The sequence below is a fragment of the Falco cherrug genome, chromosome Z (genome assembly GCF_023634085.1).
Source record: "Falco cherrug isolate bFalChe1 chromosome Z, bFalChe1.pri, whole genome shotgun sequence".
NCBI classification, from domain to species: domain Eukaryota; kingdom Metazoa; phylum Chordata; class Aves; order Falconiformes; family Falconidae; genus Falco; species Falco cherrug.
The window spans coordinates 55147077-55397337 of record NC_073720.1 but is presented as its reverse complement, the minus strand read 5'-3'; the positions used below and the strand labels follow the sequence as shown (position 1 = coordinate 55397337).

Below are 250261 nucleotides of genomic sequence, written 5' to 3'. Positions count from 1 at the left end.
TAAGCCTGTGTTAACAGAAAATATTGCAGCACTGCAGTTTTGCTCTGTTCAGCTTCAAGAGTTGTGTGGTTAAATGGGTGCATCTTGTCAGAAATTTAAATTATGTTTTCAGTTTAACAACAAATGACTTTGCATGGGCCTTTGCCTACAGAGATATATGCTAGAAAGTATTGGGGCTTCTTGCCTGGTTTCTGGAATTGGGGTTCAGGTAGCCAGAAGCAAAAGTAAGAAACTGTAAGAATGTGCATGAAATTATAAACTGGTTGAACTGGATGCCTGCTTCCCCCTGCACCCACCCCACCACCCCCCAGTATTTCCAGAGCCAAACATTGCAGCATAAGAAAACCATTAAGGCCAGAGTCTATGGGGTTTGGTTTTCTCTTACTATAGGTATTTTTAGAAGATGATGCCTGAAGCAAGGTGATATGGCCATGTCTACTCAAACAATTAATCTGCTTTAATATACCCCTTGTGACAAGATTGTTGTGACCCTCAGAGTGCTAAGGCAATGGTTTACTTTCTTTTCAACCTCATTACCCTAACATCAGTTGTAATGCCTTTGGCAATGCCATTACAGAGTGTGTTAGCCTATAAGTGATATTTCTGAAAATAAGCTTAGCCAGTGACTAGAGTATCTACAATCACAACTGAGTAGATATGAGTGCCTTGTGTGAACTGTAACACTTGGTATTAGGAGAGAAGTGAAACTTTTTGTTAGCATTGCAGTCAGTGAGCTGTAATCAAACTATAGAATTTCAGAGAATGAGTCGGGCAGTGGAGGGGAGTGGGGAACTAGCAATAGCATTTAAAGGATTGTATCTGTTATCTTTACATGCATTAGTCCTCACAGTTTTCACACAAACAAAAGCATAACGTGAGCACAGGTAAACTGAAGCTCTAGCTTCTGGAAGCATGTATTTCCTAGCTAAAACAGTTATATAGGAGAATTTATCTGAGACAGAAAAAAAACCCACAATAACCAAACATTTCAGGTAAAAGAAGTTCATTGTCTCCTTTAGAACTTCGAACAGTGGAAAGGTACTGGTCATCATGAGCACTTTAATGGTAATGGTATAAACAGAGAAATGACTAGAAACTCAACAAAACAGGATATTCTCATGAAAGGTAGTAAAGCACAAAGTGGGCAAATATATGACAAAAAGATTCTGGTTTAAGACTGACATATACAGTGTTTACAACCAGTGAAGTTGAGAACTACTATTTCCAGTAGTTGCTCAGAGCAATAGAACTACAGTCAATCCTGTAGGTCTGTGAATTAGATAGGTTGCATCCAAGGGTGCTGAGAGAACCTGCTGATACCACTGCAGGGCTGCTCCCTCTATTACTGCTGCAAGATCATGATGCCCAGGGGACTCCCCCACTACTGGAGGATGGTAAATATTTCACCCAACTTTGAAAACAGCAAGAAAGATAATTCAGGAAACTACAACCTCTCTTTGGTCCCTGGAGAGAATCATGGAGCAAGTCCATCTGTGCCATTTCTGAACACCTGAAGGACAAGAACACGTCTTACCGAAGGTAAATCAGAGTGGACCAACCTAATTTTCTTCTATGATGAAATGACTGGTTTTGTGGATGCAAGGAATGTGGTGGATATTCCATACTTAGACTTTAGCAAGGCTTTTGATACAGTCTCCCACAATATTCTTGGCCCACATTAGGACATTATGGCCTGGATAGTTGAACTACTGGATGGGTGAAATACTGGCTGGATTGCTGGTCTGAGAGAGTACAGGTTAACAGGTGATATTCTGTCTGAAGGCTGGTGACCGCATGAAGTTCTTCAGCATTTTTCCCTGGTACCTGTTTAATATCTCTGTTAATGACTTGACATGCAGAAATGTCTGTGCACAGCACCAAAATGAGAGTGCAGTCTATATGTCTGCAGACAGGGCTGGCTGTTGTTAGGAGGGACCTAAACAGGCTGTAGGAATAAAATTCAACAATACAAAGTCCTGCACGTGGAACAGACAACTTGCTGCAGCAGTACAAGATGGGGTGTGACCAGCTAACTGGAAGGCAGGTCTGTTGAAAACACTTCATGAATTCTTGAGGACGATAGGCTAAACATGAGCCACCAGTGTGCAGTGGCACTGATGAGAACTAACAGCATCTTGGGATGTATTCACAGGCCCAGTACATTGGGGGACGTGATTGTTCCTCTTTATGTGGTACTTGTTAGAACAAGTCTGGCATAGTGCATCCAGTTTTGGGTGCACCCATATAAGAAAGATACTGATGAACTTGATCAAGTCCAGAAGAGGCTTTCAGGATGGTCATGGTCTGGAGAACATGCCCTTCAGGGAGAAGCTGAGGGAAGTGGAACAGTTCAGCCTGGAGAAGACGTCGCTTCAGGGGGACCTAATAGCAGCTTTCAACACTTACAAGAAAAGAAGGTAATCTACAAAAAGTGGAGCCAGACTCTTTAGTGAGGCACATGGCAGGAGAATGAAAGACAGTGGCCATAAAGGGAATCAGGGAGATTCTGATGGGACAGAAAGGAAGAAAAAAAAAATATCAGTATGAAGATAGTTAAAATTTAGAAGAGGTTTCCCAGAGAGGCTGTACATTATGCGTCTTTAGGTTTCAAGACCAGGCTGGGCAAAGCCCTGATTTAAGGAAGAGGTTGTACTAGAGACCTCTGGATGTCCCTTCCTATCCAAATGTTACTGCAATTCTGGGATTAATTGTCAAGCAGAGAAATCAAAATTGTCCAGGAGAATGTAGATTAACAGACGGAAAAGTATCTAAAATGGTTGAATCTTCTAGGGAAGACAGAGCAACTTTCTCAAACCACTCAAGAGCAGCATTGCCTTTTAGGTGATGTGTGAGTAGGCTGATCAAAGTGACTACACTTTGTCAGTGAACTGTTGGCTGCTTTTTCCATGTTTCACCTTTCACCTTGGCTGCTATTAGCTCCCAACAGGCCCTCATCAATAACTACCACTCTTGAGTGCAAGCACTTACCTTTTAGTTGTGACTGAGAACTCGGGAGCATTTCTAATCACCACCTTTCACACTCTGTCTTTCTCAGTCTTTCGCAGTTGTAAATACTGAGTCAGCACTGGATTTACTCAGATTGCTTCATTCAAGTTCCAACGGCAGGCAGCAAGCAAAACACTGTAGTAGTAACCATAGATCTCAAGGCTGGGCTTCAAACATCTTGCAGCCAAAAGCCAAAGAACCCAAACATTCATCAGCTTTTGTCTTCTAGATGAATGTACCATGCAATGATTATCTGAGTAACACATTCTTAGAGGAAGTATCTAGAAGATTTGGGCATTAGCTGCATAACTTGGTCACTTCAGAACACACACATACACACTATATACATTTATATAAGTATACATATAGATATATATGTAAAATCCTGCATTGTAACATCTTTTTTTTCAGATGTTTTCCTTCTACACTGTTAGGTTTCTTTTGTGGATATCTGCACACATGTACCATATTCCACTCAAATGCATTTACGTTACAGGCCTGCATTGTGTTGCATTAGCCTGCACTAAACCTTTACATCAAAAGTATAGAATATTCCTCATCACCAACTTTCGCAAAGTTAGCATGGATTTAATTTAAAGTTTCAGTTAGTGCCCGGAGATGCAAGATGCAAGTTCTTGTTCCTGCAAGAATATCGAGATACATGTTACAAACTTGTAGATCATGCAGGTTTAAAGAAAGCTTAGACAATGTGGCTACGCTTCAAGTGTTCTAATAGCAACAGAATTATATACAAGTGCACTTCTAGCATTGGGGATGGAATCATGATTTTTAAAGTCTCAGGGAAACACCACTTTCATTTCTGACTGACTTTGTGGTGTTTCCAGCCATATAAGCCTCCATTCTCTTGCTAATGACTGGAGAAGTCTCTTAACAATAAAGAGATGTTGTGCAGCATTTTATAATTGTGTTGGAGAATGGATGAGGTTGGAATGGACCTTTGGAGATTGCCCTGGACAGCCTCCCTGCTCAAAGGAGGGTCAGGTAGAGCAGGCTCTCTTGCTTACTCTATCACAAGATCAAACACTGCCATTCTTACATTGTAGGTTCTGCATGAACATCGTAATGACTGAATGATAACTTCATTCTTGCTCAGGAACCACTTGAGAACCAATCCTCTGAATGTCACCTTTATGGCAAGTAAATTCTGGCTTCAGAGATTTAGTCTATTAATCTTCTCATTTAAAAATGAAGACCTGTAGAGGTCCTTTACAGGAGGAGATATGATTTAGCTCCCATATGCACACAGCTGCATAGGTGACAGGCCAATCAACTGGAGAAACTGATGAAAGAGCATCTGTTGCTTCAGCAATAAAACAGCTGAAGCAGATGAATGGTATGTTTCATGTAGGTAGTGCACACCATTTGCTAGGACAATGAGGTAGGACCTTGAAAGGGCATTTGATCTACCAAGGGATACAATCAGTGGTATCTGTACTGTGTAAGCTTCTGACAGGTGAGTCATGAAGACATAGTGTCAGTACTCTGTCGGATACGTTTGAGAGCCTTGGTCTGACTGTTAGAAGGTATTTCCCAGTTTCTGATAATGCTCTTCCTGCTATGATTTTAGTAGACAAAGCAGTTCATACCCTTTGTCTTTGCAGATAGTTGTGATATATCTGACATAACCTCCAGTCAGTCTTCTTTTGACTAACTACTTAGTTTCCCTCATTTTGCATTCTAGGTTTTGGGCTTGCATACTGCTGTGTTTCTTTATCACAGCTTTCCCAGTTATCTGCCCCAATAGACCTTTCTTCCTCTTCAAAAGACTAGCTGAAATTTCCAAGACAGACACCTTGCCTTCCCTCAGGAGAGCACCTTTGACAAGATCTGCTTTCACCCTCCAGTTGCTTTGCTCTAATATGTACAAACCCAGAGATGCAGTCTGTTGACATAAATCTGACTTGGGATCCACACTTTCCCAGAAACACTATGGCAAACAGGGAAGTACACTTTGTCATATAAATCTAGGGAGCTGTAAATCAGAGGCGAATTGGAGGTTCACTGCCCCATAAATTCAGACACATTCTGAAGTATTAATCAATAATTTGTATAGACTTATTTTATATTAAGCGTAAACCTAAACAGTTTTTAAGTCCCTAAATATTATGCAACCTTAATCTGTAAAGCAGTAAGGTACTTCTGTTTCTTTTAGTAATGTTAAATCTTTGGGGTTTGGGGAGTTGATATCTTTGTCCCTGTAGTCCCTGCTATAGAATTGACAACGCATGCTGTCTCAGCCTCTAGATGAACAGGTTTATCCCTGTTCTCATCCACAGCAGTTTTCTACTATTAAAGAGTACCACACAGGTGGTATCCATCAATCACACAGTGTCATGGTTTAAACGCAGCCGGTAACTAAGTACCACGCAGCCACTCACTCACTCCCTCCTTACCCAGAGGGATGGGAAGAGAATTGGAAAGGAATGTAAAACTCAGGGGTTGAGATAAGACCAATTTAATGGTTGAAATAAAATTAAAAAATGAAAGAACAGTAATAATAATAACAATAACAGTTATAATGAAAAGGAGGGAGAGGAATGAAATCTAAAAGGGAAGGAGGAAAGAAAACAAGTGATGCACAGTATAGTTGCTCACCACCCACTGACCGATGCCCAGCCAGTCCCTAAGCAGCGACCAGCAGCCCCAGCCAACCGACCCCCCACCCCGCCCAGTTTATATACTGAGCATGACGTCCCGTGGTATGGAATATCCCTTTGGCTAGTTCAGGTCAGCCGTCCTGGCTGTGTCCCCTCCCAGTTTCCTGTGCCTCTCCAGCCCTTTCACTGGCAAGGCCTGAGAAACTGAAAAGTCCTTGACTTAGCATCAGCAACAACCAGGAACATCAGTGTGCTGTCAGCATTGCTCCCACACCAAATCCAAAACACAGCTACTAATAAAAAAAATTAACTTTATCCCAGCTGAAACCAGGACACACAGACATGCAGAAGTCTATGGGGCCAGATGGGATCCACCTGAGGGTACTGAGGGAGCTGGCAAAAGAGCTCACCAAGCCACTTTCCGTCATTTGTCAACAGTCCTGGCTAACTGAGGAGGTCCCAGAAGCCTGGAGGTTACCCAGTGTGATGCCCATATGTGAAGAGGGCAGGAGAAGGATCCAGGGAGCTACAGGCCTGTCTGCCTGTCCTTGGTGCCAGGGAAGGTTATGGGGCAGATCATCCTGAGTGTCATCATGCAGCATGTGCAGGACAGCTGAGGAATCAGGCCCAGCCAGCAGGGATTCATGAAAAGCAGGTCCTGCTTGACAATCCTGATCTCCTTCTATGGCAAGATAACCTGCCTAGTGGATGAGGGAAAGGCTGTGGATGTTGTCTGCCTAGACTTCAGTAAAACCTTTGACATTCTTTCCTACAGCATTCTCCTGGAGAAACTGGCTGCTCACGGCTTGGATGGATGTGTTCTACACTCGATAAAAAGCTGCCTGGATGGCCAACCCTGCAGAGTGGTGATGAATGGAGTTAGATCCAGCTGGTGGAGGGTCACAAGTGGTGTTTCGCAGAGCACAGTATTGAGGCCAGTCCTCTTTATCAGCAATCTGGTTGAGGGGATCGAGTGCACCCTCAGTCATTTTGCAGGCAACACCAAGCTGGGGTGAGTGTTGATCTGCTGGAGGGCAGGAAGGCTCTACAGAGGGATCTGGACAGTCTGGACCTATGGACCAAGGCCAATTGTATGAGCTTCAACAAGGAGAAGTGCTGTGTCCTGTACCTGGGTCACAACAACCCCACACAGCACTACAGGCTTTGGGAAGCGTGGCTGGAAAGCTGCCTGGTGGGAAAGGACCTGGTGGTGCTGGTTGATGTCTGTCTGAACACAAGCCAGCAGTGTGCCCAGGTGGCTAAGAAGGCCAACAGCATCCTAGCTTGTATCTGAGTGTGGCCAGCAGGGTAAGGGAAGTGATTGTCCCCCTGCACTCCGCACTGGTGAGGCTGCACCTCAAGTACCATGTTCACCTCACTTCAAGAGGGTCATTGAGGTGCTGGAGCATGTCCAGAGAAGGGCAACGCAGCTGGTGAAGGGTCTGGAGCACAAGTCTTGTGCAGAGTGGCTGAGGGAACTGGGGTTGTTTAGTCTGGAGAAAAAGAGACTCGGGAGGGACCTTAATGCTCTCTACAACTACCTGGAAGGGTAGGCAGGTGGAGGTAGGTCTCTTCTCCCAGATAACAAGTGACAGGACAAGAGGAAGTGGCCTCAAGTTTCACTAGGGGAGGTTTAGATTGGATATTGGGAAAAAATTTCTTCACCGAAAGGGTGTCAGTCATTGGAACAGACTGCCCAGGGAGGTGGTGGAGTCACTGTCCCTGGAGGTATTTAAAAGCAGATGTGGTGCTTAGGGACATGGTTTAGTGATGGACTTGGCAGTCCTGCATTAACAGTTGGATGTGATGACCTTGAAGCTCTTTTCCAGCCTAAATGATTCTATGATTCTATAAAATCTAGAGAAATCTAAGGCCAATAGACAGGTATTTAACTACACCCTAGGTCATTCTAACCCCCCTGAGATCTTCATGCCTCACTCTTACTTGGCTTTCAAATTCCTCCATATCCCTTGGCAAAAATGGTTTTCTTTCTAGTGTCAAGCTTAAATAAATGAGGTTCATTAAGCCCTTTGGCCAAATCCACTCAACTATACAAACCAACTGGTTCAGCAATCATTTGGAAAAGATGAAACACACTGTTTTAGCAAATATCAGTCACTTAATTTAACTCTGGGCTTACAAATACTCCCTCCCACTGGTAAGTGAAAGACTAAGGCTATTGGCAGAGCATGTCAGCAACTGTTTGCTAGCAATTAGAAACTTCTGGTTATGTATTCTTCCTCACCAGAAGACCTCTTAGTACTTCAAAGATGAGCATTAGGTAGAAAAGTGGAAATAGAGGGGGATTTATGACTCAAGAAATAAGTATCTGTTTGTTACCACTAACTACTTGCATAAACACAGCTGACTTTCAAGGGTTTGTCTTCTAAATACAAAAAGCTTCGGGCATATCCTTACTGTTAAATGATAAGATTTACACTGGGAGCAGGGGGCAGCAAGGGAAGCAAAACAAAGCACCACGCTTAGTTCCCAGGAACTGAGGATGAGATGTTTCATTTTCAGAACTTGGATCTTGCTCCAGTAAGAGGAAATTTGTCAGCAACCTACTGCACTGTGCAATTCAATGTGTTGTCCCTTTGACTGTCAGCTGTATTTACTGCATTTACCTGAGGAGGAGGTTACCTTTCTGACTGGTACAGTTCTTTATGACATCAGTTATAATTTGTCTGCTAACATACCGATTACATGTATATGGAACGCTGGTGAGATTTTTAATTGCCTATGCATGTAGAAACTACTAACCACCACTTAAATTCCAACAGTTCAGTTTCAGATACACTCCCACACAACAGGTACAAAATCAAAACCAGAGATGTAAAATCAGAAGTAAATACTGGGAAGAGGAGCAGGCTCAAGGAGGAGGTGGTGGACATTTGGAGAAAGGGCTCAAAAATTTTCTTCTTAAATTACCAGCATGTGCTGCTACTAAGTTGCAGTGGTAAGGGTGTTTTAAGCAGATAGGTTCCAGGCTATTAGAATGCAGTATATTATGTCCTTTCCCTTGGGGATTTTTTTCCTTTTAATCTGAGTTGCAGCTTTGATGTGAAACTGAGGTGCAAGACGCACAATGAGACTTGGCAGAATGCTGCCTATTCGTTGTGATGAGCCAAGGCACACTTTGCACAAGGCATGCTTGACTCACATCTCTTCAGGTTCCTGACTTCTTTTTCCAACAGACTGCTGCTAGACCAGTGCATAAAGAAATTGTTAACTAAATGTACAAAGCTGTATGCATCCACTCTGCTCACATTTAGCTGCTGCTGTGTTGTCCCATGCATACATTCAACCTTCCACATGTTTTGCAAGTTACACTACTGGTTATAGGACAGTGTGGAATTCACGGTCCACCTGCTACTTGGTTTTCTGGTTATGATCAGTTCTGGCTTGCATTCCTCTTCAAAGAGGAAGAAAGTAGCGACTCTGACTTGGATGTTGGTCATCCACTGCTGACCAAAACCAGCTTATGATAGAATTTTGCTGATTTCTATTATTTGCTTTTGTTGTTGTTGTTGTTTTTTGTTTAATCTGGGGTAAAATCTGTCCTTCAGCAGACAGACTTTATTAGTTAAAATCATGCAGGAAAAGAAGGAGGTTTGTCTTCCAGCTGAAGCGTATCACCTTCATATATATTTAAAGTTTGGAATTTTTTTTCACCATATACATGTTGTGATAGACAAATAGTCCTCTACACAAACTGTGCCAAGTGCACTATATACAGTCAGGTACAGTTAGCAGTCACTGCTTGTTCACAGTTCACTAATGTTTCGGTGGATCCTGACTGAAATTTCAGGTGTCAATTCTTGAAAGAGTTTCATTATATGAGCAAGGTATGAGTTAAGAGATGAGAGGCATATTCAAATATCTGGTTTTCCCCTTTAAAATACTTGCTTATCGAAATAGAATACCAGGAATCCTGATCAGGTCTCCCTTGAGAGAAAGCAGGTGAAATGCAGAGTCATGCAGTGTATAGTATGTGTCACCAGGGTCATGTAGGCAAGAGGACACCTCAGACAACACTCTTGAGCTGGAATTAACAGTGGTAAATGAAGGAATAAACAGAACATCAGCTGTAATGTCATCTGGGAATCTCCTGAGTGACTGAATACATGTCTTTTTTCGGTCAGCAAAGTTCTTTTTACTACATCAGACGAGAGGGAGGGAGGGAGGGAAGGAAGGAGGAAAGGAAGGAGAAGAGGTCCATGCAAATAACCAATACGGGAGCACTGTTTCTGCCTGTTTGCATTTCTGGCTGGGCATCCCCTCAGGAGCTCTGATGAGCCTCTGGAACTGTCTGGAAAGCAAATGAGCGTCTCAGCTGCATGCAGTGAAGGAAGTCAGCACCCGTAGTGTACCTCAGTCTGTGAGAAGACTGACTCTGAAAGTAGAACTGATGCAGTGGGGTCAACAGCAGGGTCTGGGGCCCAGGAAAGGGAACTGAAAGGACTACAGCTTCCTATAAGCATTTTATCTTGTGCAAAAAAAAAGTAAACCTAACTTCACGGCATGTAAAAACAGTATGATGTCTAAGTCAGTGGTATGTTTTTTCCATATTGTTGGTACTACTGGCCAAGTATCATGCTCGAAAGAAAGGAATGAGAGAAAGTGCATGAGGATAAAACAGGCATAGAAAATACAAGAGGAAAGACTAGTGAATCGTGGTTTTAGTCTAAATGTGTTTGAGGGAGACATATCAAAGATAGCTGAAAGTTTTGAGGTATTAGGGGGGATATTTTTTCAGCATCGAACTATGAAGATGCAGTGAAGGTGTGCAGCCTCTGTCCTAGGAGGTTAAACAAGCATCTGCCAGGCTGATAACAAACAAGTCTGTAAATTCAGTTGATCTTACCTCGGGGTGGGGGGCCTATTTTTTACTTGTGGGAGTCTAACTTCCAGCGCATCCTCCCTTCATCAGCACTTAGCTTAAGTGAACTTAGTATAATCACCAGTTGCTTCTATGTAGATTTCCCAGACAGTTTAGTGATCATACAGAACTGTATTTTGTAGGGTGACAGCAGCCCTCATTTCTGGGATTAAAGTAATTTCAGTGAACAATTCAGAGCTGTTAGCCCACAGAGATCATCTCTGACAGCTCCCAGTTGAGTTTTCCATCTCTTCCTGCATATACAGCAGCCCTGTTGATGCTTGCATCCTGACTTGCTTTTGCAAGCACTTAATTTTAGCTTCACGTTTGCTCTGATCAGGTCTCACTGGAATTTTCCTTGCTTTAGGGTGAATCACTGCAATGTAAAGGGATTAATGTGTATAGTGTCCCCCTACTTCTCTCCTACATTTTTGTCTCGCTCTTTCTGAATTCCCCTGATTATATAATTCCAGTTACATCTTCTAATTTTTACATTTTTAATCTGCTAGGTGGTTATCTATTTCTAAAGGCAAACTTGCCTCAGGTTTCTGGATAATGTTTTTAAAAACACAACTTTAAAATTAAAACAGACAATTTTCTTTTATTACATTGGATCAATCAGCACAAACCATTTTTTCTGCTTACTAGAATAGTCTCACTAATACAGGAGCTCTATCCCCAGGTTTCAGTTAATTAGAGATCTGTATCACCTGTTGTCTTGTTGGCTAAAGTGGCACGTCCTTCCTTCCATGGGAAGACACATATAGCCCATGTTGTAATCTCCAGCACGGCTGGGTGATTCCTGTGGCCTTTGATGGACTCCTTTTTAGTTTTTTCCTGAGCCTCCTTGGACTTTCCCCCTAAGCTTTCCATTTCTCTGCAAGGTTCCCATACAGCATTGTACACAATGGTATTACAAGAGATGTGTAAATTGTCTTGGAAATATTTGGGCAATGTCTACTATGCTATCAGAAAACTTATCCCCAGTAAGTGTACTCACCTGGTAAGTCATCCACATGGATTTGGACAGGTCATCAGGAAAGACCACCACAAGATTTATAGATTTGGGATCAGATTTCTCGTGGAAAAAAAAAATATGGGGACATGCTGATGATATGCTAAAGCTTGTGAGATCAATGTCAATAGCAGAGCAGATTCAGCTGATGTACTAGAAGGCAAGTGTTTCAAGATGCTGCTGCAGCCTTTGAGGTGAAGCGTACTAATGATCTACGAATCAGGAGGGAGACAGGGATAAAAGAAAGCTCAAGAAGACTCATTGACGACCATCAAGACTTCAGGAATTCATATGTTCAACTTGTAATCATACCTGTTTGTGAGACTAACATATTCCTAAGTGCACCAGGCACGACAAGCAGCCACCTCACTCTGAAGAAATTTTCATAGGCCGTTACAAAAAGGGCTATTATGATAAACTGCATCAGATGGCGGGACTGGAGTAGACAAGAACAGGCTGCACCTGCAGGCATCGGGAACCATGTCCTGAAATGGAGAAGCTCCAGGTGGGGTGAGCTGTGACTTCCTGTCCTGGTTTAACCCCAGTTGGCAACTAAGCACCACGAAGCCCCTTTCTCGCTCCCCTCCCCCCCACCAGAGGAATGGGGAGGAGGATTGGGAAAAAGGTAAAACTGAAGGATTGAGATAAGAACAATTTAATAATTAAAATAATAACAACAATAATAATAATAATAAAACAACAGTTGTAATGAAAAGGAGGGAGAAGGGCAGAGGAATAAAATCCAAAAGGAAGGGAAAAAACCCAAGTGATGCACAATACAATTACTCACTGCCCACTGACTGATGCTCAGTCAGTTCCTGAGCAGTGATAGACCGGCCCCGGCCAACTGCCCCACTTCCCGCCCTCCCCCCCCCCCCCCCAGTTTATATACTGAGTATGATGTCCTGTGGTATGGAATATCCCTTTGGCTAATTCAGGCCAGCTGTCCTGGCTGTGTCCCCTCCTGATTTCCCGTGCCCCTCCATCCTTCTTGCTGGCAGGGCCAGGGAAAATTAAAAGTTCTTGACTTGGTAGAAACAATACCTAGAAACAACTGAAAACATAAGTTTGTTATCAGCATTATTCTCCCACTAAATCCAAAACACACAGCACTGCACTAGCTGCTAATAAAAAAATTAACTCTATCCGAGCTGAAAACAAGGCACTTTCCATTGTGACTGTGTCCAAAGGGGTACAGGGATTCTGCATGAGACCTTCTGTGCTAAGTGACACAGAAGATACAGTCTGAGCCATCCTGTGCAATAGCTGGGTCTGCCTCACATAGGTGATTCTCACAGCCTTTCTCAAAGCAGGGATGCTTACACCACCACCTAATTATCACAACGCTCCCAAGGAGCATGTGAGACACACAGCTTCAGGTAGAGGCTCTCAGGACTGGAAAGGATACAGGTGTTTATATGTGAAAGGGAAACAGGATGTCTTAAACTGCTCTAATAGTGACCAGGACTTACCAAGAGCTGTACCCACACCTGGGAAGCACTTTTTATAATTTCACATCCAGTTAACTTATGTGGCCCAGTGAAAAATAGCTCCACCTTCCCCCAGTAAAGACAAGACACTTAGTTTATTGTAAATCAATTTCTTTGTAGTTGATCTTTATGGTGCTGTCTCACAGAGGAACCAAAGCACTGTGCTTTTATGGTGTTTACTTAGAATACTTGATACTTAATATATTACCCAGGAAGGAGGAAGACATACAGATGGAAGACAAAAATGTTTAATGGTGAGTGTAAGTCCCCAAAGCAAATATTTCTTTGGGATGGGATACTGATGCCTTGAAGCCAATACTTTTGTGGGATAATTGTCCAAAGGCAGTCTTGGACATCTGAAGTCGCAACAACTCTCTTGTAGATGTTAACACCAGAACATACTGCTCTTTATTACCACAGAACCTCATCATTAATCTTTACCTGGTTCCTCCACCCTCCCTATCATCTGCTACTGTGTAGTATTTCTCCTTTAAGAAAAATGTTACTCAAAAACACAGGGGCAAGTGAGGAGTAATTAAGGACAACATCCCGTTGTCCCATTAACATATTTGCACCATAAGGTCCTGTGGAATTTGAGTATTTGTCAATCCTTGTGGCTCCAGGGACATGGCCAGGAAGGCAGGGAGCAAGAGGGAATTTTCACCCCCAGCATAACCAGGGGGAAGTCTGCAGGTTTTTTGCAGAGACAACACAGCTGTCATGCATGGGAACTTGAGTTTAAGGTTCTCTGGTTGCTGAGTCAAGTAGAGCCCTGCTACCGTGTACCCAACAGGGAAAGGATAGTCTCTCCCAACGAAAGAAACAGTAGATCAGCAATTGAAGCACACCCAAACCGAAATTGTAGAGTTTCCACAGATCTCTATCATTCTGGCTCTATTACTTCTTCTGTGCTTCCACCTTTAAGCTAGATGAGGAGGAATGTGAGACCACATTGGTCTGAGCAAAGCTTTCCAAGCTTTTCTGAGGTACTACTAAGCCAGCATGAGGAAGAAGGCTGCAATTTGTTGGGGCAGAATACCACTCTGAAATTATTTGCATACCCATACCACTTCTAGGACATATAATTTGGAACCCCCTGAACCACAGAAAGAGGAAGATAGAGGGATTCTGTATTCTTACGTCTAATAGTTAAATGGACAAATATATTGCCTCCCCCTTGAATCCTACCAGTGAAGTTGGCATCACTCCCTGGCATGCCACTTTTTTCCTAGGTGACATTTTGAAATTACTTCAGTTTTTAGGACTCGGCAAGATTAAAAAATATGGGCCACAGAGTCAGAGCATCCTTGGAATTTTGGAGAGTTGGTGGGCAGGTAAGCAGGAATCAGGATTCTGGCAATGGCTTCAAAACATTACAATGAATAATTGCCCTGTGTAAGAGGAAGAATGGTTTGCCAGAGCATCAGCAGTTATATTTTTTTCTGAGCTCAGGCAATAGGTAGAAATCACAACAGCTTAATATTTCACAGACAAGAAAGTGGCTCCCAATTTTCTTGTAAGTCAGAAAATGCTTCATTCTATGAAGCATGAAGAGAAAACAGTTGACTACCAGAAAGGAATGCTGTGTACCGAATATCCCATCTACTACCTAATCCACCAAGAAAACTAAGCAAAACTGAAGGATGAAAAGAGAAAAGTTGCTTTTGAAAGTGTTAAATGCAGTTACTATAATTTAATTTTCAAACTGGTACCATTTTGCCTCATTTTTATGTCTGCCCAACTCTAACTATTACTTCAGACATTTAAATACGTAACAAAAAATAACAGTTCTGACTGTATCTAGGAGACAAGGCTAGCTCAAGGTAATGCATAACCATGCAAAAGCTTTAAAGAATTGTTCTCCTAACAAAGGGCTTTAATTGTACTAAACCTTGGTACTTACCACTTGTGGGAATAGTACACATTGCCCACTTTCTGAATGACTTCTAGTATAGGTCAGTACAGTTAGCAACTGGAGACCAGAAGCAAATGAGCATGTCAATTGGCCATCCCTAGTAAGGGGGAAATCACCTCCAGTGCAGAAGTATGGTTGACAGCTGGAAAGCAGAGGTGGCCACCATTTCATCTGCATACACCCACAACCAGATGTCTCTATATTTGCCATCCCTTGCAGAATCTTGCCCTAGGCAGAACCATCTGTTCTGTCTGCTTGCTCATGTCTGCCCTGCAAGGAGATATATTACTCAAGGCAATAAAAAAATCATTAAATTGTGAAGTAATGTACATTTTCTGTCTGCACGACTGGAAAAATAAGGTCCCACACCAAAGTCATGGACAAGTTTCCTACAGCCCAGTGCCTGAACTCAGACAAAACTCAGACCAAGCACCTTGTTATGTACACCTCAAAACTAATGCCACACTTATATTTTCTCAAGAAGCTTGTTTCAAACATTTCTCTTCTCTTCCTGGCTCTTTATTTTCCTCATGCTTAAATTCTGCTTTGGAGCAGGTTTGTACAGCACTCTTATTTTTCCATCAAGACATGTACAATAACTTGGAACCAAGGAAAATTTACCTTTATTTAATGCTTTGGTTGCAGCCAGAGCTTCATAAGTTCTGCTAACCACTGCACCAACATACAGTATATCCAACAATTCCTCCAGGATGCTTCAGCTTCGGCCTTAGAAGCTGTTGAGCGGAGTTGGCACTTGCTGTTCTTTCTGAATGGGAGCACAATTGTCAGTGGACATGTTAGGTCACAGGTCAGATGCTAGATACGTTATCTGTTTTAACGTAAAATGCTTTTGGAATATTCTTGGCCAGAATACAAGCTGAAGGTTTTCAGCCTCCTTGTCTTTTAAGGACAGCTCTGTTTCAATGTTTCAAGTTGAAAGAACACGTCTGCTTTTGTAAGTTTATGTGCTCCAAGACCCAAGATCAGGGTTTGTAGTTCTGTAAATAGAAAAGGGTTTGAGGAAAAAAAGGATTGTCTTTGTAGGCTGCAGGTGGGCTTCCCTCAGTTTCCTAGGGTTTATTCCCCTTAGGACAAGGAGACAAATTAAAATCATTTGTAAGGACTCAACTGTTAAGTGAGATTGTAGATAAAGTAGGGGAACAAAGAATGCTTCTCCAAATGGTACAGAGACTTAGGGATGATCAGCAAGAGGTATACCTACTAATGCATGTCTTCCCAAACCTTCAAGCTACTGAAGAAATTTAGCCAGAACCATCCACTGCACACCACAGGCAACCTAGACATGCTGCCACAAGCAGAAAACTTCCTGACAATTCATTACTGGCTATGGAAACAAGCATTAGTGTTTCCATTGACAGCTGTAAGGACTTCTCTGGGAAAATAACAAATCAGTAAGACCACAGACAGACAGACCTAGCTAGAAGCCATTGGGGGATGGCTGAAGTCCAGCAGAACCAGCTGCTAAACCAAGCAGAAGGTCGAGGGGGAATAGAAACTATATCCTAAAGTGAGTTCTGAGCCACTGGTAGGCTCCACTGACAAGCCCGTGTCTCCAGTGACAGATCTGAAAACTGGAGTTCTGGAAGCTTGTATGGAAACTTCAGCCTAAGAACAGACATTCAGTCTCCTTCATAAGGTGGAAGATGGTCATATGGCCAAGACATTTGGAAAAGTCTCACAGGTTATTACATATCAAGGGGTTGGCAACTCCCAAATAAAATACAGAGTTTTGTAGCAGAAACTTGTCATCTCCTATGGGCTAGGAGAGATCTCAAGTGATGTCTTTTCCAAACAAGACAATCTCCCAGTTCTCCACTGTATCAATGTCCCTCTCTTCTCCAAAAAAGAGTCTCAGTTGCCGCTTTTTCTGGTGGCAACATCATATTGCTTGAAAAGATGATATGAGGAGTCCTCCATCCCCCCAGCAGGACAAACTAGTTTATGCACTGTTTCATTCCAGCATAGATCAGTCTTGATGCATCCTTATTTATGTCCTGCATTGGCCTGAAAGGACTAGCTAGGCTAACACGTTTGTAGTACTCACTAGACAGGAGTTTAAAGCAGCAAGCTCATTTTCAGGGATGAGCAAACCGAATTTCTCTTTGCCTGGGAGAATTACTGCCCTTATTTCTAGTGTGGATGTGCTAGGATCATTCTTTTGCCCAGGAGGCTGAGGTAAAGCTAGGTATTTTGCCTCCCTGATGCTAAAGAACTCTTGAATGTATGTGGTATGGGAAAGGCAGAAGGTGGTTAGCACTTTCATCCATTTCCCTAAGGTAGTCCAGCCCAGTCATGACTAGAATGAGATTGTCTTCACAGCATGGTGTCAGCTTGCACATTATTGCTTTCTCCAGACAAAGCAGTCAGCATCAAGCAGGATTGCCCATAGATGTTGCTTCTTGTAGGGGCCAGGAGAAGCTGCTGTGATGCCTTTTCCTCTGTGCTTGGCTGTTAGCGTCTAAGAGCACAGTGAGGCAGCCACTGCCCCGGGAAGCACGAGGAAGCTAAGCAATATGTGGGGATAGTGTAGGAGAAGTTTGTTACATCAAGGAGGTAAGAGTAGATGCCAAGGTGAAGTTCAAGCCAGATTTCAGAAGGCAACTGGTTCCTGGATGTACTAGGGCAGGGAACTAAACAGTGAGAGAGGGGGTGGGCACATATCCACATGGTTGGAGTTGCCATATCAGAGTGGGACAGTGATGGGGTCCCACAGCAACAGGCAAATCAGCAGTCAAGCAGTGAAGTACCAGAAAGTGCTGGGGACAAAGAAGACAAGGGTGCTGAGGCAAGTGTGGAGGACGGCTGTGGTGGAGAAAAAAAAAGAGGATTCCTTGGGCCTGACAGTACAGTTAAAGGAACTGGACAAGGGAATATGCTCAATGAAGAGTGATGTGTGGGTTTGACCTTGGCTGGCTGCCAGGCTCCCACCCAGCTGCTGCTTTTCTCCCCTTCACCAACAGGACAGGCTGAGAAAATAAGGTAGAAAAGTTCATGGGTCCAGATAAGGACAGGGAATTTGCTTGCCAGTTACTGTCGCAGGCAAAACAGACCAAACTGGGTGTTTAGTTTGTTTTAGGCAACAAAATATATACTTTTGCCAATTAGAAATAGAGTAGGATGGTGAGAAACAAAGACAAGACTAAATCACTTTCCCCTCATCCTACCCCTTATTCTCAGGCTTAACTTCACTCCTTCAGTCCCAACTCCTTTACCTCCTCTCACCCTAGACATGGAGGGGAATTGGGAATGGGGGTTGTGGTCAGTCCATAATGGTTCCGCTCTGCCACTCCTTCCTCTGCACACTGTTCCCCCACTGCAGCGTGGAGTGCCTCCCATGGCATAAAGTCTTTCACAAACTGCTCCAGCGTGGGTCCTTTCTACAAGGTACAGGCCTTCAGGACCAAACTGCTCCCATTGGCCACAGCTTCTGCTGGAAAACCTGGTCCTGCATGGGGTCCTCTCCATGGGCCACAGCTCCTGCCACGAGCCTGCTCCAGCATAGGCTCTTCACAGGGTGCAGCAGCTTCTTTCAGGGTGTCTCCACCTGCTGCAATGTGGGGTCCTTCATGGACTTCAGGGTGGGTATCTGCTCCACTGTAGTCCTTGGGCTGCTGGAAGACAACCTGCTCCACCATAATTTTCTCCATAAGCTCTTTTTACCCTTTCTAAAGTACTTCCTCCCCAAGGTGGCACCATCTTGGATGAGAGGCTCAGCTGTGTCCTGTCTGGTACAGAGCAGCCCCGGCATCTCCTCACAAAGGCCCCTCTACAGCCCCTCCACTACCAAAACTTTGTCACATAAGCCCAATACAAGTGAAAAATTCTACAGGCTGGGTCTAGGTCTCTCTGTGGGGAGATGAGGAGCACTTGCTAATGAGAAAGAAGGGAGGAAAGGTGGAGAGAGATCAGGAGTGCATGGGAGCCTCAGTCACTGATGGAGAGCAAGACAGAATGAAAGAAGCGGCAAAACCGCAGATGACTAAGTAGGAGGGGCAAAAGGAGCAAATTATAAGGACTGCAAGGAGGCAGAGACACAGGGGAGTGGCAAATTAATGGGCCCGTGGTTGCAGGGAATGAGGAGGAACAGTCATGAGCAAAGCTATGGGCTGTGCGAGACGAGCAAAGGGAGGCTAGAAGACACACACCGAGATCTGCTAGGAAAGCTAAGCAGGGGAAAATTAAGCACAAATTAATACTAAGGGAGAGAAGAATACTGCGGAGGGGAAAGACTGTTGTGAAAGCCTGTAGGAGGGGAGGAAGAGAGAAAGCGGAGGAGACAGTGTATGAGGCTTGGATTTGTTTTTTTCTTAAGTTTTTACAGGAAATATAGTACCTATACATAAAAGCTGATTCCCTGTTTATCACTTTCAGGTATCCGTACTACAAACACACCCCTTTCTTGCACACAGCTTGAAAGCATTGGTAGGCAAAATGAAATGGTTGGTCCCCCTTCTTTTTGGTGTGTGAACTGTGACTGAGCCCAGGAGGTTAAGTGGCAGTAGCACAAGGCTATGTACCCTGACATAAAGCCACCTGGCTTGTTGGATTTGGATTGTGTTTCCAAATTCACATTAGTGCATTGCTTTCTCTTTTACTTTCCAACCAAGGTACACTGCACTAAGGTACAGCTGAAGCTGTGAATTTACACCTAGTTTTGAAAGGACATTTGAGCATGTGGACCTTCTTCTAAAAGCCAGCCACTATAAAGCCCGGGGATTTCTGCATTGAGCTTTTCCAGATTTCTTTTAAACAGCTTTAGTTAAGGAACTGCCAGGCTGGGGCACTGAGCTAGTCTTTGTCCAGTTCTGGGTACAAAGCTCTGCAGTACTTTCAGGCTTTTGACTAAGATAGCTTTTTAACAGTAGTTTATACTGGAGAATCCTAAGACTTGGGTAAAGTCTACTAACTGCCTCCTCTTAGTCCCCTTCACACCTGCAATATCTGTCCTGTTCTGTAAATGCATACTGGGATGTGGAAGAACTGTTCATCTCAAACCCAAAAATACAAATAAATCAACCGTCTGAGTGGAAAAAATGCAAGTAATTCCTCTGGAGATCTGTAATTGCCTATCAAAACCCCCTTCTGTAGTGGCCACCAAGGTGCACAGGAAGGAGAACCTTCCTCCTGCTGCCATGCAGTCACTGGATGTAACGGGCAGTGAAGCCCTGGCTCCTATACCTCTTCTTCCACCCAGGTTTAGTAAGGACTACAACTCTTTCTTTCAAGAGGGCTATAGTAATGTGGTGTCTCTTGACCGAGCTACCTGCTGTCACAAACCTGGTGACAGCTAGAGACTGAGGTCACTACTTTATTGATGATTTTGTTGGAGACTGGCAAAGGAAAGCAAAGATTTTGGGAAGGCAGAGAAATATTTTCTTACGAAAACAGGAATCAAAATGAGAAGACCACAGCTTAATATAAGACATGCAATTTATTTCAATCAGGCATTCCCATAAAGGAGCAAATCTGAATCATGGCTTTGTGGCAAACATAGCAGCATAGCAGTCATCCACTGATTAACAGTCCCCTCCCCAGGGTTAATGAGTCAGCCAAATCACCCACACATTATGAAAACTACAGATAAAATTTAGAAGTGCTGTCATTTTCCTTGAGGAAAAGGCAGTGCTGATTAATGAATCTTAGTCTGTTGATGGTCCCCAGTCATGGACAGGAACATATTTATCCCTTCTGTGAACTCTAAAGATGATGTTACTCACCAGTGACTAATCATTGGGGTGTTTTGAAGAGGTGCAGTGCAGGGAGTATTGTGTGCTCATGCTGAAAACCAGGCATCTAGCATCTGGTTTCGGTTTGTTAAATTGATACCTTTAGTCCCTTTTGAAATATTTTGGTCTCTCTCTCTTCTTTTTTTTTTTTCTCTTTCTTTCTTTCTTACTTTTTTTTTTTTTTTTAAGAGAAGTGAAATTAAGTTAGCAACGTACTTCCATTCCTAAACCCAGTTTTAGGTTCCCTAAAGTTTTTGGCTTGAGTGGAAAAGTGCCATGTTCCTCTGAGAACAGAGAATATTGCTTAGGCCACTCAACAGAACTGCAAGCAGTTCTGAAGTACCAGCTGTTGTACTAACCTGCTTTGAAACCCTGGATTTTTCCCTAACATTTTTCTGACTTCTTTATACCTCAAATGCTAGCTTATTAGCATTTTTTAATTGTTTTGGAGAGTTAGTCCTCATTGTTAACCTGGGAGATAAACAAGCTAACAGTGAAGGAGTTCAGAGCAGGTGAGCAGTGAACAGGGCTAACAGCAATTAAGTGGCTCCTTTAGCCAGCAGTCTGTGAAATTGGGTTCAGCGACCAATGTCAACCTAAACAGGTTTGTGAATACAAAGGTTTGTTCTTAAATCTATGCTCGAGGCATTTAAGTGAAATTTTCATTATATGTAAAGAGAAAGTCAATTCTTCACATTTACTTCTGATCTACAGAAGCGGGCAATCTGCTCAGTGGGCTGCTGCATGGACCGAGGACAGTGTTGCAGCTCCCCAAGCACAGGACTGCAGCTGTACTATCCTCCTCCTTTAGGAATGGGCATCCCAGCAAATTCCTGCAGGAGGACCCTTCACTTCAGTGGGGTGTGGGTAAGGGTGGGAACAGGTCTCTGGCAAAAAGAATTCTGTTGAGTGCTGCAGATTAGAATTGAACCGATTACTGAAGATAAATTTCTAATGGTTAATCAATACGCATTTATTTAAAGATTCAACTTGGCTCATGTAACATTGGGTAACTCATCATTTTCATGCTACATTATACCCTGTATAGGTGCTGTTCTTTTTTCAGAGTTCGCTGTTGTCATAGCATTTGCATACTGAGCAGCCATCCAGCACTTTGTCAAAATAGCCTATTTGGCCAATAATACCAGCTCTATTACCATAGTATCTGAAATAAATATAATGCTCAACTATAGTTAAAAAAAATATAGATAAAAAAAATCTGCAAGAGCTAAGAGACCTACACTTCAGTAAGTGACCTTGAAAATAATTCTCCTCGTTAGCCCCACATCTAACACCAGACGGACACTGAACACCCTAAAACTTTTCTGAATACAAATTAGTGTACGATTCTCCTTTGAGGAGAAGGAATTCTCTCAGAAAGATTTTCAGCACATCCTGATTTGGCAGCATGTGTAGCCTTTAAGTGGTGCAGTATGCAGGGGTTACTGTGCCCTGAAAATAGGAGCCATGAAGAAACAGCATTGCGGGGAACAGTAGGGAATGGCAGAAGTTACCTCCATTTGACCTGAGATGATTCTTTTGGGTCCCTGCCTTGTAACTTGCACTCTGTGCAGGCAGAAAACAGCCATGGTTAGACTTCTTATCCTAACTGTCTTTCCCTCATTAAAAACCTACATTTCAGACCCACTTATGGCCTTCCTAGAGGTGCTAAGAAATCCATTTCCACTGTGGGTTTCCAGAGGTACTCCTCTGTCTGTGGTCAGGAGACAGCCTCTCAAGCTGCACTTCCCTGTCTGGGACTGGACCATCCCAGAGCTGAGATATCACAGCTCTTCCCCGTGTTCTTTTCCTCCCACTAACCCCATGAGCCTCCAGCGAGTGGGTTTAAATGCTGACAGGGTTCTTGTACGTAGCCACTCTCCCCAAGTATGTAATCTTCACCAACAGTACAGCTCCATCTGTGCCACATTTCCAAGCACATGGGGGAGGATCTGCAGGCTGCAGAATTATTTCAGTGGCATATGACTTCCACAAGCTTTTGCAGCCCTGAGTGGGCAAGAGTTTGTGGGCAGGGAAGGTGCTGTCCTACCTTTCTCTCTTCCTGCCTCCCAAGTTAGCCTCAGGATCAAGGTTAAGAATGCAAACACAGGATAAACTGAGGCGCCAGGCTCCCACAAAGCAATGACAGCGATTAGTAGTGTAATCATGCCAAGACATTTGTGGGTTAGCTTACTGCAGTTCAAATTTAAAAAAGAAAATTCAGGAATGTTTTTGCATGATGAGAAATGCATGAAAGACTCACAGTGACAGGGTATTTCTATGGTGACCAGTGCGGCATCATATTTAGACTGTAGTGGTAAGACATGTCGATGACAGAGTCCTGGCTTCTGAAGCAGCCAGATCTTTAGGGAAGCTGAGTATACTTTAAAAGGAGCAAGAAGATGTTTCAAATAGATAACAAAACAAAAACGCAGAAAGACTGTCCCATCCATGTAGAAATTTGTAGCTGAGGTATGAGGTCTCTTGGATTCCCAAGTACAGCTCTGCAACTACAACACTTTTTTCAGTATTACTGAAGCATTTCAGTACTTCAACAGGCAGAAAACAAGCAGACACAATAGGCACATTTATAAGCTGGATACCAGAGGAATACAAAGGCTGTATTTTCAGCTTCTCATTATTTTTAGCTTCTCATCACAGCTCATTTATTTGAGCATGCGCATTGATGTTTTGTTACTAAGGAAGCCAAGGCAAATCATGGGACACAAGACTCAGACCCAGGAAATAGAAACTAATTCCAAAGTCCGTATCTAGATATAAACCACATAGCATTTCTTAGAGGAGCTACCTGTAAAAGGGAAGCACATTATCCCTTAGCTCTGTGCTCATTTCCACTGCTGAACCCTCACATTCGGACCAAGCCAAGCTGACACTATTCCCTTTTCTTGACAAACTGAAACCATGTACCCTTGTTAGATTTCAGCTCTGCCCCTTTCCTTGCTAAGCTGTTTTTTTCTAAGTAACACCTTCATAAACATCTCGTACTACTTCTCTCCCTAAAGGAGGCCATTAGCCCTTTCCACCTGCTTGTACCTGGGACTGCTACTATAGTTTCTGCCATCAACTTTTCTTACCCCTCTCCAGTGGCCAAAGCATCATCTAGGTTTACTTATGGAGGCCCCCAGACTCCCTTTCTCCCTGTAAGGCTTTCTTAAAGCTTTATACCTGGATGGATCCCACCTTATTTGCCTGGCTGTAACACGACACATTAAAAGTCTCTTTTTTAAAAACACTCCTAACTTCTGAAATCAGGATAGATTTGGGGATCCTAGTTTGATGAAGAACAGGCAGAATAAATATGTTTGGTGACCTGAGGCCAGGACGGTTGTCACCAATCCTACAGCTTCAGGGCAAAGAAGCCTCACAACAAATTATCTCCTCTGGCCTATTATTTGTCCCCCAAGGCAAGAATTCAACCAACACACCGAGTACTAACACTGTTAGCTCTGGAATGCCAATGCTGCAGAGGATATTTCAGGAAAATGAGTGGAGTTAAAGCAATGTTCAGGAAGCTGTGAGATAGTATTGTAAAATAATTTTGTTCACAATGGACCTCTGGAGGTCTGTGATCCACCACTTGCCCCATCACCACCCATGGAGCTTAAAGGAGTGCCAGCTGAGTCAGGCTGCTGCAGGCCTTGTCCAGTGGAGCTGCGAAGACCCACGGGAGTGGGGATCCTATAGCTTCTCTTGGTCTCTCTTCCTGGGTCAAGCATCCTCCTGGGGAAGAAGGGGCTCCTTTGGTCTCTGGCCAGTGTCTTTGTTGCTGTCCCTCTGCACCTCTGGGAAAAGCCTGGCTTTTTCCTTTTTGTTCCCTCCCCCCAGAGAAGACATCCCAAAGATTCCTCCTTTCTCTTCCTGTCTCCAGATTGAACAAAGGCCTTTCTTTCCACCTCCTTCCAGATGTGCTGTGCTCCAGCACCCTCATAGTCTCTGTGGCATCTACCAAACTTCCCATGGAGTAAACGGCAGCCCTGACCCCAAACTGGACACAGGTCCCTATATGCAGTCAGGGTCAGTGGTGCTGATGCAAGGGAAAGATGCCAAGGGCTGGGATGAAGTGGCACAGAAGCAAGTTTAGGTATCTCAGTCTACTGGAGTTATCCAAAGCAGTGGCCTTGGTGCTTGCCTGGGTTTGAGAGGGGAATTACTGTGTCAGAAGTTGATGCACAAGATACCGTTTTTTCCAGGAGGAGACCGCAAAGTGTGAATGACACCAAATAAGGTGTATAGAATATTTCCTTAACACTGTGCCAGTCCTGCAGGGGAACATGGTTTAAAACTCAAGGCATGTCCCTTGTCCTCAAGGGATGCTGGACTAGATGTGTTTCTTTCTGCTGTCTCGTACCTGAAGTTCAGTCTGATTTTCTTTGGCCTCATAAGAGAAAAAAAAGTGACAGGTTTAAGCTTGTCATATATTTTTTTGCCATGAAACCCCCTAAATAATTGCACTTATTAATTTTGGTTTTCATTACTGGCAGATGCTGATGTGTGAAACAGTGATCCGAAGTCTTGCGTAATAAAATATATGCTGTTCCACTGCTTGTCTGTCCAGGACACAGAGTTTTCTTGTCCAACAGAAAACAACTGAAAGACTGCCTAACACTGCCACCTTGGGACTTCTACACACGCCATACTAATTCTTAAACGTCCCTAGAAGTTTTTTAGTTCAAATTTTTATAAGTACCTTCTAGAAATTACACAGAGGCTTGTCTTTGTATGAGATGATCTCATACGAGATCTCTCTCCAGTGATCTAAAAGCTATGCATTTCCATTCAAACAAATTATTTTCAGGACTAATTAATTATCTAAAAGTGTCTTAAAAACTTCTCTCTCAAAACCACAGATTAAATTTGAGACATAAAAATGTCTAGAAATTATCTTAGGTTCTTTATATAAGCTATTGATTTTGGAGCTTGACTTCAAAGGTGATCAGTTACAACTGCACTCTAAGCAGCTTAAGTAAGATCTAAATTTGAAAAACTAAAATGAATGGTTTTAGCAGAGTAAACCCCATGGTTCAAATTCAGCCCTACTGTAGTCATTTTAGTACTTGCAAACCACTCTAGAGGAGGAGAAAACATGATCAATCCTTTCCTTTGAGTGGAAGGAGCTTGTTGTTCCCAAACCTATAGTCTCAGTGCCTGTATGATGGGGAAGTGAAAACCACATATAATTACTGTATGCAAGATGCTTAACAGTGGTCTGGGAGCCACCAGCTGCTTTTAATTGCAGAGAGCGCAGACCCTGTCTATATAAATGCAGCCATTAATTCCAGCTTACTCTCCTATCTCACCTGAGCAACTGGCTCTTGGTGGCCCCGCTGAAGCAGGGTGGTTGGACTAGATGACCTCCAGAGGTCCCTGCCAACCTCAGCCCTTCTGTGCCTCTGTGATTCCATGATCCCTACCATAGCAATAAGGAGATGCTATCAGCACCCACCTTGAGACAGTCCTGTCTGAGGCCCTAGTCAAACCCCAGGTCAGGAGGTCTCCGCTCTTTACTCCTGCCTTTGCTCTAACCAGAGCCCAGCAAGACCCTTACCAGCTGCAATGGCAGGCTGAGGGGAAAGAAGACAAAGCATTTCCTGCTGGCCTGAAGTCACTTGGTAGGAGCTTGCACTGAGAAGAAAGCTGAAGAGGGTGTGAAGATGGTGAGGCGCTCACCTCAGCACAGTGTGCAGAACTGCAAAGCAGAACCACAGCACCAGAGCTGAAGCCCCATGCATTCCCCGGCCTCACCTGGGGGATCGAGGAGACCCCAAACCTCAGAAGTCCATAAAACACAGGTTCCCACATGAGGTCGGATAGAAGTGTCTTTCAGGTGACAGGCTGCTTCTCTGGAGGCCTGTGCTGGTGATGAGGGTAGCTTTACATTGTTGTGGAAGAAGAGAGACTGGTGCTGAAGAAGCAGTTCTTTAGGAACTCACTGCTGGCTGTCATTGCATATGGGAGGAAGCCCTTTGTACAGATTATGCCTTCAGCTGGCCTTAATGGAATAGCTGTGGTCAGTACATGGGACATGTCAGCGAGGCAGGCAATACAAAAGTCCACAGGCTCACAGGCAGCATGACGCAAGGCACAGAGCTGCGCCGTCCTAGCAGGATCATTGACAGGAGGCACAAGTGCATCCAGTGTGATAAACATGAGAAACCCTCCCAAACACCACAGGCTTTGGGAGCCCTGACTGTGGTTGCCCTTGCCTTTGTAATAACATTTCCATGCTCCAAATATCCTCCCATATCCACCCACTGCAAACTACCAGCGGGAAAAACAGGCTGCACATCACAGGCAGAGCATTCAGTTTGGCGTAGAAGGAGGTGACATGAGTCTCAATTCATTCTCCATACCCTTTAGGACATTGTTAATGTGAACAAATACATTCCTGCTCTGAAGTTATTTTAAAGAGCAATTTTACAGATTATATGCAGAAATGACCTGAACATGGCTGATGAAATTTATTATGCTCTTTAATGTTCTTGCAACAAAAAGATCTTGTCATTCTGCCCTCTATGCAAACCCGATTCAAAAGCATGCTTAAAAAAATATTAGCCTAACAAGTCATTCTTGCTGGACATAAACTGAACAAATATAGTTCAGCTGCTGACTCAGATTAAATAGAAGCAAGAGACAAAATTCCTGAACACAGGGTGATTTAGAGGTGTGGGTAGGGCAACAGTACATTGTCAAGTTTTATGCTAAGCATGAGTCTGGGTAAAAAGACTTACAAGAAAAAACATATTGGACAACGCAGAGACTGCTGCGAATGGGGATTGGGGTTTCCATACCTTATTGCAGTCCAGGTTGCTCTGCAATGAAACCTTGTTCTTGTGGCACTGAATGACTGTATTTGAATGTCAAATTTTCACTAAAAAGCCTCTTGAAAATGCAGGAGTCTTTTGGGAGGAATGTGGAAATTAAATTAGGAAATCCAAAAAGCTTGGGACCAGGAGGCAATGATAAACTTCAGATTTTTTCTCTTAAATGAGAGATTTGCTATCTGGGTAGCATTGGGGAAAACAGGGCAGAGCAGGGATTAGCTTTTCTTCATTAGTGAATATTTAGGTCAGGCAAGTCTAGGGCTGACCCCCAGGCGAAAAGCCTGCTCTCATGTTTTACTGTTGTTGCATTGTCTGAAAAAGGATTTATGAACCACATTGTCATACCAGATGTGCTATTGTCTAAAAGTTGCTTTTTTCCCAGTTTGCTTGGGACAGAGCAGAGTTTTATAGTAGGCATTTTTCCATTTATGGTTCTTGCCCACTTGGCTGCCAAGCCTGTAAATTATCTTGTTAGAAGCCTTTTTTAGGAGGATTTGGTGGAGATAAGTGCTTTGGTGTGCAAAAAGATTCATTATTTTGAAATGTGCTTTTTCTCCTGGTTTTAAATTCAAGCCAGATCTTTCAGCATGCTCTACAGAGGGGATGCAGCAGCAGATTTGGGAAGCTTTTCCCCCCATTTCTGAGGCAGTAACCCTGCAGCAGGCTAGAGACCTTAGCTCCCAATATCTGCATGGATAGATGGAAAATACTCCAGAAAAGATAGCAACAACTTCCCATCAGAACCTTCTATGGCTTAATTAAAACCAACATACCTGTATCAGGTGTTTTCATCTTGATAATCGGGCAGGTTCCCCCGCATTTTTTTTCCCCAGGTATTTAGCATCAGCAACATATGACTAATGTGCTAAAACAGTGTTTCTTTTCACACTGCTGCTATGGAAAAACTCCTACAATTTCATGCAAATTAGTTTTAGCCTAGCAGTTGCCCTCCAGTGTGTGTGGTATACATTTATTTGTGTTATGAGTGGGATTTGTTAAATTGTGGTGTTTCTGATGTGCCTTAGAGCTACAGGTCAAAGGCGAATTGACTGCCAGTATGTGACTGACTCTCATTCCGCAGCTGTTCAACCATATTTCCAAGGCAAGCCATTAGAGCATTTGACCCTGGGATCCAGAACAATCCACAGTAGGAGGAAGCATCCAGAAGAAAGGCAAAGCATAGCCAACATCACAGAGCATAAGCTTTGGCTTGAGTGCTGCTTGTTGTTCATGCCGCATGCACATTCTCAGCAAGGGACAGTCCATGCTGTTATGTTTTATCTACTTTCCCCTATCAATGGGCTTCATCTTAATAAGAATCTCCATCCATGATTTGTTCACTATTAACTTCATAATAGTTACTCTAGTTTAAATATTGAACATTATCTAGCCCACTTGCTGCTGAGTGATGTTATTCTACCTAGTCTTTTATTTCCCTGATTAGTTAATATGCTGTCACTTGAAATGGTGCTAGTCTGCCAAATTAGAACCAGATTAAAGAAAAGAAAACAAACTATTAATATAGGACCTAACTAAATGCTGAAAAGTTCCCTGAGAGCTTCAGTGATTGTTTTACTATGAAGTCTTTTATCTAAGTGAACTTTGATGTTGAACCTAAATAAAGGTGAGAAAGTTAATTGGACTTTTTACTATAGAATTAGCATAATCAGTCTACCTTTCAAGCTGCCAACTCTGTTATAGCAGAGGCCAAACAAGAAAATTAGCAAAGTTTGAATATATGAATGTCTTTGGTTTTAAGAATGATATCAACAAGTCTTATGCAAGATACTTCCCCTTAGGACAATGAAAATATGGGAGAATGGTTGTATAGCTAAGTTGCAGAGAGATAGTTCTTTGCCTTCTCAAAGGTATTTGAAATTTTTATTCCAATATAGAGGGAAGCCTTATTATTGGACAGTCTTTGCTTGTACACTAACACATGCAGATTGCTATAGGTGTTGCAGGGCTCAGGGGAGAAAACCTGGCCTATATGTATTAAAAAACAGATATCAGAAGCTAGGGTCTTAATCCCTGCCCCAGGATCTAAATAGATTGCACCAGTGTCAGAAGTGGTGAGCATGCAGCAGCTGACTGCAAGGAAGGCTTATGAGCACGCGCTGGTGAAGTGCAAATCCCATGGAGTCTCTAAGCTTCCTGTAGAAACCAATACTTTTTCACATTGTTATGTTTTATTATTTTTCTATTTATATGTCGCGATGGAGGGAAGACACAGTCACTCAATATGAGTGATCAGCAGACTTCATTTATTGTGCCTTACAGTCATCTTTTATACCTTGTTATAATTAGCTTATACGTATTACAAAAGTTAAGGTCATTATTGGTTAGTTGCCTAAATACCAAGCCCGCCCCTAGTTTCTCTTCTGTAGTTATCTGTTCCCACCTGTAACGTTCTTTTCCCACCGGGATCTTCCTGTTACTGTGTAACAAGAACAGCCAAAGACAGTGCATTTTTGCTTTACTTCACATAAGCTGAGAGCAATGTGCATTGTTGTCCAGCCAGCTGGACTATGTCTATGTGAACTTTTTCAGCTAGCCAGTTATCCACATTTATATGCTTTATTTTTTATTATAAACTATAAATAGTATTTATAATTTTTATTTTACATAAAATTTGTCAACATTATTAAAATAAAATAACGTACTGATAAATCATTATTTATTAAAATTATATTATACTCTCATTATAAATTAAATATTTTAAATATTATATTTATTAAATTATTATTTAGTATTTAGTAAACAATAGCTTACAGTCCATTGCAGACATCATCTCTACCCTAGCTGTGGGACAAAGAAAGGAAGTCATGGAGGAGGAGAAAGTGAATTCTACGATGCAGCCCTCTCCACTCCGTTTTTTTTGTTTGGCCTGTTTCTAGATTTCAGCACCAAATTGAAAGCTTACCTTGAACAAAATTCCTCGTGCCCTGTTGGCTGCTCAGTAACTGCGCTGACTGAGCAGTTTTACTGTGGTGCTTATACTGACTGTACTTGGAGACAAAGCAGAGGAGAGCAGCTTGATTCATTGTCAGTAGCAAGCTGCTTTTTCCACTTTGGGGAATCCGGTGTCTCAGGAGGCAACAGGAGCTTTGGCTGCAATTCACGGTATGCTCCCATGAGAAAGACAGGGGCACGCCTTTTTGCCCAACATTGCTATTCATTTTCTGAATGCGTAGGTGCGTAGGTGAAAAGTAAGCAACCTCACCTGCATGAAATGAGTGTGCACATTTCCCCATGTATATTTAAAATATGGGATCTTAACTGGAAACCTTTCAGTCAGCAAGGGAGCCCACCTAAAAATGCAATTGATGGTGTGCTCCACGTGGAAATGCACAGCTGGATTTTACAGCGTTAATGCAGTAGATTTTGGTAAATTATTTTCATGGAATTTTTTCTTTGCATTATTAATGAGTCAGCATAATGTATTGCAACATCAGCCTGAACGGCTGTCTGGGTTGGCTTTGCTATTACAGTTTACATTTGTTTTACAAGCAATCAGTTCTACATGGATTATCTTTACTGGCCTCTGCTATGAAGTTCATCACAAGCTCTTTGTATGAACAACTCTTTATGCTGTCTCTGTGCAACACTAATATATCTTCTGAGCATGCGTAAAGGCCATAATGACAGTTAAATCTGACATTTCTTCTGGAATAAAAAATGCATTCAGGTCTGTCACTGAGAAGTCTTGCAGTCTGTGCAGTCTATCGGGTTTTCTAAGTCAAATGATTATTCCAGCTTCCTAGTCTGAAGCCACAGGATGTAAAAACCCCATCATTTATACAGATCCTAATTACTTGCTAAAAGTATCCAAAATTATCTGTAACAATTCTGATTTTAAAAACTTGTGCTATTAAGAACACTTAAATGGTATAATTGCATTTCCAGCTATACTAGCATGTGTGACAGCACGGAACAGAGAATGAATCAGCCTCTAGGTGGTTAGTTTGTGATGGGAGTTTAGCTCTGCAGCATCAAAAGAAACTTCAGTGATTCTGCAGGGCGATAAAGGGAATTTCAAATTATAAAAATTGGGATGTCTATAAAATATTTCTGCCTTTAGATCTGTTAATAATGCATTGGAGCAAGAACTGGGTATTTGCTCAAGGTGGGAAGCAACTGTGGAGTTCAGCATGGGAATACAAAGAAGATACTTTCTGAAATACGATCCTAGTCTAGCAGATTTAAAGGTAGGACCTGAAATATATTCCACACATTTTCTTAGCAACTCTGTGATCCTCTGAACCAAGAATCATTAAGACTGAAAAAGCACCAAGAAAATAGGCATTGGTTTGGGTTTTCTTTAGCAGCTGATTTTTACTTTCTGTTCTGGTATAATAAAAACCCAAATTGTTCTTTCTACAGAAGCTGTATTCTCCATGGGTTTCTGTCCAGTATCCACTCTGCCACATTAATCTCTTGTTTTGGTCTCCCTCTAACACCTGGTGTGACTCCCATGACCCTGAGCTCTTCATACTTAAGTGGAATGGGGGTTCCAGAGGCAGCGTGTGCTGTGGCTGGCTTGGCACAGGAGTCAGGGTGCCAAGCTGTCCAGCTTACCAGCAGGGGAGCTGGCCAGAAGAGAGAATACCTGACCTCCCTCTGTCTTCCCTTACATACAGTAGCAGCCATCTGTCTTCGCAGATACCAAGTTTTACTAAATTTATAAGACATCAAAGTCATTGGGATATCCACCCTTCCATCTAGCAAGACTGAAGCTGGCCAGTAGATACAAAAGTTACTTGGAGAGGGACTAAGAAAATGGATATGCACAGATAGCATGGATGCCTAACTCCCTTTTCCAAAGCAACCTTCTAAAAAGGCTCAGGGCAGCCTCTTATGGCAGGATATTACAACACTTATGAGACCACTCCTTTAGCAATGAAAAGAAAAATAATAAGCAAAGTGTAATGCACAGTAAAAACTCACATGATAAAAAAAACAGAAGACATGGCAAAGGGACAGCCTGTACTCAGAAAAACAAAGCATGCAGTTTCCAGCTAAATCCTTGTGCCTCACTGTCAGCACTGAAAAATACATGTGCCTGATGGAGAAAGAAAAGGAGGAGGGAGGAAAAGATGAAGTTGTAGTATAAAAAAAAGCCACTAGGAAATAAGTTTGAGGGGAGTGAGGAACAACAAGTGGAGAACCTTGAATATTTCTTTCCTCTGAATTACCTTATACTATGTTAAGGAAAGCTTACAAATTGAAATTACTGATTGTCAGTGTGCAAACAATTGTTTTTATGTAGACATACTGATAATTCCACTCACTCGTCTTATGTGAGTGGGTAACTGGTGTAGACATAAATGGAAAAAAACTGGCTTAAGGATGATTAAACACCAAAATAAGAAAACATTTTAAAATATCAGGTAATATTTTGAGTCTTCCATTGAGTTATCTTAGGCTTCAGAAAAGATTGGCAGCACAGATAGAGCAATCAGGTGTGTGTTTTTCTTCACATTCATACAGTCCACATGCAGAACTTTCTAAGGCACATGTAATTTATCAAAAAAAGTCCTATTGTCATGTTGGGTCCACCCATTTGTAGAAACGGTTGCAGCTACAAAGACAAGTCTGTGCTTCGCCTTGGGAAAAGGAACATCCCCACAAGAATGAGCGAGCTGAAGTGTAGACAAGTCTTTAAAACTTTATTCTGTAGAAAAGTTTATTCGGAGATAAGACTGAATGACGGACTAGTCTTTCACTGTTGTTTAAGAGTGGTGGAGGTGACTGTTGGCTGCTGCACTTCTGTCAGCTGCTTCCAATTCTCTTAGAGGACTTGTTGGTTTTCCAGGCTCACAACTGCCAGAGGTGGGAACAAGAGGAACCGTTTCCAGGACTTGCCTCACCATGAAGAGATTCAGCACCTTGACAACTGGTTTGCTACCCAGAGTGTTGGACATATATTTTTCTGTCTCCTAAGATATTTTTCTGATTTGACTGGCTTGTTTTGCTCTGTTTGGCCAAGCAAGCAACTATGTCTGGAGGAAAATATCAGGTTCAGCAGTCGGCAAACATGCCAGTGCTGTGACTTCTGCTTTCTTGTTTCCTTTCCATACCTGCCAGTAATGCAGAACTTGCAAACGCAATAGTCTCTTGCATTCTGGGAGATCCTTTGTGCTGGTTTGCTCTGGGTGCTTAACAATTGCTCTCCTTTTTTTTTCCCCCCTTTTTTTTTTTTAGAAAAAAAATATGATCTTCTGCTCCGTGAAGGGTCATAGACTGGCATTGGGAACAGTCTTGGAAATAAAGATTTTACTAATTTTTTCCAATTCGCCTTGGACTGTCCACTGTGGAAACAAATAGGATGCTGGCCTCCAGGTCTGCAGTGAGTCTTCAGACCCCTTTCTGCCCCAATCCATACAAATACATACAAATACAAATTAGCATTAAAATGTCCAGATTAACCAAAAGCCAGGATTCCTGGGAAAGTCCCCTCATGCTTCTAGTACCGGGCTGGAATACAGTACAGCAGAGGATGGTGGATCTATCTATGTAACACCAGCACTTTAGACTATATTTTTGTGGCATTAGAAGACTTGCTAATTTAAACATTAAAACCTTAGGAAATGCCAGAATAAAAATTGTTTGAGCACTCCTAATTCCACCTTCACCCCCATACACACACTGTGCACCTAATGAGCCTGCAAGATCTTTAATAACACTTTCAGGTACCATTTTAACCTGGGCTCCTTAGATATTAAGGAATGCACAAAACTAGTATGTCTGCCTGTTTTCTTCCCCTTTCCCTTCCTGTTTTGTTTTGTTTTGAGTTTTTTTCTTTACTGTTAGTAAGTTTTAATGGAACTTGCTAGAGGGACAGCCTTCTCAAAACCAGCAATGTTCCTCATTTTCATTAAAATCTGTGGCTGGAGAATAACGTGTTAGCCCCCCAGCACAGAAAATCTGCAGTGTCAGCAGCAAGCAGATAATCCATGCAGCAGGGGGATATTACTAATGTCCCAACTGTGATGAAAGGGTGCAACTTAGTCAATGCTAGTCAACCCAATGCTAGGTGCACCTCTAAGGTATCTGGCTTCTTAGCTCTGCAGCTCAGGACATCTTGTTCCCTGCCTCTTTCAGTGCATAGCAGGAGAAGCAGCATCCTTTCACTCTGTCACTATCTCCAGCAGTGACAAAGTCTCTGAAACTTCAACCAAGTGCAAGAACAAGCCATCTCAATATTCAGGAAAAAAGGAGATGTGTCAGCAGACCAGCTTTCGTGAGTAGGGAATCGTGGCAGAACTCGAGTGCAGAAGAACATACGGGAGGTGGAAGCAGGGATGGGCTACAAAGGAAGAAATTAGAAACATTGCCTGGGCATGTAGGGATGGTGCCAGGAAAGCCAAATCTCAGCTGGAGTTTCAACTTGCACGTCAAGTGTAACAACAAGAGGTTTGGCTGCTAAATTAGTGGTAAAAGGCTGAACAAGGAAAATGGCAGACAGTTACTGAACAGGCTGAGTGATTTAGTGAGAGTGGACAGAGACAAACCTGAGAAACTCAATGCCTTTTTTATCTTAGTCTTCACCAGCAAGGTCTCCCAGGCTTCAAGGCCTGGCATTCATGGAGGGCAAGGATGACCATTAGTGGGTAAGCCAGGGACTGCTGGATAAAACTTGTACAAGCCCATGGAACCAGAAGAGCTGTGTCCAAGGATGCTGGGAGTGCTGGCTGATGCCACAGGAAGGCCACTTTTGATCATCATTGCGAGAACATGGATACCCCTGCCAGCTGGAGAAATGTTGCATCTGTATTCAAAAAGCACTGAAAGGACAGCCCAGGCAGCTGCAGGTTGTCCAATCTCACTTCAATTCCTGGAAAAAACATAACCAAGTTATGTTAACCATAACATAATATTTCTGGACACATGAAGGAGAAATAGGCTATTTGGAATAATCAGTATGGGTTTACTGAGGATAAGTCATACCCGATGAACCTGTCTGATTGCCTTTTTTTGATGACAGAATTACATTTGTGAATGGAGGGAGAGCAGTGGATGTCATTTAACATGAGTTTAGCAACATTTTCAACACTCTCTCCCACAAAGTTCTTGTATCTGAGTTAGGATATTATGGTCTGGATGGATAGCCAACTGGATGGGTAGAGTACTGGTTGGATTGGGTCAGTGGGTTGTGGTTAATGAGCTGTACTCTGTCTGAAGGCTGTGCTGTGGCATCTACCCTAGGACTGATCCAGTAGTAGAATGGGTTGCTCAGAGAGGTTGTCCAGTCTCCATCGTCGGAGGTTTTCAAGACCAGATTGAGCCTCAGGCAAGCTGGTCTGACTTGATCACTGACCCTGTTTGAACAGGAGAATCAGAGACCTCCTGAGGTCTCTTCCAACTTGAATGATCCTATAATTCCTACCATGAGTGCTCAATACTGTAAAGCTGCTTTGGATGCAGAATCCTCTCCCAACAGTAAGTTTTTCCATGCCCATTTTACAACCAACGTACAGAGACTTCAGCTACCCATTGCTGAAAACCTTCTTTCACATGTCTGCTGTCTCAGCGTTCCCCTCCCTGACAGAAAACAAACATGGTCTTTTTGTTGTTGTTGTTGTTGTTTTGGTTTTGGCTGTTGGTGGTTTTTTAGCAGGGACAGTTCAGTGTGCCAATTGTGTAGCTGGGTCTGTTCAGTGTGTATCACATGTTCACACATCAGAGAACACAGGTGCCTCAGTGCAACTACCTACAAAACAAGAAGCTGCTTAACTGAGAAGCACCTGTAACATCTGACTTAACCTGCCAGTTCCTGAAAACAAAAGCCAGGATGAAAAGAAGGTATAGAATGTGCTGGGGTGTGGGGAAGAGAAGGCGGCACTGGGAAGAAAGGGACTGGTGGAAATGTATCAGGCAGAAGCAGAGCACCAGGAAAGAATCAAGAGGTGGAAGGCAGATGGGGCCATTCTCCTTTAACACTAATCCTACCACTGTCCTTGGTGTGCTGCCAGTAACACAGTGGTGCCCCTGTTGATGGGAGACGTCATATAGAGCAAAGCAATGAAGCTGCACAGAGCTGCTCTGAGTGGTTTTAGCTCCCTACAGCCCCAGAATAGTCCTTGCAGTGTACATACAGCAAGGCAATATAACTAGGAGAAGCATGAGGAGGGTGGGGGGAAATTGAATTTCCTCCCAGATACAATCAACTTACACAGATTTTTCTGATTGTTCTGGTCCAAACAGCAAAGCAGTTCACTTCTGCTGCAGTTGCTTTTTTCCCTTTCTGTGGCCTTGCTTGACACATACTTTCTGATGTCTGCACCCAAGGTGACAAGGCTCACATAGACAGCATGTCCTTCACTGTCCAGCTACAATGCATTCCTGGACTGCATTTCAAGTAGAAAACAGCACACCATGTTATCTTGATGTAAAAAATAATGCAGAAAGGGGCTAAACAGGGCAGCCTTAATTTTGGCCTACAAATATGTGCAATTTGAGCTTTTTGTGTATTCTAGTAACAAGATGGACAGCAGAGAGCAGAAGCAGCAGAGGTATTTCACATGGGATCCTGGTTTCTGCCAGCATTATTCAGACTTCTTTGATGGTAACACAGATTTTGAGCTGAAAAGGAATGGACGCAATGGACAGATCACATGAACAGAGCCTCAGAGAAGTTAGTTTTCATACAGGGCCTGCCTGCCAACGAGAGAGACAAGGGAGAGGAGGAATGGTGTTTCTCTTAGAAAGTACTGACTGCTGGGTCTTTCTGCTGTACCATACACCTGGGCCTCTTTCCAGTATGTTGATATGCAAGTTTCTCCCCATGTGTCAGCGCTGATGGGTCAGAAGGGCAGTTAACTCATGCACACAACCCAGCTCACAGCATGTCTTTTCAGAGCAGGACAGACGTTGCTGTACATCGGCGTGCAGCATACGAACAGCAGTGCTCTTTGTCAGCAGCTCGTAAGCCAGGCAAACCTGGCCAGGCATTTGTAGACAGAGGAACAGGTCAGTCATTAATATTACGTTAATAGTCCCACCTGCTATTACTAAATGTCAAACCCCAGTTCCAGCTGAGGAAGACTGGAAGGCACAATCTGTCAAGTCAGTAAAGCTTGCTCATTAGCACAAACAACCCATGCTTCTCTCTACCCTGCAACAACAGGCTTGACTTTGGGTTGAAATGCTTTCTTCTCCCTCCTTCCTCTCCCCACCTCCTCCCTCGACCTCCCTCCACTCCCCCCACCTTGGCGTGGGAAATTTCAGCTAAATTTGAGAATACTTGCATGCAGGATAACCCTCCCTATCCACTCTTCCAAATACGTCCAAAGCACTTGAAATAAGGTTGTTCTCACAGTAAATGACCCCACCTCTGAAGAGAGGGTGTTGAGTTCTTAGCAGGCTGTGGTGAGGAATGGCACAAGTTTCGAAGGGCTGAGTGAGAGGTGACAGGTGGGTGACAGTGCCTTGGGGCCACTTCTGGGAGCCTGTTGGCTCAGAGCTTCTGAAACCGAGTGGTGGGGTTGTGGGAGGGTGATCATGTCTCGGGGCTGGGAAAAAGACATCCAGGCATTGCCAATGTCCAACCAACCTGAAGTCACATAGAATCATAGAATCATTTGGATTGGCACATATCTTGTTTAGGAGTGGAGGAGGCTTTTGCTTTGCACTCTCGGCTTTTTCTCTTGGTGAGTTTTTCAGAAGATCAGAGCTAGTGTGGGTGCCTCTGCATTGGGGGAAGAAGCTACTGCCGTCTGCAGCATCATCAGTCATATAAAACCATAACCAAACTGTACATCCCATGGCTGATAAACCTCTGTGGGTCTTAACAACCTCCCTTCATTCTCCTCCGGTCCTTTTTCTACTCCAGTAAGCCATCACCCTCGGACAGGGCTTCCCCCTCCTGCTGCCACCAGCACCCCCGGCCGCGGAAGCGCCACTGAGGATAACGAACGCGGGGCTGTCGGCGGGTAGCAGCGATGCTGCTGAAGTTCTTTTAACGACAGACGAGGAAAAAGGGTTTTGTCGCCGACCGCCCTGGCGGCCCGCCTTCCCACCACCTCGGCAGCCCCGTGCCGGAGCACCGGGCCTTCCCCTCTGCCAAACGCGACAGGGCAAACCCGGCCCCGCGGGCACCGGCAGCCCGCTCCGGGCTGGGCCCAGCACCCGCGACGAGCGGCTGTCGCTCGGCTTCGGCGCCGCTCCGCAGGGCGCCTCCGCACCGCTGGCCCACGCTGCGGGCCGTGCCGTGCCGTGCCGCGCCGCGCCGTGCCGTGCCGTGCCGCGCCGCGCCGTGCCGTGCCGCGCCGCGCCGTGCCGTGCCGTGCCGCGCCGGGCGGCAGGCTGCGCTTCGGCCGGGGCCGCCCCCGGCAGGCCGGGAGCGCGGCGGGGCGGGGCCGGGCAGGGCAGTACCGAGCTGTGCCGGGCCGTGCCGTGCCGTGCCGTGCCGTGATGGAGGGTTCCGAGGCGGCGAGCCTGCTGGGGGAGCGCGGCCCGGGGGGGCAGTCCCCGTTCAAGACCTACCGGCGGCGCTGGCTCCTGCTGGCCGCCGTGTGCCTGCTGAACTGCTCCAACGCCATGGTGAGTGCGGCCCGCCCCGGCCCGCCGGCCCGGCTGCCCCGCCGCGGGGAGCCGCTCCCGCCGCGCCGCTGGCGCAGACCCCGCCGCCGGGGGGGGCCGGGGGGCCGGACGCGGACGGCAGCGGGGACGTTCCTCCGGCGGGGGGAGGGCGGCCCCAGGCCGGGGGGGGCAGGGGGAGGCCGGCGGCGCCGCGGGGTCCCCCAGCAGCCGTGAGCGCGGGAGGGGGCGCCGGGCGTAGGGCGGCCGGCCCTTCCTCCTGCCTGCGCCGAGCTCCGGGGGGCAACCCGGACTGCAGCTGCCGGGGTAGGAGGGGTGCAGGGCTCGCCAGGGTCACACCACCTCCCGCCAGGCGTCTGCCGGGCTCTGCCCCCGCGCCCCGTCCCGCATCCACCCCGGGGCACCGGCACTCGGCTGCACCCCACAGTGCAGAGAAGCCTCGGCCTGGCCGTGCCTTGGGGACTGAATAAGCGGCTTTTCCTTTCCAACTTTGTTCCTTTGGTTGTGACGTCGGGCTGCACACCTGCCTTGCTGACCGGCGGGACCCGGAGTCGGGAAGGGCGCTGATGGGGAAGGGCAGGATGGGATGGCAGGGTGCCTGTGGTCTGGAAGTACCGAGCGGCAAAGCCAGGCTGGGATGAAGCAAAACATGTCCAGGAGCACAGCTAAAGCTGCTGCCGAGTCCGGGAGAACAGCTAAAGCTGCTGCCTAGTACACTCCTAGGCCTTGGGGAGGAACAGAAAGTATTCGGCGCCCGTGAGTGTCACATGTTTCGAACCGAAGAGCAGTAGAACTACGCTGAAACCCTCGGGGCAGAGGCGCAGGAGTTAGCTCTGCCTTATTGCAGGCCTACGGCAGCGTATCTGCCTGGTCAGAAACAGGAGCAAGTAGGTTTCCATTTAGGGTCTGTTGTTGCACATACAACACAGTATAGGAGTGATTCTGCACTAAATGTACTGGTACATGAACTTCTTATTGCCTACAGGTACTTTATTTTGAAAGACCTGAAGAAAAGCGATGCCAGATCACACCACACCTGTTGAGCAGATTAAAATTAAGTTCAGTAATTATCAAGATAAACCATAAAGTTTCCCCTTACCAAGTCCTATTATATGGGATAGAAGCCCAAATCCTTGCTCACCAAGTCATTGAGGACATAGTTGATAATTATCAGACTGGTGTAGAATTATTCATGCACTTGAGGATTACCATGCTGCAAATGCAGGCTGTCTGGCAGCCAAGATCAGGTGCTGTCACCTGCAAACATTTAAATGCAGCAAAGGAAGAGTAGGTATTGCATGATGCTATTGCATTATGCAAGAGTGCTGGAGCAGAAAAATGAAAAAAACATAGTGAGAATGTGGTTGTATATGGATGACACAAAATGAATGTGCCTTCCCTAGGGAAAATCGGTTTGTCTTTCAAGGGTGTAAAAAAGTGTCCTGCAGAAAAGTGATGTGAAGCCACACTGCTCACTTGCAGTTGAATTGGCACAGCACAGTAACATTATGTAGCAAGAAAAAAACCACTCTGCTAGAAGTGGGCAGTGACAGCGGGGGTGAGGGAAGCTGCAGAAAACCTTTCCTGGATGCCTTGTCAGACTTTGACTTTGCTGGCCCCTTAACTGTGAAAATGGACGGTTACTTAAAAAGCCCCTTTCAATGCATTTGCAATTCAACTGTGACCTGAGTCATGTGGCTGAAAACTTTGTAGCCCTGAATGATTCTGCTGTTGTCTGTCTCCTTGGCATCTTGCCAACTTCTTGTCTGTCTATAGTAGCATTTTTCCACAGCATGAATGTTAACCCAGAACTTCAAAACTGGGTGCTTAATAAATATCCCAGAGTAGAAACACTGTTTCTAAGCCACTGCAAAGGTCTCGAATGGCAAGTATGCTGATACAGAAGTTCTAGTCAAACATTTATTGATGCTAATGTTTCTCCCAAATGTTCCTGATGAAAATCACACTAAAATGGAGGGAGTGGTTGAAAGCCCATGCAATCAAAGAGCTTGGTTGCTGTTTTAAGAGTTCCAGATGGAAAGATTAATTTACCAGTTCTGTGGTCTGAAAATTGCTTTGCAAGTTAAGGTGTGTCCTCCGTTCCTGTACAGATGTTGCATGCAGCACTGTGTTCTATGTATTCCTGCATCAGGCTATCTGCAAAATGCATATGGTGAGGACAGACGATTTTGAATTGTCTGACTTAGAAAGAACAGACCACCTCAAGTGCTGGACCAAGCTTCCAGGATGCTGCCTTGTATTCCCCTCTCTTACCTATGCACATGTGCAGGTTTTATTGGTGGCCTTCAGTGTCACTAGAAGTGGCAGAGGGGAGATAATCCTGAGAGGGAGAGACTGTCCATGTCAGGAAGACAAGGTAGAAGCAACTTAACTGCAGGAAAACACACTTGATCATGCAGCAAGGGCAGGCTAAGAAAAGTGTGTTTCTTAGTTCAGTCTGTTTTAGGATTGCGATTGAGCAAGGCCAGGCCAGACCATGAAAAGGGCACTCCTCCCAGCTTCCTCCTACTCCACATTATTGTTTGAAATCCTTCTTTAACCAGAACACAGTGAATATATATAAGGGAATACGATATAAGGGAAGCTTTTTACACCAAGGATAAATAGCCCATACTTGATTCTCTTTTACTGACCTGAGTTCAAAAGCCTCTGCCTCTCCCTGCTGCGCAAAAAGATTGGGTCTCATTTCCTAAACATGGCTATTCTGGAATTTCCTAGCTGACAATGTAGTGTGAAAAACCTTTGCGTCATTCTAAGAAGTCCATAAGCAGGCATCAGTATAATTCAGTTGCTGCCTGAAGTCCTGGGAAGAGAGGCTGTTCTGACCACAGCTGAGCTGAGCTGGTCATCTCCAGTTGTCTTTTGCAGCACTCCTGGTAAGCAGTGGCATAACTATCCCTAAGGTTGCTCCACAGATTTGTTTTGTCAAACTGATGGTGTATTTTGAGTGTGTGCGTTTTTTTGATCTGAAGACTTAAGGTTTAAGTGTATTCATGGTGTGCTGACAGCTGCTGTAACACAAAGAGTTGAGGGAAACACCTCCTTCCTCCTCTCGTCCTTCCTGTGAAGCTGAACAGGTGGGAACTTTGTGTTTCACAGAAGGAACTTTTTCTTGCCTTAGCACTGGGGACAGAAGAATGAAACTGAGAGTGTTTTCTGCCCTGTTCTCTGCCTGTCAGCATGAGCAAGCTGGGGAGGAGGAGGGGAGCCGAAGGTTGGACATGGCTCACACTTGGCTGGGTGGTTTCTGACTCACCAGCCTGGAGGACTTCCACCACCACTTAGTGTACTTGGGAGAGGAAGGAGAGCTGCACAAGTGGAGACTGGCGTGTGCCAGGGCAGTGGGTGCACACGCCTTGCCCACACCCATCCATCAGTGCCCCTGTAGATACACATGCACACAGAGCTGCTGCTGCCTGGCTGGACCATTTTGAAGATCGTGCCTCTGTCCTTACTTCCTTGGCTGCTGTGTCAGCACAGGTGCTTTCAGCTGAGGCCAGAGGCTGTTTGCTCCCAGGCTGTGGCCCTTTTGACGCTGAAGATGAGGAGCCTGGTATAAGGGCTTCATAGCCCAGTCCCAGGGGAGGAGGAGGCAGCCCATGTTTCTCAGAAAGACATCCTACCTCACCTTCAGAGCAGTGTCAGGGAGAAAGCGTGCTGGGACCAGCAGAACTGCTGCAGACAGTGCCTGCCTGGGGAGCGGTGAGCTGTGGCTATGCCTGTTACAAAGTGGAAGGTCCCATTTCACGTATGTCATCCCCCTTGTCTCCTCCTTTTCAAGCTGTACATAAGAGGTATTACAGGGACATTGCTACACTGTGCATAGTCACATAATATGCCAGGCACGAAGAGCACTCCATATAGCAGCCTTTGCTAGCTGATGCCACCGCTGACATGGCGAAACGGCTTAATTTCTACCCTGCCTGATTGCCTGCACTTGCCATTCTGGAAATGATTTTGCTTTTCGCTTTTAGAATCTTGATTTGTTGGTGAGGAGGTTAACATTGGTTAACAGCTTGCCTTCATGAAGAAAAATTTTGGTACCACTTCTGGCAGGGCTGCATCTGATTATATGTGCGACGCATTGACTTATCATTACTGCTCTTTGAGCTCTGAAAATCCTGGGGCTGTGTTTGTTTATGCTGCCTTCTGCAGCTCACACTTATTGCTTACCAAAGTGTAGAGTCCTTCAGCCACCACCTTGCTGCCATTGCAGGCAGAGAATAGGTGGCTCACAGCCCCCCAGTAACCTCCCGTGGAAATGGGAGAGAGGGCAAGTGCTGGATTCCCTGGGAATGGGTGGAGGGAAACCAAGTCCTACAGGTGAAATAGGTCTTGGAGAGTCTGCACAGGAGTGAAAACAGTAAAGGCAATATTGCAGAGGAACTGAACCTGGAGAAGATGGAGGCAGAAGGGGAATAGAGCAGGAGGAAAACTAGAGGGTTAGGGCCGATTCTGGGAGGAAAAGGGGGTGGATCCAGATCTGAGAATCAGTTAAGGGATACAAGAGAATCAGAAAGCGCAAGAAAGAAGCTTAGAAATGGGGGCAGGATGAGAACAGCTGTAACCTGCTTTGGTTACAGGACTGCCCAAGCAGATCTGCAATTAATGGGGAAGGGAACAGGCAGTCTCTGGGAGGTGCAGAAGAGGAAATGTCAGCTAGAAGAAAGATAAATCAAGCAAAGGGAGGGAGAGCTGGAAGTGGAGCCAGTACCCCTCCAACGTCAGTACCAGTCATATGTTTTGAGTTTCAGGGCATTTGCTTTCCCTGGTGGACCCACATGTTCCATTGTGAAAGGATGTATGGAGGGGGCTCTCCTGCAACTGAGGATATAAATAGACTCTGGGAGGAAACATTTCTGTTCTTTTCTTCTAGTGATGGGGCATGGCTACCCAATAAGCCAGCCATGTGCTCAGAGCAGTGGGAGATGCAGCTGTACTCCAGTGCAAGCCAGAAAAGGCTTACAGGTTTTCAGGGGACCTTCTGTCCTCTTCATCAGCTGCGCCCACTGTGTAAAGCACAAGATTTTGTAGTGAAGAGTGTGTCATGAGGTACGAATTCCTGCCCAGACAGCATGCACTGGAGCTTTTGCTGTCTCTGAATTCAAAAAGCACAGAGCTCAGGTGAGGACTGTGGGAACTACAATTCCTGCATCTGGAAAAGAAATGGTGTCTATTATTACAGCATCTATTTCAACGTCCTGATTGATGCATATCTGAAGGGAGGGAAAAGTTCATCCCAAATGCTGAAGAATCAAATATTATGGTCTACAACATAAGCGACTGTGGCCAATGATATTGGATTATACTACAGCAGGAGCTGTCCTTTGAGAACAAATATTGCAAAATCTGTGAGGTAACTCTGGGAAGTGAATTTTGCAAAGTGTCGGGGTTTGGGCTCACGAAGCCATTGTGGTTGGTTGGTGTTCAAAGACAAGAGTCCATGTGCTTGGATGGCTCTCTGTGGACTTCTGTATAAATGACTTGACCTAACTATGCCATGGGCCAGAGAGCGGACTCCTGCTGACTTCCAAAGTCATCCACTCCAACTTGTGAAGCAGCACAGCTGTGTTCTGCTGTGGGGACTGTGCAAGGTAGTTGTTGAGCAGTCAGGGTATGGGGCTCTGAGCTGGGTGCATTTGGAGCCTCAGAGACAAGGCATTCCTGATCTGCGGGGTGCCAAGCTGGGGATTTTGTCAAAGCTTTCTAAAAGGTTTTGGTTAATTATAGCTCTGTCAGGGCTCAGAAGGAGCAGAAGTCACATGGGTGAATGGAAATTGCTTGTCACCATTGCAAGTCAGGAAGAGACATTGGCAAGGGGCTAGACTTTCCCAGTTTCGCTGTTGTGGCATCCATTGAGCTGCCTTCAGAGGAGCAAATGTGGACATGGACATAGCAGTGCAGCATGTAACACAGACTCCCCTTGATGCCTTGTGCATCTCACACTGAGGCTCTAAGTCTGTGTGGCTATGCAGGCAATGGAGCTGAATGCAGTTTGATCAGACCACAAGAGCATATTTTCATAAAGTGAGGCTTGTGCAAGGACTGAACAAGTGTGTAAACAACCCTGCAGGGGCAGAGGTGCCTGTCTGTCTCCTTCCTTTATCTGTCCCAGGAGCAAACAGCTTTTGGTGGCTGGCATCCTATAACCCTACGCATTATCTCTTCTCCTGTATCTGTCACGATGATCTACAGTAGGGAGCTTTGACGCTGTTTTTGGTGTGCCAAGGCTGAGTTAAGGCCCTGGGAGAGTAGAGGAGGGAGGAACCTGTCTCAGTCTCTGTTCTAAATCTTCAGAGGTTACAGGTCTGAGACACCACCAGGAAAGAACTGCATCATCCTCACCCTTTTCTGCCTGAGGGGCAGTCCCTGTGTGAGTATCAGCCTTGGCAGTGAAGAGTTTCAGAAACAATAAATGGGATAAGGGCTCTAGATCCCAACAGAAGAGCTTGCTGTCTACTACGGATGAAGTCATTGTAGCTGGGGCAACCAAAAGCAGAAGGTGGCATACTCATTTGCTTAGCATGGCAATTTCCCTATGTTGGCAAAACCCCACAGTGCCACCCCGTTGTTGCAGGGGCATTTGGAAGCCACTTTGACCACAGCTCCATTGCCCAGCTCTTAATTTCTCTGTTAGAGTGACACATTGTAAACAACCCCTGCCTGAATGGAGGCTGAAACATACTTTTTCTCTCCAGACCTATAAAGAAACCCGCTTGCTATTATGAAGAACAAACTCAGGCTTGTACAGGCTGCAACTTCCCACCTTCTGTGCTCTCACACACATATGCTGGAACTGGACCTCTTGCTCAGAATAGAAATACAGGGTAGCCACAATGCTTGGTTTTAAGCAAGATCTGATGGAAACACGCTAGAGTGCTTGATCACAGCTTGCCTTGATGTATGCAGCCACTGAACACAAAATGCTGTGCTCTGTCTTGTGGCATCATTCTCCTAATGATGTCATGCCTAGGTGAGCATCTTGTGTGGAGGAACAGAAGAGGTGAAAATGTGCCTGAAGCTGGCTTACAAAATATATCAACTCTTTAATTACACTGTGTCCTGATACAGTGTTTCATCACCACCACCCCCATCTGGAAGGCAGTGAGGAACAGAGAATTGCTGTTGCTGGAAATACATAGCTGGGTTTTGTTTAGCAGCAGTTTAGCATCCCGTAATCAAATTAATGCTCATGCCTTGGTGATGCTCTATTTATTTATTTTTAAACAATTACATTAGCATTAAACTAATTTAAATTCCCATGCCAGTCTGATGAAGTTCAGTTCCAGAAAAACAAAGGTGGGTGAAATTTCTTCCTGAGACAAGACAGTAACATTACTATAATGTATTATTTCAAGGAATTTTTAAAGAACTCATTTTATTAGAAGACTGCTGCAAGTCTCCCAATGACCTGGAATAGCCTCCTTGTTGTGTAACAGGAGTACAATTTCCTTCAGCATTCAGCATCTTTGTCTACCTGATTGTAGATGCTGAGTAAACAAATCCACCCCCTTCCAGACCTTTGACTGATCCCACATGGGTGTATCTGAGCTCAGCATGGTGCTATGAGCTTTGTGTTGAATGCAGGACATTTGGCATGTCAGCTCCTTTCAGAGTAGAGGAAAGGGCTGATGCTAGGAATCCTTGCTAGGACAGTGATAATACATTCAAAACTTCTCTGTTACTGCCATTTATGCATTGCATCCCTGCTAGAAGAAAAGCTTGGCTAAACAATGATTTGCATGTGGCTATTCTCACGCAGTAACATAAGAAAAGTCCATCTCCCCTTCTGCTTGCATTTAATGTGGTAGTTTGTATGGTCTCTAGCCTGTAAGAAGTAAATAGGAATGCTGGAAATAACAAGTAGCAGAATGTAGGGACACACCTTCTTCTGTTAGGTTATCCTAGTCCTTTTTTAGTTACACATTAACGCTGCAGCTGACACTGTCTGCAGGATGCAGGTTGTGGAGAGGAAGACTGTGATGGCAGAGAGGGGTACCTGGAAGGAGACAGTGACTGGAGTTCTTTTCTAGGAAGCTATAGTGGAAGTTTGTGTTCACATTTCTGCAAACTTTGTCATCTTGAGTATTCACCAGCTGCAAGATCACTTTCTAACGGTGGAGTAGCGTACATCCACATTATTGAAACCTGTTCTCAGGCTAGGTCAGTCTTTTTGAAAAGCACCAGAGAGGGTGTCTTTGCAAAGAATCCACAGAAACATCCTAAAATTTGGGTTAGTACCCTAATTTCATCCTTGTGGGCATGATCTCAGGAGCTGATTTGAGATCAAAGCAGGCCTTGTTGTTCCCAGAAGAAACCAGAAGCAGACAGCAACCTTACGAAACCAGTACCTAAAGCAAGGTTTAGGGAAATATTTTCAGATACGGCATTGGAAGGAAAAGACTGAAGTACCTCATATATGTCCCTGTTATGATGTATTGAATAATGCAAAGTTCTAGGCCCTTTCCTAACCATCGACTGTGTGCAGGACAGCATGGAATACTGTCTGTCTTGGCTGACACATAGCAAAGATGTTTTTATAAGGCTGCATTCAGGGGTTACCAATGCAAACATAAATACCAGGCTGAGTTTAAGAGGTTCTTAGGGGCAGAGAGGAGATGGCAGCCTCTGTTTTGTTTACACTAACATAGAAGGATTGCCTGTGGTTTACATCAGGTAAGTACGTGCATCAGGGGCCAACATATTCAGCTTGGGGACAGAAAAAATTACTGACCTCTGCTTCTGCCAGCTTCCAGCAGCAGGAGGGCTAGGGGACCAGGCATGACGTAGTGAAACGGATGGGGTGCTCAGGGCCAAGATAAAGATGATATCAGTGGTGAAATGGTCCCAGCATGAGTAACTGCAGACACTGGGGGTTTGAATTTTTATTACCAGCCTTAACATCCTAATTTCAAGGACAGACTAAGATAGCAAGTCCATTCATAACTCAGACAGTTTGAGAGGATGCTGAATTTCTGTTGTGGTGATGTGCATACTTACCAATCTTTGTTCTCTACTCTACAGCTGTGGCTGACATTTGCTCCTGTGGCTGATAAGACAGCTGCCTACTTCCACATTTCCCTGGAGATGGTCAACTGGCTCTCAGTAGTGTACCTCCTCATCTCAATCCCATTTGGTCTGGTAGCAACATGGGTTCTTGACAGCATGGGGCTCAGATGTGCTGTGAGTTGAACTGTTCTGTTTCCCTGAGGATGTTTCACCTGGAGATAGCAGTAGCTGCACAAAGCACTAACATGCATACTATGAATGGGAGACTTGCCAAACGCTGCAGAGGATGAGCAAGCTCTGTCCTAGTTCAGTAATAGCTGTAACATCACCTCTGAGGTGAGGATCAGTGGGGAAAAGTCAGAATAATGTTGCATCCTTATTTGGCTTTTCCTGCTTTAATTTTTGTTGTCTTAGCCAACTGACCGGAACAGATGCTGTGAGCTGACTCTGTGACAAGCTTGCTGTAATTGAGTAGGATTTGCCGTGGCAAAGTGTTAGCACAGCTGTTTTGTTTGCAGGGCCAGTTTAAGGAGCAGCAGGGCAGGGTGCAAGCAAGGGACCCCTGCTCAGCTCAGAGCCTGGTCTATGCTAAGCCAGCTTGGGACCTCTACACAGTCTTATCAGAAGTAAGAGTGTTGTGTAATTTGGCACTGGAATGCTAGCATGCTAGTAGTATAGAAGAGCATTGGCAGGATGCATATCCTGGATGATTTATTGCCATGATCTTTGGATTGTCACAGCAAAATATGGGTGGATGGCGCAAACTTGCAGACAGAGTGTACTTACTGAACTTCTGATTTCTCATCAATTTCACGACAGTCTGCTGTCTTGCATGAGCTACACTGTGGTGTAGTCGTTATGTGGGGCCAGGGCAGCCACCTTGCTCCCTAAGGAGACAGGTAACTCACTGTTGGATCATCCAGGAGCATCTTGTAGTGGCCCAAAGGGGTGGGGGCCGTCCGCAGGCAACTTTCTGTGCAATGATTACTAACACCAGTGTCTCCTGTAGTGCATCTGAAACTGCTCATGCAACTCTGTTGTATTAAGTTCTGCCCTTCAGGCTTCAGCACACAACCCCTGGCTGTTTCTGTTTCTGCAGGTGATCCTGAGTGCATGGCTGAACATGGTGGGTAGCATCATCCGGATGTTCAGCGTCCTGAAGTTCTTCAGCTTGGGTCCCCAGAGTTACTGGTACCTGTTTATTGGGCAATGCCTCTGTGCACTGGCACAGCCCCTTATCATCTTTTCACCAACAAAACTGGCAGCACTATGGTTCCCAGACCACCAGAGAGCGACAGCAAATATGATCGCATCAATGTGTAAGTGATAGCTGCAAAGAAATATTGCTGCTTCCCAGAACTTGCTAGTATTTGTTTGCCTTTCAGAGGCAGCAGGCAGAGGAAACCCTGTGTACTACATCCATTTGGCCCTGCAAGTACAGCTTGGCTTGAGTCTCATAGCCACGTGCAATAAAGCAGTGCCTTCAAGGCCCTGAAAGGCAGGCAGGCATTACTATGGTGAGGAGCAAGAAAATGGCCTTAGCCACATCCAGGTGCAAAGTTCAAAGTAAGCCACCCAGGCTGCCAGTCTTCCTCTCTGCTATGAAAAGGTGATCATCTTTGCCTAAATATAGAGGCTGGGGACAGCCCTCAGTGTTACTGTGTCTGAAGTGTGTAGCTGCCTTAATTTTACAGCTTGTTAGGAAGGTGCCCAAATTGCATCCAATGCCAGTGCTCACAGTTGCCAAATTCTGTTAACTGGATAGAGCTGAGGCTGCTGTAGCAATTGTGTCCACCAGTTCATCCAGTAGCAAGGCTGAGCACGTATTCCCAATTGGCATGTATGCATGCACAGATAAAATATACTCAGCCGGCCGCACAAACATGTTGAGTATGCTAAATGCAGCAGCACTACCCACACAGAAACCACATCTGCCTCACAAAATGCCTGGAAGCAGGGAAACTGGAGCGGAGGCACCAAATATGCTTGTTCTAATTTCGTTCCTGTCTTGGCTCCTTTGGGCCTTGCTGGAGACAGGATACTGCACTTGACAGATCTGTTTCTTTCCTCCATGTAACATTTTTCCCAGCAGCCTGAAGAAATCTCTTCCTCACTTCTCCAAGGACTTAGAGGTGCCCCAGAAACTGGGCTGGCTCACTGGCTGCAGCTGGGAAATCTCACAGTATCTACATGTGTGAGGGAGCCCCACCTGCCCTTCCCTCAAAACAGCTAATAGCCGCCTTCCGTGCCCCGCTGCCTTGGAGTTGTGAGGAAAGGGTAAGCGTGGGGAAAAGGGCTGTGTAGGAGCACCCCTATACAGCTTTCTCAGTGCAGGTCCAAACCCAGAGCACAGGCACTGTTGTTTAGCAGGAGTGGATTTATGGTGTCAGAACAAATAAATTCTTTTTGCACTGCCTTCCCTAGAACAGGGTAGACCTGATGGCTGACTTTGTTTCCCAGGGCTGAGATAGACCTTCACCTTCTCTGCTAGAGGAGGAGCTCTGTTGCCGTGTGGTGCAATACAATTACTACCAGGGACCACTGGGCACTCAGTCCTTCACTGCCCTGAAGGTCTCCAGCCTGTAGAAAGCTTGGTCTTTTTGAGAGAGCAGCCAGAGCTGCCAAAGAGCATTTATTTCACACAGTGTCCTCCATCCTTTCAGAATCAAATGGATCTAACTATGGGAAAAAATAAAACTGAAAAGCAAGAAACAGTGGAAACCCAAGACCTGAAGCTGTTCAGTCTGTGGCATGTTGAGATATCAGTGTGAGGACTGAATGGGCTGTGATTATCTGCTGCAACACCTGCATATTGCTGTGTGGAGGGACTTCCATTAATAATGTCTGGTTATACACCCATTACTGTCTGCTGTACAAAATCAGGATTTCGTTTCAAGAAAGTTTAAATATTGCCTAGAAGGAGCATCTGCCACAGGCCCAGTCATTTACTCCAGTGATTAATTACCTCACTGGTAAATGTCTACATGTTGCTTCTCATCTTGATGCACCTTATCCCCAAGCTATTTAGTCTTGTTCCACCAGTTTGTCAGGTAGTTATGGACAGAGTCACCTCTTTCGTGCTTTGTCTAGAAAGACTGAATGTCTCCAACCCAGTCACTTTACAGGCATACTTCGCTTCTTCCCACATGTCTCCATGTCTGCCTGTTGCTCACAAGAGCTTTTTCTCTCAGCTTGCTTCAATTTATCAATACCCATTTCATCTCTTAATGCCAGAGCAGCACTCAGAATTCCAGTACTACTGGTATTAGTACTGCACACAGAAACTGGCACTACAGCCTCCTGTCAGTATCCCCACAGCTCCTGGTAGTGCCTCTGGGTGGGCTTCCCTGTCCTTGTGTGGCAAAAATGGACACTGCACCCCGGATCCTGCTGAGCAGCTGAAATCACTGTGACTCAGCTGTGCTCTTGAGTACTTACTCTCAGTTCTCCCCATCACCTGTAGAGACTTGCTCACAAAGAAGCATTGCAGGGCAAAAAGCTGATCCCCTGTGAAGACCATGAGAAATTCTCCTGTCTCAGGAGAAGAAAGACTTTTCTGAGTGCACTGAACTCTGCTTCATCCATGGGATTCTTCATTTACTGTGGTCTGTCAGCATGTAAGTTTCTGCACCTGTGGAGTTTTGGTGCAGCAGCATTGCTGTTCACAAAACACAGCCCCGTTGCAGAGTACTGCAAGCCAATCCACCAGGACCCCTGGACCATAATGTACAGTTGATTAACTCCACTGATCTTTCCATTCACAGTCTAGGCTCATATAATTTCTCTTTCCAGGAAGAGGCTGAAACCCTGTAATTACGCAGATAGTCTCACTTAGTCTTTTTATCTCAATATGCACATTTCCACCCCTCATCCATACCTTCTGGAACTGGTTTTGCATGCTGATTGTTCATGGAAACACCTGACTCATTTTCAGGCAGTCCCCTACAACACCCAGATGCATTTGACCCCAACAGAGAAGTTTTAATCCATCTTCTTGGAAATGATGTATAATTGTGTCCATGTACTTAGAAGCAGGTAACATTTCACCAGTGTGAATAAGCTAGTCCTTTCCCAAGTACAGAGCAGAAATGCTACAGTTGTGTGCTATAACAGTATTAATTATGCCTCAGCAGAAGGTACCTCTTCAGATTCTTATCCAACGCCCTGCTCAAGCAGGGCTGGGCTAGAGCAGGTTGCCCAGTGTCATGTCTAGTCAGGTTTTGACTGTCTCCAAGGATGGAGACGTTGCAACTCAGGAACTTGTTCCAGTGTTCAACCACTGTCAAAGTAAAACCTGTGCTACAGTTTGTGCCCACTGCCTCTTATCCTGCACTGATCAAGGTTCTTTTCTCCAGCCTGAACAATCCCAGCCTCTTTATGTATGAGAGATGATCTGGTCCTTTAATCACGTCTTCAGGCCTTGTCTGGACTTGCGCCATTACTGTGTGTCTTGTATTGAGGAACGCAGCACTGGACTTGGCAATCCAGATATTTCTCACCAGGGCTGAGGAGAAGGGAAGGATCACTGCCTTCCACCTGCTGGCAATGCTCTCCCTAACGCAACCCAGGGTACTGTTGAGCACCTTTCTGCAAGGGTGCATTTCTGGCTAATGGTCAACTTGCAATCCACCAGGACATGATGTTCTGTGCAAAATTACTTTCACAGCTTCTCCAGGCTGATCAGTCCCAGCTCTCTTAGTCTGTCCTCATGTGATAGAAGCTCCAGTCCCTTTTAATCATCTTCTTAGCCCTTTGCTGGACCAGTACATCCATGTGTATCTCATACTGGGGAGCCCAGAACTGAACACAGTACTCCAGATGGGGCCTCAATAGTGCCAAGTAGAGGGGAAGGATCATGTCCCACTGACAATGCCTCACCTAATACAGCCCAGGATGCTGTTGGCCGCCTTCATCATGAGGTTATGTTGCTGGCTCGTGGTCAGGTTGGTGTCCACCAGGACACTTACTTCCCACACCAGGTACTTCTCTGCAGAGCTGCTTTCCAGTTGGTCAGCCCCAGTCTGTACTGGTGGATGGGGTTATTCCTCCCCAGGTGCAGGACTTTACATTTCCTCTTGCTGAACTTCACAGGGTTCCCCTCTGCCCATTTCTCTAGCCCAGGGGTCCTCACACTTTTTAACCAGGGGGCCGGCGCGGATGCAGTGGCAGGCAGCCATCTGCGGCTGCTTGGTTTCCCCCTCCCAACCCCTGGGGGGGGGGGGGGGGGGGGAGGGTTTCTGTAAATACTGGGGGCTGGATTGAGGACCCCTGCTCTAGGCTGTTGAGGTTCCTCTGAACGGCGGCATAGACATATCTTTTGTCAGGCACTCCTCCCAGTGTCACATCATCCGTAAACTGGCTGTGGGTGCACTCTGCCCTACTGCCCATGTTTTCCGTTAAGGTTAAGCTGTACTAGCCTCAGTATCAACCCCTGGGGTGCACCACTAGTGACTGGCCTCCGGCTTGATTTCATGCTGCTGCGGCTAATCCTCGGGGCCCAGCTGTTCAGTCAATTTATCTCACCTCACTGCCCACTTACCTAGCCAGCACTTCATCAGCTTGTCTGCGAGGAAGTTACAGGAGACAGTGTCAACAGCCTTAGTAAAGTTGAGACAAAAAACATCCACTGCTCTCCCCTCCCCAGACAGTCATCTCACTGTGCAAAGGTATTAAGTTGGTTAAGCATTTCTCCTTTGGTCACTACTCCTGTTCACTTTGTTGACCTTCATGTGCCTGGAAATAATGTCCAGGATTGGTTGTTCCATGGCCTTCACAGGGATCAAAGTGAGACTGGAAGGCCTGGAGTTCCCTGGATTCTCTTTGCCCTTCTTGAAGATGGGAGTGACCTTTACTCTCTTCCAGACCTCAGGAGCCTCTTGGAATTGCCACAGCCTTTTAAAGAAAACAGAGAATGGCCTTGCGATGAAAACAGCGCGCTGCCTCAGCACTCACTGGTGCATCCCATCAGTCCCACAGACCTGAGTATGTGTGGTATATTGAATGTTCCCTAACCTAAGTCCTCCTCCATGGGAGTAAATCTTCCTTGCTCTAGACTTACCTCTGGTCTCAGAGCCAAAGGCTGGTCTTACCAGTAAAGATTGAGGAGAAGGCAGCATTGAATACCTTGGCCTTTTCCATGTCCTTTGTCACCAAGTGTCCTGCCCCATACAGCAGCAGGCCCATATTTTCCCTAACCTTGCTTTTGCTGCTAATGTAACTGTAGAAGCAACAAGAAGTTGCCTGTCACATCTCTTATCAGACTTAATCCCAGGCTGACTTTGCCTTTCCTAACCCCATCCCTGTACATTAGTAGAAAAGCAACTTCACTTGTTTGAACGTTTGCAGAAAATTGCCTTAAAGTTAAAAAATTATCTCCCACAGCTGTGGACGTTCCCAAGCAGAGCCCCAGGAGTGCTCCTTTACATGCTGCTCAGCTCCAGCCCCATAACAATGCAACCCCCTACTCCAGTACAGACAAGTGTCCAAGATTCTCTTCTGCCATGTGCTTTTTGTAGTTGGTAGTGGTAGCAGAGATCAACTTGTTTGCCAGCTTGGGCTTTACTGAGGAAATACATTGGCTTGAAAGGTGTCAGGAACGACCTAGTGTCATTTTAGAGAGCTGTCATAGGGCTTTCCTGCTTTTCATGCCTTTTTGGCAAAGAATCATAGATTCATAGAATGGTGTGGGTTGGAAGGGATCTTAAAGATCAGCTAGTTCCAACCCCTGTGCCGTGGGTAGGGACACCTTCCACTAGACCATGTTGCTCAAAGCCACATCCAGCCTGGCCTCGAACACTTCTAGGGATGGGGCATCCACAAGTTCTCAGAGCAACCTGTTACAGGTCTCACCACCCTCACAGCAAACGAATTCTTCCTAATATCTAATGTAAATCTGTCCTCTTTCAGCTTAAAACAATTACCCCTTGTTCTATCACTACATGCCCTTGTGAAAAGTCCCCCTCCAGCTTTCTTGTAGACTTTCTTGAGGTACTGGAAGGCTGCTGTAAGGTCTCCCCAGAACCTTCTCTTCCCCAGGCTGAACAAACCCAACACTCTCAGCCTTTCTTCATAGGAGGGGTGCGCCAGCCCTCTGACCATCTTTGTGGCCCTCCTCTGAACTCACTCCAACAGGTCCAAGTCCTTTTTATGGGGGCCTTAGAGCTGAATGCAGGTGGGGTCTCACAAGGAGTAGAGGGGGAGAATCACTTCCTTCCACCTGCTGGTCACTCTTCTTTTGATGCAGCCCAGGATACGGTTGGCTTTCTGGGCTGCAAGTGCACATTGCTGGGCCATGTTGAACTTCCTGTCCACCAGCACCCCCAAGTCCTTCTTCTCAGGGCTGCTCTCAATCCGTTCTTCTCCCAGCCTGTTTTTGTGCTTGACATTACCCCGACCCAGGTGCAGGGCCTTGCACTTGGCCTTGTTGAACTTCATGAGGTTTGCATGGGCCCACCTCTCAAGCCTGTCAGAGTCCCTCTGGATGGCATCCCTTCCTCCAGCACGTTAACTGCACTGCACAGCTTGGTGTCACTGGCAAACTTGCTGAAGGTGCACTCAATCCCAGTGTCCGTATCACCAAGAAAATGTTAAACAGCGCTGGTCCCAGAAGACCAGTGGCATCCTGGTGACCATCAGGAAGATCATGGCCAGCAGCTTGAGGGAGGTTGTCTGCCCACATCTGCAGAGCTGTGTCCAGTTCTAGGCCTGTTAGTACAAGAAGGACGTGGACATATTAGTGTAAGTCCAGTGTAAGAAGATTAAGGGAATGGATCATCTTTCATGCTAACCAAGACCGAGAGAGCTGGGACTGCTCACCCTCAAGAAGGCTCGGGGGGATCTTGTGCGTATGTATACATGCCTAATGGCATAGGTGGAGTAAAGAAGGGACTACCTCTTTGTTACTGCTGCTATATAACATCAGGACAGATGACATGGATTCATCCATCTTCATTTTATCCCTTCAGCTCAGCATTTACTCAGGCAGCTTTGTGAGGGTGAGAACACTGTAATTCATAGATGAAAAGCAGTTTACAGGAGTTAGGGTTTGTAGGGAAAAAGGTTTATAGAATGGACTTCGTGGGGCTGAGGGAACAGATGTGGCCACAGTAAGACTACACAGCTTCTCATGTTCCCCTCCTGGTTTCTCCCTATGCATTCCTCGTCCTGTCCTTACTCATTGCTCTGCTGCACGCTGCAGTTCTGTTGCTGACTGGCAGTAGGGGTATAGGCATGATTCTGACTGCTTGCATGAAAAAACTGTGTCTCTGTTTATTTCCTTCCAGCCAATCCCTTGGGTATTCTTATAGCAAACGTGCTGTCACCTGCACTAGTTCCTGAAGGAAAGCACATCCCATTGATGGTAAATGAAAACTATTTTAATCAGCTAGCTGGCCTGGTTGGGGTCCAGCTGATTTATTTATGTGGAGGTGGTGGAGCTGGAAAGACTGGTAACATGTCTTTGCTTTGTGTTGTGTAGCTGGGTGTTTATGCAGTCCCAGCAGTAACAGCTTGTACTCTAGCAACTGTGGGGATTCACGAGAAGGTTCCTCCAACGCCTCCTTCAGCTAGTGCCACTAACTCCACCTCCCAGCCATTCCTCACGGGGCTCAAAATGGTAAGTGCCGTAGCACAGAGAGACACCAATGCTGGAGTGAGGGATGCAGCCCTGCCAGGCAGTGATATGCTGGGGAATCTGCTGACAAAGCAGGCTCTGAACACCCGACTCCACCAAACCCACCATGGAAAGCTCCCTGAAGGAGACCGGTATCTCCTTCCTCAGGGAGTGGAGGATGCTCACAGCAAAGCTGCAAGAGATGCTACCTGGCTTTTCAGCTGTGGGCTGGTTGCAGTTCACCTGTCTCAGACAGGCACACCTGGGCTCATCCAAGAGGACCACACAACCTGAGCTTTCTGAGCAGGTGTGGTAACTGGTGGGACAGCACATGGCAAAGTGAAGGAAGAATTTTGGCCCTGTTGAGATCCTTCATCCCTATATGGTCTCCATTTTAACTTGTCCTCTGGCTGAACTGACAGGGGAGAGTCAAACTTCTCTAATGATCAGAGGGTTGCCTTGTCAGCACTTCCAACAGGGCAGACAGAGCCACTGACCCTAAGACTACTGTCACAACCAGGCCTTTTTCACCCCCTCCACTTAAATTGTATGTTAACTTCTTTCTCTAGCTCCTGAAAAACAAGCCATACATCATCCTCGCAGTGTGCTTTGGAGGAGGAATTGGGATGTTCACCTGCTTTTCAGCTCTGCTAGAACAGATCCTTTGTGAAAAGGGGTATTCAAATGTGAGTCTTCTTCCTTTCTTCCCCATTGTCCACATCATCTGTGATACAATCAAAATTATTTTTCCTGATAAGGGACTCAGAGCAAAATGAAGATAGTTCAATATGCTGTACTGTCTCATATCTTATTTGCTCACATTAACTAATACAGATTAAGCAGTACATTAATCCAGAGCGCAGTCAATCTCTCAGGTATAATGGATGATCTGCATTTTCATTACTGCCCATAGCTAGGTTCCCATTTGCAAATGAAAAACCTTTACTCCTCAAACACTTTTTAGGAGGAAGAAGTATTGTGTTTTTTCTAAGTCTATGTTTATGCAGCCTTCTGACACTTCCCATAGTGGGATGGGGCCCAGGCAGGCCCTAGAGTGAAGCTGAAGGCAGGCTGATGCAAGCACCTTTTCCTCTTTCCACAGTCTGACCAAAGCCAGAGCAGCAGAGGCAGTCACAGGTACTGTGACAGCTCTTCTCCTGTCCTTCCCATGATGCTGGCCAGGTGCTGCTTTTACAGTTGAGCACAGTGTGTGCACAGCTGGTTCCTCCTGCTCTGTCCCTGCAATAGCAAGGGGCTGCCCCAGTTCCTGTGTTTCCCTTTGGGCAGGCAGCACTTCAGTCCTGCTGCTTGTATCCCCATGGAGGTCCTCTTAAAACACATCTCGAAATGTTAAGTATGCACATCTACATGCCTGGTCTCTGCCCGCTCCCCCTCAACTCCCAGGTCTGATACCTGGCTGTTCAGTGCTCCATAGCGAGGTCACATTGACACACTACATTGGCTTTTAGTTGAAAACCTTTTAAGCTTTGCTTTCTGTGCATAATAATGTTTCTGTCTCTGTGTGACTGGCCTGCCCTGGCCCTTTAGCTATTTCAGGTACCCTTTCCTTCCAGTCTGCCCCTGAGGCTCCCAGAAGCCTCCCTGCTTTCAGGATTGGTGTCTGCATTGGAATTCTTACAGAACTGAAGAAGTGGGACAAGCAAAGATAGTCACTGCAGGCAACAGAGCATGTACCCTGTCCTAACTACTCACTGCCTCTCTAATTAGAGGCTCACTGCTTCTCTAATTAGACCTCCTTGCTACAGCCAGGTGTTGCCATGTCTCATCTAACAAGCTTTAGGGCTGCTAGCCTGGTGGAAGGCATTCCGCCAGTGCAGGTCCCTCATCCCCAGTAGGAAAAGGGCCAGGAGCACAATAACAGACAGGAGCAGACTCCAAGGCAGTTGAAGCTGTTACCACCAGTGGTTGGCCCTGGAGGAGCAAAGAACAGTCTCATGCTGGGGCTGGAGCATTTAATGCCAGGGAACTGCTGCTACCCTGTTCCCAGCCTCCCTTGCCAGGTCTGCAGAGACGTGTCATCTATTGAGACCTTGGGAGTGCGGTGACCCTGCTATCCCTACATACTTATAGCAGCACCTGGGCCTTGTTATTTGCTGCTTAGAGCCCTGGAGAGGCCTCAGTTATTGCAACAGGCAGGGAAGCTTTTCCTGCCTCAGTAAGTGACCCACTAGCAGCAGGCAAATGGGTCAGTGATATTAAAACCTCTTTCCTAACTGCTCTAGTTGCTCAGTCACTTGTTCTTCTGCTCTCCAGGAATTTGCAGGCCTGAATGGAGCACTGTTCACAGTGTGTGGTTTGTTGGGTGCTTTCCTGCTAGGCCTGTATGTCGACCGGACAAGGAATTTCATAGAGTCCACCAAGATTTGTTTCTGTCTCAGTGCACTTGCCAGTATCGTGTTTGCAGTGGTGAGTTCTCTTTTGTGTTGCACCATACCTGTGAGCTTAGTTCTGTTGCCTTCGGATAAATCAATTCAAACCAAGGTCATTTTATGTCATAATATTTATTAAGCCACGTGTTATACTTTGGGATTATCTTTCTGGGCTAGGAATATTTTAAAGAAAAACCCTTTACTGAGGATTTCACAGTCACTGTGGAGCCTGAAACAGATGCTTCAGGATATAAATAAATTGGCATAAATTTTCTTCCTTACATTGGATCACCGTGTTTGTTTACTGGCCCTGAGACAATTCTTTTAAAAAAGAAATGGAATTGCTAATTATTCATCTTATAAAAATGAACAAGAATGCCATAGTTTTCCCAACATCTGCCTTTAACAGTGGTGGCAGCCAAGTTCAAGATGACCAGAAAGGACCCAGCTACATGCCTAGTTCTGCAGTATTTCCTTGAGGAGGACAAGACAAGAGAGAGGCAGAAAAGAGGGACACTTAAATCCACCCAGGAGAGGAATGCAGAACCTGGAAACTTTACACGCATTGGGCTGGCCTGCAAGTACTGCACTCGAACTAGTCATTGCCAATGGGAGTCATCATGTAGTAGGAACCTGAGCGTGAGGCACAGGACTCCTAGCATTGCAGAGGACCCAGACAGGTGCAAGTCTCTGCTTTCCCAATAGGCTTCTGCTGTGCATTTCTCCTATGTGTTGAAAAATCCAGACTTTCAATACAGCATGATCACAACTTCCTCTGGTCCAAGATCCCAGTGATGTTAGCTCCACTAGGCAAATGCAATGCCTTGCTTGGTGTAGGACAACATGCCTAAAGCAGATTTTGCATTTCCCCCATTGGAACTCTGGCATTTGCTGGGGGGATGCTCTGAATACAAATCAGCATGCCTGGGCTCTGGTAAAGCATGAGTAGGCAAATGGCTGTGTCAGGAGTAAAAGGCTCCCTCCTCGCCTTCCCTCTGTCCCCTTCATCCCAAACAGATGAACTACTAGTTCAGTGTAGTAAAACAAAAAACACCCATGCAAATCTGCTTGATGCCTTGACACTTTGAATTTGAATTCTAGACACACAGAGTTTTCCTTGACTTTACCAGTTCCGCTGGGCCAGGCCTGCTGCAGCCATGCCAGGACAAATACCTTGTGTTCCTCTGTGGGATTTTATTACTATATATAATGTAATATAATATCATATAATAGGATATGATATAATATATGATATGATATAACATAACATAATATGATATATATTATATAACCATTAGCATGGTTAATGAAAGAGATACTAGCACTGTGGCTGCAGGATATATGACTTTGAATTTACTAGCTTTGGCTGGACAAGGCCATGCTCTTTCTTCCAGAGTTAGGGACAAGGCTGTTCTAGGCACTAAACTAATCTCCAGGGCTTCTGAATGTTTCAGGTGGTTTTTTGTTTGTTTTATGGTTGGTTTTTTTCTGTGGTAAAAGCCCAGTGTTACAAACATGAGTCTGACATGATGAGGAATAGTTTTCCTTATTGCTGAGCTGCAGTGACTAATCATAGAATCATAGAATGGTTTGGGTTGGAAGGGACCTTAAAGATCATCTAGTTCCACCCCCTCTGCCATGGGCAGGGACAGCTTCTACTAGACCAGGTTGCTCACATCTCCATCCAACGTGGCCTTGAACACTTCCAGGGAATAGTTCTCCTTATCAATGAGCTGCAGCAACCCAGTGAATTCCCATACGTAACCCAATGCAAACACCACTTCTGAAATGTTAGCTTGCACTTGGAGGACGTTGTGTGTTTCACTTGGTCCTGGAGATATGCTGAGCACATGCCTGGTAAGTTATTGACCAGTCAACTCACAGTAATAAGACCACACCAATGCTTTTCAGGTAATTCTGCTGATCCTCTTTCCCCTTACTTAAATTCAACAGATAAAGCTCCATCCTGTAGCCATTTGTTGACTCTAGAGGGTTGGAGGTAAAAGAAAGATTTCAGGAACAGGTAGGGAAGGTACTGGTGAGCCCTTGGGATTTCCTGAAGGTTATGGGTTCAGAGACTTCCTGTACAGTAGTGCTGACACTGAGACTTCAATGTTGCTTTTCTGCCTGCAGGCTTCTCAGTTCAGACATCAGGCTGTCACACTGGCCATCACCAGCTCGCTCTTTGGTTTCTTTGGTTTTGCCATCTACCCCATTGCCATGGAGCTGGCTGTGGAGTGCTCCTACCCTGTGGGAGAGGGCACATCTACAGGTCTGATTTTTGTTGCAAGGTAAGCAGACAGGTTAAATCCAATTGGCAGCTGAACTTGGGTTCACACGCAGACATGCACATGTGTGCGTGCACACACATACACTGGCCACAAATTTTGGAACTGGTGTAAAAAAAAGCAAGAAGGAAGATGTAGGTCTTGCTTGGGACAAAGCGGGATTTAACCATGCCCGGCATCACCTATCTTGGAAGCAGACGAGGGCTGTATGCCTGAGACAGGCACGCATTCCCATGGCAGTACAGGGACTTGTCAGGTCTTAGTGCTGAGAGAGATGGGGCTTATCACTCACAGGGCAGCTGGTCACAACAAATGGGGCAGTAACAGTCCTTCCCATGATCAGTTTACATGCCTAGGGCTGGCACTGGGCTGCAGCAGGAATGACTTGTTGAAACCTTAAATGGTGATATACGTGGCCTGGTGCCGTGTGTGTGTCAGCTGGAGCTGCGGCAGCAAGAAAGATCAGTCAAGGAGGGGCAAAAAGGCTATTGTCTCTCCCTGGTTGTGGACTTTGTGGCTGCTGTGAGCCAGCTATGAATGATAAGGAGGCTGAAGTCATAGCCTGAATTTTTCCCATCCTCATTTGTGCTGTGAGAGGCATTTCCAAGTCTCTGCCCAGTGGTTAGGTCTCAGCTCCTTGACGGTCGTAGTTCAACATCTGCCTGCCCCCAGAGGGAGTATATAGTGGTCCTGCCACACTGGCCCCGTGGCTGGGGGTGTGCTGAAAGGCTGATCTGAACACCCGGTGAGCCAGGGCCAGTTAACTAAGCACCTGGGCCAGAGGAAGCCAGCAGTAGCTTTCTCTCTAGAAGAAGCCTGCTCCAGAAAGCAGTCTCACTTTCTTCCCACTGGGGAAGCTGGACTTGTCTGCAGCACTGGTGAATCAGGCAGGCACCATGTTGACTTCTCCCCACAGCCAAATTGAAGGTGTGATTTTAATGATTCTGCTACAAGCCCTTACTGTCCGAGTTGCTGATGATCCATCCTCTACCTGCGCCCTTGACCAGGATGGAGCCCGGGACTGGATGAGTAAGTATGTCCTTAGGAAATGATGCTGGACACTCGGTTATACCCCATGTAGCCCCCGCTCTCCTTCAGGTCTCACTGCGAGGGGGCCTGTAAGACCCTGTTGCAGAAAGTCTCTTAGCTACCCTTCCCAACCTGATGGTGCACTCCTTGCTGCTCCTGCTAAACCAGGCCTGCAGGGTTGAAATGGGAAAATGTCTAAGGTGCCATGAATGCTGCTGCTGGCTCTGGTTTAAAATTCCTGTTATGGCCACCCTGCAGAGACCTGAGCTTCATCAAGCTGGAAAGCAGCTGTTCTGGGGGAAAGACACTACCACATAGCACAGCCTGCGCTGCTTTGCAGCATGGGGGGCCCAAGACTACAAATGCATTGACTGAAAGCTACTTCCCTTGCTTCTGCACACACTGTTGCCTGGGTTTATAACATGCCAGTACAGCTTTGTTTTGACTTATTCCACATTTCCCTTCCTTTCCTAGCTGGTCAGGAGAGGAGAGCAACTGAGATGAGCAGCACAAATGTGTTTTCAGTACAGGCTAAACCCTGGGCTTGATCTCTCAGCTAGTTCGTAGTTACGTAGTACTGACACCAAGTCCTGGGGACACACCGTAACACAAAGGCTGGCAAACACCTTTTAAACAAATCCTGCTTGGCTGAGCAGAAACTACCCAGAACAAGCTCCACTAGCTGTCAGGGAACAAGGCTTCCCAATAACTGCCCCCAAAAAGCAATTTGACTGCTTCATGTCTGAAAGCCCGCAACTCTCCACCTCATCAGATCAGAGCTGAATCTTATGATTAGGCACCTATTCCTACTAATTTTGTGGTCTGATACATGCAGGAACATCTGTGGAGAAAGGCATGGAGGTGTGTGAGACACTGCTGGAGCAGGAATGTAACTACTTCCAGGCCTTGTTGCACAGCCTTTTAGATTTACTTCTTTTTTTACTTCAGAAAAGATTCTTTCCACCAAATTTGTGTTTGATTAAAGTGTATCCTTAGTGAACCTTTCCTACACTTTGCTCTCAGGTGATATAACAAGAAGCACTACCTGTGTTGACCCATTCTTTTATGAAGTTGAAGTGTTTTGATTCAATCTTTCTGGTAACTTTCTTCACCACCCCTCAACACTCACAACATGTGCACATACAGAGAAATACACTCTTCCACAGACACACTGTATGCACCACTGTAGGACCTGCAACCTGTGGGGTCATGCAGGACAAAGGTCCTGGAAACCTTCCACATTTCACTGAAATCCTCTTCCTATGCCAGGGTTCCATGAGATAAGGTTTGGCTGTTACCAAGCTGGCAGGCCCCACTGTGAGCTGCACCCTGCCCTCAGGGGTAGCCCCTGGGAGGAGATCACCCAGGCTGTGTGGCTGCTGGGGAGCTGACCTCTAGACTTCTGCACCTGTTGGGGGTTGTGAATTCACTGTCTGAAAGTGTATCTTCCTTGCAGCTCCGGTACTGGTGCTGGCTGGCCTCTGCAGTGCTATGGCTTGTTCCTACGTCATCTTCTTCAACACTAACTACAAGCGTCTCCTCGCTGAGACAAACAGTGGTGATTTGGTCAAGGCAGAAGATACAGCAACAGCAGATGTTCCTGAAGCCTGACCAGACCAAAAAGGGGATGCCCAGTAAGGGAAGGACTCAGGCCTGGGGGCAGGGACCATGACTGCAAATGCTCAGCTGGCACACTGGGTATCTGGGTCCTGTGCACAACAAGCAAGGGCTAGAGCAGGGTCACTGGGGCACCTTTGCTTTGCTTCCATCAATCTTGTATTTATTTGTGAGTCCAGGCTGTAAGAAAGGCTGTGCTGCCAGCTACGCAGGTAATGGGGATTTTTAGCTGACTTGATTCAAGCTAAAGAAATGTTGCAGAGGAGAGAAGCATGATATTTCAGCTGTTTTTTCATTTTCATGTACTTGGGTCGGGGGTGAAGCTTTCAGAGGGGTGGAAGAGGGGTTTGCTTATCACAAACCTAGTGAATAACTTCTGTTTAAGGACTGCAGTTCTTGTACGGCATAACAAATAAGGTTAACCTTAACTCTAAGGTTGGAGCTAATTGTACCTCATAGCTAAAGGGCAGTAGGAGCTACAGCATTCTTCCATTGCAGCAGGGGAGTGTAGGTGTGTGATCTGTAATACAAGTCTCTTAAAATGAGCCACTTTGTCCTCTCCTACAGACAGGAAAAGAAAAGCTCTACCTGCAGTGCCACCTGTAAAAGAAAGTATCAGTAAGCAGCAGAGGTTAAACGTGACAGCATTCCTCACCCTTCTGGTCCTCTGCCAGATGCTGACACATTCAGGATAAGTTTGATTTACTTGGGCTTCTGTTGTTTCTCCACCTCTCCTGCAATTCCAGTGGTTTTAAGTTTTCCACAAGGAAAACAAACCCACTGGTGTGAGTAGTGGCCTTCCCAGGCCTAGACATACTCCCATAGGGGAACACTGAGGAGGCAGCTCACTTTTTGTGGAATGATACGGCAGTGCCTGATGTGGTGGAAACTGGCAGGAGAACTGGCAAAGGTGACCACATAGAGAATGCAGGGGCCTGTCATAAGTTTCTAGAGATGATGGGGGCTTTTTGGGGAAGACCAAATAAGAAACAACATCAACAAGAACCTTGCAGTTCTCTGCAACTGACCGCTGTTCTTCAGTGTTAGAAAAGATGGGTAGTGGCACAAAAGATTCCATTTGAGGTTCAGTTGTCCTAACAATTGGAATGGGTACAACTGGATTTTTCATTTTACAGTGCTTCCACAGCATCGCACTGCTTTTCCAGTGTCCTGCTTTATATGTACAACCTGACAATCTTCTAACCTGTAACATTTCAGTGGTAAAAAAATGAGATAGATGGGGCTTGGTGATGCTTCATACCATGCATCTTGCAAGGGGATCTGAGTACTTGCTGATTAAGGGAACATAATGGAAATTGGACCTGTGACTGGCTTTGTCCAGTTCAGCTATAGGATGATCCCAAAGAAAAAGATGCACTTTCCCTGAGGACCACTGTACAGAGGAGTTCTCTCAGTGCCTGAATTCTCTTCACCATTAGCAACTGGAAATCCCTCCCTTTGTAAAACACCTAGATGCATCCTTCTAGGGAGCCTGCTAGTTCCTACAGCTCCAGCCTTGCTCTCACCAGTAGGCACTGATGTTTGTCAAAAGGAGTAGGAGGGAAGTCTGAAACTGAGGTGAAACAAGATCAGTTTGGACCTGTCAGAGGAATGAGATTAGCTGTCTTTTGCAAAACTAGCTGGTCTGTTCTGCAGCCCTGGACCTAATACACTGAACAGATTACCACCAAATTTACCTGCCATTTCTGAGTCCTACTGTGCTGGGAAGCAAGAAGCACTTGGTACTTCATATTTTTATATATTTACAAATGCTTATGTTTTCTAATAAAGGGTGGTTTAAGAAAAGATTAAACTTTTATCACTATATTAAACTTTGAAAAGTATTTTATAGATGCAGGGGTGCATCACATCTGCTATGTAGCACAAACCAAAGGTCTCCACATATGCCAGATGTGCATCAAGTTCTGCTCACAAGGATCATGTGAAAAGGTATCTTATGTCCTTAAAATGACAGTGTGAAATTAGCTGTAAATTGAACTGCATTTAGCTCTATTTAAAAGGGTAGCTTAAAGGACTGGGGAAATAGTGCTAGCAGATGTCTCCAAAATCTGCCATTGACCTGGTCAGAAAGTCTGCCTTGCACCAGCTAAGACACTCTTATTTTTATCCAAGTATATAAAAGAGATTTAAAAAGTGAGATTTTTCTTTCTACTAATGCAGCAGACATGTAGGTGTGCGAGGCTAATTCTGAATTCCTGATGCGTGGTGGAGCAGGTTGTTCCTCCACTATGTGGTTTGTTATACCCTAGCAGCATGCCACAGAGGTGTTATGGCACTGCTAACAGTGAGGCCAGGCAGCTCACACAAATACCTGCCTTGCACCATCAGCTGTTTCTGCTGGCTCAGCTAACTTCACATTTTGTCTGTAGAACAAAAGAGGCTCACATTTCTCTGCTAGTCTGTAATTGCCACCATAGCTGATGTCAGCTTACTGCTGTACATTCTTCTCCTCAAAGCTGTGCAACTCATCTATCTCTTAGAGCTCATGTTTAGATGTGTCATTCCCTGGGAAGCTTATGGAAAGCATGAAGCTGAAACCTTAGCAGGACAGAGGGATTTTGACGTTAAGGCATGGGCCTGGTAAGCTGGGGTGTGGACCCATGTCCTCTCCCTGCCAAAGGAGTGGTCTGGCTGCCTTAACAAGTCTTCTGTGACCACAGTAGCCCTAGCAGAGGCCTCTGCAACGCTCTGTAGGGATCACTGGAAAACTGGTACTGCAGAAAGCCTCTTCAAAGATTAATGGTCCTGGCTGTCGTCTGGTCTCACTAGAGGCCTTCTGCTTTTCTAAAGCCAAAGAAGAGGGACATAAAGGTCAGCCAACTGCTTCCATCAGATCTGTGGATCCTAGAGAAGTCCTCTTACACAGGCAGGGTTACACATTCTTGCCATCCTGCACACAACTGGGGCCAAGACAACACCTCTGTTGCAAGAAATGTTCCTCTTGCACAGCAGCCAGTCCCAAGGACCCTGGAGCAGCTCAGTCTGAAGGCTTTAAGCAGGACACTATCACCACCTGTCTCTAGAGCAGCTCTGCTTGGTGGAGTACCCTTACAGGCTTCCTGTAGCCCCTCAGAACAGCCAACTCTCTCTGTCCTCTTTCTGCAGTCTTCTCTCAGGACTTCATGAGGCTGGCAGAGGAAGGTCAAGCTCACACAGGCTTGGGGGTGAGGTATGCTGCAGTCTGAAGACCCAGCAGTTCCTGCCTCTACTGGCCAGACTTGGCTGTAAGTGCCAGGAAGGCAAAAGAGGCAGGGGCTGTAACAGAGAAAAGCAGCCCCAGGGATGCTCTTGTGAGTACAGCTGCCTCATTAGAGACATGTAGAGAGGCTCTGGTGAGATCCTTTGTGCTGCCGTGGGATGAGTTCTCGGTGTCCAGTACATCCATACTGTACCGCTCACAGGGGGCAGGGGACACACCAGCAAGTCTGCATTGCCTCCATGGGTATTTGTGCAGCAGCCCAGGAAGGCCTGCCTCTACAGAAAGGGGTCACCCTGGCTGGAGTTAGGGTAGAGGTTGTCTACATTAACGCCTGCAAAACCAAACAAAACTGACATTGGTGCTGTCTTTTTAAGCAGGTAAAAGCAGACTTGTCCTCAAAATCTTTAAAAAAAAAAATCCTGGGAACTTTAAGACAGAAGATACCTTTTATTTCTTCAAAAGAAAGAAAATACTGCAGCAAAAAAACCCAAACCTGTGTATAAATTGTATAGATATAAAAATATTGCAGAGATTGGAGTGGGAAGTGGAAGGAACACATCATGAAAAAAATTGTGACAATGGCTGGAGTAGCTATTCTGTCAGCTGTTATTGTCCCTCTTTTGGGACGACTGTGTTCCAGCACCTTTAGCCTTGAGAAAAGAGACAGATACAGGTTGAAATCAAAATGAATTATACTTTGGAGCTACAGAAAACTTTCTTGTGCCTTATACCTTTCTGAAGTAGAGGTTTATTTTCTTCCAATCCCCAGAGACTCGAGACCTGTTGTCCACTTCTCACCTTCATCTACACCTCTCTTTGGATCAATTTTGTCATAAGGATTTCATGGCCTACCAGTGAAAGCAAACTGTAATTTAGCTTTCTGGAGCTCTGTGAGGCTGGAGCTCTTCAGAAGAGCAAAAAGTAGCAGCTAGCATGTTCAGGTTCTGTGTGATACTCAGCAATCTTAAATAAAATAAACACCAAAAGCAACTAGTGCTCTAAAACTCCCCAAGGAATTTTTTATCACATGTTTAAAACAAGTGGCCTTACAGCTGCAACGCATTCATGTGTGTGCCTGCTTTGCAGGCAGCTCCCTCAACAATTTTGGCTCAAGTCAGGTGGTGGCATAGGATTGAAAAAAATATATCCTGGAAACACATGTGCTACAAAATGGGAACAAAACTAGCTTTCTTGGGAGCTTCTGTGGAAAAGGAGCCCATAGGAGTGGTAAAATATTATCAACTAGCTGAAGCATCTATTATAGTACTTTCTGCCTGGATACATTTCCCTCATGTACACACTCTGTGATCCTACTTCAGGAACTCCAGGCTTTATTAACATTTGATGATCATACTGGCATTTAGTTTGCTACATCCCATTCCTTTAATAGAAGAGAGTGATTTAATCAAGTGCATCCTTCTGGAGAATGAGGAAATAACACATCGTGCCTGGAGGAAGAAACTCTGTAGAAACTTTGCTCTGCTTCACCCTGTCCATTCTGCCTTATCTCTTACTTTTAAAAAGGGACCCACCATAGTTTCTGCTCCCCCAAAAAATCCCAACCGCTCTCTGCTCAAAAGCTGCTTTTTTGAGCTAGAAGTCCCCTTGGTCTCTTTGGCATGTTTCTGTGCAGGAAGAAATCTAGATAGAACCACTTCCAATCACCAAAGCTTCACTTTAACCTTAATACTACTACTACTGCTACCAGTACTACTACTATTGCTACTGCCACTCTACAATCTTTTATTTTCCTTTTTCTTTTCTCCTTTCTTTCTTTTCTTCCTGTAGCCAGGCTTTTTCAATCACATCCAAGGAACAATTGCTTTGGCATTGGAAAAGGTATGGTTGTCCCGACCTATTGCTGGGGATGAACCTGCTGTGAGAGAGAGGCTGGACTGAAGATGCCCTGTCAGCAGCACATCTGTGATTCCATTTCCTGCATATGACTCAGCTGCAGAAAACAAGTGTGTGATTGGCTCACTATGAGTCTGTACCCCAAGTCCCCTCTAGTAACTCAACCAAAAATGGGACCCAAACTTCTAAGATCTCTCCTTGCAGCTTGCAAATGATGCCAAGCAGTTCCAGCAGCTGACATGCCACATGTTCTATGAAGGGTGTTGTCTGCACCTGCCCCACCATCAGGTATGAAATTTTCTAGGGCATCTTTAGATGGGTCACGGTCTGAGCACTTCTGAGTCCCCCTGCATCCTGTAAGAGTCCTTGTGTCTCACACCCTCCATGGCATCTTGCCCTGCAGGGATCTGTAACACAGGGGGCTGTGTAACCAAAGCAAAAGTTTGAGTTACCCATGAATTATAAATGTGCTAATCAGGATATAATTAATACTAACTTCTCTTAAATACGTGTGTAAGTATACTGTAACGCAAACAGCATCATAGCCAGACACATTTTGTGGCTAAATATGTGAACTGTGTAATCAGCAAAGGGGCAAAGATGGGTGCGGGTGCAGAAGGAAGGTTTTCAAGTAGCTAAATGTTGCCAGAGATAAGCACAAGGAACTGCAAATAAGAAACATCCTGAATATACAGTAGAAAAACAAAACCAAGAAAGACTGTGAGGAACAGAGGAGCCCTCCACCCCATTTTTGGGAAAGCATTAAAGCATCAGGCACGATGGAGGAAAATCAGAAGAGATAGGACAAGCTCATTTAAGGCCTGATCTTTCTCCTCAGTGCCTTCCCCTCTGTGACTAGAAGCCACTTGGGATCATAGCCAGCCATGCTAAAGAGATGGCATCAGCCCTGTGGTACTCACAGCTTATTGAGCACAAAGCTACAGACCCACAGCGTGGGAAATTAAGAGAGTACGATGAATATCATCTAAGAATGAATCATTAGCAAGAACTGCATTGTTAAGGAATAGACGTTCCATGGCCCAGCTGAAAACACACATATTCAGACATCAATCCAAGCCTTCCTTCACAGGTCTCCATTCCTCTTCCCTTTGGAGTTTCCTGCAGGACACGTTCTCCAAAAAATCTGGGAAATCTGACAGCCTTCACTGGGTTTCCTCTGGCACTGAGGAAACACAGAGGAAAAGAAGTTGAGAGACTGTTGCTGTGCCCATCACCTTAGCCTGCTTTCCTCTGCCAAGCAAGTCCTGAGGGAAAAAGGGGAGGTCCCACCTAGGGGCTGCTGTTTCTGAGAGCATGTGGTATGCAAGAGGGAGACATGGAAGGGCAGAGATGGGTTGCCAGCAGGCAGTCCTTGGTGTCAGCACTGAGAAGCCAAAGGCAGTCAGACTGGGGCTACTTAAGTCATCTGGACCTCACAAGAGAGGCAGACCTCAACTTCCCAGTGTCACCAGGAAGGGGTGGCCTGTCCACCCACAGAGTCTCCACCTAGGGCAGGGGCCAAAGGGGCTATGCTCCCCAAACAGGTCACACTCCCTGAGGTGGTGGCCTTGCAGTGGCACAGGAGCTTACAGGCCAGTGTCCTGAAGGCCTTCAGGGACTTTAGCTCCCTGATCAGTCCTACCAGTGACCCTGCAAAGGAGCTGGGGAGGCAATCAAAAGCTGGTCCTCTGCTGATGGTCCACAGGCCTTCCTGGGCTCCCTTGTGCTGTCATGGTGCAGGCAGCTCCTGCGGCCAAAGCAGCAGCTGCCCCTCCTTTTGGATGGGTAGCCCTTGCATACCCGCTGCTTCTCCTCCCCATTCCTGCCCTGCCCTGCCCTGCCCAGCATTCTTCATCCCCATGGCCCTTGCTTGCCCACAGTGAGGGCAGGCAGCACTCCCTACCTATTCTGACTTGGTGCCTTCCTTTTGCACCAAGAACACAGACTGTGCAACCCCTGCGCAGTCCCATTGATCATCTGGATATGGCAGGGATGGGGGTTGCTATGCCCCTCAGGGAGCTCATCCCCCAGAATCCCCCAAAGTAAGTGCCATGACACCTTGCTCGGAGGAGGAAGACATGAATAAAATTGAGTAAGTTACACATCCAAAAATCAAACAGTTACAGCATAAGCATCCTTGCCTAAGTCTATCACTTCATATTGATTTCAAGACCCCGTGGTAGCTGCACGTCCTGTGGGCCAGACAGAGCTTCCCAACGGCTTTGTTAAGTCAGGGGCGTTGCAGTTCCCAGCCAGAAAGCTGCCACCTCCAGTGGCTGGATGTGAGTATAGCTACCTGAACTGCAGTGTCTGTGAGGCTGTTCCCAGTGGTGAACACCTTCATTTTGAAAGGAATTAAAAAAACCTCCAAACCTAAAACAAAAAAACATGGCCAAAAATATGGTACATGTTGCACTACGGTAGGGAGGTTAGAGGAGCAGAGGAGGAAAAGAGAAGTTTTGGTACAGCTGCTCCGCAATCAGCACAACCAACCGCAGGAACAGGCATGCCTGCTATGGCCCAGTGGGCTCTGCCCAAGCGGTCTGCTTTGCAGGAAGGTGTGATCACTTATCAAATACACAGAAAAGTTCCACAGAACCTGCCAGGTAATTGTAAAAGTTTATGGCCATTGTGACCCCAGATTGTCGAAAAGCCGCACACCTCAGTTTTGAAAGCAGTCCTCTCAGACAATCTCCCTTGAAGTCCAGGGAAGGCAGCTGTTGCACATGCTTTTTTAGCAGAAAGATGACATTAAAATGATGAAATCATCAATGGGGTGGAGGGACTTCAAGCTCAGGCAGGGTTACATGTGGCACTAATCCATTCCTTCAGTCTGCTGCTCTTTGCAGTGCTTTTAAATAAAAGACTGGACATCTACTCTACTGACCCTTTGCTGCCTCCTCAGGAACCCTGACTGCACTGACTGCTCTAGAGCAGGGAATTGAACCTTACCAAGCTCTTGTCATGAAAGTTTCCCTGGGTCTGCAAGAAACTGCAGCTTTTAATCACTGCTTGCAGTCTGCCTCTGCATACACAGAAAGCTTTGCCAGGCTGCTCTCAGCGATTCCCATCTGTTGCACACTACTACAGGAAGGCTGAGCTCCACATCTGCAAAAGCCAAAGCCTCCAATTACTTAGAACTAGCTAATCCAAAATGAAAAGAAGGTCAACTCTTCTGGGGTTTGGCAGGAATGTCCAACTCTCAAATACATCTCCCTTCCAAGCTGCAAAACCTGGCAAGAAGACTGATGATGCTGGGTGTCCCCCTTGGGGCAATTTGTGAAGCTATCCCCTGCCCGAAGTGCCAGTGTTACAGCAAGGAGGCTCTGGAGCACTCATGCTGGTCAGACCCTAAAAGCAGCCTTTGGTCTTCTTCACACCAGGGCTCACCTCAGACTATGCTGCAGCACACAGCTGTGGTCACTTCAGGGGGAGTCAAAGGCAAGAGGTCCAGGGCAGCCAGAGGGGCCGGGGGTAGTCCACTCCTGTCTCTAGGTGCATCACCCTTGCCTCCCAGAAGGAAATTTTCACTCCCTTCCAAACCCACACCTCACTGCATGCTGTCCTCCACAAAGGGGAGTCCCAAAAGCTGTATGACCAGAGTTTCTTGGTCCTGGGGGACCCCCTGGAGACTCCTCACACTAAGAGCCTAGTAGCAGACCAAACATGGCCCTACGAGCATACGGTCATGATCCCTGCAAGGCAGCAAGGTGATTCTGCAATGGAGACTATCACTGCTAGCCCTTCCTGGGGCACATCTGCAGGGAGATGTAAGTATGGGATGTCAAGGTTGGTGTGAACAGCCCAGCACGGCAGGGAACTGCAGCTGGGCAGGCTATGGTTGGGTTCAGAGGAAGGTTTTTGAGGGCCTTGAAGTAGAGTTTTGGGTGATGTGGGGACCCTAGGACAGATTTTGGCAACTAGTAGCAGTGTTGGTTATCTCTGGAGACACTTGGGCATCACTTGGGATCTTTGCAGGGCCTGGGATATGGTTTGGACAGGTTTGGGGGAAATCTCTACAGGCCATGAAGCAGGGTGCTATGTTCTGAGGTTTGGGGACAGGTTTGTGGGTGTTTGTCTCTCTTGGGAAGGGTTTGCTAGTGTTTCAGGGCTCTGGGGCAGTGTTTGCCAGTAGGGGCCACTTGGGCTAGATTAGGTGATGTTTGGGGAGCTCTGGGGCAGGGTTTGGAGCTCACTGATGGCAGTTGAGCAGAATCTAGGGGGACAATGACTTTGAAGGTCTTGAAGCAAGTTATCAGGGTGTTTTAGGACTCTGCTGCCAGACTGGGAGGCATTGCAGGTACTGGGGCAGGGTGTGTGGAGGCCCTGGGGTAGGGTGTGGGTTAGGCTGCAGGAGGGCTTCAAGGGACCTGAAGCAGTGTCTGCAGGTTTTTGGGGGCACTTTCACAGGTTTGTGGAGGTTTTATGGCTCTGGAGGCAGAGTCTGGGAGTTTTTGGGGTAGAGAAACTTAAAAGCAGGGTTTGTGTTGTGGCCTGGGAGTAGTTTTTTTGGGATTGTGGGGACATGCAGTCAGTGTTTGGGGATGTCCATGGCCTGATGACAGCTCTAAGGTAGGGTTTCAGGTCTCTGAGGGTCCTGAAACAGGTTTTGGTGGTGGTTTGGAGCCCTTGGACAGGACTGTGGGACACTGGAAATATGTGGGCACTGTGTGGAGCAAATGGGATACCTGAAGCACAGTTTGGTGGGGTTTTCAGAAAGACTTATGGTGACCTCAAGCAGGATGCAGGGGTCTTTGGGAGAACTTGCACAGAGTTTGGGGGGACTGGGAATGCTAGGACAGGGTTCAGGGGTGTTTGGGAGAGATCTTTGCAGCCTGTGAAACTGTTTTGTAATTGTTGTTTCGGTTTTGTTTTTGTTTGTTTTGTTTTGTTTTCACCCAGCATTGGGTCAGGTTTTAGGGTTCTTGGGACATTTTGGCAGGTTTTGGGAGAACCTAGAACAGGAATTCGGAGCTGGAAAACATTTCTGGAGGACCTCAAGCAGGATTTGGGGTTTTGGGATACCTAATTCAGGTTTGGAGATCTTTGGGGACTATTGATCAGGGTTTGAGGGTCTTCAGTAAACCTGGTCATGGGTTTGGGAGGTCAGATGAAGCTTTTCGTGTTCCTCGGAAAGGGAATTCCTTGGGGAATTTTTGAGCATGAGGCAGGTTTGGAGTTTGTGTTAGGGTTTTGGGGAAGTTTCTGAGTGTCTTGAAGTAGGTTTGCTTGGGGAGCCTGGGGCAAATCTGGGGTTTTGAAGAAATCTGGGCAGATACAGGGTCTCTTGGAGCCAGCAAAAACTATGGCACATTTGGGGATATCTGAGGTTTGATGTGAGCTTCAGGACAATGTTTGGACCCTTTGGTGTGGCCTGGGGGAGGTTTGAGAAGCTTAGAAGTAGTGTTTAGGATGTTTGGGGATGCTTGGGCCAATTTAGGTGGGTCTTTGAGGGCATTTGGATTTGATTTGTTTTGCTGGCTCAAGAACAATCCAGGGTGTTTGGGGGAAGTCTTTGGGGATCTGGAAGCAGGATTTGGGGACTTTCGGGGCCCATGGACATGTCTGGGGTTGTGTGGTCACCCTGGGAAGGACCTGTGGATGTTTTGTGGTTTAGAAGAAAGGTTTGTGGGGTCTTTGTGGGAAATTAGGGTCTGTGGGTCTTTAGAGGATGACTTTCAGGGGCTCAGAAACAGGGTCTGCAATTCTGGGGGACTGAAGCAGCTTTGGGCAATTTTGGGAGTACCTGGGGAGGGTTTGCAGGTATTGATACCTACATGACATTCTCTGAGGAGTGTTTGGAGGTATTTGAAGGGCTTGGAACTGTGTCAGAACTGGAGAGTACTAGGGATACTCAGGTGGGCTGTAGGGGTACATGGGGGCACCCTGGAGCAGGGTGTAGGGTGTTTTTGGCTGCTGGAACAGGGATGGGGTTGTTTAGAGGCATCTAGGCAGGGTGTGGGGCCGGAGGGGGGAACAACAGCTGTTGAGAAAGATTTGGAGGGGGGGCCAAAACAAGGTTCGGGGGTGTTCTGAGGCCCTGGGGCAACTTTGGGGGCCTTTGGGGTTAGTCAGGCAGGGATTCAGCACCCTGAAGCCAAGACTTCGAGGGCCTCAAGCAGAGCTTTGGGCACCTGGGGGCAGTCTGGATTTTTCTGGGAGCAGTCAGGCCTATGTGGGTGCGTTTAGGGACCACCGAGTACCCCGAGGCAGCAGTGGGAGTTGTTTTAAATTGAGGGTAAGTGTAGTGAAGGGCTGCCTCAGTGCTACCAGCACACGTTCTGGGGGTGCCCTGCCGCTGCCCCGGCTCCCGACCGCCTGAAGACAGCCCGGGGGCGGCCCGGCACCTCGCACCCCCACCCGGCAGGGCTGCGGGGGCGGGCGGCGGCACAGGCTCCGCACTGCAGGAGCCGACAGGCCGCGTCCGCGGTGCCCGGTAGCCCCTGCCGGTCCGCGAAAGGCCGGTGGCATCAGAGGGGCAGTCGTGGTGCGTGGGCACCGCTGCGTGGTGCGGGTGACACCGGTCTTCAGCAATGCTGTGCCGTCTGCCACTGAGCGGCGACGGTGGCGGACGCGGCCGGTCACTGCTCTTGCTACCAGGCGCCAGGAAGCAGCAAACGGTGCCAGCCTCAGCGGCCACCCGCGAAGGCCCACCGGCTGCGCTGCCGGCGGAACGCGGCCGGCGCCCAACCCGCTGTGGGGCGCAGCGCGGCGAGAGGCCGGGCGCAGGCTGCGGGCCGCGCATGCGCAGCGCTGTGCCTGCAGTACCGCGAGCGGGCAGCAGGCGGGGCCGTACGCACAGCCGCGGCGTGGCAGCCTTGCTGCGGGCGGGAGGAGCAGCGCGCATGCGCAGGGGTCCGGGCGCAGCACGGCGAGCGGCTGCGCGGGGGCGGTGCGCGGGGGCGGTGCGCGGGGGCGGTGCGCGGGGGCGGTGCGCGGGGGCGGTGCGCGGGGGCGGTGCGCGGGGGCGGTGTTCCTCAGCGCTGCGGTGGGTATGGGCACCGCGCTGCCCGCAGTCCGGTCGGGAACAGGACGGGGAAGAGGAGATCCCCAGTACCGGCGTCCTCCTGGAGCACATTCTCCAGGTCCCTGCCCTGTGTCTCACCGCCTCTTTCCCCTTCAAACCAGGGAAAGGCCGCCTTTCCCCCCGCAGCGCCCCGCGCAGGCACGGGGACAGCCGTCTGTCCTGCTGCCCTTAGCCAGTGAGGCCAGGCAGCGTGGCGCCTGGGGCCACCGCGGCTGTCCCAGGCAGCGGTCCTGCACTTTGGGACACTGTGTCCCTTTCCCGCAGGTCAGCGGAGAGCAGGGATGCTCCCGGGCGATGCCACGTGGGCAGGACAGCCAGGGCTGGACTCCCAGTGACAGAGCCCCTGCAGCCGCCGCCTCGGCCGGGCACGGCGCCCTGTCCCTGAGAGCCCCCCGCGCGCCCCGCACCCACTGCGCGCCCACCAGCTGGCACCTACGTACCCTGCAGGCCTCGGGCATTGGGATGGGGAGGAGAGTTGGCAAAAAGGTAAAACCTGTTGGTTGGGGTAACAACAGTTTAATAGAAATTAAAATTATTATCAATAACAGTCATGAGAAGGGAAAAGAGAGAAATAAAACCCAATAAAAACAAGCGATGCACAGTACAATAGCTCACCACCCACTAACCAATGGCCAACCCGTCCCGGGCATCGATATGTGACACCTTCTGGCCAACTCCTCCCAGTTTATATACTGAGCATCACGTTCTGTGGTATGGAATACCTCTTGGCTACTTTGGGCTGCCTGTCCTTGCTCTGCTCCCTCCTGGCTTCTTAGCAGCTCCTTGCTACCAGAGCATGGGAAACTGAGCAGTCCTGAGCTTAGGGTAAGCACTACTTAACGACAACTAAAACTTCAGTGTTTTATCAGCGTTGTTCTACTAAACCCAAACCTCAGCATGGTACCAGCTACCAGGAAGAAAATTAACTCTAACCCAGGCAAAACCAAGACAGTGGGTATTAACAAGATCACCCCAGTCAGCTACCAAATGATGGCAGAATTCAACCTCAATTGCTTTTGTGACTTCTACCATGTTTCCTCTGTCAAATGTAGGTAGTTCACCAAACATATTTTTTGGCTGCAGAAATTTGTTTTGAAAGCAAAACAGAACAAGCAAGTAGTCAAACACGCGACACCTCCCCTCCCTTCCAAATTTGGAAGAGTCTCTCGAAAGCTGTTGAACCAAATGAAGAAAGTGGTTTTCTGACACTGCAACATCTAGAAGTTGTTGCATTCTGTCATGTTAAGCAGGTAGGTTTTATCAAACATTCTATATTTGATCAGCCTGTTAGTTTTCCAAGAAAGACAAGACCTTTGTGCCCGACCACCTTGCCTGCTACCTGCGTTTTGGCAGCCCACCGTATCGGAGGGTGATTCGAACAACCTGTTCAGGGACCCCTATGGACAGTATCACCAAGTCAGATCCCTTACAACTACTCAAATCTCTGAAGATTTATACAAAGTGAACTTCAGCTGAAGAATTTTATTATACAAAATGCAAGTTTGTGGCAGAATAAGGTTCAAAGATTGCTGGTGATAATATACTGACTGCAAAGCAAGCTTAAAACAATACAGCTGGCATGAGTTAGTAACAGAATAAAGTTCTGACCCAGTAGGCATCCCTATGCGGGGGAAGACAGATTCACCCTGTTGACTGATTGCAGAAGTTACGATGGAGTTTTCCCTAACTTTTCCCCTCCTTTGCTTACTTCTTGTACTTTATAGTACCTTGCATACTCATTATCATACATAGGATCAGTTACAAGTTTCTCACTTCTAATGTAAATTAGTACATATCCTCAGACAGAGCTACTGAGGTTTTTCACTACACATGCTCTCCAAGTGGGGTTTTGCCCTCTTTGGGGGGAGCTATTTGAGTTGGAGGTCACGATCTTCCACTACCACAATTACCTTTGTCCTATTTTCACCTTACCAGCTTGGCCAGAACTTTCTCACTTGGAGGCTTTTTTCTGCATAATTTAGGTAACAATGTTCTTTTCCCCGCACCTATTCCTTGTCTCCCTTGATTAGAAGTCCTTTCATTCATAAATTTTCACGACTTTTGAGGGTAGGTCAGCTCTACCTAACCTTTGTGCAAAAAGTTTGATAATTCCGGAGTGTAGACAACAACCCCACTCCCATTTGGACTTGTATCAGTCCAAAACCAGTTCATTTTCTTTTACATTTAGGTGAAGCTTGAGTGACTCTAGTACATATTTTTGTTACTAATTGCTGTCATATGCTCAGTGAGGTGTGGGAGTACCTCGGAAGCAGGTAACTTTGGGATGCAGGTGTGCGTTAGTATTGCAATGAGATCATCTCATCCAAGGAAAGCAATTTCTTCACAACTGTTGGCTCAGGAGTGGACATTTTCTCATATTATCAGCTGTGTGGTATCATCAAGTTCCTATTCCTACAGGGAGTACAACCGAGGCTGGCCACAGTGTCTCCACTCCACTGCACCCTCCATTACTCCTATCAGTGTGTGCTAAGATGACAGGGTGTGTTGCTTAATGAGCCGTGGTAAAGTAGATTTTGTGCACGTCAACCGTCCTGAAAGCGATAACTGTATTTTACCCTAAAAAGCTTTCTGTAATACACTTCTACTGTGTCCCAGTTTTCTCTAATTCCCCCCCCCAAGTAATTTTCCTACACACACTTGGAAGCCTTTCCCACATTTCTCACTGGCAGTGCATTCTCTTCCTGGACTTCCCAGGGCACCCCTTCAGAGGCTTGTGACAGTCATGCTCAGGTTTGTGGCCACTCAGGTGGGCAGTGCTATCTCCAAGCGATGGACTGTGATGTCCCCGAGCGATGGACAGTGACTGATGGATTCCGATGTCAGCAAGGGATGGATTGTGACCATGTGTCCTTCAATGCTTATGTATGTGCTCTGAGTCTCACCCAGCTGGCTCATGCCTGCACTCCAGCAGAGCAAGTACACAAGGTTTGGAATGTCATGGAAGGCTGTTGTTTGGTGCTGGCGCTATATTTGGGCAGTTGTTCACTGCAACTCCTGGTGCCCGATCCCAGAGCCATCAGAGATTTCCCCTGGCCTTGCCAGGTTCAGGCAGCTGGGGCACCCAGGAGGCATGTTTGCAGCAGCTGTGTGGGGATGCCTCACCCTGGAGTGGGGAGCTGGACAGGTTTCCTTCTTGAGGGACCTGGGCATTTCTTCCATCCCTTCATTGGGCAAGCCAGTAATTGTGGCCTCTTCCTTCTCTAGTGTGACACTGGCTGCTGCAGCAGCAGTGAAAGGGAGCAGCTTGTCATCCCCCGCTCCCCCCAGTCCCCTGCAATGCATGGAGATCATGGCCACGGAGCTGGAGCACCACTGTTCATTATACCTGGACAGCTGGGAGGAAGCCTGCTACATGATGCCATGCCTCCAACAATTCTGCTACACCTGCATCCTGTGGTTGGCTGAGAGCAAGCCCAAGTGCTCCCTCTGCAAGGGGAGGGTGGACCTCCATCATACACTCAGTGCAGGAAGATGACGACTTCGAGGAGCACGTCATCTCATCACCTGTGGCACCATCAGTCATCATCCATCTGACACGAGTAGCTCCCAAACACACAGCTTCCCACAGCCTCCATCACACTGCAGCACCTTGCCCAGCAGCCATGGGACCACTGCCTGGGGCTCCAGTGGTTGACTTCCATGTCTATGTCTGGGCATCCCTCTTCTGTGACTACCTCGCTGTCCTCCATCCCCTGCTGCCCTGGTTGTGACAGGGGCTGGGGCAGCTCTTTGAGGATGCCCAGGAAGCAGCAGCAGCACAGAGCCTTGTCACATCCAGCCTGAAGAACTTTGGTCTGGATGGGGAGGCTCTGTTCTGGCTGCTGCGGGACACCCTAGGCAGACACATGAGGAGCTTCATGTGCCAGCTGATTGACACCTTTGTGGACTGGTGCAGTGGGGACGACCAACGCTGGATGGGCTGGGGGGCATGCCTATGCTGCTGAGGAGTGGGAGGGCAGCCCTACAGCTTCCCCCAGCCCTGCTGCCTCTCAAGGGGGGTCTCCTGCCCCCAGCCCAGCCCTTCGTGGGGGTCTCCAGGCAGCCCCCAAACTGCCCCCATTCCCACTCACAGGGAGGAAGAACTGTCACAGAAGAACCCAGAGGAAGATGTGCCAGGGCCCTCCATGCACAGCTGTGGCAGCAAACATACACATGGGGGACCATGGCGAGCCCTGAAGAGGAGAGCCAGCAGCTCCAAAAACCCTTCCCAGCCCCTGAGGAAGCCACACCATCATCAGTGACACTGGGAGCATGCCTCAGGGGCCAGCTAAACCAGGGCCGGGCTGCAGCTGGTGCATACACCAGCCCCTTGTGGTCCTGGCCCCTCAAAGTTATTGTTTTATAAAAGAAAATGAGAGCACAAAAATGCACAAAAAACCTCAGTATTATTAATAATGCCAGTGGCATTGCTATTGCCACCTGTGCAACTTTCACCCCCTTTTTCTTCAAGCTACAGCTACCTTTTCCTCACCATGTCTGTAGGGCCCCACAGCTGCTGGGGTGAGCCTGGTGGGAGTGGGGTGTGGCGATGCAGCCCCTGGCCAGGAGGGTTGGGATGTTGATCCTGATGGGTCCTTCTGCATGTGCCATGTACTGTATTTTGTTGTTCCCCCAAAAGCAAGTGCTGCCCAGCTCCAGCTCTGCATCTCTGCAGCTGGTCCCAGGGCTTGGTTCAGCTGGGGAGTCCCCAGGGCCAGTCCATGCCTCATCGCTCACCACCCCAAGGCTATCATCCTCCTCAGTGCACCCTCTGCTCCCATGTCCTGCGGCCCTGCCCTCCTACCACCCTGTACCGCTGGACGCAGCCTCGCTGTGGTGGTGTCCAAATCCCTCCTGCGCAGTCACAAGTTGGTGCTGCTCTGTGTGTCGCCCCTGGGTTGCACCCTGGCAAGGGAGGAGCCCCAGAAAGTTCAACAAGGGGAAGTGCAAAGTCCTGCACCTGTTTCAGTGAAAGAGAAGTAGGTGAGTGTGCACAGCAGGCAAAAGACTAAAAAAATGGCCTAGATGATCAATGTCATGAAATGTATTCAAGCCTTTGCCTTGCCTTTGGCTGGCTGGTGAATAAAATGAAGACGAGCTGTCCCGGGGGAGCCAGCGTGTGTGCAAAATCCCTCAGTGGGGCGCCAGCAGCCAGCCAGCCAGCAGCTGGGGAAGGGGGCACTCGGGGCGGTTCCCATCCCTCTGGTGGAAGCGATTGCGAGAAGGGGTGCATCGGCAAGGACAGGAGACTGGCTAGTTTCACCTTCCCCAGCTTTTGCACTACTGAATCTCTCCAGCCACCTCTGCTGGAAGAGGGGGCAGGTGCGCGGCGGAGGGACCATGCCACAGGTGCTTGCTGCAAGTTGCGCTGGCAGTGGCAGCTGAGAGAGCAGAGAGGGACGCAGACTCGTTTTGCTGGGAAACAGCTCTAGAGGCACTAGAGTGCAAGCACTGGAAGCGCTGCAGACGTGCTGTCTCGAGTTAGGTACAATCTGTGGGGATGTGGAAATCATCTCCTAGGCAGTGCGCTCCCCCTCCTTGCAGTGCGCACACAACTGTGTGCAGGGATCTCTAGCATTTGCTTCTGACCAAGAAAAAGCTCAGAGTTCCTGTGAATGTGAGTCCCAATCAAAGTAACCAGCCCCTTAGTGTTTGGATTTACTGACCCAGCACTGAGCTGATTTGGCTCCTGGGGGCTGGAGAAGCACACGAGAAAATGCACATCACCTTCCTTGTGGGAAGCTGGTTTGATGCCTAATTACAGTAACTGCTAAATCCATCAGTTATTCCAGGTTGTCTCCAAGACTTCATCCTCTTTCACCCTCTGCTGAGGAAGGATAGCCAGCCTATTTTGAGAATGCTCACAGAAAAGTGCTTGGGATTTGTTTATTCTGGACTATACCTCTGGGCATCCTTGTTCCTGTCTTTCTTTAAAGGTAAGCTTTTCTGTGGTTGTCCAGCTTTTTGGAGTTTTTATTTGATTTTATATTATTTTCTGTAAACACTAGTCACATTCTACCTCAACTCTTATTTTCAGAAGGACTTGTATGTGCTTGTAGTTTAAACTTTGTTAGAGGCCAGTGCCGGTCCCACTGAGTTTTGTGATCAATTTGAGTAAGTTTGTGGATCTTACAGTGCCAAGCACCTTCTTTTAAGAAATGAAAAGCTGCCATTTTTTTTAAATAAAAAGTGAGACATTTGCACTTTCAGAAATGAATTGAAATGATTGTTTAAAAAAAAAAAAAGTTCTGGCATTCCTTTGAAAATTTAACCTATCCATGAATTTTCGTGAAATGGGAAATTATAACACCAGGCTGGAAAGGATGGCTGTGAGAACCCTGTAGGTGTGAGGGTGAAATGGTGTCGTTCTAAAAAGAGAAATAACCAGAAGGAGATTCTTGACTTTCTATGCAACATCTGGGAAGATTTATAGCTGCATAAATATATGGATTTACTATTACTGGTTTGGTTTTCTCTTCTAACTTTCAGTATGTTTAATAAGAATCCCTCCAGACAGTGATGTGTCTAAGTGGGAAAAATTTAATAGAAGTAATAATGGGCTTCTGTAGTCTCAGGTGTCACCTGTGACCAAGTTATCTTCTGAAGTTTCAGCATGTTACAAACAAGCGTAGGAACAGTGTGATTCTTCCAAAACATGGAGGATTGCAAGGCTAATAATAAAGAATTTTTAAATGAGAAGGTAGGTTGAAATAGCCAGAGTTCTGAAAGATGTTCAGGATTCTACACAAAATGTACTTTTATTGGTCCCTAACAGCTGAAACACACATGCCTGCAGCAACTAAAAATTCTAAACCTGATATTGCAGGTGTGAGGGACCATGTCATGTTACTCATTATTTATGCATAGAGAAATAAGAATTGTCTTTTTAAAACAGAGGAAGCGGTCTGCATATTTCAGAAGCACAGAAGCACAGAAAACTTGCATATAGGTGATGCTGCACTGGACTATTCATGCCATGCAGATAATTCCTCATTACTTTATCTGAATCTGCAAAACATCCATGCATTTCATTACTACAGCTCTACGTTTCAGCTGCCTAATGTAGCAATGGTATTGCAGAAAAATGTTTCCCCACCTTGCTAAATTAAGAACCTTGCTACCTTGTTTTGTAAGACATTTCTGTGCTACCTCAGGAGCTGAACGAACAGGCAGCTGATGGCAGCTAGTTATAACTCACTTTGTGTGCAGTCCCATTTTGAGCAGTTGTGTGTCATGTAAATACTTCCTTTTAAATACAGAGTAATCACTAATTCGTCAGGGGGACACTTAGTTTCTCTGAGCTGCACCTGAAGACACAAACTGCTTTTGTAAATAATTCAGAGGATTTTTTTGTTAGGTGCTTTTACCAGCAGTGTAAAAGTATGCACTTTTATAGACAACTGCTAAAGCAGAGTAAAATGAACATCTGATTAATGTGTTCTGTATTTGACCTCTGCTTTTTTGATAGGGTGGTATTTTTTGTTTTCCTTTTTGAAGAAAACGGGGAAAAAAAGAAAAGAAAAGGCTGGGAATTGTGCAGCTGGGGCAAAACAGAAAAAAGTCAAGATAATCTTAGCATGTTATCAGTAGCAGAATGTTTTAACAGTAAGCTCCACATGAACTCCCCCAGGATTCTTCAGTGCACCCACATGGAAGTCACAGCAAGTCCATCATAACTAACATCACTCTCACATAGTGCTGAGTTGTTTCAACAGAATTCATAGCAATTTCTCAACTACTTCATACTCATGCAGGCTGTTTGACAGGAAAGTTGTGACAAGGACTAGGCGAAAAAAACCAAAAATCAAAAAAATTAAAAACTTGGTCATTTTTTCCAGTCCTTTCCACAAAACAATTCTCTGGGAAGCTGCCTGGTGGAGAAGGATCTGGGGGTGCTGGTTGATGGCTGTCTGAACACAAGCCAGCAGTGTTCCCAGGTGACCAAGAAGACCACCAGCATGCTGGCTTGGATCCAAAACAGTGTGGCCAGCAGGACAAAGACAGTGATGGTCCCCCTGCAGTAGGCACTGATGAGGCTGCACCTCAAATACTGTGTTCAGTTTTGGGACCCTCACTTCAACAGGGATGTAGAGGTGCTGGAGCGTGTCCAAAGAAGAGAAGGACGATGAAGCTGGTGAAGGGTCTGGAGCACAAGTCTTATGAGGGGCAGCTGAGGGTCCTGGGGTTGTCTATTCTGGAGAAAAGGAGCCTTGGGGGGGACCTTATTGCTCTCTACAGCTACCTGAAAGGAGGATGTAGGCAGGTGGGGGCTGGTCTCTTCTCCCAGATAACAAGTGACAGGACAAGAGGAAATGACCTCAAGTTACACCAGGGGAGGTTTAGATTGGTTATTAAGAAAAATATTTTTCACTGAAAGAGCGTCGAAGGCTACCCAGGGAAGTGGTGGAGTCACCATCCCTGGAGGTGTTTAAAAAGTGCATAGATGCGGTACTTAGGGACATGGTTTAGTGATGGACTTGGCAGTCCTGACTTAGTGGTTGGACGTGATCTTAAAGGTCTTTTCCAGCCTAAATGCTTTTATGATTCTACAACTTTTTGCTTCAACTTGACTCCACTTACACTACTGCTAGGAGCTCTGATAGACATGGCATTCACGTTAAGTCACTGCAGCCCTCCTCCCTGAAAAGCCGGGAGCTAGTGATGCTTTCTTGAGACATGGGCCCTAGGGAAAATCAGGAAACTGGTTCTCAACCTCCCTGGATGCCAGATGAAATCCCTTAAGCCAGATGTCGCTTCCCAGCCAAGTGCAATCCTTGAAGGAAAACCTGGAGGATGGAAGTACCCTACGAGTCCTAGCAGCTACATACCAGCCTCAGGTGGAGTGACTTGAAAACCCTGACCCGGGGAGAGGTTGGGAGGGAAGGATCAGACCCACCTCTGCTATTTTTTCCAAACATTGTGTAGCCTGGGAGCCAGGGTGAAGGTGACCCTGCAAGGGAGTTCTCCTCCTGAGAAACATGTCCCAGTGACCACATGGGCACCCAGACTGTCTGAGGCGTGTTACCTTCACCTCAGTGCACAACCATTGAAACCTGCTGAGGTTTGAACATCCAGGGAAGTTGAACATGCACTTTGCTAGTCTCCAGTCAACCCATGCATTCTAATTACTGTGCTTTTGTGTCCTTTTTTTAAATGCCACATATACCACACAAAGCAGAGCTGTCAATTTCTTAGTTTCTTTGCTCTGTGCAGCCTGACATCAGGGAAATACTCTGGCCATTGGGCTTTGAAAAGCCCAGCAAAGGCAAAGGCAGGCTGAGGACAGAGCCCCTCCTCTGCAGTCCAGTGGAAATGTAAGTACTCTGCAGTATGGGCAAAATCCTATGGCAGGGGATGCTGCGAGCAAACTAACCAGCTAAAAGTTGTAAATTATGAAATAACTCAGCCTGACTTGGCATACCCAGCTGGTGCAAAGCAGCTTTTCTTTGGCTTAATCACAATACAGAGTTGAATTCCTGCACTACATTAATTTCATGCTTTCTCGCAGCTTTGCTGATTTGGATGAGCTCTAGTGATCACATCAGAACACAACTGGTGATCTCTAGGAGCAAATTCTTACAAAGATGCTGCTCTTGGTTCACTTCCATGCAAGCAGGTGCTGTTTCAGCAGCAGCAGTAGCAGCATTGGCAACACAGTCTCAAAAGGCCAAATTCTGCTGCCAAGCTACAGTTTCCCTAATGTGAGCTGGTTAGACTTGAGGTGACACAAATTTAGAGATCTGTGCAGCAGCAAGAATCAAAGTTGGTACTTAAATACCTACACATGGAGTCTAAACTTCAGGCCTCAGCTGTGTGGGACTGATGGAACTGCAGTGAGCTGTATTAATAAAACTGGTTTACTCCAAAGAGACACTGTTGAATTGATGTGACAAGTTCTGTGCCTTAATATGGTGCAATGTAATGTCATTGGTAATTTAGGTGGTTGGTGACGGATCTCTACCTTAAGATCTCATAAATGTTACTGAACTAGAACCAGATGTTAAAGTCAGATCATTTAGAATCTTTCATACTCTTAATTTGAGGTCTGAAGGTTGCATTCACCTCAGTCCCCCACATTCTTTATGTTGATGCTCTGAGTTGTATCATCCCACTGAGCGATACACAGTTTCAAAGACAACAATGCAGCAGATTCAGGTTTAAAATAGAAAAGATATGAGGAAATCTTTTGATTGTACAAGTGGGTCTTTTCTTCCACATTGGCCAAAAAGATGTCACACATGTACCTTGCAGAGATGGGAAATTAGTGCCAGATCCCTGCCATTACTATAATATCTGGTAACACAGACACCAGAGGCTGGTTACTCTGGATGCTGAGAGTATGTTAAGGCATCACATACACATGGAGTCAGATGGGACTGAATGTACTTGTCATAGTACATGTCTGTTTATAGATGTCACTCTGTTCTATGTTAAAGAACACTAATGTAGAAACATGTGTCTACACATTTAAGACATGCACGCAGAGTCCTAGGCAAATCTCTGAGATTATTTCCTGTGAATTGCTGTCTGCTGCAGTAACTTGCTGTATGTGCTTGCCTCTTGAGATTGACTTTTCAGTTCAGTGAACCAGACCTCATGTTCACTAATCTATGTGCGTTCACTGGGCTGCGCTGTATTACCACAGGCACAGCTGCAGTTGTGGAGCTGGCCCACACTAGTGAAAAGTCACCAGGCCTCAGGAAAGCTGGAGGTATTTCCATGTACATTTGCTGATAGTGATCTGGGCTAAGTCTTCTGTTAGCTCTCCTCAAATCTCACTAGAAAACATGGAAAGGTTCAGAAAGGGCACCTAGGCCCTGATGTCACCAAAGTCTATTATATGATCCTGTTGGTATAGCACTCTGCATGTAGGAAGGGATCCAGAAGCAGATAGAGTGCACAAGAAAGCAGCATCCATCTGGTCCTTGGGATGATGCCAGATGGTGCTTTGGGAGCCTTCAGCTTTGCAGGGGGTCTTCTGATGGTCTGGGAGAAGAAGTTCCTGTTCCAGGCACAGGATTCATGTCCTAAAGACAGCTGCAGACCTTTTTTCTCCCTCTGGTTGATTTTCCTAAGACATGTAGAGGAGAACATGAGTTAACAATGGCAATGCATATTGGACAATTTTGTTAGCAACTACAAACTTTTCCAAGGAGTGAAAAAGGTATTTTATGTCTCTGTGGTGCAGTGAGAACAGTGAACAGCAGTATTCCTTCTCACACCTGCATGATGAAGGAACTCTTTCCAGAGTCTTAAGAATGAGATATGTGAGTCACAAACCAGGAAGTGCTTCCACCTGAACATGATGGCTGTGATTTTTGAGGGAATGCATGTACCCAAATACCGTTCCATTTCACTGTACATCCTGAACAATGGGTTAGTGCAGAATTTTGTTTCTATGTCTCAACAAGGAGGGAGATATAAAGTCTCTCCAGCTCTAGGGTGTGATTAAAGTAGATCAAAACCCTTTGCAACACTCCAGACATGGTTGTTTGAGGATGCCTGCTGCCTAGAGATCCTGCATAATCTTGTTAAGAAAGAGAGCAAATCTGCCTGAGACGGGTAGAGCTAGCACTGGCAATCAGTAGCATCCATGGCAATGAAAAAGGTAGACAGGTGTTTATTGCTGTTTTGGGACACATGCCTGAGCAAATATGGCTTGAAGAGAGAATTTCGCTTATCAAGTCCTTTCTGCATTAAGCAAAGTAGCTGATAACAAGGCTGAGAACAGAACTAGATGATGAGTTATTTGGAAATAACAATCTTCCCACCTGGGGCTTGCAATTAAGTCAGTAAATTGCAAGGGAAAGAGATCTTGTAGTCAGCATGGGTACTTATGCATGTCAACAGTGATGTGCAGGTGACTCTGTCCTGCCTTACTCTCAGTTGGCTGTGCTCAGTTAGGGAAGCTGTGGTTACCAGAGTGCTGAAACAGATGTCTGCAATCCTTCTTACCTTCCAGAAATGCATGTCTTCAGTACTTATTGCATTCCAGAATGTTGCAGAGAAAGCCACAGTCCTCATTTCTGTCCTTAATGCAACATAGATTTGGACAGAAAAAGGACTTAAAGGGAAGGGGCAGGCTTGAGGAGATCTCAGTTCACATTAGCGCCTCAAACAGCCTAAAGCCATTTTGCAGATTGGGCTGACAAGACTGTACGCTGTGTTTGCTGAAGCTCAGCTGTGGCTACATGGTAAAGAATCTCTGGTCACTCCAGAGATTTCCAGATCAGAGATCTCCACCATGCCAAGAAAGAAAATTAAGTTGTAAACTGGCAAAGATACGTGTGTGGCAGCTGAGGCGAGAGAGACTGTCTGATCCATACAGATTCATAGACTGATAGAATATTTTGGCTGACAGGGACCTCCACAGTATGCCCAGTCCAACCCGTCTTCTCAGAGCAGGGACAGCTCTATCAGGTTGCTGCTTGGGCAGTCAAGCTGGGATGATCTCCAAAGACAGTGGTCTCCCCTACAGTAAGTACCCCTCAGAGAAAAAAAGGCTCCCCTGATACCCTGGCAATGCCCCATGGTGCAACTTGTATCTGGTTAGTGCTGTCCCTGTGCACCTCCCAGAAGAGTCTGGCTTCTTCATTACAGAACCCTTCCTCATGGCAGCTGAAGGCAGCCAAAAGACCTCCCCCTTGCTTCCTTGTCACCAAGGTGATCAAAGGCATGTCTCTCCAACTCTCATCAGACATGCTGTGCTCCAGCAGCTTGCTGTCTTAGTGGCCCCCACTCGACTCACTCCACAGGGTCAGTGTGCGTCTTGTGCCACACTGGGGAGGCTTTATTCGGAACAGAGCTGTGTGTCATGCGGTGAGTCTCACTGATGTTGAGTGTAGGCTGTTTGTAGAGAAGGATGCTGTTTAGTGTTTTCATCACCTCTAAGTCAGTACACTGGGGAAAAAACCCAAAGTTGGAGGTCATATAATGATGCAGAAAATGCGTTCCATAATTCTTAGCCATCTTGTGCTGTTTTTGAAGAACTTCCGCATCTTGAGTCTGAAAAGTGGCAGAGCAGGTCATGACAAATGATGGAGCACATTCCCTTGAATATTGTGCCAGTTTAGAAAAGTCATTGACAAACTGAAGTCCAGCTTCAACAGCTATAACAATAGAAAGAGGAGATAAAAAATTAAACAAATAGATGTTAGATGGTTTGCAGTTGTCAGTGTTTCAAGTGGCAAATAGGCAGCAACTTTGAATTAGCTGTTCTTGTTCAGGCTTCACGCACAATTAATAAAAGGCAACTGGACAGTTTCAAGAGCTCTAAGCAAAAGATTTACCTTTCTAATATAGCCAAACAGCTATCCTGCAGCATACTTTCTTTGGCAGCATTTCATTCAAGGTATAAGCCTTCTAATGTGGTCTCCAAAGATATTAGGATTCCCAGTTTCCATTTACTTTAAAATTCAAATTTGTTGGATTGGTATCTCAGCCCAAGCGCTTCAGCCATCGTCAGGTCTACTTAGGTGATCGACATTGCCTGGCAATGATAGTGACAAGGCGGGATGATGGAGAAAGGCTAGATCGAATGGGAACAGGTCTGTGGGTAGAAGGGGATACATCCTTCTCCAGAGGAGGCCTTTTTCCAAGTGGGCAAATCCTTTCCCCTTTGGGTCAAAATGTTCTAGCAACTCAGGAAGTCTATATGCTGGGGAATACAAGAGGGTCGGCCAGACAGCACAGGGCCACTTTCTGTTTTCGGGATAGCTTTGGTGTCTCTGAGACCAAGCACCCTGCATCTGCAGGCATTGCTACTGTATCACAAGATGACAGTCATACTCCACTTGGACACGCGGGGCACCGGTTTTGTTTTAATTTTGTTTTGTTTGCACTGACATAATTCAGGAGCATTAGACTGAAGCTTTAAATCAACAAAGTAAGACAAATCAGGCTCCCCAGATCATCATTGTCTGGAAGTACCTCATTTTCAATGCAGCTAATTTCTGCTCTTAGTCAGGATCAGTGACTCAGGCAATGCAGGTTTGGCTGGCAGGGTGCAGCAAGGAGAGCCGTTTATTTCATATCCCCACTAATCCAAACAAACGCAGGACTCGAGCCCTGTACCTGAGGGAAAGACAGTAGCATGTAGCATTCTGAAAACAGACAGATCAAAGCTAACCAATGCTCAGCTGTCACTGAGACCTTGTGGTATTCAGTCTGGGGAAAAAACCCAGCTGTAAACTTCATGATACAGACCATGCTCAGCCACTTTATATGCACATAGGCAAATCCAGGCTGAATCAGCCAAAACAAAGCACTTCTTACAATTTCAAGTGTTCTAGGTCAGATCTCCACAGACTTTGTTTGATTGATCACAAGTCTGATTTGCTCAGAGCCAGTCGCTTGCCTCATCAAGACAGTATTAGAAGCAGGTTTTGTCTTCAGTGTGAAATAAATTCAGACTCTCTGCTGAGAATTTACAGTTCCTTTTGTCTTTGAAGACCTGGACCACCAAAGCCTCAGACTTCTCTCCCTTGGGAAAAGTACCTTAATACTAGCCACTTCTGTTGCCAAAACCTCCAAAATATCATCAGCTACCTAGCAGCAAAGCATCTTTCACAGAAACAGGCAGCAAGTTCTACCTGGCCTAGTGAAAGCTCAGCAGGGCTGAAACTCATCTATGGATGTTTTATGTAAGTTTTGCTTTTTGTGGAAGTTTTGCTTCTCAAGTGGGAAACTGTTTCAGATTCAGGAACATGTATGTTCATCTTGAGACCCATCCTCAAGTCTTGAGACCCTGACAAGTGGCAGCTCTGATTCAGCATTGGTGGGGCCAGGAGTGAAGGCAGACAAACCCTGACACGTACATAAGTAGTCCCCAGGGAGCGCAAGCAGCCTGAAGCATGGCAGCCAGAGCAAGCTCTGTCTTGCTTGTCAAACAGGGCATGGTGCGGCAGTTTGTGCAGGAAGGGCTGGTAGACTGGTGGAGACACTCTACCATCACCGAGACAAATGCACCAGATGGACACATCACAAGAAGCAGAGGCTCCCCTACCTGCTTGCCACCAGGCAGATGGAGAAGTCCTAAGTGATGGGGAAGAATGGAAACAGGTCCCTGCTCGGGGCAGTAGGTTCCCAACCTGCTTCACCTTCCCAGGTACCCCTATACAATAGGTGTATGGCTCTGGAACCTGAAGGCCAGGAAAATGATGACGTGGGTGAAAGCCTGTCCAGGTTGAAGGAGATGCCTAGGCAGAGTCAGTCAACCCCACAACAGCTCTGCTAAGAAGAAAAGCAAGGTAGTTGCCATCAGTGACTCCACACTGAGGGGAACAGAGGGCCCAATGTCCTGACCAGATCCAACCCATAGGGAAGTCTGCTGCCTCCCTGGGGACCAAGTTACTAGAAAACTCCCTTGTTTGGTGGAGCCCTCTGATTACTACCTATTGTTGGTCTTCCAAGTAGGCAATGATGAAGTCCAAACAAGAAGTCTGTGGGTAATCAAGAGAGACCTCAGGGACCTGGAGTGACTGGTTGAGGGATCAGGAACACACCTACTGTTTTCTTCTATCCTGCCAGTTGCAGGAATGATGGGGCATGTAATTGGAAGGTCACACAGATAAATACCTGGCTCTGGGCCTGATGTCAATGGTTAAATCTCAGTTTTTCTGATCATGGGTCAGTCTACATGGCACCAAGCCTGCTGGCAATAGATGGGGTTCACCTGTATCAGAGGTGGAAAAGGACCCTGGGTGAGGAATTAGCAGGGCTCTTTGACAGAGCTTTAAACTAGGTTTGAAAGGGGAAGGAAATTAAAACCAAACTTGTTAGAGATGAGCCTGAGGGTAGCATGCCAGGGTTGGAGGTGAGCTTGATAGCACAGCTGAAGAGCATTTATGCCAGTGCCTGAAGCACGGGCTACAAACAGGAGGAGCTGGAAGCCATTGTGCAGCAGGAAGACTGTGATGTAGTCACCATCATGGTGGGGTAATTCGCATGACTGGCATACTGCAACGGAGGGCTACAAACCCTTCAGAAAGGATAGGCAAGGAAGGAGAAGTGGTGGGGTAGCCCTGTGTATCAGCGAGTGTTTCAACTGCCTAGAGCTGAATGATGGTGACAGTAGGTGAGTGTTTATGGGTGAGAATCAGGAGGAGGGCCAACAAGGTGAATATCCTGGTGGGAGTCTGTTATAGACCACCCAACTAGGATGAAGAGACAGATTAAATACTCTGCAAGCAGTTGGGAGAAGTCTCAAGTTTGCTAGCCTGTGTGCTCATGGAAGACTTCAACCTACTGAATGTCTGCTGGAAAAACAAGACAATGGAGGGGGAACAGTGTAGAAGGCTCCTGGAGTTTGTGGAAGATACCTTGCTGACACAGCTGGTCAGTGAGCTAACTAGAGGAGATGCCCTGCTGGACCTGCTGTTTGCAAACAGGGAAGGTCTGATGGGTGATATAGTGGTTGGAGGATATCTTGGGCATAGCGATCATGAGATGATAAAGGTTTTGATTCTCAGAGGAATAAGGAGAGGGCCAGCAGAATCTGGAGGGGTGACTTTGGTCTGTTTAAGAGCCTGGTCAACAGACTCCCTTGGGAGATAGCTCTGAAGGAGTCCATGGAGGCTGGACATTCTTAAGGCAGGTAGTCTTAAATAAAGGCACAGGAGGAGGCTGTCCCCATATGCTGAAACACAAGCTGGTGGGGTAGAAGAATGGCCTGGCTGAACAGAGAGTTTTTGCTGGAGCTCATGGAAAAAAAAGAAGAGTTTACCACCTTCGGAAAAAGGGGCAGGCAACTCAGGAGGACTATAAGGATGTCATGAGGATATGCAGGGAGAAGATTAGGGAGGTGAAAGCCCAGCTAGAATTCAAGCTGGCCATTGCCATAAGAGATATCAAACCCCCTGTTTTTACAAATACATAAGAAACAAAAGGAGGACCGAGGATAATCTCCATCTTTATTGGATGTGACAGGGAACGTTGCCACAAAGGATGAGGAGGAGGCTGAGGTACTTCCCTCTGGGTACTCAGCCCCCCGAGCTGGAAGACAGGGACAAGGAGCAGAATGAAGTCCCCACAGTCCAGAAGGAAACAGTGACTCACCTGCTGCTCCCATAGACATAGACAGAAGTCTATGGGGCTGGATGGGATCCACCTGAGGGTGCTGAGGGAGCTGGTGGAGGAGCTCACCAAGCTGGTTTCCATCATTCATCAATAGTCCTGGCCAAATGGAAAGGTCCCAGAAGCCTGGAGGTTGGTCAGTGTGCTGCCCATCTATGAGGAGACAGGGAGGAGGATCCAGGGAACTACAGGACTGTCAGTCTGACCTCGGTGCTGAGGAAGGTTATGGGGCAGATCATCCTGAGCACCATCATGCAGGACAACTGGGGGATCAGGCCCATCCAGCGTGGGTTCATGAAAGGCAGTTCCTGCTTGACAAACCTGATCTCCTTCTATGCAAGGTGACCTGCCTAGTGATCGAGGGAAACATTTGTGCCTTGCCTGTGCCTTGCAGCCCATGCTGCTCTCACTTTCTTCACAAGCAGCAGCTAAGGCTTGAGCACTGCAGAAAGAAGGCAGAAGGAGTCATCACTAGCCTTGCCTGTTGTATCCTAGGTACATTTGTTGCTTAAGCATTGCTATGCAAGTACAGCTGGCAGGCTGACAAGGCAAAAGTCCATTGCTCAGGAAACTAGCCATCTCTGGGATCATAACAATTGCTACTGACCAGCACTGCAGAAGGGGAAGGGGAAAGAATAACTGCAACATTTTTGGCCACACTGGGTGGTTCATTTCCACAATATTACTCTCTGTAACTTTTCCACTCCAGTATGTCCTCTGCATTGCCCAGAGAAGTTAAACAATATCACTGCTGCTTCGTTAACCACACACTGAGGCAATGGTTTTGAGGCAAGATCCTTCCCTCACATTTGAACTATGAAAAAAGGAACGAGCTTTCTCTGCCTAGTAAAGGCATGTATGTGACTAAGGAATAGCACCTGGGAGGGCTAAGTTGGGGGGTTTGTCTTTGCTTTCTTCATGTCTTGGGGACAAAATTACTTCTCTTTCTCTTCCTAGAAGATTCACATATCTTCCTTCTCTTCTAGGGTCCTGCTGATCCTGATGTGGGCTTCTTTCTAATTATATTATGACATTTCCAGGGTGGAAAATAGAGCCTGGTGATTTTACTGCAGCCTCTATATCACTGCTATTTTCTGCACTGGGTTTAGGAAAAACACCTCTCTTCCCACCTATCATCTTCTCAGCCCCAACCAGACTTGCCTATCTGTTTCCACTGAAATTGTTATTACACCTGTCTGTTCATATATGGCTTTCTCAGATCTGAACTCTCCACATGTGCCTGACATGATGTTGGGTGCACTTTTGGTGGGGAGGTGCAGATTGCCTGTGACCCTTTCCAGAGCCATCTGTGAATGCTGGGGAGACTGGCATGGCTACCTCACTGACAGCTCTTGGTTAGTCAAGTCCACAGTGCTTTCCCAGGTGATTTCCCTTAGTTTACTGGTTTGGGTACTGAGACATGTAGAAGTGAAGGGACGTGACAAGCTGCTCTGCAAGCCAGTGGGAGCTGGGAGCCCAGAAGCCCAGTCTGGTACACTGATGACGATATGTCATCAAGGGCAACAGGTGCAAACTGCAACACAAGAAGTTCCACCTGAATTTGAGGAACAATTTCTTTACTTTGAGAGTGACAGAGCACTGAAACAGGCTGCCCATAGAGGTTGTGGAGGCTCCTTCTCTGGTGACATTCAAAACCTGCCTGGACATGACTGTGGAAGCTGCTCAAGGTGAACCTGCTTTAGCAGGAGGTTGGAAGTGACATCCTCCAGATGTCACTTCCAATCCTGACCAGTCTGTGATTCTGTGATTCTGTGGTTGCCCATATCTGACATCTGTCATACAATTTTGTTTCTTTCCATTGGCTTCTGTTACTGCCTCTCCCCATAAATCCCAAGATGGCTGGCAAGGGTCACCTTCAGACAGCCACAGCTCTCTGTAACATAGGAGAGTCACCCTTTTCACCACTGCACCAACTCCCTCCTTCTGTGCTCCTTCTACATGTAGTATTACAGTAACTAAAGTTATATTGCATGGAGCTAATGTAAACTAGCATTACACTAAAAATACAGTCTTTTCCCTTTCTGCCTGTAGCCAGTTGTGTTTCTCACCAGCAGCAATGAGGCAGTTCAAAGAACTATCAAACATTTGAGAGATATCCCACTGTAAATATCTTAATGTGTGAGTCTTCACCTTACACATATATCTCAGCTTCTGAAATATCTGCACCAAGCCAGCAGGACCAAAAATATAATCCCATCCTTTCATTATGTAATGGCCTATTTTAGCATGCTGTCATGTGCCTTAAATCTTTGAGATGAAACCTTTCCTAGCATACCCTTTAATACCCATCTTTGCTGGGAGCTCTTTATCTGCTATGAAAGAACAGAAATGACCGATATCAGGAAGATTAGATCCTTTTTGCCTAGGAAAACATGACAATTCTCACATTCTTCTGGGTATCTAATGAGTTTGGTGTGTAAGATGCAGAAACAATCTGCACAGTGAGAGCCAAAGATTAGAGTCAAAGATTACCCGCAAGGGAAATAGATTAAAAAGAGGTTTTAAATGAGAGCTATATTCAAATACGCAACATGCAAACACATACACACAGTCACAGATGCACACAGTGTAGAGGCAGCTGATGTGGTTCCATTGTTTCTTATGTGAGTACTCTTCCCTGAAGATGTGACACCATGCACTTTAAATCAAAGGACATTGAAAGAAATAATGCATTTGCAGCCACAGATAAAAGCAACAATGCTGCACGTAAGAACAAAAACAGATGGGACACATCTGTGTCTCTGGGGATTAAGTGACATATGGCAATGACATGCTATACGTTTCTCAGAAATCTGAGAAATATACAAAATAAGGTGTTTTGTTTTCTATATAGCTACCAATGCATCAGAACATGCCACATTTTTGTAAGTGTTCTTGCTGTTCCAATTCTTTATGTTGATGAAGTTGCCTGTGAAACAACCTGCTTTTTTTCTGATACAATTCCTGCTACAACCCCTATAATTCATAATTGCATATAGTGTGTGTGTTTGTCTTCCTGTGATCATTCTATTTGCTTTCCTAAATAAATAGCTAAAAATTCTTGTAAGAGTACAGTGATAAACTAAAAAGAAAATAAATTATAGAAGAGGTGCTCTGGCAGAAGAGTCTGCACGCTGTCAGGAAAATACTTGGAAGTTCTAGGATTTAAGTTTGTTAGCCGTAAATTTTCCTGATGGTATTTTGCTCTGTAAATATTCCAATTGTAACTAGATAGTATACAATCATTACACAACAAAATACAACAATACCTCTCAGTGTAACGACACTGTTTTTCAAAACAATCCAGAACTCAACTCAATTTCCTTTAGGAAACAGTAAAACAAACAAACAAATGAAAAAATCAAAACAGAGGAAATGTGGCAAACAGTACAAAGAGAAAAAAATTACATAGGTATGGTGGAAAACCTGTAGAAGGTACAAGGGGAGTGAATAAATACCACAACCACAATATCATGGCAGTTTAGGACTTTTTATGAACTAGCAGGGGGCAAAATATTTAAAAGCCATGTGATGAACCAGGAATATGCTGTTGATTTTAATTTACTCTTCTCTGCAAAGAAGTTGTATATGCAAGCAATTCTAGGAAATGTTTTTGAGAAGGGAAGAAAAAAAGGCATGCTTTGAAATTCAGAGACATTAGCATGCGTAAGTGTGAATATAAAGTGATAGGGGAAAAAGATGATATTTTGTCTGAAAAACATTGGTCCTTTGGGTACCATAATCTTGTGTGAATATAGTAATAACTTGTAAGTAAAGTCTCAGGCCTCTGCCAAAAGAAATGAGCAACAGCTAGAAAACATTCAGCTAGCAGCTGGCCCAACAGGAAGTTCAAATATTATGAAGATAAAACCAGGGAATGCTACGAACCAGAGGTGGAATGGTCAATAAATACAGGTACTGTGGCTGAAAACCTCATGGAAATCCATGTCCTTCCACCTATCCTCTTGCCAATATTTCATTATTATTCTTTACTGTGTACAGAAAGTCAGAATGTGGCCCACACCAGGGATGCTCCATCAAGGTGCTGACCACTTTTGGAGCAAACCTGGGGAACTGACAAGGGCTGGACTCTTGCCTTGTAGCTCAAGGAGCTTTGTGTGCAAAACAGGGCAGGAGGATCAACAGCCAAGACGAGACATGGCAGCACAGCTCCTAGGAAAGGAGGGAGCATCTGGCCTTCCTGGGGATGGCATATGGACAGTATGGCCAGACCTAACTGCAGTTTTGACAGCCATTCCTACCAGAAAATGCTGAACAGCCTCCAGCCCCGTCAGACACTTCCCCAGATCTTAAACCAAACCCACAGAAGAAACAGGGAGTATTATGGTGAAACAGTGGGGAGGATGGGATGACAAGCATGGAAGAGGCAATCCACGCCCAGAGGATCCCACCTGTACAGAGAAGGTGGATTTGCTGTCAGCCTGCAGCCATATGCCTAGAGGCCTATGTCTCCTCAACAGGCCAAGTAAAATTGTAAAGGAACAAACCAGTGCAACCAGGGAAACCATACACAGCACGCAAAGGAAGGAGGAAGGGCTTTGCTAGTTTTAGTCAGGTTTCTTTTTCTCCTTTTCCTTTTCCTTTTTTTCTTTTTTTTCCCTTTTTCTTTTTTTCTTTTTTTTTCTTCCACTTTTGCTTTTGCTCTTGGTCTTTCAATTTATTTATATATTTGTTTCTTTATTTTTCTCTTTTGTTTTTTTCCTACCCAGAAGTTTGGAATATTTATTTTATTTTTAACTTTGCAGCCAGAGCAGAAATCTGAGTTACACCAAGATCAGTGTGACTTAGGTCACTGTGAAACATGCAAGCCGATGAGGCAGCTCTCCTTGCCATCACTGGCACTAGGACATGTCTAGGAGTTCAGTCTGAGCTTGAGCTTGGGCATGCATAGCTGCTGACTTGGACCTGACATCAGCCAGTATCAGCTTGATCTAATTTAATTGCAGTGTTTCAGAGAATTCAAACCCCTTTATAGATACCATGAAGGCTCACAGTCTGTATGAGACACCATCGGTGCAAGTTTCATCAGAGGTGCCTCTCCCTCTAGCTGTGAATCCACACTTTGTTCATACACATGGATGCAGTTATTAACTTGCTTCTAGGCCTGGTCTGCAATTGCTTTTTTTAATACACAACCATCCCATGTTTCAGTCCTAGTCTCTCAGCCTAGCCTGTCTGGTTTTTGCAACATGTCTGTGTTTAATAAAAAGGATGAAATCTCACATGCAGACTACATGTGAAAGACAGAGCTCAGACTGTAAGCTAGCAGCAAGATGACTTGCTTTATTTCTTGCTGAAATAATTCAAGGCAAGCATGTCATAGGGGAATAAAGGAGGTAAAGGACAGCTCTTTAGATACATTTCAGAAGTAAGCTCATAGGGCAGCGGCTATCTTCTGTTTTCTTGCTACAGGTTCTTCCTTCACATCATGGGGCTCCCTGATCCAGCACAGAAGATACCATGCAGTATTGCCCTGCCAGAGGAGTTCCCTGGTCTCACAGCAATGCATTTGGAGGGACCCACATTTTCTTGTATCTCCTGTTAGAGGAGGTAGCGTTCTGCAATAGAGACATAGCTCCTTGGCAGGTTACCTTGCTATGCAGTTCTCAGGAATTCCATCCTAGAAAGAAAGATTAAATTCAACTACAGCATGTATTCCCAAAAGATTGCTATCAGTTTCTAGGTCATGTTTAATCAGTGGACTTCTTGCTGACTTCTTTGCACATGCAGAAGCATCGAGGAGATTCAGAGAGGTGTTTAAAAGCTGAATGTAGACCATGGATACTCTGTTGTCCATAGAGTTCTTCACAAAACCACCAGGGGACTGGCTGCCTTGTGCCTCTCAGTTGCCTGTAAACTCCAGGAGCAGTTTGGGGAATCATTTCAGATTATTTGGTGAGTAAAGATTGAGGGATAGTCTAGCCTTTGGTTTAGTAACTCTATGCTCTCCTTTGTACCGAGGAGTCCAGAACTAGTCCCAGCACTCCAGGTGTGTCTCACTGGTGCTGAGTAGAGAGGAGGGATCACTTCTGACCTACTGGTGAGGCTCTGCCTGATGCAGCTGAGGATGCTGGTGGCCTTTGCTGCAAGGCTGCATTACTGGTTTATGGCCAGCTTGGTGTCTATAAGGACCCCCAGAGCTTTTGTGCCAGCCTGGTCTCCAGCCAGTGAGCCCCCAGCCTACCCTGGTGCCTTGGATTACTCCTCCTCAGGTGCAGGACTTTTCACTTCATTTCATTGAACTTCATGAGGCTCCTGTCTGCCATTTCTCCAGTTTCTCAAAATCCCTCTGAATGGCAAAAAACCATTGTGATATATCAGCAACTCCACCCAGTTTTGTACCATCAGAAAACTTGCTGAGGGTGCACTCTGTCCCATCATTCATAACAATCTTAAACAGCATTGGCCACAGTACTGTAGCCCTGGAGTACTCCACCACTGGCTGACCTTCAGCTGGACTTTGTGCTGCTGACTGCAACCCTCTGAGCCTGACAGTTCAGCCACTTTTCATCCAATCCACCTTACTGTTCACTTATCTAGCCTGTAAGGCATAGACAAATGTCTATTAGGATGTTCTCGGAGATGGTGTCAAAAGCCTTGCTGAACTTGACATAAACACCATACACTGCTCTTCCCTCAAGTTTTAATGAGAGTGTATGTTTTCCTACTGCTTCAGAGATAATTCAGAAACAAGGGGGACACTGCCTAAGACAGTGGAAGGTAAGCGGCTGTCTGTTGCTCAAACATCCTTTATCTAGAAAGTTTCATACCCTTTGCCAGTTACTTGCACTTCCTGTAACATACACAGACAAGTAATTCTGGCATTGCTTTTGGGAGACTGACCTGGCAATCTTAAATATTGACAGCCAGCTTCCAGCCTAGTTTAAAAGATGAAACAGTGACACTGCTTTTGGTTAGATTTCTGTGACTCAGTTGTAGGCAATGGTAAAGCTTATTCTACCACTGCTCCTGAGAGTTCTAGGCTTCCCCATCACCAGCAAACACTCCATTTAGCAGACAGACATGTAGTGTCACAAAGCATTAGCACAAGCATTGGAGGGAAAAAAAGCAGAAACCTCTTTGGAGTATAAAGCATTAAGTATTTAAAGATTAGAATTTAAAGAAAAAGTCTATGAAAATACAAGCCTGATTTGTCACTCACCTCAGCGCCTTCTCCAAAGCACCTGTAGCAGAGACATGGCAGTGTGATTAGATCAGCCAGGTCTTTGTGCTACCAACAGCTGCCATGATTATTTGCCAGGACACCCCAATGTCTCCACTGCTTCTGAATCTATGTAATTTTGCAAGAAAAACCATGAAGCACAAAAACATGTGGTCACCAGTGCCAACTCAGCAGGCTAAAAGTAGATCAGCTAAGGCTATGCTAACAAGTTGGGATACAAGAGGTTGCAAAGTAATAAGATTAAATCACAGAGGGGAAAGTTGAAGAAAGGATAGAAAAAACAGGTGCAAAATTGCTGTACTGGGCTACTTCAGCTCACAAAGTTTGTCAGGGGAAGGGGCCTGGCTTCAGCGTGGTTGGAGCACACAGTACAAAGATAGCTTTCTGAAGCATACAGCAAAGAGTTATGTTCACATCTCTGCAAGTCAGACCTCTCTTTGGGGGGCTGCTTTAGTGCACCGTGACAGCGATGGTACCAGGGCACTCTAGCAGCCCAGCCAACTTTCAGAGACTGGTGAAGGGCACTTTTCCCTTGTAGAAGCTGAGGCAGCCAGTTTAAAAGAAAGGTTAAAGGCAAATATTACATAAGTACTCAAGATGAGACCAGTAGTGCAGGCAGTCATTCCTTCCCTAAAGCACAGGAACATGGGGAGATGCTGGTGGAAGGGTGGGTGGGTGAGTGAAAGGACAGAAAATTTGCTCAAAACACAGAAGCTCTCCCGGCAGAACAATGTGTAGTGATTTTTCACTGGTTTCCTTTCCACAGAAGGATCTTACAGGGGAGTCAGGGTCTGCCGAGGCACTGGAAAGCAAGTACTAAGACCATAACAGAGGATTAAGTCATTGCCTTACACACAAGCTTACTTAAGGTGGTGAAGGAGAGAAACTGTGGCCACAGCTTGTCTTTACTGATGGTGAAAACATAGCATCCAATATTGACATGTCATCAAGGGCTATTGGAGCAGCACATAGAGCAGCTGCTCCTCTGGATCCCCATGATCATGTAAGGTATTACACAAAGGCAGAGAGGGCAGAGAGGGCCCATGAAAAGGATGTGTTGGTGTAACTTACCAAAATAAAAAAGAATACTTCTCATTCACCAGGCACTGCGTACTGGAGAGCTACAAAGCTTCCTTTAGTATCAGGAAAAATGAAGATAACATGAATTATACAGACTTATAAACTGTTTATAAACTAGATTTATTATTAGCTTTAAAAGGCATGGCTGCTCTGTTGGAGAACAGTTTGTTCCAGGCTTGCAAGGTTTGCTGAGCACTGGAAGAATGTCAGGAAGGCAGAGCTGGTTGTTATGATTTGTTTACATTGTCAAAAAGATATTCATCATAACCACTGTCAAAGGAGTCCTCTTCTCAACGTGCAGAGCTCTACTCAAGAGTTAAAAAAAGTCACACACAGAGACTGGGAGCTGCCATGGATAAAAAAATGCTTCAGTCCAAAGTAATAATAATTTAAAGTGCAGATTCCCTGCCAGGGACTGGATTTCTACAGTTCAGGGAATACGCACTCATGCTGACAGGACTGGTTTGGCCTCAGGGAACCTGCAGCCCATGACCCTCTGTTAGATGCAGCCTTTAGGCAGAGCTTAGGCTGCCACTGGCCAGAACACCAACACCTACACTGTTAGGGGACACCTAAGTTCCTGGGCAGTGTGTCACAACAAAGTGCTCACCTTCCCATGGGAAGAGACCCAAGCCATCACTGCTGTCGTGCCTCATCTGTGGTTGTTGTGGCAAGAAAACCTGGTCATGCAGGTTAGATGGATGCTCTCCATACTCACCCCAAAGCTGGTGAACAGGGACATTTGGCAATTTAAGCATAGACTGAAATTCTGCTAGTCTTTAACATGCTCAAGTGTTCACATAACAGCTACTGTGTTAAGCTGTTCCCAGAGGAAGCTGAGTAAAGCATGTAACATGAGAAATTCAGTATCATTGTACATACCTGTGAAATACTCTGGCCTTCATATCACCACCTCATTAGGTGTTAACAAAGTGTGCTGCCATCAGAAGGAAAAAAGGCAAGGGAAGTAATCCAAAGCCTGGAAAGACTCTCACACAAAACTGAAGAGGGTATGAAGAAGGCTTGTTTGGGCACAGATAAGGGCCTGATACATCATCTTCAAGAATAAGAATAGCTGTTACTCATGCTGGGTAAACACACAGTATGTCCAAGTAATAACAGTGCTGGCTTAGAGCAGCCAGTCTTTAGGAAATAAGAACAAGCAAATAAAAGTGCTCTGACTGGCTTCCAGGAAGCTATCTGGTGGTTTTGGAGTCACATCTTCACTGACCATGAGCAGGAGAGATGCCAAGGGAGGGGGCACATTAGAGCCCCAAAGGTGGTGCAGTAGTTTCTGAGTGTTAGTAATGAGAGTGTTAGTAGTTAATGTTTTTTTTTTAAGAGTTCATCACTCAGGTATGCAGAAAAGTTGTGTCTGTTGCACCCATGTGCAGAATTTTGGGGATTTTTTTGGGAACTACTTTTAAATTACAAGTAGCAATTTAGTTTAACCTGTTAAAAGGGGGTTTTCAACAAAACAGCAAGCAATGGGGACAGTGTGACCAGCCTAAATGACAGATGCCTTCTTTCTTTTCTCTAGTTTCTCAGCAGGGCGAAAGCCAGAGACGCTTGTACCGAGAACTACTGAGGAACTACAATCGTCTTGAACGACCAGTAGTGAATGATTCCCAGCCCATTGTAGTTGAGCTCCAGCTTTCTTTGCTGCAGATAATTGATGTGGTAAGTTACTTGCTGTTCTGTTCTCTGCCGTGCTCATTCAGCATAACAAATCTGATCTCTGTGTAGGGCCCATACTTTTCCTTTTAATCAAGCTATGAGAGATGAAAGCAGACTGTCTTTGGCTAAGGATCCTCCCTAATAGCTGGAGTACATGCTTTGATACTTTGGAGGAGTCAATATCCTCCTAAAAGCACAGCCATCTCTGATACAAGATGAGCTGCAAGGAGATTAATTATGTACAGTTTTTTGCATTTGTTTTAAACAGAAAAAAGAATTCAATACCTTAGAAGCCATGTGTTGCTACAAATTGTTAATGATACATTCTTCTCAGCTATGCAGGATGTAATAATTGAAGACCATGTGCAGCATTCAAGGCTAGTATCACTGCACTTATACTTTTTCATTACACATTACAATGACATTGGCCTCTTCTCCCATCATGTCTTTACCATGCACTGCTGTTGAAGAAGCCTGCCCTGGGATGAGGTTAGAAACATATAAAAAGAAAATCTAGAGGCACAGCCCTCTGTCTTGACTGCAACATACTTTTTCAGAATTGGAGATTTGACCCATGGAACTTTTTAACATAATAATCCAAATCTGTGGATTCTGTATGATAAACCATGATATATATATATATATAAAAATTCTTTCATCTACATGGGAAAAACAAACCAGCAGAACAATTATGACCACCTTCACGCTGTCCACACAGCAAACAGCTGAACCTGTTGGTGCTCCTTTCCTCATCTTCCCGTTTCTATAGTCACTATTATGAGCTGGTTTCCAATACACCATAACTGTCACGGAGGCAGCAAGGAGTAGAGGCAGAAATGTACAAACCTCTGTGCAGTTGTAAATCAATTTGACAGAGGCCTCAAATATCTGAACTTTCTAAAGCTCTCAATCTTTCTGAAGATGAATAGTGCACCAGGTGCTCTCCCTGAAGGGGTAAGCAGGACCCTGAAAACCTAGTCCCCCAGCATCATGATGTACATGTGGCAGGTCCAGCCAGTTGTGCTGCTGCTGGAGGCGGACAGCAGCCATCCAGGCAGGGTAAGCAGCTTTCTGTTTTGAAATGTTAACCACTGCATTGAGCTGTAAGAGAGGAGATCAGTGCTCTCAAGTAAAGTCACTCATTCACGGCAGGAGTTCACAGTCGTCTTCATGAATGAAAGAGCAGAGAAATCCTCCAGCTAATTTCAAGTAAATTTCAGCAAGCAATTCCAGGTTTAGTAGAGGCATCTTAGCTCTGAAGGTCTTGCTCCAGCTCTTCTTTTTCTGATGGTATTTTCTTGCAGTAATCTGGAGGTTGAGGGTGGTAAAGGGGACTTTTAGCCTTAGGGCTGTGGCTGTACATTTTCAAAGTCAGTCAGTCAGGAGGAGTTACATAAAAGATTTTTCAGTTGGGAATATGAAACCCATCCTTTCAGGAAATCAGCATTTCTTTAAGCACTTTACCTACATTATGTCAATGTGTATTACAATGAATTTAATTCCAGTCTTCCCTTTTTGATTGTTCACAATAGGAAATGATCATACATATGAGAAACAAAGCTTTGCTTCCCTCCATCCCTTCACACACTACAGATGCTAGAAGTTAATCAGCTCAGAGCGTTACTGACTTGTCCCAATCTCATGGTCTTGCAAACTGCAGTCATGGGGTTTTTAAAAAAGATCCAGGGTCACCTGAAGTGTTTATCTTGTGTGATATAAAAAGATGTTCGCCCATCTGGGGAGGGACAGAAGATCCCTTGGCAGCTGAGGCCCTGCAGTAGAGGGGTCACTGTGGCATCAACAAGTGGCTAAACCAACTGCCCTGAAAATCCACTAAACACAGCTCCCTCGAGTCCCTAAATCAGGAAGCAATGCAGGAATCTGCCAGCAGCAAGCAAGTCATGAGTATGGGCACAGCTCCTCTGCCTCCACGGCTGGCTGGACAGACTGCAGCATATGGATGCTCCAGCTGCTGAAGAAAATGTCTGTTTAAAAGGAGGGTGTTCTTAAACACACTGATAGCTCCAGTGATGTAAAGAGTAGCAGGCAAGGTACAAAGAAGAAGTAACCTCTATTAGCTGACACACCATGAGGCAAATCAAACAGGTCTGTCTCTGATCACTCAGAGGGAGGCTGGGGATGAGCAGATTCTGCCTTGTCAGCTGCCCTGCCTATACAAGACAAAGCAATTTGTGCACAATTGCTTCTTGCTCAGGGGAGAGAATAGACAGCATCACAGTCTTGGTAATGGTGTATGCACTAACAAAGCACAAAGCTGCTCTTTTCTAGGACTTGTGTGTCCAGCGTGCACCATTACCATAGCAGAGCAGGGTGCTATGCAAGGTCCCAGCCTGAGGCAACTTCATGCACCATGCTCCCTGGGGAGGAAAGAAGGGTGCTCTTCTCAGGGGATTATGATGTGCCAAGGCATACAACAGTACTGCTGCACTCACTGGAATGCTTTGCAAGTAGCCACTGCAAAGAACATGGGACAGTGGACCCTGGACTGGTGTCCCTGTGGAGGAAATAATGTAAAGAAGATGAAAACAAGTCTCCTGTTCTATTGTTGCATGGAAAGAAGAAGGGATCTGCCACTGATACTCACAGAAACTCATTCCTTACCCTTGCCAAGACCTGGCATCATATCATATGATATCATTTCTACCTGGTACAGGTTCCATGACATGCCTCCATAAGGCTGTTCCTACACATACTGTATTATAACATAACGAAATTTAAACTCATCTTCCACAGCCAGCCCGGTGAGAACAGCTTTGATGACAATCTAGATTCACTTTGCTACATAAAGAGGAAAAGCCGCTCTGATGTCCCTGTGGTTTGCCAAGTAGTAGTGACAAGTGACTACTTAAAATCTCACATCCATTCAAAGAAACTTTCAAAACATGACTACATTAGATTTGGTTTTCTGCTCCTATGAGCATGTATTTGCCTGCACAGGATATGTGTGGGTTTTAGAGCTCAAATACAGCCATCATACCCAAAGCCATGAAAAACATGTTCTCTGCTTGTTGCAGTAGTAGTAGACAAGTACAAGTGAAGGCCTTCTTGTCATTAGGGTTAAGACTTTTTCCAAAATTATTCTACTTCATTACAGCCAAGGCAGGCCTCTTACATCCAGGAAATAAATGAGCAGAGAGAGGGATAGTTACACCCCCAGTTCAGCAGCAGGGCTCAGTTCGCTTTGTCTTGTCCTCTGTGTGCAAGGACATCTTCATGCTGAGCTGTTGTATGTGTGTGCAGTTTCTGAGGGTCCCTTTTGCCTGGAGCCTGTCCTCCACCCTTCCCTGGCAGAAGCCAAGTACTCCCCGTGCATCAGCAGGGCATCTGGGTAGCGATCTCTCCCACAGAGCACTGTCAGGCCCTGCCAAGCCCTGCCAGCCCAAGCAAATCTTTAAGGGTCTTCCTGTGGAAGCACTGGTGAGGTATTTAAAAGAAAAACCAACCCACAGTCTTTATTTTCCAGTTTTATTTCTGCTAGTGATACTATTTAACGTTATCTTTGGGTCAGTGTGTGAGAACCACTGCAACAATAGTGTCACTGCACTTGGTGGTCCGCAGGAATAGCTTGTTTTATTAGCTTCCTAAGCTGAGTGTTCCTTCAAACTGCAATTTTAAATGTATGACCAGAAAAAGAAACAAGCAGTCAATGGGTAGAAGAGTATGAAGAAGAAAATCAGACCAGAAATGTATCACACTTTAAAAAAAAAAACAAATCTCTGAAGAGCCTAATTTCAAGCAGAGTGATACAAGATGGTCGCACAATGCTGCAAGAGATAATAAATGCCTCAAAATCCCCTTCCAAAAACTAACACACCTCTGAGATTTACAGTAACTACTGCATTGTTGGCTTTCAGAGGGTGTACACTGCTAAGCACAGTCATTAGCCTTGTGCAAGAAGGGAGGGTCTAGCTGCCACACTATCACTGACAATGTTGTCCTCTGCAGAGCCACCTCAGGGGTCTGGCTGTTCAGCTGTCTGCATGTGGTGAAGTCCCGTAGTGCTTTTCTCCTCCATGTTCACCCTTCCAGCTGCCACTGACCTAGAAAACCACCCCAGAACTGTCAGGTTGCCTGAGTACATAATCCCACATGGTTGTTCAGGTCCTCTTGTGGAAATTTCCTCCTGTTTCAGAGGGCATAATGACTAGAAAAAGGGGCTGTGAGTACCTAGTGGGAAGCCACAAAAATACTGAAAAAGCTCGCAGCTACCCATGAGTCATTCTGCACTTCCAGGAGCCAAAAAATACCTGATTTTATTGTATTGAGGGCTGCAAACCCAAAACAAATGCTATATCTGGAAAATTCAGTGTGTACTGTTTTGATTTGATTGAACTGTATGTAAAATGATTGTACATCCTGGTGACAGCAAGATCATCCCAAACCTGATCCCATGATTGCGAACAGTCTCACTTCCACTGCAGATTTTGTGGCTGCAGTGTGTCTAAGCACTTGACATGTTTCGAAAGCAGCAAGACAAGGTAACTGAAGAGTTTAGTGGGGCAACAAAGAATGAGGATTCAGGCTTTCACCTGAAAACTGTCTGTGCCTTGCTGTGCAAGGAAACTAAGGGAAGAGCTTTTCACAACTTTCTCTGAGCACTCAGATGCAGTCATTACCACTATAAGAAGCATACTAGCTTAGCAGCACAGCAATATTTATCTTCTCTACCAGGAACTATCAAACTGTTGGAGTTAAGCTTTAGCTTGCACTGGTTTTCCCCTAAATCAGAAACTGCAGCCCTGAAGGTGCTGGGTTTGCTGGGTTGGGTTTTTTCTTTCTTTCTTTTTTTCTTTTTTCTTTTTTCTTTTTTTAAATTATTATTATTTTGGGTTTGTTTGGCCTGCTTTTTAGGAAGTATTTGGTGAAAGAACAACTTACAGATGTAGCCATCTCTTCAAATCAGAGATGCCTTCATCAGCCTACTCAGTTCCCAGGTGATCTGCTCCTCAGTTAGCAGGACGCTCAAATTCAATCCCCAAGAACTTGTGTGTGACAAGTCTTTCCTGGAGAGTTCTCCATTTGAGTGAGAATTACCAAAGCTAAAGGCTGGCTGTCAGTAGGCTTTGTGCCATAAGGTGAAGGTGAGAAGGCAGGAGGAAGGTGAGTGCCCAGCCCTGTGCTACCTTCTGTCTGACACAGCCCTCGTAGTATCAGTTTCTTCACAAAATCTGTCAGATGTGAATGCTTTTAGCAGTTGATTTCCTTGCTTTTAAGTGCTTTTGTTTCATTGGGTGCAATATAGAGAAGGGCTTTGTTAAAATCCATGAACTTGTGAAAACAAGTCTGCTTTCTCATCTGAAAATGTGCTTATTCGTTCCAACAAACATTAATGTAGTGCAGGCACTGTTTCCCCTTTTGTGAGGTGTGACTGAAGGCAGGGCTGTGAGCAGGCTAGCCTGGCAGTGGTCCTGCTAGCCAGGCAGAGCAGGGTAGTAGCCAGCCACACTGGTCCTGGGTGCTGTCCCAGGGGCAAGCCAGGCCATTGGCCTCCTAACCAGTCCATCCCCTAGGAAAGAGGCTTTCTGGGGCTGGTTTTGCAGGTGAATTGAACAGCTAGAAAGTTCAAGGGTTAAATTTCTAGCTTTGACTCCCCTCTCCCTTCCTAAACTGACTTTACAGCGCTAGGTCAACCCCTCCCACCCTTCATCCCACCACCATCACATGTCCAAATCTCTGTACTGTGTGTTACGTAGCAAGCCTAGATCAATAGACAAGTGCTTCAAGGAAACAAATATAAATACGCCAGTACATACAAGCACCTGTTCACGTATTATTCCCAATATAGTATTAGTATTCACTAGATTAAACCATAATCCTGATAGTACATCCTGTACAAATCTTTCATGGATAGATAACTTCAACAATGTAAGCATAAACATTCAAGACTAAAACAGAGTATACGAAAGCGAGAAAAGTAGTAAGGTTAGGATTATGAAGCAGATATTGTGAATTTTATTAAATTCTGAAACACTGACAAGTGCTAGAGAGAGAAAGTGACTCTTTGAAACCTTCCAGATTAAACTACCTTTCTTTTTCCTCTCCTAGTAATGTCTTAGCATTTATCTGTGGGCCTCCTGCACAGCCATTGCAAGCTCTTTACTCTGTTTCTCCTTGAATAGACCTACACTACCAAACCATGTATCTTTCCAGAAAGTTTTTTATCCACCAGAAATTTCAGTCGCATCTTGCAAGAGCAAATTCAGTGAGACCAGAGCAGTAAGATTGATGCAAAATGGTGTAACTGAAAAGGAAAACAGACTGGACATAATTATAAAAGCTGAAAATCAGTAATAAGTGATTATGAATAATAGTCATTATAATTCCAGGCAGAAAAAGTTGCTAAAGCAACAGATTCCTTAAGGTTAAGTCCCAATCTCTCTCTCTCCTGGTCATAAAACTCACTTAAGTGTGACCAATTTTGAACTCTGGGAAAAAAAAAATAAATAAATTGGCCTCTTCATTAGCATGGAAGGAGCTTGAAAAGTGGGAAAGCCAGTGCTAATTGAGCAATGAATTATTATTTTGGCTGCCTTCTAAGTGCCAGTCATTATCAAAATGTAATTTGCACTATATCAATTAAACAGGTGACACATGAGTTTGCTAGCACAATGAGGTTAGTCACCATGGGTATTCAGCTGCCTGTCTAATACTACTTTGTCCACACAGTTGCATGAAACATTTTGATGAAATCTTAATTACCTGAATTTTACTTGCAGCTTTTATTCATTGGCTTTCTCCTGGCTTCAGGCTAAGAGCAGAGAGGGCTCACTCAGTGAGCAGCAGTTCAGTAGTTTGTTTTCTCTCAGCATGGTTCCACAAGCTTTACTTGGTGGACGTGGCTCTTACAAAAGAATGGCTGCTTTTCTTCTGAGATTTTCAGTGTGGTCATCCAGCTTGGGTATTTCACGATGACTAAACAATTTTCTGCCTGCCTGGTGAAAAGACTGTACTATGCTGCTTGATGATGTGGGAATTTAGGTCTTGAGCCTATGGATATTCCTTAATCTTGGGTAGTTAATTTGACCCATCAAGGATTTTTAAGAGAGTATAGTACTTTTACATCAGCTCCCCAAGGGGCACAGGAGCAAAATTTATGTAAAGTGACATATTCCTGATTATCAGTCAGGAACTTAATAGCAGTGGCAGGGAAAGAAAGTCATCCTTTCGGAGAAGCACTCAGCTGCTTGAAATTGAAAATATTTTCCACATCTCTTTTCAGGACAGTCAGCAGGGTCCCCAGAATTCAGAGTCTTCTCCTGGCCATGCCTCACTGTTGTCAGGGGACTGTGGAAGCTGGCATGAGGCAGGGGCACTGCAAATGGTCGTGTTCCTAAAGCCACCAGTTGTAATAAAGCAATTAAACAAAAGCCATTGGGGTGGCCTTGAACCTAGTATTTATTAGTTTCTCAGTGTTTGGAAGGTTAGCATTTTAACACTGTGTTCTCTGAGTGTAACTCCTGAGAGACGGTGTCTTCAGCTCCTCAGTAAAACCTTTCCCCCCATTTTCCATCCCTGATTACCAGCTTTAAGAGCATACTTGAGTTTTGGAACAGGCTATGTCCCCTTACTTTGCTGTGCTGTCACAGCAGCATGCAAACAGAGGAAGTAAAAGCAAAGGCAGCCTTGCAGATAGCCCGAGTATGAGTCTCTGATAAGTACTCAGGGTTGACCTGTTTGGGGCCTTTCTCAACCCTCCTCCCACAGCTTTCCCTGTGGTTTCAAATGCTGAAAAAGACAATGAATAATGAAAAGCCTGGAATAACAATTCCTGTCTTGTCCTGTTTATTGAAATGCCTGCTAACTGTGCACAAAACACATGGAAGGCTATTTCAGGATGAGGTATCCACCCTGGAGAATATACAAATCACCTACATACTATGTGTGGATGACTTGGGATTTTAATGGAGGACTGACTGCTTTTGGATGGTGACATAACATTCTTTCCCCCAGGAGCCAAGCATGCATGTCAGTTCATCCAAGCAGTCAGAGAGCAGTGCTGTGCTGGAGAGCCATGTGAGGCCCTCTGACCCTGCTCCTGGGGTTTCCATGAGAAGCATCTGTGAAACAGTTGGACAAATCTGGTGGCTTCACTAACGCCAGGACGCTGTAGCAGTGTGGGGACAGGGAGTACCTTGAATTCGCAAGTCTTTGTTGAAGGGCTTGAGGTCAAACAGCCTCCAAACCAGTGCTGGAGTCTATAATGTGACACACTTTGCAACACTCCTGATTTTCAGGCACTGCTGAGAAGCTGCATCTTGGGAAAAAAATAGTTTCCTAAGGCAGGTACCCACAGCCCTGGGCTGTAGTTGAAGGTCATGTCACATAGGCAGGACAAGAACAAATCTGCCTTTTTTCTAGGCAGTGGCAGTGTAAATTGGAAAGTGTGGGCAGGTAAGGCACAAATCTGTAGGCTTGGCAGACGCTCAGTCACTGGTTGTGTGTGTGAGTAGGAAGGCTGCCTCTTCTGATACCATATTGGCAGCAGAAAATGGCATTTCTGCCCTTGTTCCTTCTTCCTGCTCTTGCCTTCGGGGACCGCAGGTGAAGTACTTCCTGCAGTGGCTTTTGCATCCAGGCCTTTGCATTTGACATCTGTACCAAAGCAGCTGGTTGGTCTCTGATGTACAGGGAGCCAAGGTCTTCACAAAAAACACCTTTCATGGACTTGCTGGCCATGCATTATGTTTCCTGAGGAACAGAACTGGTATCCCTGCATTTGCAGGCTGTTCTCACACACTCCTGTTTGAATGCTGTGCCTCTTCCAGTACAGGATTCCCTTAGGCTCTCCACTTTCACCATGTGATTACTCCTGGCTCCAGGAATTTACAAGAGGAAGAGTGTGATCTGACAGTGGTCAGACCCTCCAGCTACACAGCTCCTGCTAAGAAAGCAAGTGTGCACAGGGCTGCTGTAGGCAGCAGGTAAGGGTGCAATGACACTCCACCCAGAATGCTTTTCTGGGGAGAAGAACACTGTGAGTGGTTAGAGGCTGTGGGACCAGGCAGCCTCATGCTGCTACCTAGTGCAAATACCAAAGGCAACTTGCAATGCTTGACCACAGTGAAAAGACACATGCATCTCCAAGACAGGAAAGGGAACAAGAAAAGCATGACAGAAGGAGAAGCCAGTGGCAACAGAGAATGTGGCTCAACCTTAGGTGAAAAACACTTAGCAGACATCACCTCCAACCATCCATGGGAGAAAAAGCCCAAGAACAAAATGAGAAAAGCAGGAGGACTTGAGTGTTCAGCTATGCACTAACAATATTCCTCTTGGCTTGACAATAGTGGGCTGACTGCTTCTCTGTCCTGATGGGCAAAGAAATGCTCAGCAGGCACTGGTGAATGTTTGTTCATCCTTTGTTATTCTAATGTGGTTTTGTATCTCTCCCCAACCAGTCACCTAGACTCTAGGCCATCCCCTCTTGATTCCCATCTTCCTCCTGAGGGTGCTTTGTTAAAGGTATTGAGATTAAGTACTTACACTTCAGGTATCACCTCAAAGTTGATATTACCATGGCAACATTTATTCCAACTTTTTAATGAGACCCCTGAAATATGCAGGCTGTCCAGCAATGCTTGCTGAATGTTGCCAAGGCAACCTGAATTTTCCTCAAAGTGGTTTTGTGAGACTTTAACCATACAGTGCATTTAAGCTGAGTTTTAGTTAATCAGCTGAAGGTTGTGGGCAGATGGGTGTTTCAGCATTGGAAAGGATTGCCTGCTGCAGTTGTAGACTGAACGTACAAGCATTTGAAAGCCTCATGAGTTCCTTTTGATACCCTGGAGCAAAATCCTGTGTGGAGACCAATGCCTCAGCTAACAAAACCTTCCAAGCCTCCCTGTCAATGTCTCTTGACCACATCCCTCCTCCTGTTCAGGCATAAAAACAGTGAAAAAGAAAAAGAAGAAAAAAGAAAAAAAAGAAAAAAAAGAAAAAAGAGAAAGAAGAAAAGAAAGGGGGAAAGAAAAGAAAAGAAAGGGGAAAAGAAAAGAAAAGAAAGGGGAAAAGAAAAGAAAAGAAAGGGGAAAAGAAAAGAAAAGAAAAGAAAAGAAAAGAAAAGAAAAGAAAAGAAAAGAAAAGAAAAGAAAAGAAAAGAAAAGAAAAGAAAAGAAAAGAAAAGAAAAGAAAAGGAAAGAAAAGAAAAAAGAAAAAAAGGAAAGAAAAGGAAAGAAAAAAGAAAAGAAAGAAAAGAAAAAAATAAAAGAAAATAACAGAAAAGAAAAGAATAGAAAAGGAAAGAAAAGGAAAAATAAAATAAAAGAAAAGAAAAGGAAAGAAAAAAGAGAAAAGGAAAAGAAAAGAAAAGAAAAAAGAAATGAGAAAATAAATGAGTAGAAGTAGCTGTGTATGGCCTTTGGTGACCTCTAAGAGTTACCTGTTCAATTTGAGATTTTTCTAATCAGTGCCTTGCAATAAATCAATGGCTGATTCAACTCCCAGTTCTGTGGCTCTGTGAGAGGGCAAGGCTTAATGATACTTGCAAGTCACCTGTTAACAAATGCCTTGCTACAGAGATGACACATTACCATGTGATGTGATTGCTGAACCAGGGAAGGGATTTGTTTTTTTTGTCCATGAGCTGTGACCCAGCTAATTATGTGGCTGAGGGCAGTTACATTTTAGCTAGATGTTGGCCTGGCAAGGGAGAATCTACTGGTGAGCAGTGGTGCAAAAGGCAAGCAGACTTACCCACGTTTTGTAAATTTTGGATTGAGAGCAGGGAAAAGAAAACTAAACTAAAACATTCACATGTCACAGCATGTGCACTGGAACAAACCAAACTAACTCTGTTGCTCTCCATGGGTCAAAGGCGGCTGTAGGAATAAGCAGACAACCAGGGCAAAGGATTAACTGAGGTCAGGCTGGAGTTAAGAGAAGGGAGAAAGTGACCCAGATAAAGACAGGAAGGATTTAGAGCACAATTGTTCACTAACTAGTGACCACAGCATTAGCTTTTCCAGCATTTTTTAATACCAGAAGCACACTCATTTGTCTGAGCTGAGCATTTGCAGGCCAGGGGAACTGCCAGGGCAGCGCTGGAGAAGTATTTCTAGGGGTTAGTCATCTCCAGGCTCCCTTGGGACCTTAGCAGGACTGCTTTGGTTGCTTTACTGCAGGGAGAGCCAGAAGCTGAGGGCAAGCCAAACATGGAGGGAAGGTCATCCCCAGGGCTGACAGTGCCAGGTGAGACAGAAATCTTGCACATGGAAAACAGTGTAATAGATTATTCAGGTTTTTTGGTTTTTTTTTCCTAGGAGGAAAGGAATCCTCCTTAAAAACCCTCTGCACAAACCAATGTCACACCATGAGGGAACCACCTGCAGTACTTCCCAAGTCAAGAGTTAGCTTTTACTTGGGCAAAGCAGTACTGGCCAGTAACCTCTTGGGACACAATAAGGCACACACTCTCATGGTTGTCTGTAAATATCTTTGTAACAGACAAATACATTCCCTCCTGTGCCCAGGTATCTCAGAGATGCACACAGTCCACAGGTCTTGGTGAAGACAGCAGGATCTGTGATTCCTCTGCAGTTCTGGCAACAAGTCCACTCCAGAGGCCAGACTATTTCCTTACAAAGCTATACGGCTCAGTAAATCATCATACTTGCAAAGATGGAGAGCTCCATAAACACCTTTGTCCTTAAAAGCCTCTTGCTCTAACAGGGTAAGGATCCAGGCTCTAGACTGCCACAGCCCTCACCTCCTGGGCAGCCCCAGCAGGCACTCTTCCCCGGTCAGGCTCCTCAGGGTCTTTCTTTAGAAGGGTCTTAGCAAGAGAGCTACACCTGGACCAATGCCTGCCTAGTGTAAAGTGAGCTTTGCTGCTTCTGTAAGCCAGGCAATTCTGGCAAACTTAGATCCTTGTTTGGGAAACTTTCTATTCCATCCTGTGATAAGAAGGACCCATCAGGCTGCATGTGTTGATCAATGCTGAATACAGAAATAACATTTTCTGCGCTTTGCTGTCATAAAGCCAAACACCCTTTGAAAGCTCAGCAGCCTGAAGGCAAGGATGAGAGTAGACGGAATAGCCATGAAAACATCCTGAAGTGACATCCCCCCCCGCCCCAGGCAGAAAAAGGCATAAGTAGCCCAACGCCCTAGTTAGACTCTGTGCTCTTGCTGACTGCTGTTATCAAAAGGCAAGACAAGGAAGACCATGCAGGGCATGATTACACTGTATATAAACTTGTGAAAACTCTATCAGACAAGCTTTCCTCTGCAAAAGAAATCTGAGAAGCTGCACAAACATGGTCAGTACAGTAGCTCTGTGAGGAGGAGGCAAAACATACCAAAGATAATAAATTTAATGCTACCTGAAATACATGGCTGATGAATGGCTTGGAGCCAAAGCTGATTACCAAGGTCATTGGCATCTGACTGAACCTGGAGCTCACAGAAGTGTGACAAGGGAGCAGGTAAGGGCAACAGACAGTTTTATGAAATACAGAAGTCAGCCCTAGATGTCTTCTTTTGCAGTCTGTGAAGTACAAACTTGCTATGCCTGACAAAAGGGAGTTTCATTGTCAATCCAGAGCCACACATGAAAGGCATCTTACAGGAAGCATCTCCCCATGCAGGAAACCCATAGGCCTTCCAGATCTACATTGCATTTTCATGCATCCCCCTGTGTCTCTCAGGTAGCCAACAAAAAGAGGAAGATCCTCTCCCTGCCTCCCGTAGGTGCAATGTAGATGGGGAAAATTATTCATTTTTGCACAGGAAAGGAATTGCTTAACTGTTGCAGCCCATTTTTGGTCATGGTGTTCAGGCTTCTATAGCAGTACGCAGAAAGACTTTGCAAGGAGGACATGTGCAGCTAACAACTATAAAGCAATTATTGATTGGCTAGCAACACAAAATACTGCTAGGATTTAATGAGCAACTCAGAACAAGCATCATGCTCACTGTCCCTAGAAGACACCTGAGGAGTCATTGGTGGCCAGAAAGGCATCAGTCAGATAGGGAAGGGCTGGCCTCTGAGGATCTCTAAGACACAGACTCTGTGTTGCTGGGTTGCTTTAATTTCCCAGGTCAGTTGATGGAGATAATTCTGATGACCCCGTCAACTACCAGCTCTGGTATTTTTCACTTAAGGATTTTATCTTTGTCCTGCTTTCACCTTTCCAAGTTGGTGTTTATCCCTTTGAATCCTTCAGGATATAAATAAGTACTGAAAAAAAAAATTAGGATCACAGTGAACCAGAAAGCCGATGCTATTTGAGGACTGTGGGTTACCTTATGGTTTTGGAGACAAGGCTTTTTAGATGTTGAGCACCAATGAACAGTAGAAGTGGCATGGACTCAAGTAAAGCAGAAGAGGTGGTAGTGAGATAGATATTTGGCATGGAGGACAACAGCAAGCACACGCTAACTCATCTTCTACGTTAAGGACATGCACAACCATAGAGGGCTGGCATGGCCAGGGTACTCCATAGGGTTTAAATGCCTACCATTTAAATAGACCATAGAGCAGTCTATGATTGCAACATTTCCCACCCCTAACGCTGCAGACAACCATACGCAATTCTTAGGGCATGAACACACACAAAGACACATGAATAGGTACCTCAGCCATCCAGCGGAGCTGGGCACTGGCACCATGTGGTTGTCATCATGAGACTGGGTAGTACTTGATCAGGAGAGAGCCTGAGTCTGGACCCGTAAGTAGGCGGTAGAGATTCTCCTTAGAAATTCTCAGCCAACATATCATCTTGCATCCTGGTGAGGCTCCGTCTGGCTGTTATTACAGCATACTCACCATGAGTGTTTGCACGCTGTTGCTGCCTCCACGTTCTCACACTTCCGTGTCGTATCCTGAGGTTTGATCACTGCAGTCCAGCAATGATGGATTGCAGCTCAAATGGTTTGCTGCAGAGTTTCACAGCAGCCTTGTGTGATGCTAAAACACACCTCTGTCCCTCAGAGATCTCTTTATCTTCCTTGTAATGTAGATCATCTCTGGTCTCTGCATAGTTCTGTGTTTATCCTTGGCTATAGAAGAATGGAAAGAAAACAATCAAATAACATTTTTTCCTCTAGTTAAAGAAGAGTAGTGTTTCAGGAGTGCAAATCATAGTTTATTTCAACTTATCTGTAGGAAGGGGAGTCAAGTCAATACACCACAGGGTGGCAACCCAGGAGAAAACAGGTTGAAAGTATTTTCACTTTGCTGTGTACAAGTGAGTCACCTGGGCCAGGCCATAGCTGTGCTTTCCACAGTGTGCCCAAGAGAGCTGAGCTGAATCAGAACTGTTGCTTTCTGGTATGCCTCTTGGCCAAGAACATGGTTTTCTCAGAGTGGCTGCATTGATCAGGCCTGTCCCCAGCTACAGCATCAAAACCGAACTTCAGGACACACCTCAGTGAGAGCTGGAGTGCTCTCTGGAGAGGTAGGGGTTGCACACAGGTCATGTTCTGAGAGGGAAGAAACACCTCCCCATGGTGTGGAGACAGCTGGGCATATGGTGAGCCAGCCCCACTGAGTACCCCAGCCTTAGCTCCAGGGGTGTGTGGAGCTTGTGGTGGTGTTTGGAGCTGTGCCAGGCAGGGGTGTGGGTCTGGGTCTCTGCATCACAGTAACTGCAGCCCTGCTTCTCCATCACCACTGGGGCAGCAGCACTGCAGGGTCTGCACCTGCAGGCTAATTGCAGCAAACTGGGCACCCTGTGGCTCCGCAAAGCACTTGGGAGACCAGGTGGGTGACAGCCTTTTTGTTTCTGTTTCGAGCCAGAGCTGCTTCCCCCAGGGCCTCTATATGCAGGTGTCTGAACCTACGGACTCCTGCTCTGTGCAGGTGCCCCATGAGCTCCATCTCAGGCAGCATTTGTGTCCTTTTGCCGTGTTCTATCTTGTGCCCAGCGCCAGCCCTTCCTTCCCTTTCAGCCTGAACTTGGCTAATACTGACACTCAGAGTAATAGCACTTCCAGCACCACTCCACCATTGTTTTGCAGTGGCAGCAAATACAAAATAAAATCTCTCTGACTGCTGCATGATGTGTGGGACTGAAAATCATCTTGTTTTGACCAGCTAACTAGAAAGAAAAACTTGTGCTTCTGGTAAGCAGTGTGATTGTCCCCAGCAAAATAAGAGCTATATAATACTTTTACTTTTATTGTTGATCAGGTATGATGAATGCAGGAGGTCTGTAGGTTTAAAAGATAGAAAAGAGCCATTATTATCTGGGCCATATAATGCAGTTCAGTGGTTTTGCACTGAGGTCACAATCTACTCCATAAAGTTTGTGTTTATTTAGCCCAAGGTTCTAAGTTTTCTAAAAGGAACAGAAACTCCCACCTGTAATCAAACTGTACTTTGAGTCTCATACTTTTTTTTTTTCCTCCTCCCTTTGCTTTCCCCTTTTATTCAAAGGATGAGAAGAATCAGGTATTGATCACAAATGCTTGGCTGCAGATGGTGAGTAACCTGTGTCAATAAAGAAAAAAACCCTTTCTAATAGCAAACTACTAAATGTTATTTCTTAGCTGAAAAGCAAGATTAATGTCTTTTAACTTGTCTAAAATATGAAAAAAACAGGCATTTTAAGTCCCTTGAAATTTCTCTAACATTGAAAATTAAATGCAGGAGACTACATTAGTCCTTTCGCAGACCTGTTGACCTTTGGATGGTGAAACCAACTGCATTGTTAGGCCAGTGGATGTAGGGATATAGTAACAATGGGCCAAAGTTAGGGTCCCACATAGCTGAAGGAGAGATTCTTCAGGGGGCTCAAGGCCCCCTCCAAAGCCAGTGAAGGGGACTTTTTGAGAAGGAGCCACCCAGTAAGACCTGGGCACCCTGCGCTCACAGCTTCTGGGAAAATCCCCACCTCTGCCTGAAATGGAGAGCCAGGGGTGCAGGACCATGGAGGGCAGGGCACAAAGATCTGCAGCGCTTGACACCAAACAGAAGTGATACAGTCGTGCTGGACCTTGTGGAAACTGCTTGGGTTGGGTGGTGGGGTAGCCAGGGACCACAAACAGCCCTCTGCTGGCAGTGCCCAGGCACACATTGCCTTCCCTTGCACTTTCCAAACTTCACGCATAAATGTTCCTCCTCACTTTTCTGCAGCCTTCTCCAGCTGAGGAGTGACCTGGGCATGCAGAATAAGCAAAACTGATCTCCACTGAGGGCTTTTGGGGGAGGAGTTTCCCATCAGGTCTGCTGCTGCCTGTGTATGCTGAGAGATATGGTCTTTTCTTAAGGCACATAAACCAATCTCCTTAATGGCTTGTGCTCAGTAAAGATGCAGCTCTGGAGGGAAAAACCTGTGAGACACTTGAATGATTGAACTGATTCTTCTCTGACTTTAAAGTAATCAAGCACTATCTCATATTAATGGGTGCAACTGAACAAGCTGTTTCTTCCTCAGCTACCCGCTGCGATTTGCAGCAGAAATGAGTTGTTTTTAATCGTAAAAAGCAACCCAGACCCACCTATAGGACTACAGGATTGTTAAGTCAGAGCCTGTGGGTGTCATGACCCTTGCAGAAGTGTTCTTCAGTTACTGCACCATTAACTGTTTCCCTTGGAGCCCTCCCATAGAGCTTTGCTGTATGTTGTACGCTGTGCCTACACCTTTCTTGAATTAACTGTTTTGTCTTGAGGTTGAGGAGTGGGGATCAGAAACAACCCCTTGGGATATAAAGTTCATTTACCTGCCTCTCATAGCAAGGTGATTATTAAAAGACTCACCCATCCTTGTAACAGATAAAATTATTTCCACCAAAGAGAGATTCTCAGACTATGGTCCTTGTTCCACTGATGATACTCAAGCCATTCAAACCACCTCAGATGAGAACCAGGGTGCCTCGTGGAGGTACCTATTGCCAGCCTTCTTGTCAGCCCACCAGAAAAGGTTTGAGATGCCTGGATTCAGGCCACAAGATGGAGAGGTTAAACACTACATTAAGATACAACTCACAGCATTCAGTTGTCATACTGTGGAATCCCCAGTACATACGCCAACCTTTCTTAAGAATAAAAGCAAAGCACTGAACTACTATCATACTACTGCTATTGAATGGGCAAAATCCATTCTGTTCCCATAGTATTCCAGACAGCTTAGGTGACTTTTACCAGCTCATTTAATCTGATGTATATGTTTGCCAACAGTACTGGGTTGATGTTTACTTGTCTTGGGACCAGTATGAATACCCAGGGGTGCAGAACCTGCGATTTCCAGCTGACCAGATTTGGGTACCAGACATTCTTCTGTATAACAGGTAAGCAAGATGCGCAACAGTCGTTGGGAGCCTAGAACTAAAGCATTAGATACTGGAAATCAGCCACACTTCACTGATATTCTGGGGCTATCGCTGCCATCTGAGGGTTTGGCTCTTACCCTTGAAACAATAACAATGAAGCAAACAAGTGCCAGCTAATAGATTTTTCTAACAGCCAATCTAAGTCTTCCTGGCTGTAGATCTGCAGATGTCTTATTTAACTTCTCCCAATGATGTAGAGGGAAAATAATCCATATCCTCATTACTGTTACCTTTGCTGTCCTGAAGAATTATTACCATGTCTCTGCCATAGTGTTCCTGCCTGAACTAAACAAATAGATTTTCTTCTCACTTTCTTTATCACTCATATTTTAGACCTCTTTTCATCATTTCTCTGCTCTTCTCTCAGGGAAAGCTCTCTAAAATGTTTTCCTCTTCCAGAGCTGAATCCAGGTCTCTAGCCAGCACTTCTGCAATGTTAAATGGAGTGGAAACTCTCTAGACAGATGTTTGCTTAATGCTTTCCAGGAGGATGGTGGTTTGGTTTTACTCTGACTAACATCTTAGTTTTGGACTTATTTTTTGATCTATCACAAACCCTAGATGTTTTACTTCAGCCTTGCTGTCTTCCTAGGTCACTGATCTGTCTTTCTCTGACAGTTTTAAGGGTAATACTTTCTAATCAACCAAACTGAATTTCATTCTGTTGGTTTCCCCAGATCACCAAGATCCATTTTCCATTCCAAGACCTCACTACAAGATATCCAAAGGAGGCTTGGAGTGACCTGGATTGTTTAAGTGTTCTTTGCCTCAGCGTCAGTCTTCACAGTCTCTTTATTCCTTTTTCAGTCTCTAGAAAGCAGGCTTATAGCCTGGTCCATATTACTGTAGTTTGTTCATACGAACATGACGTGACAAAGGGTTTCTGATTTTCAGATGTATTACCTGCCTCCTATTATTCGGTCAGTAAGAAAATTAGACTGATTTGATGTAGTTGGCCCTTGACAAATCTGTGCCAGCTGTTCTTACCTCATTATCTTTGAAGTTAGGCTGATATGTCTATAATTTCACCTTTAAAAGAAAAAAACCAGCATTCTCTTTGATCTTCCCCAATTCACTGAGCTCTTCCTGTTCTCCATGAGTGCTCTCAGATAATTGTTAATGCTTCAGAGGGTATTTCGGCCAGTTCCTTCAGTTCTCAAGAGTAAATTTCATCAGCCCTGCCAAGTGAAATCTGCCTTATCCACACTTCTTTAACCTGTTCCTCTCCTATTCTGTCCTGGGCTCCCGCCACTGTGGGAGAAATGGTTGTAGTGAGTTAATTGTTTGTGAAGAGTGAAGCACAGACAGTGTAGGATACTACAGCTCTCTGTACAGTGTTGTTTCTTTTCCTTCCACAGCAAGTAATGGATCTGTCTGGTTCTTTGCCTTTTCCTTGTTTCTTCGCATTTATAAAAAAACTTTCTTGCTGCCTTTTGTGTCTTCTGAGTTACTAGTCATCCTGCATTTCTCCTTTTCAATTTTATCCCCTTTGTTTTGTGCTGAGGACAATACTGAGGACAGAAGACACAGACATCAGTAAAGAGCAGGTCCCAGGAGGAACAGACAGTCTGAATTTTCCACATCCGATTGTGAAACAGGGTGTCTAAGATGGTGTAGTCATGCAACATAGACCTGCACATATCCATACCAGGCAAAGCTCTACAGCATCTGCCAGGGGAACCCTCCATAGTTAATCTTTTCCCAAGACGCCCTCTGGAGAAAGCTTCTGGGCCTGCTCCCTTGAAGAATTCTTGTTCTTACCTGTTTGTAACTCCCTTATTTTTCTCAGAATTGCTGAAATCCTAAAGAAATTATCTTTTTTTTTTTTATCCTTTTCACCTAGTTTCTGCTCTTAGAGTTTCAATGAGTGTCCTCCTACAAGCCCCAAAATCTAAAACAGCTTCTCCTCAGTGCCTGCCTCCATTGCTTGAAGCAAACCTTTGGCCTCTCTACATCCTATGAGACTGCAGAACTGTTGCCTCAGGCCACCATTACTCTTACAACAGATATTTGGGTAACAGATAACTTGATTTATACCGTGAGCTGCCTGATTCTGACAGCAGCCCCAGACTTTCTGGTCTTTGGGTACAGCTACTGTGACACTTGTTCTTTTCACTTCTGTCTTTACTCTGAGAGACCCAACAGCTCTGCCTCTCACTTCTTTGAGGACATTGCAGCATGCAACCGGCATGCCTGGGTGCAGGCCAACAGTGTCTATTGGAAGCTGAGATACCAGTCAAGGGTGGACTCTTCACCCAGGAGTAGGACCTTAACTCAGACATTCTGTGCATTAAATTTAGACATAATTATTTTCATGTTGACAGTTACTACATCTTAACTCAAACATCAGCTTACTTTTTCTTTGTTTTGTTTATACTGTGTTATAGTGCGGATGAAAGATTTGATGCGACATTTCACACAAATGTGCTGGTGAATTACTCCGGATCCTGCCAATATATTCCTCCAGGTAGGGCACAGAGAACATATGTTTGCTTTAAGTCAAATAACTCAAGCAGTTTTCCTTCATGAATGAAACCAAGGTGTTTAGAAGCAGTCTGTGGAAATTTTGCAAGCTGTGTAATTATGGTACAGAACCACTGAAATAATTTAGGTCCAGTTGTGTATTTCCACTTCCACTTCACAAACTAATACATTACTCTCCTGAGCAGTTTGCTCAGAATATTCAGAGGCCCAGCTGAGGTGTTGTCTAAAGCAAGGTGTCGTGTGCCCTCACATCATGTTTCATGTGCAATCCAATTAGCTCTTTCCTGAGGGTGGAGAGGTGTGTGGCTACAGCTGAGAAACCCTGAAACCCTGAGATCAGCATTCCCTCTGCAGTGAACCCTCCTTGCCAGGCTGAAGCCAGGTGGAAAGACAGAGACCAGTCTCAGACAGCCAGACCCAAGCCTCAGCCAGTTCCCCATCTGTATGGCTGATTGTGTCTGTAGGGCCCAGCAGCCAGGACCTACCAGCAAATACACTGGCTATCCCCACAGTCACTCACTGTGGTGGACAAGAAATGCCCAAACTTTGTGTCATAGCTGCTGGCAGATTGACCCCAAACAATTTCACAGGACCCACTAGGGAACAAATGGATCTTCCCTGGTGGCTCGTCCTCTGTTGAGACCCCTTAAAGCATCCCTGTGGTTTCACTGGGACAGAGCCATGGGTAGGTTGGTCTCCAGGGAGCAACATGGGACAGGAATAAAAATGGCATGTACCAGACTAGAGCCTTCTCCATCCCTCCAGGTAGGGAGGAGATGCAGAGGGTGCCTATATGGACAGATCTGGTGTCACACCCATCTCTTGGTGAGCTATGAACTCCATGGTGAAGAACTGGTTACTTAAGAACCCAAGGAAAGAAGAAAGAGAGAAGAAGTAATAAGGGAAATCTGCTGTGTAAAGCACAGGAAGCCCTTTGCTACAGGGATTTAACTGCTGCCAGACAACTTTTCAAATTTTTAGAAGGAAATGTTGATTATCAGACTACTGACTGGCAACAAAGGTTCGCAGAAGCAGCTAGATTAGTCAAGACACTGGAAAACATGAAAGAGTGGAAAAGGTGGTATTTCCAAAGCTTCATTAAAGTTTTATTTCCCATGACTCTGAGAGCAGGCTGTACTCAGTGCTGCTCTCCATTAGAAAAAAAAAGATAGGTGGAGGCAGAGAGAAAAAGGACAAGCAGGGGACAGCTGTCTGCTGTTAAAGAAAACAGCAGAGCCAAGATTCAGGAGAAACTATGAGAAAAGCCTCCACATAGCCCATCCAGAAATGGCCATGACAGTGGGAATCAGACCTGCCAGAACATAATGGGACAACAAAGGGAACCCAGATGCCCCAGAGCAGCAGTTTGTGCAGGGTCCTGCACCCATGGTTATGTGACAGTGCCCTCAGCCTTCGTAGTGGCTGGGAAAGGCAGTAATCAAGGATCTCTGTCTGGGGGATTCTATCTTCAAAAGGCATGGCTCAAGAACTTACTGGAAAACATTAAACTCTTCTCAGTTAGGTGACTCAGAGCTGGGTTTCACATTAGCACACAGAAACAGTTACTGCAAACTGGTAGGCTAAGTGCACCACTGGAGATAATTTTCCAGTAAAGCAGAAGCTGCCCTGCTTCACATGGTGCCTCTGAACCGGCCAGCATGCAGTGAGCTGGCGAGGTAAGGTGAAGGCTGCAAAGCTGCAGACCCACAGGGGTGAGGGTTTGCAGGGATGACCTCTGTTCTTTGCCACCAGCTGCAGGTGACACAGCCTGTGCAGATCATCTTCCCTCCTCTCCAAGCCCTCCACGCTGCTGGACAGCTGGGGAAGAAAGTTTGGAGCATCCATTAATGTTGGTGTTTTTTTTTTCTTCTCTCAGCAGAATAACAAAAAAATAATTAGTTTGCAACAACATACAAATGTTATTTGCCTAAACTGCTTAAAATGTCACATGAAATAATGATGGTGGACTAGACACATCCAGAGTAAAAATTCAAGGCCCCAGTTAACATACAGAAGATAAAGGCAAGCACAGAGCGAGGTTTAGCATAACAATGTATTTTCAAAGGACGACAGGTCTAATGCAGGGCCTGACAAGGAACCTCTTTCAGAGTGAGTCACATTACTTCCAGCCACAAAGCATAGATATCTAAGTACTCTACGTTCCTGTCGGGCTCTGCAGCGCTGCATGTGATCTGCTAGGGCCAACCTAGGAGATGGGTTGGGCTGCTCCTGGGTGGCCACAGTGTCCTGGGCAACCTATCTCAAGGATGCAGTTAAAGAGAGAGGAATCTTCACTGGTGTCCCAGAAAGGGAGGTTACTCCACTCATAGTAGCATCTTCCACCTGCTCTACTGACTTGGTTACACCATGACCACACCACACAGACTTTTGGAGAAGAAAGTTGGTTGCGGTCAATTGGACAAATAAAGATAGAGATGAATTGCACTTTGCCCGTGCTTGGTTCTCACTGATTTCTATCCACAGGCATTTTGAAGAGCACATGTTACATTGATGTCCGCTGGTTCCCCTTTGATGTGCAGAAGTGTGATTTGAAGTTTGGCTCCTGGACTCACAGTGGCTGGTTGATTGACCTGCAGATGCTCGAGGCTGATATTTCCAACTACATCTCAAATGGAGAATGGGATTTAGTGGGTAAATTGGCTGGCCTAAAAATTTTCACTACTCTAGTTTTCAATGGCAAATCCCAAATATATAGAAATGATCAATCCTACTGGAACACAAAATACAGACATTTCCTATGTAAGGGGCAGAAAAAAGAATAAGAAAAGAAAGAAAAAAATTACACCTCAGAGACAATCTTTCAGCTGCATTCATTGAACTGTGTCTGAAAACACTGTGTTCTGAAGCAATTGCCTGCAATTGGGTACATAAATGAAATCTACTCGTCCTGATGCATCTGAGCGGTTTGTCAGTACTAAACTTGGATGTGTCTCATGTAGGTGCATGGAACACCACTGTCACATCTCCTCTAACATGTCAGCCAACAAATGGTGTAAAACCCACTATTTCAGTAAAAGTGGAATGAGCTTTTACAGAGATTAATATCTCTCAACCCAGCAAACCATCTAAGTGCCTACCAGTTCATAATAACTGCAATTCAGTATGTCTCTATTCCCTTCTGTGCTTTGGAAAATGTATTTTTTAAAAAGGAATCTATGCTCAGAACCAGTTATCTGGAGTGGGCTTGTAGTGAGTTATTTTGAACTTATGTAGCTGTAGCAGAAGCAATGCTATGAAACTTGATAGACCATCCTAAGGAGAGCTTGCAAAAGGAACATTTCATCTTCTAGTCTGGATATGCAGACAAGGAAATAACTCTCACTGACCAAGTGCATGCAGTGGTTTTATCATTCAGGGCATCTGAGAAAGAGTATAATAATAAACATAGTTAGTATTCAGTTTCATGAGAAGCTGAAGGACTCTATAGGGAAGTCCTCCTAAAGTCTGTCCATTTCAGAGCACTCTTGACTTTCCAGTGGTCCTTTATAGTAGTTTTTGCTGCCCAATAACTTTGTATATCTGATTAAGAGCCTGGCCTGTGGTTTAACTGCCTTCAGCCCTGGCCAGAGGTGGACAAAACAGGCCTTTATGTAGCTCATACAGCAGAGACCTGAAGTAACACCTCAGAAAAGTCATGGCCATATCCTTTATGGAGACTTTGAAGGCTCTTGTCAAAACATACACATTATCACATCTTCTGTCATGTGCACAGAAAGAAATAAAGAGGTGAGCAATGGTGGCATGAAAAATACAAGGTGTTGAGTTCTTCTGGTTCCCCTGACATTTCCTGTGCTGCCGCAGTGCCTGCCACACAGCATCTCACACAGTCTAGTGCAGCTGGGTCACCATGGGCAACCCTGCAGTACAGCTATATTGGGCAACTACGTCTCTTAACCTTCAGATATGACAAGCTTTAAGCTTAACTTGACATCCCTTTTGAAAATTAAGCCATATCCTGTTTGTTTTTCCTGACGAAACAAAGCAAATGTGTATAAGAGAACGACAGAAAGATAAGAACAGGTGGCACTTGTCACACATAAAATCTGCTGTGTGGGCTAGTAAACATGACATCTGTTTGTCACCATTCCCTGGATGCAGGAAGGCAGAATACATGTTTTACTGAGTTAATCTTTGGCCACTGCCTGCAAATCTTTTCTTGTTGATGTTAGGATGCTCAGAACTGTTTTGATCTGGCCCAGATGAGCTTTTGTGGCTAAGCCAGGTTCTAATCACTCAGAAGGCATGAAAATAACCCCTAGAAAACACAGAAGATGGACTGGGAACAGCAGACATCTTGCACTGTTGCCTCAGACCTCGCTGAAGACACTAGCACAGGAAGAGTTACCTTGCCTCTATTAACCCTGTAGTGATGTATTTCAGGTTTCAGATGACACTGAACTGAGGCACATTGTCCTTTGTCCCCTTTAATCTATTCATCCACATGAGCATCATAGGTCACAAGTGCTAGAAAATGGCTTTTGCCTGGTAACTGATTTGGGGGTGTCTTTTCTCCTCTATCAATTGCCACAGGACACCTCAAAGCACTCTTCAAGGCACAATATGTGGTGGAGACACCACACTGGCTCATAAACCATCAGTTCTTGGCCCATTCCAAGGGGGTACCTGGGAGTCCTGCACTTCTTCCCACTGCTCTGATCTCCTTCTCTGTAGGTGTCCCAGGAAAGAGAAATGAGATGTACTATGAATGCTGTAAAGAACCATACCCAGATGTGACATACACCATCACAATGCGCCGACGCACCCTCTATTATGGCTTGAACCTACTCATTCCCTGCGTTCTCATTTCTGGCTTGGCACTGCTTGTTTTCCTTTTGCCAGCTGATTCAGGGGAGAAGATTTCTTTAGGTAAGTGCTTAAAGAACTCATTTGTTTTGAAAGCATTTCCTATAAAATGGAAAATAATCATCTTATAGTGCTTGATGAATAGGTACTTCCCTGGAGGAGCAATAGAAGACTTACTTGGTTGCAGAGACCAGAGTAACAGCTTTCTGTAAGGCATTCACACATCCTGTGCTAAACACGACTAAAACCTTTTGGATTTTACCTGGGACGAGGCAGAACTTGTCACTGGCACAGGCGGCAGTGATAGTACTCTGTCACCCGTGTTCTGTTTTTCTAGTATGTCTTGATGATGTTCACAGCTGATTAACTCTGCTTTTTAGATAGGACATACTAAGACACAGAGAGTGAAAGGCTTGAGCACTAGCAGCTGGACACTGGATTCACACCTTCCAAATTCAGCTTCCAATCTACCAAACCATGAATCCCCCATGAACACAAAGCAGTGACAGCCAAGGAAAGGCTAAATGAGAGTTACTGTTGTGGTGTCGATAAAGACAGCAGGGGTGCTTCCAAGAGAAGACAGGAGGGAACTGGAAGTACACAAGACTGTCCCAAGTGAGACTATAAGGGTGTGCACAATTTGCACAATTCCAATGACAATAGAGACCTTTAAGTCACATGGAGTGCCCTCAGTGTTAGCAAAACCATCGAGGATCTAAGGAGTCTGTCTTACAAGAAGTAAAACACAGGCTATGAGGGATACAATTGCTGTCTATGAAAGATAGGATGGAGACAAGGAAAGCAGTTATTTGAGCTGAAGTACAATGCTGGCACAAAAGTAGAAGGTAATGCTCCTGCATTGACCGTGGTGATTCCTCAGCACCAGGGCAGTTAGGTTTGGTAACAGTCTTTCCAGATAGGACAAAGAGCTTCTTCTAAAACAGGCTGCAGGTCTGTAGAGGGTGTTACATAATATGCAATAGCCAAAAACTATACTTATGTGTCTGCAAGTCTCTCCTAGCCCTTAAGAACCATCTGGTCTTTGTTTGTGTTATGCTTTGGAAAAGGAATGTAGTTCACCAGCTCTTCAAGCTTCATTTAACTCAGCAGGAATGATCTCTCCATTACTTTAAGAGGAGCAAGAGTCTGGGTGTAGTGGAGAAAAGTGAAAAGGCACCAGGTAAAGTTGCCTCCAAAACTGCTTTCGCTTCATGGAAGTTCTCATCTGCACTGGCAGACATGAAGTTATAGGTTTGGCTCAGCTGTAGACTAGGACAAGGTTATGTTGAACAGCAAAGAAATCAGAGAGGCAGCTGCAGAGTTCATGTTCCTCATCCTTGTCCTCAATGTTCACTCCCTGCAGGTATCACTGTCCTGCTTTCCCTGACAGTATTCATGCTGCTTGTGGCAGAGATCATGCCTGCAACCTCCGACTCAGTCCCACTAATAGGTAAGTTGATTTTCTCTGCTCTGTGCACAACGTATGATGTTCACAGCTGATTAACTCTGCTTTTCAGATAGGATGTACTAAGACACAGAGAGTGAAAGGCTTGAGCACTAGCAGCTGGACACTGGATTTGCACCTTCCAAATTCAGCTTCCAAACTACCAAACCATGAAACCCCCATGAACACAAAGCAGTGACAGCCAAGGAAAGGCTAAATGAGAGTTACTGTTGTGGTGTTGATAAAGACAGCTGGTTGATTTTCTCTTCTCTATGCACAATGTATGAGGCTTCTCAAGAATTGTTCAAAGCTTATTTAAGGACTAACTCTCTTTGTTACTGTAGTTTTGCGTTTCAGTGATGGCAGCAGTAAACCTCTGTCTGGAGTTTACTGTTTGCATGTATGAAAAGAGCATACATGAGGGCTGGAAACTGGATAAGCTGGTAACTGCCATGATTGAGGGGACATGGAACAAACACAACATGGAGGTTTGAGTAGGCAAAGCACAAAGCCAACACCATCAGTGCACAGGCATGAGAGGCATACTGGAATAGTACTCAGCGCTGGCTCTGTATTCATTGAGTCTGTCCATAAAGCCCCTTCAACAGCACTTTGGGTGAAACTGCACACAGAGAGCTTTTGAAGATCTCAGTGCTGCTGTCTGGAGAAAATTCATCTTCTTCTGCACCACTCACCCTCCCTGCTGTTATGCATCTCTTCCCCACTTGCCCCCTTTTCCTCCTCTTCTCTCTACCTGAACAGCAACTCAGGATACTACAGCCATAATTCAAACATATCACTAGAGCATTTTAACATGTGCTATGAGACAGATTATCATCTTGGGAACGTGGGCCAGACAAGCATTGTTACATCCTCTGTTTTCATAGGACCATCCATGTACTTTGATCATATGAGGCCTCAGTTTCTCAGCTGTAGACTAGAGAAATCTTTATTCCCTGACCTCACAGCAGGCTAGAGAAAACAAACCTGTTCTGGTTTACAAAATAAAGAGCTATGAACACCACAAGAAACCTCAGAACCTGTTTAATTATAAACTCCTGAGCTAAGGTCTATCTTTGAATACAAATCATGACTGAAGTACTCATACCAGACAGTAGAAACAAACAAAATTTTCAACAATATATCTAGGTGCTGATGGAAGGTGTACCTCACCATTATGTATATAATTAGAACCTTGAACAAGTTGTATCATGAATAGGAAAAAAGAGCATTTACTCAGACAACCTCATTATCTCACTTCAAGGATTAAAACCTCAGACCTAACTCTGGGGTGACTATGCAGCAGTAAGGGCAACAACACCCATAGGCAAGAGTTTCTGAAAACCTCCAAATAACTTGGACATCTTGAAAGTCAACAGGACTCTTGCCTCTAAGTCATACAGGAGCTTCCAAAAAACTAACAAAATCTCTCTCTGAACAAATGCCCAGACTCCACAGAGACAGATACAATTTTAAGGGAAACTTTGTGTGTAGGGAAGAGACACAAGGCACCTTGGACCAGTCTTCACATAATTTTGCTTTGTGTAATACGTAACAAAAGCCATTTGGAATAAGTAAAGGAATGCCCTGGCCTATGCCTATTCTACTGGCTTTAAACAGACCAGTTTTGATTGATACAGTCCTCTGTGATAGAAGGTAAGCTTTGTACCAAGAAAAGCTATGAATAGTTATGTATTAGTACAGATTTTGATGCTGTGATAACATTAATTTCTACTTACTATAGCATAGCATAGTGAACATCACATATCAGAAGGTGAGGGGCAGTGGTGTTGGGGAACCCTGTTGCATCAGATCCTTCTTCTCCAGTTGAATATTGGCTCAACTATTAGGACCTCACAGATCTTTTCACTCTTTTTGGACCACAGACTCATGGAGGTGATAAAGGAGTCTTTTCTCACAAGTATGCCTCATTGACAGCATGTATTGTTGCAAGTTTTTTCCTAATGCCCAAATAATTAGAGCGTACCAAATGTATTAGAAATGCACCTCCCAAAGTTGTCATGTAGGTCAAACACAGTCTGTTTCTTTCATCTGTTCATTAGACAAATTTTATATTGTGAAACTGTAAAAGAATAATCCTTGCACATGGATGCTTTGTAACACCCTAGAGACTGGCTTCAGGTATCCAGATGAGGGATGTCTAAAACAGTCCTGTGGCTACTGTCATCTGACACTTCCCTGTTACAGCCCAAAACCAAACTGAACCGTGACAAACTGGGGTGCACTCAGGCTGCATGCTCTGAAACTCAACCATCCCCATGCAATGGAATCTCTTTTTTCACAGGATCACAAGACAGTCCAGGTTGGAAAACACCTCAGGAAAACTGCATCAAAAGCCTTGCCAAAGTTGGCATAAATGACATCTGCTGCTCTCCCTCTGTCTGCAAATAGTACTGTTTCATTATAGAAGGCAGTCATGTTGGTCAGACGTGATTTATCCCTGATAAATATGGGCTGGCTGTTCCCAGTGCCCACCTTCTCCCTCATGTGTTCAGAAATGTTCCCCAAAGACTTACTCCCTGATTTACGCAGGGACCAAAGTCAGAATGACAGGGCTGTAGTTCTTCGAACTGTCCTTTTGGACTTTCTTGAAGATGGGCACAATAACTGTCTTTCTCCAGTTGTACGGGTTTTTACCCCATCCCCACGGCCTTGCATGATTTCCTTAGAGCTCTTGGGGTCACCTGGCTGTCCCAAGGACTTGGTCAGGTTCAGATCTCACAGTCAGTCCCTGACTCCACCCTCTTCCACTGCTCATTGTTTTCCTCCTCCTTGAATCATGTAAGCACAGACACATATGATGGCAAAAACTGAGGCAAAGAACACACTGTCTTGGCCTTATCTCTGTCCACTGTCACTAGTTCATCCTCCCCACTCAGCAGCAAAACCATCTTTTCCTTTTTCAGCTTTTTACTGTTCATGTAAGTAGTAAAAACTCTTCCAGTTGCCCTTGTCTCCTTTGGCAGTCTCAAGAGCTTCAACATTCCCAACACCAACCCTAATGCCCAGGCAATGCTTCTGAATTTTCCTTTTGTGGCCTGACCCTGCTTCCCACATCTCCCCATCTTTTGCATTGGAGATCCTGGCTTAGATGTGCTTATCTCATGTATTCGCTTATTTCTCTGAGTAATAGGAGGGACTTCTATTGCACTTGGAGGCTGCTGACTTTAAGCTCTTGCAGTTTTCTTGTGCTGCTTTATCTTTTGGAGCTTTCTCCAGTCAGATCCCAGCTACTACTTCCCTCAAATATGAGAAGTCTTTTCCCCTGCAGTCCAAGGTCTATACTCTGCTGTTCTCTTTCCTCACTCTCTTCATGGTCTTGAACACCATAATAACTATAGCCTAGGCTGCCACTGATTATCATGTTCCCAACCAGTTCTTCCTTGATAGTGAAGAGCAGAGCAAGCTGTGCACCACCCCTGGTTGGCCTGTACTGTACTTGTATCAAGTTATCACTGACATCCTTCAGAAATCCCCTTGACTGCTTGCATTACTCTGTGTTGCCTTTTCAGCAGACATTAGGAGCTCCAAGTCCCCTGTGACAACCAGGATCTGTGATACAGAGGCTTCCCTGAGTTGCTTTAAGGCAACCCTTATCCACTCTGTTTGGGTGGTTGCAGCGAATGAAGAGACGGGACGCAGCTTGATGCAAGCAAATGTCAAGTTATTGTACAGAAGCACGAGTTTATATACACTTTCAGAAGCTGCGCGTTTTAAACAGATTGGTTCTTGAAGCTAAGCCTTGCATACTAGGCAATCCCTGATTGGTGGTTAACTACCATCAATTAACAGCAAGGTGTTACCTTTCCTTGGCACCATCCGTCTCCCACTCCCCTGTGCTCTGCAAACACGTCTCATCATGTTAATTGTTGTCTAGACAAGCTCGAGCACATTCCCCTCAGCTAACTGATTGCCACGCATGGTCCTAGTCTGCAGACCGCTCCTGCATCTCCCCCTTCCTGTTGCACAAAAGAACCCCTGAAACCGAGCAAAAACAAGGCACAAGTAATAGAACAAATAAAAACCCAACTAAGACATATTATCAATGTCAAAATAACCCACTGTCTTTGTTCCATACAATTTTACAATTTCCCCTTTTTGTTTTTGAACAGCTAGTACCAGGTTTGCCATGTTCTGCAGGGCCCTTGCAAACATGACAGCAACCAAGGTAATAGCAAACAAACAATACTGCCAATTGAGTGAATGGATGCCAAAAAGGCTGAAATTTTCTCAGATTTTGATAACATGTTGCTGCAATGGGGTGCCTAAAATCCATTCAGCACATACCATCCAAATCCTCACAGCCATGTCCTTGAACCAACAACAAAAGCAGTGGCAATTTTGACTCACATTCTTAACTGCCTACCAAACGAGGTGATTTAACTCTTTAATGCTTTCCCTGCTGTTACTCTGGATAAGAGAAGAACCGCTGCGACACGTTCCCATCATAGCCTCCTACTACATTAGCATCTACAGAAAGACAATTATCGACATTCAAAGTGTAAACAATATAATCTTCTTTTGGATTAACATTATACATAGGTGGAAGGGCACACCAAACAAGAACTGGTTCAGTCAAAAAGTTCGAAACATCGAAACATCGCATGCCTTCTCTGAACATACCTCTGGGGTCATTCCCTTCGTTCCCTCTTTTTTTATGCAAAGAGAAACACTTTACCATAACAGAGAAGCCCCTATTTACATCTCTGAGCCCGGACACAAACCGCAGCTGTATGCACCACCAGGCTCAGGGCAGAAATCATTCATGTAGTTACATAGCTATATATCTCTACAAGCATGCAGACACCTATTAAACACTAGATAACCATGTTTATCTTTCCTAGTCTCCTTCACAATACCCAGCTGTTCTCTCATCTCTTGTTAGGTCAAATATTCTCCAGCTTCCTCTCCTATATCTCTCTTCAGACATTCTCTATCCTCCTCTTTTTTGCTTGTTAATTGCGACAAGGCAATGGTTGTGTGTAGCTGGGTGGCCATGACCTGATTTATGTTACAATCAACTAAACACTGAATACAGGAAAAAAAGGTATGGGAGACATAAGGCAAACATCAATAAGGTGGTTAAAGATTATTATAATAAATCCTGTAATACTTTTGAGTCATGGCCCAAAGTTTCCCAGCCGTGAGACGAGACCAAAGGCATCCCGCCCCTGGCTCTGTTGCAGATCTTTGTTTTAAGGATTTTAAGTTTTGTATACTTTTGTAAATTAATTCACAGTGGTCACTCAGATTCACATAACACATCCTATCAAAGTCTTCACACTTGTGTCCCTGTGCTAATAATAAAAATCAATAGCAACTCGGTTCTGTAGCAACATATGATGGACAGAATCAACATCTGTTAATAAGCCAGAAAAAAAATAGTATTTGTAGTATTACTTTGTTTAGCAAGCTAGCAGCCTAATTTACTAAGCAAGTTAAAAGCGTGTACTATTCTTACAGAAGAGATTAGAGAAGCAAAAATGTGTTATGCTGCATTCCAGAACTCAGCCTGAGAATTACAGTCTCCTGTGAGTTCTGCGTTACAATCATTTGACACATGTTGGGGTTGCGATTGTGAAAGTTGCCCGTTTACAATTTTCATTGGCATTATCATAGCTAGTTGTTTTAAAAGCAACCCTTGAGCTTCCTGAAGTTCGACTTGTTGCAAAATATTCTGAAGCCAATCAATAAAGTTAGTATTAAAGTTAGTGACTCTCTAGGACCCTGCAAGACTGTGGCAAGACTCCCGCATCCGGACTGCTTTAATAGCAATCTCCTTCATTTGCAAATAGTTGTCCCTGGGATACCTTGCCTGAGTCACAGAATCGGCACAGTTAATTTTCTCCAGCCAACTGCTCATAGTTAACAGCAATTCCCCGATTAAGGTTTTCAGTCAAGGCCACTACACATAGCTCACAAAAATCAAATAACCACATCATATACTGTATCAGTTAGTACCATACAAAGCAATAACTTCCAATCATGCAGTGTGAGTGTATAAGGCTCTGCCATCACTTCAAGAACGGACACAGCAAATGTGTTATGAATCCTCCCTTCCCGCACTGCTTTGCTTAACTCTTTAACAGCCTCGTATTGCACAGGCTGCCACTCTGCAGGTTGATTTGTCTGACAAAATACTGAACATGCCATAACGACTCCCAAAACCCATCACTTAAGTGTTTCCCACTTGCATTCCTGTCACCAATCCCTCAGACTCCCTTTCACCCTCCCCAAAAATACAATCAATGCATCAGGAGAGACGAGGGGGTGGGGAAAAGGTCTAGCTCCTTTTCCAGATCTATAGGACCTGGATCAAAAGGTTTATCAGAGTCAATGAAATCATTGTCCGAGTTGTCCTGTTCCCGTGCTTGGTCCTGTGTTGTGAGGGTCGCTGCAATCAGTGACAGAAGCTTTGGGGGCAGAGGAGGTGTGGACAGAATCGCCATCACTGATGGTGTCTTGAGAAGAGTCGCGCTGTCGGTGGAATTTACAGCTTCCTCTGGTTTAGCACCGTTAGTAGAATTAGTCCACACTTGGCAAAGAGTAGTCAGAATTTGCCACCAAGATGCTAAATGCATTCCTGACACGGAGCTCCCCTCCGCGGCAGCATCATACAATTGGCTGCTGTATGTACACACTTGCATTCTTTCAAAGTCTCTAAAGTTTCTTGGCTGCTCACCTGTCTCGATGCATACAGGTGTTATCCTCGGGGTTTAGGTTGTCCGCCTGGTCCAGACAGCAAGACGATCATTCAGCCAAACCGTCTCCTCTGGAACGCAGCCCTCTTCCACGAGCTGTCTTTTTTATCGACCAGTTCCGTCCTTATTCTTCCAAGGCTTCGGAACACCACCATAGGGGTCACCATTTGAGGAGACTGAGGCACGGACTCCCTGATCTGACTAGAAGACCCTTCATGAGTCCATATACGTCTCTTTCTGGGGACGAAGCCTGATTCCCCGTTACGGATTTCCCACAGCTCACCTCTCAACTCCGGAGGGATTTCAGGCCGGCTCCTGCTTCCTTTCAGCAGATCATTCAAAGTTCTGTGGGACTCGCTGCATGTCGCTCAGATAGGCGATTCGAGAGCCCTTCACGTTAGATCCTTAAACGCATCACGTCGGGGTCACCAGTTTGCGGCGAATGAAGAGACGGGACGCAGCTTGATGCAAGCAAATGTCAAGTTATTGTACAGAAGCACGAGTTTATATACACTTTCAAAAGCTGCGTGTTTTAAACAGATTGGTTCTTGAAGCTAAGCATTGCATACTAGGCAATCCCCGATTGGTGGTTAACTACCATCAATTAACAGCAAGGTGTTACCTTTCCTTGGCGCCATCCTTGGTGCCATCTGTCTCCCACTCCCCTGTGCTCTGCAAACATGCCTCATCATGTTAATTGTTGTCTAGACAAGCTCGAGCACATTCCCCTCAGCTAACTGATTGCCACGCATGGTCCTAGTTTGCAGACCGCTCCTGCAGGTGGTCTCTAAGGCACCCCCACCACAGCATCACTTTCATTGGCCTCTTCACTCAGCCTGTCCCACAAGCTCTCCAGGAGCTCTCATCCATCCCACAGAGAAGTCCCTCACATCCAAGTGTCTCCTTCACATAGAGAGCAATGTTGTCTTTGCTGTCTGTTCCCCCTGGAGAACTTGTACCTATACATCAGAGTCTTTCAGTAGTGAGAGATGTCCCTTCACATCTCAGTTGTCCCAGCAACATTATTGTTTCATGACAACTTGTAGAGCTCCAGTTGCTCCTGCATATTTTCCAGACTTCATGCATTTGCTGACTCTGGAGGTGAGTCCCTCCACCTTGTTTCACTGTTCCTGAGGTCTGGCCACACAACATCACTTCCTTTCCACTCTTGTCCACCATTTCTCTGTTTAAATTTGGGTCATAATCTCCGTTACACAGTATTCCTAGTTTAAAGCCTTGCTCCTAACTCCTTGCTCTGCTCTGAATAGGCAGGGAAAGACTGCTCACCCATCTGGCTTCTGCACCCAAACAGCCCTTGTTCAATAAGTGCTCAAACTAGGGTTGTGGTTTTACATGATCTTGAGGTCTGAAAACCTTACCCTTGCTCTAACAGGGTAGCACAGCATAATCTCTCCACAGTGATCTTATAGGTGATCCCAAATGGGATATTTTAGCTGCTGAACTGGATATACCACGTCATGATCACAGTTCAGTGTGATCTCTGATCCAGTTGAAAATCCTCAGAAATAAGTATGAGAAAAAGGAGGATGCTTAGACATCTTGTTCAACATTTGAAGAAGCAGCATGGTCAGTGCCAGGTTACATGAACAAACAAACCTTCTAAAGCATGTAGTTTGAGAAGGACAGAAGTAATTTGATCTTGAAGAAGAAAGATCCATTGCTGGTCTGCAGAAAAGCCACTGTCACTGGTCTTCGTGAATGTGGGAGCAAAGATGCTCTGAGAAAATGACACACACTTTAAAAATCTACATTATATTGTTAGTGTCTTCATTTTTAAAAACAAACATGCATCCACACCTGCCTGGACCAAGATGAACACTCCCAGCCTTTGCTAGGATGAAACTACTAGCACTTAACATGCTGTACCCCCTACATTTCTCTGCCTTCTGACCACAGCTTTAACTACTGAACTGTAATAACATAGGAAATTCTCACAGCTGCTGTTTGAAGTGTCTTTGTTGAGGGATCAAAGGAAAGCTGGTCTAATATGACACCAAGAAAAGAACTATTTTCTGAGGTCTTGTATACTTGCAAAGAAGTACATGATTCTATGAAGAAATGTGGAATTCATATCCCAATTCTTGTTAGTTGATGTGACTCTCCTTTGACCTCAACTTACGTTTGCAATAAATGAAGCACCACTCAGCCTAAATAATCACAAGGAGGCAAGTGGAGCAAGACACTTACCTTTTTCTACCTCTCTGCAAAATGACTCCCCACTTTCTTGGTATGTTCTCTGCATTCTCTGTCTGTCTGTAAAGCTGCTCAGAGCAGAGCTCTCTAACTCCACACATCCAGCTTCCTCACACAATGGACTTCCATTTCTATGTAGCCTGCCTACCCATTGCTGTGTTAATACACATTAAAAACAAGAAGCCGACTTCTTTTATGTCAGAGCAAGTGTCAAAGCTTGGCCTAGAAATTAGCAGTAGGCTGCGCAGCACCTTTGAACATAAGGACCCATCTGCTGCTTTATATTGTGGGATGGTGGGTAGAGCTTTCCTTTCCACAGTGAGCCAGCTCCTTTCTGCATCAAGAATTGTGCCAGTTGGACAGGCTGGGTTACTACATTTGCCCTCTACCATTACTCAGATTTCTGGGGCTTGCATTCACACCAGTAACTAGCCACTCCTTGGCCAGCAGCGTGTCTCGTCCTGTCCTCCAGGGGGAACAAGGTATTTTCAAAGCCCAGTTTTCAGCAGCATGCATATGTACAAAGCAAGGCACCACAGTCTTTCAGAAGCTGAATCCTGCCCTTCTGCAAACTCATCTGCAATGCCAAAGAAAGGAGAAGTCTGGGAACCAGAGCAAAGATGTTTGTGTTTCTGTTTAAAACATTAACCATCCATAGCAACAGAAACCAGCTCAACCATTTAGATCAAAAGCATTAACATCCCATGACATCTACAAACACAACAGTTTGGCCAGAATCCAACACAATTTGACTGTATGAACAAGGCTTTTTTCACTACAGGGTCCTGGAGGTCCCTCCTGGCACTTAAAATCTCTTGGGTATAGCTCCTAAAAGACTTTCAGATCATGACTATACAGCCGTGTCCTAAACTTACCCTTCCTAGTATAGCTTAATCATGCCTCACAGGAAACGTGTCTGGCTGCACTTGTGATCTGACTTACTTTTAATTTCTGTCCTTAAAAATACTTTTATCAAGAGTCTATGTAAGTAGACGGCTGGAGTTTATTACTTGAGGAAAGGATATACAGAAGTGCAGAGAACTCCAGATGTGTTGCACACCTGAAATTACTGGTCTAAGTGCACTAATCACTGGCTAAAATCATAAAGTCTGTATGATACAGCTCAGGTATATGACAAAAATTATTCTTTCTGCTTCTAAAATCCTATGCAATTTTGCACAGATTTGTCTTGCACTATAAACGCCAGTAATTTCATTGGAATTCCATGCACCTTCCTGTCCCTACCACATATCACCATTGCTCCCTGTCTAGTGCATTATGTGAGAAGGGGTGCCCATGTCCGTGATTTCCTGGTTCAATGACCAAACTCAAATTAAACAAACACTGTTATTTCAGTTACAGCTTTTCCACAAGCTCAGGTCCTGCCTCTTGAAACTAAAGGCTTACATAATTTATCTGAGAACTGCATTTGAGGATTGTAGATGTCAACTGGAAGCATTTTATTTTATTTCTGTAAAGACAATGTGATCCAAGTAAATGGCATTGGATAATAAGATCTGGTTTTGGTGAAGATTTTATGACCATTTCTGAAGAAAGGATGAGTTCCTTCCTTAGGCAACAGACATAAGCCTGAATTCCTTTTTTTAAAGAGCACTGTGCCTCCCTGTTTACAGTCTCTGTATCTCTGACCTGTTTCATTAAACTGTATTTTCCATTTGAAAGCAACCTTGTAATTAAGGCTAGGAAATCATGCATTAAGAAGTCACTAAGGAACAAGTTCCCCTAAGACAAAACAAATTCTGAACTGTAACTCTTCATGACTAACATTTGACTAGAGACTCCTTAGGGTGGTTGTGCTTACCCATATCCAGTGGTACCTGATAAAGCAGTGACCAGAATCTCATTCATCTTGCACTACTGTAGGAACGTCTGCAAAAATCAATGTCTCAGTATAAGCTGCTAGTTTGGACTCAGAGACTTAAAAAAATTTCAGTTCCTAATGCAAAGTTTGGTTACTACCGAAACCAGCTAGTTTTTCAGAAATACAGAGCAATCCACAGCCCATGTTAAAGTCAGACATGGTCAAAAGCCATTGCTCTGGGAAACTGAGAGCAACACAGTTGTGAGCATAACCAGCATAGCTTCCTGAATTGTCTTTCTCCCTGCCTGCAATATCATCTCCAGAGGGGGAAATCATTAGGGGCCACATGGCACTGAAAAGTTTAGAGCTGTCCCCACTTTTCCCTCTCCTTCTGTGATCCCTGCTGCTTCCAGCACCAGATAGAAAACATCATTAAGGCCCCAGCTCCAGTAACCAGCAGGTTCACTTCTCGTTCCACTCTGCAGTGATACACAGGCTGTGGTGTCATTCCTTCCCCCAACTTCACCCACCTTATACTTACCTCAGGTTTACTGTGCTGCAGTCCCACCGCTGTAAGAACAGGGTGATACCATGCAGAGACAGACCCTAAAAGGCTTACTTTGGAAACCCCACCCAGCTCTTTACTCTCATATTGGTCCAAACCTACTGCAGTCTTTAAGTTCACCCCCAGGTAGCATAAAAAATAGTCACACAGAGAAACTGCTAGGAGCACCTGCAGCAGAACGCTTTCAGCTTGAGATCAAAGCTGCAGTAAGCTCTGAGTTGGCTGCTGTTGCTCCACCCCAGCCAGCGCTCCGAGGAAGTATCACTTTCAAGGTACTTTGTCAAAGCAGAGAAGGCACGCTTCTGCCCAAAATCCAAATCTTGAAACGGAATGTTCAGACCTTTCCAGACAGTCAAATGGTTTGTTTCTTCCATAAACACCTTTTACAGCTGGAAATTCAAGGCGTCCCTTTAATCATTTCTTACTTTTTCCCATGCCCAAATAACTGCAAAGTGCTGCAAATCATTATTTCGTTCCAGCTCTGACCAAAATAACACTATTGGTTTTGGATCAAGAATCTGTATTTTGCTCTAGAAGGAGTTTTATAGTAGAAAGTCTGGAACACCTGGAAGCTGGCATGTGCAGAGTGTGTTTGAAAGGGGAACAAGGGGCTCATGAATATGAGGAGCTGTCACTTCCTATGATTAACATCTACATGGTGTTTGACACCTTGGCTGGATCTATCAAATCTGCACAATAAAAATGAAGTTATCTTCACCTCCAGAAAACAATATTGCATTTCTCCTTTTCTTCTTTTGCTGAGCTCCTCTGCTTACTTCTTTAGAAAACACTGCTTAGGGGTCTACTATCATGACTTATTTTCAGCTGTGCCCCTCCTTGCCAGTCTTTATCATGCCCGCATTATTTCAGTACAAATGGTTTGACGCCGTGAGTAAGTATGTTTGCAGCAGATGCTTCAGGTGATTTCTTGCAGTTAGTTGTACAGCAAACAAAGCTGCAGACTACTAAGACAAGGAAGCAATGTGGTGCTTTGCCACCTCCAGGAGTTACAGATTGTTTTAAGTGATGAGCATTAGGCATTGTGGTTCTGACTAGAGAGAGAAAATGAGATTAATCTCCTGTTACATTTTCTATCATCTGCCAGTGTGTTCTCAGCTGCTGCCACTTCACTTTATCTTTCTTTTGATTTTGTGGAGTGCTTTTCCCACCTCCCTTTCATGGTCCTGCCTAGTACCTTGTTGGTGCCAGAACCCTGCTCAGCCTCTTCTATGAAACAGAAATTCTCATTCACAGCAGCTCTTACAGTTTCATGCCTTGTGATCAATGATGCTTTTACCAAAGCCACGAGTCTTGAATGTTTTTCTTTACTTAAAAAAAAAAAAAAAAAGAAAAGAAAAAGAACAGTTTTACTTTTCAAACACCCAGTTCTATTCTTCAAAAGCATATGGGAGAAGACTTTGAAAATGCTGCAAAAACACTGCTCCTGTGTCCTTTACAAGTACCATAACCAAAAGGTAGACACAGCGATTAACCCTAAAGTCTCTCACTTTTTAAAGACATTTTGTGTTTATGAGGGACCAACTGGACTGAGATGGTCTTTGCTTTGTACCGTCAGTAAAAGCTAATGGATGGCACGAGGTGTCCTAGCTACATCAAATCTTGGCAATGGTGGAAATTTTTTACCATTCTGTGTCCTCTTGGGTCTTTGTTTGCTGTCTGTGTACAACACTAAATCAATCAGCAAGGAAATCTTTCCTCCACCTTTTGGTTTCCCTGGTCTCTGAGAAACTCTGCCACCACCTGTGTAGACTGCAATAGTGTCTCTCCAGCACCAGCCCTGGTCCCTGCCACAGCAGAAGAGGGTGGTTGAAAGCCCCTCCAGTCGTGTCTGAGGTTTTCTACATCCTCCACAGGCTTCAGTTCATTGCCCTGGCCCATTTCCACAAGGAGGAGCAGTGAGTATCTCATTCTGTGCGTGCTCTGAGACATTTCTCCCATTTTCTAAGAGCTCACCAGAAACGTAGCACTCAGAATGACTGAAATGACCTGACTTAGAACAGTTCTAAACTAAGTCATCATTTCACATGCGGAACCTGACATTTCTTACAAAGAGGGAATACAAACAGGAACACCAATTGGAGTTACCCAACTTGATCACTATATGTCAGCATGACACTGTCCTCCTTCCCCCAGTATTTCATAGGAACAACAAGACCGTAACTGGTCACAATGGAGAAACTCTGCCTTTTCTATGATTAACTCTGTTGACAAATCTGGATAATATACTGCTTTCTCAGTCAGTGTTCAGTGATAAAATCAACAAGGCAAAACATCCACCTGGAATCATCTTGCTCCTCTCAGAGTTTCTGTTTCATTTACCCTGCTCCTAATCAGTCCATAAAGTTAATCCAGTTCCACAGAAACATCAAATCTTCCAAAACATCTCTAGAATAATCCAAAGGTGCTCCTCTAACATCAGATAACAGTACAGAAGGTCCAAAAATGGTACCGGATGTGTCTCAAGTTATGAATTGCAAGTCATTGCCATCCTTTTGATATAGGTGACATTAAAGGATGCTTACAAGAAAAAAATAGCTATTGTCACTGATGTTTAAAAAAATACTTTCTAGCTTTCTGAGGTTGTATTAAATCTATACTTGCTATGACAACAGCACCTGGTCATCTTCTGACAGTGCTGAGACAGAAGCTGACAACTCCCAGATGTTAAAACAGCTGCCAGGTACTGTGTTACATAATACCTCCTTTGGCAAAGAAAAGGAAGAAAATCTATTGTAGAAGCACAAATACTTCATACTACATGAAAGAGATCAACCAAGCATCCGAAACAGATTTTGCATTCACACACAATTGCTGAAGAAAGCAGAAAACAGGTCTGAAAAACATACGAGAGCACGTAGCGGTGAACTGTGCAGACCTCAGTATCCCTGGGGAATGTCACTGCGTCAGTCAGGGATACTGAGGGCTTCCAATCCAAACACATATCTTCTGCTCCCATTTCCTGGCCTGTGGCAGCTGTCCAGGGCAGAGTGCAAATAAGCCAGTTCCCCTCTGGAAGGGGTCATGTTGCTTCCAAGCTGTGCCCCAGAGCTGCTGACATACAGCAGCCAGGCCCCTGCTCTTCCAATTGCACTCCGTTTTGGGATTGCTCTTCCTGACACTGCCTGTGGTGAAGTAATTTGTTAAAGCCTCCAAGCTGACCCATCCATACCAGGGACCACGTAGTAACCAGGAGTTCTTGAGCAAGATACAGAGAGATGCTTAATGAGAGTTGCTGAGCATTTTCCTTCTGCAATGTAAGTGAAAGGGGCTGAGCTTCTTTGTAAAATCAGATTTGCATTTACTCCTGGCAACGGACACAAGTAGGGGTAGGACTCTGTGGGAGTCCAGTTTGCATAAGTGCTGTAGGCTTTAGGATAGACCCTAAAATACTGGCAAAACCAGTCTGGTGGCTGGGCTGTGACTGCCACCTGGGAGACCAAAACTCTGTTCTTACTCCACTGCTTGTCTCCCATGCCACATCCCGCAGGAGAGCTTGCTATTTCTGTGCTCAGCAGCATCAGGTTTAGATTGGATATTAGGAAAAACTTCTTCACTGAAAAGGTGGTCAAACATTGGAATGGGCTGCCCAGGGATGTGGTGGAATTGCCATCCCTACATCCCTGTTCAAAAAATGTGTAGATATGTTAGAGGTATGGTTTAGTGATGAACTTGGCAATCCTAGGTTGACAGTTAGACTTGATGATCTTAAAGGTCTTTTCCAACCTAATTGATTCTTGATCAGTGGAGGCCCAGGAACAGAGCTCTCTGATTTAAGGCTGTGTGGACCTTGGGTAGGGTGAGTAAAGACTGCAGTCCCATGGCTTCAAGTGTCACCCTTTCAAGAATAACAAGGAAAGCTTGATCCTATCAGCAGCTAGGCTCCTCTTCTCACAGGGTTCTTGAAGAAGGTCAAGTCATGGTCATATCAGAGCAGGTGCTAGAGGTGAAAAGCGACAGCATCCTTTGCAGCTTTCACCAGGTGATGGGTTTGATCTGGCTGGTGTGAGGTCTGAAGACTGCCAGGAGCAGAGATGCAAGCCAGCAGACTGGAGGACTATTAAGCCATGCTTTTAGGGAGGTGCGTGGGAGACAGCACAGAAGTCTTCCCCACCAGTTCTCCTGGCTATTGCAGTAGGACCATGTTTTTCTGCTACTGGGAAAGACAGGATGTAGGATTATATCCTGGAAGGAAAGATCAGAAAATACTGAGTGGGTATGGGTATTGTTTCAGAGCCAGGACCATTTTGCCTCATGAACGTACCTACTCAGTTTTGGGGCCTTTTCTTCCCTTACAAGTGAATCGTGACTGAACCCCAGCCCAGCTAGTTCTTGTGGCTCAGCCCCACTGCAGTGTCTGGATTGTGGCTCTGCCCCAGTGCAAGGTCTGGGTTGTAGGCAGAGTCATGTTCCCAATCAGAGACCTGCGGGCAGAAGATCTAGCAATTCCTTTGTGAACAATGGCTATTATACCTACCTTGTCTTGCCACAGGAAAGGAGGTGATAGCCTTTATCAAATCTCCAACCAGATATGTGAAGGCTAATGTGACAGATGTGCCAGCTGTTGCTACTTCCTTCCTCTCCTTTCACTCCTGGTTCCTTGGGGCTGGCAAAATTCAGCCCTAGAGCAGGTCCGGGCTGCACCAGGGCTTTGAGACTTTCTTACCCTGAAATGAATACAGCACCTGCACCTGCCTGGGCTGTGTACATCTACCTGCCAGTTCTCATTTCACAGATATCTTGTGACATTTGACTGCCTGACACTGACAATAGGGCTAACATACCATGCCCTATTTCCTCTATCATTACTTTCCAACTGAAAACTTCAGTGTATCTTAAACAGAAACCCCCTCATCCCTAAAGGCAGGTGATGCACACCCAGCCATCTTCCTTGCCTGTCACCAAGTAAAAACATGAACCACATTTCTTTATGGGTCCACAGGTCCACTACCGTTCCTGATCTGTTCCTGAGAGAACTGTTTTCCCTGTTTACTAGCAGGTCTCCACGGTCATTTCCTGACCTCTGTTCCTGGGTTTAAAGCATAAAAAACTGGGAGTGTGAATTCCCCTGCTAATCATTTGCTGGGATCTTGAGCCAGATAATACCAAGTTGTTTCCAAGTTCAACTGGGAGACTAAAATTCCAAGGATCTGTAAAAAATCCTAGCTAAAGCCATTTTAAATGGACCACTTCAGGCCTTTGAAGTCTGGTAGCATCAAAATGCATAGAATTTATGTAAGTTATTTAGTTACTTATGGCAATAATTAAATCAGTGATGTCAACACTGCTGTGTTTCTGTTACATGGGGCATACATGAATCAGATCACCCCGCTTCCCTGAAACCTGACTTCCTGGTTTGCTCTGCTTCTGCCTGGCTTTTGGCTCTCTTCTCTCATGAGTAAGTGCAACAGAGGCCTTTCAAGTCACCTCACCCTCAGGACTCTTCTTTTAATCCAGCTGCATAATTCATTTTGCCACGGAAAGCCATGCCCACCTCTTGAAGCAATCGCAGCATTGGTTTCAGGGAGGCCTGAGAACCTCATTATTATGAACAAGCTTTTTGCCGCTGAGGCAGTGGGAATTGGTATTAACAAACGGAGCCGGAACAAAACTTGCCTTGGAGCTTGCATTGTATTTTTGACTTAGCCTGCAAAATGCAGGAGGGAAGGCTGGGGATAGGAGGAGGCTGCAGCCTGGGGCAGTGTCACCTGCTCCCCCACACCACCCCATTGTATCAGCCAACAGCTCTGCTCCCTGGTATTTTGCCACAGCAGCCTTCAAATGTCATCAACTGTGTGGATAATTCTGCTTTACACTCCAGTGCATCAACTACACTCCTGCCATGAGGAGGCTGTACTGCCACTTAGGAGATACAATTTCAAGTCTCAGTTCTGGCTTTGAAGATCTTGATTGCTTTCCTACATGGCAGGCTTAAATTTAGCACTCAGCAAGGATGTAGTGTGCTTTCATAGGAGTGAAAAGAAGTGGTCTTGAGGGCCAAGGAGGGTGCTGAAAAACATGCTTAACCCTTTGTGAGTAGTGGAGAAGCGAGGGAGGGGATCTGGTGATACTTTCAGGGGGGGTCCAGTGACACCATGAAGACAGCATTTCCCTCCGGCACATCTGCTGGTACAGTAGGGCAGCCCAGGACTGGGGATGCTAGTGTTCAGTGAGTCTGGTTAGCTCATGTCTTTGCCATCCTGGCACCGGGCAGGGAGCTGATCCTTCGCAGTGGGGCCTACATTCCTTTCTGGGAACAAAAGCAAAGCAGGTTATGCCTTTCACTGGTTCTAGCCCTTCCCTCACTGGAGAAGAGGGAGCTGAGCAGATACACAGAAAACCTCAAAGGCCTCAAGTGCTCCAGAGCAGAAAAGAGAATGTTTGGATGTGATGTAGTCCTTCTCAAATGCAGATCTCAAGGCAAGGCCAAGGAATATTATTTGCCTGTTTGTTTTTTCTTCTTCTAACCAAGTCCTGCTTTTACTTGCAGCTCAGTATTTCGCTAGCATCATGGTCATCGTTGGTCTGTCAGTGGTGGTAACAGTGCTGGTTCTGCAGTTTCACCATCATGACCCGCAAGCTGGAAAGATGCCCAAATGGGTAAGCAGCTTTGGTGGTAAATATTCAACAGCCTGCTGAAAGAAAAAAATAATCCAAAAGCTGTAGTAAGCTATTTATAGGTGAGGGACAGAAGTTGCTCTCCATTAATCTGAAGAGTCAGCTATGCACAGCACGTTTGATACTCACATATGCTATTGGAGGGAAAGAACAAACATGCTACATTTGGTTGTCCATTAAAAACCGTATCTGTTACTTGGGTTTGGGGTGTTATTGGAGTAGTTTAGTCATGGCAGAGCAATCCTGCCCAGCACTCCCTTTGCAAGTGCTACTCCTGTGGGCATCACCTTTGATTTCTTTTCCTGCAGACACCAGTACTGATAAAATCTGACATTTCAGACCCCTAAACAAACACTGGTCTCTGCTGGGCAGATTTTCTGCCTTGTTCCCTTACAGAGGTTCTCATTGCAGTTTGTGACAGAGCTATAATCTCCCAAAACAAAGACAGGAAGGGAACCCAATCTACTTCTGTCTTGCAACTATGAGCTGGCTCCCTGAGTTGCTGGAACGTCAGGAACCCTAATACTTTAGTGTAGTAGGGGTGTTGCCTGCTGAACCCAGCTATGCTTGTCACAGCTTTGAGCTCACTGCTACTGCACCACCAGCAGAAACAGAAAGGCAATGCTATTGGGCTCAGCGTGACTGTACTAAGGAGACTCCTGGAGTTCCCTGGCTTGGAATTCTGCCTTCTGCTGAAGCCACATCCACTTGCCTGTGAGGAAAACCAATCATGTCTACTGCCATCTGATCAGTTCTCAGTGCATTAGCATATGGACCCTCTTTTCTCCGCAGCAGCAGACTGTTAGCCCAGTGAGGTCTAGCACCAACACCAGCTGGCTTTCAGGAGAAATATGTTTGCAAGCTAAAAGAAAACAATGTTGTCTTTTCCTCTCCTTTTCCTAAGATCAGATTTTAGAATAAGCAAGGTATGTTTTGTATTTGCAAAAAGAAAAGGAATGAAAGCAGAAGCAGATACTTGACTGTAACTATTTGTATCTACCTACTCTAGTTTCACAGAAGTCTGATTGTACAGCAACCTCTGGTATCTCATTCACCACATTTGTCATGATAGACAATTATCCTGACATGATATTGAATATCACATGGTTACCAATGTCAGCCTGAGGACAGAGCAGCTTTCTAATTTAACATCTCTACAAATAAACCGCAGCATAAATGCAAATTAAAAAAAATCCAGTAGCAATTAAGCATACTAACAATTATTTATAAAGTTCTGTATCATTTAAAATCATCTTACTTTTAAGCCAACAGAACACATGAGTTCTGAATGAATGTGCATGTAAGCAAGACCTGAGGCCACAGATCTGGGTAAATATGCTTCGCATGTCTACATGGACAGGGTATGCAGCAGCATAACAGCCCCCATGGACAATTTTATCATTTTTTCTGCTTTTCAAGGAGCCTAGACACAATGGCTCACATTAAATCTGCTCACAGGCCCTGCAAGTCAGCTTTTGCTCTGATCGTCTCTCACTCTCTTGGCTGGAAAAACAGCATGCAATGAATTGCACTGCTGAGGAACCTTGTTCAATGGCCTGGCAGCTGAACAGGCATACATTAAAAAAATTCCACCAGGAAGCAAAAAACTGTGGAAGCACAGATGATAGGCTGTGAAAGCTGTAGACAAGGCAAACTGACAGGGCTGAGAGATGTCAAGAGAAAAAGGGTGAATGCCAAGTATGTAGAGAAGAGGCTGACCCCACAAAAGCAGGCATTAGTTCTCTGCAAGGACAAGGCTCAGTCATTAGGATTCATGGCAAAGTCTCCATTTTTATTTCTTTTTCTTGTCTACCTATGACAGGCATTTTTTACAGAGAAAACCTGAAAGTTTTTTGCACAATGAAACCCAGGAATCTAAGATGGCCATCTGCAGAAATAAAGACATGGCTTACCTGGAATTTGTTCTCTGCAGTTCCAGTCCCAGCAGATACTCCCTACGTCTGTCTACTTACTCCCCACACCCTCCTCATCCTGGCAGAGCCAGACATCAGTTAATTGCAAAGCTCTAACCCTGATTAATATCATTAGAGGATTGTTCTCACCTCCTGCTTAAATGGATTTAGCTGCAGGAGATTGTTGTAGGAGAAGGTATTGGCTTGGGGGGGGAGCAGCTCCAGACCTAGAAGATTTGACTGATCGTGTTTCCTAAATACCTGCTTCCTAAGCTATTTACAGTTGAGCAGCTTCTTTTCCCTCCCTGCCTCTCGAGGGATCTGTCCTTGGCTTTTGAACCAGAAAAGGGAGATGTGTATGTTAGTATTTAGCCTCTTTGTAGGTGCTTACTTCTCCCCTTTACTGCTCAGAATTGTGCCTTCCTTTCTATTAATCTTTGATGACTTACTAAAGCCAACTTTTTCCAAGAGAGGAGTCTAAGTACAAGGTGTTCAGTCAGGGCAATTGTTGGCTACTCAGCTGCGAAGTGAGAGTGCTGGTTACTCGACACATTTCATAATGTGTGCTGAGCTAGCATGGAAAAGAGTGCTACAGGGCACCCAGCTGAGGATCACTGGTACCTCTGCTGACAACTAAGACCGTTGTATAGGTGAGAGACATGGAGAGACCAAACACAGAGAGGAGAAAGGGTTTTGCAGGAAAAGGCAAGAGCACTCTGTCTCTTTGCTGTTCCTAGACCAGGTTTGTTAGGTTTCAGGCTTTTCTTTTGATATGCTTTAAACCTGGGCATGCACAGATTTGCTTGGGTGCTGGTGCCCCTCAGCAGGAGAGCTTTAGTTGGGAGACTCTCCCCTCTGGACTAGGCCAGGCAGGTGGCTGTGATGGGATCTAGAAATACAGCTGTATTATGGTTAGGGGAGGAACTTCATGGAGAGGGCCACAGCAAGGTTAGGTTGTTGGCCTCTGAGGACAGCTGTATCTGTGTCCTTCCTTCATAGAAAACTGTATATGAAAATGGAGGTGAGAACACAGATTCATGCCATCGTGCCCAGGCTCTTATCCCACAGTCCTTATACAGCAGCTGTCTCCTAAATTAATTGGTGTGACAAGAGCAGGTTGATGCCTCTGTGTCTGTGTTTTCAAGGAAATACGGCATTTGGAAGTACAAGCAAATTAAAAGCTGTGTTGCTGACTTCTGCATATTTATTTTTCAATGGGAAATGGGTTTGGCTCTATTTATAAATGTAACTCCCCTAAGGAGTAAACACTTCGTCTTGTAAGAAGAAGTAGCATTGCTATAAAATAGGACTTTTTCACCTCATATCTCCTTCTAAGGAGCTAAGGCAGACATACTAACATTTTCTAATAAGAAAGTTTGTCTGGCTTAGTATTTTGGAATTTCACAGTACTGGAGAATTAATTTATCTCTTTCCTTTGCCACTGACACTGTGGAAATATTGCTAGCAATTAAGATCTTTATTTTGTTCCATGATGTTCCATTTTGTGTCCATAAGAAGTCAGACAACATTGTAATTAAGTAAGTTCAATTAAATGCAAGATTGATTTTTATTTAGGCTGCTACATTATAATTTTCTATTTGTCTGTGGTGACCATGGAGGAAATAATGAAATATTTAAAGACCCCAGTGGAAGCAGAATAATATGAATCACAGGAAAACAGTCTTTCAGGATGAACAATAAAAGATTCATTAGTGGGAGAAAAGCAGAAAGACTCACAGAAAATGGCATGGGGTTGTGACCCAGAAGAATTCATGCTGCAGAATTTAACAATTGTGTAACCATCTTCCGCTGGTCATTGTTGCTGTCTTTTACTATTATAATTCCCAATTGTGGTAATTAATGCCTCTCTTTTCTGAAATTATGCTTGTCATTACAGCAGCAACCCAAAGTGCTAGCTGTAATTTTCCCATCCCTGCATCTGTACTGTAAAAATACAGGAGACAACTCATCCTTCCTCTGAAACAATTTTCAAGGCAAAGTGGGGTCCTGAGTCAAGCCTGACTGTGGCAGGATCACATAGGGAGTCCTGGGCCAAGGCTCAGAAGTGAAACCACAGGTCACATCTGTTCTCTCCTGGACATCAGATTATTTGACTTGCAAGCAGAATGATAAAATCATTAAGGACCCCACCTCTCTTCTGGAAGGAACTCTCAGAAGCACATTGCAAATTTCCATTTTGTATACATAATACCTGAAGGACCTTATAATTACAAGATTTTACTGTTAGTTTGCTGCCCTTTAGACAAGATGTTACTGATTTTGCAGCCTTTTTACTGCCTTTCACAGCAAACAATGTTAGCAATAGGAGTCATAGCAGGCTTGGATTTCAGACAAGACATCTGAAGATCAATTCACTGGGAAGAAATGCTGGATGCAGTCTCTGGAATTAGCTCATTTGCTGATCTTGACAAGAAACATAAGGGGCACAATCTGCCATGTGCAGGTTAGAGCACTTTCATGATGCACCAGAGCAGTTGTACACCAGAGCACAGAGAAATGACAGCAGTCCATAGTAGCCTTTAGATTTGGAACTACCCAATTTAATTTTTCACCATAATAATTCCATTTAATATATTCTATATAATAATTTACTATTCTTCTTTTGAAAAAAGGCCTGCTGTATTATGTGGCTGAACTCTTCAAAAAGTATTAAAATGGCTTTCAAATTAGAAAATAACCAGCAACCAAGGCTATTTAATTAGACTTAAACAACAGAAATTCAGATGGGGAATGCGCTAAAACCAGCTCTTTGTTGTATAGGGGTTTTTTTCATCAGAATCTAAACATTGCCCCCCCCAATATTTGAGTTTATCTCTTTCCATACTATCTGAGAAATAGTTGAAAACAATGCAGCAAATTTTGTGCCCTTTGCTCAATTACAGAGATCTGGGTTTGTTTGCTAAAGATATGACTTCAAGAATAATTTTGAAAGATTTTACAATGCTTTTGCTTTTGCTTTCTAAGCTAAGTGGGCATTGAACACCTGTGTTCAAGACATATCCAAAAAAAGGTCATCCTTGGAAACAAGCCAGATGGAAAAAAAAAAAAAAAAAAAGGAAAAAATTGAAAGACATAGCTGGTGAACACAGAAAGCAGTCAGTATTTCTAAAGAACCTTATAGAATAACTGTAATAGTCACACAAGTTTTCAAAAACTTTTTGAATGCAGAAAAGTTCCCTTTTTTCTATCATGATCACTTTCTTTCAGGTTCGTGTCATCCTGCTGAATTGGTGTGCTTGGTTCTTACGAATGAAAAAACCTGGGGAAAACATAAAGCCCCTTTCCTGCAAATATAGCTATCCCAAGCACCACCTGAGCATAAACAGCATGGAGATGAGTGTCCTGCCTGGGCACCAGTCCAGCAACGGCAACACGATCTATAGCTACCATGCGATGGATCATCCATGCTGCCCTCAGAAGAATGATCTGGGTAGCAAGAGCGGAAAGATTACTTGCCCTTTACCGGAAGATACTGAGCTTGTTCAAAAGACAGCTTTAATGGATACCGTTCCGGTTATTGTGAAGATCCTGGAGGAAGTTCAGTTCATAGCAATGCGCTTCAGGAAACAAGATGAGGGTGAAGAGGTCTGCAGTGAGTGGAAGTTTGCAGCTGCTGTCATAGACAGATTATGCCTGGTTGCGTTTACCCTTTTTGCCATCATTTGCACATTTACAATACTCATGTCTGCTCCAAATTTTATAGAAGCTGTTTCAAAGGATTTTGCATAAGGTTTTCAAAATGAGCATGATAATTTAAAAGTGAGTATTGCCAGTAATTTTGCTAGATAATTTAACTCAAATAGAGAAGTGTACTTATATGTGCTAACATACACAGAAGGGGATGAAAATAATTTCAGGAGGTAATTATTCCTGATGTTAGTGATTGTAGTTACTGAATAGTAAATATATTGAGCTCTGTTACTTACTTCATAGACTAGTACCACATGTAATTATGTCATGATCTGTGACAAGTGATAGACAAGAATTCAAATCTACAATATATTTATTACGTTAACACTAGTATTAATGTTACTATGAATTTGTGAATGTTTAGATATTGTTAATAATTTAAATGATCACTGATTACTATAAGCTTTACAGAATTCTGTTTTCAGTATATTTGTTTTCTCATTTTTATTTAATGTGGCTGTGACATTCACTTCTCAGATTTGATGGACATTCATAGTCTTATGATTCTGTGTATTGTATTGACAAAAATAAACTATCATGATGTTAACTCTTACTAGTATGGTGACTGGAGTGTTTTCTCAGTAAATATATTAAAAGAATGAATTTTCCCCAGACTATTACTTCTTTTTTAATTTTTTTAATTAGAAAATGTTGGTTGTGAGGTTGGGGAAAAATTCATTCTCCATGCTGACAGTCATATAGATCATTAACAGTGCCTTCTTAGCTCTCCTGCTGCTTAACTGTTGCTGTCACCTTGAAACTCTACTTAATTTGAAATATCTCTGATCTCTTGGGACATGGTTGCCAACTTAATACTGTGTGTACTACTCTGTATAATCAGGGAAACAATTTCGGGTCTGCATAATCTGTAGGAAATTTGCACTGATTTCACTGGGCTCGGATTTCATATGTAGTCTACACCACCAAAGTAGTAGTTTTTGAAAATCCTGCGAGTACAGTCCCCTTTCCAACTTAGGCACTGTGGCTTTGTTAAAAGGAGTGTGTAATAGACGAATGTAATTTTGCTAAATTTCAATGTAGCAATGTTAACTATTAATTTGCTGTCCATACATGCTCTAACATATTATCTATATATTAGTGAAAAATAATCCAATTATACCACTTCCCTGGAAGATAAGGGGGAAGAAAGCATTATTCTCAATAGCAGATTCGTTCCAGTCACTACTGTGTGGAGGAATTACATCTCTGTTGGAGTGATTTGTTTTGCCTACTGGTCACAGCAGAGCTACAAAAGGATGTGGGCTGATGTAGACACCTTTCCTCTCTGGGATAACACAGCACTTCTCTAAGTGTTCACTGAAAGGGAACAACAACCTATTACCCTCTCTGCTTGACTTTCAACTTCCCATTCTTACAGTGTTAGTGTACCAAAATCAACATTTCCCACTTCTTTGAGATGGGACCCTTCCCACCATCACGGTTGGAGAGAAACAAGCATATCACAGCACTATTACTTGACGGAAAGTGTTTCCATCTAAAAGGTGATGGTGAAACTGGTAGTTCTACAGACTGACGGAATATGCAACAATTTCTTTTAGGATAAGGTGCTTGAACTTTTCCAGTACTGTGCTTCATTAGGTGGTGATGGCTCCCTTTAAACAGATTATTTTATTGCATTTTATTACATTCACTGTAATGTGCGTTAGCTCTGTAGCTATAAGGTTAGACCATCACACCAATGGATTTATGATACTGCTTGGAGTTATGTTCAACAAAACACTTAGAAGCTATTGGAGGTCCTGACTACAGTGGCCTGTTTTGTATTTCACTTAGCTTTTGTGCTTCTTGCAGTTACTTCAGTTCTGGGTGCAGCTCAAAAGGGTAACTGGTTTATAGTAAAAGCCTCTACTGAAAATTCTGTACATATTTCTGAGAGATACTGTTTTCCTTCGCAGAAGCATTAGTGCTCTAAGTGGCTTTTGCTGTGCCTGCAGGAGAAAACTCCCATGATCTCTACTTCTTTCTCCTGCTCATTTTGCTGCTTCTACTTTAAAAAATTGCCTTGCTGAGGTACAGCATGCAATGCCAGAGGGCTTTGTCTAATAGAAAAATCTAACTGAACAGCAGAACTGGTCTGGGGGTTTGGGTTAGTGATACTAGGCCCTGCTCTTGGACAGCAGCTGAAATGCTCATTGTATTTTATGGCTTTAGTTATGGGGACAACCAATAGATAAAAAAAAAGTTTAAATACCCAATTATTTTTGCAGCTTGTGAGGCAGGGTGCTGAATGAACTTCAGAACACTTTTTCAAGGACAGCTAATATTTTTGCTTGAAAATGTTCATTTTTGAAATTAATGTCCAGTGACAGGGGGGGAAAAGGTAAAAGCTAATGTTAAAGCACACAGTCACAATAACTTAGCATCCTAATGCAAAGCATGTATCCTTACATGTAACACAGAGTTGTTGTATAAGAGTATTTTTAACTGGTTGCATATATCTTAAGATCAAAAGGAGGATGGAAGCTACAGCAGAATATTATTTCAATCACTTTTTTATTTTATAACAGCCAGTGGAAATAAAACCCCTCCATTTATAGATTATTACCTTATACTGTTAGACTACCAGGTCAAGGTTGTCTCTTATAAAGATGTCCTAAAACTCAAATTGTGTTAGTGGTATGTAGTTTACAAATCTTTACACTGAAACTACTGGCTGCTTACTTTTTCAGATGACAAAGTAAGGCAGATCCTTTTGATATCCAGTTGCCACTTGATCTTTTGGAAGGTAATAACATTGTTACCACAAAATCTGTAGAATGACATAGTGTAAAATGGTACAGTCAAATGGTTACTGTACATGCAGAACATTGCAGAATAAAGTGTGAATGCATTTTTCGGAGAATTACACAAAGATTGATACATCATCTATATATTTTAATTCACAGCTCTTCATGGCATTACTAGTTAGTGTTTCAGAGTATCTGTAAAGGTATTACAGAATTCTAAAAGAAGGAAAAATTCCCAAATCAATTACAGAGGATAAATGGCAACAAGAAAGCAACACTTAATGTCCTTCACAAAATTCAGTTACTTAAACATGCATGAAGAGTCACTGTTGTACCTTCCATGGGTAACGCAGGAACATGGTAGTAAAGGTCCTTGTCCACTTTCTCTTGCTGAGGAGTACCTTATTTCCCAGAAGGCACAGTAGATTTCTGATCTGGAGATATTTGGCATAAGAAGATGAGAATCTGCCCTTATTTATTGATCAAACATGAAGAACTGTTGATATCATTAGACGTAACTTTAACTTTGACCCATGGGTTACCATTTCTTTTTGAAGCATCTTAACTATCTTGATTCAAATATCTAGATATACCTGAAAATATGTGTTTTCCATTCCAGTTAGAACATTTTAGTCACCCTTGAAAGTTTGCTATTTTATCTGCCACCATAAGAAGTACAGCTGTGTAACTTCCAAGAGTGAATATCAAGTGTTTATTTATTACAGTAAAGCTAGACAGTTCTTTCATTCAACAGCGTTTTAGTAGTGGCTATAATAAAGAAGTAGAGGATCATGAGCTAAAACCATTTTCTTCCTCTAAATTATCATGTGCCCTGGGTAAGCGAATGGTATAAAATCAGAAAAATGTTAATGAAGAACAGGACTAATCTGGGATTTTAGACAATAAAAGTGTAAAATACTGTGAAATCCCCACAGAAATAAAGAAGTGAAACCAGCTTAAATCCCTTTCTTTTTGTGAGGCTCCTCTTGGCAGAACTTGGAAGAAAAATTTGAAACTCTATAAAACACTTGGTGAGATTATATCTGGGTTAAGAGGCTGGGCTAAAGCGGTGATCATTTGGCTGGCAGACTTCCTTTTCCCAGAATTATATATCCAGTTTGGAATTATAAGCAAAACAAGGGTTTCTTAGCCTTTTTTTTTTCTTTTTTATTTCTTTTTTTTTCTTTTTTTTTTTTTTCTTTTGATGACATGCAGACTGAGGGAGAAAGGACACAAAACATATGAAACTCAAGATTTCAGTTTAATAAGAAAGAATATGCTCAGAAAACTGGCTCCCTTCCTTTCTTGCTGAATGAACTGGAGGCTGCTAGGGATTTACTTACACAGATTTTGCACAGACAAGAGCAGAAGTATCTCTTTGACACTATTTGATACCACAGCTGTAAAAGCTAGACTCCATCACAACTGTTTTCTGTCACCAGATAATGGTCTTCAGATTTCTAATCTCAGTTCCTTATCAAGTCTGTTGAATCATAGAAACCACACCATCTTTCTCCTGTCCCAATATGGGAGGAAGAGCAACAGAGTCTTAAGTGTTTTGAACAGATGCTTAACCTTAAACATCCAATAACAGAGATTTCAGATTCCCTAATGTATCGTTGACATATTTTATCACTGCTTGTTAATCTCTAGCATATAAATGAATCTACTAGACTCAACCACTTAAAAAACCACCTTTCATATGAGAAGGCAAAATGTCAGGATCATTAGCTAACTCGGTATCTTTATTCTTTATGGTGATAATCGCGGTCGTTTTCAGCAGTCGTAATGATCAGAAGTCCTAATGATCATCTGTTATGACAAAGTTATTTTAATACTGGCAAGCTCTTGATCATGTCACAGATACAATTTTGGAAGAAAAAACTTCCTAGTACCTCAATACATAGCCAATTCCTTTTGTGAACAGAAACCTCGGAGTTGCTACACAGGCTATCAGCATCTTGTCCCTGTAGATTTTCAGTTAATATAAGAAATCGGTGAAGACCTTCCCAAGTAAAATGTAGTTTTGACACAGACCAGACAGACTTGTCTGATTAAAGGAAAAGAATTGACAAGACAAGTATGTTCAAACAAAAATAAATGTCAATACATTTAGAATGTAGGAAAAGGACAGAATACTAGCAAAAAAACGTGCAGTCATTCTGATGATAAACTCTAAAAAGAGCTATTATTGCAGCAAAGAGAACTGAAAAAGATTAGCATTTTCAGGGGCATGCTTATCTCATACAAGCATTATATCTTCCTGGGTTTTTAAATCCATTTATCAGAGAAAGGGAGATTTAAATTTCAGACTAAGGACAGGAATATGGCAGTGTGGCTTTAGGAGTATCTATTTTCTTATATAGAAAATTATTTTTATTGAAATAATTTGATGGTTATACAACATCCAGAAAGGGAATGTATACACAACACAGTACAGTGAGATGTCCACTGAGTTCTAAGGAAAATAAATTTTAAGATCATATTTGTGACGTTCTTGACGTGACATTGCACTCCAGAATTTTCAAGCACAATCACTATTCGTTCTCAGTGATAGAACATATTTAATAAGGGGAAGGTATGCTTAGGAATCCAAATATCCTTTGACTGTCTACAACCGTCAGAGTTACAGCTGTATATTCAGCTATTTTTTCAAGAACTGTATCTTTTTTAACTTTTAAAAAGCCGACAAACAACATTTTTTTCCTCACAAATTTCATGTCAAAAAAAGGCATGAAAAGGCCCTTTTTACTAATTAAAAAAAGCATGAAAAGCAAAAGAAAAAAAAAAGAAAAGGTGATCTTATAATGTTTTGTGAAACTTTTTTGGGAAAAAAAATTAGATTGAGGGTATTTCAGGTACAGCATTCTGAAATCTATGAAGTACAGATTATAGTGCACACTGATGTAACCTTAACTCTGCCTCCATGCAGCAAGGCCTGAAAGCAACTTTAACACTACTCCCATGCTTTTGTATTCTACCTGTCCTGAATTCTACCTGAATGCTGTACTAATGCATTCATACTTAGAAAAGCACTTCATATAACATGATGCAGTAAATTCTGAATTTCACTTATATCTCACCTTGTTGCTGACAAGACTTATGGGCAGCTCCCAGTACAGCTCACACAGGAGATGTCTTTAATGGAGAGGATGGGGGTTTCACATAGACTTTTGCCTTTATCACATGCTTGGTGCTTGAAAAGATTCATGCCCTCACAGATCACTTTGTATCCCGTTAGTTCTGTTAAGCTATTGGGATCAATTTCTTCACTATTTAATGTAGCTATACCACCAGCGTATGTAGTTAGTATACTTACAAATAAACCTTGTTAACTATCACCAACTCTAAAGCAGCACTGATAAAGTTTAATGTATCTTAATAGTGTGCTTCTTTGATTTTACCCCTTTCAGTTTCATTAAAACCAGTACTACAAGAAAAGCATACAGCCCCAGTCCTTTCACCAAGTTTGGATGATTTGCTTAGACTAGATCATTTCAGGGAAAACAGATCTTGAAACCAAATGATCTGCATCCTTCCCAGTGCTTCTGAAAAGCTTAACGAGTAGTCAGCTGATCCGAACTGGACACTCCCAGCATCTTGGGCTCCTCAGAGCAGTGTACAGCAGTGACTTCTGTCACAATGCCCAGAGATGTAACACCAGTGAAACAGCTAACCTGTTTTGAGAGAGAGTTCTAGTATCTTTATTTCTACATAATAAAGACATTTCCTTTGGAAACACTTATAGCATGGTTTTCATTCAGCATCCTAGGAAAGGTTTAGATTTGATCTTCTGTGCATTCAAAAAGTTCATTTTACGGCTGAAATAACTAAATATTTTGAACAGAAAAATGGAATTTCAAAGAAATGTTTGCCTGTCATTGACAGTGTGCCTGCTGTGGCCCCAGTTATAGAACACTGAATGGTATAGCTGTGGACTGGCTTCATAGTTCCTCTGTAGTTCAGAATGGATCACTGGTATGCCTAGGCAAGGCATCTCCTGTAACCATTTCTTCATCATTCCAAGGACTTGCAGTCAAAATCATCCCATTAACCAATACACCATCTTCAGGACATGACCACTGACGCAAATATCAAAAAGTAAAAACAATCAGTAAAATGTCACAGACCAAAACAAAACAAAAAAATCCACTCAGCATAAAATACTGAAGTTCATGAAGGAAGGGAAGAGGTCAAAACCACAGAAAACCTAAAAATAGATTAAATAGATTTACCAACATTATGCTAAATTTAATTTTCATTTGAAATTATTCTGATTAAAAACTTCCATCAGTTTTTATGAGCTCTAAAGAAGACATTGATCTGGAACTAAGAATTAATTTTTAATTGATTAGCACTGTCAGTTTTATTTTATTAAGAAAAACTTTTCCTTAATAATTCTGGTAGCAAATGTCGAAAGTACCTCCAAAACCTGCAGATGCCTATTTTTCCTGAGAAAACACTCTTCTTGATTTCTATGCAAAAAGCCAAAATTTTTCATTTTAAAATCAATGGAAGAATGGTGCAGAATGGCCTTTACATCTGTGGAGTCTGTCAGGCCATGAGGACTATCAAAACGGCAGCTGCTGACTCCCTTTTTCCTCTTAGCCAGGGGCAGTGGAAAGGAGACGCCCTGTCAAAAGAATCATACAGACAGCTAGCACCCATGACCCAGAACTCTAAGGCAAACAAATATATTTCCATATAGGGTGCTGGGGTTTTTGTCTGGTTTTGTTTTTGTTTTTTTTTTCTCTTTTACCTGTCAAAAATCCTTATTGAAAAGAAAAGCTAGAGCACAAGAAAAGAATTGGGTGACCTTTTTTTTTGATCCAAGACTATAAAACCTGGGTGTTTTAGTTAATGTTAGTTGTGAAGTTTAACACTGTATACTTAAATCATACTTGCTAAATGTGGAAGTCCATGGGTAGGTTCAGCCCATCCGAAGCATTTTTGAAATAGCCATAGTGGGGTGGATGACAGACCCTTCTATCCCAGTATCCAGCTTCCAAGAGTACCAATAATGCCTATGATCTGACTATGCCTCCTAAATCGAAATTTGTTTCTACAGCATTGCAGCGAATAGTCCTTAATGAATTAACAGGCCACATAGTGTGTGTTAAGAAGTATTGAGACTATAAAACATGTTTATGGTTAATGTGAACAGTTCTGCATATGACCAGAGTATTTTAATAATGCATTTTCTCAGCACAACATTTTTTTACCAGATCTGAAAGCTTCCAGTTTTATAATCATGTGCAAAAAAAAAACTCATTGCAAAAGTGTGCCAGATCTTACATAGCCAAGGCACATGATAATCAGAAAGAAGCGGAAGTGAGAAAAGGGAAATTTCTACATTAGTGATAAGGTGGGCAAGATCCTGAAGAGAAGCTGATGTTTTAGGATTGTGTAGCGTATGTAATCCCAAGCACTTGCCCAGCTCCAAATCTACCATTTGAAATGCCCTATCTGTCAAAGTCTCTTGGGTATCCTTTGAAGGTGTGTCCACTGCATACTACCACTCTAGAAAATCTCTCTGCTAAATTCTTGCTGCTGTTGAATTTAAAATTAATGTGCTCTGGGATTAAGTGACCCAGCATATATGTATCATCAGCAGAAAAGACTACAGGAGTTTCAGGTTCTCAGCAGGGGATGCTTGAAAGGCAAGTAGTGCTTGTGGTAATGAGGATGACAGCTAGAGACTTGGGTCTCTCTAAGGATCTTAAAGTGACATCAGCGTAAACTGGGATGCTGCTGCCAGCAACCTGCTAGACCATGTGCCTGGGAAAGCGCCATAAAGCCCATGTTACTGAAAGAGGAAAGGGCAACAGTAGCCCCAGACAGATCGGGCAGGTGAAGGGAACGACCTGGTCTCAGAGACTGGTGCAGTGCAATGACCTGGAAGGCTCAAGCTGTGGAGGTGCTGACTGCCACATGTGTCACAAAGGCTGTGCTTCAGTATGTTCCTCCCACTGCTCAGAGGTCTTTGCCTTGGAGTATAGCAGCAGATTGAAACCAAGTGTCCAGAAACAGACTTGGTAATAACGTGGTAATAACATGGTAATAACAAACAGCAGAGTTTTCAGTGGGTGGACTGCATGAATTTTAGATTTTAATTCCAAATTACCTTTGAAGAAATGACTACACAGCAAATTTGGGCCAGTGTCTTCTTTCCTGTTTCTGAGCAGCTCTCATAGTTGAAGTAGAAAGAAATCAAATTCAGAATGAAATTCCTGTACCATCTAGAAACACTCTCCTGAGGACAAGATCTTGTACCCAGGTTCCTAAAGGCTTCAAAGGTTCTTCTGCACTGGCCCACAGATCAGGAACTCATTTTTTAGGAAATGACTGTAGATATTACCTGTCTCTTCTGACATAACCACAAAATCAGCAATAATTTTTTGAGGGTTTCCAAAGAGCTTTAAAACCAAGATTTAGAAGCGTTGTCACAAAATCAGAAGTGGACCACTTATCATTTATTCATAGTTATGTTTTTGTAATGGTTGCTTCTACAGGGTAAGAATAACATGCTTTTTATGCAGAAAACAGTCTCAACGTGTATTTGGGTACTTGTGGGAGGATGTCAGTAGCAAGAAGCAGCCAGATTTACACCATGGACAACTAAGATTGCCATGTGAAAATCTGATTTTTTTGAAAACTGAATCAATGATAAGCATCTGCAAAGCACTGAAGATTCCTCTGAAGTTGGCAGACTTCAGTAGTGAGAGAAATGGACACCTATTTTATAAGGAGAAATTTATTTTCCTCAGTTCCTGGGGATGTGTGTCAGGGCCTGTAGCTCATCTGCACATAAAAAAGACTAATTGATCTTCTAAAACTGGATGAGACAAAAAAAATCAATGTACATTTGTTCATGCTTTTCTTTAATGGGTGAGCAGTAAGCACTGTGGGTGATTAGACAGCAACAAATATGTTCTTTCATTTTAGACAAGTTTTGGTATAACAATACTATTTAGTGGCTTTTGTCACTACTTTTATTATTAATTTTGGACATGAGCTTCCTTCCCATGAGCACATCAAAACAGCTTGGCTTTTATCTCATTGACACAATAGTTATAGGTTTTTGCAGCTCAATGGCCATATGTTTTCTACCACATATTAGTAGAATCTTCTTGTCAAGATGAGAAAGGGCTTTGCTCTCAGACTGGCTGGGAGTTCATCTCTGTTGAGATATGTTTTTCCAGATGGCACAACTGAAGTCTGTCTGATGGAATTCCCAAACAAAGAAATGTGACAAGTGAAACAGGAGATTTAGCCAGTGGCAGAACAAGCTGTTCAGGGTTCAGTGTTCATCATGGGCAGCATCTTGCTGTACTACTCACCTATTTTGAAGGGAAGAGGGCAAATAAGTTATTACACCTTTGCAGAAGTGCAACGTATTAACTCCTTTAGAGTAAGAACTCCCTGGTGTTCTCCTAACATTTTCCTCTGCAACAGGAAGAAATCTCACTTGGCACTCTGTTTTGAGCTCAGAGCTAAGATTATGGCAGGTACCTGACAAGGGAGTACTAATTTGCTGCACAATTAACATCTTAAGAATAGGGTGCATCTACTGAATATTTAGCAGTGGTTCACCGTGCTCACAAACCACTGCACCTACCAAGGCAGTGACAGGCTCCCCGGCTGACATCAGAATTTATTCATAACCAAGCTCAACACCAGCATCACTGAGTATCTGTAAACCTTCTACGGACAAAAGGTGAATGTTTTCATCTGGGCAGCAAATTCTTCTCCCCACAACATACACAAAAGTAGAATATATTTCTTCTTCTCTGACTGCAGTGTAGGATTTGGTGCTGGCTTATGGGCTGCTCTGTTGAGACTTAGCATGGAGAAGGTAACTAAGACTACCATGGTGACCTGTGGTGAAGTTCTAATGGGGATGGACATTTCCTGATGGATGGACCCAGAGGTGTCTGATACAGATGGACTGACAAAAAAGAAAAAAACCCACCAAAACACGAACATCCTCTCTCACACACACATACATACAGCTTTCTACACTGTGATAGACTTCACTAGAGAACTGCAGCTGTGAAATGTGTATGGAGACATAGGTGCCAAACTTTCAGCTGATCGTGTACTTGTGATGACTGTAATTTCCAGGTAAAGACATGCAGACATGGGAGACTGTGCTGTCTATATGCAAGGCAGAATTAGACCTGCTTCAGTAAAACCACTGCGATTGTCAAGTTGCTTTTGTCTACTGACTGAAGGAATGACAAAGGAGTGAGTGATTTGCACAGTGAGAAGCACTGAAGCTCACAATACCGGCCAGTTTATTCCTGTACTTTTATGTTCCAAGAAACATTAATGGCACATCTTCTTCTCTATGATTCTTACCAATTGCATGGATGTAATGAAATCCTGCTGGTTTTGTTGCTTACAAGCAGCGTTGCTAAAATAGCTTTGAGATTAAGGAGGACTAGCCACCAAATTACAAACACACCTTGAGTGATATGTGGGTCATTGCTTTCCCTTCTCAAGGGCATCAGAAGGGTGGTTTCAATTACAGAGTTCCAGCCACGTGCCTACATTCACTCCTCAGTATTTAAATGCAGATTGTCTTTGTTTTGAATGATTTTCAGAACCTTTGCTTTCCACAGATCTAAACTAATGGTTCAAGTGCTTGGACCTCCAAAAAAAAGTACTAGATCTAATTTACAGTTTTGTACAGAAAGACTCAACTTGAATTTGCAACTTATGCAAGCTCACATTAATAAAATTAACTCAGAACATTCAGTGAGTCATTGCAAAGCACAATTGAAAAGATTGTGTAATATGCAAGCAGTAGACTGAAATCTTGCTGTACTTGCTATAGAAACTGGGAGCTCTTGGTATCTGTTGGACATCGGAGTTGCAAAGACAATGAGTTCAAATGACTACTGTCAGCAGCAAGCTCTGTATAATAGCAGAGTAATACAAAAGCATCTTCTACTTTCCATTTTGCTTTTCTTCTATTTCAGAGACACAGTAAAAATAAGAGATACCCTAAATATTCAAAGAGTTCCCTTAAAGAAATAATCCCATAAACTTGAGTGCAATTCAGATTTTCATTATAGTAGTATATGGTAGTAAAAATTTCTAAGAAGTATTTAAGGAAAATTATTAACCCTGTGGTGAAGGCTAGCTGGGAATAATCAAATCTAACAATCATTATTTGCAGCTCAAAACCCAAACTTACAGAGTCTCCAGAGTCTCCAAAGTATGACACCTATAGCAGCTGTCACCTGGTGCAAAATGAGCTACTTGAGTGCCATAATTTGAACAGTTCTTGTAGATTGTTGCACCAATCCAACCTCCTGGCCAAGCACAGTGGCTAGTAGCTCATAGGACCCTCCTTTCCACCATACAAGGAGAACAACTGATGGAATGCCAAACTATCTTCCTCCCAGCTTCACTGTGCCCCTGAATGTCTGCTCACTATCTGTGTGCAGAATCCCTGCAGGCAGCAGGGACCTGTTTCCCACGAGGTTGTTGAAAGCTATGTTGCTTTAGGGAGGAACAATCTTTGCTGAGAGATATTGATCTCTCTTGTATCATGTACAATAAGACAAAACCCCACCCAAACTAGATCTCTCATGCTGTGTCAGCCAATTAAGCAGCAGCCTTTGGAATCATATCCATTTATTTCAGTGGAGGATCTGGCCACTCTTGTATTGCATTTAACACTTCACAAGTTACACAGTGACCAGAGAACTGGCTTTGAAAAAGTATTCTATAGCTAAAGGATAAAGCTGAGTGAAGTTTCCTAAAGGTGTTCTAAAATCAATGTTTTTCATAATTTCCTAAGCAGAAAACATTGAATGATTAAGATTACACTCTTTCAAATGTATTACAAAACAGATACAAATTAAACCCCTTCAAAACTATGGTAAAGCAAATAATAGCATTCCTATAGGCAAACAGGTACAAGTGTTCATGAGAAAAACATGGAATGAGAATGACTGTATCTGACTTGTGCATTGACTGCATGACATTGATGGCAGTGCTTGCCTGGGAAAAGAAAGCAGTATTTTTAAATGGATTTGGCAGCCTTAATTGGTTAGAAAAATCATCTCTACTGCTCAAATAAATTTTCATTATGAGGTATTGTAGGAACAATATACACCTTTTGTTCCACTAGGGAAAATACCATTATTTTCTGGCAAACAGCTATTATTACACATTCACTTAGCTTTTACATTAATTAATTTTCTAAAAATTTTAACACATCACTGAAATGCGTAAGTCTCACAGCTGTTTATATGCTCACCCTGGAAGCATGAACTATCCTGGTGAAATGTTTTGCCTGCCTCCATTTACACTACAATACTGAAGAGGCCTGATGGTTGCCAGCTTCTAGTCCCACTGAATTCAGTGGAAATTGTTCCACTGGCTTGCCTGAATCCAGCACAGAGACTCTCACCGTTGTACCATAAAATGTCCAGGGCTTGATCTGGCCCCGGGTGCCTGTTCCCCTTCTGTCTTCCCATATAGTTTGTGAACCCATCAAAAAGTAGCTTCTGGAAAACAGAAGAGGGATGAGCTCAGCTAGAGAAGGGCTTGAACCTAATTTCATATACTTCTCTTTTCTAAGAACCATTTTCTCAAATGCAAGGAGGCTTTTCTGGTTAAAGAAACTGAAGAAACCCCAAAAGTAGGTGCTTAACAAACTGAATTTACCATGCATTGAAATTCTCTTCTGGTGCTTTTCTAAGTTGTGATCTGTTGCTGACTATGTATTCCCTGTTGTGCCCATATGAGCAGCAGGTTAGCAGGAACAACTTCCATGGATTAACCGTGAATTATGATCAGGAGGTTTTTTTCCCTCTTTTTGCATTCAAAGCACAGAAAATTTTCATGGGTATTAGAAGCTTTAGCTTTTTATGTTACATGTCTCTTTTGTATTTCATTCAGTAAGACTTGCATCACCACAAGTACGTGTTTGTTAAAAGTGAGTTTATTAAAGACTGAACCAATTTTCGCTCTTTTTAACCAACAATTTTTACATTACAGAACAGCAGCACTAAGAAGGATAGAAGTGATGCTGTCATACTAGGAAGTTTAGACAAAATGGTGCTAGCAAGCAGTTGAACAATTGTGTCACTGCTTTTTCCTGATCCTTTTGCTGTTGTTCATGACTGCAACTCAAGGATTATTATAATTAAAGTATTTATATCTTTACACTGGATAGAGGCGGGGAAATAGAAAACAGGATCTTTCAGAGCACTTTTCATGAGAAGCCTCATCTCATCTTTTCTTTTTTTCTTTGTTCATAAGAAATACTTCCACGGAATACTCGGGATTATGATCTTATTTACATGGCTCACTTCAAAATTCCGTTCTATTATTCTGCACCAACTTTCTACTTGCTCTCAGCTATTTAGTAAAAGAATAACTACACAAGAAAAATATACTTCCTAAACCTCATTCCTGGGAATTAATATACAATATATTTTTTAATTCTGCACAGGATCTATTCCATTGAATTCTAGACTATGAATACTATTTAAATTCAAGATAGATGCTTAAAATTAGATTAAAGTGTTTATTAATACTTTATGCTGATCATTCTAAAGACAATTTTCACTGTTTCAGACATAAAGAAGCTTATTCTTCTCAGTATGTTTCTAATTTTGCTATTAAAATCCTTACGTATATTCCTGAGTAAGACTTTTAAACATAAGGAAATGAGTTAAAAATTTAATACTTTTACTTAATTTTCTTAGTACTAGATGTTATGAAATCCTTGTTTCAAGCCCAGAGGAACAAAGTTCATTAAGTATTGTGTTCTTTATCTTCCCTATTTTCTAGAGGAAGGGATTTCTTTTATTTTCCTAGTACTCCAGTTTATTGCTCCAGAAGTCTAAGTTTACAATTACGATTATACCACAGACACAAACCGGAGCTTTTCCCCAAACAGAGAGCTATGAGGCCAGTAAATTGACTTGGTTCAAAAACCACTTCTAAAACTTGAAATTGATACCATTTTCATAAAGGGACTGATGTGTTTTGTTGTCTGATAGATTTAGAACAGAAATTTAAAGAAATGGAAATCTTGTAGAAACCGACAGATTTCTACACTTCTATACTACAATTCTATACTACAATTCTATACTAAAAGTATGATTTACAGATAAATGGTATAGGAGGCATTCACATATATGTACTTCTAAACTCACGGGTTTTCATTATTGAAGACACAAAGGCACTCAGAGAAAACAATCTCAGTGTGCTTGGCTGTCTACAATCAATCTGAAGAGCTTTCAAATTGAATAGAACAGGTATAGGAAGAAGGTATATCTCATTCTCTATTCAGATAAAGACAGCACAGATAAAAAGAGATCAAATGACTTACCCCAGGGATCTGTGGCACAATCAAGACTCATACAAAATCACTGCAGTTCTACACCAAAATATTAAACACAAAAGGACATTCTTTTCCTTCTTGTTTATGCATCCATTAGTTTTTGTTGAAAGTCTCAAACTTCCTTACCCTGAGTGTTTCTAAGCATATAATATTATTTAGGTTCAGCTGCTATAAATGTCCTGTTTAAGCAGATTTTGGAGGATTACTGGGGTCCCCCCTAGGAAAAAATGAATAAGATTTAACAAATATAACGTTCAGAACATGGATCTGAACAGCTTCTTAGTATTCCTTTACAGTGTTCCTTTGTCAAAATCAGAGAGTATAAAACCACTACTCCATGAAAAGTGATTTTTCTGCAAAACCATGGATAACATATATGTTAGTATATAACACACAATGTATAAATAAGTAATTTATTAAAACTTGAATTAATAAGAAATGGGTTAAAAAGAACATCCAAGAATCCTTTGTTACATACCTACATGAAAGAAGCCAGATCTAATGAATAGTACAGTTATTCCTCCTAATTATTTCTGCTTAACAAACTGTGATTGTTAAAATAAATTTGGCCTTTAAGCTACAAAGTATAATTCATTTAACATATTTAGTTTACAAATGTATTTAAGAAAAACCTACAAAACTAAAACACTAAATTGGCATTCCCATGCATTCTGACAATTTCTGGATCAACAGTCAGAGGAATATTTCAACATATTCTTTAAAATCTTGGAAAGTGTCATTCACATGAGCAAAACACACACCTCCTGCAGAAATGCATATTAAAATATTTTCTTGTGACTTAAATAAGTAAAAATGAAGTATCAGGCTATACATATAACATAACCAATATAAACAAAGGATCACCTTTAAAGTATCTGAAGCTATATATAATTCACAATAAGAAAATATCTGTAGGAAGACAGTTGCATCTGCACACAGATGGCAAATTTTTTCACAGGCCATGACAGCTTTTGACATCCTCAAATTAAAATAAGCAATATATATATATAAAAAAACAATTTTAAACTTTCACATTCACATGTCATATATTAATATACATTTGCATTTCAGGAAAAAGATGTTGAAACACAGTATTTCCTCCCTCTTTTTACACTTTGTAACAGAAAACCAAATTGTTGCTTGAGGGAACAATGTAAAAATAACAGCTGGATGCAAGATGTAGCTTGTGATACAATTTACACAGAACAGATCACACACAAAATAAAAGAACAATAAAGCTTTCCAAAACCTGACTGCTGAGCTAAAAGACTGACAAAATCCAGCTTTTATATCTTTATCATTTGTCTGCCTTACCTTCCAGATCAGTTGAATTACTCTGAAGCATGGGTAGGGAAGTGTAGGGCACCTGTCCACTGGGAGACACAGATCTGAAACTACACTATCCCAGACATCCTGGAAAACTTCATTAACTCAGAAGACGTGATTTTCAGCAGCCATACCAGATAACAGAGTTCCCTCCTCATCCATCTCCCACTGCACTGCTCATTTCTTTCCCTTTTGCTCCATCCTCCAGTAACACAGGATGATGTCTTTACATGTTGTGCTAGAACAACTGCATGTGTTACAGTTGCAAACTGTCAAATCAACAAAAAAACCAACCCACGCTAGCTCATCAGACAGTAACCTGCAGTGGACTAGCAACTGCCACCCTAGCACCTGGGCCACCCCTGTGTAGCAGGCACTCCTCTTAGACATCCCCCATTGTCGCAGGATGGGTAGACAGCTGCTGTCAGGAACTACTACAACTGCTTGAAAACAAACCATCACCTTTATGATCCACAAGTCCCATTCTTCTGTTCTATGCATGTATTTCACATACAGAAAGTCGATGATGTGCAGTGACTGCAGCTCCAGTCTAGGTAGTGGGCTCCACCTCAGGCCACCTGCTGCATGTGGTGTTATATACCATGTCAGCGCTTTATGGGCTTCTGGTGCTTTAAGGACATCATCTTCCTCTGAAGCTGGCCAAGTCAAAGAATGAATGCATCAAATGAATGCGGTGTAGTAGGATTCAGGGAATTCCTGAACCTTGTAGGAATACGTAATCTTTATAGTTGTGCTAAATCCAACAGAATCTCTAAGGATGAAAGAGGATGTGTAATATACAAGAATCTCTTTAGTATCTGTACAGCCTATTAACTTTTTTCCTGATTTTCGCACTGGGTTCACTCTGATCTGGAATGTTGCTCTGTAAAACGATCAGTTACGTATCATAGCTGCTACATGCCTTTTCGAATTTTCTAGAGCAGGTATTCTCAGAATGCAGCCTGAAATGGAGGGTTTTCTCCCCCATTTCTCAGCACAGCTGTCATTCTGGAATACTCTGCCTTGACTGTGAAGTACAATGTGAAATTTACCACTCTGTCACACACGCCAACTACTCTGCAGACATCATACAGGTACCATAAAAGATTTAGAAATCCTAGGATCTGTTTCAACTTTTAACACTAAAAATTAAATCCCACAGCACAACTGAGTCAAATGAACCTTCTGCTGTCACTGTAAGGGAGGAGGGATTATTTATTCCCCTTCTACTCTCTGACATGAAGAAAGAATTAAGTAAAACAATTGAGTTAGTTTATCTGTTTGCAGATAATACTTTATAAAGTAATGCTCAAAGAATCCACAAGCAAGATTCATAACAGAAGATTACTAAATAATGCCAAGCCTGAGTCGGATGCCTTCTTTGCAACTCTTCCTTCTGATCAGAAAGCTTTGCGTGTGGGAATGGAGGGACACTGCCAATATCATTCACTATAGAAAATGTTTTTTCCATAAATATCTATATAGAATTGAGCTGAATTTTAACATATTGCTTAGATGCATGGAGTGAGCATGATCCCAGCTGAAGACTATCATTTCTGTATATCACATTAAAAAGACATATTTTTTTTAATGTGATATAATCAGACAAACACACAATCATTTACTTTCATGGAGCACACATACAACACCGGAGACTGAATGAATTCTTCTACACAGATATGCAGTCAACTGAAAAATTTTCATCCTTTCTTTGAAATGTATTTACCTGATTATGTGTATTTGTTGTCACTTTCAATGTGTCAGCTAAGGCTGTACAAAGACATCTCTGATCCTAGCTCTCAATACTTTGCCTTCCTGAGGTAATCTCAGCTATGATATTGATAGATTTCTACTGAATATTAAAATGCATATATAATATTATATATATAATTATATAATAGAAATAATACTTTATTCTTATTAGCAATATTATTTTAAAAAAATGTTAATTATTATTATTAACAATAAAAAAATACAAGTATTTATATAATATAAATAATACTTCCAAATCTCCTGTTTTCAAGAACCTAGGAGACGTTGATTTTTTTTGTCATGCATATAGAAATGCAAGTGCTTTCATATCATAACCAGTTCCTTTCAGTTGTTGAATTATAAACAAGTACTAATAGTACTAGAAAATACCTATATCAAGCATTAAAAATCATGTAAATATTGAACTTTCAACATCATACATAAGCAACTGCATACTTGATTTGACTGCAGTTATTGTTGAAGCTGTATATGTATACTGTATATCCTTTCTTTCCTTCATTAGCCATATAGATGAACAACTACTTTTGCCCATCTACTTGCACAAGTGCCTGATTTCCTGTGTAAACAGAATCAATACATGTGCAGAACAAACACTTGTTCTCACTTTTTTCACCTTCACCTCGAACTCTGGTCCTTAGTGTGATCATCAACATTCTTAAACTATTTTTGTCTTAACTTCAGATAATGACCGTATTAAAAAAGCGTTTCAAGTTCTATACGAAATACTAGTTTATTAGTAAGAAATAAAACTGGGTAGACTTACAAACCTTGTACAAGTAATGTTATGTCATCACTGTTTAATTACATATGTGTAAGCTAACAGACCCTAGCAAAGACATCACAAACCATTTTCATTTGGCTTGCCAAATTAAAAGCAGAAATATTTTCAAGAAAAATGAAGACAGGTGTTATTATGTGTTCTGACTTATCCCACAGGGCATATACCTGTGACATGGTAAACAAGAAGTAACAGTTAATAAAGAAGTGACTATGAGAAGGCTCAACAAATGTTAAAACCCCTAAATTGATAGAATTAATCTGTTTTCAAAACCAGTCCTAGAAGCAGAAGGAAAACCAAGCCAAGAAAACTTCATATGGTTTGTAGTGAATCAATATGCAGATGTTTTGCAGAGTCTGTCTTCAAGGGCTGATACATCTGCTTCTTAGAGTTTAATTCTGTGTTACTTTGTGGTTTTGCTTTTCCACACTGTTTTTTTCTGGCATTAGTAGCTTTTCTACTTTTCAAGATCTGGCAATTAACAAAAAACCTGATAAACAGAGTTGATATTCTCACGGATGTAGCATCTCTTTGAAATCCTTGGGTAATGCCTGGGAACAAAAGCTATCCTTTTTCTCTAGGCTAGTTTATAAACCGGGACTACAAAACCCCAAAGTAACATGGTTGCCTAGTCATATTTCAAAAAGGAAAGATACAGAAGAAAAGGAAATAAATAATAATGATAATAATAATAAACCCCTAAATTTTAAGATTTAAACTGAGGAGACAAATCATTCTGCACAAAAAGATATCATTAGAGGAATCAAATATTCATGCATATACCCTCTCTAATATAATAAAAAGATTGTCAAAGGCATTCTAATCTTGATGTCAAAATAAAATCAGTCATCTGTAAACAAGCATTTACTTTCTGATGGTAAATGAACAAACCTTTTGAAACTCATATTGGCTACAGTTTGCAAATCAAAAAGGATTTTGCTCAAGAGGGATGCTTTAAAGCACTTGTTTTCATTTCAACAAATATATAAGAATCTTAATCTTCAGCTTTGCAAAAGAGTTCAGAACAATATGCCCAGCTTTGGCTTATATTTCTTAGTGTATAGGGAAGGTAACTAACATAAAATATGTAAGACCGGACAGAAATACAATTTTTATTGTCATACTCAGGTATCTATCTTTTTAAATATTTGCTTTACAAAAAAAAAAAAAAAGAAAAAAAAAAAGAAGCAACTTAGGTGTAATGGAAATCCAGAAAATTTCAGGGCTTTTGATAAATACAAGATTACATAAAAAGGTATAAAATACAACAAACTAATCTGGAGAAAGCACTTTCATATTTCAACAGAAAATCCGGGAGATATATTTGAATAGAAGATCTATCTCATCAGATAAATGTGAATTGACCTAGATCTTTACAACTATTTTTATATGTTACAGTAAATTCCTTTTATTCACATCCTACCCTCCTCTTATTATCATAAGTTGCCAAATTAGCTTCCTGTGTTTCACACACTGGAAAGTAAAATCTATTAATCACAACTAGTCAGGATCATACAAAGATTTTTTCACAACTAAAATTTAATTACTTAAAGTTATAGTTAATTAAAAATGTAATTAATCTAGAATGTACAAAAGTCAAAGAAAGCATCTACAGCAGTGGATCTATGAGATCGACAACTATGAGAATGATGTAGTGATTCACGGGAGATTCAGAACTCTTGAATTACAGAAAACTTTTCATAACTAGAAAGAATGCAGCTTTTGTACCTGATGAAAGAGAAATAATCCTTTCATAGGCTTATCAAGGCAACATAATGAATAAAAAAGAAAGTGCAAAACATTATTTCTGTTAGGAAAAGTGCTACATTCTTCAAACTAATGATGAATTGATTAATAACACCTGGAGGGATAATCTCGAAAGCATGTTAAATAATGAGAGGTGGTAGGGAAGTTAGGAACAAGAATATGCTGAAAAGAAGTATGCAGAAAGGACTTTGCAGGAACGCTTGGGAACATAAAAAGGCAGAACAGCCTTTGACTATGTAAGATGTCAGGACATCCATGGAAAATTAGGGAAAGAAATGTTCTCAGGTATCCTATGAATTCTGTATTTTTCAGATGTGAAAAATGGGGAATAAATGGAGCTAAGGTTTTGCAATGCCTGTTTTTAAATATACAGCGAGTATCACTCAGGGAAGGAACCATTTCAGACTCTCCAGAAATTATTAAAAATATTCTCAGTACAATTGCTGAAATCTTAAATGGATAAAGAATTTCATCCCGGGCAATCAGCACCTTGTATGTACTACACACTCCTGTTGACAAAACTCACAGACAGGCTGCAGATGGTTAATGCTTTGACAGAATCTGTTAAAGGCATACAGGTATGAACTTAGAAAGCTACAGAAATGCAATGGAAGAGTAAGACTGCCTTAGCCAGCTATATGTAAGAAAAAAAAGGAATACTCATATCAAAAGGAAATGGACTAGAGCAGAAAATATAGATTAAATGATGATAAATATTTGAACTCAACACTGAGTCCTTTCAGCATTTTCATGATGGTAGTAAGAGAGAAAATACAGTTGCCTTGGACTACAAGGTTCACTTATCATTATTATTGTAGATGGAAGCTATGACTCCAGTGGAATTTTGGGCAGAAAAATGGAGTCTTGGGGAGCTTGAATTTAGCATCAATGTTGGCAGTTACAAAGACTATGATAATTGAGGGGAGCAATACACCACCAATTCTAGAGCAGAATGTAGGACAAGTATATCTAAGAGTGAAAAACTGTAATAACCTTGCACAAGTGACTGCAGTACTGTGAGCGCTTTGCTCAGTAACTTCTCGTACCAGAAATAAATTGTGCAAATCTGTTCACTGACTCCTTCAATACACAGAACAGATGCCTGGTCAGCCATAGGGGGAAAACTTCAGGCATATGAATAACCAGACAGCATTCCACTGCAAATGCAATGAAAGTATGAAGTTAAGTAATTGTGGATTGCTCCTGTTGCAGGGGGTAAGGGTGCTGTCTGCTCTGCAAAGACATGAAGATCCTGCTACGTGGTAGCTTGTTCAGTGCAAGCAAGAAGGAAACAAGCAGTTGGGTGATGGGTAACACACTTGGTGGACAAGATAATAGTAGAGTTCAAAGAGGACAGTAGTATGGACTGTGAATGAAAACTGTGAGCTATGAAAGCTCCTTATCATAAAAAAGAAAAGCCTCTGCATTTTGTGTTGGAAGATAAAAAATTGGAAATTTGCTTTTCATCTTGGAAAAGGGTGGATGAAGAAATGCTATCTGTTAATGTGAGAAAATTAATTTCTTTATATACTTATTTTTAGATAGGAGACTTCAAGAAGAGTATTTACGAGTTGATACAAAGCATGTAAGAGTCTTGGACTGTTCTGTGTATGAGGTCTATATGCCTACACTGACAGGAGTCTTTAGATTAGAAAGCTCTTCATTTTCCTGAGGATGAAGAGGTTTAAAGAATAAAAAACCTTGAGTGATATTAAGAATATTTCAAAGCCTCACAACCTTTGCTCATTAATCTATGACTCTGAAATCAGCAGTGGTTGCAGCCCTTATACTTCACTCTACTATGTCCTTCATTTCACTGGGTGCTTCAGTCTCAGAGAGTAAATGGAATTCAGCTCACCTAACTTTAACCTTCAGTAAGTAAGGTGCCTTCTGTTAGCCTGCTGCATTGAATCCTCCCTAGTCAATGGAGTGAGAAGGGCACTTTACTAAGATCATCATCAGCTAATAAAACTGGAAGAACATTTAAATCAGATGGAATAAACATGTAAAACAGAATAATGTTGTGCCTGACAGTACCTGTCTTTCCTCTTTCCCCTCCCTCTCCCTCCTCTTACAATGGATCCAAGAGGCACAGCTCAGAGACTAGACCTCTAACTTTATGCCACAGTTAAGCGAAATAATCCTGCCTGTCACTAACACTCACACTACTCTTAGTTGGCCACGACAAGCCACGTTTCGAAGACAAAAAAGTCTTTGTCTTCTGCAAGTGCTTTACAGATTTAGCTGGAAGCCAGTTGGCTGTGTAGTTTCTGGGTCACGTTGTGTAACACACAGACTGCAGAACACTTCTTTTCTGAGAAATGCCAGAAGCAGACAGCTACGGACATGGCTGTGTGAGGGCATCCCATGGCATCTCCCTGCCTTGACAATAAAGGTTTCAGTAGAGCATCTCTGTCATTAAATTCACACCTCATGTTCCAAAGAAGAGGTGCAAACTCCTTTCTCTCTTTCTACATTTAATGTAAAATGTAGTTAATTGCTCTGTGGATTTGTTTTCATGCAATTCTAAAAACATAAAATGACCGAAGCATAGATCGTACCTTGTCCCCTAAGGCAGAAAAAGGTATATCAGATGTTCTCTTTATGTGCTTTGGCTGAAAACAGTAATGCTGAGAAAAATTCCTCTGAATTGCAATTTAATTTAGTCTTGAAAAAGCTGTAGTTAGCAGTTCAGCACTTGCAAAATTGTTAAAATGAGCCATTGAATTCTGGAACCCCTAAATCTCTACCTGAATGCTGGTCATTTAGATTGGATTCTGAGATAATTTTTCATGATTCTTAATAATATTTTTCTCACAAATTCTAAACATCGTGAATGGAAATTCTCTGTACATAAATATAAGACTTTTTTCAAAATACAGTCTTTATGATTTTTTTCCCAGGTGGAGTGAATGCAGATGATCATGCAAGCATTCACTAAATTTGACAGCAGCAACTTTCTTAAGGAGACATTAGAAAAAAAATTAGAAAGAAAACAGATTTCAGCTTCTAAAGAATTCAGTATGCTGTGAGATAAGTAATGGGAAATGTTTAGGAAAACAGAATTTAAGCTGAAACCAAGGGCTTTTTAGTGTCTACTTTATGTTTTAAAATAAACATTTTAGTTTGGCACAATCTTCATAGCATCACTGAAGAAATATATTTTTTAAACTATGAGAAATAATAAGAAAGAAAATCCTGCTAGTTTGGGATGAAACTTAGCAAAATTATGTTGGTTCTTTTACAAGAAAACTACTGCTGGCTCTAGTGGAAATTAGTATAAATAGTGCCTTACCGCACAATCAGTAAAGTAACATTAATGGTATTCTTATTGAAACACACTTTCAACAAAGTGGTTGTGACAGAAAATATAAATTGCACTTTGCATTTGTATTTATAGAGGATGAGCTATGAGTAATTCCCACCTGAAACGTCTCTGATCTGTCTCAAATTTTAGTATTGGTAGAAGTGGTGTGGATAGAATACATCAATGCATCTGAGAGTTGTAAATAAAAAGGGCGCAGTCGCATTGACCCCAGAATTTTAGAGGAATGAAATAAGGAATACTTTTCCTCAGAAAATGGAGTATGGACATCAAAATAAGCTAGCAGCTAACAAATTAAAAAAAAAATATATCAGTGGAGCTCTAGCTTAAAACATTGTGAAGGCTGGAAGTTTACATGGTTTCAAAAAGCAGTTGGGTTTTTTTCCAGAGAAAAATGCCCATTTACAGCTACTTTATGAAATCCGGAAAGCAGAGAAACCACCTCTAGCTTAGGGAAAAATAAGCCACAAAACATCGGTGCCTAGAAGAATATTATGAGGAACAAATTTTGTACTCTGATTTTATACTCTCTTTTCACACTTACTGCACTTGTCTTACCTTTTTAATCAGCATTCTGGCCTGTTCTGGCTGGCCATTCTTTCTGCCCAGTAGTAGAGACATCTGTTGAACCAGCACTTGACAGTGGGATATTATAATAGCTAAAAAACCCAGTTCAATTACCATAAGATGTACTCAGGCAACTTTCACCTAATCTATGGCATGGTTATACCCATTTCTGCAAGACCATTTCTTTTACACCTTTTCCTGCTCCAAATCTCTTCCATATTCAAATTTCACAAATGTTCACTTTTACTTGTGAGCAGCATGTTCATCTGACTAAACACTAAAACTCACTGTAGATAAATTCAGAAAATATAGTTTAGATATTGCTAGAGCCTATCTATTAACTTCACAGCAGTACAGTAAAAAACAGAAAGTAAATTTATATATGTAGTCGGTGTTTTCTCTTTTAATTCAGCTAACCAATGAACCTGAAAAAGAACTTCATGCAGACATCAGGTGAGCATTCACAGAAATGACAGATACATTTTTTGAAGAAAATAACCTTGGAAAAGCAAAGAGAAAAATAATTTTTGGCATTTGTTTCTTTCACGCTCTTATCTGAGTACGCCTGATGGTACTGGAGCTCATAGGAAGAGGCAGTTATAGAAACCAGTTGTTCTGCCTGTCTTACATATTTATGATATTTCTTTAAACAGTATTTCAAAACCATAATTACATTTTCTGCAAAATTTATATAGTGACTAGTTTAAAGGAATCTGTACTGTATTTGTTTAGTTACTGCAAAGCCTTTCACCCGTTGGACTAATCATCATTCAGCAGAAAGGTCCACACAAAACTTGTTACAACTTAAAGATAACTTTGAAATACACAGTACAAAGGAAGGAAACACATAAGCACAAAGTAATTTCTGTGTTTCCAAGCAGTTCAAAGAACAACTACATATCTGAAGCTTAAGCTTACAGATTGTGAGTGTACATATGGATATATATGCTTCCATAATTAGTCTGTTTTCATCCTGATTTGTTCTTTGATAATTTACTTAACCAGAGATTTCCCCTTCTGGCTTCTGACATAGTTGGAAAAGGAACTATTTGTGATTTTTTTATACCTTTGCAACTTCCTCTGTGGTACTTTGAGTCACATCCACAACACATTTTTGAAAAGCAAAGGAGGATGGGAATTTATCCTGCATTTCTTCAGAACCTACATTTCCATTCTGAAGACTTGATACAGGTACCTGCTTAGTAGTCATATTTACAAGCACCACAATGTCAATAAACCACTAAATTTGGAAAATACTGTGATTTGTTGGAACTTTGGATTCTTCCAGCCTTTACTACCAGCAATGCTGCCAGTAAGTTCATCCCATTTCACATATTTATGAATTGGGTGTGTCTCACAACACAAAGGAAAGAACCAAAGACACAAATACACCAGTGTGTAAAATCATCAGCCACAAGTATACTCATTAGAAAACAACATAAATATTTTCTTTCAGGCATTTTATAAGGAAATTGTTTAATATTTTGTTGTGGATTTTCTGAACATATTACCTTGGCAGGATTTGGTAGCACAGGAGCAAGAAAGGTTTCACAAAGTATAGAGCTTAAACAGACCTGAAAATCAAATAATGTTGAATAGACTGCTTTCTCAATAACTTCAGTTTAGTGTAATAACCACATTTTAAGCAACATGGTATGACAAAATTAATTACATTATTAGAGTACTTTAGTAATACATGGCAGTTTCTCTACCTATGATCTGGGAGAGGGAATAAGCAATATTGTAATTGCACTTTGAAAGCCCAGTTGGAAATGGGCGGTTTGGGATTGGTTGAAGGTCCAGGAGAAATAACAAAGAGTACAAAAAAACATAGAAAACTTATGGGAGACAACAGTTAAGAATTAAGCTTAAAATTCAAAGATAATTATTGAGAATTGCAAAGACAGTAATTATGGGGTATTTGTGCAATTGTGTCGTGGCACAATCTTTCTTTTGTGTATAACTGCATCACCACAGCTTGAATACAGACATTCCTTTCAGATGTCACTGATACCTATTTAAAAAAAAGTACAAACATATGAAATCAATAAGAAACAAATCAGAGATTATGGATGTGTAAGCAAGGTGAGGTGGTGAGGGCAGGCAAAATTATCACCTGCTACATTACTGAAAGTTAATATTGGCAGAAAAGTGGATTTTGCAAAAATGACAGATTGCTATATGCCCTGTAGGCCTTTCTGTAATTCAGTTCCCAGGCTTTAAAGTAGGATAAGAGTTCCCAGTTTTCCAGTGGATTGTCATTCATTCTTTGATGAAAGAACCATAGGTAAGTAACATGGAGTATGTTTAAAAACTGTAAAATGGCAATGATCGGAAGGCCGCTAATGGCATAACATAATTTGCATGACAATATAGTAAATAGCAAATTTTTCGATCCTAAACATCTTTCTACTTACACCATAATGTAAGTGAGAACTGTAAAAGCACAATTCTGATCTGGCACCAACTTTGTGAAAACATATTTTAATGCAGAATGAAAATTACATACTTGGCTCTGTTAAACTTTTTAGAAGCTCTCATAGAGCTGATATCCATGAAAAGGCAAGTTGACTGTTTCACAGAAATACTCAGTTTCCCAGTTTTATTTCATTTTGCATCATCTTTTCTGCAGTGTATACTTAGCCTTATCCTATTGAAATTGAATCCAGTCTGCAATAAAGAGTAAATTTTATGAGTGTTCATACTAAGTACAATTTCATATTTGGTCACTTTTAAAATAGTAGAGGCTTTGGGATTTGCCATTTTGAAAAACACTGACCATATTTTTGGGCTTGAGAGCTGATGTCAGGTTTCTCATTCTCATATGTAGACCTAAAATGAAGATGACTCAATTTTCTGAAGAGCTAGGCACCACCAAATCTGTAAGCACATCATTTTGTGTATATTGGCTTAACAACCAGAAATCAAGTGAGCATTAGGCTTTTAATTGTTGTATATGAATTCAGGCACATGGTTTCAAAACCGTTACTGTTCTTACAAATGTAAAGTACAGAGCATACATAAACTGGGTAGAAGTATATAACTACACTTATATTATGCAGATGAAATCTCAGTTTCTTCTAAGTCAACAGCAAAATACTATTTGTTACAAGACTTAAGATTTCGTGCACAGGCAATGTAAAATTAAGTATTTTACACAATATAGCACAATAAAGATGTTTTTATAAGAGACTGGTATTTCAAAGGGACCTAGAGAAATTCTTTTTCAAATAAGCCTAAGGAATTGATTTCCTAAATATTACTAAAATATTTAGAAATTTGATATTGATATATGCAAATACATACTCAACAGCACATGAGATGAACTAGTGTAATCAATACCATTCTGAATGCCCTTGCTCTTCCTCAAATTGCTGAGAAGCTCCTACTGGGTCAGGCCCAGTGTAAGACAAGCACTAGTGCAGCTGAGGTAGACATGTCTTCATATAGAGATCCAAGCCCAGTCCGGGGATTCTTTATGAATTGTTTTCCAAGATTCTGTATTACAAACTCAGGAAGTACAAAGGCCACCAGAGGAAATAATGATGTAGTAGTATATAAATGTGGAAAAGCTAAGAGAAAAGAACTGTACCTTAACAGCTTCTTGTACAATACCTGACAAAACCAGATGATTCTTATTTTGTCATCATGCTACAAATAATAAAAATTCAAGAATGAAAAGAAAAATCACTCATCTAGGCTACTAATCTGAAAATTCATCGTACCTAGAAACAACCTCCTCGGTGTAACTGTAAGCAGAAAAGAAGAGATCTCTGCAAGCTACTAATTCTAATAATACTACCTTTACACTATAAATGCTTCAAGAAATTTAGGTCAGCTTCTAGAATGCCCTTAACACAGGGCTGAACTACAAAAGAGCAGACATTCCAAGTAGTTTCACTAGGGCTACAATTCCCACTGCCTTCACAATAAAAGACTGTAAATGACACTGGTGGTATTCCAACCTGCAAAAAGCCCAATTATTCCTCTGTGCAGGAACTGCAGGCAGGAAGCATCCTGCAGATCTATGTTCCTCCTCAACAGCTATGAAACTACAAGCTAGTCTGGCCCCACCTTACACCCAGCTGGAACTGCCTCATAGGGACCCCATATCCTCACTGTTGCAAAACTCTGATTTCATGATTCCTCTCACAGACAGTTATTTGAGTTCTGGAGCAGGTAGAATTCAGGAGAAACCATAACTTCTGTGCAATAAAGAACTTTACCACAATTAATTTCTGAAACATGATCAGTCTCAAGCCTCAGGAAGCTTTTGTCACATTTTCAGTTTTTTCTTCCTCATGTTGTTCCATATGAAATGGTTCCAAGTCATAGTGTCCCCAAGTTTCTATGTGAGCATGAATTTCAAGACACTCCACATACGAATTTACCTTTACCTGTGCCAGGAATTTCTAATCAATGCCATATCGGTGAACCAGCATGTCTAGGTCATACTTATGACACATATATAAGAAACATATTTTTTGTGCATTTAAGCTAAAATACCTTTGAACTTTCTCAAGTTCAAAGTGAACACATACATTTTATTACGTTCACATGGGAACACACTAAGATGGGTTAAGGGATAAAATAATAATCAGTTATTTATATTAATATTAATTATTTATATTAATAATTATTTTTAATTAATAATAATTATTAATAATTATTAATATTATATTAATATATATACTGCATAAAAATCAGTATATAAATGTATGACCCTGCTCTGAGCAGGGAGGTTGAAGTTGGACTAGGTGATCTTTATCAGCCTATTCCAACTTCAGTGATTCTATGATAACAAATAGGTCCTTCTCCCTGGAATCACAAAGGAGTGCTTGAAAGAGGGATCTGAGTGTAAATACTTCAAATAATATTACTGTAAGGGATAACATGCCCTACTGATTTACAAAGACATGAATTACACTGTCATCTGATTGACAGTCCTATGCAGCTTACCCCTAAAGAAAGTTTTGTGTATGTGTGGAGAATACTGCCTCGTGCCTCATCAGACCAGGGCACAAACAGTGACACCGGCTGAGGCTGCGAGGAGGAACAGGAAAGAGTGGGAAGAAGGGAGGAGGGGAGAAGGGCTCCCCATATTCTTCCGTACTGCGTAGAGGCAGAAGAGGAGTCTCAGGCTGTCCTATCAAAGTGTGTTGCAGTTTCCACCCGGGAAGTGGAAACACAGGCAAGTAGCCTGTGGGAAACCACCTACCGACAGAGCTGAGCCGCTGCCTTTGAAATTGTTCAACAGGTGAAATGTAGCTGAAATGAAGTGAGGCAGTGTCAGTACTGAAAAAGAAATCTACTCTAAAACATTGGATTGGCCAAGGATCTTTCTGATCTAACTTCTAGTTTCTTTTGTTACCTAATTTAATTAAGATAGGTCTACAAATCCCATCCCTTCAAATTCCATTGGGAGTGCTTCGTCTCAGCCCTAGCACATAAATCCCGGGGCGTTTTCAAGCCGTGGCACATCCAGTATAGCAAGGCATTGCTCTTGAGTAGAGAGAATAATCAGTGAGAATAAATTAAGAGAAGACAAAGGAAAATTTAGGAAGTGTTTGACTTTCAATAGGCAAAATACAAGTGCTATAAAACAAAGAGCATTCTAAATAACATCCTATTTCAAAAAGTCATTTACGTATGTTCTTAAATGAACTGCTAAACTGAAGATACCATTTAGCATATCTGTAAACGCGTTCTTAAACTCCACTGAAATGTTGAAGTGCTAATCAGAGTATACTTTCCTGGACTCAGGCCAGCAAATGGATAATAGCTTAAAATCATGTATGCCTTAGAAGACCCCATGTGTTGGAAAAATATTACTCATGGTCCTACATATCAATATTTTTAAGTCTAAACACTAGAAAACGATCTTTCTCCCCTATCTGCAAATACCACTGTGAATTTCAAACATCTAATCATTGTTGATTTCTTTGACCCGAGCTTATGGCGTGGTACCTTAACCCAAATCAGCAGGCACCTGGAGACAGAATTCCATCCTGCACCCCTAACTTCTCTCTGCCACAGGGTTTCAAGGCATAACATAAAGCTGGACAGGACTTCATGTTACTCAGAAAGACCTCAAGAATCATCAGTGTATGTCACACAGAAAGTCTGATTAAGCACTATTACCAGTGCTGCTCCAGATTATCATTCATTTCAAAAGCCTTAGTAGTTTTACTAAATAGTTGAAAGACGAACAGATTAGTTGTAGATGAGCTCATTAATTTAATATTAATTACAGCAGAATCCTGGATTAATTCACTAGAGTGTCTGGAACCGTTATTCTTACTTGATCTCATATGCCAAATACAGTTTAAACTAAAAAGCTCATAGGTCCTCGCTTCTCACTAGTGACTCCCTTATTTTTTCTCTAGAATCCAAACTCATCTCTAATGCCAAACTCATGTAACAAGATCACTAGGGAGGCAAGATGACAAGAAAATTAACTTGTTTTAGTATGCGGACAAGATTACATATTCTTATTTTTGTTTTGATAGGGATAAATCACTGCCCCACTGGAGAGAAATGAAGTGAAATACTGAGGAAAACAGGAGCAGAAGAACCTGGTCTCTTCTAGGGATGCATGACCTTGGAAAAAGTTGATTTAGTCAAATGTTGCTTGATAGTAAATCCACCCACCTCACTCACAGTAAAAATGACCTGATTTTAAAAGGTAATGAATATTAATTAGGCACGGCAATAGATGGTGTGAACAACTTGCAGAATTTCTGTCAGTGAAGATTGCTAATAAAAGCTTAAGAAAATGCCTGTAAGGAGGGTTCTAGGCATCTCCAGCCCTGCTTTGGGACAGATGTGCAATCAAGGTCCAAGAGCATTTTCTAAGTATTGTGACCTTAAAATTAATTTACATATATATATGTAGATAGATAGATAGATAGATAGATAGATAGATAGATAGAAAGATAGATAGATAGACAGACAGATAGATAGATAGATAGATAGATAGATAGATAGATAGATAGATAGATATGCGCACACACACACTTTGGAAATGAGGGGATTTTCATCTGTCACATAAAACAGGGCTCAATACAAAGCTGCACTTGGAGTAAAGCATGAACATTTTTATAACTGAAATTATTTTTATTAATTTCTTATGAAATATTTCAGAATAGAATGAATGCTCTCATGAAGTATAGAACAAAGAAGTTTTGTTTACATTTCAGGGTAAATTCAAAAGATCCATACTAATCCCATATTTTGAGAAACACATTTAACTTTTTTCTACAAATATTCTAGTTGTAAGTGTGGAATTTTTAGTGCAATTTAGTAAGTTACTATTTTAGGGCATTTTAAGCATGGGTAATGCAAAATGCAATTTTCTTTAAAAGATATATTAAACTAACCTGCTTAAAATACTTCAAAGAAAACTGATAAATGGGATCTGTCTCTGACAAATGGGCAATTACAAAGTACATGACTGACCCTTAACAGTCGACAGCCCAGTATTTCTCATGTGCAGCATTTAGTTTCTGTTACGTTGCTTCTGCCTCTTGCAGCCTTGCAGAAATGGCACTTGATATAACCTAAAAGAAGTACATTTTCCACAGCATTTTTGCAGTGTTTCTACAACTATTAACTGAATACTGGGGACAGTGGAGAAAACCACCTTTTCTCAATGCTCCAGTGGTTATAGGGACAGTTCCTCTGGACATAACCCTTTGGTGGCATGTAAATGTTACCTCATGCTGAAGGAGACCTGACTCCACTTCAAATGCTGCCTGACACTTCTGTTCACTACAGACAGAAGCTCAAGACCAAAAGATATTTCTGTCTTGGATACTGTGCACTTTTTTTTACAGAATAACAACATAATCTTAAAAAAAAGAGGACTCGCATTTTGTGGGAGCCACCCAAGTCAATCCCAGGAGAAGGCAGTAGTTAGTATTTGTTCTACAGGCACTATCCCAGCAGATCATGAAAACTGAGCCTGAATTCCTGATCAAAAATTCTGATTAGAAGACAAGAAAGTATATAATATTTTCAGAATGTTTTAAAAGTAATCCGTTGATGACTGTTAGTCAAGCAAAGAAATTTTTCAACTCTGTTTTCTAAGTGGTGTGGAGACCTCAAAGTTTTTTTTAACTGCAGAGTGGCAGCATAAATACTCAAAATGTCAATGAAATCATGCCAGATTACACCAGCTGAGGAATGCCTTCTATGGAGAAATCTATGCAAAGGTAAGTGATTTTCTGAGAAAGGTACTTAACACCTTAGGGTTCCCTTATTTATATGGAGGCTACACACAACCTATCTAACTTTCTTGGTTGGAATGACTTTATAGTGCAGACCTCGGTCTGTTAGGAGGTCAGCGTGACAGTTATATATCAAACAGCCAGCTATATATCCTAAATATCACAAAAATGTCATGTTTGCTCTTATTTTGCCAAAAGCCTCCTTTGACCAATAAAGTTAAGTTAATGATGAACAAGCATGGCAAGAATGACACTTACTGAGTTTAATAAAATAATTATTGGCATTAATATGAGTAAACAAATGTGAAACTGCAATTCAGATATACTTAAACTGGCTTTATGGAAAGTTTTCATTTCTGAACAGGCTTCAGAAAATTTTCAACTTTTCTCTGTTCTAAGGAGCATTCCTCTTACTGCATATCATAAGATGCTGTAGCCACAGACAAACACTGGTTGTAATAACAACCATATCAGCATAATATTAAACACCTTAAATGTGAACATTTGAAAACAATAAAATACACTGTAAGGAAGCAGTGTGTGCAATTCATGTCAATTTTCAAAAAGACTTTTAATTCTAACTAGTGGTAGTAACAGGTCACATTTCCAAAAGCTGGATGATACTTCCTCTGTAGAAATAATTCTATCCAGAAGAAACATGAAACCAAAAATCAGCAAATCACTGAGCTTGTCTGATTTCTGACCAGGAGCTGCAAGCACACCTCTTGCATTTGATTCCTGCAGGCGGGTTGATGAGTTCTTCATTGTCCAGGGCATTTCCCTCAGAAACAGAATACTTTCTGAGAATTCTGTCTTCAATGGTCTTAATTTTTTGGTTTGGTTTGGGTTTTAAGATTTTATTTGTCAGCACTGGGGCACACATTGATTTGAGTTCTTTGATCTTGAAGCTCTGGCTCCTACAGATGCACAGCATCACTAGGGAAGATCTGAATTTCTGTTGGTTGCTCTGTTACTTGTGGTCATTGCTTTCCTTTTCCTCAGTTCAGGGCTCCAGCAGTTCTCACTCTTTCCCACAAAACCTAAATCAGATTCTTTTCTGTGTATGCAACTCCTGAGTGTCACAAAGGGATCACAGCAGGGATATCTCACCATCATGGCTTGCTGCCTCATCCTGGTGTAGTTGCAGGGCTCAAGCTCAGCCTGAGTGGAGGCTTCCATTGACAGAGCTGTCAGCCCGTGACAGCTGCCAAAGCACTGCACCTACTTCATATTAGCATATCTGCAGACAGAGCAGAAGCCATCCTCCTGATGCCAGAACCTCTTGCCATGACACTGTCTATTTCCCAAACCAGGAAGTAAAGACTCCACCTGCACTGTATTCAACACACTTTTAAGTTCAGGCTCTTGAAGCTGCAAGGTCTTGGAGAAGACCTGCTCAATCTCTTTCTCATCATCTCTGATGCTGCAGAGTCCACTGAACTCCTCCTGCAGTGTCTTTAGTTCATAACACTGTTTTTCAACACAGGCACACCTCCTGCAGCCTAGGAAGCCTTCTCCCACTGCCCCAGTCTCAGCCAGAGGCCTTAGGCTCTCATGGAAGGCCACCCTTCAGAGCTCCATCTGGGTCACCAGCTCGGATGTTACTGGGACCATTACTCCAACAGCTGTTGGGGACCATGCTCTATGGTGCAGCAACACCATGGCTAAGGACACGTGTGCTTTTCTATGCCAAGTTGCTTACCCCTGTTTTGTGCAGCCTACTGTGCAAAATGCCTCTTTTGTTGGCTGCCTCTCAACTGCTCCTCTGCTAGCTGGCCTCTCTTATGCATCATTTGTAAAGAAGTACACCAACTAAACAACAGCCTGGCAAGCAGCACCTCTGTGAACTGCATCATTCATATGCATAGGAAACTTATGTCAATTGTACTAAAAATCACACAGTTTTAACAATAAAATTAAAAACAATTAAAATTTCATTTTAAAAATCAGAAATACAAAGCGTTAAGAATAATCCATAGCAATGGCATAGGAACAACCAATATGCAACATTTCTCAGTATTACAAATTAGGAAGTAATTTATGGACAAAGGCTGGGCATAAATGTGCTGTAAAATCTTCACATAGAATGGGCTCTAAAGAATAAACTTCATTACAGAAACTGCTTTACAGTAAAATTAATTTTCTAAGTAAAATAAATTTAATGTAATAAATAGGGAATAAACTCTGGTACTCATGTGTTAAAACTACCTAATCAAACATTAATAGTCTGGTTGACTTAGAACTTTTTGCATGTTTCCAAAAGAGCAGAAAATTCTATTTTGAAATTTTATTATATCACAGCAAATTTATTTTCATTTATTTTTCTCCTCTGGCATTAGTTAGATAGATAACTTAAAGCAGTTGGCTAATCACAAACTGGGACATTATTCCATTCTAGATTCTGAATTTGCAAACACAGCCTTTGCTACCAATTACATGTCTTTGTGAAAAAGTTAGCAATTACCAAAAAAAAAAGTATTCCTCTGAGTACACAGATTATTTCTTTCTGATTTAAGTTTGTCAGTTCTTGAGGCTGCATCTATGTATGGCAACTACCAGAAAAGGACAAAATCTGCATGGCCATTTTTTAAAAGTGAAAAACAGGTGCAGGTCCCTGAAGGGCAAGGCACAACACTTGGCAAATGACAGCTTTGGCTTTAATGAAAATCTAATGTTACCACAGTGGGAGCCCCGGGACACCACTGCTGATCAAATGGGGACCTGATGCAGTGGAGTCCTGCTGAGGAGTGAAGCTCAAAGGAAAGCACTGCAGGGGTGGATAATAAAACTGGTACTGGTTAACATATCATATATATTCAATGTCCTGTTTTGCTCATCAGCAAACCTACTGATGTGGTGCAGGTTCTGTTGTCCAAATTCTGACATTCACAGCTGCCCACCATCATTGGTGAGGATGCCAAAGTATGTGCAGGTGGGGGGTGGTAACCTAACAATCCTGGGTTATCTTGACAATAAGACATGTGTGGGATCTACATAATTGCACAGGTGTGGTGGTGCATTTCTTCCCCTTCTCTGGGCTGTTCTGCAACCCTGGGAACTACCAACTGGGCCTCGGCACCTTGTGTCATGAGTTGGGCTGTTAAGCAACCCTTAACCATACCAGTGATTCTTACTTGGCTGAGGCAGAGAACGGCCCCAGTCTGTACTGGAACTCCTGTTGACTGGTAGAAGCAGGGAGCCAGAACAGAGACAATCAGTTTTCCCTGACAGCCCTGGAATGCTCCTGCCAGATCATAGCCTGAGTGGTAATTCGAGTGGAAAGGGAATTTTTGAGAAAATTACCAACTCAGGTTGCAGTCAGAACCAAAATTTGCTGATGACTACAGCCAATCATCTCACAGCCTTATAAAGACCAATCCTAAAGCGACACCCTTTTGAGCTCTCCTAGACTGCAAAGGGCTGCAACCAACATCCCCCTCTGGGCAGGATACTGCTCAGAGCTTGCAAAGCACTAAGTTTGTGATACTAGAGGGGCCGTCATCAGTCGATGACAGGGCCTCTGCTGATATAGCGGTATGAGCCTCCTTGAGGCTCTACCCTTCTCCTGTTGAGGAATGCAAAGGCATTGTATGTAGCTATTTCACGGAACTTGAGGCCAAACTTTTAGAAGGTATTCCTTTGCTGTAGTGTACATTGCAAGCTTGAAGTAATTAGGTTAATTATGTAATTTTTTTATTTAAAAGAAATTTTATTTATTTGCTGCTAAAATCTCATGGATAATCTTGAATTGTGAACAAAACCTTTCCCTGTCTCTGTCCCTTTAGATTGAATCTATTGTCCAAGACTGAGACTAGGAATAGATCCAGCCGCATCTGAACTCTATGAGAGTTTAGAAGGCAAAGGGGTCTATTCTGAACTTCATGACTCAACAGCAGAATTCCCCTTACCCTTTATATTTCCCTTTAGATCTCATAGGTTGTCCAAGCCTGAGACTAGGAATAGATCCAGCCGCACCTAAACTCCGTGACAGTTTAGAAAGCAAAGGTGTCTACCCTAAACCTTGTGACTCAGTGGGAGGGTCTCCTTTACCCTTTTATACCTTTGTTCTTTATAAACTATTTCCAACTCTATTCTGATTCCATTTCAGCTTGATTTATCTCTGTGTCTATACTCCAGGTTAAAAGTAACAAAGAGAACCTTGCCATCAAATCTTGCGTAGTTGCATTTTCACAAATTCATATTAAACTACTTCACTCAAACTCTTTAGTGGTAATTCTTTAAGCAACAAAATCAAACCACTCCTTTCATGACAATAAGGGAGGCAAACTATCCTGAGTTACCACAACAAAGTCTTCTTGCACACTCCACCATGTACGATGTTTTTGGGGCTCTGGGGGATATTTTTTATTTTTGAGCCCAACAGTGTTTTGTGAGGAAGTGCTTTTCTGCTATACCACTACCACCCCACCAGTTGCAGGGTGAGCACTAGGATGCTCATTTGTATAATGTCAGTCTTAGTGCAGAGAGGATTTTTTTTCTTTTTGCTAACTGCTGTGGTACAGAGCAAGGTTACAGAGCAGACAGCCAACAGTTCAGTCGCAAAAGTGGATTCATCTGTCCTCAAGGAAGCAGGTAAAGACCAAAAATCGAAGAAGCTCGAAATTTGATGTTATTCGTGTCCTCCTGATGCCACCTGCTGGGTAGGCATTGAAAGAGTAAGAATTCACTGCAGCCTGTCCAACAGATAACACCAGGGTAGGGGCTGTCATATACTCTCCAGTTTCTCTCCAGTTACATCAGTTCACTCACTGAGTCTTCTAAAAATTTGTCTTTCTCTGGCTTTCATAACTCTGGTTTCTGTAGTCTCTTTTCCTCTGCCTCTTTGTCTTCCTTAGAGGGTTTCAAGAGGCTTTGTCACTTTTCCTTTCTCTCTAGTCTTGTTTCTGTGGATTGCCATCAGCAGCATAAAATCAAACAGTGTGGCTATGCTGTCTTAAAATTAATCTCCTTCTTCCAAGCCAGTCTTAAGCTCTGGCACTTTCTCGTAGTTACCTCATCGTGCAAGTCTGCTGATGAAACAAAACTGGGAGCAGGGCTGATACATCAGAAGGCTGTGCTGCCATTCAGTGAGACCTGGACAGGCCAGAGACCTGGGCGGAGAGGGACCTCATGGAGCTCAACAAAGGCAAGTGCAGGGTCCTGCACCTGGGGAGGGACAGCCCCAGGCACCAGCACAGGCTGGGGGTGACCTGCTGGGAGGCAGCTCTGCGGAGAAGGACCTGGGAGTCCTGGTGGACAGCAAGTTGCCCATGGGCCAAGTGTGGGCCACACATGCAGTGTGCCGTGGTGGCCAAGAAGGCCAGTGGGATCCTGGGGGGCATTAGGAGGACCGTGGCCAGCAGGCAGAGGGAGGTGATCCTCCCCCTCTGCTCTGCCCTGGTGAGGCCACATCGGGAGTGCTGTGTCCAGTGCTGGGCTCCCCAGTTCGAGAGAGACAGGGAACTGCTGGAGAGGGTCCACCAGAGGGCTGCAGTGGGGACTGGAGCATCTCCTTTACGAGGAAAGGCTGAGACAGCTGGGCCTGTTTAGCCTGGAGAAGAGAAAACTGCGAGGGGATCTTATCAATGTCTACAAATATCTGAAGGCTGAGCGTCAGGAAGATGGGGCCAGGCTCTTTTCAGTGGTGCCAAGTGAACAGGACAAGAGGCAATGGGCCGAACTGAAACACAAGAAGTTCCTTCTGGATTTCTTTACCTTGAGGGTGACAGAGAACTGGAACAGGTTGCCCAGAGAGGTTGTGGATCCTCCTTCTGTAGAGACATTCAAAACTTGCCTCGACATGACTATGCAAACTACTCTAGATGAACCTGCTTTAGCTGGGGGTTGGGTTAGATGAGCTCCAGAGGTCCCTTCCAACCCTGACCATTCTGTGATTCTGTGATCTGTTTGCTAAAGCAGCAGTTTTCACATTTTCTTTCCAAGCATCTCATCCCTGCTGCTTACTTTGCTGCTTCATGTGGGGACTACTTCCCTTAATGTGTATTAATTATTAATTAATATTTATTAATTAACTATTCCCTTATTCAGGCCCTTAATGTGTATTTTCTCTTCAATATTAGACATTTCTGTAGATGCATATCTTGCAAGGTATGTTTAAGTCTTTCAGATTCTTTATCCTTAACACCTCTAAAATAAAGGATTTTCTTCCGACCCACACATTGACTTTCTCATCCTTTGGTATCTCAGCATTCTTTTCATGAGCTTGATGAATATTATCTCTGAGGACAGTAAAGGAAATTAATGTGGCATTCCCTTGCAAAACCATGTAGAATTATGAAGAAAAAGTGGTAATATAATTTTTTAAAGAAATAACATGTTTTCTAATTTTTTTAAAACCACCTTGTCCTACTAACGACACTTCCTGTGCTTATTTCTCACCCATATCAAATTTCGAATGGAATATAATTTCCTAAAGGGAAACCAGCACAAAACAGGTATTATTGAGTCTTGCTTGTGTCTAAGTTTTTCTTACACAAAATAACTGCTGTGCTTTTTAAATGTCAAAGGTTTTTTTCCTGCTTTTTTTTTGAAACAGCTTCATTTAATTGTGTTTTTTGTTTCAGTCTGGTACATCTGAAAATAATAATACAGTTAAGATGAAGAAAACTTTATGTGATGGTTGTGGAATCATATATAAGAGAAACTGTCAACTGTACAACATGCTATTACAAATTGAAATACAAGAACAGTAACCTGAACTTATGGATTAAAAAACTTTTCTGAAAGAACAAGTAAACCCAAATTAATTGAATTCTCATAGTACACAGAAAGCTAGAATAACTAAGATTAACTATCTTTAAGCCATTTTATTTTTTGGTTTTTTATCTAACAATTTGCCTTCATAGGAAATAGAAGAATCCTCACTAAAATCAGGGAAATTACCATATTGCCACAATACTCCAAATTACAATTATTAAAATGAGGGGTTTTTTTTATCAGAAGAGTACATTAATTGCATCACTTCTCTGTTAAGCAGCCTCAGATGATAATGCCTCTTCTTGCCTGCATAAAATCTACAGGTTTTATCCTACACTTTGGGATCTTCAACTTCTTTTATTGCATATATCTTTCCCATTTACAGACTCAGGACATCCAAATGATGTAACTGATCTAATCTGAAAAGAGAATTGGTTTGAGGGGAGTTCCACTGAACCATGATTTTCAAAGCTAACACACTATGATAGTGGACATGCTAAATGATGCAGTTCATTCTTCAAATGGACATGATAGAAATGGGGATTTGAACATTTTTCTTGAATGATTTGTGCTTATGAACATACTAGCCTAAGGCAAATCTTGCCTTTCTGCGCATATGCAGAAATCCTAGCTTAATGTATTTTTCTGTTAATTTTAGACAACCTGTATATGGAACCTGGCAGAGAGGGGGAAGATAGTGTTTCAGAGTTCTTTGGCTGAAAGCATATACTATTCTTTTTCTAGGGCAGGCAATTTGATCCTGAGACAATTTATGTTAACTGGGTTTTGGAATAAATAAAATGGAAAAGTTACAACATAGAATTTTGTTCAGTGTGAGTAACTTCGCCATGTTTGTTGAGCCACTTTTTTAATTCATCTAGTATTTTAAAAATACGGACTTGAAAATTCAGCTGCTATTAATATCCACAGTTGAGTTGGCTTCACTGGACCTCTCCATCATGTTACAACATCTAAAGATCTGGGATCACATGACTTTTAGAAACTCTCAGTACTCAGTGAAGGAGTCCAGCTTTCAATGAAATACATCAGTTGGGTTTGTTTATACATGCCGCCCACCTGATCTGGGAATTAATCGTCACTGGGCAGCACTGTCCCTGAATGACAAGAAATCTGTTCTCTGTAAATACATTTTCACATGTCAGTCTCTCTATTGAAGATCTCCCAATATGTTTATCAGACTGAAATCCAGACTCGGTGAAAGCTCTATATTTTGGCATTTCTTGATACAGCAATCTATAGGCTGGAAAATATTAGCTGTTAAACAAGATGTTTAGATACTTCTTAGAGAGATTTGTAAGAACAAATGGTTGACTATGAGTACATAGTGACTTAAAACTATTGCCATTGGAAGGCCATGAACTGAATTAGAAAATTACAAGCTTCACCTCATTTCAGAGAAGACATCTGGCTGAGACTGTATTATTAAGAACTAACAGCAGGCTGAGGAACATTAGGTAGATGGGTAGGACTGCTTAGTGGTGTACTGGGCCTGGATGGGATGGAGTTAATTTTCTTTATAGCAGCCCATATGGTACTGTTTTGGATTTCTGACTAAACCAGTGTCAATAATACACCAGTGTTTTGGCTATTGCTGAGAAGTGGTTGCACAGTGTGAAGGTTTTATTTTTGAAGGTTTTTTTTCCCCTACTCTGCCCCCACAGTGAGCAGGCTGGGGGAACTGGGAATGGATACAGCCAGGACAGCTGATCTCATCTGACCAAAGGGATATCCCATACCATATGAGCTCATGCTCAGCAATAAAAGGTGAGGGAAAGAAGAACAGAGGAGAATGTTTGTGGTTACGCCATTTGTCTTCCCAAGTAACCATCATGTGTGCCGAGTCCCTGCTTTCCAGAAAGATGTCTAAATATCTGCCTGCTGATGGGTAGTAGTGAATAAATTCTTTGTTTTGCTTTGCTTGTACACTCATCTTTGCTTCGCCTATTAGACTGTTTTTATCTTGACCCATGAGTTTTCAGCTTCAGCTCTTTCAGTTCTCTCCCCCATCCCACTCAAAGGTGGGAAATGAATGAGCAGCTACGTGGGGTTTAGCTGCTGTCTGGGTCAGCCCACCATGTATGGATATAGTAATTCATTTTAAATCAATACAAACTGATCTTGGATACCTTTCACAAGCACATTCTAGAAAGAAAGAAAAGAAAGATGATGTTTACTCACAAGCTTCCTCTATAGTGCTGTGAAAGCTCCATAGCAGGCCACATAAGTGGCTGCTCTGAACTCATTCTTTGTGATATTTGAAATCTCAACTTCAAAATTCTTGATGGTCTCCTCCCATCAAACCTGTTGACCTCCAGCACATCTATGAGCTCTCCATCTTAGGTCAGGTAAGCCATGGCTCTTGGTAACCAATTGAAAAATACAAGGTTTAGATTCTTTTCTAAGATTCCCCCCTCCCTCACCCCTGCATACCTCCTGTTGCATTATCTGCTGTTATTTGTTTGTATTTATCCCCAGTCTCATTGGTAGGTTAGTGAAAGGCACTGTTGACGGGACATTTTCCTTACTTGTTATAGATAAGGAGAGACAGACTTGAGCTGATACGTGCATTTCCTTTTCACATTCCTAGCAGTTTCTTTCAGTCCCTAATATACAACAACATTTGCTGACGACATCCAGAAGAAGCTGCAAAAATATTGGCTGTTGGATTTCCCAAATACAGTAGTGTATGTTTTTAAAAAAAAGTGTAAGAGCCAATGAAGTGTTACAGCAGTGAAGTCCTGGTGTCATGCATGAAGATATTTTGCTGTTGACTGTATATTTCATATGTCATAAGACTGCCTGATGCAAAGCTCTTACAGCCTTATATGAATATGGACAGCTAGCTCTATGCTGGCAGTATGAAAACCTAAGTTTCAGTTTGCTGACTTAAAGAAAAAAAATCACTAAGACTTTCTTCCTCTTCAAGTCTTTTCTCATACTGGCCTTGGAACACTTTTTTCTGGTCGTCCACCCGTCTCAGCTTCACCTCTTCATCTTCAAGTGTAGGCACTGTAGCACTAAGTTCAGCCTCAGATGGCAGAACAAACATTTGGGGTGAAATAGCCAAGACTGTTGGCTTGATACTTAGAAGCTGTTAACATGAGTGAGAGATCACATGCACAATCAGTAGATGTAATTATGAACCTACTGCTAAGCAGAATAAATCTGCCTTCAGTCACATGACTGTAATATAGAATGTTTCTGTCTGGCCTGTAAAACAGTGTTCTCATAACGGCAGATGTCTTTTCTCATGCTTGTATTTGTAAAGCTTCTTTTTTCAATAGCTTATTGAAACTTGGCATACAGGTAAGGGAGAAAGTCTCTTCTGGACTGCAGGTCTTCAGAAATTCATCCTGAGATCCTTTCTGACCACTCAACCTGGAAAAAACAGCTCACATCACTGCAAATACGCAGGTGAATCACTGTGGTGATTCTATCCTAGAAATAATGCTTCTCTATGCCTCTTTGTGCAGGTTCCTACCCTGTGCATTGGAATACACAAGGCTTAGGACCAGAAGAATTAGCTTCTCTAGCTGGAGAGGCCAGCAGCCCAGAGGCTGGGCCCAGGAGATGGAGGAAAAGCAGAGGTGAGATTGGCTGTATTTGGTTGTGACCTGCTTTGGTAAAAAATGACAGATCTGTATTTGCTCATACAGGCTTGAGTAAATGTTATCTTAGCTTCCAATGTGACCATAGCACTAAATTACATAACTAAATGTAATAATTCAGCTTTTCATGACTAAAAAGAAGTCATGAAAGAAATAAATAATGTGTAACATAAACTGAGTACCTGTGTAGCATAATTTTTTTCTCTTTTGTTTAACTTCTTTGAATATCTGACAGAAAAAAATCCATAGTTCTCACCTAAAGGAACATGGAACTGCATGCTTTTGAAACCCTTTCTAATTTTTCAGGTGAAAATCTGGGTTATTGATGTATCTCTGCAGCTTTTGAGAATTTAGGCTTTACATTTTCTTTATCTTATTCTAAAAGCTTTCTAAGAAAACCACCATATCCAAGAAGTTAGATAAGAGGCTTAAGGGATTAAATTAAAAAACCAGTGGTATAAAATTAGCAAACAATGTTTTAACTAACACAAATTGAGTGATTTGAACATGTGTAGTGTTTTGAAGTGATTTACCACAAGAAATGCTTGATAAAGCAATGGGCCTTTTTAAAAAATAAATTATTTTCCTGTAGATATAACCTAAATTTATTAAAATTGGGTCTCTGTTTTAAGACATCTGAAAGCTAAGGAACAGCCTTCCTCCTGAGGAAAATGAAAGGTACTATATGCAGCAAGAGAGCAGATGTGCAAGCAGGGAAACGGTTCAGATTACTGCTTCATAAAAGCATGAACTGAAGTAGGGTCATCACCCCTCTAGTTTTAATTGATCAGTGCAGACATTTCAAAGGCAAATTTCCAAAATTGCTTCTTCATTAGCAGAATGGGTCTTATGGTTTTCTGATACTGAAATTTTAGGCAAGACAGGTTTGAACTCTCAAGACAGTCTGCAAAGCAAAGAACTTGGCTTTTGTTTTAATTCCCAAAAATTTCATGAAAGGCTAATCATGCTTGCCACAGAGTAGAAAATAAACAAGACCTTTTTACTGAAAATTATGGAGTCAGCCTTTCTAATAAGCTTTTAAAGGCATTTTAGATTTTGTAACTTTTATAGTAAGTTTTTAAAGACATGATAAAAACTGAACAGGTTTATGTGAAGACCAAAGGCCATCCTAGGCCTAGAGGCCTAGAGACCAAATCATGAGAAATTGCTAATGCAATAAACAGCGTGAACAGGTAACTCAATCTTAAATTAAATATCACAGTTGTAGTATTCAAAAATACTTGGAGCATACAGTTTATAAACAGGTAACCTAAAAAAAAAATATAGAAAGTTTCAAGAAGAAAAAAGCTCACTTTACACATATTTACAAAAAGGCTCTTTTCTTGTCTGTGGTTTCTGTTCTTAGTTCTGTCAAATGTCTGTTTTTTTACCCTGTCATCAATTAAAAGTTATGCCTACCCTTTGTTTTTTAATGACACTTTCCTGGCAGAAAATGTTTGCTTACTTCTCAGATGCTGGTTGTAGTATTTTCATAAAACATATCAGTACAGTCCCTAATGACTGCTAGTTTAGAGCAAGGAAGTGGAGCTGAGTGCAATTTTAAGACTATTTGAAAATGTTATGTGTGAAAATTAATAAAAAACTGACAAACCAAAATGTAACAAGCATCATTACATGTCATGCATATTTAATTTTTGCAGGTTACTCTATCTTCCTATTCCTATTTTCTCCTAGAAATTAGAGAGGAAGGTAGGCACAAAGCTGGCTGCTTGTTCTGAGTGTCTGTGAAGTTCAGAAGGTCTGCATATCTAAGTGAGGCCAGTCAGGTGTGCTAAATGTCAATACCGAATGTATTTTAAGTTCAAGGTATTCTTCACAGGGATTTTGGTCCAGGAACATCCATTCATAAATGAACACAGCATGGTGAAAAAAAGATCTTTTGTTTAAAATGGCTAGTAGGTACTTTGTTTGAGGAAAAATAAATACAGGGTAAGTAATGTTTTTGCTGTGAAAGGTGTTGATAGACACCAAGCAGCACACTAGATGTAAAGGTGATTGGCCAATGGGAAAGAAAAGAAAGCAGTAAGAAATGCTGAACCAGCTTACTCAGCATTTCAAAGAATATAAACAGTTTACATTACTGTCATGACAAGAACTGGGGGTTTCATAAAAGCTCCAATTTCAGAAATACACACTTTGGCTAAGGAGCCAAAAGCCTTGTTTAAAGCCTTTAAAACTGGAAGAACTTCAACCACGTTTCTCTGAGCATCTTTAGCTATTGCTTGAGTCTCTTCTGTTTTCACTTTAGCATTAGCTTCATCTTCCTGAACAACACAACAAACTTGAAATTAAATGTGCAGTCAAGGGTTTCAAAGAGTTAAAAGAGTTTATTCTTCACTGTTAATATTCACTAACTCCACTTAAGAGTGTACAGAGATGGGAAACAATCATTTACTTTCTTCCACAGGCACAGCAGCAGTTACCAGAGAATTACATAGAAAAGCATAGAACCATGGAACACTCTCAGTTGGAAGGGACCTCAGAAGATCATCTGGTCCATCCTTTCATGGCAAGGGGAGCCTAGATGAGATGATCTAGCACCCCATCCAGTCACATCTTGAGAACCTCCAGTGATGGGTTCTCTACCACATTCATGGGGAGTTTGTTCCAGTGATTAGTTGCTCTCACTGTAAAAATATTTCTTACATCAAGATGAAACCTCTCCCAGCGCAACTTCCACCCGTTGCTCCTTGTCTTCTCCATGTGGCATGTTATGAAGTGTACCTTCTGGCACCTTCATCCTCTTTGTAGCTGCCCATTGAGTACTGAAAAACTGCAGTGAGGTTTAGGGTAGAATGCTGTTATTTTGCAACATTAGTAGCTCTCATTGTTAGCTGCTGGGGAATATCCAAAGGAAATGTTGTAACACCATGTGAGCATGTGTCCATGCCTGTAAGACCATGGAAATAGAAGAGAACTATATTACACAAAGCAAAACAGGTGCATATTATGAATTGCAGGATATTAGCAAGCTGACAACACTTATTATACGCTGGACAACATAAAAGAATAACCCTCAGCTGGTCTTGTAACTTTCTCCTATATGTCTTTTTTCATCTTCAGCTTGACTCAACATAGGTGAATTTTTGTGAGTTTAGGAACAGCTAGTCAAATCCACACCACACAGGTGCACAAAAATAGGCGATGTAGGTAAGGGCTAGTTGGAAAACAAACACAAAAAGATGGATTTTTAAAAAACAAAACTAATGTTCTGAATAGCTATTTCTTGTTGATTTTTCTGGTTACTTCCCAAATTCAGAGAGGCTAGCAGGCAGCAATCTGGGCTGAATGCAAAAAGAGGAATATATATAAGAAAGTTACAGGATCCTTTACAGAAGAAAATTGCTGTATTTTGTTTTTCAATATGTAGCAATTACATATGCTCATCTTGTATTTTTATCTTGCTAATGAATAACCTATGCAATATCACTTCAAATGATCTTGTTCTTTTAAGTATCTGTGGCGTCCTGTCACCACTGCACATTGCAGCTAAGACTGTAATAAGCTTGAATGTCCCGGTTAGGAATGACCCCAGTGTTCCCAACATACAGCCGCGAAGGATATGCAGGCCAAGCCAAGTCCTGTGTACTGAGCTGCCTGTTCTACTCCAACAGCATTTCTTATATCTAAGAGATTTTTAATGAACATTTTATTTTTAAATGTAATAACATTTTAAAAAATAATTAAAAAAATCAAAACCCATTAAATTTTAAATTATTTTTAAAATGAACATTTTTGAATGTTCAAGTGTTTGTATTAGCAGAGGGAATTTATACCAGTATACTGCATTTCAGTGCATTGCTGTGGTATTTTTTATTTTGTAGTATAAACTGTAAAGTTCTGACAGAATAGGAAATGGAAAGTTCCACTGAGTATTTCAGTGAGCCTAGCCTCTTAAATATTAAATAAGAGAACAGGGCATGGTATGTTTATGTGATGCTTCTGCTCTTAGTCTGAAAGTTTCACTAGTTTTTCAGCTTAAGCATGATAAAAAAGGTTTTAAATACGAAGACCAACAAATTTGGTAATGAGGTCCTCATTTTTCCTCCAAACTTTTTCCTGACATTTAAACCCCCAGAAAAAGAATTAAACAAATATGTTCACGGGGAGGATGCATATTAATTTGATTTATGAAGTAAAAGATATTTCTTTGTTAAATAATGATTTTGGAGCTTAATTCCACACAAAAGAGTGACATGAATTGAGCTTGTCTAATAATTTCAACCTCTTTCAATGTGACATTTCCTAATAAATCTGCTTGTACAGGTTAGTTTCCTCTAAAGAAAAGTACTTTGATTCAGAACTTTTTCCTTTTGGATTTAAGGACAAACTATATTGAACTTCATTTAATCCAAAGGTTGTTTTCTATCTTCTCTGCTATTCAAAATACACCATTGATGTGGAGTTTCAAGGAGAAAATTCTTGAGAAAGCTGAAGAAAAAAGAGAAATACAGAAAAGCAGATGGTTGTATATCAGCTTTGCTTTAGTACCGTTGGGATGTGGCTGGTTTTAACTACTTCCCTATGTTTCTTAATCTTTCTATTGCAAAGTCTGCTGTGACAAAATTAGCAACGCTTCATGCCTTAGTAGGTCCAGATTTCTACACTATTTTTCCACACAAATTTTTCCCCTTCACCATGTCTGCATGCCCTTTCCTAGGGATGCTGCATGTCCTTGAATCCACTAGTCAGGGGTTAAGTTGTCTAGATCACACTGACTCCACCCAGGTTAACTCAGGTGTCTCTACAACTCTGCTTTTGTGTCCAGAGAATCAAGAAATGTATATTAGATTCTTAGAATGACCCTTCACTTACATTTTTTGGGCAGAGATTATTATCGTTTGTTCCTTGTTTCATGTTACTTCCCAGCTGAGAACTCTTCTGTATGATAAGCAGTTAACAAGTTTTTGGGTTTGTTCCCTCCAGCTTTTTCAAATAGCACCTCTGGTCATCCAGGGTCAGCCTATGCACATTTAAGTTATTTGTTGCGCTATGTGTGATTAGCGTGTTTTGTTACCAGAGGGCTATTGAGAAAAGCTGAAAAGTTCCCAAACTTTGCATTTGGGTAAGCTGTTGACAGTAGCCAACATTTTTGGAGAATTTACAGTGTTTTAGGGACAAGATCTGTGATGAACTCTTGAAAGATTAGGCTGTGAAGAATGATCATTAGAAAAGTAAAACATTGACAATGGTACAATATTAGGGACCAAGATCATGACTTTCCAGTTCCAAACTTCTTTCCCAAGTCCCTTGTTTTGAATTACTCACTGCTGATATAGATCGTAGCTTGTTTTTATCTGCACATTTTTACAAAGCATTTACCCACATTTACACACACACAGAGACAGAGATATAAAGATGTATCTGATCTCTGAGCACTCTTTTGACTTTTTATCTTATTTTCCTTTGGTTTTCTTTAATTTTTCACTTTTTGAATTGCTGTGTGAAGAGATGGATATCTGGATCTTGCACTTCCTTTTTCTTCTTCAATTAAGAATACTTGTTCTCACAAGGTAAAGTGAGTTAACTTGGCTCCGCCATTAGATTTCAGATGTTCGCTCTTTCCAAGTGATTAGTAGTAATCCCTCTGATGATGCCAGAAAAAAATCCATTTTTGAAGGTATACCTAGATGACTTTTCTGAAATACTTATTTACCTACTGAACTCCTCTCACTAAAAGCAGGTTATTAGTATTCTGTCCAGACCTGATAGAGCACCTAATTCATCAGAAAACCTAGACAGTGGTCTTTTCAGTTATAAAGCAAATATAATATAGCAAACGTAATATCCCCTTCTTTTCAAATAAGATACATAGAAGATGCATAAAAGACACTAGAATTTTGCCTTTGCTTCTTTCAAAATAAGTATCTTGATTTCCATGGGAAATGCTATCTGCTATAATCCAGTCCTGGTGTTTCTGTTTCTCTTGCTTTAGGTCTGACAGCTGCCTATCTATTTAATCTTTTCAAAATATATTAGGGAATTCCACAGAATGAAGAATATTTACATCTTTCAATAACTCCTCTATAACAATGTACAGGCAAGGTTGTACATACATTTAATTGCCACTTGCAAAAATAGAAACAGAGAAAGCAATCATAAAATTTGGTATTAACAGCATAAATACTACACATTGCATAACATATGGAAGGCTGACTAAAAAAAAAAGCTGTTTAACATTAGAAAAGCATTTCAAACTATTATAAAGGAGGAAAAAAACCCGCAACTACAAAAAACCTACAAACACACAAAGAATCACAAATACATTCTTCACAGTTTCCTTTTTATGTCTCCAGTTGTGAAGTCAGAAAGACTCATTACATAGCTTTCATATTAAGAGAGTATTGTTCATGGAGTACCTTCAGCATGCAAAAGAGCTGATAGGAGCCAAACATACAAAGGCATGGAATCTTTAAAATATGCATAAAAGGAAATACAGACTGGAAATGAAAAGACATTCTGGAAGACTTGAATAGAAGGATGGTTACTAAAACCTTACTGATTATATAAAAGATTAGAGAACTTGAAAAGACCTGTTGTCTTTGATATGAATAGCTAACCACTTCCCATAAAAATAATGTTATGGGTAGGTAGCATCCTAGGTTTACTTTTTAAACAAGGCAAAGCTCCTGGGAACGATGTGTACTTTCTATTGCAAGCCAGGGGTAGGCAGGTATGCAGCTTCCACATTCAGACTAGTTGCATCCAAGGCAAGCTATCCAGGTGGCTGTCAGTACAGCTCCTTGAGCTCTTGATCCCAGTGCTCAGTACGGGATGCTACTGTTTGCAGTAAATTACAACTGTCTCCTTCAATTTTAGGTTGCCATAGATTATGCTGGGTGACAGGACTAACATCATTTGTTTCCATATCAGCCAGATGCCCATACGGTCTACCAGCTTTTTCCGTTCCAAACTGAGTGGAAATTCTCTGAACAAAATAAAACTGTGGAAAAAATATATAAAGCAGTACAATCCTAAAATATCCTACAATTTACTTGTTCATACTTTCAAAACCGGAAATTTAGTAACAGGCTTATAAATATACTTATTTTTACAAGCTGAAGAACTGTGTTTAAAATACATGCTTATTTTTTCTGCTGTTTACAACCTTATATCCATTTTCAGTTTAGTTTTTCAGCTCATTAAAAGCTCCACCTCCACATCTTTCAATATAGGGCCAAAATAAGCAATTGACTTCTCTAATTACAATTAAGCTCTGTTTCATGCCTCATTTTCTGCCAAATCACCATTACAATGCAGCTGAAATGTTTCAGCTTGTACCCATACAACCTTTCTTATTCAGTTTTAACTTGCACACCAAATTGATTCTTTTTGCCTGCTACCTATATAATGAGGTCTTTTCTGGGACTAGGTATAAAAGGTATCCTAAAAAGTCTTGAGCATCCACTTACAGAAGTCTGTCAAAGCAAAATAAAAGCTTTGCCTGTGCAGAGAAGAGGAAGGAGAATGTGCAGACAATTCCCTGAAAGGTGGTTGTCTGAAACATCTTGTGATGCATAGTGAAGTGATCTGATCTAGTCAAGTGACAATAGTGCAGCTCAAATTCCTTTTCAGCAGAATTGTTTTGCTAAAATCCTTTGTTTTTTAAAAAAATTCAGGCTGGAATTTTTCTCTTGTGTGGAACAAACAGTGTCAGTCACCAATTATTTTTTTTCCTTTTGTTCCGTTGAAGCCTAATGATCAAAAAGTTTTGTGTAATCTACTTCTCACAGGACCTGAAAAGGGACAGAGAACATAATTAGCTCTTCTAATGATGTGGCCAGTATCATCCCTGTATATCTGCTAATTAACTTACTCTTGAACTACCCTGTGACCTGACACATTGTCTGTCCAAGAAGCACTATTAAAGGGGAAATAAATTCAATTCAGCCATCTATTCTACAGTTAAGGTGTAAACTGTGCCTCTCTCAGTACCTCAATACTTCTCTAGTTACCTATAAAGCACCATGAGGAAATGCAATGTCTTTCATTAAATCTTTGACATGAAGAAGTTTCAGGTGCAGGAACCCAACTTTGGGCTCTCCATGCATGCCTGGAAACATGCTTGTGGGTTTGCTATTTGGTGTAATAAAAGTTACCACCTTTTCCTATAAACTTTGCCTCATTTATATCCTTAGGCATGCAGTACTGTCTAGTCAGCACATTATTTCTGTTTGTGGTGTTCCCCACACTTGCCCTGCTTCCTTTCTACTCTCAGGACTGATTGCAGACCACACTACAAGCCAAATCAGGAAACAAGCAGACTTAAAGAAAAGTGGAAAGATTGTGAATTTTTATGTTGCTTTATTAATGGTTTTGTGGGGAAGGGGGGCTGCTGAATGGGCTTACTGTGCAGCTTCACAAACATGTACCAAGCAAGAACACTGCTGTACCCTGGAACTGCTGAGAGCTGACAGGATGATGGGACATTTTAAGACAACATTGCTGCTGGAGAAGATGCACCACCAAACCCTTGCCATTGCTGCTACAAACTCATTACTATTAACAGCCTAAAAGCATTAGCCGCTTCCTCTACTGAAAAATAGAACAGCACCTTCTCTGACAAACAGACTTTCACACAGAAAATAGACTTGCACTTATCTCTTCATTTCCAGAATTTTTACGAGGTTTTTAGATCTCTAGGGCTACAGTGATTACAGTGTTATATGCAGTTCAGTCTGTTTACAAGGGGAAACTTGCTTTTTGACAGACCGAGACCACAGCTGGGCAAAACTCTGATTTTATTAATATAGACATTTCATAATATGTACTAAAAGGTAATTTCCCTGCTAAATGTGAAGGTTTGTGACCCATTGAACACATGCAGCTTCTTTCGCTTCCATTTTCCATAATTTCAGTTACATCAGACATTTTTAAAAAAATACTTCTATGGTATGCTCACATTAAGAAAGTCACAAAATATAATTGCCTTACACACAATATATTCTGGGATTCCAAACCATTTGGCTACAAATCAACATTCAAAGTTAAACAGGTTTATGTAAGACATATTTGCATACAAATAAAGTAAGCTGATTTCCTTACTGGCTATTTTAGACGGCATAGGATGGAAATGCTGCTGGTCTCTGTTGTTGATGAGGTGGTTGTGGAAAAATCTTTGGCTTTCAGGACAACACAGCTGCATTTTGTCTCTTCCTACTACAGGATCATAGTGGAGAAAATCTATGTAGAAAAGAGATGGAATACTTTGTTGTTAAAATCAGAAAGTTTCATTTGATGTTAATATAACCTTTAAAAATCTTTACAAGTGGGAAGAGAGTTGGTCAGGGCCATTCAGAAAGCCTTATTGGCAGTGAAAAGTGTTCAGCAATCTAACAGCATCAGATTATGAAAAAGAAGAAGCAGAAGAAAAAGTGAGACGTTATACAAAATCACACAATGCCTGCAAATGTCTGTGGCAGAAAACACAGGAAGAATGATGCTAGAGGAAGAAGAAAAGTCTATGAAAAATTCAAGTTCAGAAATGAAATGCTTAATCCTCCTTTACTATTTCTCCATCACTTGGAATGGAATTAAGAATTGAGATGGAATGTCACAGAAATTGTAACTGGACAGAGTGGCCTATTAAAAGTGAAAAGAAGAAAGAAGGAAAAGGAATGCTGATGTGTGTTTGTGGTGTTAACATTAATTTCAATACTACAGCATGCATATGTTATTGACCAATATTTTTAACTTGCCTCATAAGAAAAGCTATTTAAAATATTTGTGAAGTTTAAAAAATAACATTCTCTGCACAAACTTAAGCAAGGAGGAAAAAACTGCAATCTTATATTTGGTTATGTAGAGTGGACATCTAGGAAAATTTTTCATTTTTTAAATCCTGACAGGGACAGATGATTCAAAGGAGTATTTAAGTTCCCTTGACATGTATATCAAGCCCATTTATATGTTACTTTAAGAAAAATGTCATGCTTTATTTCAGAAAAACTTCTTTAAGGGCCATGAAGCACAAATGGATTATTCTGCTTAGTTTAGCTTGGAGATCTATCCATGTTACTTTAAGTAATAAAACTGGTCTGTCACAATAGTGTCTGATGACTGGCTGCACTATGAATTCCACTGGTAGATTATAATATACACGAAATATTATTAGTTACAAATTATTACCCAATTTGTTCTATATGTCCACTTTTCCTTCCACTATGGGAAAAATAAAAGAAGGTCTGATCATTTTTCAGTGTCACTTGTAGAATTATGAGCATCTCGGCTGATTTACACTGACTCTTCTCTTTTATGAACAAAATAATCATTGTCCCTGCAAGCTAATGTACTGTATGTAAATTCAATCATACCACTTGTACTATTCATTGCTTTTCTCTGGCTTTTACCAATTGGAACCATATTTCTTTGCAAATAATGTTCTAAATCTGCTGGGACAAACTGCAGAGGCAGAATTAACTGAGAAAGCAAACAGAAGGCAGAATCAGAAAAGAAAGATAGAAGCCTGTCTTCTCTTTATTCACTGTGTGTGCTCACATATCTGTTTTAAAGTAAATGAGGGAAAGATAAATTAAAAGAGGTTGGTTAATTTGGTTTTCAGGCAACATATATTAGATACCTGAGAAGAAGAAAATAAGCTAGAGGGATGAAATGTGAATATGTATGCCCTATTACCTCTGCAAAGTGAAAGTACTTACACTAATTTATACACAATCCTTTCATGTTAAGTGTTTCCACTGCATTTGCCTTTTTTTTTACACCTCTTGGGAAAAAAAATATATTGTGGGAAACCATAAGCTTCTTCATCAAGTCTGCTAGCAAAGAAAACAAGACTAAGGTATGAGAGTGAATAACTGAAAATCCTTTACCTTGCCTCAGAAAATCCAATTACAACACTGGGGAAGGAGGAAAACAAGAGGTTCTGAAGATGCAATTATGAGAAAGTGGAGCACTGCAAAGGTCAGTGCTGGGTAGCATAGTGCCCTTAATTGTCCTGACCAACTTAATCTGAAGGTGTTAAAAACAGCTTTATCTTACCTTAGACACACTTGGACAAATCACATAAATTAAAAATGTATGGGATTTGTCTGGTGCTGCAAGAAGATCAGTACTGATGCTTTGATAAATTTCCACAGCAGCATCCACAAACTTTGTTGTGTTCTGCTTTACTGTTTGAGCAAATTCTGCCCAAAAGACCTTCAGGATAGCCTCTGAGAAAAGAAGAAGCAGAAGAATAAAGCACACCCAGAATGCAACATGCAGGAAATTTGCTTTTACTTTGATCATCAGATACCTGCAGTCCCATTCTGTTACCATTTCAAGGAATCTCAGCTGAAAAGTTTAGCATAACAGAAGACACACTTGTACCACAAAACTGTAGTAAATGATTCTAATTTAAGAAATCTATTAGTTAAGTTTTAAATTTTACTGGAAGGTGCCTGCACTTAATGTTCTAATTCATAGCCAAACATCTACATATGAAAGAGACTGGGCTGTAGGGAACAAATTAATGTCTGTCAAGAGGTAAAGGGCCTTTGGAAATGGCCCTTGAGTACTTGGCCCTCCATCTTCTCTGCACTGAAAAGCTGTCTACCTCCAGATAATCTAGGCAAAACAGAGATATAAGAGCACTCCAGGACAAAGCAAATACATGATGAGGTCTGCACTAACCAAATGGAGAGATGCAGGTCAATTTCTTAGCCTTCTTCCTTATGTCCAAAACTTTCTCGCACTGTTTGCTAGCACAGAATCTCCTTGGCTGAAAGATGCAAAAAATTAGGAAAAAAGAAGAAATGTGGAAAGAAAGGTTGAAACAAGAATAAATGTGAAGGGAAATAGAGACAATTTAATTATATTGCAATATGACATAGTGCTTTCAAAACTATTTTCTCCTCCTTACAGAAAAATGTATATTGCTACTGACCTGAAAAAAACTGGTTCAGGTTATGTTCTGAAGGTGTTAGAAGGCACAGCATGGCCAAGCATTGTAATAAAACATGCAGTTACAGGATTATGTCAAAATATATGAAAGAGTCAACATGGCTTCTCCAAGGGCAAATGATGCCTAGTGATCTAGTGACCTTCTATGATGGAGCGACTGCATCAGTGGACAAGGGAAGAGCTATGATTTATTTTCTACCTGGACTTCTGAAAGACCCTTTATAAGGTCCCCCACAACATTCTTGCTGATTAATTGGTGAGACAGAGGTTTGATGAATGGACTGTTAAATGGAGAAGGAATTGACTGGATGGCCAAATCCAAAGAGTTACAGTCAATGGCTTAACGTCCAAGTGGAAAACCTTAATAAGTGGTGTCCCTCCCTCAAGTGTCCATACTAGGACCAGCACTGTTTAATTTCTTTATCAATAACATAAACAATGGGACTGAGTGTGCCTTCAGCGAGTTTGACGGATGACACCAGGGTGAGTGGTGCAGCTGACAGGCTTGAGGGAGGGAAGGGATGCCATCTAGATGGACCTTGACAGGCTTGAGGAGCAGGCTTATGTGAACATTACAAAGTTGAATGGATTGAGAGCAGTGCTACAGAGAAGGACTTGGGGATATTGGTGGATGAAAAACTGGATATTAGCCAGCAATGTCCCCTTGCAGCCCAGAAAGCCAATCATATCCTGGGCTGCCTAAACAGAAGCATGGCCAGCAGATCAAGGGAGGTGACTGGCCCCATCTATTCTGCTTTTGTGAGACCCCCACCTGGAGTACTGCATCCAGCTCTGGGGTCCCCCGCAAAAGAAAGACACAGACTTGTTTGAGTGGTTCCAGAGAAGGGCCACAAAAATTACCAGAGGGCTGGAAGACCTCTCCTATAAAGAAAGACTGAGAGATCTGGGATTCTTCAGCATGGAGAAGAGAAGGCTCTGAAGAGACCTTACTGGGGCCTTTCAGTACTTAAAGAGGGCTTATAAGAAAGTCAGAGAAAGGACACTTTCTCTGTACAGGTCTCTTACAGGACCTGTAGTGACAGGACAAGGAACAACGGTTCTTAACTGAAAGAGGATAGTTTTAGATTGGATACAAGGAAGAAATTTTTTATTGTGAGGATGGTGAGAATATGGGCAATGCAAACTGCAGCTGCCATCCTAAGAATGAAGATGAAGGCTAGTGGGACTTACAGATTACAGGCAAATTAATAAAAAATCAGTGTAGTTTACTGTACTTGTATATTTTTATTCAGACAGTTAAAATTGCATAAGGACTCTTGTAATGTTTCAGAACAATCTACTCTTTGCTTTCAATGGGTTTACAATATGCTAAAATTATAACTTACTGAATTAACGCCCACAATTTATAGCTGCACAAGCAGAAAGGCAATTGTTCACTAATTTGCATTAAAAACGAGACACAAACATGGGGCAAACCCCCTTGTTAATTATGTACTTCAGTCCTCAGTTTGGAAATGACAAGGTTACGCTATCTTAAAAATTAATTTCAAGCTTTACTCCACATCATGGTGAAATGAAACTCTCTCGCCAGAAGAAAATTCTTAAAAAATGGGCTTCTATACTTTAGATTTAGCCTTGCCACTGGTGCTTTATGAAGGAAGCACCAGGTAATTCATACTCTGCACAGCTCCATCGTTCTGTCCTTGAAATGTTTACAGTATTTTTTTATCAGCCTTCACAGGCATATTATAGATCCAGCATATTCATTTTAGTGCTACATATGGCATAAAATTTAAGTATCCATAGAGAAGATACATAATGTATAGTATACTACCAGAATTATAGATTTAAGACCTTTATATCGAAGGCCTGAAAGATTAGATGAGGTTGTGTATGAACTTTTGCATCTCCTCCCTTGTATCTGTACAGATTACTGATTAGATGGTTTTGACTCACTATTATTATTAATACAAAATTCCCCTCTAGGCTTGGAAGAGCAATGAAATGAGGAAGCCAGCACAAGGAGAGCATTCTTGCCAGCTAAATTGCTGCTAAGCCATGTGAAAATCACCGAAGAGTGAAACAGTTGAGGTTTACACAACTCTGTTTTTATCACATTCTCATAATTTATACTACTGCCCATTTGTAGTACAGAATGACCATTGACAGGCCATGGACCTCTCTTGGCAGTGGAGAACTTCCCATACTTCAGAGAGATTCTGGATGGGTTAGATCCACCCCTGACAGATCTGTGTCGTACATTACAGAGCACCCAGTGGAGTCTCCTTCAGTCAGTTGCAGGAAAGAGGCAGTTTTAAAACATGTTACCCCTGCCCTCTTCTTCTTTGTCATCAAACTCTAAGTCCTGTAGTGGCTTTGCCCCCCCAGCAATCATTCCTGCCATTTTTGGCGTGCAGCAGATGACAAAAAGAGGACCAGAACCTTCATTCATAAAATTGGTTTGTGGTGCAGACAGAGGAATAGACACTAAATAAGAAGCTAGTAAAAGCAAATAATTGCTGGATGATAATATTGGAATTACCATTTGAAGAGAAAGACCAAATTCAGAAGCTGACTCCTTGATGTATACCATTAAGCACTGCTGAAAAGCAGTCCTGCTACCTCAGTCCCTGGGCTGGTAGAGGTCAGAAGGTTAAAAAATGTAATTCATACTGTTGATACAGTGAGTGCTTCAAGGAACAGTGATAGCTAGTATCAGAAAGAAATGTGTCCTTCTCAAATGAAAGTGATACACAATATAAGTGCCATTATGTAAAGTGCATGTCACAGAGTACTTGAGACCAAGTCCTTGCATACATTCAGACAAGGAAGAAAATCTCTGAATATATGCAAAGAATAGTAAAACCAAAATTCATGTTAAGAAACAGTAAAAAGTAGTAATCCCATAACTATACAAAAGTGTGGAATCCAAAAAACCTTACCAGATTCACCACATGAATAATTTAGAACCCAAGGTGACCCTATTTTCTTTACAGAAAAGTTTATTCCTGTGATAAAACACCTCCAAATCTGCTGAAGCAGCTCAGGAGGAGTCTGAGAGGCATAATGACCCAATTTATGCATGTTTAAAGCATCCACAGAAATAACAACTGTTTTGTTTCCTACTGCACCTAGGAAATAAACAAAAAATGAATGAATTAATAGAGAGACATGTAATTGCTTTATAATTTCCATTTATGAAATTAAAATTACAGTTTTGGAGTAACACTTTTTTGTCTGTGTGACAGAACTGTTTACAACCAAGAAAAAAAGATTTACTATTGTTGTTGCTGTTTAACTTCTGAGGTTAAGGACCTCTGAAGTTTCCACTACGCAACAGGGTGTAATTTTAGATCAAAGGAATACCAGCCTACAGGTCTTGTCATGATGCAGACACCTAGGTAGCAGTTTTATTCACGCCCCTGTGATATGAAACTCAAGAGTAAAACCTACCAGGTCAGTAGAAAAAAACTCAGGAGAAAAATGGCATGGAAGCAGGATGCATCTGAAAGATGCAGTCTTTCAGATTTAACTGTAAATTAAGGACAGGTCGGAGGAAAAAAATCAGGTTTCCATGGCATTTCATTTAGAAGCTGAAAGAGTTGGTAAGTACTTACACCAGGCAAGCAATTTATATCCATCATTTTTAATCACAGATACCCTCAAAATTAACAGGATTTTCCTCAGTGTTTGTTACATTCTCTAGTTCAAAGTCTTCATAAATGATGGCATGACTTTTCACTATTCCAGACTTACATGTTTTCTGTAATCTAGCAATGCCAAATAAAGCACACTTTAAAAAGAGTTTCAGCTTTCAGGAAAGTGCACAATGGTTAATTTCTGGAAAGAAAAATTCAAATCATTCAAATAAGTATGTAGTGCTTCTTCAGTGCTATGGTTCAATATTTTGCCATCAGGGTTGGCAGAGGACAAGAATATATGGGACAAGAGGATCTGCCAAATTTTGAGAAGCAGTGCTGACCCATGAAAGGTTTTGGTTAGTTCCATAAAGGAAGTATATGGCTGTATACTTCTATTGCTTTCTAGTTGTGTTCCTCAGGTTGCCCAAAATGTTACCTGTCTGTTGCTGTCGCCATATTTTTATAGGTATTTGCTGTTTGGATTATGGGGTAAACACACTTGGTGAAGAAAAGGACATTTCCATTACATACAAAAATATTGACATTAAAAGCCAATCTACAGCTCAACAGAAGAGTTTGTAGTTGCTCAGTTGTACTGGCAGGGGCTAAGTCTAGATGTGAATTAAATACGGATAGTGTTTATTTCTCTCTATGTTAGTAAGTTGGCTGACAAGTAATATATTCCAAGTATAATCCTAAAATATGTTTTTAATGTCAGACCATGTGGGTATGATTGAACATCAAATTGTAAGTCATATTGGTAAAAATGTCTAATTTTTTTTCATATGAAAAGCTCTGTGTTGAAATAAATTTGAAGTATGAGATGCCTCAATTTTGTGCTCAGCTGAAAAGTGAAAAAACTGAAAGAACTACATCTGTTAAATTATAGAGCTGAAGTTTCATTTACAATGTTACAGTTTAATAGTAACTTGACTGTGAAGCTAATTTTCAAAGTCACTGTGCTTCATAATATCTCATTAGAATCACTGAATCATAAAATCATAAAATAATTTAGGCCAGAAGGGACCCCCAGAGACCTTGAATTTCAAAGCTGGACCAAACAAATTAGGTTTCTTGCCCAATAGAGCACTTGTGTCTACTTGTCCAGTGGAGTGTTGAGCACCTCCAAGGATAGAGACTCAACAGTCCTTGTGAGTAAACTATTCCAGTATTTGCTCACCCACATGGCAATCTTTATATCCCCTGAGTCTTCTCCAGGCTCAACAACAAACCCTGTTCTCTCAGCCTTTGTTAATACGTCAAGTGTTGCAGCCCTCTAACTATGTTGGTGGCCTTCCACTGGACCTAACTATAGTATGTGAAGATCTGTGGCAGAAAGTATTTCAAAATGTTGTCATTCAAATAAAGAAATAATAAGGAAAACAGTAGCTCAAATATTTCTTTCTTCTCTACTTTCAATTCAATAATCTCTTGTGTTCTTGATGATATCTGAGCAAACAAATTTAGATAAATTGACATATAGACTGTTTATCTTGAACTTGTTTTAGCAGTTCCATTGCCACCACAGGCATCAGAAAGAAATGTAAAATTATTAGTAACAACTATAGCATATTTCCAGCTACGTATAGTTACACGCATCCATTTTCTGCTTAATTATGCAATAGTGTACACAGTTCAATGAAATAATTCAAAGGAACAGGAGAAGTGAAACAGATGCCAACCCTTCCTTCTGCTTTCCAGTTCCCCTTGGAACATGTTGTTATGCTAATCCTCTCTGCTTCTGGAGAGACACACCGCTGCAAACCAATGTGCCCAGGATATTTCACATTGCACCTACAATACCTGTTAATTAGAAACAATGAATTACCATATGAACTCAGCAACCTTTTTTTGCCAAAGCCACGTATTCCAGAGGAAATAAAGCTGAGAAATACCTATAGAATAACTTGGTCCAGGTACATTTTCTTCTTAAAACTAAATTGCTGTTTCTACTTTCTTATTTTTTCTTCTTGATGTATTCTAAAATGATGTTTGGCCACATGATGCCTAGGCCTGTATCTTGAACCAACAGTCAGACTAGTATAGAATAAGATGCATGAACAGGGAAAAAATCATGATCCATGAGACCACCACTTTGCATGTGCCAACACTAAATGTCTTCCACCATGATGTTTCACTTTCCTAGGAACTGTAAACTGTTGTAAATTCTTGATTATAACTCTCTGACATACTTGTCTTATTCTGTCCTCCCTAATTTTACTATCCAGAAATCCAGACAGATTTCTTCAGCTTTTAAGGTTACTGATGTTTTAATGATTAATGCCTGATAATGTTGAAGCACTCCACTGTTAAATACTCTTTGCTATACTTCTTAGTCTTACAGCCAGTTTCCACCAAACAAAGATGCATCCCTGGAATGGACATCAGATGGAACTCACTGTGCCAAGAAGAAATCTGGCTACTAGAAAGCAGCTCAGGCTCACCTGAAGGCTCACCTCTAGGCATGTATTCCTGGGAAGTCTCAGACAGCATAAGAAATGCACAGCTGGCACCTGGCTCCCCTGAATATCAAGTCACTTTGCTTTGGCAGAATGAAGATTTCTGTGCAGGATTCACTGGTGGCTCTTAAAGGTGACCCCCAAAAAGCTGCAGTGCTGCCATGACTTGTTCTTTCACTTCCCTCTTATCATCATTGCTGAGACTAGTACTGTCAGATTCGGCCCATAAGATAGATGAGGTGAAGATTAGGCTGGGATTCCTAATGTGAGTGGGGAACAGATGAACACTTCTGTACTATTAGGACTTGGGCAGCAGCTGTTTCAGTGCCCCAAAATAGCAACACACATCTGCAGACCTGCCTACAGCTACGAGATAAACTGAGCAGGGGTTTGAAAGAAAAGAAAGCAGTGTGTCCTAGGGAAGAGATATATTGCAGAGGGGCATAAGGATCCAGAAAAATATCATTTATTTTACTGGATAGAATCACCATTGTCACATTATGGCAGCTGTCTAGCAGTACAAGGATATACAAGCATAGAGAGAATTAAGGATAGATGCAAAACAATTGCACAGCAGGTGAATGTTCTCAAAAAGAAAAAAGTCATGATGAGCACAGCAGTATCCTGATATGCTACTGCTCTACATATTGATTAACCACTTAACACCTGAAATGTGAGGTTACAAATGTTGACATAAACTATGCCTTTATAAATTGATGGCTGTATAGGTGAAAATTAATGTACAACATACAGCCAATAAATAACCAGTCTGTGAGGCTTAAAAACTCACATAAGACCCCTGATGACTACAGGTACCTGAGGCATGGTATTTCAGTAAGTATCTTTCTCATTACTTCTATTTTCAAAGTTAATACTTTGACCTCCCAGAGTTCCCCTCCAGTTAGTCACTGGGTTTCTTTATTTTGGCATCAGGGTTTTCCTCAAACATTAGTCTCACAGATACATCAAAATCATCCCAATAATATTCAATTTAATTTTTACCCATTGATCATGAGAAGCAGAAAGCAAACATCAGGCAAAAGACGGTATGCAAACCTGAGTGCCCCAGTGAGGAATAAATATTGATTTAAAAGTATTTTCTACAGTTTTTCTGCAGAGTACAATCTGCAAAAAGTCCAGCTGTCATGAATGAAGTACTTCCTATTAACTACAAGGCAAGTACATCAAGTAAATCATCAAAGCCCAGGCCTAATGCAAGCAAAAGAAAAAATAACAGTTCCCCTGAATATTTTTAGTAAAATTGCATAAGATGGCATATAGATTTGCTCAGCAAGCTATACTTGGTTTCCCTGATGCCTTGGAGGGAATTACACAGGACCAAGAGCCTGCCTGGAATGATGATTTAAAACTGACACAAACTGACGATTTGAATTTTATAAAGGATTTCACTGCTGTTATAACCCCTCTTCTTGTGATTGAAGCACACCAATTATAATTACAAATATAGTCCACCCTCCAATGGTAAAATCAACAGGAGGGTGTTTCTTTGAAACACAGCAGGCAAAGTGAACAGCTTTTCCCCTGCAGGTCGCAAAGAAATGGAAGCTTCTGTTGGATCATCCTCCCCAACATATCAAGAGGTTTTGCCTCTGCTGACATGAAAGGACACCAAGAAACCACCACCAGGTAGCACAGTCATTCTGGTATCGGTTTCCTTGGCAGGAACACTTAGTGAGGCACAAGAACTAAAGTTTCAAGCACCTTTGTCTAGTTTCTTTTGGAACTAAAAGAGTGGAATGTGCTATTAAAGACAATAATTTCCAACCCTGAGGGCACTTACTGTGGAGGAAGGCCTGGTGAGTGCAAAATCTGAAATCAGCTCTGACCTAAGGAGACACAACGACACCACTCTGTGTGACAGTTTTTTGAAATTTTTGATCTGTCTGATACTAAGCTTACAATCTATAAATTAGGTCCTTAGGAAATGAGAAATTATTGATATTTCTGCTGAATGTAATTTGACCACAGGCTTTAGGAAGGAAATCTGCAAGCTAGAAACAGAATCTGAATCTCTGCAGACACAGACAAGAGGTTTAATCATATTTCTTCATCAGTGCTTTTTCTACCTGCTACATGCCTTTCAGGTACTAAAGTGAATTAGGTATATCCTTTCTAAGCAACTGTTTTGTTTACAAAATAAATCTGACACTTTTATGAACACTGCAGACCTTCAAATCAGATTAAGTCAATGAAGGAATTTGCGAAGCAGTGCCTAATAATGATTCCACAAAAGACTTATGAAATGCACAAGCAAATGTGATCAAAATTAAGTAACAAAACTAACACAGACATTTTGTTATCTTTTCAGGGTTTAAGTTAGTTACCCTCTCAATTTCTTTCACATGTTTTTGTACTGCAATAGGAATGTTTTGTGTGTGTTTTTAAAATAAAATGGAAAGAAACCAAATGCAATTGTGAAATTTCTGTCAATTTAGATAACATGCTAATGACTTCCAGACAGCAGTAAAATGCTTAATCTTGGAGGCAGCCAACACATGCATGACTATGAAGCTCCAAAGTGCTTATCGATGAGTTCAACTTTGTGGACAACACAGTCAACGACACAGACAGATGCAGCAAATTCATTGTGCTACTGAAACTCAACACATATGTTAGTAAAGACCTAAGACCTCAGTCAGTTCCTGAATGAGTCTGAGTGAGGGAGAAATACAGCTATTTCTTCCCTTAATAACACAAAGATGCCACAAATATTAACAATAAGAGCAGTGACTCATTAATTATTATTATAATATAAAATATATTAATTATTATATAAGTGCATTCAATTATTAACATCCAATCAATAGAATAGATAAAAGATAATCTTGCCCTTTACTACACTGTCTTAAAAAAAAAAAAAAAAAAAAGATGTTGCATTAAAAAAAATAAATAGCAGTGGTAGCTGCCTTGTACACATAAGCAATTTTTAGAAAATTGCAATGTGAACAACTTGAACATATTATTTTTAACAGGCAGCAAAATGACACTTCTGCGACGTGACCTATATCTGTGCTGAATTTCAAAATTCTGTTCCAAAGTAATAAGCTTTGTGCTGAAAAAGTGCTGGAAAAGAATTCTAAAAGTACTTATTTTTGACAAAAATAATTTTTTTATTCGAAGTTGCTAAACCAATAAAAAAATATCAAAGTCCAAACTTAAAAAACTAAACTCCAAAAGGACTAGATGGATTTTCTCAAAGTTACCATGAACAGAAAACAGTGCAAGGCAAGGCAGTGTAAACAAAAATGTGACTCTCTTCCTATCAAACAAGTTAAGCTAAATTATGACAAGTGATAAACTAGACTTAAGAGTAACAGGTGCACGAATGTTTTACTGTGGTATCATTTATAGCATGATTATGCAATAAGAAAGAAGTATTATATTAAAAAAAATATGCCTGAACAATACTGCAACATCTGGAATAGTCTTTTAAAAGTTGGAGATTCTTGAAGCCCTTACTAAAATCATGTCTTCATTCAGATCTGAATTTTCTCTGTTTTGTGATCTAGAGAAGTAGAACAAAAAATAATGAACATAGATGAATTTTCTTAATTGTTTAGACCTACACCCACTTTATTATATTATAAATATTTATTATTAATATCATATAATTATTAAATAATTATAATTATTTATAAATGTTTAATTGATTATTTACATAACTACTGAATGGATTAAATGTCAAGATTATTATTTATTTGGATGTGACTTGATTTGATCTGATTCTATTCACATGCTCCACTAATAAAGCTGTGAACAACTAGAAAACCACTTCTTTTGTTCTGAATTCCCATTTTTGACTGGCTGGTGTTTATCTGTTATTTAATTCCCAATAGTGCTGAACAGGGAAACAAAGTTAGCTAACCTTGTCACCAAAACCAATCAATGCTACCCAACAGAGTTCTGAAAGATCCATTAAGGTAAACACTGTTCATCTTTCTCTTGGTATCTAAATGTCTTCCTCTTTTGGATTGTAAAAAATTGTAGCTTTTAAAAAAATAATCAGTGGCTGAATTGAAACATTTTCAGAGATTTTCATAAGGTTATTGTAACCTGCAATGTATGGAGAAACTTACTTGGACATTGTTAATACAAACTTGGCTGCTGCCGTTCCAGAGTCCTAGTAGATTGTAGATTTGTGTCATCTTCTTTGCAAGAGGTTTGCAGTAATCAAATTCTTCAGAAAATAATAACACTGGGTGGGAGTGAGTGGGTGGGTGGGTGGGAGTGGGGAAGGCAGGCATGTATAATTCCTTTTACATTTGAAAGATTTTGTGGATATAGACTTTGCGCTTTTCACAGGATTTACTCTAAAGGGAACAAAATTTCACAAGACCGATGTACATGCAAACAGTAGAAATTTTGCAGTTATTCATTCTGTTGGCACCTTTAACCATTATATATTCACACATCTATAAATACTAGAGTCAAAAAAGAAAATAAATTTAATAATTTCTGAAAAAAAACCTGATTAAATTTAAATTTACAGGTCAGGATAAGAAGTTACATGCACATTTCAGCTTATCATGACTAAAAACTCTGGGTGTCTGAATTGTCAAAAGCAGAAGTAAATGTCTCATAGTGCAGCTGTAGAAGACAGCCTAGCAAAAGTACAATTAAAAGTCAACACAGGAAAAAGAATTAGACTTCTGGGTATGTCTACCTAAACGATATTTAGTACATTTTATATCCACAGAAAAATACATTCTCTGAAGAATTAAGTTTATTTTAATAAGTAGTTTCAACTATTTATTTCTATTTCATAGAAAATAATTTTAAAAGATATCTAGGTGTATTTGTAAATTCATTGCCAACAATAGTAAATGTATAAAATTACACATATAGAAACAGGGGTCAGTTTCAAAACTTCTTGTAAATCATTAATATCAAACAATAACATCAACCAATCTTGTTTCTTTCTTTTTCCTATAGGATGGCACCCTAATACTCTGCGTGGAACATATAGGATGAAGATAGGTTACAGCAAAGTATCTGGTAATCTTTGAAATGTGAACCTGCATCACTAAGCCTGGCCCTTGCCTTAAGCCAGAGCAAATGAGCAGCTTGTAGTGAAGGAACTGCTGGGTAACAGCATCCTTAACCAGGTACAAGCTGTCTGGCTCCCACGAAGACATTTCTCATGCACTGGTGTCTAAAGTCACACATGCTGGGGCATCACCACCCACACAAGTACACTGTATGTTCACATAAACTTGACGTATATGCAAACACTCCCCAGGACAATTTGCATTGCACAATTTGGTGATATGTAGACAAGCTGTAGCTTAATATAGCAGCGATGTTTAGGGGTACAAGTATGATTAGGGAATAATTTATCAGACTCTCTGGAAAATGGCTTTAAAAGTAGGAAATTGTAAGACTGCATGATCTACAAACAAAGCAACAATTAACTAAAATTGATGACAGAAAATTACCATAAAACCTGGTTGATTTCAATTCAGCACCAAGAAACACGCCATGACAGGTACAATTCTGGCAAAAGCAACTATTCTCTCTTTTTTTTTTTTCAGTCCAGACATTCTTGACTGCAGTATGTGCATCAGTAATAGCATAACTCCTACTTCCAAATGATATCTCACAAAAAGGAAAAAGATTACTCCCTTGTTCCTTGGGGGAATGACTGTTCAAGGACTAAATGCAGCTAAAACAGTTGAACTGTTGTTTCTTGAACAGATTGCTTACTGTCACAGTCTCCAGATGAGAAAAGGGCATGAACCTGAACTTATGTCTTGTCCTCACTTATGTACAGCCCACAGTTTTCTGCTGTGATGATCCCCAATGAAACTAGGCTCAAATACTCCTGGTTCTATGTATAATCCTATAGGTTTCTTCAGGCCTACAAGGAGGGATAAAAGATAAGATCTACAAAGTTCACTGGATAAGATCCTTAATTACAAAGAATTAATATTTACATTGATAAAGTCACATTAAAACATAAGGTCTGAATGAGTACAGAGACTGGAGATTCAAGCCCTCAGGGTTGTGGCTTGGCTGTGGGTGAGAACATTTCCCTCACACTTCCCCTAAGACATTTACTCTCCGGGTAAACAAAAAATAAAAAAATAAAATTTAAAATAATCAGTTCACAGTGGTATCAGCAACCCTGATGGACTTACAAGTATGGAATACCTCTTATGATGTACATAAAAACTTAATTGTTTTAATAGGAAATAGAAAAAAAGTCCAACTTTTTAACTTTAGCATTCCTGAAGGTAATAGGCTGCTGCACAATCACAGAAATAACTTCATTATCAATACAATTAAATTCATCAAAGCAGCATTATGCCCCAGATAGAGCCAAGCCACTGAAGAAATCTCCCATTATCTAAGAAGAAGCACTTTCAGGGCTTATTTAGGAACTTAGTATTAGATTTTTCAACTAGCTTTACAGTAGGATCTCATTCAGTTTCAGAAAAAGAAAGCAGAAGAAACCTGGCAGATATGACAGCTCTCTTTTCTCCTCCAGCAAGCCCAAACTAAAAGTTTGGTTTCTGCAGACTTCCAACAATTTAGCAGCCATGATAGCCAGGATGGATATCTTGTGGCAAAAGATAGCATATTGCCATGCAGTTAAAGCCTGAGGTTTTAAACTGGAGAGCCAGCCACAGAGGTTGCACTTGAGAACTACTGGTGTACATGGCATAGCAGGGAAGAAAGTTTTGCAGATAGGTACATTATTGTCACAGGTATTATGTCAAACTGCTTCTATGCAGACCCAGGTTATTCCACTGAGTGAATTCCACTATTTCCAATGTTACAGAATTCTGCTATTAAAGAATAGACCAACTTTCCCAAAGAATGGCAAACTTGTGAAACCCATGGACAGGTGCGTATATTGGCAGTCTAAATACTACTGCCATTTTCTGGGGAAAAACAAAACAACAAAAAAAAATCCACTACACTCAGGTAGGTCCCAATCTGTCTGTTAAGGGATGCCTAACAGGTTGAGTTTGCACTCCCTATTTCATTCCTTCTGAGTTGTTGAAGAAGTTAAGAATGGGAATGATCTGGCCATCGCTATTTCTTCAGTAAAAAGGGAATGAAAGTGTTGGGCTGGTCCAGCACTTACACACACCAAACCACAGGAATGGCATGCACAGGGATTCACACAGGTACAAAGCATATGTATATCTGAATAGTTATGAGAAAAGTTGTATGTATGCTCAAGAACATACCCACCTTGAAGTTAAAAGCCCATATGTACAAACATGACATTTTCTTACTGTATATGAGACTAGTTTTTACAAATGCAGTTTTGACTGGTTTAGTCTGAATGAAATAGTAAACTTAATCTGAAGGTATTTATAAATTTTTCATCTAATATGACAATGATGCAGATGTTAAAGACTGGATGGACTACACATATCTATGTAAGCTTAGGACATTTTAAATTATTTAGTTAAAGGTGCAGCTAGCAAAAGTTAACAGCTACAATCTCACAATCTTTGATTACCCTGCACAGTTATTCCACTTTGTTCATGCTGCAAGTCAATGTCATACTAATAGGTCCAAACTATCAGACTAAATGGGTACAAATTATCTACAGCTGCATCCAATAAAAATCCAACACTGCATTAACAGAACACTAACAAAAACTATAACAAAATCCAAACAGTATCTGGGTTTATAACCAAACTTGGACATGCTTCCAGGTAATCATCACTATATGTGTACTGAGATAAACCCATTCTAATGGCATGGTTATCCAGAGCTGAAACCCAGTAGTAATGCAGCTATTTTTGCCATTCAGATCTGTCATCAGAGTCTACTTGCAGAAACTGATCATGCGTTATCTTGTCAGGTTTGTACAAGCAGAAACCTTTTCTGTCAAAAGCCCTGTAACAATGCCTTTGGTATGCTTGTCAATAGCTACCAGTGCTGTCATAATATTGCTGTGTAATTTAGGAAGATTACTAAGAACAAATCCAGTCAGTACATCTCTGGATATGAAGAAATACATTATAAGGTCATTTTCTTACAGTGTATAATACAGTTTTCTTAAGGTTGCACTAGTTTCAATAGAGAGTCAGCAGGAAACGTTTGCTTAGTTCATGACTGAAAAATAAAAGTGACACAGTCCTAATGATATCAGTAAAACTTAAAGAGCATAGTAAAATAAATCTGTAATTTTTATATATTTGGATTGGTTCTGAGTACAAAAAAGTAAAACCTACACATTTAAATATAGACCCTATAAAGTACAGAATCACTATAAGAAATACGAGAAAACCAAATAGGCTATTACTATGCAGAGGATAGTTCTTAATACCTTCTTTCTTAGGAAGCAAATATTATCCAGTGGTATAGAAGAACAATTAACCTTGAACATCTGAGCACTTTTTTTCTGGTGCTCACACACTTAATTTTACTAGCCCTTCCCTAAAACGGCTTGTACATAATTTCTTCTCCATAGCTGTGGCCTAAAAGAAGCTTGCACTCCTGGTTGTGAGCAATGCTGGCCATCAGTGGCATTAACCACAATCTGAAGCTTGGCATTGTCAAGACATATTTATTTCAGCTCTTCTTTTAAGACCAGCTAAGGGAGGAAATGTCCCCAGTCTCTCCCTGTCTCCCTGTTGCTTCCTTGCCTTTTTTTTTTTTCCTTTCTTTCCGCGCCCCCCCCCCCCCCCATCCCTTTTGAGCTCTTTGTTCCTAGTGCAGGAGCCTGATTCCAGGTTCTTAAACAGAGCAAGCATTACACCATACATTGAGGGTGCCATACAAAACTGTAAGGCTATGACGTTGCAAGCAATGAACATCTTTAAATTCAATTGTTAGTACGCTTAAAATGTTTGATTGAGTTTTTGAAGGATCAAAGAGTAAGTTCATAATTTAAAATAAAAGGTTGTATAGAGAAACCAGGTCATGTTTTACCTGAGAGAGGTGTCCAGGAGCAAACCATTCCCTTCTTAGCGTGGTCTGATAATCAGCAACAGCTCCATTTGTCAGGCATGCAGGAGAGCTGTGCATTGCTTCTTCCACTACAAAGAGCCAGTCTTCTGTGTTTCCTTGGGCCCCTCAGCCTTTGCCTAAGCTAACTTAAAATTAATTTCCAAGTGAGTTATAAAAAGGTGTATTTCTGCCTACTTAAAACCTTGCGAATGTCATACCTTGTACCTGAAGGAGCACTGGAAGCACAGGAAGGATGTCAAAAGCCTGCAATGTAGAAAGAAAAAGCGGTAGGAATGGGTGTAAAACAAGAGAGGAGACCTGAATATGCACGCAGGCAAGCAGTAGCGACCAGAAAGAAGAGGAAAAAAATCAAAATACCCTTAGGAAAAATAACTGTACCGTGAGATGGGTATGAAGCATAGCAAGTTTAGAAACAAAGTAACGAAAAATCCGGGTGAAAACAGGTGGTAACCAAATGCAAGTACCAATGAACAGCTTACATCCCCTATTCTCACTTGGAAAAGGAACTGTCACAAATAAAATGCTCTGTGGATCTGCGGATTTTTCATCTCTGGCTCAGTTTGAAGGCTTGTATATTTTAAGTAAAGATAAACACAGCCCACAATACATAATGCAATCTGTTGGTATGTCAGGACAAATGGCAGCATGGAGAGCATTTGGTAGATGATTAACTGTTGTCGTTATTTACTTCCAGGACTTACCCATGTGTAAAAATATTTTTGCTTTGCCAGGAAAATGTCTTCGAATATTAGGAGTATTTAAAATACTTTTTTTCTGACAGGTCTACTAATCTTCCTGAAGACAGATTAAAACAAGAGGGTGTGTGTATATGTGTGTGTGTGTGTGTATGGAAGCGGCGATTGTTTCCCAGGCTTGTCTTACAAAGAAGATAACTGGATACAGAACCTGATTTGTGTATTTCTACTATTAAGCATAAATTCTGTGCAGTATTTGTGACAGCTAGATAGCTAATATTGGTAGGAGAGTTTATAGTTTAAAAATAATTATTTCCATTTTCCTATATTTCAATGAAATTTATTATCCTTTTCATTGTTTATTTTGTCACTGTTATTTCCATGTGCAGCAAAGGGTGTTGTAAAATTCAGATTCCCAAAATTATTGTATTATTCCAACCACAAAGTCTTTGTATGCTGTCCCATTTGAGGAATTTCTTGCAGAGCATTTTTCTCCCACCAGATGTCTCACCTAACCACTCGCCTGTAAACGTCATCCACTCAAACCACTTCCCACGGACTTCACACTTGAGAAACGCCTGTACCATGAAGTATTTGTGTCTTCATAATATGAAGTATTTCATACAGTCCTGGTCTCAACCATTTGTGCATTAAGAAACTGCATATTCAAAATACTTGCATACTGTTTCTAAGTAAGCAAGCAAACCTATATATGAATTCCAGCATTTGAAGAGAACTACACAATATTTCCAAGCCTCTATAATCAGCACATAAGTGAGGTTTCCAGAGCCATTTTCTTACCAAGTGAAGAACCTTCTTAAGATAAAATTTAACTATAAGTAATCCCATCACTGCTTCATATAAAGGCAATGATATGTTTTAAATGATGATTTACTTTCCCCAGATAAAAAGGTTTCTTATGACGTAGAGCCCAGCTGCAAAACCGTATCAGAGAAGACAAAGCATTCTCTTTTCAGCCATCTCAATCCAGTTGATTTTATGAACTAAGATGAACCAAAGAGCACAAATGTTTTGTGGGGTTTTTTTCTCTTTTCTCGGTTAATTGCTACTCACCAGCGATTGAAAAATAAAAGTTGTTTCTGCCATTCACCTACATGGTTTTTAAGAGGAACCATATATCTTGAGGAGGCTATAGTTGCTGTTTTAAGAGTGCTGCCATTAATTGTAACCTTAAGGAAGCAGTAAACAGTTCTCAATGCCATTCCAAGATCCTCAACCATTATCAGTAATCAACAAGAAAGGGAAAAAGCAGATCTGCACAGAGGCCTTTGAATGACTGCTGAGATGGAAGGAAGTATCTGCAGGTGGCCTCTGCCAGGGTCAGTCTGCACCAGACCGAACTCAAGATTTCTCAGACATGGCTCTGAGCCAGAAAACTGCTGATGCTTCTTCTTCTTAATGCAAACATTCCACTGTGTTTCTGTTTAACTGAGAAAAATGTCATATTGTGATAAGCACCATAACTTGTTAATGAAACAGTGGGAAAACTATTAAAATAAGTTTTGCCTTAAGAAAATATTTTGTCATTCATATGGTTATGAGGAACCTCATGAATTTAAATTTTTGATGTGAGATTTTTAATTTAAGAACATTTTTGCTAATATGTTGTTACCGGATTATGTTATTATGTCAAAATTACTGCTGTTACTTTTATCTGTCCTACACTGAGTAACATTTTATAGTAAAAGCATTTACATGCTTGAATATTTTCTGTGGGACCAAAGATAAATACCTCTCCAAAATGATGGTGAGGATGAACAATAAATGCAGTTGCTTTTCAAGAGAATGTTCCACTTAGCTGAGAAAATTAGAGAATTCTAAATCTAGTTAAAATCTTGAAATGTTTAGGTTTCACAAATCATGTATAAGTAACAAAATATTTTGATGACTGACACACCCTTTTTATCTGAACTGTCAATAAACAGATTGCTATTTTTTCCATTTCCTTTTGTCAGAAAACACAGTGGAAAATTGCAGCTACTTTTGTTCTCTTTAACTGAGTAAGCACCACATTATTTTCTCATTCGCAAAACAAAGAAACTGCATGCATCATGCCTTTGTTCACTTGCAAAAATGTCGATTCACATAGGAACTTTCCCTTCCAAAACACGACTGTGACTTAAAGACTTAGTCTGTGGCTCTAGGAACTGCAAAAAGCAGAGAAATTGCTCTAATTAGTAATTGCTAATTAGAGTAACACTGTGCAATTGCAGATTAAATCTGGACTGTAACAGTGCTCTGTGTAAATTTCACTCATAACACCTACAGGTACAACAACAGAAAGTATTCTTTTGCTTACTATTTTTTCAGCTATAATAACGACAATATCAATGTAGTATGAGTATCTTACGATCCAGAACCGTGAAAACCACAAAGATCAAAGCCAGAGATCTCTTTGTTAAAAGTACCTTTTTGAGAACTGACTCATAGAAGCTTTGCCAGATGCTTCCCCAGAAACATCCTGAATTTACTAAGCAAATTTGAAAGCATTGAGCTCAAGAAGTCAAGCTTTGCTTACAGCCTTGACCACCTAGACAATTCATCCCTTTAAAAAGGTATTGGGAACTGAGAGTAGTTCTAATTTTAAAAGATTATGTCTTTGGGGGAAAATGTACAAGGTGCGTGTTGTTGGAGGTCTCTTTACATTTGTTTTTGTGGGGTTGTTTTGTGGGGTTTTTTTGTTATGAGTAGCTAGTTTTCATTTGTTTGGAGGGTTTTTTTCATTTTGGAGAAAACTCTGAAAATTCTTTTTTTTCAAAATATGACAAGCAGCTTCACACAATTAATTCTCCATAAACAAACAAAAAACCCTCTTAGAAGTCCATGTATGTTATTATATTTAAAAATGCATATTATTGAAAACATTCAAATTTCTATTCTCAGTTTTAGTTTTCTTGCCTTTTTTCTGCCTTTGCTTTGGCTGTGGCATTATGTAATTATATAGGCCTGTCAGTCTGACCTCAGTGCTGGGGAAGGTCTAAGATCTAAAACATCTTTTCCAACCTAAATGATTCTATGAATCTGTGATTCTAAGAAAGATATTGAGGTGCTGGAGCGTGTCTAAAGAAGAGCAAAGAAGCTGGTGAAGGGTCTTGAGAACAACTCTTATGATGAGTGGCTGAGGGAACTGGGGTTGTTTAGTCTGGAGGAAAGGAGACTGAAAGGAGTCCTTACTGGTCTCTACAACTATCTAAAAGGAGATTGTAGCAAGGTGGGTGTTGGTCTCTTCTCCCAAGTAGCAAGTGATAGGAGAAGGGGAAATGGCCTCCAATTGCACCAGAGAAGGTTTAGTTTGGCTATTAGGAAAAATTTCTTCACTGAAAGTGTTATCAAGCACTGGAACAGGCTGCCCAGGGAAGTGGTTGAGTCACCATCCCTGCAGATATTAAAAGACGTGTAGATGTGGTTCTTAGGGATGTGATTTGGTGGTGGACTTGGTAGTGTTAGGTTAATGGCTGGACTCAATGATCTGAACAGTCTTTCCCAACCGACATGATTCTATGAATCTATTAGGTGGCAACCATATTTGGCACCCTATTAGATGGTGTGGATCCAGATGATTCACAAACCTGGCATATTTGGAAACTAAGCAATTTAGTGGCTCTGCATCCAAGCTCTCAAACTTACACTCTAGAAAATCAAACACATACAAAAATGTATTCGTTAGTGATCATGGAATAAGACTTTGCCACACACTTTGAATGTAAAATTTATTCACCAGGATAAAATAGAAATCAATGCAATTATTCACAAATTGATGTATGACTGACCCAAAAAAGAGTACCAAAAGTTGAAGTAAAGTGAATACAATATTAATGGTTCTGAGCTAGAGCCTGTAATTCCTGTGTATTCAAAAGTTTTTGTTTGAATATTGTATGTAACAACATATACTAATTAAATTGTGCATTTTTTCAGGAGCATCAGAAACAGTGCATGTTAAATTATTACTTTATTATATATTAAAAATTGGTAACTACAAGTGGTCCAACAACACACTGCAATAGACTAGAAAAGGACAGACATTCCTGAACTGCTAAATTTCATAAACAAATGAAACTTCTGAGAGCTTGTAGGCAAAGACTCTTCCTTTCATTTCTTCAGTTACAAATTATGGAAACATAGTTTTTATGTCAATGATAAACCACAGATAAGAAGACGTTTCAAAAAATCCAGGTCCCATGACTGCCTTTTTCATCTACTAGGTGCATGTTTAGTCAAAACCTTTATATACCACATACGGCAAGTCTAGGTAGCAATTAATAACTATAAGTAAACACACAATTATGTCAACTACTCCATACAACTGGATGACAAAGATCTTAGATTACACAGATATTTAATATCTCACAGATATTTAATATTTTTCTGAGATCTGAGCTCAGAAAGCTGGAGTGACTAACAGCAATGTAGAGACTGATGCAATACCACACTATTCTAGGAGATGTGTAAGGGAAATGAGTCAGAAAAATAATTACCTTCCCTCCTTTTGTATCAGCTGTGTTTCCACAGGCAGAATTAAAGTTAATTACATAAAAAAATATAAATTCTGAGGGAAAACTTGTAATAAATATCTTAAAGCAGATAAAATGCTGGGTAATCCAGGTGAATACAGCTGCAGGAAGTGATGGGGAACTTCTCTCACAGTCATTAGTGAAAAAGGGTCTGGGTGCTGAAGGACTACGGGCTTCTCCATGCCGCACCTAGAAGAGAATGTCCTGTACGCTGGCAGATGGAGCAGTCTGTCACAGAACTATAAAGTGAAGGCAGTTACTATTTTTAAGGAAGAAGGAGTATTCACGCAAAAATGAAGAATTACAACAATTAATGAGACTTCACAAGCTGTCACATTATAGTAATAAATTTCTGTAGTGTAATAGTACCAGAGGTCTTACTTGAAAAGAAGGGCCTTATTGTGGTAGAGTCTTGCACATTCATGTGATCAGTACAACATACTGACCAGACACCAACCATATCTGTAAGTGGCCAGAAATGTCATTGCAGAGTAAAACAGGCATAGTAACTGCAGAATGGGTAACTTTATTTGGGAAAATTTAAAAGACAGGCAATAGTGCTTCTTTAGAAACCTGTGTAATCTATCTGCAAAACTCACTGCTGCAGAAGCTTGGATTGTCAAAGTGCACAGTGGGACAAAAGGGAGTCAGAAGATACTGTGGAATGTGGAAAATGGAACAACTCCTTACTTTGGAATATAAGTGAAAGGAAGATACCTTTAGGAAAGTGAAACAAACACTGCAGGTTTCATGCATTCCACCCCCCACCCACCCCCATCCCATGAGTATGATGCACTGAAGTATCAAGAGACACTGGACTGACACACTGAACTTATAATTTAAACAGCTGGAATAAATATTACTTCTCCGCAACACTCAATTTACAGCAATCTGTGCATCTTAAAGTTTTATATGGGGATGAATACAGTTTGATGTCTTTATTAATGACTAGGATGATGGGAGAGTGAATCCAGTTTATAGATGGTAGCTAGTTGTAAGGAGAGTAGTTGATACTCTGGAAGTCTGGAAGGCACAGCTGCATTTTAAAGGGATACTGACAGGCTAGACAGATGGACTGACAGCAATCTCTGAAGATCAACAAATGCAAATGGTAAATCCTGCATGTGGGACAGAATACCTCATGTAAAAGGACTGGCCATACACTGAGTTGTTAAAAAGAATATCTGCAGGAAAGTATCTATGGGTCTCGGCAGTCAACAAATTATGCACCAGTAAGCAATGTGCCCCTTCATCAGTACGAATTAACTGCAGACTGGGCTGTATAAGCAAGGGTGCAGGCAGCTGTGCAAGGCAAGTGATTCTTATGCTCCATTAATGCTTGTTATACCATATCTGGATGACTGTTTCCAGTCCGGGGCTCCTCAACACAAGACAAATTTTGCATACTGGAAATATCTCAGTGGAGGCCAACCACATGATGGGGTTGGAACACCTGTGACACATAAGGAAGACCTGAGAGAAATTATTTTGTTTGGCCTGGAGAAGAAAAGGCAAAGGGGGGATCTTCTGACTCTCTTCAGTCACCTAATGGGAAAGTACAGAGTCTCATTTTAGAGGAGAACAGCTAAAGGACAAGGGTAAGAAGCACAACAAAGCAAGTTATAATTAGATATTAGTTATAATTAGAATTAGGAAAAAAATCTTTCATGTTCAGAAATTGTAAACATTGAAATAGTGCCCCAGAGAGGCTGTGGACGCCACCCTGCAAAAGATTCAAAACTTGCAGAAATCCTTACTCTACCCTCAAAGTTGGCCCTGCTTGGAGTAGAGGGTTGAACACCCCCCACCCCCCGCAGAGTAACCTCTATTACTGAGGTCTGAAATATTGTGTGTTACTAACCATGCTTTAGGAACATCAGTTAGGTTGGAGAGAAATCTAAGCAGCATAATATGGAAAAGTAACCTCTATTTAGCTCAGTGATGTAAAACTTTTAAGACCATTTTTGGAGAAAAAATATATCTGCTTTTAAATTTTATGCACATAACTGAACATAATTTCATACTACTGACTTCATTACATGTTTTTGCATGGTATTTCACTCAATAATCTGTGTATTAAATTGACCTAAGTCTTTCTATTTGGAGTGCTTCCCATTCAGCAATAGAATCCAAAAGCAGCTGTTTGAGTTTCAGCTCTGCACATTCTTTCTTTAATGCATCCCATTACCTCCTGATTCACGAAACAGGATGAAGTATCATCAGTTTGGGCAGGTCAGTTCCTTCGAGGCATGCTCAAAAGAACGCTGTGCTACTGAACATGCCACAGAGGTACAGAAATTGATTATTTATTTCATTGTCTTAACTTCATTTTTTATTTCTGAGTAACAAGTCACATCAAACTGGAGTTAGAGTAGAAAACAGGCACAAATAGATAATGGTAAATCATATAAAAAGGTATTGTGACTTACTAAAAAAATGAACAAGTAGAAACACAAGTTTAAATAATTCAAGAAGCTTTAAGCTATGGAAAATGTGAAAGAAAATCACAGAAATTAAAGCTTAAAAGCCCACAGCTATTCCACCCTTTGATTTAGAATATACACTACATTCTACCCAGTAGCAACATCATACACAAAAGATGTCCAGCTTTCCTGTCCCTGTGTGTAGCATACCAAAACCTCCACAACACGTGCAAGAGACTTCAGCTGCAGGGCAGCCTCAGTGGTAAACCATAGAACAGTTTGTGTGGAAAGGGACCTTTAAAGGTCATGTAGTCCACGACTCAGCACCACCACCCACAATGAGCAGGGGCATCTTCAACTAGGTCAGGTTGCCCAGAGCCGTGTCCAACCTGACCTTGAATGTTTGCAGGGACAGGGCATCTACCACTTCTCTGGGCACCCTATTGCTGTGTTTCACTACCCTCACTGTAAGAATGTCCTTTCTTATATCTAGTCTGAATCTACTCTCTTGTAGTTTAAAAGCATTACCCCTTGTCATATTGCAAGAGGCCTTGCTAGAAAGCTTGTCTCCACTTTTCTTCTAAGTCCCTTTACCAAAGGCTGCAGTAAAGTCTCCCTGGAGCACTCTCTTCTCCAGGCTGAACAATCCCAACTCTCTCAAACTTTCTTCGTAAAACAGGTGTTCCATCACTGTTGTGGTTTAACCCCAGTCAGCAACTAAATACCATGCAGACAGATCAGGAGTAAGATCAGCCCTTCCACTCTGTCTGGGGAACTGCTGACTGGAGACTGGAGCCTCCTTGTCTCTCCAGGTCATTACTGACAATGGGTTGGCATACAATGATGGTGTGCTCTGTACAAATTTCTGCCACATGGGTCATATGCATTGGACTTCATCTGGATCTGTGGGTAGCTACATGCTGTTCGGGTCATAATAAATCATCTCTAGCACAGCTAATTCCCTCAGGGTACTGGACACCCCTCTCCATGACAGTCCACATTCCTGGGTGACATATAACACCTTCCTTGAAGGAATATCTTTCCCTCATACTTGAAAGGAGTCACTTCCAGAGGCTGAGGACTTGTGTCACTCTTCCAATCACTTAGAAAGTGATCCCAGCTGTTTGGCTTCCCTACCCTCTAATTCCAGGCTACTAGCCCTGTAATCCAGGCATTGGACTGGCCAGGTGATAATGTGCTCACCTAGACAACAGCTGAAATCTTTTTGTATATCCCATAGCTAACTCAGGGATAGGGATCAAGTGGCTACCTCTTGTTCTGCCTCTTCTCCTGTTCTTGTGATGGCCCTGTTCCATCCTCCTTTTAGCAAATGAGCTGACTTTCCTGTCCCTTTCTTATGTATAGGGGTGATTGATCCTGGCATGGGTTGGTCCTCTGGTTCACCTGCAGTTCCTGCTGCCAGGGTTGGAGCAGCTGCAGTGTGCTGCTTTGCTGTCAGGCCCAGAGACCTTCTTTTCTCCTTGAAGGTACTGAATAGTGTTGAGCAGGTCTCAGTAGACATCAGCTAGGCTCTGGCATGTTGCAGTGATTTCTGCCTCTCTGGAATTACCAGGGTGACAACATACTTTTTCCAAATCTTTTACTAGTTTTTCCTAATTCTCCACTTGCTCAGGGGTGAAGTTCCAAAACACTGGAGATGGCTGCAGTCCTAGGTACTTGCCCATACTATCCCACACACTCTACGACCCTTAACTACCCAACTTCAGGGCAGATCTCTGGGTAGTATTCCTAAATAGTTGTTTAACCTTAAACAAGACCTGGAATACATTCACCATTCCCAGAAATAGGACCATGCTGATTTCAACATCTCAAGGATATTCAAAATTTTCAGAATTCTCAAATGTTACTGTAATTAACCCGACAGGAAGGGGGGAGATATGGGAGGATGTTTCCTCCAGAGGTTGGCTCTCTAAAGAAAAAAAACAAAAGGTATGTGCTCATTTGATCTTGGCTGGATGCCAGGTGACCACCAAGGCACTCTATCACTCCCCTCCTCATCAAGACAGAGGGGGAGAAAATAAGGTGGAAAAAACACCTCATGGGTCAAGATAAAGGCAGTTTAGTAAAGCAATAGCAAAGGTTGTACATGGAAGCAAAGGAAAACAAAAGAAGTTATTCTCTGCTTCCCATCAGCAGCCAATATCTGGCCACTTCCTGGGAAGCAGGCCTTCAGTACCTGTAGGGGTTGCTCTGGAAGACTAACATCGTAAATAACAAATGCCTCCTCTTCCTCCTCCTTTCCCTTAGCTATTACTGCTAAGCAGATGTTGTATGGTATGGAATATTCCTTTGGTCAGTTTGGGTCAGCTGTCCTGGTATGTCCCCTCCCAAGATCTTGCCCACCACCAGCCTGCTGGTGAGGGGGAGGGATTGGAGATACAGCCACTGCTCAGCAGTAGCCAAAACGGTGTGTTATCACCACCTTTCTAGCCACCAATAAAAAGCACAGCACTAGGAGGGCTGCTGTGGGGAAAATTAACTCCATCTCAGCCAGACCCAATACAAGGTGTAATTATTAACAGTTCCCATCAGATGACTCCTGAAGTACAGAAGTGACAGCAATACTGAGCACACATTAGTTTCACCACCAGCAATTCTATCATATCACAAGCCAGTATCACAAGGTACAGCAAAATGAGAACCTTAGCCCAGGCCCCAAAGGTCATGAATACCGTGAACACGGTTGCAAGTAAGGTGTGACATAACACAACTCTGAGAACAAGCACAACAAATCTGAGAGCAATAAAATCAATACTATGACCAGTGACCATTAATGAATACAACAAATGCTTATAACAGATTTATTTTAGAATCATAAAATCATAGAATCATTTAGTCTAGAAAAGACCTTTATGATCAAGTCCAACTGTTAACCTAGGGCTGCCAAGTCCACCACTAAAACATGTCCTTGAGCATCACATCTACACATTTTTTAAACAACACCAGGGATGGTGATTGCACCACCTCCCAGGGCAGCCTGTTCCAATGCTTTAACCCCTTTCAGGGAAGAAATGTTTCCTGATATCCAATCTAAACCTGCCCTGGTGCAACTTGAGGCCATTTCCTCTTGTTCTGTCACTTGTTATCTGGGAGAGGAGACCTACCCACCTGCCTACAGCCTCCTCTCAGGTAGCTGTAGAGAGAAATATGGTCCACTCTGAGTCACCTCCAGGCTAAAGAACCCCAGTTGCTTCAGCTGCTCCTTATAAAACTTGTGCTCCAGACCCTTCACCAGCTTTGTTGCCCTTCTCTGGAAATGCTCCAGCACCTCTATGTCCCTCTTGGAGTGGCCTAAAACTGAGCAGAGGATTCGAGGTGTGGCCTCACCAGTGCTGAGTACAAGGGAAAAATCCCCCCCCTTGACCTGCTGGCCATACTGTTTCTGTTACAAGCCAGGGTGCTGTGCTGCTTGCCTTCTTGACCCACCCGGCACACTGTTGGCTCATGTTTAGCCAGCTGTCAGCCAACACCCCCAGGTCCTTTTCCACTATGCAGCTTTCCAGCCACTCTTCTCTAAGCATTGCATTGGGTTGTTGTGACCCAAGTGCAGGATGCAGCACTTCTTGTTGAACCTGTCATCCAGATCCCCCTGCAGAGCCTTCCTACTATCAGGCAGATCAACACTCCTGCTCAGCCTGGTGTCATCTGCAAACTGACTGAGGGTGCACTCAGTCTCCTCATCCAGATAGTTGATAAAAATACTAAACAGAACTGGCCCCAGTACTGAGTCCTGGGGCACACCACTTGTGACCGGTCACCAGCCCGATGTAACTCCATTCACCACCCCCCTTTGGGCTCAGCCATCCAGGCAGCTTTTTACACAGTGTAAAGTCCACCCGTCCAAGGCATGAGCAGCCAGTTTCTCCAGGGGAATGCTGTGGGAGACAGTGCCAAAAGCTTTACTAAGGTCCAGGCAGACAATGTCCACAGCCTTTCCCTCATTCACTAAGCAGGCCATCTTGTCACTGAAGGAGATCAGGTTTGTCAAGCAGGACCTGCCTTTCATGAACCCATGGTGGATGGGCCTGATTCCCCAGTAGCCCTGCTCATGCTGTGTGATGGTGCTCAGGATGACCTGCTCCATAACCTTCCCTGGTACTGAGGTCAGGCTGACAGGCCTGTAGCTCCCCGGATCCTCCTTCCTGCCCTCCTTGTAGAAGTGCATCACACTGGCCAACCTCCAGTCAACTTGGACCTCCCCAGTTGGCCAGGACTGTTGATAAATGGTGGAAAGTGGCCTGGTGAGCTCCTCCACCAGCTCCCTCAGTACCCTCAGGCAGATCCTATCTGGCCCCATAGACTTGTCCATGTCTAAAGTGGAGCAGCAGGTCACTGATTGTTTCCTCCTGGACTGTGGGGACTTCATTCTGCTCCTTGTCCCTGTCTTCCAGCTCAGGGGGCTGAGTACCCTGAAGAAAGCTGGTCTGGCTGTTAAAGACTGAGGCAAAGAAGGCATTAGGTACCCCTGTCTCTTCTTCACCCTTTGTGGCAATACTCCCCCCTGCATCAAATAAAGGATTGAAATTATCCTTGGCCCTCCTTTTGTTTCTCATGTATTTACAAAAACATTTTTTGCTGTCTTTTATAGCAGTGGCCAACCTGAGTTCTAGCTGGGCTTTTGCCTCTCTAATCTTTGCCCTGTATAACCTTGTAACATCCTTATAGTCCTTCCAAGTTCCCTGCCCCTTCTTCCAAAGGTGGTAAACTCCCCTTTTTTCCCTGAGTTCCAGCAAAAGCTCTCTGATCATTTGAACATGCTCTGGTCAGTTCTGTCATTATCTTAACCCTTTGAGCCCCACGTTGGTACCAAAAAGGACTGTCACAGTTTAACCCCAGCTGGCAACTAAGTCCCACGCAGCTGCTCAATCACTGCCCCCATGCCCCAGTGGGTCAGGGAGGGGAATCAAAGGTAATATCTGTGGGTTGACATAAGAACACTTTAACCACTGAAATAAAGTAAAATATAATACTGATACTACTAATAATAATTATTGTAAAGGAAGATAACAAAAAGGAAAAAGAAATTAAAAAAAAGAAAGAAATTGGTGCACAATACAATTGCTCACCACTTGCTGATCAATGCTCAGCCAGTCCCCAAGCAGTGACCCATGGCCCCACTTGGCCAACTTTTATATATTTGTATTTATATATTTTTATATATTTATATATTTTATGTATATATCCCAGTTTATATACTCAGCAAGTTTTTCTATGGTATGGAGTATCTCTTTGGACAGTTCAGGTCAGCTGCCCTGGTAGTGCCCCCTCCCAAGATTTGATGCCCCTCCAGCCTTCTTGCTAGCAGGGCATGAGAAGCTGAAAAGTCCTTGACTTAGTATAAACACTACTTAGCAACAACTAAAAACATCAGTGTGTTATTAACATAATTCTCTTACTAAATCTAAAACACAGCACTGTACCAGCTACTAAGAAGAAAATCAACTGCATGCCAGCCAAAACCAGGACAGCTGCAAGCACACACTGCTGGCTCATGTCCAGCTTTTCATTTACTAGTACCCCCAAGTCCTTCCCTGCAGGGCGGCTTTCAACCCCTTCATCCCCCAGCCTGTATTAATACTGAGGTTTGCCCCAAAATACTCAAAATACTCAAAAGTATTGCAGGACTTTGCACTTGGCCTTGTTGAACCTTCATGAGGTTCACATGGTCCCACTTCTCAAGGTTGTCCAGGTCTCCCTGGATGACATCCCTCAGGCAGCTTGGTGCTGTCTGCAAACTTGCTGAGGGTGCACTAGATCACGCTATGTCATTGATGAAGATATTAAACACTAATGGTCCCAATACGGACCCCTGAGGGACACCAGCTGTCACAGAACTCCATCTGGTTGTTGACCACTACTCTCTGCATGTGACCATATAACCATTTCCTCATCCACCAAACAGTCCATCCATCAGATCCATATCAGATCTAATCTAGAGAGAAAGACGTTGTGGGGGACTATGTCAAAGGCCTTACAGAAGTCCATATAGATGGCATCTGGTTTTTTCTTTATACAGGCAGGGACTTGCATTACCTCACAACCACCCAGCACTGGCACAGGATTCATGTCAAACATCTTCAGAAACTTAATGTAGCTGGAGAATCCGAGCCTGCATGCAGGCAAAACCACTTCTGACTTACGTTTCCTGTGTAGCTAGAAAGAGAAGCACAGGGCTATAGAAACCACCCAGCAAAAACAAGCTCTGAGGAAAGCTAAGAAAAGTTAGACCTTCCGAACAGACATTTGTCTAATATGTTGTTGTTATTAATTATTGTTATTCATAACAACAGTCATTACTATTATTATAATAATTAATAACAATAACAACAACAAAAATAACAAAAAACTTAAGGAAAGGAAAATTCCACACTTTTCTGGGTGGAATTTCATCACCCTCTCCATAAAGACTTTTTCCCTAGTATTACAGCTAACACTTCATTTTTGCTAATCAAAATTATTTCTTCTTATCTTTTCCTTAATAATGCAAAGAATCATGTCTTAGCATCCTCTCAATATGGGAACGTTGATTTAAGGAATGTCTGTTAGCTTGCATAATCTTGAATCAATATATCAATATATTTACAGGAAAAGAAAAATAAAGTATCTTCTCTCTTTTTCTCCCCTTCACAACAGCGTTACTGCAGTGGGCCTTTTTTCCTCAGAAGAGAGTCATGGCAGGGTACTGCAGGAACCAACATCAACAACACCCTTCCATGATAATGCATTAGGTTGGTGAGAATAGGAGAGCAAAGAGGTCAAGAGTAGCTACAAAAGCATGAGGAAAGGAGCTCAGTTACACATCTTGCAGTTCTTTTTTGTTACTATAAGTTGCTTATATAATAAATGCTGGTGAAATGTCAGGCTGCACTTTTATTCTTTGTTATACAACACTGGTATACTTGGCATAAAGTAAATTTGTGCTTCTTGCAGTGCTAATAATTCATTCAGCCTGGTACTCCCTTGCAGCATGCAAACAAGCAAGCACACCAAAAAAAGTGATCACATCAGTTCCCAAGTCCTGAGCCAGATAAAGCCATATCCAGAAAATTAATACAGGAAAAAAAAAGGAGTTACGTGATGTTGCATTATGTAATTGTTATGCCAGTAATGTATTAAATTCATGAGGAAATGTATCCTATTATGAACAGATCTACCATGGCCTTTCATATGTGAGAGCCTGTTTGGAAGCTGATTTCTCACTGAGTGACTGAAGAGTACTACCCATTGAATTTTTATCATGAAATATAAAATGCATGAAGTAAAAACCAACTATATTATGTAAACACAACTCCAAAAAAGCAATTCCAGACACAATTTGGTTTCATATGGGTTTTATTATATTAGCATTAGCACATATAAGCCTGTTTTACCATTTCAGATTAGGGACTCATTTCTAATATCTTTTTTTTCTGCAGCACTGTTTACTCTGTATTTGAAAATCACGTAGGAGGAAAGTAGCAGTGAAAATATACTCTAGAGTAACTTACTCCTAAAGTAAGCTTCAGCACTACACAAGGAAATGAGTGTTTGGTTGAATTCTCAAAGTGTGAGAGCAGAGCTCTTTCTCTAAGTTTTTTTTACTGTTATTTATGAAATCTAAAAAATAAAAATTTTAGGTAAGAAAACCATGCTAAAAACCTGGGGACTAAAGTAGCGTATTTGTAAAAAACTACCAGTAATTGTCTAATGACATGATGAATTTAGATGGACAAGTGAACTTCAGACTGGGGATGTGTCATTATCGTTTGTTTATTTAAAGCATCAAAACTGAGGAATTTCTAATAGTATACACAAAATCTTTACAACAAACAATCAAACAAACCAGAATTCATCCAAAAAGGTTGTTATTGAAAGTATATGCCCCCAAATCTGAGAAACCGTTAACATAAGTGGAAATCTCTCACCAGCTCTCCAGTGACGGTATTACATGAGTTATTCTAATGCTTTGCCGCTGCCTTCCAACCAGGTGTACTCACCAGGGGAATACACCTGGGCTGAGCTCCAGCAAGCATTACTTCTTCCCCTTCAACAGGATAGAGAAAACAGCTGTCCCAGTAGGCCTCCATGTCCTTCTCAAACTCTAATAAGAGGGAAGAAGAGTAGATCATGGGATCTGTTAAGACAACACATCCCAAGGAAGAAAATCTTGCATATTGTAAATAATAGCTCTTTGACAGTGCTTATGTGGATCCCTCTGGCTAGGAAGCCAAGAAGTGGGAAGTGAAAGTCACATTTAAAACATGGCTGTAAGATCCAAAAAGGGAAGATACTAAATAATAAATAGTTAATCCTTTATGAAAAATCACTATATTGTTTTGAGCATATTTTTAAGGTGTAAAGAAAAAAATAAAAGCCTAGTGCAAGCTAAATGCTGATGGCACGATACCACAGAAGCCAGAAGCAAAACTTTCACCCTCTTCTAAGTTTGTTTCTATGGACAAACTTTAGGAGATTTGTATCAGATGTCGGTTAAAGAGGAAGAATTAGAGAACAGCACCACTGGGGACAAAATAATTATATGTGATTACTGCTGCACTACGTCAGCTGAAAATCTTCAGGAGATTCTGCCAATGTCAGAGCAGCAATTTTGCTATGCTTTGCTGCCATCTAGAGACTTCTTTCTCACAAATGAGTACAAGCGAATCTTTTTGCTCCTCGGTACTATACAGACAAGGCGCCAAGCAAAATATTTAGAAGTGAGATTTCTTGGAAAAAAATGACATTTCAATCCAGGAACACAGGAAATGCTCCAGTTCTAGAAGCTTAAGCACACGTTTTATAGCAGATCTGCATTTGGCACATATTGGCTTCAGGTGTGACAGCAGGATGGGGAGAGAAAGTAAAATTTTAAATGTGAATTAAGTCTCAAAGCTTGTACGCAGGCCAGCCAATCCTGTTCATTTGCTTTGGTGTCAGAATTGTAGCAAATACTCATGCAAGTGAACAATAGCTCTTAAGAGTAACACTTCAGCAACTGCACTAGCAAGGTTTTTCTCTATAAGAATCTTAGCAAATACACCCTACTTCTTAGCAAGTTTCTGGGTTGTAAATTTTCATACCAAAGATTAACCTTCACATTAATTTTTGAAACTGGCAGTGTGAGAAGGTGAACATGTCCTACCTTGTCTAGACTAGCTTTGGTGATATGTGTACTTCTTGTGAGATTCAGCACTTTTGAAAGTCATGTTGTCTTCAAGATGCCTCATTATCAAACATTTAAATGCTCATATTTCAAAACATTTACCTTCAATTCTGCAGAAATTAAATGACCTTTTCTCCCCGTCTATAATTTCTTCAGTGTTCCATGCTACAATGTCAGCAGCTGGTAGAAAGACAAATACTATATTTCTAATAGGGTGAATCCTGAAATACTCATTCAAATCTTGCTAAAGCAAACTGTTGTCCTATGCTAGAAGGATTTTAGCTTCAGTAGGGACACAGTAAGGATCTAGAATCTAAGGATTCTAGAACTAATGGCATCCATAAATGACATTAACCACATTCAGTTACCTGTCTTGCGAAAAATATATTTAACATATATGCCCATTCATTCTGTTCAAAAAAGGTCTATAACCCAAAAAAGTGTCCTTTGAACATCAGCCTCTTCATGTCTTTACATTCAGCTTTGGAACACTCCATTTTCTGTGTCTTACTATAAAAAGAAACAATTACACTGTTTGGTTGAGGCTAAATTAATGTCTACTATGAATTTCTATTTTAGCCTCTGTAATTAATCAAAATAGCAGTAAACTAATTTCTACCCACCCGTATGTCTGGCCTGGTCTATTTGGAGCCACAGGTCCATAAGGGGGGCAATGAGACAGAACAGTTATAAGCAGGACACTCACTCATTTTGGCCCCAGCCTGGACTTATATCGGCATAAGCTGTATGTGAAACTGAGTTGGGACAGTCCTGTCCCATTTCAAGCAATAGATTTGCATCTGTGCAGGTCCCCACCCTTCACAGGAAAGTCCTCTAACTATTCAGCTGAGCAGTCATGCCCTTGCCTCTTCCACATTAATGGGTGCTCAAGCCCCTCCAAATGAAGAAAAAATTGAATCTGTAATGGACCTTCACTGTCATGCAGTGATGTTTTCTTCAAACACTGGAAGACTTACATCTACAGTGAAAACGGGACACACAGTTTCATTTGCCTCTACTCCCTTCCATGACACTCTCTCAGACACTCTGAAGTGCTCATCCAAATGGGTACTGCTGACAAAAACAGACAGAAAAATGTGTCGTCTCTGCAGTCCAGCAGGGACAAGGTAAGAGCTAAGCCCTTCATAGCACTATTTGGGATCATACAGCACTGAGCATCTCTGAAATCAGATAAATCAATTTTGTTCCCAAAAATAGATAATGGCAGTTTTAATGTATAACATGTGCGTAAAGAACCTTCAGAACTGAACTGCTAAATGTGCTTTTGAAAAAATTGTAGGCAGGGAAAGGTCTTCCAAACCTCCTGGAGTCAGGGAGGCATAAAAAAGGTATAAAAGGGGCATAAAATGTTCCCTGGTTCTCCCATTAGTCATTGTCCAGGTGTAAATGGTAAGCATAGAAGTCACTCACTATTTTGCTAAGGTAAATTAGGGTATTATCTCCAGCACTAAACACTCACGGATGCAGAAGAAAACTGCAGGAAAGCTGTTTTTACTCTTCTGTGACATCCTCGCAATCCTTTGGACTTTCTGTACCAAAGACATAGCATCATCGTTATATTAAATCGATGGCAAATGACCTATCTTTCCCGAGCTTTGAATGACTTTCAATTTTTTTAACTCAAAGGTACTACATTAACCTAATTACTACTATTTATAGTGGTAGCATAAGACCAAGAGAATGGTAGACAACCTGTATAGTCACAAACAGACATGAGACACAATGCTGGCATTGTTAAGAGCTGAATGATGAAAAGACTCAGGATCTCAGCAATGCTGAAATATATAGGATATTACAGGATTATTACAAGATTAATTAAATTAATTACAGGATACACAAAGCAATGGCATTATGGGAAAACTATGACACTGCCCTCACATGGAGGATTACAAAACGTCTAAGAGGATGAGGTAGAGAGAAATCCCCAGGAGGATTTTGAGAATGATAAATAGACTGACATAATAGAAAACAAAAGTAAATGACATGAAAATTAACATAATTAATTATGTACTCTGGGGCTAGAGGTACAAATGAAGAAAGAGAGGAAGCAAGGAAGCATGAGAACCCCCAGGATATTCAGGTGCTAGGACTACTTAATTTAGGCACCAGCCTCACATGCAATCATTATTTTTCACTGACTATACACTTCATTCAGGTTGGTTCCAGGCTTCAGAAGTACTGGCATAGAAAATATCAGGCAAAGAGAAGATTCAGACTGTCTGAATCTCATCTTTGGAGTCTCAGCACTCTCATCAAATAATCATGGAGTAAGACTTTCAGCCTTATTCTGGTTGTTTCTGGTTTTTTCTGGTTGTTTCAGCCTTATTGTGGTTATTCTACCACAAGCAGAGGTTCTGAAAACTTCATCTCCAGGAAAAGGAGGATTCTCATCATTGGTACAGGCAGAAGACAGACATAATGCTACATCTAGAGGACCTCTGCAATTCTGAGGGTGAGTGTGCGCTGAGGACTCAGTGCTGTGTGGCTGTATAAACAAGGAATGTCATAGTCAAGGTCACGGCTCTGCAAAGTTTCCAGGCCATGCTGCCACTCGTAGGGCTGCCCGCCAAAAATGCTATTATTTAGATCCACAGTAAGGTTTAAGTCGTACCGTAAATGTCTCTGTCTTTCAGTGACGTTCAGAACAGAGGACCTGAAAGTCCTTGTTAGCCCAGACTATGACCATAAACTTTGTGAGTGAAGAACAGGATCTTACCACAGTTTTCACAAGACCACACAGAAATGCTTCTTAAAGAGACCTAGTGCAGTCTTCAGTATAGTTATGTATAGACACATAACCATAGCAATCTTTAGTTTTCTTTCCCAGCTCTAATTAAACATAGAAGGGTTCAAATTTAATTAAAAAACTAATTTTGACATTTAAAATTTAAAGTAAATAATACTACACATACAAAATGCTGCAGTAAAATGAAGGAAAAAAGCAAAAAACATGCCTTTGCAGCTATGAGCTCATCTAAAAACAGTGTTAACATATTTTAGGCTCTGTTTTCTCAGCTGAGGGGATCAGGATGTAGATTTCTCTCATCTACATCAGATTTGAAGAACTGGTTAAAAATATTATGAGAGAATCTTGTTGCTATTTGATGAATCTGAAACACACATACAGACACTCTGAAGTATTTAATATTCAGTCCTTTCAGAAACTAAATTGGTGTGTCGTTTGATCTACTATACAGGTTTTATTTACATAGTTAATTAGCTCAGAATTTAGAGAATTCATCAGCTCAACAGTTATTATTGTGCAAGTTATTTGGAATTTATATGGTAATGAAATAATAGAGGAGAAAGCACAAAAATAGTTTTTTCTAGGAATAGCAGCAATCATTAACCAGGTTAACCTCCTGCAAAAAAGACCTTTTTGTGGCCTGCTCCACAAAATTAATTTTACAGCTGACTCCTTGCAATGTTTTTTTATACAATTGGGAGCACGGACATTCAGTCTAGATAACAGACTGTATGAGAATGTTGATGCCTGTTCAATGTGGGAAATAAAATAAAGTCTGTTAATAAAAATGCCACAAATATTAAAATACACAAGTGCACCAATCAAACATTTCTGGCTTGAATTAGAAACAAACTGTCATTTTTGATATATGTAAAACCACAATATTAAAGGACCTTGAAGCGCCTACAAGAAATTTGATGGACAATCCCATTACACAGTTCCTAGCCCTTTATGATTCCTCCAGAGAACAGCAAGGCTTCAAATTGCTTAAGTTCTCTGACAGGTGTCAAGTGATCCTGCAGTGACTACAGACAGTCACAATTTATTTTGGAGAGGACTTCTGCCTTTCCCAAACAGTATATTTACAGACAAATTTAAGATAGGAGACAGTTCAAAACCATAAAAACATGTATAGGCACACAATCTGAAGTCTTTAGTAGAGACTTGCAGATAGCATTTGACAATGAGGTCAAAATAGCTCTAATTGAAAAATAGAGAGAGGAAATGAAGAAATGCAGCTTTATACCATTCCCACTTCCTAAACCTAACATACATAAGCCAGCAAAAGAACTTTCCCAACTTATCCTACAGCAGCAGTAATGCAGAACCTCTCTGATGAAAGAGAAGGGCAAAAGGAGCCTCTTCAAACAAGCATTCATAACTGCTATTATTATCTTCTCCAATAATTTAATATTCTTTGGGAATATTCAGCTAAATGTATTTCTTTACAAAATTATAAAATCACAAGCTGAGTAAATGGAATATTAAGACTTTCCAGAGAATGTTGAGTTAGCTGCAAAAAAGAAAAAGTTTACTGGAAAGCTGTATCTGAGTAGGAGCCACCTCCACCATGTTCAGCGTGCTTTTACACCTGTAATACTCTGTTCTACACATGTAATCATCAGAAGCTAATCTGAATACAGCCTGAGTAGCCTCATGAGCATTTCCAACAATTAGTTTTGCAAGCTGTCTGAATTCCAGTAGACAGATTGTGACCTGAAAGCAGTAGTGCACTTCAGGAATTGAGATACCAAAACCCTAACAGAACCAACAAAAAGTGCCAGAGCTTTGAGCCAGTGACAATTAATTACCTCCTCCAGCTGCCTGAGGTGAGAAACTCCAAGTTCCTCCAGGCTGCATGTGTAACCTTTTTCAACATGACAAAGTCCCATGTCACTGATTTTGAATGTTACAGTGCTTGTTACAAGGGCTGGCAGTCAATAAATGCAATTTATCAAGATAAAGCTACACTTTCAGAAATACATTTTTTTTTAGAACAGGGTGAATAAACTTGTGAGTGGAGACAAAGACAGAGAGATTGCTTACCATTTATCACTAAGGGCAAAACAGACTTGAACTGATAAAAATGAATTTGATTTACTTCCAAATAAAATAGATTTGGGTATTCAGAAACAAAGGCAAAGAAATTGAAGCAACCTGTTATCCTTTCCTCAGGCTCAGCTTCACTCCTTTGTTGCCAATGCTGCTACCTACTCTCCCACGAGTGGTGCAGGAGGATGGGGAATGGGGGCTGTGATCAGTCTGTAAACTTGCCAAGAAACACAAGAAACCGAAAACTGGTTCAATACTCAGGGATGATATGCAGTACTTTAATTAAATCATTGTAGTAATAGAAATTAAATATTTGTTAAAAAAACATATAACCAAGGAAATACTATAAATGGAGGAAACAAATGTAACTGGAACTGATACTGTTCAACAATTCCATTATGAACTTTTGTTTTCAGTTATTTTATAACTGTACCATTACCGGTGTTTGACAAAACCTTTCCCTTGGAGGTATCTGAGCTGTGGTAGCACTGTATAAGTACTGCCGTGAAAGTGATTTAAAAGTCAGACACTAGAAGCAGCACAGATCCAAGTTTAGAATGAAAAGTAAGTTAGGGCAAGCACTTTCACAGATAACCTTTGCTAACCTCTGACTTACTATAGCTGAATTTTTAATGCTACTCCATTAGGCTGTACTAGCAAGTGCAGTAATGTTTCCAAAGCTAATACAATATGCTGCTGTCAGAGCATATCCCACTTTGTCTCTTTGCCCACTGCGAAATTATTTGTTCAAATCTTAATTTGAAAACAGTTCAGCTATTTCCAAGGACATCTGAAGCTAGCAAAAGCCTGGTTAAAAATGAATGAAAGGATATGGTTCCTCACAGAGGAAGAAGTAGATCTTGGAAATGTTTGCCAAAACATATTGCAGATGCTAAGTTTACATGGGTCCAAGGGGAGGCTGAACAAATTTATGGAAGAGAAATCTATAAGAGGTTACTAGGCACACAGAAATGACATCTGATTCAGACAAAAAGTGCTAAAGCTAAGAACTGTTGGCGACTGGGAGAGTATAAAATCCCAGGTCTGTCCTATGCCTCTGTGTATTCAATGTTCTTACCATAAGAGCAGCTTTCGACACTAGTTGCAGAAGTCTTACAGGTTTCTGCACCACATAGGGCTACCAAGAGCAGAGCAGTCTGATCACTGCCTTTTATTCTACTTCACAGCCCTTTGACAATATTTTCCCTTTATTACCCAATACACAGTGTAATGGGTTTACGTGGCAAGGTTTTGGTAGCAGTGGGGCTACAGGGGTGGCTTCCGTGAGAAGATGCCAGAAGCTTCCCCCACGTCCAATGGAACCAATGCCAGCTGGCTTTAAGGCAGACACGCTGCTGGCCAAGGCTGAACAAATCAGCAATAGCAGTAGTGACTCTGTAACAGCATATTAAGAAGGGGGGGAGCACGGTGGTGGTGGTGGTTAAATAAATAGATCTGTGTCAGCAGGAGAGAGGAGTGAGACTATGCGAGAGCAACAACTCTGCAGACACCCAGGTCAGTGCAGGAGAGGCAGGAGGTGCTCCAGGTGCTGGAGCAGAGATTTCCCTGCAGTCCATGGTGAAGCTCACGGTGAGGCAGGCTGTGCCCCTGAAGCCCATGGAGGTCCATGGTGGAGCAGATATCCAGCTGTGGCCCATGGAGGACCCCATGCTGGACCAGGTGGATGCCCAAAGGAGGCTGTGGCCCATGGGAAGCCCACGCTGAAGCAGGTTTGCTGGCTGGACTTGTGAGCCCATGAGGGACCCACACTGGAGCAGCTTGTGAAGAACTGCAGCACATGGGAAGGACTCATGTTGGAGAAGTTAATGGAGAACTGTCTCCCATGGGAGGGACCCACGCTGGAGCAGGGGAAGAGAGTGAGGAAGAAGAAGCAACAGAAACAATGTGTGATAAATGGACTGTAAACCCCATTCCCCATTCCCCTGTATTGCTTGCAGGGAGAAGAAAGAGAAACCAGGAATTAAGTTAAGCCAGGGAAGAAGGGAAGGGTGTTTTTCTGATTTGAATGGTGATAAATTAAACTAATTTCCCCAAGTCAAGTCTGTTTTGCCCACAACAGTAATTGCTGAGTGATCTCCCTGTCCTTATCAAGACCCATGATCCTTTTGTTATATTTTCTCTCCCCTGTCCATTTGATGAGGGGAGTGATGGAGTAGCTTTGGTGGCCACCTGGCATCCAGCCAGGGTCAAACCACCACACACAGCCAAGTGCTATACATTCCTGAGCAGGCTGCTCTAGCCACTTCTCAACACATCAACACAGACAAAACACTTAATGTGTCAGTAACAAGAAACAGACCCTGGCAGAGGTCTATAATGTTGTGGACTTGAGATATGCTTATTTATTCATAATAACTTTCAGAATAAATAACATGATCAATTACTGTGGAAATCTGATCTCCTAATCCTCCAGACAGTACTGATTCAGGAATCAAGATTTCCAGTTCTGAACATTATACCTACAAATACCTGCCACTATTCAAAGACAGGGTCACCTCCTCCTCTACTGCCTAGTGCACAAAGGGCAATAGCTTCTTCTTATATGCAACTATTACTTAGTATAAGCAGCAAATACTTGTGCTGTGATGTAAAGATTATTGGTCCAATGTCCCTTTATCAGGCACAACAACGATGGTTTTGCTTACATGAAACAGAAATGTAGAATTTCTGATTCATATAAACTATTATGAATCTTGAAATTGAGTGGCAACATTTCAGTCATTAAATACATTAGTAACACACTGCAGTTGAAGAGTAGTATGTGAAATACGTTATTGTTGAGCATATGTGTGTATGGAAAATAAGCTCTTAGTATCCTGCAAAGTAAAAAATAATAATAAAAAAAATATTATTTTGTGGCAGATAAGATAAAAAACTATTTAAATTGCAATACACTTTTTCCATCTGAGCATGGTAGGTCCAACTGAAGATTCCTACAAAATAAAAAATTCCTTAGCTAACACACGTTTGTTTTATGACTTCATTAAATACATTCTATTAAGAAATACTGAAGAAGACATCAGCATGTTGCTCAATATTATACATACAAAAAATAATTAGTTCTAGTGACCTTTGTTAGCAACTAGAGAAAAGCTCCCAGTAGGCAGCACCAGGTCATCCTCCCTCAGACCTCAGCAGAGGATATTCCTCTAATGAGTCACCATCAGTTCTGAAAGAACATTTCTGACAACATTTGTCCTATAGACTATAAATGCAGCAGGTCTCACTGCAGATCTTTCAAATTACATTAAAGCCTTTACCATCCAAGTGTTTCACACTCACAGCTTGCTGTCTTTTCCTTGTTCTGTTACACAGAAACCTCAAAGCACTTGGGTTTGTTGCTGTGTGTTTGGGAGCCATACAAAGCAGCTTTTCCCTTGGCTTGCTGGGATTACTAACAGTACTAACTAACTCCTCATTTGGATATTTGTCACTCCTGCTGTTCTCACTCATGGGTGACTAAGGGGAGAAGGATGACAGGGAGAGTTTCTTAGACACCATTGCCTACAAAGCAAGCACATACTATCTGTTAAGAAAAAAAAAAACCAAACCCAAAGGCTTGGCAACTTCAAATCTAACAGGTACAACTTTAAATGCCCAGATACTATCTTCCTCCGTACTTGTACTGGTTGTGACTGGATAATTTTCTTCATGGTAGCTGGTATGGTGGTATGTGTTTGATTTGTGCTGAAAACGGTGTTGACAGCATACATATGTTCAGGTATTGCTGAACAGTACTTGTGCAACATCAATGTCTTCCCTGTCTCTCATGCTGCTCCACCAGTGAGCAGGTTGGAAGGGGATACAGCTGGGATAGCTGAACCCAAATGACCAAAGAGAATCCCATACCATATGACCCATACCATATGACATCATGCTTAGCAATATAAGCCGGGGGAAAGAAGGAGGAAGGGGGGACACATCTGGAGTTACGGTGTTTGTCTTCCCAAGTAACCCTTTACACGTGATGAAGCCCTGCTTTCCTGTTTCTGGCAGAACATTTGCCTGCCAATGGGAAGTGATGAATGAATTCTTATTTTGCTTGGCTTGCACACACAGCTTTTGCTTTCCTACTAAACTGCTTTAACTCAACCCATGAGTTTTCTCACTTCTGCCCTTGTGACTCTCTCCTCCATCCCACTGCAAGGGACTGAGCAAGTCAACTGCCTGCCAGGGTTAACATACAACAATAGTTCTAACACTTTTTCTGTTTAAATTTGCAGTGGTTAAATCTCAGATCTTTCTTCTCTCTTCAAGCAGATGAAGTCTATGACTGTAGATTTTCCAGTTCCATCTTTTCTGACAACAGGGAGCCCCTCACAGCCCTGTCCAGGGGAAACAGAATAACCTGGGGGAGATGACTGCACAGAGAGTCTTGATTAATAGATCATTGTTTTTACCTTTTTAAAGGCCTCTTTCTGTGGGCGAGGCGAATCACAATAGTCAGCAGCTAGGGCTTGGAAGTTAGAGAACTGGAGCATCCAAAAACTGGGGCAGGGGGAGTTGGGGGTGGAGGAAGGCACAGGAGAAGAAAGCGGCAGGGTGACCATCCTCATCCCCTTGGCCGCCTGCAGCCGAGGTGCAGCTGTCTCACTCGCCGCCGTGAGGGCGGAGGCTGAGCCTCGGGGCACATGCACAGGAGGGGGAGGCCAGCTCTTCCCGGGGGCATTCCCCTGAGGGTATCGGCGGAGGTCTCTCACGACAGGACCACCGGCCACCTCCCCTGCGCAGCGGCTGTGCCCGGACGGAGGGAGGCGCCGGGGCAGGGCTCCACGCGCCGGGGCAGGGCTCCACGCGCCGCCGCGCTGCCGTACAAGCAGCCCCGAGCCCAGCCCCGAGCCCCGAGCCCCGAGGCAGCCCCGAGCCCAGCCCCGAGCCCCGAGCCCAGCCCCGAGCTCCGAGGCAGCCCCGAGCCCCGAGCCCAGCCCAGCCCAGCCCCGAGCCCCGAGCCCCGAGCCCCGAGCCCAGCCCCGAGGCCAGCCCCGAGGCCAGCCCCGAGCCCCGAGGCAGCCCCCAGCCGGCGGGGCGGGAGGCGGTGCCGCGGGCTGCGGCCTCGACCGTTGCGCGGAGGCGGCGGAAGCATGCAGCCTCACGTCGGGAACGGAGGAGCTTACCGGGCCCCAGAGCATTGAAACCGAAGGGACCTGGGGAAGGCGCAGCAGACCAGAAGGCAGCGCTGGGCAGGAGGACATGCGCTGGGCAGGCCTTCAGCCTTCCGGACTGTGTGCTTAGATTCATCACCCAGCCAGGCTGCGTCTGAAGTGCTGTGTGACACACACAGTGAAGATGCAGCATACGATTCCACTAGGTGAATAACTGATACAAAACCCAGGAGTGATATTAAACCCAAGAAGAAAAGCAGTAAAATCAAAAAAACACAGCTGACACTTTTTGTTGGCACATCAGGAAGAAAGTGATTTATTGTCAAGAAAGGCAGTAGGGCTGGGAGGGGAAGTGGCTTGCTTTCACGGTGGGGGGGGGGGGGGGGGGGGGGAGAGGTTGGAATAACCTGGGGTCTCCTAAGGTATGGTGATGAGTATACAGCCAGCCTGTTGCCTCCTTAGGTCAGGACGGAATTCAGAGCACATGTGGTTTGGTGTTTTTTTTCTGAAAGAGTGATGATAAAAACATTTTGAAGGATTTGAGATGGACAAGACTTC

At 42.5% G+C, this 250261-nt stretch overlaps 2 protein-coding genes across 6 annotated transcripts; both read left to right on the top strand.

The window, feature by feature from the left end:
• Positions 1–38816: 38816 nt before the first annotated feature.
• SLC49A3 (solute carrier family 49 member 3) lies at positions 38817–64299 on the top strand. 3 transcript variants are annotated; one of them, XM_055699599.1, is made up of 10 exons: positions 38819–39059; positions 48102–48260; positions 49186–49405; positions 56369–56445; positions 56563–56700; positions 57267–57383; positions 58972–59124; positions 61221–61378; positions 62292–62404; positions 63240–63844. In XM_055699599.1, the coding sequence occupies exons 1-10, from the start codon at positions 38931–38933 to the stop codon at positions 63398–63400; spliced, it is 1425 nt and encodes a 474-aa protein (XP_055555574.1). In that variant the 5' UTR covers positions 38819–38930; the 3' UTR covers positions 63401–63844. The 3 variants fall into 3 exon arrangements, with proteins under 3 accessions (XP_055555576.1, XP_055555574.1, XP_055555575.1); XM_055699600.1 differs by lacking the exon at positions 63240–63844 and adding an exon at positions 63861–64299 and having other exon boundaries at positions 38821–39059; XM_055699601.1 differs by lacking the exon at positions 58972–59124 and having other exon boundaries at positions 38817–39059; positions 63240–63846.
• A 17015-nt stretch (positions 64300–81314) lies between these two features.
• Positions 81315–153348, top strand: LOC102054706 (neuronal acetylcholine receptor subunit alpha-7-like). Of its 3 annotated transcripts, XM_055699716.1 has the most exons (10): positions 81315–82058; positions 103020–103159; positions 118554–118598; positions 120297–120406; positions 122836–122915; positions 125417–125584; positions 127625–127819; positions 129120–129206; positions 147032–147141; positions 152301–153347. In XM_055699716.1, exons 1-10 carry the CDS (start codon positions 81980–81982, stop codon positions 152820–152822), a joined length of 1536 nt encoding a protein of 511 aa, XP_055555691.1. In that variant the 5' UTR covers positions 81315–81979; the 3' UTR covers positions 152823–153347. The 3 variants fall into 3 exon arrangements, with proteins under 3 accessions (XP_055555691.1, XP_055555692.1, XP_055555693.1); XM_055699717.1 differs by lacking the exons at positions 81315–82058; positions 120297–120406 and having other exon boundaries at positions 103045–103159; positions 152301–153348; XM_055699718.1 differs by lacking the exons at positions 81315–82058; positions 118554–118598; positions 120297–120406 and having other exon boundaries at positions 103046–103159; positions 152301–153348.
• The last annotated feature ends 96913 nt before the right edge of the window (positions 153349–250261 follow it).

Bases quoted from the DNA above. Each gene is read 5' to 3' on its own strand.
- SLC49A3 (XM_055699599.1), top strand. From the start codon at position 38,931: ATGGAGGGTTCCGAGGCGGCGAGCCTGCTGGGGGAGCGCGGCCCGGGG. The intron at 48,261-49,185 runs GTGAGTTGAACT...CTGTTTCTGCAG, and splicing joins GCATGGGGCTCAGATGTGCT to GTGATCCTGAGTGCATGGCT. The intron at 49,406-56,368 runs GTAAGTGATAGC...ATTTCCTTCCAG, and splicing joins AAATATGATCGCATCAATGT to CCAATCCCTTGGGTATTCTT.
- LOC102054706 (XM_055699716.1), top strand. From the start codon at position 81,980: ATGCTCACAGAAAAGTGCTTGGGATTTGTTTATTCTGGACTATACCTC. The intron at 118,599-120,296 runs GTGAGTAACCTG...GTTTGCCAACAG, and splicing joins CAAATGCTTGGCTGCAGATG to TACTGGGTTGATGTTTACTT. The intron at 147,142-152,300 runs GTAAGCAGCTTT...ACTTTCTTTCAG, and splicing joins CTGGAAAGATGCCCAAATGG to GTTCGTGTCATCCTGCTGAA.